A 260,273-nucleotide genomic window follows, 5' to 3' on the forward strand; every position below is an offset into this window, starting at 1 on the left:
GCAGACACCCCAGATCTATTGGGTCTGGGGCCGTCTGCCTCTAGCTCCTTGGGGGCCTTGTTCCAGTCTGTCATCCTCAAGTACGTTTCATGACGAACGCTCATACAAAGACACACACATTCTCACTCTTTCCCACATATGCACACACACAAATCACAGCAAAATTGTATGTTTGTTTGTGTACCCAACTTTGTTTTGTTCAGTTGTTGTGTGTTTCTCTTTGTGTGTTCTGTTGCAGATGCAACAGTTACATCCTAGACTTTTGCCACTCTCGTCTTTCTGACCCTTTTATATTCCTCTGCCACTTTCTCCTGTCTTTCTACAACCTGGCTCTCACCCCCTTTCCTCTACAACATATTATCCTCTCTAATAATAACATGAAATAAAATAAACCAAATGAGCAAATGTTGATGTGTTAACAGGAGCATAGAAACTCTTTACAATGGAAAAATCTAGGAAGCAGGTCTAGGCAGCAAATGCTCTGAATGTCCACTTAGGGTTAAAACGGCATGCACAGATAGATGCCCGCTGTCTTTGTGAAGACACCAAATACATTTCTTATCCTGCTAGCACAACTGCAACAATAAAAACTGGTCACAAAACCATAAAAAACAATCTCAATTGTCAGCCAGCCTTAAACCCAATTTTAAACCTAGTCTAAGGCATCCACCAGAGGTTCTCTTGTAAGTACAGGATTTAGTTCAGCACTTTAACGGTCCAAATAGTACCTAATAATAACCTACTGTCAGTATATGTCTAGACAGGCATATTTGACATTGATTTCAGATCAGTGAGTGATTATGATGAACTGCTTTGATGGGTGTGTTTTTCAAATTGTTGATCATTTGCATCTGTAAATATTCCTCAGGTCGGTGAAACACCACAAAGACAAAGGAGATGATCGTGGACTTTAGGAGGCACACAGTAGACCTGCCTCCCCTCCACATAAAGCTGTGGAAAGCATTGTGGTACTAAAAAGAAGCCCACAGCAGATGCTATCAGAAATTTTATATATATTTTTCCTCTTGTGCTTTTGTTGATAGGTGTGTCATTAGGGACGGTTTCCAGATGTCCCTCGGTAAAACTTGAGATCTTGCCGTTCAAATTTTCTGGTTGTGATTTTACATGAGCTTCGTATTGTGGGATAACAGTGTAGTAAACTGCTGTCATGTTACAACAGCTGACATAAGATCACCCAGGCTGCAGTATAGTGCTTGTTGACGGTGGACTTCCCAACTGCATAAAACGTTTCTCCAGCCACTGGGACCCTACATCGTTGGCGAGAAGCTTTTATGCTGAAAGTAATGGTCGGATGTGTTGTACCTTAATTTTGGCGGCTTGATAGAAGTCTGGAACGGATGACCGACTCGGTGACGGTAACCGCAATTTAGGCAACATGGGAGATGTTGTGGGATTTATCTTGAACGGATTTTAAAAACCGTCGGGAAAATGGCCGAGAGGTAAGTCCAGCAACACTCGCACTGTTTTGCTTGTTGAGGGGAAAAACGAGCACGAACCAAGGGAGGCAGCCAGCCCAGAGATGAGACTAGCAGCCGCGGTTCGCTTGGTGGCTGTGCTTACTAGCTAGTTCGCCACGTATTCGCTCCCACGATTCAAGGATTTCCACGCAGAACATATGTGCGAATTTAGTGTCTTTCCCTGTCATCTCCCTCGGTTGTTAGTTATTCGCCGGGGTGGTTGTATCTGGATATTTGTCAGCGTGGAAGGAGCGATGCGTGGAGGCTAGATGCTGTTGCACCTGTCGGTCTAAATTCCCATCTCTTTGCTGGAATGCTGCTAACCTGCTTTCATAAGTAGATGCTGACAGGAAATGCACCTTATCACTTCGAGAGGAGGCTCGAATAGAGAAATCCTGCTTTGCAGCATCTCGTCCTTGTGATGGATCGAGGCGACTCCCATGGCGCGGCACTAGAATTAGAGGTGCATGGCCCAATCACAGTCAGATCTACATATGTCTCCTTATTCACTATAATTATGAAGAACAACAAACAAACAAAATAGTTTCTCAGCTCAGTTAATGAGTGGTTAACTCTCGAGCGTAGAGAAACCGCAACACCAAATTCCGCCAAATCCCAACACATCAATGTTTTTTATAACACAGGCGTGAACAGCTTTTTCTCATTTAGTAGTTCTGCGTGGGAGGTTCGGTGTTCCTATAATGAATTAACCACATTGAGGAAAATCGCACCCCTCTGTTCGCCATGATCAGTGCAGGGAGGTGGGAAATTAACGACAGAAATCCAGCTGGATCAGGACTTGTTTGGTGTATGTGCAAATCCTCCTGTTTCCTCCATGCGCCTATTTAATAGTATTTTCTTTAATGAGGCCGAACAGGTTCTTATGCTGTTCATGTAAATCTGTCTTTCCTGATATAAACAAAACAGGCTGAATTTGAATAGAGTGTAGAGTCGACGTGAATCCAGCCTCCCAGGCCGGTGTTCTTCAGCTGCCAACATCAAAAATATGGATGTGTTTTTATCACGCTGATTGCCTTGAAAGTCAGGGTGTGGAACACATCGTGGCAGTTTGTCCCCAGAACTTAACAAGCTCATGTGGGTATGTTAATAAATGAAGGCTGGGAATATCCAGGGGTCATTTAGCCTCATGCAAATCATTACTGCAGGTCAGTCCATTCAGATTATTGATTTGTTCAAAAAAGGTCATTTTAAACAAATCTGGATTCACGGGTACAGTAATAATTGAAAGGTTTGAGATAAGTAGTTCTGGACTCAAATGCAGTTGTTCTTGTTGTTTGGATCAAAAGCATCAGAATCTTAGCCCGCTTTACACCACCTTCTTCTCGCCACCCTGATTGTGTGAGGTTTTTATGTTTCATATATTACTTTAGAGAACCAAGTCAAAAGAAAACTCACATATCTGCTTTATTTGCTGTATTAGCCAGTGACAATTGGATGGTGTAGTTAAAGGTTGAGGATAAGAAGTAAAAGTAATGCAAACTAAGAATTGCTGCCGCAGTCTTGTAGTTAAACTGGTACCTGTGGCTCAGGTGGTAGCGCGGGTTGTCCACCAGTTGGAAGGTGGATAAATTGATCTCATGCTCCTTGAGTTCTTAAGTAGGGATTTGAGAGCCAGTGTTCCCAGCAGCTCACTTCCTTGGAATTGTTAGTCTGCTTACCTATTGATCCTGCTTATTGGTTCCACTTGCACTACAATCAGCTGATTTCAGTTTGTGTGCAGTAGAGCAGTGTACAGCAGGGATATGGACTGAACTTTTATTTCTACTGCATAGAATGAGAGCCCAGTTGTAAAGTGCAAACTGGATCCAAGACAGAAACGGCTGCGTTACGGTGCTAACACAACTTTTGCCTCTTTGCAAGTGCCTGCACAGACAGCATGCTAACACTAAGCTAGCAAGAACCCAGAGGTATGTTAAAGCTGAGTGACTGCTGACCGACCACAGCAGCCAGACCCTGAACTTTAACTGGTAACAAAAGCAGCGATGAACAGTCAGGCTGCAGCCTCCGTTTCTACCATTTCATGTTTCTAAAGCAGAATCACTGTGGACGTCGCTTTGAAGACTCTTTGGGCTGGTTTCTATCTTTGCTTCGTCTTGTCGGCTTTGTGTTTATACCTAAACGCTAAGAGAAAGATCATATGTGTGTGCTCATTAAGATGGGGATTTGTTTTGCTGTGTGGAACTGTAACCTAAAGGTTTAAATTGTTCACTAGTAATTGGGTTATGGAGAAACTCAATGTAACGTAACGAGTTGAATAATGAATTACTTTCTACTGGGAGTAATTAAGTAATGTACTGCTTTACTTTGAATAAACGTGTTTTGTGCAATCCATTACTTTTTTGACTCCAACACTGATGACCATTGATGTCTTTAAGAGCGCAATGAGAATCAATAAGGAATTGAATCAATAAGTGATATTGATCATGGAATCGTAACTGCTAACTTGTTACAAATTCCCATCCCTTGTCTTCCTTGTGTAAGATGGTGTGTAATCATGCATATGCTTAGGCATGAATGTGTTTCGTTGGGTGAATGAAACGTGTAGTAGTGTTGTATGAGTAGTGGTGAATATGTTGTCTCTTGTTCACTACAGACTCACAATCCTTCTGTCACCACAACCAAAGTGTGGTTAATAATGCCTAAACATAACCATGAAAAGTTAATGCTGCTGAAGACACCAAAAGCAGATAAAAAAAGTCTGATTTAGCATATTTTACAGAAAAAAGCAAGCAGATATGTTACTGGTGAGGGATTGTGTGTCCACTGTCAACATTTTAGCAAATTACAAGATACTGAAGCTGTACAGTGGTGCGGTGGTTAGCACTCATGGACAAGATAATGTAACTGAATCAGCTGGACTAATTGCCTCTCTGAGTAATTATTTAAAGTGTAATAACTCAATTAATTATAACTACAGTAGCCTCACACTTTGTAAACCGTTGTGTGTGACTATTTTCTATGGCCTGGATTTTAACAGATCTTACCACCACCTTGGAAATGGATACTGTTTATCACCAGCAGTGTGTGATGACTTTTACAGGAAGACAAGCAGCGAGAAGTCTTTTTATCGTCAATATGCCAAAAGTGCAACAAAATTATATGCAGTCTCATTCAGTGCAAAGAAAGCAATCTAACTATTCACAAAAATACAAAATTAAAAACCTTTCTAGTAAATAAACACAGTAGAAACAGTATAGAAATATAAATAAATAGATATATACATGCGTGTGTGTGCTTCAGTCATTGTGTATTGGTTACACAGGTTGGGTATTGCACAGGTTAGTAAAGATGTAACAATGTTCATTTATTGTTTATTATTTATTATTGCAACAGCCTTGTCATATGTGTGTTGTGAATATTTGATTGAATTATTCTTTAGATGTTGTTAAGTTCACTTGGTCATGCAGGAAATATTGAAGCGTGCTATACTTGTCTGCTGCTGTGGGTTCTTGGTCATCGCAGGTGTTGGTTTTCTGGGTTAGGTCATCACTCAGGCACAAGCCCAGAACCTTCAAGTCAGAACCTCTCCACACAGTACCCATTAATGTATATGACGATTAGATGTGCTTCTCCTGAAGTTCACTATTATTTCTTTTGTTTTTGTGGTGTTGAGGAAAAGGTCGTTGCTGCTGCACCATGATGCCAGTTTCTCTACCTTGTCCCTGTATGCACACTCATCTTCCCCCATGATGAGTCCAACCGCTGTCATGTCATCTGTGAAATTCACTATTGAGTTGCTTGGGTGAGTGGGGTGCAGTCGGGTGTGTAGAGAGTGTACAGCAGGAGAGTCGGCACACATCCCTATGGCAAGCCAATGTTGAGGCTGAATGTTGGGTAAAGTTTGGGCCCTTCTTTAACTCACTGTGGGCGGACTCTCAGGAAGTCCTTAATCCAGAGTCAGATGGAGTATGGGAGGAGGAGGTTGATTAGTTTTGTTCCCAGTCTGCTAGGGGTGTTTGTGTTAAATGCTGAGCTGAAGTCAGTGAAAAGAAGCCTAGCATAACTGCCCTTGTGCTCTAAATGAATCAAGGTTGTGCAGCTAGCAGTGGCTACGGCATCCTCTATTATCCCTCTGTGTAAACTTGTGGGGGTTCAATTTACATGGTCCTCGAATTACGTGACTTTTGACCAGGTTCTCAAAACACTTGATAACGAATGGAGTGAGAACCACTGGGTGGAAGTTAACTAGGCTGCTGGTGGTGTTCCTTTTGGGACAGCCATGAATGGTCAAGGCCTTCAGGCAGGATGGGACAGTGGTCTGTGCTAAGGACAGGTTGTGAGCTGGTCTGTACAGACCTTCAGCACCTGATGCAATCAGGTCCTGCTGCATTTCTGGGGGTCCTGTTAACTGTCCTTAACATGTATCTCATGTCATGATTCTCCAACACAAAGATGTGGCTGGTGTTGGCCTGTGTGTGTGGTGTGACTGTGTCTGGTGTTTTTTGTTCAAAGCGGCCAAAGAAGACGTCTCCGCTAGAACAACATCACCATCCACAGCCCTGGGTCTGGGGTTGTAGTTAGTGATGTTTTGGACCCCCAGCCACAGTTGCCTCAAGTTGTTGTTCTGGAGATAGTCCTTAGTTGTTATAATCCAGCTTGGCCTGTCTGATGCCCCTTTTCAGGTTTGCCGTGGCTGCATTGTGCAGTTCCAAGTCATCCGACCTGAAAGCAGTGTTTCTGTTACTAAGCAGGGTCCTGACCTCACGTGTCATCCAGGGCTTGTGGCTGGCATACACCTGGATGCATTTGTCAGCGGTGACAGTGGTTAGGAGAGTATGCATGCAGTGTACTCCTCCAGGTCCTGAGATTCAAAAATACTCCAGTCTGTATTCTCAACACAGTCTTGTAGCTGCAAAGAAGCACCCAGCCCATGTTTTAACTGTTTTTGAAGTAGGGGGCGTTTCATCAGGTATTGCTGGGTGCAGCAGTCCCCAATGAACTATTGTCTTCCAGCTGTAGCCTCACCTCATCCATTTTTGTTCACAATAGACCTGGCTTTTGTAAGGAAAAGGCTTTTGAAGCGTTTTCTTTATTCTTTCCTTCACACTGGCTCTACAGCTTTGTTTCTGTTTGTTATCCTTATGTTGTGCGAGTGAAGAACCTCTGTTGTAAGCATCCCATCACTCTGTAGACCCAGTAACAAGAGGTCTTATCTGCTGAACATGAGGTTTGTCCAACATCGCGTTGATGAAATTGTATAACAGATGTACAAAAAGATGACTGAATGCAAGACCTCTGAGCGGTACGCCGTCATGTTGTCTTTTCATTGTCTACATCACATTATCGCATACATTGCTCTAAGTGGTTGGCAACAGGAAACTCATCTGTTACTATGCTAAATCATTGAAGCTTGTTTACTTGCTAATCCTAGGTGTGTTTCTATATGAAGCGTGGATAGTAACTGATTTCAGAGCAGTGAAAGCAGACCAGCAGCAGCTTGCCTCGCACTCTGGTTTTATCCACAATGCTGCCTGCCTCTCAGCTTGCCCAGCTCCAGCCAGTGCTGAAGATGGACACGCCCGCATTACGGAGAGAGCTAGTCTTCAATGAAATAATTGCAGCAGTCAACCACAAGATAGCAGTAATTTAAAGGCTGTATATACATATTGACAGGTGAGGAGCTTTATGGCAGTGCTGTGTGAGATAAAAAGAGACAGATTGCTTTACTTTTGTATGTTTTAAATGATTTCTGCTTTTAGATTTCACAAGTCAAGCACTGCTTTTATCAGGGTGGAACATCACTGGTTAACACATAGTTGTTAAACAGCCCTGTTTCATGCTAATTCTGTTGCCTAATAATGAAATAGAAACTCATGTCCAGGAAAACAGATTTATTGGAAATGTAGTTGTAGTAAAATGGAGTATACTTTAACTGGACACTGTTAGGTACTCCGTGCTGGTACCAGGCTCAATCGCCTTTTGTTTTAAGAAATAGCCTTTCTTTTGTGACATAGATTCATCAAGGTGCTGGAGACATTCCTCACAGATTTTGATTTACATGATAACCTCAAACAAATGTTGCAGATTTGTACGTCATGCACATCCGTGATGTACACGTCTCATTCCACCACATCCCAGAGGTACTCTGTTGGATTACAATGTGGTGACTCTGCAGGCCATCTGAGCACAGTGAAATCACCGTTGTGTTCAAGAAACCAGTTTGAGGTTATTCGATCTATGTGACATGTGATGTAATGCTGCTGGAAGCCAACAGAAAATAGGTTGTCTCAAGAATCTCAACTACATTTACATGCCTAAATGCACTGAGTTGCTGTCATGTGATTGGCTGATTAGGGAAGACCTGTTGAAGACAACAAAGTGTTACGACTCCGCTGGCTGCTAACTGGGGATGCAGGCCTGACAGATGGTTCTCTGTCAGGGGAAATTGAAGAGAAGAAAAGGAAGCTGAAAAGTAAATGGATGACAGCCATGTTAATTGGCTTAACATGCCAATTACATGTTACAAGCATCTGTATGAAGAATAAACTGGAGAATAATAACCATTTTTTCTGTACTCTGGCATAGAAGAAAACAAGGCTGCTGCTGCCGCTAGTAGCGGATTGTGTGTGAACACAACGCTATATGCATTCCTTTAAGAAAAGAAGTAACATGTAAAATATAAGTAAATGTTTAATTAAAGAGAGTTTCATATAGCTAGTTTCATAATTCTCTTAAAATATCCACACAGTATTTATATTTCTGTCCATTAAATTGTGCTGGGTTTTCTGAATGTGTTTTAGAATAGAAGACTGGTCTATTTTTGTCTCTGTTTTGTAGAACTGGTAAATTATTTTAAAGGCAACCCTTTACTGATTATATCAGAAATATGCTAATTAGCGGCTGCACTACAGCAGCTTTGAGAAGACAAAGGGAATCCTTTGTGCTTTACTTTGCTCACAGTGGCATTTACTCTTTTGCAAAAAGGTTTTAGAGATATATCCCATCCATCCATTCTCTTCTGCTTATCACAGTTGTGGAGGCTAGAGCCTATCCCAGCTATCAAAGGTTGAGAGGCCGGGTAGACGTTGGATAGATTGCCAGCAGATTATGCAGAGCTAAACGCAGAGGGACAGACAACCATTCACACTCACATTCACACCTATAGGCAATTTAGTATAATAAATTACCCCTCAAAAAACCGCATGTCTATGGATGGTGGGAGAGAACCTACACAGCAAATTCAACAGTGTTAATTTGGACATGCTGGATTTGCTGTGTACACAAACACAGGAAGAATATGCACACTCCACACAGAAAGACTGTGGCCAGGTGGTGGAGGTGAACTTGGGACCTTCTTCCTGTGAGGCAACAGTGCTAACCGCCGTATTGCTATTTTCTATCACCTGCCGCTGGATCAGAGACTTTCTCTCAGACCGTGTACAGCAGGGGTGTTCAACTCCAGGCCTCAAGGGCCATTGTCCTGCAAGTTTTAGATATCACCCTGGGTCAACAAGTCATTAGTTCATTACCAGGCCTCTGGAGAACTTCAAGACATGTCGAGGAGGTAATTTATTCATTTAACACCTCTGGTGTACAGAGAGTTAGAGTGGGGCCTCATCTTTCCTCAGCCTTAACACCGGCTCTTCACAAGGCTGTTCTACTATCAGTGCCCTACTATACACTCTGTACACACATGACTGTGTCAGTACCCACACAGACAACGCAGTCATTAAGTTCACAGAGGATACCACCGTGGTGGGGCTCATCTCTGGGGGAGACGAGACAGGATATAGAGCTGAGCTTCAGAGGCTGTCGGATTGATGTGCGGACACCAACCTGGACCTCAAGAACACCACGACAAAAGAACTGGCAGTCAACTTCAGAAGGAGGAAGTCTGAGCTGCAGCCTGTCAGCATCAACAGGGAGTGCGTGGAAAGGGTGTCCAGTTTCAAGTTCCTGGGTGTGCACATAGACAAGCTCAAACACCTCGGTGGTTTTAAAGAAGGCCCAACAGCGTCTCCATTTTCTGAGAATCCTCAGAAAAATGGACCTGCAGAAGGAGCTGCTGATTGTGTTCTACCGCTGCTCCACTGAAAGTGTGCTGACTGCATCTCTGTGCGGTTCTCCAGCTGCACCATGGCACACAAAAAGACACTTCAGAGGGTCATTAATATGGCCCAAAAATCATTGGACATCCTCTTCCCTCCGTGAAGGACCTGTACAGCACTCGCTGTCTCAGGAGGGAACGCAGCATCCTACAGGACTCTGTAGTGCAGATGTGGGACAGTTTCCAATTTTGTTGTGCTGTTGTTCTAGATATGACTGTGCAACGACTACAAAGAGTTATCTGTCCTGTTATGTATGTATATTTACTATGAAAAAGTATTTTCCCTCTTCCTGATCTCTTAGTTTTTGCATAGTTTTTGCATATTTGTCAGCCGTGGCAGCAAGATCTGCAAGTTTTCGAAAACTGGCAGTGAGCCCTGACAACGAGCCCTCTTTGCCTAATTATTTATTTTCAGCCACACTGGAGAGTATTAAGGTTTGTTTGAAAGGATATCAAAGGAATTAAACCTTATTTATTTATTTATAAATGTTATTCAGAGGTGGACTTGCTGGTGTGTTTCAGATCATTGTTTTCCTGCATGTCCCGAGAGAGCTTCAGCTTCAGGGACGTGATGGCCAGGTGAAATGCTCCTTTAGGGTTTTCTGGTAGAGAGCAGGACTCACGGTTCCATTGCTTGGGACAAGTCATCCAGGTCCTGAAGCAGCAAAGCAGCCTGATGTTCTTTTTATGAACATCAAACTAACTTACAACAAGTAAAATGGGACTTAAACCTCCCAGAAAGTTCAGATTTTGTCTCATCAGTCAGCCCACAGAATTTTCCCAGAATTCTTGGGGATCATCTATTTGTTGATCTGGTCTTGAAATAATTTCAGTTGGGTGGCTACTCATGCTAAAGTAATTTTTAAGTTTACCCCATTTTTGAATAGTGGCTCTCTCTGTGGTTCACTTGAGTGTCCAAACCCTTTTCCAGACAATCAGATGTGAAGGGCTTTAGTTTTCCGTTTTCTGTTGTTTGTGGCACGACCGATTGCTTTTTGACATCTTTTTCATGTTGGCAGGTTTTATTTAGGAGATTTCTTGATGCCGCAGGTCTGGCAGTAATCAGGCCTGAGTGCGGCTGGTGAAATTTAACTCAGCTTCCCGAAACATGTGGTTAGTCCCAGTTCATGATTTGACAAGGAGAGCAAATCATTTTTCACATAAAGCCTGGCAGATTTGGCAATCCTCTTTCCTTTAAAAATAAAATAATTCAACAATCATATAAAAACTGCATTTTGTATTTACTGTGGTTATCTTTATCTAATATCAAAAATGATTTTAAGACAAATTAATAGTCAGAAAAGAGGCAAATGCTTTTTTACTGCCCTGTATACAATCTATTCACAATCATTTTTACCCTTCAGCCATACAAGGCTGATGGGGTATTGTTGTCACTGGTAGTTGCTTTGGATCTTTGGATATGGAAACAAAATCACAATATAAATCAAATCACTTGTAGTAAAATCCAGAACAGCTGCAGAAGGAGTGTGATTACAGATATATATGTCTGTGTGTGTCTGCATACGCACGCACGCATGCACACACACACGCACCATCAGAAACATCAAATCGCCAACCAACAGATTGTCAGGGACAGGAGGGGAGCATAAAAATGAATGTGTCATTAGCACCACCACAACGCAAGGGGGCAGTGAAATTTTCTTTAACAATAGTACTACAGGATCAAACAGAAAACTGTCACTCGAAGCAGGAAATCCAACTACTCTGATAACAGTACGTGGTACCAAAATCTGTCAGACAATCAATGTCTTTGCCACTAATATTCAAAGTATAATTGGGGAAAGCTTTATAAGCTTTATGTGAGTATTTTACATAAGTACAAGTCAAAGAATCATTCTTCTGCTCTAAAGGCTTAATTGCTGTCTGTATTGGTGTAGGTAGGTGTATCAAGGTTACCCATATGGAAAAGAAATAGTAAAAACTTATATGTGATTTACTCATGAAAGTGGCCACTTTCTCATTACTTTCATATATTGTTTTAGTAAGTATCCAAAACATACAAGCTTCATTATATAATTTTTCAAGGGATCTTATATCTGTTTTATCTCTTATATGCTTTTCATACAAGTTTCAGACAAGACAGATACAAACTTTATAAGATTTATATATATATCTTTTCCATATGGGTAGTAGCAAGTACTTCTTCATTGCAGGAGCGTGTGTGTGTTATATGCAGCTGTGGCTTCCCCCTCTGGAACACCTTGCTTGGTCCGTTGGTCCATTAACACTTCTAGCCCCTCTTCATGGGGCAGTCACAGGCCCAGCATGTCTTTTTTGTTTGCAGTAAGAACAGGTGTCAGAGTGGTTGTCATCTGCCTCAGGTACGCCCTCTGTTTCAGCCATGGAATCCTCTTCCACCATCCTGTGAACCGGGGTGGGCATCTGAAGGAGAGTGACTGTATCATGGAGAAGGTCTTGTTGTCGTTTCTCTATCTTAGAGTGTTTCTTTAAGGTCCGGTGTTATAGGGCATTATGTGGCAATGCAATGTTCCTTGAACCCGGCTTCATTATTGAGTTCAATTCCATTTTATTTATATACCACCAAATCACAACAGCAGCTCCCTCAAGCTGCTTTAAACTGTCAGGTAAAGGCTGTACAATTATAGAGACAAAATAGGAAAAAAACCCTAAAAATCAGATGACCCCCTATGAGCAAATACTTGGTGACAATGGGAAAATCTCCCTTTTAACAGGAAGAAACCTCTAACAGAACAGACTTAGGAAGAGAAGGCCCTCCCATTCCACTTCTAAATACTCCAGGAACAACAAATACACCAGCAGTCTGAAAGTGAAGTGCTCTATTGGGGTGATACGATACTGTAAAGTCTTTAAAATAAGATGAGGCTTGATTATTCAAGACCTTGTATGTGGTGAGAAGGATTTTAAATTGGATTCTGGATTTAACAGGGAGCTAGTGTGGGTGAAATATGCTGTCAGTACTCTTGCTGCAACATTTTGGTTTAACTGAAGTTTTTAGGGAGTTTTGACAATAATGAATTGGTGTTCTAGCCAAGAAGGAATAATTGCACAAACTAGTTTTTCAGCTTGCTCTCAGACAGGATGCTTCTAATTGGAAAAAAAAAACAGTATTATATATTTGTTTACAAGGCACATTAGACTTACGTTACTCAAAAATGACTCCAACATTCCTCACTGTTACTGGAGGCTATGGTAATGCCACCCAGAGTAAGATTAGACTCCATATTTTTAAGGCTACGTTCACACTGCAGGCGAAAGCGCATCAAATCCGACTTTTTTGACCCTATGCGACCCATATCCGATCTTGGTATGACAGTGTGAACGGCACAAATCCGATATTTTCAAATCCGACCTGGGTCACTTTCGTATGTGGTCCTGAATCCGATATATATCTGATATTTTAGAAAGCGACTGCTGTTTGAACGGTCATAATAATAATAATGGATTGGATTTATATAGCGCTTTTCAAGGCACCCAAAGCGCTTTACAATACCACTATTCATTCACTCTCACATTCACACACTGGTGGAGGCAGCTACGGTTGTAGCCACAGCTGCCCTGGGGCAGACTGACAGAAGCAAGGCTGCCATATCGTGCCATCGGCCCCTCTGGCCATCACCAGTAGGCAAGTAGGGTAAAGTGTCTTGCCCAAGGACACAACGACCAGGACAGAGAGCCCGGGGATCGAACCGGCGACCTTCCGGTTACAGATGCGATTCCCAACCCCCTGAGCCACGGTCGCTCATGTCGCATTAAGTCCATCTTTTACGTCATTGACACAAGACAGATGCCAATTAACAGCACCGGAGAAGCGCCCGAGAAGACATCGTGAACGCTTCCTGGCCATCCAGTGTAGATGTTAGTGAAACTGTTGGGAAGACAACATTGGAGAAACGTAGAGCTGGGCGATATGAGATTTTTTCATATCACGATATGTTTTTTTCATTTCAGGCGATAACGATATCTATCACGATATAAGCCAAATAACTATATTTGTAAGATTTAAATGTGCCGTTGCTCACAAGTAAAATGTGAAATAATCAGCAGCTTGTTTTTATTTAAATATTTATTTCCCATAATAAGTTCAACAGGGTAGATGTACTTAAGGAACATGAGACTTTTTCAGATAAATAAAGGCAAATATTGCAAACTACACAAAAGGCAGCCGCTAAAGCGTTTAAGTTTCAAAATAGAACAAACGAAACAGACTAATTTGTCAATTCCACTTAGAAACAAAATATTAATTCTAAAAATAAATCTTAGTTTGTTTTACAGAAGAACAGACAAAACTGACTAACTTTTGTCAATATCAAATAAACTGAGAACTAAAAGGAAATTCTCAATCTCTCCTTGTTGTATAGCTTAGCTTTTCAAACAGTTTTAACAGTTACTTTAGTCTGACAAAAGCCGAATGACGAATTAGCGCTTCCAGTCAGAGACTGAGGCTACGTCCACACGTACACGGGTATTTTTGAAAACGGAGATTTTCCGTTTTCGTTTTAAAAATAATCCCGTCCACACATAAAGGCAGAAATGAAGGAAAACGCTGCTATGAACATGCCAAAGCAGCAGGTGGCGCTAGATTCCTAACCGTGCAGAAATGCTGGCCAATCAGAAGTCTAGAAGCCTCGGTGGGAAAAAGTAAACAAAGCTGGGGCATAGAAGCAGAACCGAGTCGTATGTGTGGACGGACAGTAACTGTGTGTATATGTAAGCATTTAAACACTGCAGAGAGTAGAATTAACAGTAACAGTATTGTAGAAATTCATTTCACCGAAACAATAACGTGGCGCACAGTGTGACGCATGCACCAGTTTATTGTATTTCCAGACTTGCTTTCGGCACAATTTACAGTGCACGCTACTCTGTTTTTGTCAGACTTGAAATAGCCGAAATACCTTCACACTACGGAACTTCTGCGGCTCTTCCGTTCGACAATCTCTCCGGCATTGGAACCATCATCTGTTTTCTCTTCGGTCACGCTCGGTTGATTTTTCTAGTCGGCACACTCATTTCCTCCATTACGCGCTGGCTCCATTACCCGCTGGCTGCTTCCCAAACAAACACACGTGCGGCTTGGCACTTGTGCTGTACGTAACAAGTCATGCGACGTGACGCTGCGGCTGTGATTGGTTCGGCTCTGCGCTACTTAATTTGGATTGGCTGACCTTTTTTTTTTTTTTTTTAAAGAGGACAAGAGCGGCGAGGTCTATCGCGATAGCTTAATTTCTCTATCGAGTAAAAGTTATATCGCGATACATATCGTTATCGTTCTATCGCCCAGCTCTAATATATATATATATATATATATATACAGAAAGTCAGCAGGTGAATATTGTGCAATATGGAGGGCATAAAATATTGTAGTTTTGAGGGAGCCTGCGACGAGGCTGCCATACTCGGCGACATCTTAGTCAAAAAATGCAGCAGTTCAAAAAGATGTTGATCTAGCTGAGAGCAGTCTTTGATATGTGTTTCTCCATAAATGTAACTTTTCTTCACAACTTCTGACATCATCAGCAACATTAATGCCACGACACCTTTAAAAAAATCCTCAAAGAAGTATCTGTCACATTGTGTCTTAGCAGGAACAGGCTCCAATACTTCGACTTAAGACTGTCAGCAGTCTCAGTGGGACATGGGCCATTGCAATTGGTCATAATTCACCTATGACCTAATAAATATGTTTTTTACCAAAAGAAAACCTGTTTTGTTTTTTTTAATATTTATTTTGATAACTTGATATAAATCCTACAAATCCCTCATGGGCTGTTAAGGATGGGCTTGTTGTTAAAGCTCCAGTAGGTGTGAACATTTTGGTTCTGCTTATGTAAGGAGCAGGAAATGAAATATCATAGCCTTTATGTCTACTTCTTTATCGCTTTATCCCACACCACCTCGACTCCTCATCTGTCCTTGTCCAATACCCTCTTCCTATTTAATCCTCGGAAGTGTTGCCAGTGTGCTCAGTGGTCTCCCAGCAACGGAGAGCAGTGATTTTATAAAGACAAATGGTTGGGGAGAAGAAATGCAATCTATGCAAGTTGACCTTTTTAAGGGGAGGGAGAGGAGCTTTTAGCAATGCCAGGGTTATAGCCTCTATTCTGTGTTTTAAAGGTTGAGTTGTTGCAATAGAGATTTCAGAAAATCAAAGTTATTCAAACTAATTAACTATATTTTTAATGCTTTCCATGTGCATTTTATCTAGCTAGAATGAAAGCCTTTTACATTTAATTAGTCCATAATTTACTGTTTATTTAACCTGTAATGCACAATGCATCATGGGTTTAATAAAGAGCTTGGGTTGGACGTTATCATTTCTCCGGGAAACTTCTATAGAGATTGAACTTACTTTCCTGCACCAGCCACAGTCTGAGTTTTCATTTGGAGGTTTGATACTCACATAAGGCTGAAGCTGTATGGTCACACTACTAACTCAGTCAAACCAGTGCCTCTCTGTAAGTGGGACCTGAAGCTAACAGGTCCTACTCAAATTCTGAAATTCACACATCCACAAAAACAAAACTGTAACACCATTTCAGCAATCACATCACTCAGATTAGGTTATTGTACTTGGCCCTAAAAATCTTTGAAACATGATGTCTAACCAGATACTTAATCTGTGTAGCATTACCTTGGGCTGTTGTTTTTTGTTTTTTGTTTTACTTTATTGTGCTTATTAAACAAACTACTACTTTCTTACAGTTGTGCAATATCTCTAAAATTAGAAACATTGTGTCACCCCTGATGTTAAGAAAAACTTTTTTATGAATGTATTTTGGATGTATTTTATTATTGTCGGACTGTCTCAAAAATTCTAATAAGACTTCACGCCCCTCTTCTGTGGAACCAGCTCCCAGCTTGATTTTGGGAATTTTGTCTCCATTAGTACAGGGTTTTTACCTCATATAAATATAAAGTGCTTTGCAATGACTGCTGTTGTGATTTCGTACTATATAAATAAAACTGAATTGAACTCTTAAAGAAAGCCTTGCCGAGACTTGTGCAGCTATAGTTATGCGAGGTACTATGTGTGCCCCTTGTGTATGAGAAAGAAAAGAGAGAAAGAAATGGTACACCAGTTGTCAGAGTGAATCCTTGTCAGATGAAGCGGAACAGGCCAGTTAAATAAAGATCCAGAGCGGAGATAGTGGGATTAATTGGCCATAATTGGTTAATGTGGTGGTGCTCTAGAATCCATTATTGTAAATGTAAAGTTCAACAACAACGTTGAACGAGATCCAAAGTGTAATTAAAGTGGTGGGTGGGCTCTTTTATAACTTTAGAGAAGCCAATTGAGTCTAATAATAGATTAAATGCTCGGTTGATTCTGTCACTTTCAGCATCTATATGTATATTAAAATCACACACAATAGTTATTTGATCTGAAGTGAGTACTAAATCAGAAAAAAAGTCAGTGGGTTTTTGAGTTTTCCAATTAGGATGGACAAGGCTAAGAGTTAGACTTTCAAATTAAAACTCCATCTGGGTCTATGGTTAAATTTACAATTTACAATAATGGATTACACAGCAGTTGGGAATAGATTTCACCACAGTAGATGTCTTTCTAAGTGTTAGAACTAATTTAAAGATATAATTAATCGTCTTTTGTCATCTTCAATGCCATGTACAAACAGTGTGGAGCAGTTACCTGAACTCTGCTCCATTCAAGGTCGATTATCGTGTTGATAATTTTACATCTTCACGGTATCTGACCCTGGACACTGTAGTTCCTCTGAAAAAGAAAGTCTTAAATCAGAAGTACTTGACTCCTTGGTATAACTCTCAAATGTGCACCTTAAAGTAGAATTAATAATTCGCAAGCTGCAGAGGAAATGGCATCCACTAATTTAGAAGATGGTAAATGGCCTGTATTTGTATAGCGCTTTACTAGTCCCTAAGAACCCCAAAGCACTTTACACATTCAGTCATCCACCCATTCACACACTGGTGATGGCAAGCTACATTGTAGCCACAGCTGCCCTGGGGCGCACTGACAGAGGCGAGGCTGCCGAACACTGGCGCCACCGGGCCCTCTGAAAATTCTAGAAAGAGTAGTCGTCAAACAGCTAACTGATCGTCTGCAGAGAAATGTGTCAAGGTGAGCTGTGTGGCAGGCAGGGGTTGGACCCAAACGCTAGACTCAAAGATGGTAAACTTAGCTTAAAGTGTCCCAAAAAGTTGATTCTGTTCATCTGGACATAGCTTTTTTTAGTGGGAGAAACTTTTCGTCACTCATCAAAGTGACTTCTTCAGTGTCAGCTGACTGCTGGTTTTCCCAACCTTATAAGCAGTACATTTGCACAATAACTGAGACTAGCCCACTGAATGAACAGTGGGCTGTGAGGTCAGTTCTTTGATCATTTAACTTAAAGTGTCAGCTTTACTGCTGGAAAAAACGAACTAAAACTAAGTACATACGTACAACAAGAAACAAACGAAAGATAAACTGGAACTAAGGATCTTGAACTTGGAGCACATGACATGACAATACATTACAAATGTAAGTTTGAGTAGTGAAAATGTCCATACTGAGCACCATACTGGGCAGTGGGCACCTTGACTGGTCTGCAGCTTTGCAGACGCATATGCACTGCACAATTCTCACACCAGTTTGCACTTGCCTAATTTTCCTGCTTCTAATACATCAGCTTTGAAGACAAAATTGTTGCAGGTTTTTTTAATATACATATATAATATAAAATGCAGGCATAGGTCGTGTCCAAATTCATGGGCTGCATCCTCCTGAGGACCCGGCCTTCGCGGTCTACGTGGGCCGGGTCCTCAGAAGGTCGGGTAGGCCGGAAGTAAACGGCTGTGAAATTGGACGGTCTAGCCTTCTGATTTGCGTCACCGCTGTGTCGGTGGAGTTTAATAAACTCGGCTGTCTGCTCCTTGCTATCTAAAATATAACAGGACACTGGCGTAAATTCTCGACCATCTCACACTTCTGTTTAATCAGTTTTCTGTTTGACGTTTAGTCAGCTGTGTGAAAACCAAGGAGGAACCCACCCGGGGGATTAATAAAGTTTTATTTTATCTAATCTAATAACTTTAATCTCAGCCAAACAGATTTACTCACGAACAAATAAAACACTGAAAAAAGCCCAACAATAACATTTTTAGTTTTTCTAAGTGACTTATATATTACGTTTAACCCGAGCAGCGAAAGTCCGCGGTGATCTGAAAATGATGTGCCGGGAGTTGTGCCGTTCTCGGCGGCTTTAGTGACCCTCGAGCTCCCGGCTAGCTATCGAGCTGGTGGGTAACAGACGTCTCTGAAAACGTCGAAACACTTTTGGAAATATGCGATATTTTGATAAACCGAGCAGATATTTGAAGTTTACACACCCACATTCTCGCCTGAAAATATGTTAAAAGTTTATTTTGTGACCCAGAAAGATTAATAAGAGTAATTTTAAAACTTATTAGCGGCCGCCATTATTGGAAACTGGAGTTTGGCTGGGCCACGCTATGAATTCTGGGATATGGTGGGCCACGAAGGACACACCCGACCCATCCTTCAAATTCGGGGAAAAGGAGGACGCATTTGTCGGCTGCATTCGGAGGAGTCTACGAATTTGTACAGCCTTCGGCGCGTCGCTGTGACGTAATCGGTGTACAAATGCGTCCTCAGGAGGATGCAGCCCATGAATTTGGACACGACCATAGTCAGAAGATGTTCTGAACATGTAATTTGTTATGCTGGCCTCCCAAAGTGCACAAAAGGACTATTTATTTTAAAAAAAACAAATAAAAGAAAACATGGTAGATGGTAAAGCAGTCCCTGTCTACTTAGAGACAGAGACTCATTTTGCATGCACTGGATGACTTTTGCTTTTGTACAGAGTGCAATTTTACTTTGCTTTGGTGGCCATGTTTGCCTTGTTGTCTTCTGCAGTTACTTGTGGAGGCAGGAAAATAGCTGCCGCTGGGTTTTAGTGGGCACCTGGATTCGAATGAAACACACCTCTCCCTTGTGCCATCACAACACTTTGTTAGCTGTGAAGACAGCGTGGAAGTTGCTGTAGATCGAAAGTTCTCTGGTGTCCATCCAACCATTACACTGGTTGGATGGACGGCTTCTTTATCCACAGGTCTAAAAGTCAAAACCAGAGCCAGAATTAGTGTGTACTCTGAATTGTGAGCTAGTGCAATTGAATTAGTGATGTTGTGGTATGTGAGTACTTCAAAATATCCAGCTTGGAAACATCTTTGGGCTTTAAAGAGAGATGCAACTGAATGTCGCCTTCATAGCAGCGAGAATTGTCACTGAGATTTCCTTAAAAGTGCTTAAAATGTGCTGAAGAGGAAGAAATCATAACAGAAACAATAAAGGCCCAAAACAGAACTTTATAGTAGGAGAAGTCGAAGAGAACCAGAACTTAAAAACAGCCACAGACAAGAAACATTGAGACAGATATCATCCAATACTAGACATTAGTATCTCAGCCTATTGATCAAAATGTTCAACGGTATCAGTAAGGCAGAGGTCAAGGCAGAACAAAACTTCGCCTGCATCAGTATGCAAAATGTCACTGCAGACGCTAAGAAGGGCTGTCTCTTTGGAACAGTTATAAGATGTAAACTGGTAAGTTTCAAATCTTAGCAGTAAACTGTAATTTTCAAATTGGTCTTTAAATTCTTTAAAGAAGAGAAGGGTCAAGATTTTTTCAAAAAAGAGGGTGGATGACAACATTTTTTATTTAGTTTTTTTAAACCTGTCCTGTCCGGCAGTTTTAGCAAACAGATTCAGTTCAGTTTTATTTATTTAGCACCAAATTACTATAACAGTTGTCTCAACGTGTTTTATGTTGTAAAATAAAGAGCCTACAATGATACAGAGAAAAAAGAGAAAACCAATTAGATGAGCCCCTGTAAGAAGTGCTTTGGCGACAGAGGGGAGTGGGAAAAAATCTCTTTTAACAGGAAGAACCCTCCAGCAGAACCAGGCTCAGGGAGAGGTGGCAATCTGCCACCACTGTTTGGCAGTAAAGGGAGGAAGATAGGACAAAAGACATGCTGTGGACAGGAGCCAGATATTAATATGAACTAATGATTAAATGCATTTCATTAAAATGGGATTCCTCCAGAAGCCTAGATCTACTGCAGCATAGCTAATTGAGGATTCCAGGTCACCTGACCCTGCCCTAACTATATGCTTTATCAAAATGGAAAGTTTGAATTCTAATCCTAAAAGTAGAAAGTATGTCTGCTGCCCAAATCCAAACTGGTTGCACAAGGCTGAAGCCTCTTAACCCCCATTCCACTTTAAATACCCTTGGAAACACAAGTAAGCTCCCAGTCTGAGAGTGACGTGCTCTAATGGGGTGGTGCAGTACTTTGTTTTTAAATTCAATTTTGGATTTAACCAGGGAGCCAATAAAAGGAAATATGTTCTCGCTTTCTAGTCCCTGTCAGCGTTCTGCTGCATCATTTTGGATCAGCTTTTCAAGGAGTTCGGGGAAACATCCTGATAATAATGAATTGCAGTAGACCAGCCTAGAGGTAATAAATGCATAAACTAGTTTTTATGTCTTTAAGACATTTCTGCAGGTTAACTAATTGGGGTGTGTTACCTGGCTTCAGAGATAGATAAAGTTGGGTATCATCTGCATAGCAGTAAAGATGTATGCTATGTTTTCTAAAGACACTGTCTGCATAGACAGAACTGGTCCTACCATGGAACCCTGTAGAACTCCGTTATTAACCTTAGTTGACTACAAATTTAATTCTTGGTCACATTAATCTGGAGAGAATATCTGCCTCAATAAAAAAAACAGTTGGATGAATTTGTTTTAGGGGGAGCTCGGCTTTAGTCTCATCTACCTATGTGCCTTACAGGTGGCCAGGGTTGGTCTTTGGATCTCTGGCGACTTTTCAGGGAGCTGGAAAGCTGGGGCTGCTGTTTCTGGGTATCTGTGTGTCTGCCTTGATTGGTGGTGGTGGGGAGCATGAGTGATTACTGCCTTGCTGTCCTGGGATGTTAGGTCTGGGATCCTTGTAGTCATTGGTGCTTGCACTGGGCTGGGTGGCTTGCCTCTTCTGCGTGGGTTGGGTATGGATCTGTGGCCCTGGCACTCAAACATGTAGGGTGGGTTCTCCTTAGTCTCCTTCAGAATGTCTGATTTACGCCTCTGGGGTCCTTGGTTGTCTGCAGGTCCTTTCTGGGGGGGTCTTTGGCTATTTGCCTCTCAAGTTTATCTGCACCTTAGACATTGAGGGTTTTAGGAGGGAGGTGTGGATGGGCTCTGTTGACCAGCTAGTTAGGCTGGCAGATGGAGTATGTAGCCACTGTAATTCTATCATTTTGCAATCTGCCCCTACAGGTTGGAGTGGGTGGAAATCATTGAGCCACGGACACGGGAGCATATGTATGCCAATCTGCTAACGGGTGAGTGCGTGTGGGACCCACCACAGGGTGTTTGCATCAAGCGTACCGGTGAGAACCAGTGGTGGGAGCTGTTTGACCCCAATACTTCACGCTTCTACTACTATAACGCCTCCACCCAACGCACAGTGTGGCATCGGCCTCAGGGATGTGACATCATACCCTTGGCCAAGCTGCAGACTCTGAAGCAGCACACAGATGCCACCATCACTCGTCCTCCAGGTGGCGGGCGGCGAGCATCTGCTGACAACAGCCCAGGACGGAACAGCGAAGTCAGCCGAGAAGGAAGCACCTCGTCCTCCCTTGACCAGGAGCTGTCTGAAAAACAAGGCAACAGAGAGGAGGCAGATAGGTAAGACTGAGTTAGTTACAGGTATACAGCACACTAGAACAATGCTTAGGGTAATGTTCAGCCTTTAGAATGGCACTGTGCAACCTCTATGATGCACCCCCCCCCCCCCTCCCCCAGTCTACCCAAAAAAAACCCACTTAGTTATGTGAATATGAGACAAGAACACATGTATTTCTCACTTTCAACACAGATTTTTTTAACGGCATGACAGTAAGTCATACAATAGTGGTACTTTACTTCAGATCTACAAGTCTGTTATGCCATATCATTTTTATCTGCACGTTGAAGCTTTATCATGGAAAGAAGAAGCCATATGTGAATATGATGTAGAAACACCCATCTTCTCTGGGCAAAAACCCATGTCAAAATGACTGAAACAAAAACGAAAACTGTTCTGTGGCCAGAGAAATAAAAACATTCTCATGAAATCATTTTTTTAAAAGCATGTGTGCAACATCCTCTAAGCTTTAGAGGAGAAAGACCATCCAGCTTGTTATCATTTCTCAGTTCCAAATTCTGCGACAGTGCCTATATAACTGGTAGGTTGTACGTATTGAAGGTTTTAGATCAAAATATGCTTCCATCCATCCAGTGTCTTTTTTGTAGATGTTTAAGCATTTCCACATACTGAAAAGATGCTGCTGATGCACGCTCTGATCTAGTCTGTTCCCTGAACTCAAACTCTAATTTTAAAATTATTTTCAAACCTTGCTGAATTTTTCGAATCCAGTTGCTGTTTGTCTTTTGGTCTTTCTGCCTTTTACTTTTGTTTCTGTAACTGAAAAGAATGCTCTGTTGTGATTGAGTGACTGGCTCACAGAAATATAACTTCCTTTCAGAAACCCTTTGGTTGCGTTTGCAGTATGCCTTGGGACGTTACCCACTGGTATTTTAAACTGCTGTCCAATCACGTTTGCCGCATTTGGTCAAATCTGAGCAGAGTTTAGTCCTGCGCAGTTCAGATTATATTCTACTACTACTATCAGCAGTGACATCATCATTAAATGGTAGTGATCCCGTTCTGTTGCAGGCATATTACTTCATATCATGAGCTTTTGCTCTCTTTCTGCATGCTTTTCTCTTCCCATCATTTAGGAACAAGTTAATCTTGGTTTTATTACCTTATAATAACAATCACTTTCAGATAAATGTGATTATGAGGTATTTTCTAATAATTACAAGATTAATTGTAACAGCGTAACTGGAACAGGAATTGATAAGTTCAAAATGAACTTTAATATCCTCTAACTGCATCTATTCTTTTCTTTTTCAAAATGTCTCTCCTCTCTTTTTTTCTGCTCTCTTCTACCAGGACCTCTCCCTTCAGGTGGAATACTGGTACAAAAGAGCGAATGCTGATCAAGGTGACAGACAGAGAGCCCAGCTTCTTGGCCCATCAGGGAAATGGTTACTCTCCCTGTGACCCCTCCAGCCCTAGCACTCCTTCTGGAGGGGGCACCACCTCACGAGCTCGCTGTCCCTCTGGAGGAAACCCTTCTTCAGAACCTGACAGCTCCCCAGTTCTTTATGCCGACCGCCGTCAGTCTCCTTTTCTTAAGCGGGCAGAGCTGGGTGGCTCAAACACCCATCGACTCACTTCAGCTGACTCCCAGCCTCCTTCACCCCGCTACACCTATGAGCCCCCACTATATGAGGAGCCGCCAACAGACTTTCAGCCCCCACCCATCTATGAAGAGCCTCCCACTGACATGCACCTCTCTGATTCTTCTTCCTTCTACAGCACTGGCAAGTCACCTGCTCGAAAATCTTCAGTCCCCCTTTACCACTCCCCCAAGCAGGGACAGTCACCCTATGGCCAGCTGGTTCTGACCAGGCAGAAGTGTCCCGAAAAGACTCAGAGTTTGGAGTACAGTCCTGTGGGCAAGGAATATGTTAAGCAGCTGGTGTACGTGGAGCAGTCTTCTTCCAGTCCTCGATTCAAGACAGCAGACCGTCTTCTGCGTTACGGCACAACCGGTGGCTATGGAAGTTCATATGGGGGGTCCTACACTCTGCAACACAGCCAATCTCTGATCAGAGACCCCCGCTTCCTGCTGGACTACAGTGGAGAGGGTGGAGAGGGAAGCCAGAGGTTAGTTTATGAGGACTCCATATCCTGGACGTCCAGCCAGACACATTCCCTCTCTTCTTCTTCTACAGCCAGGCCTGGGGCTTTCTCTCCCTCTGGCAACCGCAAACGCAAAAGCCGCAAGCCATCCCTCCCACAGGAACTGACTCGGTATGGGGAGGTGGAGCTTACTGGGACAGCATCTGAAGCCATGCTGGCTCAGGCCAGACTTGCTTGGGAGGCTCAGCAGGTGATGAAACAGAGGTGCAGTTGGGATTCTGGGCAGGGAGGTGGTGCTTCCCAAGCTGGCAGCTCTAAAGATGGCTATGAGAGCGACGGAGCAGTGCCTCTGCCATTACCGGGACCAGTGGTGAGGGCGTTCAGTGAGGACGAGGCACTAGCACAGAGCGATGGCCACCACTGGAAACGAAGTACCTTTGAGCGGCTGGGGTTCCCTCAGGCCCTCCTGGAGAAAAGCCTCTCTGTTCAGACCAACCTGGCCTCCCCTGAACCTTACCTTCATCCCTCACAGGTACTGCTGCATGCTAGAATTTTCTAGCCATATTTAGAAGGATAGGATAATTCCATTATTATTGCTTTTGTAGTTCAGTTACCATTGCTAATCTATAACAGCTTTACTTAATGGGGGATTTATTGTGTGTGTGTGTATGAATAAATGTGTAAGAGATGGATAACGTGGCGCCACTTCCTTTGTACAAGAGTAAAGACAGAATTTCCCACTTATGGGGGCTGCCATCTTAATTTTTGGAGTCTGTAAGTCGTTGTGTCAAACTCCCATACACACGCCCCCCCTTGCACTTTCATTTCATTCAATCTGGTGGTGTATTTATTGGAACTGACGGCTCATTAAATTAAGGTAAATACAACCACATGCTGATATTTTAAAAGGCACCCAACATAGCATACTATAGGTCTATGCTACATCATTTTGTAGCCAATAGTTTAAAGCATTAGCTAGCTTAGCAGTAGCTAACACTGTCTCTTTCTCAAAACGAGTCCTTGTGTGTATTTTTGTGTAACTGTAAAATGTTGTCAGTCGCAGCTTAAGTACTGTTAAAGTTCAGCGTATGTATCAAGTCAACTATGCTCAAAATGCACGGACATCTTTCTCCGCCCATTTTATGAAGGATGCATCGGTGTGGACTTGCATGTGCTTGGTACAGCCAATTATTCCAGAATGTATTTTGTTTGAAACTCAAAAGCAACAATGGCAGATGAGAGTGGCCACAAAACTTTAAGTGACATTTAAAATATAACTTTCTGTGACACAAATAAATATTGCTGGGCATCGATTTTGATTTCTCTGATTTGATTCCAATTCACAAGGTCCTGATTTGATTCGATTCGGTTTCGAAATATTATAATTCTGATCATTTATCAGTACATATCCATATATAAAAACAAAGCTGACACTTGTAAGACTTCATCAGTAAGCATCACAGCAGATGAATTTGTGTCGAAGTAACTGAGGATAAAATGCAGAAAAACATGAAGGAGATTTTGCTGGTCTAGCTTTTTATAGCAGACAACCGCCTTAAAAATATTCTGCAGTAGATCAGAAATGGAAGAAAACTATGAATCAGCATATGAACATTACCTGATGCTGCTGAAGTGAAGCAGAGCAAAGTTACAGAGGTTTTATTAGAGACACAACTGAGAGTTTTGTAATTTGGAATCATTTGTTAAAGTTTACATTTCTTTGTATTGGACAGCAGAAATGAGGCTAAATTATATATTTCAAATACGTATTATCCCCTCTGGTTACCCTGGTATAAATGCCACTTAATTGCAGTACCTCAGAGCTGAAATAAAGGTGATCTTTCTCCTCTCTGACAGACTACAAGTTCTGAAGTTCCGCTCTTACGCTTTTTGTACACCTCTGCTGACACCTGAAATGTGAACTGTTTAAAAAAAAACCTTTATATACTAACAGATTATCTATTACTGTAAAAACCAACAATAACCTTTGACTCAGTGGTGGTTCTTAAATGGAGAGCTGCAACGATGAGATAATAGTGCCGTTCTGAGGGGTATACATTGAATGAAATTCAACACAGTCTGGCTTGCTTTGCATTAGCTGACTCTATAATACCTAAAACCTTAGTTGGAAATAGGGCTGCCACAAACGATTATTTTCATAGTCGACTAGTCACCGATTATTTTTGCGATTAGTCGACTAATCAGATCATCATCCATTGGACGTAAAACGTATAGCTTATTGCACCAGCAGCATCTGCTCTTATATAACTATCATTAGCTTACAGCTTTAAGTGTTTAAGGTATGTGCTAACAAAAAAAAAAGACAAGATGATAGCTTATTAAATTTTAATGAAATTTGCAGATTGTTTCGGTGAAGTTTAATAAACTCAGCCCTCTGCTCCTTGCTATCTAAAATATAACAGGACACCGGAGTATATTCTTGAGCATCTCACACTTCTGATAATCAGTTGTCTGCTTGAAGTTTATTCAGCTGTGCAAAAAACTATAACTTTAATCTCAGCCAAACCGATTTACTCAGGAACAAATAAAATACTAAAAAAAAAGGCAAACAATAACATTTTAAAGTTATCTAAGTGACTTATATATCATGTTTAACCTGAGTAGCAAAAGACGGCGGTGGGTTTGAAAACGATTTGCCGGGAGTCCGGTGCTCTCACAGGCTCTAGTGAGCCTTGCCCCACTATCGAGCTAGTGGGTAACAGACGTCTCCGAAAATGTCGGAGCGCTTTTGAAAATATGCGGTGTCTTGATAAACTGAGCAGATATTTGAGGTTTACACAGCTACATTCTCGCCTGAAAATATGTTAAACGTTTATTTTGTGACCCAGAAAGAATAATAAGAGTAACATTAAAACTAACTAGCTGCCGCCATTGTTGGAAACTGAGCTGGGCTGCGCTATGAATTCTGGGACACCGCTTCTTCTTCTTCGGGGTTTAACGGCAGCTGGCATCCTTGTACATGCAGTGCTGCCATCTTCTGTTTCAGTCCGTTATTACACTCTTAAATCCTGCTATTATTCCTGCGTCTTTTGTGATCTTACAAAGCTTCAAACGACGCGTCGACTATTAAATTAGTCGTCGACGATTTTGATAGTCGACGTAATCGTGACTAGTCGACTAATCGTGGCAGCCCTAGTTGGAAATAGTGGGTATCACAATGGTGGTTATGAAGTTTTTCCACTAAGCCAAGCTTTCTGCTTCAAGCTTTCAGTGTACTTGGATAAAAATTGGTGTTTTGTAGATCTCTGTGGAAGAAGCCAAGCTGTTCCTTACTAAAACACAAAACGATCCCCACTTCAGTCAAAGATGTTACCAGATGATTAAAAAAATTATGATGATGCACTGCACACTACATGCTTAAAATAAAAGAATCGGTGAAAATGTGGCGCTTCCAGATGATTTTTAAACTAAAAGTAAACACAAACCACCCCCGACCAGGTTAAGGGCTCAGCACAAGTTACCAGTAAAAAGATCCACACGGAAAACTGACTTTCAGCTAGGGTGTGCTGGCTTTGTAGTACACCCTAGTTCAGTCGTGATGAATCATGGTCACTGACAGGAAAACAGCAAAACATATAGAGACACATGCTAGTCACATTTCTTTATTAATCATGTTACTTTTATTTGGTGGACATCAGCAGTGTTATCACCAAACTGAGGTATTAGCAAAATACTGGACTGATACTACAGGCAGCTGATGATGAGCTTGAGCTTAAGAAGAGAAGCCTGTTAAAGTATAATGCCCATAATAAAAGCACAGTAAGGATAACACTAGTTCGTGACCAGGCAGGCCCAATGACTTTTCTGTTTCTCATATAAAAAAGAGGTTTTAGTGCCTCATTTTCAGTCCCCTGCTGCAGGTCTTAACATTCTTCCAGAAAGGATGTGCTCTAAGCCTTTGTCAGAGCAGTGATTGAATGAACATATGCAGAGGCTCAGACATGATTGCAGACGCGCTGAGAGAAGATGGAAGAAGGATGAGCTGTATGTTTCCTTACATACTTAGGGACTGTCTCTCTGTTTACCAAGAGGCTGTACAGACTGCAAAGACTGTTTATCTCAAACCTAATGTCTACAAATAGACACAAGCCTCAGGTACCATCTTGTAAACCTTTCAACCTTCACTCTTGCTGCTATCCTTTTGCCACAAATAACTCCTGACACTTGTCTCCAGCAACTCTACCCTGGCCCCCTCTCTTTTCCACCTCTTGTGTCCTGTCAATTGCTTTGGAAATATTACTGATTAACTGAGGAAAAATAAAGTTATTTTGCTTGTTTAAAAATGAGGCAAAAACAAGTTGTGACAAAAATAAATAAATAAAATCTAGATAGTGATTCCTGGACTCCAGTTCAGAAAGGTCTACAGAATCAGAATCAGAATGGGGTTTATTGCCAAATGTTGAGCAGGTTTACAACATTAGGAAATTGCTGCGGTGCTTCAGTGCAAACATGCTGTCATAAATAGCACTTAAATAGACATGGAAAAAAATAAAAGTAGGGATAAGAATTAAAAGTGCTACGTGGAAAGATATGTGCATGAGATATACATGAGATATATACATGAGAATAAGAATTAAGAGTGCTACGTTGAAAGATATATACATGAGTGCAGGTGGTGATCAGTGCCAAACAGAATGATGCAGTGACACAGCGTAGGGTCATGTGTTAGTACAGAGGGTTTCTCCACACGAAAACTCTACAATTCATCCAGAAATCTCGTGCAGAGGTGAGTCGAGGTCATTAAATCAAAAGCACATGAACATTTAGGTAATTGCCATTAGCTTAGTGACCAGGTGTAGAATGAAGGTCTTCCTCAATCTTTACGAGTAAGCAGCAAATCATATGATTGGAATTTTATAGATTGTATTCATATTGGCCAGATGTGTATAATTATCAACCAGGGAGTCATCAGGCAGCCCTTCTTATACAAAAGATGCATGACACCTTGATAAAAGGTGAGTCTAGAAGCCTTTTTGCAGACTTTGTTATGTGTGGAAGTGAGCGGGTTAATTACACAGTGCAATTGTGGCAAGAGGTAGAGGCGTTACTGAGCTCAGGTGGAATAAAAGTAAACTTCTTTCTAGTGTCCAAAACAGCACTGTCTGTTCCTACGATCAGCATCACAACCTTTACTTTGTAAAACAAATGGCTGCTGATAGGAGCAGCTTTTTCCCCTCATGTTGGAGTTTGTTAAAGATGTGATTTGACCTTTACGTTTTCCAGGTGAAAAATCTACAGAAAGTCAGGAGCTGTTTCTCAATACCCAAGAACACAAGTTAGTACTTGTTCTTGCTTGTGTGGACTTCCTGAGAACAGAGAATCCAGCACAATCATTCTACAAATGGAGGCAGTGCAGTTGATAAAATCACATCTCAGCTCAAGTGTGTTTTTACTGTCATTCCCTCCCAATTTCATTGATTAATATTTACAACAGAAATTACTCAATTTCCTTAGAATTAAACTAGATTATTTGTGTTTTTAAGCATTTTGACAAAATGTTTGGCTATAACAGGATCATTGATGTAAAATTGATTAAAAAAGATGCAGTAAAAACTGGACTGATTTATTCATTACATGCATACACGCGCCATATAAACTACATTATCTAGAGATGCTGATTACTACTATATAAATCCTTTTTTTTAGATGTACAGAACATCTGCTCGCCTTTCGTGTTCATGGCCGTGGTCTTCTAACATTCAGAGATTTACTGATCTGCTTCATAGTGTCTAAGCTGACAAATGAGTATTAGGGCCATATTAAGAAAAAAAATGTATTGATCATTTTGAGAGTAAAGTTAAAATACTATTTTAAGAAAAAAGTTTAAATGTGGAGGTTACCATTGTTTCAAGGCAGTCTTTCTTGGAACAACCATATACCCCCTTTAAAATGCCTTGTGTAGATAAGTTAGTAAAATCGTACTTTTCGTTGCAAGAAAGGAAATTATTTCCTTTTTTTAGCAAACACAGTGTGGTGATAAGTATAAGGATGTTGAAAGGATGGTGCAGAAAGCTGCGTCAGGTCAGAAGCAAAAAGCACAAAAATGTAAGAGTTGGCCTGATTTGTATAAAATGAAGTTGCTGGCAGTGGACAGATGCAGGGATACCGATGGTTACACTTTTTAAATGAAAAGGATGTATGTTTTATCACAAGACAGTAAGATGGCTGATCAATTTCTTCCACTAACTCATCTACATAAGGCATTTTCTAGAGCAGCCTACACATAACGTCCATATTTTGACTTTTTTCTTGAAACCGAATGTTAACTTCGAATTATTCCATCTATGCTTGACAATATCCTTAGTCGAAGTCAGCAGCAAGTCACCCGCACTATACACAGTGTAGGTAGAGCACTGTTTTCCCGTCCTGAGTCGCCTGACAGTATGCCAGAATTTCTTTGAGGCAGTCCAAAAGTCTTTTTCCGTGGGCTCTCCAAAAGAATAAAATTGCAGAAACAAGCAGCAGAAATAAGCTTTCTCCAAAGGGTGTCTGACCTCTCCCTTAAGAAATAGGGTGAGGAGTTTGGTCATCCGGGAGGGGCTCAGAGTAGAGCCACTACTCCTTCACATTGAAAGGAGCTGAATGAGGTGGGTCGGGGATCTGACAAGGATGCCTCCGGGCACAGTCATTACATCACTGAAACACAAACTTCATCTCTCTTAATAAAAACATTAGACATGCACAGTTCAGTCTGCATATTGAACAGAAACAAACATGTCAGATGTTAGAACTGTCTTGTTAATACCATAATATTTCAAACCTTACAGTTTCAGCCGTCATCTGTCATTGCCGCTTTTGATTTTGGATGAAATGCATTCTGAAAAACTTGGCTGCACCAAGCACACAAAGGTCACCCCCAGTGCATGCTCAGCAGAATGGGCAAAGTGAGAACATCTGGATGTTTTAAGCCTGCATGACTTGAATTGAATTGGAGTAGTACTTGGGCTGCAACTGATGACATTTCACAAGTCCACAAGAATACAGGTATACACAAGTATGTATATTGAGAAACAACCAAGATCTTGAAGGATTGCACAGGAGCGCGCCTCAGGTAGGTGAAAATCCCTCTCGCCCCTCTGTCCGACTTAAGTGGATAAGGACAGACACACATACATTTTAAAGAAATTTAATGGCAGCTGGAGCTGCGTGATCATTTCCTGTAAAAAGTGCAATTAACTTTACTGTAAACACTTTTTACATCCTCGTAATTTGATTTACAATAAAATTGCTGTTACTGGATTTTACTGCAGTTTGCTATAATTTTTATTTACAGTAAAGCTACAGTAAATTTTATTAACAGTAAATTTACTGTAAATTTAATTGGTAATTATAGCAACCACTGTGAATTTAAATTAGCTTTGCTGTAAATTCAACAGCAAATTCCTGGCAGCAGGACGTTATTTTAGAATTTACAATAACCAATTTGCTATATTGTCTATATTTTACAGTTACTGTATTTTTTTTAAACTATCTGTATTTAGATCATTTGTAGCGTATCTTTATTTAAAGTAGGTCTTTATTTACTGTATCTTTATTGATAAAATTCTTAGTGTTCTCCAGTTTAATTTATACTATTGCAGGACTAAGATAGTAAAGCACTATAAACTACATCTGACTCCTGTTCCTTCAAAAGGCAGTTGATCATGAATATTTCTCCTTAAAACATGCTTTTTAATTGTTGAAAGTACAGTTTACAAATGTGTAAGAAAAAACTGACGTGTTTATAGTAGAAACTGAAAACACTGTCGTTTAATTGTTTGTTGCTTAATTACTTTGGAATTTAGAATTGGCTTCAAACGCCATTCAGAGGCACTTTGTATATAACTTAAAATATGTAATATTCAATACTGAACTTTGATACAGTACTGTATATTTTATTTAATTCTTTGCATTTTTTTTGAAGAAAAGTTTATTTCAATGTTTTTACATTTCAGAGAACATAATATTAGATTCAGCGATTAGTTTTAGTTGGATAACCTTATCAATTTCCTGCTTTAATTCTAATGCCACACCCATATAATTTTTTTTAATTGATATACAAACAAACATAATCATAGTGGTTCTTACACCTATGATGCCTTTGAATATCTTTCTTTTGTTCAAAGCTGTTATTTCTAAAGAATGACTGGACTTTGTTGCTCTGAAATAACCTTGCCAATATTGACAAATTAAAATGTCAGTCTTGAATTTGCTACCTGAGTGTTAGTAAGTGCTAAAGAAACTTTATAAATGTTTTGCGGCACAAGATTAATTGTCTGTTTCCTCACTCCCTCTCTGTTTGTCCAACTTTAAGTCAGAGGACCTCGGAGCTTGTGCCCAATTTGAAGCCAGTCGAAATGCAAGGAATATGATGCCTAGCGCCAGCTGTGGCATTTTCCCAGAGTTCACCCTGAGGAAGCCGTCCTCGGAGACCGACATTGAGAACTGGGCATCCAAGCACTTCAATAAACACACACAGGTATTCACAAAAATATAAAACACAAGCCTGTTTCCTTTTAGTGATTCTGAACCTGATATCTCTACTGTATAAAAACGCTTTATGTATCCTATACTTTATTCTAATGGTCTGTTTTCAAGATCTCTAAAGGAAGTTTCATGCTTTTTAATTAATTAATTTCTATGCATGTGAAACAAATAAATTAACAGTCAATTAACATTATAGTAAGACTGTAATAACAGCATTGCATTAATAACACTGTTGATTTAAATGATTCTGTTGATGGTGTCACATACTGACAGTAAAAAGGTTTTATTATAATAAATAGACAGTAATTATCTACCCAAAGCGTAGACACACCTTTGGATCTTCAGGTTGGGGGTGTCTGTATTCAGAAAGGGTCCCTAGGCTACACCCCCTATGCTAATAAATCATACTTCACATACAAACGAAGACATACCGACTCGGACTTGCCTGGTTTCAAAAGGTTAGGTCAGGTGTTGACGAACCAGGACACACTAATGAGAAGTGTGCTGCTGGAACATGAAGGCACAAGTGGGCAAGAGATAAACACAAGACATTGTTGGAATGCTACTACACAAGTAACCCCAGCAGAAGGGGTTACTTGAAGAGGATGTGCAACCTATGGATTTTTTGATACCCGAGCAAGGCACAGAAAGGAATTGGGAGGAATACCAAAGGAGTGAAGGAGTACTGGTAAACAGAGCAGTGGCCTGAGACTGCAAGGCTAGGCTGACCCTCAGAGCCTTCATCAGGAACTTGTGACATACAACACTAGAAGCCATCTTCAAGCCCATAGCACGAGTTGCCATCAAATGCTGGATCTACCAAGGAAATGCACTGTCCCCACTCCTATTCTGTATAAGCCTGAGCCCTCTCAGTGAGATCATTGACAAGACTGGCTACGGACTTGTTCACTGGTTTTATTACTACGGAACGGAGCAATCTCCTGCAGAGGATCAGGCAAGTTCTAAGAAGTCAGCTGAACAGTAAGAACAAGATCCTATCTGTAGGTAAGAACGCCTATGCCCAGGCAGCAGAAACCCAAGAAAGAAGAGGAGGAACCAACATGAAAAGATAGACCCCTGCATGGTATGTACCACCAGCAGATAGAGGAAGTAGCTGACATCCAGAAATCCTACCAGTGGTTGCAAAAAGCTGGACTGAAAGACAGCACAGAGGCACTAATCATGGCAGCACAGGAACAAGCTCTGAGCACAAGATCCATAGAGGCTATCACACAAGTGCAGGCTGTGTAAAGATGCCCCTGAGACAATCCAGCACTTAACAGCAGGATGCAAGATGCTAGCAGGGCATACATGGAACGCCATGACCAAGTGGCCGGCATAGTGTACTGAAACATCTGTGCCGAGTATGGCCTGGAAGTCCCGAGGTCAAAATTGGAGGTGGTGGAGAATGACCGAGCTAAGATCCTGTGGGACTTCCAGATACAGACAAAATGGTGGTGGCTCACCAGCCAGACATAGTGGTGGATTAACAAGCAGAAGAAGACGACCGTAGTGATAGATGTAGCGATACTGAATGACAACAACATCAGGAAGAAAGAACGCAAAAAGCTTGAGAAGTACCAAGGGCTCAGAGAAGAACTGGAGAAGATGTGGAGGGTGGAGGTAACAGTGGTACCTGTACCTACAAGTGGTAATTGGAGCGCTAGGTGCGGTGACTCCCAAGCTAGGCGAGTGGCTCCAGCAGATCCCAGGAACAACATCAGAGATCCTTGTCCAGAAGAGCGCAGTCCTAGGAACAGCAAAGGACCTTTGTTGTCTTGATGTCAGCAGCTTGTGTCTCCTCCTTTGACCAGCTTGTTATCCCACTTTGTTACTATCAACTGCACTTCTCCAGTCTGAATGACATTCCAATGTCACTGCTGCAGATCCCAGTGGTGTGGGTCAGTGAATCGATGTCTCAATAACTCCTGGCATTTAGCTTGATGTTGTTGGTATTAGAAGCCAGTCTTGTTTAATCGTCTCACTGAAGGGGTTCAGGCCTATGCAGAACAGCAGTGGGTACAGGGCAGATCCTCAGTATATCCTGCATTTGATGGTGACTTGTGTATTTGGGTTGAATTTGACCTCAAGTGTTTTTTGCCACATCCCCATCGAATTCCTGATGAAGGCTCTTGAGGTCATGTTGATGTCGAAGGCATTCCAGCATCCATGTGTAAGCCACTGAGTTATATGTTTTTGGGCGGTGCACTGGTTGGTCAGTCTGGTCTTACAGTCTTGAGTGACAACTCAAGACTACCAGGGGCTGGGACCCTCTGGTGTTTCTGCCGGTTCCTTCCTGAGCCCCGCTTTTGCTAAATTCTTATACCTAATAATGAATGCAATCTATAAGTTGCTACAGTGGACAATGAAACAGACAGTAACAACAATCCCCCTGCAGTTTCTCCAGAAACGGTCATTTTGATTTCAATCTGTTTCTGTTTTAACCATCTGTTCCCCCGATGGTTAAAGCTTGCTTCCAGGTTGTTAATTAGAAGGTCTAACCCAGATGGATTTAATGTGTTTGTGAATGGTAGCAATATCTTGATGAAACGCCTGTAGTCATGTAAAGTACATGCTAATTTCTCCAAGGTCAACCTTTCTTGCTATATTCAGTAGAGGCATATTCAGCTTTGCACTGTCAGTAGTTTATACACTTGGTGCAACTGTTGCTAAAATTTAGTGAAAGAGTGATGACCTCATATCATATCCAAACTGATAATCTTTACCTTTCACTTAACTTAAAAAATATCTCAAAGCCTTTTAGGGCTATGAATATGTAATATTTTCAACAAAAAAGGGAAAATGTACAACTATAATTAAATTAAATAAAAATTTAATTTATACAATGTCAGTTCATAGCAACGGGTTCTTCAATGGCTATATACTGTAAAAAAAAGACCTTAATGAATTTAAGATGATCCCCATTAACAAGTATTTGGTGACAGTAGTGCAGAAGAAATCCTTTTAACAAGAAGAGACTTCAGGAAGATGCTCAGGGAATGGCAGCCATAATTCTCTGCTGAGACAAGGTTAATTAAATGTCAGTTACTCTCTTAGCATCTGTTTCTGTGTCACTTAAACAACTTTATATTTCTCTCAATCCCTGATTTCTTTCCTCAGGGTCTTTTTAGAAGAAAGGTCTCTATTGCCAACATGTTGGCCTGGAGCAGTGAGCCTATCAAGAAGCCCATGATTGTGACTTCAGACCGCAGCGTGAAAAAGGAGGCAGTCGAGATCTTTAAACTCATCCAGACCTACATGGGAGACCGTCGCTCCAAGGCCGACCCCCTTTCTGTGGCTCTGGAGGTGAGTTTTTCCTAACTTTCTCATTATGTCCTTATAAATAATTTTATTTCAGCACCTTCACTAGAAAACTGACACTGAGTCCAGAAGTTTGGTACAGTGTGTACACAGCCACTGTGCTGTTTAAAAAATGAGTAAACTGGCCAAATATAGGCCACAAGAAGAACTGGAAGGCCAACAACCCTATTTACACTAAAGAAGGATAATATGAAAAAAATATCCAGTGACCTGAAACATTCAGACTTTTAATGGAATAAAGGATCATTTTTATTTCTAATCATCATCAGAATCATAGAATAGAACAAGTCAGCCAAAGAAAGAATAGCTGTGGGAAGTTTTACACGAAAACCGAGAACTTGTCTTGAAGACTGCTTAAAGAAATTACAAGAAAGCTTCCTCAAGACAGTTCAGGCTGTACTGAACAATAAAGGCGGTCATGCCAAATATTGACTTTCAAGCTCATTTCAAGTTTAGAAACTCTGTTCGTACCCTTTACCTTATACTGTATTATATGTTTTATAGAGTTCAATAGAGCACTGTTCCATTTCCCATTTTCCTACCAACATAAAAAGAAATGAGGGGTGGATCGTGACTTTTGCACAGTATTTTAGCAAATGTTTAAAGTGAGACATTTTACTATTTCATTAAAATATTAGCTAATTTGGTTAATTGTCAACAGGTCAGTAACACGACTTGGTTTATAAAGACTATAAAAAGAGGCACAATAATGTTCCTTAATGTAAAATTTAGTTTAAAAAAAACTTGAATATTTCGTTATCTACAGAACAAAATATCATCAAAAGATTCAGAAAATATGAAGTCGAAAAACCAGTATTGGGTCCCTGTGTTATTTAGGCCCTGTGGTGGCACTATATTGAAAACAGTCATTATTCTCTCATGGAAATGACTGCAGGCTCGGAAACACTTTGAGAAATCTTTGTGAACATCCCTGTGATATTCACAAATGCAGGTTAAAGGTTTATTATGCAAAGATGTGATGCGACGTTCTCTGGGCTAAGGGTCCTTTTAAAATGGACTGGGCTAAGTAGAAGACTGTTCTGTGGTCAGACGAATCAACCTTTGAAATTCTTAAAAACAAAGATACCGCATCCTCTGCATTAAATAGGAGAGAGACCATCTGGCCTGTTATTAACATTCAGTTCAAAATCCTGCACCCTGCCTATGGAACACTCACATCCAGACAACATATTTGCCAAGAAAAGCCTTGTATATTTCAGCAAGACAATGATAAACTGCATACTGGATTTGTTTCACTAACTGAAAACATCTGGCGCAACAAAGTTTTAAACATGGCTCTGTACCAACTTTTTTGAGACATGTTGCTGCCACCTAATACAAAATGACCTTATTTTTTCTTACAATGGTGCATCTTCTGATTTCCGATACTTGATATGTCTTTGTTCTATTGTGCATAAAATATTTATGACAGCTGCAAATCATTGCATTGTGTTTTCATATACATTTTACGCACCATTCCAATTTTTGCAGAATTGAGGTAAATCAGTTGGACAGAAAAGTTCAAATGACCTCAAATTTTTTAATGTTACATGGTCCTCTGCCTGTCTGTCAGGTTGTGGTGCGTGGGTGGAGTAATCAGGGTTTGCGTGATGAGCTCTACATCCAGCTGTGTCGTCAAACTACAGAGAACTTCCGCTACGACAGCCTAGAGCGAGGCTGGGAATTGATGGCCATCTGTCTAGCTTTCTTTCCCCCAACACCCCGTTTCCACACTTACCTGGAGGGCTATATTTATCGACACATGGACCCTCTGAATGACACCAAAGGTGAGGGTCCAACACACATCTCTGCTATTTAGTACCAGTGACACATGATCTGTCTGGAACCAAGTCACTTGGATGGTATTTTACTGAGGTGGCTTTTGATGGAAAGACTTGGATAAATTACACTCTTTACTCGTATTTAGCCAAATGCTTAAAGATTGACGGGACAGCACTTCATGGTGCAAATGGATATTGACAAAGCATTTTGTAAAAGTAACACAGGAATTTTTCATTGAAAAGAAATTGACACAGCATTCGTCTTTCCTTGTCTTTTTGATTTTTACAAACTTCTCTTATTCCGTACATTTTTCATTTATATCCCCTCAACATACAGGCACAAGACACAAACACATATATTCACACATGCACAAACATTTTTTTTTCTACTCTACTTTATAAATTTGCAATCTCTCATAATGACATTGCCAAGTTTTGTAACTTAGAATATCTGTGGTGTTGGAACACAGGCAGAGACTCAAAGCATCTGCCACATAAATAAACTTAAAGCTTACATTGTTTACATTTATTGTAAACTGACTCTCAGATATAAAAAAAAAACCTTTAACCACATCTTCTCTGCTCATTTTAATTCTAGACAAAGAGGGATAGTTATTTCGCTACACAAATCAATTGCTTTTACTCATACTCTTATGCCTTTTCGTTGCGTCGTCCTGCAAAGCACTGATCACTTCCACTTGTTAAGAACTGGCATTGGCCTCAACCTCAGTCTGGACTTTAGATTGGAATGAAAGTCTCCCACCTGAGATTGCAAGACCATCGGGTGTTTCGTGGGTTGTTGTCAGGAACAGCAAGCGAGAAGATAAAATAAAAGTGGGGATGCAGAGCTGGCTGTCGCATCCAGCTGCAAAAACAACCAATGCATCTCTCAAAAACACAATGGAGGAGCTATAATCAGAGATTTAATACAACTGCTTTGTCCAGGAGTGTTGTCCGCTGATTGTAACTGAATCCAGTGCCTCAGTGGAGTTACCGGGCCGGAATCTACACCCCCAGGACTGGAGTGAATCTGGTAAGGGAAGGGGCGGAGCGTTCTGACCTTATGTACTTCATAACTGATGCCAACAGTAGAATTATAGACAGTCACTCCTAACCGTACTTAGAGGCCATGTCCAGTCAGTGCAGACGCTTCTATCTACCTCGCAAGCTAATGGTGTCACGATCACTGGCGTGTGTTTTAAGGGAGGACCAGATGCAGACAGCGCAGGCAGAACTGAATTTAACAAAAGGGAGCTGGTTTATGGGGCAGATGGAAAAACATTAAAAAAGGCAATGTTGTTGCAGGGGACGTTAATAAGACATATTTAAAATCAGTACTCCCCAAATTCCACCAACATGTTAAGTGTACATGAGCAGAGGGGACAGGACAGTGGACCATGTGTAGAATAACATCAAGTGGGCCTAAAATCCGACACCCCTCCTCCACCTAGGACAATCTGACCATCTCTCTTCCCTGTCTCCACCTCCCTTAGGAAACAAACCTCTCCAAGCACCCAGGTCACTGAACCACCTAGGTTTTTCCTAACCAAAAATCTTGGATCACGAGTGAAGTACATGCTCTGATCTCGTAACTCAGCCTTCATGCTGAGGGACCGTTCTCTGTACAGCACTGCCAGGGACAACCTGAGGAGGAGGAGCATCAAACGGGCCAAAGAAGGCCTGCAGGAGGAGTATAGAGGGCTTCCTCACTGACAACAACTCCCGCCAGGTGTGAAGAGGCATTCAAGCCCTCACCAGTGTTTGAGGCGGATAGTCTCTCAGCACATGCTGCCTACTGCCTTATCTCGATCTCTACCAGTTTGTTTACAGACCAAATCAGTCTACGGAGGATGACAGGAAGAATTAAGTGAGGATGCTCTTCATGGACTACAGCTCGGCATTCAACACCATCATCCCAGACATCCTTACCAACAAACTGGACCACCTCAACATCCCCCCTGCCACCTGCTCCTGGATCACAGGATTTCCTAACCAACTGGAGTTGAGACAGCGTACAGGGCGGAGCGAGAGAATTTGTCCCACTGGTGCTCAGAAAACAACCTGAAGCTCAATGTCCTTAAAACAAAAGAACTCATAATGGACTTCAGGAGGCAGTGACAGGTCCACTCCCCTGTCATTGTAAATGGAGAACAGGTGGAATCTGTCTCCACCTTCAGGTGTTATTTATTCCTGCTTTTATATTTTATTCTAGCACACTTGGTGTGAAGCACTCACAATTTCTTGTACATGTACAATGACAATAAATGACTATTCTATTCTATTGTTATTGGAGGAGATTCTATCACCAGACAGTTCCAACAGACATCTACATAACTCACAATCCAAAGAAATAATTAAATTCTATAGAATCATTTTATTTTTGGTGAAGATATTTGACTAAAACAAGTACCAAGTGGTGATTTAATACCTTTCTGCTGACTTTGACATATACATTAAAAAGGAGTCATCCACGTCATCTACAAAAAGCAGAGATGAGATTCTGTGGCCGCTACTTGGTTATACCTAGAAATACTGTCCATAAATGTTGTGAACAAAAGTGACAAAGAGCAGTCTCCCACTGTAAATTAGTCTAACAGATTGCTGGCAATAAGGGATCAAGCTTTCGCTGCGGTTGTACATGGACATGGAATGGCTCATAAGAACAGGCCAGACACCCCATACTCCTACAGCGCCCTCCACAAGCATACAAAGCACACGTAGATTGGTTGGACAAACTTCCACATATATTCACGCTGAAACATCCTTGAGAGGATAAAGAGCTGGCCCATGGTTCCACTACTAGGATGGAAACTGCATTGTTGTCCTGGATCTGGGGTTGTTCTAACAGACATATTGTCCTTTCCAATACCCTGGCCTAGTTGAAGCACATCCTCCAATCCGCTTTCTTAAAGATGGCATTCACCATCCCAGTCTGAAAATCCTGAGACACCACTCCAGATCTCCACACAATGTTACAGAGGAGTGTCAAACATGACATTCCTACAACATCCAGAGCCTTCGGGAGTCAAGCCTTTCTCAAGGAGGCTTGTTCCAAGACATTCAATGAGGTGAGCCTGACTACATCTACCCGGTATCTCTCAACCTCATGCACTAGCTCAGGGTCCATCCCCACCAGAGAGGTGGCGTTCCATGTCTCGATTACCAGCCTCAATAGGAGGGGATTGGTCCGCCAAGGCCTCCACTCTTGGCTGCCGCTATGATGCCCCCTGTGAGTGACAGGCCTACGGGATGTTGGGCCCATGTCGTCTCTTTGGGATGCGTCCAGCTGGGTCCCATGAACAGTATAGAGTAACTTGGGCCAACTGTTTTTGATTTAGAGTTACAGAAATAAAATTGAGTTGAATTAAGTAGTCATTGTGTTTTTACATGTCTATATCCACAAATGGTTTCCATAATGTTTACCAAATATCCAAGGAAATACAGTGTACAAGCCTAAAACTGAATATGTAAAATTCTATGTAGTATGAAAGTGAATCATTTGGTATAACCACTTTTATTCTGCAACACAACATGAACTCATTTGGTCAAGCATTCTTCTAATCTCTATTAGTAGTCCTCATAAATTGTTCTGCACGATTCTTTAAGGATATTCTAAAGTTCCTCTTTGGATGTAGACTGCCTTTTGTTTTGTTCTCCGTCCAGATGATTCAACAGTGCTTCAATAATGTTGTCCAAGCTCTGGTTGCAACTTTTGTCAAAGAGCTAGTGAGATCTAGCCTCTGCATGAGTTCAACACTATTGTGAGGGATATACCATAATGTCCCATCATCAAGTGCCAATTTGTCTACAGCCACTTGCTATGCAAACCCTTTGAATCCTTTTATCTCCAAGTCCGTGTGCTATGGTCGGAATAAAGGATCTTTCTTAACCTTCCTCTTTTGTCTGATCATTTCCTAAAAATGTTTAAATGTACAATAATGAATTACACAGAGGTGGTGTGGGAGCCAAGTTAATATAGTACATATATTTCAGTATTTATATTTACTGTCAAACTTATTTTGTGTAATTAGTTATTTAATAAGTAAATTCATGGGTAATGAAAGTTATTTTATTGCATTCGTGTTGGCTTGGTTAAGTAAAACTGTGAATACCTTTGGTTTAAAAGTCCCGTGGAAATTTTTTCCTCTTCAGATGAACGTAGACGAGTGAAGCAATAGCTTTACATTTTCACTACATGCGACTCTGGATACCTTTGGAAAAATATTCATAACCATCTCACAGACAAACATTATGTACTTTCAATTTGTTAATATGTTTTACTCTTTTTTTAAACTCAGTGGTTCCAGTGCCTTTGGTACATTTACCCCTAACAGTGACTCAATCTCTGACTCGATTTCTAGAAGGGGAATGTGTCTTAAATGAAGCCAAATATCCTTCTGATGTGGAATGTTTTCCTTATTTACAGGCATGGTTCCAGGTTTTCTCCACTGGTGTATAATGGCTGTCACCGTGGCTCACTGGAGCATCACAGCTTTAGAAATGGCTTTATAACCTTTTCCAGACTTGTTTCTCAGGTGTTTCTTTAGATTGTGGCGTGATGTCTGGCTTTTTGAGATCTTTCAGTCTGCCGCACTTTGTCAGACAGGATCTATTTAGGTGTTTTCTTGATTTAACAGCTCTGCCAGTAATCAGGTGTGTTTAGTGAAACTGAACTCAATTACTATTTTTACACAGGACCAGTCAGGTTTGCAGAACTTTTCTCCTTTAATCAATGAAATCATCATTTAAACACTGCATTTTGTATTTACTTGGGTTATAATCTGAAACATGTAAGTGTGACAAATATGCAAAACACTAGGAAATCAGGAAGGGGCAAACATTTTTTGGCACCATAGTAGGAATCAGTTCTTTTAACATTTACCGTTTCTCTAAGAAGTAAACTGTAGTCCTGAAGTACCTTAACGTCCTCTGATTTAACGAGCTCGGTTTCATTGACGATCCATTTCCAAAATGTTCCTGTAACAAAGCCTTAGCTTGAGTATAACTTCTTGTGCTATTTCCCTTGGGTGACCTCTTGTAAATTGCAACAAAATACAGACAGTCACTATGGCTGTCAGATTTACTTTCAGCACTATTTTTAAAGTCTCTCATAAACAACTGATGCTCCATCTCTCTTTTAGTCAGAGATTACAATTACTGTTGTTGTACTAAGTTTTTATTTCATTTTGCTTTTTCAAAACACAGTAATAGTTGCTGCCATTGCCTAAGCAATTATTGAAATTAGAAGTGGTTCTCCGAAGCAAATTATCATTGATGTACATATATTGAGCGCTGGCTTGAGCATTGAAGCCTTATTCACCAGCTCCACCTTGTCATCCACATATGGACACTTCCTACTTCAAATCTCAGATGGCAACAGCCAAAGCGCCATAATCAAATCTACAAAATGGTAATCCAACACCAGTGATTGACATCGTGAGATACAGAATCTCCACAGATTGGAAGAATGTTTGAGTTGTTGTCGTGCTAATGAATCAATTTAAGACAACTAAAACAGTCTCCTAATGTTGTTAATATGTTGTCTTTTTCTGTTGCTCAAGGTGTGGCCATTAGCAGTTATGCTAAATACTGCTACAGGAAACTGACAAAAGCTGCACTCACTGGAGCCAAGAAGGTACGGAGCGCCGTCTGTCCACATGTTTTTACTTCCCCTTTTCAACCTAGTCTTTATTGACACAAATGTTCATTTCAGTGATGCAGCCTGCAAAAGAAGAACATATAGACATGATATTTATGAGTATAAATATATTCATAAATATGTAGTATGTAGTTTAGTGTATTTAAATCTGTAAGCCTAGGAGAAACAATACCTGACTATTAATGAGGAAGAAATGGAAGGAGCAATTGGAAGAACTGTACATTTCAGCCAGTTTATTTAATAATCTAAAGCTCTTAAGAAGGTTTATTACACATTTTATACCCTTGATCGCTATATTCTAATGTCTAATAATTTTGGAAGGGCTATGTTATCAAGAAACAGATCAGTTTTGTGTTTAGATGAGCTCATCTGTGGTGAATATATATTTGTTTTCTGATGAGATGAGAATGAACTTATTTTTCCTCTCATCACAGCTTTTCCTGCCTCCCAGAGACCACATACTGATGTTCCAGGCAGGTCATTATAGTCTAAATATAAAGCCCACTCTTTTTTAAAATATTTAATAATATCTTCATTTATAAGCAATAATGTGTTAAATTTCCAGTTTTTACTTGGCTGAATGACCTACTTATGTATTAGAATTAAAGACAAGGGAGCATGATCCTTGACAGGTATAAGGTGTATTTCAGTGTCTGAAATGTCACTCAACAGTGAGCTGCTGACTAGGAAATAATCCAGACGAGAGTTAGAAAGTAAACTCATGCGAGAAGAAAGTATGTTCCCATGGTTGACGTGTAGAGATCGCCAAAATCCATAATCGCTCAAGTACTGTTTAACTATATTTGTGGATTTTTTTCACTGACATCTTAATACTTGATACTTTTGAATGTTCCTTTAGTACTCAAAATGCTCTCAGCTCTGCCTCAGCTGCCCTGCAGTAACTTATCTGTGTGTGTCTGTGTGTGCGTTTCTGTCACACTTTTTCAGGGTGTGCAGAAACCCTGCATAGAGGAAATCAAGCATGCCAGGAACGCCATCTTCAACCCTTCCATGTTTGGGTCCTCCCTTGAGGAGGTCATGGCACTCCAGAAGGAGCGATATCCAGACCGCCAATTGCCATGGGTACAGACTCGCCTCTCTGAAGAGGTTCTGTGTCTCAATGGAGACCAAACAGAAGGCATTTTCAGGTGAGTGAGGAAGGGAGCTAATGGGACCAAATAGATGATAGAAGACTGCACAGTATGAAAACAGATGTGAGGGGAAAAAAATGAAACAAAATAAAATTAATGCTTTACAGACATTAAATTCTGTGAAGCATTTAATGACTATTTAATGTGTCATTAGTTAGTGGAACCATGCAAAATCTTACTATAAATAATTTCTTGGTCACATGCTCTTAAAGTACATAAGTCTTGGTCAAAATGTGGAGCTTGTCATGTTGCATCATGTTGCAACCACGTTTGCAACCAGGTTAAGTTTTAAGGGCTGACAAACAGTCAGTTTAAAACTCAAAGGAAAGAAGTGCAAAGTTGGGCAAGTTAATGACATATAATCTTTTAATACATACATTTGGATATCAGATTTCTCTTCTAGCCACAATTATGTGTCAGTTTTCAACATATTTTTAATGCATTTCAAAAATGATGAAGAAACATTTGTGTTTTTATAAGAGTTGCTACAAGTCTTTGTGAGCAGTTATGTGGTCAGCAGGTTGTGTGTGTTGTATCTGCTTTCTGCATGTCTGAGATGAAGCTCTTGTACATCCTTGTGTTTCTGGTTCTCACACTCTTTATGCAAAACAACTATGTAGCATAAGAAGAGGGCCGGAAGTGTAAATATCCTGTGATATTTGATCTCCAGAGTACCAGGGGACATAGATGAAGTCAATGCCCTCAAGCTGCAAGTGGATCAATGGAAAATCCCTACAGGACTGGAAGACCCACACATTCCTGGTACACATACACACTGTTGAATAGTGCTACTGAACACTGTGTCTCTGCAGCCCAGATATGATCCGCCTGCAGTAGTATGAGATGTTCAAATGACTTTCATTCCTGAATAAGTGCTTTCTTAGAAGTCTCACTTGGTGTCCTCTTCTGTATCTGCAGCCTCTCTGCTGAAACTTTGGTACAGGGAGCTCGAAGAACCGCTTATCCCTCACGAGTTTTATGAGGAGTGTATCACTCACTATGACAACCCAGAAGCAGCTGTCGGTGTGGTGCTGGGCCTGCCACATATCAACAAACTGGTGCTCTGCTATCTCATTCGATTCCTACAGGTAACACAAATATGCACAGGTTAGCACAGCTTGTCTAAGGAGCTGGAAAGAAAGCGAGTGGACTTTTTAACATTTCTTGAACACATTCCACCTCTCATCGAAGAGGCTTCTTAATTTCTAAAACCAAATGGTGGAAAATCCCAGGGATTTAAACCTAGTGGGGACTGTCCCTTAACCTGACTTACTATTAATCATGCACATCTGCCAGTGTGTGAAAAAAGGTATGGGTCATTACACTGGTTTCAGGTGAAACCAGTGTGAGACTTTGCCTCACCCTGTCATGTGACCTGTTGAGATCACCTCATGCAACATGAGTTTAGGCACCTGGGAAGGGATCTCGAGACTGAATTGTAGGGGGCTGACAGCTGATGGCATAAACCACCCACTCTGTTCAAAGGTGGTCATTCACAGTGGACATATATGGCCTATTTTTCTTCTATGTCAAAACATCAGTCTTCTCCATCCAAAATTTGAACCTTTGCATCATCCCAAGACTGACCTTTTTACTTAGAGCAGGTCATCTGCTAATTGTAAAGTTGGTGGTTCGATCCCAGGCTGCTCCAGTCAAAGTGCCAAATATGCTTGGGTAAGATACTAACCCCAAGTTCTTCTCTGATGCATACATCAGAGTATGAATGTGTGTAAATAGTAGATAGAAAACACTTAGATAGAACAAGCATAGCAAAAAGTGCTTGTATGAATGGGTGAATGAGGCAAGTTGTGTAACAACCAGTCCGTTTACCGTTTACCATTTTCCAGATGTACAGCTGAAGTGGGATTTATAGTCCTGTCCGTCCCGTACACGTTTCGTTCTGGCAGATAGAAGAGAAAGGTGTTTTAAAAGGGTTACAAATATGTACAGTATGGTCCACAAACATAAATGAAGATTTATGAACGCGTGCAGTGATTTGTGTTTAACTTTTGAAGACTCACAAGCATGTGCTTCAATTCAGACTCAAATACAAAGCAATTTGACCACATATGAAACCATTTTAAAAATATGTATGCCCAAACCTGAATAAATACTGGTCATTTATACACAACTTGCCTCAAAAGGGTTGCAAATGTGTACGATATGATCCACAAGCGTAAACTAAGATTTACAAATGGTTATCTGCACAGACATTTGTGCGCACAGAAAGGTTTTTGGATGGTAAAATTATCAGATTTGTAAAGCTGAGCTTGATAAGTTGTGCTTGACGTACCTGGCTGTCTTTGGTTGTGAAGTCTTTCCGTTTTAGTCTGGGCATTAATTGAAAGTAGTAAGTTTTGGTTTGGAGTGTTGGAATTTCTGGAGTTGTCTTTCTTTCTCTTTCGTGTGTTGTGCCAACTGTGCCTTGTCCACAAACCTCTTATGAAATGGGAGAAGGTAGAAGTTTTGTGAGTTCCTGCAGGGTCAGGTTGATCTCACTTTGGAGTGCTCTTCATACTTACTTACTTTGCTCTCTATAAGATCTGCCTCAGCTCTTGTCCCTTGACTGTAGACTCAAGGTGCAATCTCTTGGGAAGCAGTCCGGATTGCATCTCAAGTTAAAGCATGGGTGGTTTCTGTAGTCCGTATATTTGAACCCTAACTAGGATTTAAATACCTGGGACTTTATAACTGAAGCGTGAGAGGTGAAACGTCTTCAAGTAATTTAAAGAAGTTGCTTTCTTTCCAAGCTCCTTAGACTCCTTAGACTACTATGACCTGAATAGAGACATGTTAGCACAACTTATACTTCAACCCCACATCCACAAAGGTTTGGATGCTGTGTGAAATAAATAAAAACAGAATGCAATGATTTGCAAATTTTATAAACCCATATTTTATTCACAATAGAACATATAAAATATATCAAATGTTCAAACTTAGACACGTTTTTCACTTTTAATAAAGATATTAGCTAATTGTGAATGTAATGGCAGCAACACACCTCAAGAAGGTTGGCACAGGGGTAACAAAAGGTTTAAAAAGTATGTTATACTAGAAAGGATGAACATTTGCAAGTAATCAAGTTAATCATCAGTATTATGACTGGGTATAAAAAGTACCTTAGAGAGAGAGTGTTTCTTAGAAGTAAAGATGGGAGAACTACTGCCTCTGTTGTTGGATCAGCCTTTATTTGTCCTTTCTTCACAATGAAACCAAGCAATGACAAAAGTTCTGCGTGGAACTCGCACTTCTCACCTTTAACGTAGAACTTGTTCCCAAGAAGTTGTTGAAGCACTTGTCAGACAAGGCTTTCATGTTCCTGGACTGACTCTGAGAAGATCAAGATGTCACTGAGATAGGTGAAGGTGAAGTAGTTAAGGAAATCTCACAGAATGCTGTTAACAAGAGCCCCTAAACACAGAAGGGACGCTGCATTACCAGATACTTTTGGAGAAGATTGTTCTCCAAAACCATCAAGCCAACCATCTGGTTCAGAAGACGACAAATGAAACTGGTATTTGTTTTTAAATTGTGATTTTTCTCAGACCAGTGAAATAAATACAGGGATGGAGAGTTTTGTATTTCTTTTCAACCAAAAAGAAACACCAAATGGTGAAGAAGAGGGACGGATGATTGCAGGTGCGAGAGAGTCAGAGATATAAAATTTTAAACATTAAATAAAAAAATATTCATAACCATCTTACTGATGTAACATTATGTCCAGCTACTTTCGGTACCATTGATATGTATTTAGACTCTTTCTCCTCTTGATCTTTCTGAATTAACTTCAGTCATTACTTCCTCCTAACCATCAATGAGTCTTTTAGACCTCATTCCCACAAGACTGCTCAAAGAAGTCCTACCATTAATTATTGTTTCAGTCTTAAATATGATCATATACACTACTGGTAAAAGGTTTCCAGGTTTCTAGGTTTTAATTAAAAAATTATGGAGTTTAATGTCTCATTGCACTCTGAAATGAAAGCATTGTACAAATAAGCAGTTGGAGTTAAAAAAGAAATCAATTTATAAACCAAAATGTTTTTTAAACTTCTGACTCATCAAAGTTGCCACCTTTGGCAGATGTAACAGCTAAAAACACCCGTGGCGTTCTGTCTACAATAGAAATCAAATATTCTTCGGAAGCTTCTTCCCTATCTGTTGTAGAAGTTCCCATAAATGTTGGCAGTTGTAGCGTGCTTTGCTTTCACTCTTCTGTCCAGTTCATCCCAAATCATCTTGATGGGGTTTAAGTCTGGAGGCTGTGCTGGCTGCTCCATGTTTTCAAGCTTACCATCTTGTTCTTTTTTGCTGAGGTAGTTCTGGACTTATGTTCTGGGTTGTCTAAGGAGCTTGGAAAGAAAAGCGTCTGAACTTCTTTAAGTTTCTTGAAGACGTTTCACCTCTCTCATCCGAGAAACTTCTTCACTTCTAACATCTGTGACCTGGAAGTCCCAAGGTCAAAATGGGACACGCCCTCCTTCACAACATCTGTCATCCTACCACCTACCATCCCCACCGTACATGCCCCTCCCTAGTCCTGGTTATGAATAAATAAAGCACCGTGAGGCAACTGTTGTTGTGATTTGCTGCCAAATAAATAAAGTTGAATTGAACTGAACGTGACTGGATATTAAAACAGCATCTGAGAGCGGGTGAGTTATAAAGAAGAATGTATGTAGAGCAGATAAAAGACTGATAATGTTAATGATTCTTAGTGTAAACCTGCAAAGAACTTTGCTATTTCATCATCTACTTTTGAGTATTTGTGTTGCAACAGGTATAATCCAGAAACGGTGTGTTCTGCCTGGGCCCAAGCTTATTTGAGATGGACTGAGTGGAAAACTGTTCTCTAACAACTGTTCTGTGATTGTGGAAATCACTGAGACAAGAACAACCATTTATAAAGAGTGCACATTTCAAGTTTTTCTGAATGATATATAATGATGTATAACAGTTTTGAGTAACATATCTGATATTTGGTTATCTTAATACCAATCCACACTAAACTGATCTATTACCACTGAAAATGTGTTGTGAATTTTGGCAGAAACTACAACAAAGGAGACTATGGAAAACTATGAATACTATGACATTTTATTTAAAGAATCTGAAAACATTTGGCTTTTAAAATTACAGCAGTTGGTCTCAACAGTTCTGAAAAGCTGAGAACTGTTGTTAAAACAAAAAAGCTGCAGCACAATGGGAGTCACATTTACATAGTGTTGCCAAATTAAATGACCATGATCAGATATGAGCTTTAGAGAAACACAAAACATAATCTTTTTCCAGCACTGTAATATTATGCCTGCCAGATCATCACAGTATGCTTAAGACCTTGAAATGTTATTGCATTTATTAGATAGAGATCTTTCCTTGTGTTTGTCTAGGTATTTGCCCAGCCTGCTAATGTGGCCATCACCAAAATGGATGTGAACAACCTGGCCATGGTTATGGCTCCCAACTGTCTGCGCTGCCAGTCTGATGATCCTAGGGTCATCTTTGAAAATACTCGCAAGGAGATGTCCTTTATCCGGGTGCTCATCCAGCGGCTAGACACCAGTTTCATGGATGGAATCCTATAACCCCCAGCTGCACACAGTCATCCTCCATACTCACTCACTCCTGCTTCCTCCGCACTCCCTTTAACTTGCTCCATCACATTTCAGTACTGTCCAGCACAAGAACATCGAAATACACATTTTATTGCTGCTGGATGCTTAATCTCCAATGTGTTTACTTTCCTAAAAGCATCAGAAAACTGCCTTGATTTGAATATGTCCATTCAGCATTTTCAGATGAAACTGCTATTTTTCTGTTTCTCCAGGCGTAGTTAACACTTGTGTTTTATATTAGCGTTACAAGGTTTTCACATGACAATACAGTGTGTGCCTTCACATACATTTCTACAGTATACACTTAGGGTAGAGGAATAGGAGGGATTTAGGAAAGATCTCAATTCATTAGATTCAAAGGTTCATTTTAGTTCTTGGAGTTCTGACCTCAAAGGTTGACTCCTTGTTGCTTATTACATAATGTTCCTTTGTGTTTTCCTACTTCAGCGTACACCAGTGTCCCAGAGGATTCCACTTTCTGCAATCTTCAGTACTGTCCAAACAGTTATAGAGCAGTAAAAATCATCGGCACAGGGATCGGGTCAAGTTATGGCAGCTGAAAACATTTTGAATTTTTGTTTGCTGCCAGTGAGAACAAAGCTGCTGTTCAAACACACTGCGTGCTGCATTGTGTGTGACTGCAACAATCAAACACAGATCAATTTCATTTTATTTATGTAGCACCAAATCACAACAATAGTCGCCTCAAGGCACTGTATACTGTCAGGTAAAGACCCTACAATGATAGACAGAAATTCCCAACAATCAGGCTACCCCCTAAGAGCAAGCACTTAATGACAGTGGGAAGAAAAATCTCTTTGAGGAGGAAGAACCCTCTGGTAGAAGGAACAGCCATCTGTAGCTGGTTGGGAGTAAAGGGAAAAAACAGAGCTGAGTGAGCGATAACAAAAGACGCTGTGGAAGAAAGACAGGGTTTAATAACAAGTAATAATTAAACATGATTTAAACACCTGTCGTTTTAAAGAAAAAGATAATGTGACAACCTTTCTGACTAATTAGACAATTTGTGAAGAGAGCATGAACACTAGCTCACAGACTCCTTGTTTTTTTGGATGTGACTGCTCTGATCACTATAATTGTTAGTACGTGCTACACATGAGGTCTGAATTGAACAAAACATTTTGTATGCCGCATTATGAAAAAAAGTTGGCTGTTTATGTGGCTCACTGTTGAGAAATGTTAACATAACAAGTTACTTCCAACATGCAGATCTTGAAAAGTCTGGAATTAAAGAACTAAAGGTCAGACCAGGTAAGATGAGTGACAGTACAGGAGAATACTTTTTCAGGAGACAACTATTTCATCTTCTGCAATACTTTATCACAAACTAGACTCTGAATGACGCATAGAAAGCCCTGAATCTGTTTAAAAAGGGTTATTAAAGTGGAGTTTCCACATTTGAACAAAGTGAAAATGGTTAAAAGAAATCTTGCACACTAAAAGCTCAATCTCCTCATATACAGTCCTCTAAAAAAATTAAAGGGATGCTTTTGAATCAGAGTATAGCATCAAGTCAACCAACTTCTGTGACAGTGAGCTGGTCAGATTAAGTAGCAGAGAAGGTTGTATCAATTGTTTTGATGTTACTTCAATTAACATTTCATTAAATCTAGGTGCACTAGAGGAGCGTCTGTGAGAAAAAACCCAAAACAGGAATGGTAAATGGTAAATGGCCTGCATTTGTATAGCGCTTTTCTAGTCCATAGGACCCCAAAGCGCTTTACACTACATTCAGTCATCCACCCATTCACACACACATTCACACACTGGCGATAGCAAGCTACATTGTAGCCACAGCTGCCCTGGGGCGCACTGACAGAGGCGAGGCTGCCGGACACAGGCGCCACCGGGCCCTCTGACCACCCTCTGTCATTCACCTGGCTTTGCAGGTGAATGACATTTTTTCCCCTCCTTGTCTTTTCTGACTGTTTATATCCACTAGTTTTGCATTTGGTTAAGGTCATTGTCACTATTGGTGACAATGGCAATGCCTGCATCTTTTAGAGGCTGCACAGGTAGTCCAACTCCACCAACATGGCACATCAATACGTGCCATTGCCAGAAAATTTGCCATGTCTGGAGGTTCCAGGAGACAAGTACTTACTTCAGGAGATCCACCAGTAGGACAACTCAAAGCCCTACAAAATGACCTCTAGCAGGCCACTGGTGGGAATGTCTCTGACCAAACAGTCAGAAATAGATTTCATGAGGATGGCTGACGTCCTCTAGTGGGCCCTATGGTCACTGCCTGGCACCAGGGAGTCCGATTGGCATTTGCCATTGAATACCAGAATTTGCAAGTCCACCACTAGCACATGTTACAGATATGAAAGGGTCTGGAGAAGCCATGGAGAACCTGTAATATTGTTCATCATGACCAGTTTGGTGGTGAGTGGTGACTGTCTGCAAATGCATATCCTTGGACGGACACAGGGACCTCTACAGGCTAGGCAACAGAACCCTGACTGCCATTAGGTATCGGGAGGAAAGCCTTGGAACGATTGTCAGACCCTACGCTGGTGGAGTGGGTCCTGGTTTCCTCCCCAGTTGTTGGTGGGTGAAGGATAGAACGCCTCTGGGACATTATGTTTCAGTCCACACAAAACAGGAGCCCATTGATGCTCTGGTCCAGATCTGGACGGAGATCCTCCAGGACACTATCGGTCTTCTCTTTAGGAGCATGCCTCAATGGTGTTAAGGGGGCCATGGGGCCATACAAACTATTAAAATACTGCAGCATTTTGAGTTGCGGCAATGAAATTTCTGCGAAATGGACTAACCTGCTGCATCATTTTTTAAACTCTGATTTCGGGGCATCTTTGAATTCGGCCTTCTATATGTTGACAATTTTTATTTCCCTCAAATGATGTGGCATTCTTCAATTCCTACCATTACCAAGTCCATATTAAAATAAATACCCAACATGACTTTTTTTCCCCACTGAGTTGACTTGATGTGGTTTCAAAGTGTACCTTTAATTTTTTTAAGCAGTGTATGGATCACTGTATATTACAGACACTAGGTTCAGTGTCACTACTGATAGCATGAGGCGATTCCACCCTGAGCACACATAAGCTCGACTTCTGGTCTGGTCAGTACATGGATGAGAGCCCACCTGGGACAGCTTGTAGTTGTGGCAGCTGTGTGTCAGGTAGTAGAGTTGTGTCTATCTGAAAGATTGGTGGATACATCTCTGGCTCCTCCTGTGCATGTCTCAAATAATATTGAACACTGAGTTGCCCGGTATCTGACTGAGAGAACTCACATTTGAGAAATTCTGCATTGTGAAACATTTGCATAAATGTCCAGTGCAGAAAAATAAATCTAAATGTGTATATCTTTTTGTATTCTTTCCACTATTCTGAAAGAAGACATACTATGAAACCAAAATAACACAAAAACACTAACGGTAGTGTCTCGCCTTAAGCAGGTATTTGTGTAACTGGGAGAATATTTTAATTCTTCCTGTATCAACGATGGCTATGTTATCACCATACAATTACAGTAAAACTTGTACACAGTTATAGTGCGAGCAAAATAGTAACCTTCAGTGGTTTCTGGTGTGGAAAAAATGTAAATGACCTTGCACTCTGGAAATTTTGATGAAACGCTCATGTCCTTTCACTCTGCCATAGAATTTGGTGCTGTTCAGTTAGTCCCGAGCCATCTATGAGCAACACATCCAGGAAAGCAGCTGATAGCAGCACTGCCAATAATGCTGTCAAACACAGCACTGCAGCCCATACCTCTTGACCGGGAAGTGAGAAGTGACAGCTCTTCCATAATACTCCCATCCCAGAGAAAAAGTCCTCATCCACCACCACCTTAGGTCCACTAGTCCTTTCTACACACTGATGACATGTGGATGTGTCTGTCTCCATGCATGTTTGTCCTTCTGTCCATAATTGTTTACAGATTGTAGCCATCTGTACTCTTTGTGCTCTTTGTCTATGAGCAAGTACTGTTGTTACTTGTGTTTGCGATTTGTTTTAATATGTAACAGAATTTCTTTTTTTATTTTTTAACACATTCTTTTATATGATTTAATTTATTTTGTATTTATTTAAGGATATTTGCTTAATGCCTCCCGAAGATGAGCGCTTGTGTTATTGCACAAGTGTGTCTGCGTATCTTTTCACACATGGTGATGTTTGACTGTGAATCTCAATTTGGATGTGTTTCTTTCCATAATACAGCTGAAAGTCATAGTGTGTCTATACAGCTCACTGACTCAGAAATACACACTCCACATAGATCAAATGTACACTGTCACTGTACATACTATGTAAAAAGAAGTATGTACAGAAAAACAGATAAAAAGGCACCATATGTAATAGAGATTGTTGTGAAAGGACCAGGGTGGGTGAGATTTTTTCAGTTTTATTTAAGTCTAATTAAAGTGTACCTTTTGTTACATTAATCAAAGTGGCAATTTTAACTCATTTCCTCTAACATCCACAGGTTTCTACCTACCACCTGTTAAAAAACAGAAAGTGTTTTAAAGCCCAGAGAAGTAATTTGTCTAGAGAAGGATATTAACTTTTAAGACAGCGGCTGGTGCCTATCCTGGCTCTCACAGGGTGAGAGGCACACCATGGACAGGTCACCATTTGCAGGGCTAGCTGCACAATTTCTAAGTAAAGCTTACTTAAATGTACTGTCAGTCAACTATTAATTCAAGCTAAACATGTTTTGTTTTGTTTTGTTTTTTTAAATAAAAATTCATTTCCCCTTCTTCCAAATAAGGAAGCTTGAGGCATGAGCATGATTGGGGAAACTACCTCTGAATTATGGAAAATATACAGTCACAATAAAAAGACAGTATACCCTCCTTAAATTATAAGGTTTTACATGTCAGGGCATAATAAAAGATTCTGGTCCTTAGCATTTCTTAATTAGTAAAGGGCATCCGAGGGTGTCTAATTCGTTAGATCATTACAATATATGAAATGCATCATAATTTCTGTACGCGCTGTTTTCCATTTTGGCTTATTTTCTGTAAGGTAATAATAATAATAATAACTTTATTTATAAAGCGCTTTCAAACAAAGTGCTGTACAACTATTTGAAACTAAAAAGATAAAAAATAAATAAAAACAATACATAGCAATACAGGTAAAAGACACAATACAAGTTAAAAACAGTAAAAATTTTAAACTGAAAGCCATAGAATTAAGACTTGTAAGATAGGGTGAACAAATGTGTCTTCAGCTTAGTTTTAAAAACCGGAAACAGAGCATGCCTGCCTAATATCTTGAGGGAGGGTATTCCACAGAAACGGGGCACCAAAAGAAAAAGCACACTCTCCAATAGTCTTTTTTCTGGCTCTAGGAACCTTTAGAAGGCCAGAGTCCTGAGATCGGAGAGCACGGGATGGAACGTAAAGATGTAAAAGGTCGGAGAGGTATGAAGGTGCCAGTCTGTTTAAAGCCTTGTAGGTGAGCAGCAGGACCTTAAAATCTGCTCGAACCTGACAAGGTAGCCAATGAAGAGAGTTCAGTACAGGGCTAATGTGCTCAAATTTCCCAGTTCTTGTTAAAATGCGAGCAGCTGCATTTTGCACCATCTGTAGACCTCTAAAACTTTTCTTTGGTAGCCCAGAAAGAAGAGCATTACAATAATCAATGCGTGAGGACACAAATGCATGGACAAGAACCTCTGCAGTGTCGCTTGACAAAACTTGTCTGATTCTGGCGATGTTCCTCAAATGATAAAAGGCGGTCTTTGTTATCTCTTTTACATGAGACTCGAAAGAGAGCACCATGTCGAACCACACGCCCAAGCTTTTTACCTTGTCCCTACAAAAAAAACAACAACTTGGTAGCAGCTCATCAGCACATTTGACCAACCCTATAAAAGTCTTGGCATTGTGTTAACACAATTGAAAGGAGGAAAGTAATCAGCAATTATCTTAAAGCAACTGGTTGACTGCTGAAGCATCACTGGGCAAGATGGTGAACCCCAAGATGACCAGGATACATCCACCACAGTGTGTGTGAATGTTTGAAAGTGCTTAGGCATGATTTGTCGTAGAAAGTGCTTTGAATGTATTTAAAAAACACTAAGTACCAGCCCATTTGCTCTCTCTCAAAATAACATGGCAGCATTGACTAGCTTTTAAAAACCGTATCTGAATGCACAGTGCCACACATGGAGACACAACAAACACCAAGGGGTGATCATTGGGTTTGTTGAGCAGTCACTGAGTCTACCATGAACACCTTTATATACCAACTATTTCTTGAGTGAAATGTGAGGTTAAATCTGTCCAACAGCTAAAACTTAGTCAGACTTCAGTTATGCAACAATGAAAATGACCCCAAGCACACCAGTAGGTCAACAACAGACTTTGAAATGCTACAGCATGAAGATGAGAGTTGAATGCCCACAAAGCGCAATGAACGGGGAAAAAATTAACTGACAAAATGTAAAAATTGTGGAGGAATTTTTACTCCACTCTAGTCATACAGAAAATGATTACTTCAAATTATTGCTGATAAAAGCTCTAAAATTATGCAGTCTACCTAATTTTTCTACTCACCGCGTCTGCAGTTTATTTTTTGGGGGGTGAATATATAATTACACAGTGAATGTGTTGTTCATCTGATGTTGCATTTAACTAATTTTAAGAAAACCAGGTAAGAACTACCTGATGTTTTATTCTGTCTTGATATGTAAACCTAAGAACTGACAGAGGGTGTGCTTTATTAATCAGGACTTGTAAACAGGAGTTGACTCAAAGTGCTGTGGTATGTTTGAAATGAAGTGTCTTTGGATCTAGGAAAAAATAGTTTGAAGTATTACAAGACTTTATGTATTATTATTATTATTATTATTATATTACAAAGAATTTCCGAATTTTTCTGTTTCCCAGTAAAGAATTCTCTCATTAATTATGCAACAATATCCAACAGATAAAGTACAGCGAAGTTTTTCAGTCTGAAATAAGACGTGGTGTGTAAACAAACAAACCAAAATCTCAAAATGCACTAATTCATTAAAAACACATTTGTGGTTTGTAATCTACTTGTATGTTTTTTGTCATTGAGAAATGAAAGCATAAGAAACCAGCTTAGCTGAAGTTGTTTCTTGATGACACAGTGAGATGAAGTTCCTCATTCGAGCTCTAAAGACTCCTAACTTATAACAAAACTCAGCTAAACCTTTGAGGGGAAAAAAAACAATTAAAATAGACAGTAAAAGTAGTGAGCTAGTGCTCCCCATCCAGGTCAGATGTCACAACACTGACACTTCTCACATGTGACCAGTGAACTCTTAAATGTTTTTAAGAGTTAAAGTTGTCAGACGTTGAAATCATAGACAAAACTTAAACTTGTTTCCCACGACAGCTATTTTTTGTGTGTATGTATGAACACAACCAAATGTTTGATTTCTTTTGAGACCACTTAGTAGGTGAAAATCCTCACGGAGGACCAGACTCATGTTGTGTGTTTGTATTAAATGGAAAAGATGGTTGTAGATCGACCCAGTAAATCAACCAGTGAGCATGCAGAAGTAGGGTCTTAACTGTCTTGAATTTACAAGACATTAGAATAACAAGCTGAATTACATTAAATACATGTTTTAGTATTTAGATCTAAAAATCCAATAATAAGAGGAAGCTCGTTTTAATCCATTTTTTCTGACTGCTTTCAGAAAACTGTTTTCTAACAGTTCCTACTAATGAATTTGTGGTCAGTGTAGATGATATAAAACAAAGATGAACAGAAGACTGCTCTCCACTTCAGCTCTCCAGGTTTTCATTTGTATCTAATTGTCCACTGTCACTCACACTCTGTCTTAAAGGAGACTCTGGAAGTGTAACAGATGCTGGTTTAATAAACAATTCATATGGCAAACTAATATGTTGTTGCACAACTCATTATAAAGCAGAACACTCAGTGTTCTATAACCATGCGTCTTTTGAAACGCCCAGAGCAGAGACTGATTTTGGTTCAGACTGTTAGGATCACTGCTTCATATAATCTCTAGCTGAGAGGGACTCATGCTGTATGCTGTCATATGGCTTTTTGGGGATTCATACCAAGTTAGTGACCACAGTCACCCTGCACTGGCAAAAAGAAAAGAACTTTCTAGAAAGTTCTGACTTTATACGTGCATGAAATATTTTATTCTTTCCTAGCTGTCTTCACGTGTTGCTCACGTAGTCTACCATGATGGATTTCCATTCTTCAACTAGCACAACACAGAAAAGGATTCGGATTTAACTTTATTGTCATTACACATCATGAGTACAGGGCAACGGAATAACGAAAAAATACGTAGAACATCTTTAGTGCGATGCATCCTAAATCTCACAGCAACAGGCTGAATGAAGTGTGAGCTGCACAAAGTCAGAGCAGAAAAAGAATGCTATAAGAATGATACAAAGTATCAAAAAATTCCTATTATACCTGTAATACCCACGAAATATTACTTGTCCAAATGTAAAAGATAAAAGTTCCTAATGGTATAGAGTAACTGAGTCTAAATGTTAGATTGGCTTTTATCGTTAATTATACTATATTACAACTCTAGCACTCAAAGTCTTAACTACTCTCGGTGGAGCTTGGTAGTTACAAATACAACAATATATTTTTTAAATATAAAATGTTGAATTTTCACAGTGAAAAACTGATGGTGACATGATGGCAGAGCTGGTTGGACTATATCCATTTATCTGTAGAGGGTGTTTCAAGGAGGACCAAGTGCTTTTAAATAAACACATGATGAAAACTGACAAGATTGGATATATCAACATTTTCCCATTAATATATCCTTAATAATGTGTTCAAGGTTGTCCAAAACACTGAAGATCCTCTAAAATTTCCTTTCCCAACTGTTTGTTCTGTCTTTATGCTAGACAGTATACAGTTTTTGTAAAGGATGATTCACTGAATAAAGTGAATCTTCAGCTCTCCTTATACTAGATGTTATCTAACTCTGACCATGAACACCACACCTACTTGCACCAGTCCAACACAATGCATTATTGTAAATTCAAAACAGTATAAAAAGGTAACCAGTTTATCCTGGATGACACTGCCTTTTGATTGGAATAATACAAAGTTAGTTACCTCAGTTTGTTTTGCAGGAGGTTTTACAACATAAACAAAACACAACTTTATCTTTATCTTTACATTTAAGCTCTTTTCTTCCTCTCCTGTCTTTCTTCCATCTTTCTCTGAGTGAAGTTATCTCACAATCTTCTTTCCCTGAGAAATACAGCATTACATTAGCTAGCATGAACAGTATTCAAGTATTCAACAAACTGCACATAAATGAGTGTATTTGCTGTTATTTGATGAGCTGACAAAAAGTGCTGCATTTGAAAAACAAATGTTACTGCTTTTAATGCTTGCTACTCTGTAGTGCTAGGTAGATGCTGAAGTACCGCAACAACAATTTGTGACCATCTGCAGTCGTTCTATCCCACTTTAACCCCTGAGCACAGTGCTATAAATGATGCATAAATTGTGTTTTTGCCTCTTTCACTTGTTTGTATGCAATAAGCCCTGGTGACAGATACATGAATAGGATTGCCTTTTCTGTGTAATTATTCCCTCCATTTCAGCTCAAATCGGTTTATTGGTTGACGGTGTGCAGCGACGTAAAATAAAAACTTCCCTCGGATGGATTAAACATAAATTAAGGAGTCAGTTTTTAAATTATAAGGAGTAGAAAGTATATATGTTTGTGTAAAAATGTGGGAAGAAGAAAACGGTCAGAAAATAAATACTCTGATGGAGGCATCGAAGAGCAATTTGGGATTATTGTCTTGCCCAAAGATATTTACATACACTGGAGGAGATGAGGATCAAACCACCAACCTGATGAGGTGACCTGCTCTACCACCTACAGCGACAGCCACCACATTGCCTTTTGTCTTTTCTGTGCAGTTTGTTACAAAACAGCTGCCTGCACAGCTGGGGAAGATGAGAGATTTTTGTGCAAGTGCTCAGTAAATGACTTTTATAAAATGGAAATTTAAAGCTCAAGAGAGTGTTTACATGTAATCCCCTAATCTATGTTACAGCTTTTGAATCATCATTCAAAGTTGGATTGGATCTCATTTAAATATGGAGGGCCACAAGCACTGAAAACTGAATAAATACATCACCAGTTAGTTCATTAATGTGTCATTAATTAATAAACATGGGAAATAATTAATATTTAAGTAATTAAATATCAGTTTATTTCCTTATAATTCATTTATTCATTTCCTATGTTTTTTAACTGACGAACTATTAATTATTTCACAATTTAATTCATTATTTCACTGTTCTTGCGCTGCAGTGATCATGAAGTAATTTTATCTGTCAACCTCTCCCATCAAAGTCAGGTGGTGCTGATGCTGAGTGAGTACAAACCATTGTCTGGTGCAGGGGCATAATTTCCAGGGGGGTTAGGGGGGTTATGACAACCCCCAATAATCAGACCCTACCAATATAACCCCCCTCCCAATAAAATTATGAATTATCTTGCATAAGTAGGCTGCTGATTTTCTTTACTCACCAGCAAAAGAGTTGCAGGTTTAAACGTCTGGGAATTTACCCAGATTTATTTATTTGGACAGAGATATTGACCCCCCCCCCCCCCCCCCCCCCCCCCCAATGTTCAGCACAAAGTTACGCCGATGTGTCCAATTTTTTGTGGGCATTTCTCAATAGGGCTACACACAGACCATATAGACTTGTGTGGATCCAAACTACATGTAAAGTTTTAAAATACTCTGTTTCTGTGTCACCAAATAAACTTTTAGATCATGTTAAATTACAACATAAAAAGCACAACATGTAATAAAGTGTTTTTCCATTTTTAAACTCTTTTAATTATATGTGAAAAGTCTGAATCGAGTGATTTGATGGGGAGAAGAACAGGATTTAAAACTGTATAAAAACAATTACGTTTTATTTCCTCAGGATTTCGTCAAAGTGAGCATAAGAGTCGAAGACCCTGAAATATGCACTGGATTTTACAGAGGATTTAGCTTCTCTTTTTCAATCCACTGTAGAGTATAAATTTGATTTAGTATTTTGGGGATTTGCTCTACTCATCGCTCCTATATTGGACTGGAACTTGGAGGAAGTTTGGGAACTTTTTTGGCGTTCTCCATCCTCAAAGGGATTTCATTCTGCGTGGCTAGGGAAAGAATTAATCTGCGGTTCTGCGGTGGGTATATTTAGCAGCAGTTTAGAATTGATCGTTTCAGGGTTTTTTGTGTTTGTTTGGTTTTTTTGGGTTTTTTTTTGTTTGTTTGTTTTTTGTTTTTACAATTTTTCCTTTTCTTTAAAATTAAATAAATTGCCCTTGATAAAATTGGTTACATAAAATATCCTGTAAAATATCCTAGAACTATCCTGCAATTAAAGTTCAGTTTGTCAACATTGCCTTTTTTGTTTTTTGTTTTTTATAGTAAAGGTACAACTTGTGTATGACTTTTTACATCTGATTAAAGTTCTTAAAGATTCCAAAAGGTTGATTCTGTTCATCTGGATGTAGCGTTTTCAGTGGGGAAAATGTTTCGTCACTCATCCTAGGAACTCTTCTGTCTCAGCTGACTGCAGGTTTCCCCAACCTTATAAAGAAGGCCCTGAGTAAATGTGGTTATCCCAGCTGGACATTTGTCAAAGCTGGGAAGGCACCTAAAGAAAGCCCCAGCCAATCCAGGAGAGAAGGACAACTGCTGCAAAAGCGAAAACCCTTAGTGATCCCATATATGTCAGAAGTATTGAAACAGTTGAGATGCATTTTCTCTGTGGTTTTTAAACCCCCCAAAACATGCTGTCCCCTGATACAAACAGAGTAATATAGTGCACGTTGTTGAGTGCCATGATTTATATGTTGGGGAAACCAAACAACCTCTGGCGAAGGAGATGCCACAACACAGAAGAGCTACCTCGTCAGGCCAGGACTCTTCAGTCTATTCACACCAACAGGCCAGTGGACACTCTTTCAATGATGAGGATGTAACATCCTGGACAGGGAGGAACGCTGGTCTGAGTGCAGAGTCAAGGAGGCCATTTACGTGAAAAGGGAAAGACCCTCTCTGAATCAATGAGGGGGCCTAAGGGTACATCTGTCACCATCTTATGATGTTGTTATTGCAGGCGTTCCCCAACTCTCTTTGAATAATGCTCATGATGACCACTGATCAATGGTTGTTGATCAATTGCCATGACAATTTGCATAATAATAATGAAGAAACTGACATCACAGCCCGTGTTTGTCAGTGGTGCTAGTTTCAGTTACTGTGCAAAAGTACTTTTCATAAGGTTGGGGAAACCTGCAGTAGCTGAGACTGAAGAAGTGACTTGGATGAGTGACAAAATGTTTCTCTCATTGAAAACACTACGTCCAGACAAACACAATCAACTTTTTGGGATAAATACATTGAATGTGGCTCAAAGTTGTTTCTTACATCTTATGGCAAGGGAGGAAAAGTTATTTGTGTAAATAAACACAGTACATGTAAGTACAATTAGTTCATTACAAGTTTGGGTCTTTAATTATCTAGAAATCCAATCTACATGAGCCTTTGAATGCTTAAAGCAGTTTTGTTCAGCAAACACTTTCCTCACATAGAGGAGAACATTTTGTTATTTTCAGTGTAATTTCAAACTGCTCATTCAAACTTGTGAACTGTCATGTTGTTTGCCAAATTACCTGACAAAGTGGTGAGAAACCAGCTTTGAGAGAAGCCTGTGGGTAACTTATCTCAGCCACATGAAGGGAGATGAAATATGGAGACTGTTTCAGCAAAAGTATCATGAAGTGCAGATCTGTCTGGAGTTCAGCTGTCAGTTTGTCCATGGGGAGCTCTGCTGAGAGAGGGTTAGGAAAAGGAGACATTAACTTGAAACTTAATATTAAAAAAATATTTTCTTAGTATTCATTTATGCACTTCAGTGAAATATGAAGAGAGAAACCTCAACATTATTAATTTACAAAAACAAAGCCACAATCTTAAAAACTGTGAAGTAAATAGGGCAAGGTCGAGGCTTCTATTAGCCATTTGCCGATCTATTGGTATGAGCATTTATAACATGTTGATCTTGCATAATTTTTCCACTAGAGGGCTCTCTGCAACTTTCATGTTGGCAAGAGAGATGTTTGGACATCCACAATAACAACCTTGTAATAATATGATAGTCAAGTTTATTTTTAAATTTCACACTCATATTATTTGCCATAAATACATATAATCCTTTATATAAAATCTGATTTTCAAATCATCAAATATCATTATCGGCTCTTCATTCCTGCCATCACCGAGCTTGCTGACAGGGAATCACGTTTGATGGTTAGGGATCCTTTTCTAAAGCTGACGGGTGATGAGATGATGGTTGCCAACAGCGGCTGCTGTGAACTGAAGTCAAAGTCCAAAACTGGTGGTTAGTATCGTAAAGAACAACAGGTGGACCAAAGACATGTTCAAAGCTCACTGAATGGAAGTGAAGGCTCAGTAATTAAATGATTTGAATTAAAATGAAAATTGCTCGGTAATTGAATTATACAGACTCAAAGTAGTGGCATTTATTCATGAGCTGATTATTATTAAACAACAACAACAATAACAAACATTTAGGAGATTGGAATACAAAAGTTTGTTTGTATAATTTCCTCTACTTGTTACAGCATTAAGAACCTTTAGTTTGTAGTTTATAAGCTGTTCTGTTTGTAAGTTTTAATCCTTGTTACTTGATTGGACCTCAGGCTGAAGTGTTTTTTAAAAGACTGTGTGATTTTAAATGAAGAAAAAAAAGTATTATTATATAATATTTTTACATCTGTTTGTGAGAAGATGGCAATATTTGTCATTAGGGTAAAAAAAAGTCAGGATTTTTATGGATACGTTGGATTTTACATTCTTTTGATAGCTTTCATTCTTAAATATTTTCAGCTGTTAAAATGTAAAAACGTAAAATAGATGGATGAAACTCTTCCCAGTTCGAGACTCGCCTCTCTGGGAACATCTCAGGCCCTCCCAGGTATGGGGGCCTATCTACCCCACCACACTCCCTGCTGGTGGCTGATGCCCTCAGGCGTTGGTGCTTTGCTTGTTCTCGATGCCCGGGGCTGGGTGCTCAGGTATGTACAGGCTCACTCCCGGTGGCTGCTTGGCGGGGCTGGGTGCCCGTGGCTCAGTCAGAAGTTTTCTGGGGGCTGGGGGGGCCCTTGGACCTCGGGCCTCTGGGCCTGGTGCTCGGTCCACTCTGGCATGGCTGCCTACTGGCAGAGCCCACGGGCACATCACTGCATTGTATTGCTCTCTTTTTGCTTGTTTCCTCTTTTTTTCTCTCAACAGGTGGTCCAGGTGATTTTTTTTCTTTTTTTTAAGTGTTGTCTCGCACTGTCCCTCTTCCCTTTTGTTTTTCTTTCCCTTTCTTTCTTTCTTTCTTTCTTTCTTTCTTTCTTTCTTTCTTTCTTTCTTTCTTTCTTTCTTTCTTTCTTTCTTTCTTTCTTTCTTTCTTTCTTTCTTTCCTCTCCCCCAGTCATGTCTGTGCAGTCTGTAATAAAATAAAATAAAATAAAATAACAAAGGTCAATCTAATGGACCAATATGTTCCCAACAATTCTGATGGCTAAAGACACCCCCCCCCCCCCCCAAAAAAAACAACCCAAAAAACCCTTACCTTTTCATTTAGTTTCTTGTTCTTGTTTGATGGATTGTTAGTTGTTCAGACTTCTGTTAGAATTATGAGCATGACCTACATTTTTTCTGTAATAGATTAATCCTCTAAATTTCTTTAAACTTAAAAGTCTTGAGTCATCATTCATCCATCATTTCTCTAAATTTTGCATAAGAGAGGCCAGACTTTCAACTACTGTAATTTTTTTTAAAGTTCTCTCCAGGTTTTCAAAGACCATTGTTAATGGTCTAATACATTATATATATGTTCTAATAAATGTTAACACATGTATACATGTGGCTAATATTGTAGGGTCTGCCTTACAGTATAAAGAGAATAGAGGCGACTTTTGGTGTGATTTGGCGTTGTATAAACAAAATAAAATTGAATGTTATAGATGTGGGCGGGTGTGTAACTCTTATCAGCTGTTTGGAGTGAGGGCTGGGGTGATTTCTTTGAAGATCTGTGACAGGAGACACTCGCAAAACAACCTCATTGACGCCGGCGGCAATTTCTCCTGAGAAGAGAACATGCTCTTACAATTATCCTAAGATAAAAAGAGTGATATTCTGATGTCACAGTTTTTCCTGGTGTTAAGCTACTTTAAAGACATCATAGAGGCCCTGTTGCACCCCCTGCAGTTTGGTTACGGGCAAAAAGGTTGGCTGAGTAATTGAATAATTCAAAATAGTCATTGGTTTATATTCATAGTCTAAATAAATCAACATTATGTGGTGTTAATTTCTAAACTTATTGATCTATCAACACGTTTTAAAAAATTGGGGGAAAAAAACCTTTTCATCGGGACAATCAACCACACCTTTTGTTACAAAGTGCCATGGTGTCATTGATATTACTTTTTGTTACTTTTTGCTCAATTTCAAGACTGAAAAGCATGACTGAGCTTCCTGTCAATGACGGAATGGTTACTGAAGGGTGTTTGCAATGTCACCAATAACAGCAACAAATTAGCTGTCACAGATACAATTTTCAAGTACAAAGCTATTATGAAGTCTCTCATATCGCTCCCCCGTTCTTATTTACCCTTCATATTTTTTTTTGTACTGCTAATTGTTACTCTTATTTGCCTGGTATGTCTACTGTACAAACTGAACTGGAATGACTGACTGTTCACTTTATAATTTCAAATAAAGAAATGTCACTAATAACAGAGTGAACTCAACAGGTACTCTGCTTCATTGAACAGGACGAATAAAGATCGAGCCTACAACAGTTTGTTGTCCTTCCGGCTTTCCGTAGTGTTGTACAACAATTAGCGCCAAGTTGAAACGAGGAGGAAAGTGCGCCGTATACTTTATGTATACTGACGTTATCGTGATTTTGCTATTAACTATATACACCTAGTAGTGCGTTTCACGTTAACGCTGGGAACACGTATTTGTTAAACGAGTGTTTATAGTACCGGAGGAGTACACCGGCACAGACAAGAAGCAGACAGCGGTAACTACGAACAAACGCTAGCAACACGGTGAGGCGAGACGTCTCAGCATTACTACAGCCACATAGAATAGACGTGGAAATGGTAAGTAATAAGCCGTATTCGTAGTTATTTCATTTGGCCTACACACTACATTAGGGTGTTGATTAAGAAATTGTAATGCCAATATATGAACCTCCGTCCCAGCGGAGGAGTCTCGCTCCCAGTCAGATTGCCAAACGCAAGCAGGAGGGAGACTACTGTGAAGATGAGTGGACACATAAACCTGTAAGTACAGGACCGCTGCTGTATATCTGGAGCTAAGGTGTTAATGTTGGAGTGCTTCTTGACCTGTGTCACACCTTTTTAAACCTGCCTTTAGACATCGTTTCAAATAGGAAAGTAAGCGTGCACTTTAGCCTTTAGGCATCCTAGGAGAATAGGATGTTTTAAATTTTAGGTGTTACATCCCAAGTTGATTTCTTAGATTAAGGGTTTTCCTATTAAAACTTTCAATTCAATTCAGGTTCATTTGTATACAGTGGTCCATCGCTATAACGCGGTTCAGCTTTCGCGGCCTCACTGTTTCGCGGATTTTTTTGTGCAATTTTACATGTTTGTTTTTTGTTTTTTATAGCACATCGTGTTCTGCGACCTGATTGGCTGTAGACCATTGTCAATCAATCTCCTCCGTACCGCATCTCCTGCACAGCACAGAATGCGTCCAGCACGTCAAATTTACATTCGCTAGCAGTGTGACTCTGAAGTGCTGTACTGTATGTTCATGGGCCTAACTTTGTGCTGAACATTGGGGGTGTCAAGATCTCTGTCAAAATAAATAAATAAATCTGGGTAAATTTCCAGATGATTAAACATGCAACTATTTTGCTGGTAATAATTGAAATGAGTAAAGAAAATCAACAGCCTATTTATGCAAGATAATTCATAATTTTATTGGGGGGATTATATTGATAGCGTCTGATTACTGGGGTGGTCATAACCCCCCTGGAAATTATGCCCCTGCTGTGTGTATGTTTGTAAGTTCTCCCCCCAAAACACAACAATGTCAACCATAAATTTTGCACCATCAAATGCACCTGTGGGTGCCTTTGGTTTCATTCTATAATACTGGACTTATTTTTCTACGAAGGTTTGGACTTTGAGAGTGTTTAAACAGGAGAAGAAAATCTGAAAATGTTCGTGCCTGTCTGAGAAAAGTGTATAAAGAGTGTAGTGAGGGGTTTTACAGCCTTGAAACATCTATAATGATTGTAAAATATAAAGTTGGCTATTTCCTATCGCGGCTTATTTTTAGAACGGTGGTCCCGCGATAAACGAGGGACCACTGTAGCGCCAAATCACAACAACAGTCGCCTCAAGACGCTTAATATTGTAAGGTAAAGATGCGACAGTAATTTTATGTTTAATTATAGAAATATGAGTTATACACATCTAGCCAGCCATCATTTTTTTGCCACTTGTGTATGTTATTAAAAGACTGTTAACAGCTTCCTCATTAGTGTTTTTGTTTTTAAAAGACACACACACACAAATGCAATGTGCTTACTTTTTTCAGGAGTTATGAATTACAAAACAAACATTCAGAAATGTCAGTATATGAACAGGGATTCAAGATATATATATATATATATATATATATATATATATATATATATTAGTAGAAAATTAGAGCAGTGGATAACCTGCTGAATTTTGTTTTTGTTTTTTTTTTTTTTTTAAAGAGCCATGGCAGAAAGTGAGGGGCCTAATTTATGGTGTATGCCATTTACAGATATTTAAAAAACATTTTCATTATTTATTTATATTTTTTATGCAGGAGAAAAGAAGAAAAGGCGATAATGAAATGAGAGAAAACCACATTTCTATCCATAGAAAGCCTCTGACGCAGATCAACAACCGTCCTGCATGTATGGATGGTGAAAAACATGTAAGCATTGTTTAAAGCTGTCAGATAAATATCTTTGTATAGATTTTGTGTGTGAATAAAGTTTAATGATTTAACGAGGCTTACCTGTTAAAAATCTTTTCTGCAGGAGGCATTTATTCAAAGTATCCTGTCCAAACCGTTTAAAATTCCTATTCCAAATTATGCAGGTAACATTTTTCTCTCACCATGGCTCTTTTAATTTTAGTACAGCAGGCATATTACTTCACTGCTGTGTTAATGAAATACCTACAGGATCACTGGGAATCAGGGCACTTGGTTTAAAGCGTGCAGGAGTGAGAAGACCACTCCATGATCCTTTTGCCGAAGATGCTCTGATTCTTTACGAGCCTCCAGCTCTGAGTGCCCATGACCTGATCAAAGCTGACAAGTAGGTCAAAAACACAACTCCTTCTTCAATACATCATCTTTTACTCAATACTTTCTTGTCAGAGTGCTGTTCATGTTTGTGATTTAAAAAATACTTGTGTGACACAAGCTATCTTTGCTCTTTTCAGAGAAAAACTACCCGTTCATGTGGTTGTGGATCCAGTGTTAGGCAAAGTGCTCAGACCCCATCAGAGACAGGTAAACACAAGATATCTTTACACATAAACTACTCTATGCTACTGTATTGCACATATCATACAACAGTATCATAGTATTAAACATATACTGTGGAATGTTTCATGCTTGACTCTAGATTTACAAAAACAAATCATCTTATAAATTATTATAAGAGAATAAATGTTAGTTTAACCAAGAATATTAAAAAACTGTAACGTAAAACTTCTTGTCTTTAAATACTTCTGTTTAAATTACCCAAGACTGCCAAGTCTTGGGTAATGTTTAGAGGCATTGCTAAATTTGTTTGTAAAATATGAATGAAAATGTTAATGAATCACAGATTTGTGCCTGTGCACAGTTAGTTATTCTTAATGTCTTCAACGGTTTTGGATGTTGTCACGGTTTAATTTAACATTGTATTTTACCTCATGGCTCAGCTAGCCACAAATTCAGCTTGTTACAGTCCTCCAAAAGTAGTTTGCAAGCTGCTTCTGAAACTTTGATATCTTATGCCAACTAGTAAGAAGAGAGTGAAGTGTGACTCAGCTCCAAAAAAGCAGTGTAGTTCACCTTAAGTGATGTTTTTTTTTTCTTTGAAATTCACATTGAATGTCTTTAATTTCTTAAGGGTGTAAAGTTCATGTGGGAGTGTGTGACGGGCCGACGCATACCAGGATCTTATGGCTGCATCATGGCTGATGAGATGGGGTTGGGAAAGACCTTGCAGTGCATCACCCTCATGTGGACCCTGCTACGCCAAAGCCCTGATACTAAGCCAGAGATAGACAAGGCCATTGTGGTGTCACCTTCAAGCTTGGTTCATAACTGGTATAATGAAGTCAGAAAGTGGCTGGGAACACGTATCACACCATTGGCCATTGATGGAGGATCAAAGGAAGGCATTAATAGACAACTAGGTATCTAACTTTAATTTCTCTCTCATTATAAATATCCACAGAAAGGTTGTTGGAAAAGCCTTGTAATGGACCAAAGTTATAGTCTTAGCTCCTGTCTCTTTGAGCCCGCCCTGTTAAAAAGCTTAGTCTCTGATTGGTCAGCTGGCCAAGAAAAAACAAAAAGAAGTGTATCCCCAGATTGTCTGAGTATAATAATCTTTGATCTCAGCATTATATCTTTTGCTAGCTTAAGGAAGACCTTTCAGTGATTGTCAGTGAAAAGTTTTTTTTCAGTAGAATAAAAATATTCTAAACATTGTCATAGAGTGTAAAATGGCCTGTATTTATATAGCGCTTTACTAGTCCCTAAGGACCCCAAAGCGCTTTACATATCCAGTCATCCACCCATTCACACACACATTCGCACACTGGTGATGGCAAGCTATTGTAGCCACAGCCACCCTGGGGCGCACTGACAGAGGCGAGGCTGCCGGACACTGGCGCCACCAGGCCCTCTGACCACCACCAGTAGGCAACGGGTGAAGTGTCTCGCCCAAGGACACAACGACCGAGACTGTCCAAGCCGGGGCTCGAACCGGCAACCTTCCGATTACAAGGCGAACTCCTAACTCTTGAGCCACGATCGCCCCAGTGTACATGATTGAAATTGTTGCCCAAGCAGACTTAAGTTTAAGAGAAGATGGTTTTACTTGAGAGCTATTGCTAATATTGTTTAAATAGTAAGAAGTTTGTTAGATGAGCTTCCCTAAAGGGTCATTTGTTTGTTTTCTGTTCTTTCAGAGAGTTTCATTTCGCAGCGCAGCTTGAGAGCACACACACCCATCCTCATCATTTCATATGAGACATTTCGACTGCACGCTGAGGTTCTGCACAGGGGAAAAGTTGGACTTATCATCTGTGACGAAGTATTTCACTTTATCCATACAATTCAGAGCTATCAAGAACTCTCGAAGTTAGGATGTAACAGTACTATTGTATTCTTCAGGGCCATCGGCTTAAGAACTCTGATAACCAGACATATCAGGCCCTGAACACCATGAGTGCCCAGAGGAGAGTGCTGATATCAGGCACACCCATACAGAATGACCTTCTGGAGTACTTCAGCCTGGTCCACTTTGTTAATGCTGGTATTCTTGGTAAGCAGCATTACAAATACAGAAATAGGTAAAAAGCTCTTTTCTGATCAGATTTGTTTAACGTTTCATCTGGATTGCAGGCACATCCCAGGAATTTAAAAAGCGATTCGAACTTCCCATCCTTAAGGGACGGGATGCAGATGCCAGTGATAAAGAAAGACTGAGTGGGGAAGAAAAACTGAAGGAGCTAATCAGCATAGTCAACAGGTAAGTTCATGCAACAGAACACTAAAGTACTTTACCTTATAATATAAACTGCCTTCAGGCAGGTGCTGGTGCTATTTTCTAAGTAAATATATTTTCAAGAGTGCTATTGACACAAAATTCTCACCGGATGTCGGTAACAATCCACTCATGTAAAGAACCCATAGCTGTTCATAAATTAAGTTATGTGTAATAATGAGAAATGATACAGGAAAAAAGTATTTCACACTTACTGAAATTGATTTCATACTTCATACAAAAGCCTTTGTTGGCAATGACAGCTTCAACATTTCCTGTATGGAGAACCTAGTTGCATGCATTTCTCAGGTTGTGAAGGCTCTGTGGGCCACTTCTATGAACTCTGAGCTTTAGTTCTTCGCACAGATTTTCATTTCGATTCAGGTCAGGTGATTGGCTGGGTAATTGTAGCAGCTCTGAAACCAGTTGAAAGTTTCCTCGGCTGCATGTTTGGCATCATTGTCTTGCAGAAATGTCCACACTTGTTTCATTTTGTTCCAAAAGCAGCACAGGGGGTTCTGAATGGCTCCCCCTCCCCCCAGACAACATAGCCCCTGGGATCCTTGGGACACACACAGAGGGGATGAAACTTTATTTAATCTTATGACCTGTTCCTGTTAATTTCTAGGCTTTTAGCTTTTATTTTGATTTCTTTTAAGATATAATTTTGTAATTGAATGCAGCATGTTTTTGTTTCATTATCTGATTTTCATAGATTAGATTTAGAATGAGATTATGCAGCATAATCTCTGATACATTTGGAGAAACAACTATTTTAATTGTGTTAATTAAATTATATTAATTCCTGCTCCTTTGTTTTGTCTTTGTTAGACAGAGTCAAGTAAACATAAGCATCCTAAAAATAAATATTTATTTATATGTTTTGCGTTTAGACGAATGTCTTCAACAAACTGAACTCTCTTTTATTCTGCTTCGGTTGTAATGACCATATTCTGTATCAACAGGTGTTTGATAAGGAGGACATCTGATATCTTGTCCAAGTATCTTCCTATGAAAATTGAGCAGATTGTGTGCTGCAGGTAGGTAGATTGGTGTTCAACATGAAGAACCCTCTTTTTTTTAAGCAGAGATAACTTCTTTAATATTTTAATTTTTATAAATTGTCCTCACTCTGCTGGCTGGGTGGGTGCTGGGCACCATGGACACCCAACTTTGTGAACACAATAACTTGAGAACGAGGTGACGCAGGTTTTTTTTTTTTTTTTTTTCCAGATCTATTAAAAATCTCAAAGTTAAAATCTTGGTGACTTTGACCTCAAGGTTATTGTTCAAGTTGTCTGAAAATCTTGTGAAAGACGATAAATCACCTAAGATGAAAATGAGGGTTTTCAAATTGAAACCATACATGGCTCTGATACGAGATTTTTAGTAGATGCAAGTTTTGAAAACACAATAGCTCAAGAAAGCAGTATTGTAGGATTTAAAAAAAATTTAAGTTAAAAATTAATAAATGAAAAAACCCATGCCATATATGTAGTACTCAGGAAGGATATCATATAGGTTTCTCATACCAATAGCAAAGCTGCATCTGCGGAGCGTCTGGGACACTTTGATACAATTTGTTTTTGTTTGTTTTTTAATCAGTGGCACGATATAATATACCAGCATCATTGTTTCAGTCTTTTGACAAAATGATTTTCAAAGCATTTTCTCAATAACTATTGTTTTACAGTGAGTTTTTATAATGATTAAATTAAACCTTATGCTGTCAGATTGCTGTAACTGTATGGATTTTAAGGCCAGGGTACAATTTGATATAAGTGTTAAAAGATATTACATGCTTATTGTTTCATTTATAATTGTTTTATTTTGTGTAAACCTGACGTGGAATGATCTGTCAGTATTGCTACAGTTTGTAGTGAGAATGATACTGAGGTTCAACAGACTGACTTAGTGCATAGATTAAAGCGTACCATTTCTTTCATTATTTGTTACCAGTTACAAATAAGGCTCGTTGATTTGTTTAAGTAGACCTTAGAGAAATAACTGCATCTGCTATTATAGGTGCATAATATCCTCTCCAAGGAGGCTGTGTAGCACTGCCAGCCACCAGTGTTTTTTACATTTTACACTGCATTTGTTGCTGTTGCAAAATTTTTAAGTGATTATAAAGCTTGCTTAGTTTTAGCAGTAAAAAATTATCAACATCTGTCTAAAACTTAGCTAGCAGAATCGCTAGAGTGAAAGCCTCGTAAAATAGCTCATGTGTCATTTTCTTATGGTGTTGGAAGGACATATTTTTATGTTCTTGCATGCTCTAATTAACACATTGGTTACAATTAGCAGTATTGTTAAAATATTGAACACCTGGTGCAAGATATGAAAAAATACAGTAACCCAAGGGTAGGGTTAGTAGGATTAGTGACTTGCTAATTAAATCTTCTAGAACCGGGACTTTTCAGAGGAAACGTACAGAGGAAAATTCTCCTGCAAGGAGGCTGAGGGGTAGTATTGGGGCTACCATAATTTATTTATTTTTCTGATAAATTATGATACTTTTGATATATCCCTTACTTGAGGTTTACTCGAGCAGTTTTTGTCCCGATCATGGAAGACTGGACCAGGTCTTTACCCACTCGAGGATGCTCGAGGGAGCATGGGAGTTTGCCCAACCAGTCTACATTTGTCTTGTAGGCTTGGAGAAGGCATTCGAACGTGTCCCTCGGGGTGTCCTGTGGGAGGTGTTTTGGGAGTATGGAGTGTCCCAAAACAAAAATGTAAACAGGATTTAATTTACATGGAATTTAATTTGAATTTGTGTCTCTTTGTGATTCCTTGCAGGCTGACCCCTCTACAGACAGAGCTCTATAAACACTTTCTAAAGCAGGCCAAACCCATTGAGACATTACAAAAGGGCAAAATAAGTGTCTCCTCCCTGTCTTCCATCACATCACTCAAGAAACTGTGCAATCGTAAGTGAGAAAAATGTAACACAAAATGTTGCATTTGTGAACACTACAGTGATCATCAGAAAAATTGTCCTCTCATAATTGAGCTAAAATGTAAACTATTAATAGAAAACAAGATTGTCGTCTTACATCTAGAATTATCTTCTGCTTGGAAAAAATACAAATGAGTGCCATCTTTCTCAGATCCAGCTCTTATTTATGAGAAGTGTGTGGAACGGGAGGAGGGATTTGAAGGGGCATTAGAACTTTTCCCTCCAAACTACTCCACCAAAGATGTTGAACCTCAGCTCTCTGGTAAGAACGTGCACAGCATATCGTGGTGCAGCTCCTCTGATGGTCTTCCAGGTCATCCACACTTACTAGTTGGAAGAAGATTAGCATTAGATTAGTAGAATGTAAACAGAACATTAGGTCAGATAGATAAGTAAAAATGTGAACAGGGTTGTTTTCACAATTTAATAGCTTGTCTAATGTTTACATTTACATAATATTAAAGAAAATATTGTTTTATAAGAATTAACTTTTTTATTGCCTTCTTTTGTTAAGACTAATTTTCTGTAAATGTGCCTAATGTGTCTAAAGGGTGGTGCTATTTTAAAGTCATGCAGCCTCTCCTCTCTCTATTTATTGCTTTGTTTATTTCAGGGAAAATGCTGGTTCTCGACTACATTCTGGCAATGACAAAGACCACAACAAGAGACAAAGTGGTGCTTGTCTCCAACTACACACAGACTCTGGATCTCTTTGAAAAGCTCTGCAGATCTAGAAGGTATATTTGCAGAAATCACTATTTTAAGTGCGCTATTTAAATGATTTTAATTCCTCCTCCTTTGTGTCTTTGTCAGATACCTCTATGTTCGGCTGGATGGCACAATGTCCATCAAGAAAAGAGCCAAGATTGTGGAAAAGTTCAACAGCCCATCGGTGAGTTGGAAAATCAGTTTGAAGCAATATTTAGAGCTTTGAAAGACTTCTGAACAGCGTCTGAAGACATCTTTTTCTCAGAACCCAGAGTTCATCTTCATGCTGAGTAGCAAGGCTGGTGGATGTGGCCTCAATCTGATTGGTGCTAACCGCTTGGTGATGTTTGATCCCGACTGGAACCCAGCGAATGACGAGCAAGCAATGGCTCGGGTGTGGAGAGATGGTCAGAAGAAGACCTGCTACATCTACCGACTTCTCTCTGTCAGTTCAGTGCATTTTCAACAGTGTTTAGGACCTCACATTCAGTGTTTTAGTACAGCAGGTTACTTTTGAAATCTACACTGAGCTGGTTACAGATTTACCAGTTTTGACTTGTGCTTGTTTCCCGACAGACGGGAACAATTGAAGAGAAGATCCTGCAAAGGCAGGCCCATAAAAAAGCCCTGAGCAGCTGTGTGGTGGATGAAGAGCAGGATGTGGAGCGTCACTTCTCTCTGGGCGAACTCCGAGAACTCTTCACTCTCAACGAAGAGACCACTAGTGACACACACGACAAGTACAACACGTTACTCACACACGTTGTCTGTGCTGTTCAGTCTACTAATTGTCCAGAGAACTTAATTTACTCTAGAAATGGTAAATTAAAATTAAAGCCCAAATATCTTGTAGAAATTTTCTTGGCACAAGTGACGTAGCTGTAAAAGGTTATGTGTTCTTCTCTGAGTTGAGAGCTCATTGCAGCTGCAGTTAGATCTTTGCATCTATCATGTTCTGGGCAGCCTATCATGTGCTTTTAGGTTTTATGGGCTTTCGCACAAGAACTGACACCAAGTGAGGTTAATGTGAGTTTTCGAGATTAATAGTTATTTGAGCAAAACTGAGAGGGTTTGACACTGTCGTGAAAAGTGATTCGAAGTTGTTAGTTATGGCATTTTTATTGCTAGGTTGACGTGGATAGTAATGGTTTGAAGCCATTATTATGCTATGTATGGAATTATTTTTCTATCATAAGTTGCATTCAAGAAAAAAAACATAATCCAAGAAAAGAATTTAATTTCAACAGCACAATTAAATTCTTTGTGCTTAAATTTAACGACCCTCGCGTGTAAAACTCAAAAGCCACACAAAGAAGCTGTCGCACCTGCAGGAGTGTGTGCTTTGCGGCCACGGCTACAGTTTCTCGGTCTGTACTGATTTATCACTTGTAGCTGCACATCCCACCAAAGTGAACGTGTTTGCTGCTGACTGAGCAGCTTTTTGGTGGCATGGTTATATTTCTATTTTGGCTATAATTATAATTGATTGATTATGATGCACACTTCCTTGCCTCATCCTTGTTATTTTTAATTATAAAGGGCATGCAGATTAATGGGACAGCAGTGCAGAGGCTTCAGAACTTACCTTTGAATCTTCTGGTTTTAAAGATTTCTTCAGCAGTGATGTAATCCAGTGACTGTTGTCAGTATATATACTGCTACGCAGTAAATAACCAATGTAACTGTTTAACACAATCACCTGAACTGTTGATCAAAGGATCCTATGGGCATCCAGTCAAAAGTCAGTTGATTCGTGTTAGCAGGATTCCTCTGTAGGTGGAAAAAGCCTCCCGCGAGGGGGGGAAACTGTAGCTGCACAAAGCAGACACTGTGTTCATTGCTGCTAAGTTCTTCACACGTGAGAAATTTAATTGCTCCGCTGAAATGAAATTATTTTCTCACAGTTATGTCTTTTCTCTGCGCAACTTATGATAGAAAAATAATCTCACACTATGGATCATAATGTATGGCACGCTCTTAATCAGCCTCTCTTTCCCCTCCTGTATTAGGTTTCGCTGTCGCCGCTGTGTGAATGGCAGAGAAACAAGACAACCTGACAATGATGCTGACTGTAACAGTGACCTCTCCCATTGGAACCACTGTTCTGACAAGAAGGGCCTGAGGGACCAAGTGCTGAAAGAGTCTTGGGATGCTGCTGTGTCCTTTGTCTTCCACCAGCGCTCTCATGAGGACCAGATGGGTGTAGTATAGAAGAAAGAATGCAGAAGGCTGTGTTACACTACCACAGATGCTGTAAATATGGATATTTATGTGTTGTTGAGTTTTTCCATTTGTTTTAAACAGAAAAAATAAAGGTTGATAACCAGACAAGAAGGCAGTTATTTCTTCACATTTTTGCATTTATGGAAAATGTGCTATGATTTACAAGCTGTGATGCACGTTACTGTATAGATAAATTTTTTTGTCTGGTTTCAGTTAGTCATCACAGCCTTCTGTAATAAAAAAGAGGTGTGCACCTTCTGTAAGACAGGCATATTACATTAATATGTTATGTTAAGATGTGACTGAGCCCGGCCAGGCTGCACAGGCTAGCCTGACCACCAGGCACTTGTTGACAAGCCCCTCCCCTGGGCCTGGCTCCAAGCAATGTAACGTGGTCTATAGTTGTACTTTCTTTCCACTTGCTTGTGTTTTAATAAATAAACAATTATTGAGAATGGACATTTAATATGTGGTCTTTCACGATGTAAATTCTACCTTTGTTTATTGCTGGCTCTGTGAACAGATTCCACTTCAGAGACCTAACACTAGTGTCACCTCCTGCTGGTGATAATGGCACAATATAGATTCTCTGCTGGGGGTATGCATTTTATATGTGCAGCTTAACTCTGCACTGCAAAAGGAATGCAACAGTTTGCCTTACTTTTAAGTGAAGCAAACTGTTGCGTTGTCACAGGAATGTGCATGTAATAATTTGTTTATTTAGAAAATATATGAAATGTTTGTACTTATTTCTGATCTTGAGAGTTTAACTGTAGCTGTGAGAACACAGAACACACCAGCGATCAAATTAATTTCCCTTTGATCTGCTGAGGTTGCAGACAAACAGAGACAAAGGGAGTTCAATTCAGTTTTATTTATATAGTGCCAAATCACAACAACAGTTTCCTCAAGGGGCTTTATATCGTAAGGTAAACACCTTACAATAATACAAAGAAAATAGAAAAACCCTAACAATCCTATAACCCCCTTATAAGCAAGTGTTTTGGCAACAGTTGGAAGAAAAAAATCCCTTTTAACAGGAAGAAACCTCCAACAGAACTAGTCTCATGGATGGACGGCCATCACCATGTTGTGAGGGGAGGAAAACTGGACGAAAGACAGCCAGTGTCATTGTGGATATAGAGAAAGACTAGTGCAGAACATGTATGAGAACAGTGAAACACTGGTGAGGTGTGCAGTAGGAGTGACCGGTGGGTTTCAGGTCAGTTCAGGGTGGAGACTGGATTATATTGGTTTGAAGGACAAAGTTAGAGTGGCATGGCTGAGATAGTTTTAACAGAAGAGCAGAAAAAGTCCAGAAGTGCATAAAAGGCATGGTAGATATACTGGATAAATGAGAATATAAAAGAAGAAGACTGAAAATTAATACAGAATGTTCACTGCAAGGTGCAAGCCATTCATAAACCTCAAGAATAGAAAGGCGAGACTGGACTTTGCTAAAAAGAAACAACAACAACAAATCTAAAAAAAAAAGCCAGTTCGAGAAAAACATTCTTTGGACAGATGAAACCAAGATCAACGTCTACCAGAACAGTGGCAAAAAACCTACACTCACATACAGACTCTATACTCAGACCAAGTCCTTTGCACTACTTCCTAACTGTACCTGTCAGATGCACTTGTACTCATGTCATAATTTTGTTGTACATGAACAATCACAATAAAGGGCTATTTTATTTTTTCAAGTTGAGCAGATTGAGCTGTACATTGTTTGCTAACAAAGGCAGTTAATGAGCTAACTGGATGTCAATCTTATCTCTCTCGCCTGTATACAGTATACAGTATACAATAGAGAATAATTAGTTCATTGTTTCATATCTGAGAATCCTTTTTCTGTCCCACTTCTTTCCTGAATAGTTTAGAAAAGTAAAGTTATTAAGAAGAGTAAGAAGTAAGAAAAACAACAACATGTTCAAGATTTCATGACCACATTAAGCAAAGTATCCCCAGAGAAACACGTTAACAACCAGCAGTAGCAGGGCGTTAACATCGCAGACTATTCTCCAGAGTGACTTCTCCTGGAGGAAGTTTCGTTCACTGCTTTGAATCACTGGAGCTGCCGACTCGGAGCGTGAACTAGACAAACCACAAAGCCACAGAACAACTTTCTTCCAAGTGGATTCTTGCAATCGGTCAGACTCTGAGCTGAGGTTAGAGTCCACTTGGTCAGAGGTGATCTGAAGACTTGAGAGATCCATCCGCCGTTCAAGACTATGTCTGGACCACCAGGTCAGCCTATGCAGCTACACATGAAAAGAGACGACGAATGAAAAACAATTATTACAGATTACCAATGATCAAATACATGAATGATTTCAATTTAATTATACATAGTACAATTCAATTTGGTTTGGCTTTCTCTCTTAGGACAAAACAATACAAGTAAAAAACCAAAACAACTTAAACTTATTTAAATTTAAGAGATAAAAATAAAGTTAGTAGCAAACTTAAGCAGAATCAACAGAGAAGTAAAATAGCAGCATTATACACGACTGTATAAGGTTGTGTCGAGCCAATTATGTTTTGTTTGTACTGAAATGTCTGAGTATTTCTGTGCCATCTTTACAGTGGTAGTGTAGTGGAAGCTACCACTCTAGATGGAAACAATGAACTGTTTGCCAGATGGAAGCGGTTCAAACTGAGAATATCCCAGGAGTGTACTGTCTTTGCTGATACCGTCAGCCTCCTTGACTCCATCCCAGTAATGCACTTTGCTGTCTGCACCACTCTGTGCAGCTCTTTCGTTTCACCAGCAGAACAGCTGGCATACCACACTGTTGCATGAGTCATCAGTATATACTCCCGTAGAACTTCAGCACGAGCTTCTGGCCTCCTTCAACTTTCTAGGAAAGAAGATTCTCTTGTAAACCAAGTCAGCTGTGTAGAGAAGGTGACTCCCAGCTACTTACGGTTCTCCACAATGGCCACTATTTCACCAGAGATGTAGTTTCTTGACCCTCGACCTCCTGAAGTCAATCCCCTTGATTTTGATGTGTTCAAGATTAGATCATTTTCCTTACACCACTTAGTTGGCTACTCCCCAACCTCACTATATGCTCATGCTCACTACACATGAGCACTTTTTTCTATGCTCTTTCTACACGAGTGCTTTCTATTTAACATTCACACACACTGGAGAGCAACTTAGGGTTAATATCTTGTCCAAGGATATTTGACCAGCTGCTTTGTGGATGTTGATGCCTTTTAACACAGTCCTCATCTGATGCTGTTGAAGGACAAGTGTGTATTGTCTACTTGGCTAAATGACCAGTCATTCCCCTCCTCTCCTGGTGTCAAAACAGGGAAAGAACCTGTTCAAGATATCAAGCAGTGTAGCATCGTCATCATCTGGCAGCATTCTGATGGTCTTGTAGTCCACCAGTACCTTAAAGCTCTTCGACATACCGCTGGGATTGTCATTTTCTATGGTTTGCTTTGCTTCCCTGATGCTTCTCTGGAGTTTCTCCTGTGCTGTAGGTTCGTCTGTCCCCTGTCCTGAAGGCTGCATGCCTTTTTTTAAGTAGAGCCCTAAAATTACTGTTCAACCATGGCTTTTCAATGAGGAAATAGATTTATTGTTCTTTTTGTTGTATTGTTTTCAGTACAAAACTCTATGTACCCCTAAACTGAACAGACACAGTTTTCCACATAACTCTCACCTGCAAACAATTCCCAGTTTCTTTGATCAAAATAGTCTTGCGCTGTTTTGACTGCAGTTCTTTCAATGCGCACCCACAGTGTATACATTGGGATCAGAATGAGAGGGATATGATCTGATAGTCCGAGGTGCACAGGTGTATGCGCCTTATATACTGTCAGTGTATTTGTATAGACCTAATCAAGTATTTTTTTCAGGTCTGTATGTTTAAAGTAACCCATGATGATTCCAGTGATGAACAATAATAATAATGGATTGGATTTATATAGCGCTTTTCAAGGCACCCAAAGCGCTTTACAATGCCACTATTCATTCACTCTCACATTCACACACTGGTGGAGGCAAGCTACGGTTGTAGCCACAGCTGCCCTGGGGCAGACTGACAGAAGCGAGGCTGCTATATCACACCATCGGCCCCTCTGGCCAACACCAGTAGGCAGTAGGGTAAAGTGTCTTGCCCAAGGACACAACGACCAGGACAGAGAGCCCAGGGATCGAACCGGCGACCTTCCGGTTACAGATGCGATTCCCAACCCCCTGAGCCACGGTCGCCCCAGCCTTAAATGTATTAAAATCTCGCAACTTCAATTTCTGTAGATTAAGAATCCTCAAGGGTTCAATAGTTCATACAGATGAAAGCAAGATTATCTGTTTTGGTGACCCCTAAAGGAAGCAGTCAAAAGAAGGTTGAAATCCACATAATCAAAATGAATTTCTTAACTGCAACTTGGTTACACTTTCCCTTTGCATTTCTTTCTTTCGTTTGTTTTGCAACAGGAATCATATGTTATATGAACCCTGGATATTGTTCAGTAGACACCTTCTGATTACCACTCCAGAGATCAGAATATAAATATAATATCATAATATAAGGAATTTTCCTCACATTTTCTTTAGGTATTGGGGCAGTGGCCAGGCTTACAGCAACAATGATGAGGCATGTGAGAGCCAACAGGATGAGAGCAAAGTACAAGTAGTGGACATCAGCTAGGACTGCAGGCCGGTGATCAGGCTGACCACAGGAAGGAGGTGAATAGGAGAACTCCAGAACCATTCGGATCAGTCCTATCACTAGTCCAGCCATCAGACCCCAGAATGCACCCTGAGACAGAGGACATACACAACGCGTTAGATGCTGAATAATTTGGAACTGGCAAAGAAAAAAAAAAACCCCAAGTTATTAAGGTTTCTGCTTGTTTTTAAAATTGTGTTTACATATCTATTATTTTCTTTTAAATTCTCTGTCAAAGTGATTTCATACTGCTTTAGTAATGTTGAAGATTTGAGAGGCCCAGTCAACGACTGGTGGTGTTCTACTGTGTATTTTTCTATCCAGTATGTTTTCACTGTATTGGCTGTATTTTTGGGGTCATTGTCATGCTGAAAAATGAAGCTGCTGTTAATCAGATACTTTCAAAAATCTCGAACACCACTGGCTGAAATGCAGCTCCCAGCCATGGCCCGAACCTTGGTATCATCGTAACAGCGTCAGGAAACTTCAACAGTGACTGCACTAAAAAAACGAAAGAGCTCTAAATGAAATTAAGAGGAGACAGGACATATCTCTATATATCAACTTGCAAGAATCTCAAGACTAGGGAATGGCACACACACACACACACACACACACACACTGGAGAGTAGTCTGAGGATGGATTTGCACATGAAAGCCATCCTACACGTCCTCTTCCAATCACAAGATTAGGATAGATAAGATTAGAAAATGAGTACATCAAATGTTTAGCAGTTTGGAGACAAAGCTAGAGTTGAGATATGTAGAGTTGGAATAGTGGATATGTTGGATAAAGGATGCTGAATATGGAGCTGCCAGGCAGGAGGAAAAGAGGAAGACTTCAGAGGACATTTGTGAATGTAGTGAAGGTGTCAGTTGGTTTAACATAAGAGGATGCAAGGGATAGAATGACACAGGGACCAATACAATTGAATTGGATTGAATCTGAAGAGGCAGACATACCTGCTCGTTGGCTCGTGGCCAAAAGATAGCCATTAGGAATAGAGCAGTAATGGGAGGTGCTAAAAAGCTGGTCACTGACTGAATATAGTCAAACAGCTGTCCACTATTGGCTGTCTGGACAACAGGAATCCACAGCAGACTAAGACACACCAAGACGAGGATGAACACCCTGAAAACACACGCATTATTGTTATTATCCATCCATTTATTGTCTACTTCTTATCCTTATCAGGGTCATGGAGGGCTGGAGCCTATCCCAGCTACTATAGGACGAGCAGCGTGGTATACCTTGGACATATTGCCAGTCTGGTGCAGGGCTAACACAGAGAGACAAACAACCATTTGACTTCCATTCACACCAAAGGGCAACTTAAAATTTTCGATTAACCTAGCCCCACCAATGACTGTAGAAAAGATGGAAGATATAGATAAGATAGTCAAGATTTCCTGTTTGCAGGAGCTGCCATGCTGCACTTTTGGAGCCAGAGTCGGCGCAGTACACTTTTTTACATAGTCTGACTCCTTCAGCTCTGCTGCTAAAACTGTGACTGACAGTTCATTAAATCAACAGAAAATACAACCACATCACTATAATTAACAAGACACATCTTAACATCTTATAGTTCTATAGAACATCTAACGTCACTCTGTAATCCCTTTTGTTAATTCGTTGCTAGTTAAGTAGCGATGCTACGCACCTGTGTTACTTTTGGAGTCTATATGTTTAAATGATTCCTTAGTTTTCTTTTTTTAATCCTATTTTAGTCCGACTCCACAGGGGCCCAGAGTTACTATTAATAGCACAATTATCTAGAAATCAAATGTTGTCCTTTGAAATTTTAACTGATGATAATATAAAAATGAAGATTTAAACCGTTTCAGATCCATTGCATACTCAGAGCACTCTACAGCGGAAACATGAAAACTTAACTTAAACTCCTTAAAGATGAGGGAAGAGATGGGAACTGGAGAGGTCTCAGGGTCACCAGCTGATACAGTTGCCAAAGGTACAACGAGCGGTTTTGCAACATCTGAGGAAATGTCATCTCTGCTGTGGTACATGGGTTTGTTGCTTCCAGTCAGGGGTCTTTAACCTCATAATCAGGTTCACATGCCTTCTTTTTGACCACCTAAGGTCCTGAGAAACGAGCCTTCTTGCCAGGTGACATTAAGGACTAGGACACCGCTGCTAGGACACTGCTGTCTTATCATACCGATGTTACATTGAGGCCTGGGCAGATGATAGGGCCTGCAACTAAAAGGGCTGTGTGCAAGTGTTATCTAAACTTTGAAACATAATCCAGAACATCAGTTTTGATTATGCCCCCAGACTGTGTCCAAAAAGTGATTCCTGTATGGCAAACACAACCATTGGCACTTCCTCATCCAAGTATTTACTTGTGTTTAAGCAGTATTTCTGTAACTTTGATCCAAGGGTTTGGTGCCACTGCTCTAGAGCTCCTTGATACTGAGAATGATAAGCATTAGCCACTATATGTTTGATTCCTGAGCTCCAAAAGGTAGTAAAAAACTTTGTTAAGGTATTAATGACCAGAGGTGCGGAAATCCTCCTGAGTGGACCAGCTTCTGGGAAACGTGTAGCAGCACACTTTAACATTAGCAGAAATTGATGTCCAGTTTTGTCTTTAGGCAATGGGCCCACACAGTCCACGATCACACATTCAAATGGTTCACTCACAGCTGGGATCAGGTGAAGAAGAGCAGAAAAAACACAGTTTTTTGGTCTTCATACATGTGGAAGTGGGCGGAGTCTTGGTGATTGCACCACTTCCCTGAATGCACTCACGTAACAAACTTACCCAAAACAAATAGCATGCTTACTAAACAAAAGATCACGACCAGATGCCATCAACGAGAACATTACCCCAACATGCAAACTTCCCTAGATCCTACCTTATCCACATTTCACCTGTCTATGTCTATGTGCAGGATTACATAAAAAAGAATAAAGTAAAACAAAAAAGCAGCATGATTGGAATACCACATTTAATACTCTCTAGGTCATTTTGAAAATCTGGTGATGCTGTTTGGTCTTACTAATGCCCCTGCTGTCTTTCAGGCACTGGTGAATGATGTTCGCAGAGATTTTCTGAATATTTTCGTCTATCTTGATAACATACTCATATTCTCCAAATTCCTTCAGGAGCATCAAGTTCACATTCGTGCAGTCCTCCAACATCTCTTGGAAAACAGGATATATGTCAAGGCTGAGAAATGTGGATTTTACTAAACATCTGTTTCATTCCTCGGATACATTCTGGCAGGAGATGAAGACTGACCCAGCAAAGGTTCAATCAGTTAAGGAGTGGCCAACACCTACCTAACATAAATATCTTCAACAGTTTCTCGGCTTTTCCAACTTCTATCACCACTTCAACTGCAACTGTAGTCAGGTAGCAGCACCTCTTACACAGCTCACATCCACTGAAGTCCCGTTCATCTGGTCCCCTGAGGCTGAAGCCGCCTTCACCAAATTGAAGTATCTGTTTACATCAGCACCAGTCCTAATTCACCTAGACACTAAACCATTCATAGTTGAGGTTGACATCTCTGAGATTGCAACTATACTTCTGCCCACCTGTAAGATTGGTTACATTACCTGGGATGTGGAGGAGGCCATTAGCCAAGCTCTTGTGTCAGAGCCAGATCCAAGCTCGAGACCAGCTAATCATCGTTACATTGGGTGACTCTGGACTGTATTCACACCACCTGGTTTTCCTGTCCTGGAGAGGTACGACCACTTCATTACTTAAAAGACATTTCTGTTGGGAGATTTTAGATAAGGATGTCCGGGATTATTCGGCCGCATGCACCATCTTTGCACGGAACAAAAATAAAACTCAACGTCCTTCAGTTCGGCTTCAACCAATCGTCCATTCCCAGTCAGCCTTGATCCCACATTGCTTTAGGTTTTGTTAGCAGCCTGCCTGTTTCCTCCAGGAAGTCGACCATTTTGACTGTTGTTGACAGGTTCTCCAAATCCGAGCACTTCATCGCCCTAAAAAGACTTCCCACAGCATCCCAGACGGCTAACATCCTGGTGGATCATGTGTTTAGCCTGTACGACATCCTGACTGAGATCGTGTCAGACAGAGGACCACAGTTCACCTCCCAGGTTTCGAAAACATTCTGTTCAGCCCTTGGAGCCAAACCCAGTCTGGCTCTGGTTAATACTACTGTAATGGTCCAGGTGAGTCGTCTGGATTTTTCCATGGTGTCCCTGTGTGTCCTCCTCTGGGCAGAGCCATGGTGAGTACATCTGCTACTTGCACCTGTTGGAGATCCAGGCTAACCTAAGGCAGTATTTAAGACCAGCCCCGACATCTGGTCTTCGCCAGTTCGTAGACTAACCACATGTTAGTGGCAGGACGCCTTTATCTCTAGTGCTTAGTTCTTTGTAAACTTACCTTGTTCTCTTGTGCCCTTATAGCCTCTTGGATCACCTCTTCCATTGACTGCAGAACGCATACCCCCCTGGACGTTGGTCACCTTCTCTAGGACTCCACTCACAGCCTCTCTCACACAGACTCACTATTCACCACCTGCCTGCTCTCTTACATTCATAGCTCTGCATCTCTGGGTCATTCAGGTTGGACTCACTCCACTCCACTTTATCGGACACTCACCCAGCCAACACTACCTCCCCCACTGCCACTGCCACTCCACTAGTCAAGTAAGCCATAGACTCCATCTGTTTCACCATCCCCCACGTCTAGATTCCACACCAAACATTCATTCCCTGTGCCTTAGTTTTACACTCTGTCGCTCAATAAAATTTGTGAGAACATCTTACTTTTGCTTCCTGTATTTGAATCTGTTTGTAGGTCCACATACCAATTCTGACATCTGGGCTCTTCAACCTCATGTTACTAATTTGCTCAATTGAAAACTGTATTTAGGGTAAGTATAGCTTTGGTATTAATGTTGTAGAACATCTGAGTTTTGTATTGGTTTTCCAAAGCATATAAGGTATTCTTGTCAATCTTACCTTCCAACTATCATAAGTTCCAACTCAGAAGCTTTAGGCCTGGCTTTGTGGTAGAGGTCCAGTGTAAACAGAGTAGAGCTGCTATTAAAAATGGAAGTCAGGGATGACATAAGAGCAGCTAACATCACTGCCAACATCAGACCACGAAGTCCTGTGAAGAAGAAAAAAATGATGGCACATCCTTTTATAAAATCTGCTTATTGTCAGTTGTTGCCATGGAAGAAGAACATAGATTTTTATAAACTCTCTTAATGCATGTGTTTATCTCTGAGAACATCAAGGCATCAAGATCTGTTCTGGATTATCTCAGTAAAGAGCCATCAGCCATATTGTTCTGTAAACCTTGACTGCAAATCTGTAAAAGACTGTCTATTACTGACAGGGTGAGGAAACTGTCTTCCTGTTGTGCCATCTTCTTGGGATGTGGCCTGTAGCTGACATCGCCCGTTACATGAAACTTGGCCTTCAATTTAGAGATGGTTCTGGGGGCTCATTCCAAATAATGAAGAGCATGCAGGTGACTGCTGATGTGATTTGGTGCTATTTAAAAAGAATTGAAATAAATCGAATTGAACTTGGTTCTATGGAAGACCAGCTCCAGGTTGGTACGGTCCCTATTGAGATTAGTCAAATGTGGCATGCTTGGAGGAGGCACTAACTGAGTGCTGTAGCAGGGTCCCTGCTTACAGTTGCTTTTAATTAGGCACCAGTCGCACACCTGATTGTCAGCATCTTGGGTACCAGAAGCTCAAAAGAAGAGTCAATAGCAGAATAAGCTGTTTAGTATTGACAGAGAAGATTGGGTTTGATTCTACTGCTCAATCCATAAATACATTCTCCCTACAATTGTGGCACCATTTAAGGGGAAATAAACACAATTTCAACAGTTTAAGATTTCTTGCCAAGAGGCATTGTTAAAACACAGATATAACTGAGCAAACAAAAATGTTCTTACTTCTTGTGCCATACATGGATAGATAGGTGTGTGTGTGTGTGCGTGTGTGTGTGTTACTATACTTGTGGGGACCAACAGTCACTTGTGAGGAAAGTGCCTGTCCTCACGGTTTTGAAATTTTAAAATATGTTCTTAGTGTCAGGGTTACTATTAGGTTATGGTAAGGTTTAGGCTAAGGGTTAGGGTTAAGCATTCCTTTTTGATAGTTAGAGTTAGGGTAAGCAGGTAGGGAAAGCATTATGTCAGTTTGATTTTTAGATGTCTTCACTAAGATATCAAAATGAGTGTGTGTGTATGTGTGTGTCTTACCCACAGGCATTAGCTCTATTACTAGTTTAGGGTAAGCAATGTTAGAGCAACCAACTGAAGCACCACACACACTTTGACAGATATCTGGATCCACACAACCAACCTCATCTACAAATAAAGAAGAAAACAAAGGTGGGGCTGAAACAAATAACAATTTAGTTTATATTAAATGAGACAAAACACCACAGATGTGTTACCTACAATTACCCACTCCATTAACATGAATTGAAAGTGTCAACAAACGTAAAAATGTGATAATTTTTCCAACGTAAAGTTAAGTGGAGACCTGCTTAGAATGGTGTCATAGTGTAGGTTTGTTGAAAAAGGAGTTGCAAACAATCTCTTTAAACCAATAATAACAATAATAAGAGATGCATCATCTGTTATAATATATATAATAATATCAAGGTAATCAAAATGGTATTATATAAATATGCATATAAAACAATATTAAAAAACATGTCATATAACATTCCCACTTTGAGAGGTATACTACTGACTTGGGAATAGTGCTTGACTTATCATTCCTGGCATCACAACGAAGAACATAGGGAGCAGTTTGAGATAGCCACCCAACACGCTGCCTGCTTTAGCATGAGACAAAGATTTGGCTGACAGAGACCTTTGGACTATAACCTGAAGAAAAAACACACACCAGCATAAACATATAATCATTTTTATCCATCATTGCATTACACATTTTGTACTTTTGTAATGTTCAACTTTACATTTGCAAACCTTCTATATTATTTATACACAATAAGTAACACAAATATAAGTAATAGTAATAAATACTGTATTAAAATATGCAAGTGTGTGTGCACACAGATTCTAGTTTTAATGATAATAGTAGAGAACTAAACACTCAAAAATGTGATTACACTTCTACAGTCAGTGCGTGCAAACCTCACAAATGCATCAGGTCTCATAAAGCTGGTAACATTAGCAAGCTGTTGAAAAGTTTAGTGAAAGTCTATCACATTCAGAAGGGGAAATGTGATTTTCAGCTGCCTAGCTTGTGGGTTATCTGTCATTGCCCAGTTATATAAGGCTAGTAGAGAACACAGACATGATTATATGAATCAGTTCTCATTTTTATTAATGTTGGTTAATGATTAAGAGTAACTATTGGCAAGCTGGCCTTTACAGGTGTATGCATCCCTGTATCTTAACTGTAGTTCAGATAATGTACTTTTGTATATTCTTCTTGTGTTTTGTTTTTCGTTATAGCATTTTCTGAAATGTTGCTGTGGTTTCTGGTTTGTGAAGTGTCAACACTGTCTCAAAAATGACATTACAATACAGTTAAACACTGTTAATTGTATTGACCAATAATTCTTGTCATAGTCTTTGTAGATGATCTTTTTTCCCTGACATAAACAAAATGATAACTGAACAAAAACTAATGGACAATGACACTTGACACAATTGAGATGAAGATGTACTGGAGAGATTCTCATCTCTCCGATCAGAAGTAATTACGTTTTTTAGAAAAGCAGGATAGGTTTGGAAGTGATGCAATGAGAAGTAAAACAGCGTTATGCAGTAAGAATATTTCATCGCCAAATTACTGTGAGAATGATCAATAGAGGTGATAGTCTCAAAAAACGGATAACAAATAACTTTTTGAGTCTAAAAAATATGTTTGAATTCAAATAAGTAATGCAATTCACCGAAATTTTTAATGTTAAAAAAGGGAGGGGGTGTTTCATATTTAGTGTTGTAACACAGGGACAAAATGACTGTGATCCTCTCTCTCTCATTGTCTACATCAGCTCGTCAAAGTACTCCTTCTTCCTCAAAAAACTCTGTTCACTTGTTTCCATCTCTATCCTTAATTAATGAAACCGTTTACATGTCTGCTCCAGCTCAGTCTCTTTGGCTACCCAACGGATACAAGTCCTTTCCTTCTTCCTTAGTATCACATACAACTCCTTATAAGCATTTCTCTGTGCGGTATGCCGAATTTCCCAGTACTCATGTCTACTTTCTTCATCTGCCTATCCAACTTTTTCTTTGGTAACTTCTTCCTTTGAATACTTTGCTTTACTTCCTCATTCCACCACCAAGTCTCCTTGTACTCTTTCCTCTGCCTACACCCCACTCAGTAAATAAACCCCTCAAAAGTTGTTAAAACATAACCAGATGATGCTCGCCTCCAGCTAGTTTTTCCTAACCCAAAACTTTGGAAGACGAGTGAAGTACAGGCAAAGATTTCCTCACAAACCAGCCTGAATCTATACTCAGAGCAAGTCTTTTCTTTGCACCACTTTTGAGCACTTTGCAATTATTTTGTTCTCTAATGTGTGCCTTTCTCTTATTTCTTTTTATAGATTTCTCTTCTTTTGTATATATATATCCCTCTTGATGATATATATTTACTATTTGCTATTTATTCCTCCTGTCTACTATTTATATTCTATTGTGGTGCAGTTGGTGTGGAGCACCCACAATTTTCTTGTACATGTACAATGACAATAAAGGGCTATTCTATTCTATAGTCCCTGAATTTATAGTTTCTACTCTCACTTCCACATCTGTGACTTTTCTTTACTCATGCTGCCTCTTCCACTTCACCTCTTTCTTTTGGCCAACAGTAGCACAGTTTCCACTGGCACCCTGTTGGCGGACATTGTTAACCTGGGCCACAACCAATCCAGCATAGAAATTTCATTATAGATGATCTGCGTGTTTTATTTGGCCATGTTTTTATGCCTAATGCCCTTCTTGATCCAACTGTTCCCATTTATCTGAGCTTGGGACTGGCATTAAGAGTACACTGACTTGTTAGAAATTAAAACTGTTAAAACTGAGGTTGCCCTAAATATCTTAGCAGCATATCTCTAACTAGAGATATGCTGCTCTAGAGACTCTGGATGGCATTACCTTGGCTATAGCAGGTAATACTCATTTTTGACCAAGTATGCAAATGCTGCCTTTTGTCATTTACATTCAAACCTGAGAAGGAAGAATGTTATAAAGAGTTCAAGGTGTGTTTTGAGGAATTAAAATCAGTTGCATTATTTATTTGTATTGGGACATATTTTTTAGACTCACAAAGACGAATGTTATCAGTTTTTGAGACCGCCACCTCCAGGATCATTCCCACAGCAGTGTGCCGCTACAATAACATTACTACACCATGCTGAATTTTAGTTTAGATCAAATCACCTGATCTGTGCACCAGACCCATGTAGCCAGTACGGTGAGCCCAAACAGTAGACCTGGCCAGGGTAAATCCCCTGTTACAGGGTCTCTGAACATGTGGAAAGCATCACTACGGGGTAAGTGGCAGGTGGTGTTGGGAACAGTCACATTGGGAATACTTGACATGTAACGATCCATAAGGCCCTCATACCAGCCCACCTTGGAGAATGCTGGAAAATGTACAATGACTTTTACAATTTTATAACTTCACTTATTAACTAATAAATATTATGACATGTAGATGTGGAAGCCTTCAGTGAGGATAATTGGATGCAAAGAAACAGTTTTCTATTTTTTGATTGATACTTAACTTGAAACATTTCGGCCAATAACACCTTTTAATCCAAACTTTCAGTACTATGTAAGTCATGTAATTAAGAACCCATGATTGTGTTTGTGTATCTGTATAAGTCTGTGTACCATACCTATGAACATTAAGGCAAAAGCTCCTCCAACCATGATCAAAGTCTGGAGAGCATCAGTGTAGATCACAGCTGCCAAACCACCTACATAAATACAGATTTTTATATTATTGTCAGATTGTCTGTGTTAGGGTAATAGTGTTATTTAGACCGTTTTCAACATAAATAATTGAACAAATTCTTATTTCAAAAACAGTTGAACTAGGTGAGTGTGGCGGGGTGTGGTTTGTGGCGTGGCTGTGGGGGAGGCTGACACACCTGAGCTCGATCAGCTCATCACCCTATGTCAAATGTGCCAGGACCTGAGGTTGATGTTGCTGTTGTTGTTGTCGTGTGGCTGTAGCTGAAATGCTGCAGCCAATTGTTGGGAGAGCAGCAACCAGGAATAAAGAAGTGTGTAAAGAGCAAAATATGTGGTCGGGTCCATCATTCCTGACACAGTGAGTTACTAAATACAAACTGCACTCTGAGCACTGAACAAACATGGTAACATTTTCATTTTCCTTAAAATCATAATTACAGACACTTTGAAAAACTGTAGATGACAATGTTTTATCGTCACCCCTTGTTGACTTTAAGTTAGCATTTAATACAATTGTTCTCCAGCAGCTGGTGAGGAAACTCAGCTCCCTGGGTATCAGCACCCCCATGTGTAACTGGCTGCTGGACTTCCTGAATGTTAGTAACAGAGGGAAACAGCCTCCATCACACCCACCCACACATGCAGTGTCTTGGGGTACAGGTGTGTCACCAAGGTGCAGGGGAGGGATTCCTCCTCTGTCACCTTCTGGCCTCCTGTGCCTCATTTTTATTCCACAACATAGACATCCACATTACTCACACTCTCATAACACATACATATAGGGCCTTGGGGGTGGGCGTGCTATACGGCGTCCAGAGGATGGTCTGTGTATTCAACCTTACCTCTGGTGCCCACCTCTCAATTTAAATGCATGTAGACACTGAGGGTTCTCGGGCCGTGGCGTCACCTGCTGCTCTCTGGCAGCCCCTCCCATGTTTTAAATGCACTTTAGAACAACACGCAGCAACACTACACATGAGAGAGAGGGAGAGGTATGGGGTCTTCACACTCCCGTTCTCTCCGCCATCGGGGCAGGGGGCTGGGGGCTGGGAGGAGGAGTTGGCCATCTGTTTGGGTTCTGGGATGCTGGGCCTCCCTGCTGCTGCAGGACTGTCCCCACCCCAGGGAAAAGGATAACTTCTCCTGGGTCTTGGGGCGGATTGCCCCTCTGGGGGCAATGGTGCCAGGACCTGGGGTATAGAGTATGTTTGGCGAGTGTCAGTGTGTGTACAGTGTCCATTTTTGTTTGTCTCCACGCCTGCGGGATCGTCACTGCAGCCCCCTGTGGCTTCTGCACCGTGGCTGCTGGGTGACCCCACGTCTGCTTTTCCCATGCGCCGGGGTCAGCAAACTACTGGACTGGTTAGGCACAGCTCATTTTTTCACAACACTGAATGTGACCATGGGCTACTGGCATATTGTCTTGTCTGCAGAGTCCAGGAAAAAATAGGCACTTTGCAGCGCCTCATGAACCGAGTACTGCAACCGCACACTTTGTATACTGACGCCTATCTGGAACACATCATCATCCATAGTAACACCTGGGCGGAGCATATTCAGTGGTTGCGGTCCTGGATTTCCTGAGGCAGGTGAAGCACATGGCCAACACAAAGAAGTGTGCGGCTGGACGGAGGGAGGTACAGTATCTGGGGAACCACTTGGGACGTGAGAAACCCCTGCTCTTAACTTCTCCCTCCGTTTTGTGCTGCGGAGCAGAGGCCTGAGGGCCATTTTGCCCTAGCAGGAAGGGGGGTTGACTGCCCTGTGGTTTACATCAGGTGGGTATAATATTGTGGAAAAGAAGTGTCTGACGATCCCATGGACAGTCGACTCTCTTCATTACTAACTCCAGAAAGCCCTTTGCTTAGACACTTGGATTAATGTCTCCAGTGTTGTGTTTGGTACTCATCAGCATCATTCCTCCTATTGTATATTATAGTCTTGTGATATTTTGTTGATTAAAAATTGATTAAACCAAAAGGAATTATGATTAAAAAGTTTGACATTTTGGTCAAGAGACTAACTAAATCAAAATTTGCTGGGATACTGGGATACTGCATGTGGGATAAAAAAAAATTGGTTCTCGTCCAGAAAAACCCATCAGATAAAAAACTGATGTAATTTATTTTAAATGATGGCAAACAGTTATGCTGTTGAAAGCTTGCACTGACATAACTTTTAACATTAATACTAAAAACAGTCAAAACGTGTTTGTGTTTTACCTGCCACAGTGTAGACAGCAGTCACCAGCAACAGTATGACTGTAGACAGATACAGATTCCACCCAAATGACACCTGGATAAACAATGCCCCGGAAAAAATGTCTGTCTGGGAAACACACACACACGCACACACAGGTAATGTGGCTACTGTATCATATTAAGATCATTTATGTATTTGAAAAAAAAAACCCTCTTACTGATATTTTGGTGAAAATGTAGAGAATAAGTGACAGAACAGACATGTATATGCGTATCCTCTGGCCTCCAAAGCGTTTGGCCAGGTATTCAGGCATTGTTACCACTTCAGCAGAGATGTAAACGGGGATAAATATCCAACCCAGAGCTACCAGAACCCACGATGCCTACAGAAACACACAGAAACACAAAATGTTGCACTGAGCCATTGTCCGTATTGTCAAAAGTAAATATAACAGTTGTTCATGTTTTTCACTTTTGGACATTGCAAAGTTTTAAATAGCATAAATGAAGAAGTACCAAACAAGCGTCTACTGGGAGTTTTCGCCCTATTTACATAGCATATCTAAATCTTTAGTCTTGCAGTGATCCAGCTCGGACAGTCGCATATTTAGATAATTGAATACAACCTGTTCATAGTCAACTAGTGTTAACTGATTTAACAGATTTTGGTGTAAAAAGAAACCCCAAAACATATAATGTTACAACCAACACAATGAAGATGTAGAAATACTCAGAGCAACTCTTAAAAGTTGCATTGAAACCGAAAGCAATAGTTAAATGAATAATTTCTGTGGTGCATGTACACATAGTTTTTCATTGTTGTTCTGTCTTATATCAAGGCTGGACTACTATAATTCCCTGTAATCATGTTGTCCTAAATGTTTTCTGAAAACCCTTCAGTTGATCCAAAATACTTAACTGAGAATACTTCCAGGGACAAGAAGGAAAAAAAATCATATTTCTCCCATATTAGCTTCATTGCCACCCGATTGAATCACAAACTGATTATGAAATGATTGTCCTTACAAAGAAACTACTGAATGATCATGTTGTTATTTTAAATCCTGCATGCAGTGCCCAACAGGGTGTCTGAGTGTGTGTGCGCATCTCTTACGTTCCATTCAAATCCCCCAACAGCGATTCCTCCAGCTGCTCCTGTCCCTGCTAGACCAATAAATAAACCACTGCCAACATTACTGGACATCAGAGAGGCTCCAATCTGTAGTGGAACAGAGATAATAGACAATAACAACAAAAGCTTTTAGAATACTTACTTAAAATACTTACAACTACATAATAAAATTTTTAAATGACAGCCTGTGACTGCACTTTAGTCATATTTAGTTTATACAGAAAATCAACACAATTCCTACCATAACTTGAAATATCAAATGTTATAATTTAGTATTTCTCATTCTTATTTTAGTTTTAACAAAGTTTTGTCTTCAGTCAGTCTCCAGGGTGGATGTCAAGAGATTTATTCTAAAAGACACTTCTTCAGCTGAGAGTCAGAGAGTGGAGACACACATGCTGCAGTTTTTACTTGCAAGGGTGGTCACAGAGCGCTCACATCAGAGTGGGGGCCCTGTGAAGTGCGCTCTGTTACCGCTCTGGTCTTTATTTATATACAAAAGTAGGTGCATTCGTTTATCACATTGGAATGTGGATGTGTATATGTGTGTGTGCCAGGAGAGGCTTCTCTACCTGGCACGAAGTGAAACTGCTCATTAAGCTCTTATCTAGCACTAATAGGTACTGCTCCTTCCCTGCATGATAACGGGTAACTAAAAACAGTCTGAGTTATAAAGAGGTCCTCATGCAGTATTCTATCATATGCAAACTTATTTTATTAAAAGTCTATACTGAATACTAAGAACAATTTTCTATTGACAGTGGGTTTTACAGATGAGGATTGGGGCCACTGGAAAAAAAAAGTCGGGATGTCTTTTTTTTTTCAGAATTCTGAGAAAAAAGTCAGAAATCTGACATCCCTTTTTTTCAGTGGCCCCAATCCTCTTCCATAGGATTTCCAGTTTTCTAGTTATATATTTAAATTCATGTTGTAAATTTTCATTTTGTATATTTGTTTATTTTTTGGTTTTGTTTAGATTCCAAGTCTTTACCGTGTTGCAGTGGATTCAGGGGCAGTGTCATTGAGACTGGCAGCGCTTTTCTCGGGCCAAGAGGAGAGGAGAGCTAAGCTGGAGACATGATGACTGCAAACAAACCAGGCCCTACAGCTTTTAAACCAGAATGAATTTGTATTACTTTTATATATCTTATCATTTACTCAAATCTTCTAATGTTATGATTCTTTTTCTTAACTTTTATCATGTCTCCCTATGTTTTTATTTCTTTTGCTTATCTTAATTGTGCAGCACCTTGGTCAACAGTTGTTGTTTTAAATGTGCTATACAAATAAATTTGACTTTGACTTAAGTCTGTTGTTTATTGTAAATAGAAAGTCCCTTGCATTAGAACATTGGCTGTGTGTGTGTCGTACAGGGTCCTCATAGCACAGGCGTGTGACAATCGATTTGAAATCAAGAGCTTTATATGATGCACAACAGTCAATCGTTTGTTACTCACAGGCCACCAAGTCACTGAACGACCAGCCAAGAAGTACCCCCCAACAGTGCTACGATTGACACGCATTGATGACTATAGCAAGGACAAAAGAAAAGATTAGAATAATACAGTTTTAAAACAACACCAAAGATTGATCTGGTGCAAAATATAGTAAATACATTTACAATCATGATGCACATTTCTACATCAGAAAACTCAATTAGCTGGGTCAAAAAAAATCTGTTTATTTTTTGCAAGGATGAACTCTCTGTAGAACATCCAAGAATCATTTTCTAGTAAATGGAGAAATGCACTCATAATGACTATAGTTAATTAAACACGTAGAAAAAAACATGTAAAAATAATTTTATTTTTCTATATAAACATGTTTAGCAGGGACTTGTACAGAACTTTCTTGTATTTTTTACACATAAAGGAACAAACAAATCAAGCTTAAATTAGCTTTGGTATAAACTGTTTAGTGATTCAAATGTAAATATGAAATTAGTTTAGTCTCTTCTTACCCAGATTCCAACCACCATGACAATTATAAAGTAGACAACAACAATAGCAATGTCAGCAGCACCCATAGTGAGAGCTGTGCTGGGAGCTGCAGTGGTGGGCAGGGGGCTGCCATCTGAATATAAAATAGACAACAGAACCCCTGTGTGGTGAGTAAAGTAAAAGCAAGTAAAGCAAAATTTTATTTATATAGCACCTATCAAGATAAAAATAAAAGAGTGCTTCACAGAAGCTAAAACATAAAAAGAAAAATTTACCAAAATTAAGTTTAAAAAGACGAGTTTTTAGCTGTTTTTTAAAGAGTCCACAGAGATCAAGCTGGTAGGGAGAGAGTTCCAGAGTCTGGGGGCCACAGTTACAAAAGCTCTGTCACCTTTCATTTTCAGCCTCGTGTGATGGTCAACCAGCAAGCCCTGATCACATGACCTCAGGGGCCTGCTGGGGATGTATGGATGTAAAAGATCACTGATGTATGCCAGTGCTTGTCCATGCAGAGCCCTGAATTACAGAGTCATAATCTTAAATTCTGAATTTAATGGGGAGCCAGTGCAGCTGGGGTGTGACGTGGGAGTACTTGGAGGAATTGGTCAGAAGCCTCGCAGCAGCATTCTGAGGGCTTACTTAGTGAACAAAGAATTACAATAGTCCAAACGAGATAAAACAAATGCATGAATGACAATTTCAAGTTCCGAGTGTGACACAATGGGACTCAGCTTGGTAATGTTTCTTAAATGATAAAAACAGGAGCTGAGTCAAAAGTAACACCAAGATTCCTAATAGAAGATTTGGCAAATGTTGCAAGAGGACCTCATTTTTCCATAACCTTGGGCACAAATTTATCGGGAGCACAAACAAGGACTTCAGTTTGCTCCTCATTAAGTTGAAGAAAGTTATCAGCCATTCAACCGCTAAAGGAGTCTATGCACCTATGCAAAATCTGTAGCTTGGAAACATCTTGGGGCTTAAAGGAGATACCAACCTGGGTAGCATTTCCTTCTTTTAGATAGACAGATCATAACCACTTTAACCAGAATGGATTAGATAAAGTTACATTAATGAAATATAATTTCAGTACATTTGTTTCTTTTGGTTAAATTACGTTATTTACCTGTATGGGCTTTAATTTATTTTTCAGGCCCCTTAATTATGTCACCTTCTCACATCGGAGGAATTTTAGGCCAATGTTCTTTACAGTGTTGTGCTTCAGTTCATTGAGGTTTGTGGGCATTCATTTATGCACAGCTTTCTTAAGATCTTATCATAGCATTTCGAGTTGGGGTCTGGACTTTACCTGGGCCATTGCAATACCTTAATTCTTTCCTTTTGTCAATCTGTGGTGTGGTCTGGGGTGTGGTGTCAAGGGAGGCCTGCCGAGGATGCTCACTTTGCTCTCTAGGGAGGTCCATGTGGTAGCTCTCAGCTTCCCCACGATCATTCCCAGCTGGTGTTGGACTCCACCAGGGCTGCCCTTTGTCACTGATTTGATTCATAATTTTTATGGACAGACTTTCTTGACGGAGCCAGGTGGTGGAAGGCTTACAGTCTGGTTGGCTTAGAATTGCATCTCTGCTTTTTGCAGATGATGTGGTTCTGTTAGCTGCATCAAGTGGTGGCCTTCAGCTTACAACGGAGTGGTTTGCAGCCAAGTGTGAAGCATTGCAATGACACTTAGTGCCTCCAAATCTGAAGCCATGGTCCTCAGCCAGAAAAGACGGGAACTTGAGTATCTTGCAGTCTTGCTCAAAAGTGAGGGGAAAGCAAGAGATTGACAGATGGATTGGGGTGGCGTCTGCAGTGGTGTGGACGCTGTGCCTGTCATGTTGAAGAGAGAGCTGAGCACAAAAGCAAAGCTGTCGTCTGGTGCCTGTGTGTGTGTGTTTTTCCTCTACTCTGACTTCCTCTGATCAAAAGTAAAAGTAAATTTTTAATTGGTAATTGCAAACTGGCCATGTTGTGCTTGTAGATAAAGTCCTATGAGTACACAGAATAAAGTATTTCAGTATTAAATTATGCTATACAAAGGCCTTTTTGTCAGTTTGCAAATCCTTAAAAAACCCAGTCTGACAGCTTTCACTCCTACACAAGTAGATACTCTGTGGTGCTTGAAAGCTTGTGAGCCCTAATAAAAGAATAAATACATAAATAAACAGACGTAAAATACCTGCATTTAAAAAATGAATTAATATGCTTTTTTGAGGGAAACGATATAGTGCAGTCCATTAAGTGGATGAACTGTATGAATCTATGCTTTGACTGTAACCAGTGTGTAAAAATGTTGGTAGATATTATTGAAGAAGTCTCAGTACTTTAGACAGTGTAAATGGTAAAAGTAATCGTTTTGAATCTATTCCACTTTTCTCCAGCTTTCTTTGGTTTCATTGTCCTTATAATAACCCTCGGTCAAAGGTCTTTAAAGAAAAGATTAAACTATTGTGGTGACAGACTGTAGAGGTTGAAAGTAGCTAAATTAACTGTATAAAAAACTCCTGAACTTTAAGTGTCATAAGCTGCTTCTCTGATTTTTGTTGACCATTTCATGCTCTGCAAAGCTGCATACAAAACTATTTTTGTTTCCAATTAAATAAAGCGTTCTGTATATAGAAGAACAAATTTAATTAAAACAAAAAAGCTTTTACCTGTTGTAAAACTGGTAGACATGTTGATTCCACTCTCCCAGACAATGATCACACAACGTTTATTTTAGTTTTTCATATGTATGAATCCTCCGACTGAAAGTTTTGTTTCTCCTTCCTCTGAACCTGACAAAGGTATGTGCATCTGTGCACTCAGTTGGTCAATGATTAATAAGTTCGTTAATGAGACTGTCAAACTCCACTGGTTAGCTATTATATCTTGACAACAGACATACGTATCTGAAGGAAACGGTTTCCAAGGCCTAATCCGTGGATCGACTTCCTTCGAGGCGTGGACGTCTATCAGCAGAGAATGTACCTTCACCTATCAGCAGAGAATGTCCCTTAGTCTGTAACACAGTCAAATATATTCTCAAGCAATATTCAAGCATGCCATTCAGCGTGTTAGTACGAGCTCGGGAGCAGCTTGGGAGAACAAGAAAACAGAGACTGCTTCAGATTGTCTTCCCAAATTGACTCAACTTTATTCACAAGTACAACAGTTTATATAGAGGGTAAAATTCATGAGACAGCAGATTATCAGTTTAAACCAGTACAGACCAAGATAAGGGAGCGTCTTCCTGCCCTTGGGTGAAGAAGCATCCTTTGTGTAGTTTATTAGTTCAGCTACAATTGTGATTATCTCAGCGACATATTTTCAAGGCACAAAACGAAGAGTTCTTTCATTAGTGAAATCTGAAACAAACCATTTGGCCTTCAACAGGCGTCTAAAAGATTAAGAAACTAATGTAGCTGAGGGAGTGATCTCTGTGGTATTTCAACCTTGTACCAGCCTGTGATTCTCACACATCAATTCTTGGGTCAAAGAGAAAAATAACTAAAACAAAGGGGCCTTATTGAATGACAGAGTTTTCCTGTATAATGTCACTATAAAACAATATCCAGTAAATGCTACCATGGTACTAAAATACCTAACAGTTCCCCTCTTTTATTATTTTTAAAAATAATAACTCAAATAGAAAGGAAAAATCACAAATGTAATAACATAATATAAAAACCAAATCATAAAATGTAATAGTTCACAGCCTAATGTTCAATATACACATCAGGAACATCATTGGTAACATCTGGCACATCCTCAGGATCAATTTGTGCCAATTGCAAATACATTGAAGTAGCTGTACTAGTAGCTATACGGGTTATCATTGAGCGTACACAGGGTATCACACAACAGGCAATAATCATCAAAAACAAAATAATACATGCTACAACTGTTACAAAGGCTACAATTAGTTCCTTCCATTTTCCAAACGTGTCCTGCATCCACTTGTCTAGCCACTGACCGTGACCTGTATTGGCTCTTAGTTCTATCTGCAATGCTTCAAGTTTATTCATAGCTTGTGTGAATGAACCGTCAGGGGCGGTATTATTGGGAATAAAAGTACAACAAACATCTTCAAACATAGCACAAACACCTCCTTTCTCAGCTAACAGCATATCTAAGGCCATTCTATTTTGCATGGTCATTAAGGAGGTAGCAGACATCTGTTCTCCTAGGGCTTTAAGGGCCGTATTGGTCAGATTGGTGTGTCTTTGCTGATTGTAATAAACATAATTGATCCAGCCTACATTTTTGTTTACCTGTATCCACGGTAGTATTGAGGCGAACCCTGCTGATATTTCTCCTTGTGCCTTTAATTCATTTGGTATCCCACGTGGAACTCCTATAGCATCTATGTAAATGTTATGTGTCCGTCTGCTGGATACAGGCAGATCCGAGGTTTGTTGTATCAGTAGTTCTTGAGCTAAAGTTACTAGACCGCAGGTACCGGTCCAATTAACAGGTAAGGCTAATCTAAGAGTATTATTGCACATCCAATAAGCATGTGGGATTGGTCTGGTCAGGCGCGAAGCTGTAAAGCCTTTTAATATGCCTCCCCAGTACGAGTCGTTTAGTGTGTTGGGCGAATGCAGGATTGTTGAGTTATCTGAATGCGTACTTATATATGCATATATATAAGAAAACATATGTCTATATTGTGTCCTGTCAACACTCGCTGCTAGCCATGTTTCGTTACAGCGTGCTCCTGGAGAGTCAGAAAAGAACGTATAGTTTTGTGTGTCATAATTTATGTTTTCAAGTTTTGGTCGGTGTATGCATGTCATCAAGATATTTGGGTGATGGCGCACCTGTGTTGGGGGCGAAAGAGGTTCAGTGTGCGGTCTTCGGGGCGCTTCATTTGGTTGCAGGGGTGGGTAGAATCATTAATCATGCTAACATCCTTACTAGAGACTTGTCCTGTGTATATGAATAAACAATCTAAAGGACTTAGTTCTACTCGCACCGCTTCAATCAGGGTTACTGTTAAGGGCCCCTTTTTATCATTTTTGAATAGCATCTTTGTTAAGGAAAACCTGAAATTGGATATCCCACTATTATTAGCAATCGATTTTCCATCAGCAGATCTAAATCCTCTTTGTCTCCACAATGTGCCAAAGTCGTGCACCACACCGAATGCATAACGGCTATCAGTGTAAATTGTTACCCGCTTATCCACATGTAACTCACAGGCGCGTATTAAAGCCATGCGCTCTGCTTTTTGTGCTGAGTGAAATGGTAATGAGTGAGCCTCTAGTATGATGTCAGGCAATGTCACCACCGAATAGCCACAAAGAAATAAGTTGTCTGAACCATCCTGTCGGTCAGAGGAACACAGCATACGAATGAGTAAGTGTGCTGGCGAATTGGGTGTGCTGCTTGCTTTTATAGTGAGATTTGCTGTTGAAGTCAGTGTAGCTTCATAACCTGAGCGACGTTGTGCGGTCATATGTTGTGTAGTTATGTTTGCTAGAATGGTCGTGACCTGGTGATTGGTGTGTAGAATAGTGTCATGTGAGAGTGTGAGCTTCTCGCAGTCCCTTATCATGATAGAGCAAGCCGCTACTGCTCTCAGGCAGGCCGGCATCCCCTGAACTACTGCTGGCAGCACCTTTGAGTAGAAGGCTACTGGACGGTAGCCACAGCCATGCTCTTGGGCCAATACACCTGCACAGGTTGTGCCGTTCTCTGTGACGTACAGGTGGAACGGTAAGTGGTAGTCAGGCAGACCCAAACAAGGGGCAGAGGTCAGCGCTCCCTGTAATGCATTGAAAGAGGCAGTCATTTCTGTTGACCACAGTATTCGAGGAAGCTTGTCTTTTTTGCAGCATTCACGCAGAATGTGGTCATGAAAAGAACAGTCTGGTATCCACTGTCTGCAATAGTTCACCATGCCTAGGAAAGACAGCATTTCCTTCTGTGTAGTGGGCTTAGGGACAGAGGTCACAGCTTTGACCCTGTCTGTAGTCATGGAACGTTGTCCGTGAGACAGTGTAAATCCCAAATATTGAACAGAAGTCTGACAGTACTGCATTTTCTTTGCTGATGCTTTGTGGCCAGTCTGTTGGAGGTGCTGAAGTAGCATATGTGTGGCAGTTTGACATAGTTTTTCACTTTCAGCACAGAGGAGGAGATCATCCACGTACTGGATCAAGGTACAGCCCTCTGGAGGAATGAAGCCGTCCAGGGTAGCACGTACCACCATTGAGAAAGCCGCAGGGCTGTCTACCATGCCTTGGGGTAAGCGAGTCCATGTGTACTGCTTATCTCTATATGTAAAAGCAAATATCGGCTGTGTGTCCTCATGCACAGGCACTGAGAAAAAGGCAGAGCACAAATCCACCACAGTAAAATGTGTGGCTGTTGCTGGAATAGATGTCAGTATGCTGGGAACATCTGGAACCAGAGGTGGCAGAGGCATGATGACTGCATTAATTTGCCTTAAGTCTTGTGTGAAACGCCATACGCCAGGTTTGTTAGGCTTTGGCACAGGATTGACAGGAGTGTTATATGGAGATACTGTGGGCTTTATTACTCCAGCTGTCAATAAATCTCCTATGATGATGTCTAAGGCTGCGGCTTTTTCAGCGGAAATGGGATATTGCTTGACATATACCGGCTTGTTGTTTTTCAGCTGAGCATGATAAGGTGTACAGTCAATAAATCCTACATCATTCTCACCTCTTGACCATAATGTCATGTTTTGATATTCAGCTGGCAATGTGACAGCAGAGATAGTACAGTGTATGGGGTAGGTTAGATCTATGTGTCGACATGGTGCAGTAATATCATAGCCTATGTCTGAGTTATGTGACAAAACCACTGTTTGGCCTTCACTGGTGTGAGCAGTTATCATGTTGTTGAACAGTGTGAGAGAAACAAATATGTGGCTTCCAGGCATGGGGTTACCTGGTAGTGGTGTCTGTACACGTGTTTGGCACAGTGTGTGACGTGGGGTACCAGTCAGATGGATATTGAGTTCATTCTCCGCTGAGGCGTCCAGCTGACACAGAGGCTGTTCCTTCTCCATGGTGTCGGTGCATAGGGCAGAGAAAACATAGCTGTTATCAGTGTCAGCAAACATTTCACCCTTTGTGTTAAATGAAATACACAAGTTCATTTTTGCCATTAAATCTCTGCCTAATAGATTCACAGGCGAGTTTGGAATAATTATGAATGGATGATATGTAATTTCGTCTGGTTTTGGGCCCCAGCGTGTTTTTAGAGAATGAGTTTTGGGGCATTGCACTAGAGTTCCGTTTATTCCCATGGTGTTGATGCACACAGAGGAAACAGGCCCACTATAGAATTTTCCAGACAGTGAACTTTTAGTGGCTCCACTGTCAACTAAAAAGGAATAAATCTTTTCACCTATTTCTATATCTAACGTGGGCAAGCTTTCTGTGTTACGGGACAATTGCAAATGCAGCATCGTGTGTAGTGCTTCACACTGTCCCTCATCTTCACCTGGGCCTCCCTATTGTCGGTCCAGTCTTTCATTATCATATGGGTGGGGATTAAAATGTGGATTATAAGGTTGCTGCCTAAGTGCAAAGGGGCCATTATTTTGGTGTGATTCCTGTCTGCGTTGCCAGTTACCTTGTCTGGAAGAGCTCTGCTGACGCCTAGTGGCAGGAGCTGGTCCTGTGTTTTGTGGTTGAGACATACGTGCTGCTGATTTGCATTCCCTCCTCCAGTGTCCTATTTTTCCACAATAAAAACATACGTCTCCACTCCTATCTCTCCTTCTGAAATCTCCCTGCTGCGCTTGTTGAGGGGACGGGGCCCCTGCATACATCATTTTTTCACTTTCCTCTGAGCCTTCAACATCAAAATTCAACATCATCTTAACACTTTTAGCCTTCGTGCTGTTGGGGAAAAGATCTGCACCAGCTTTTGTTTTGACAAGTGTGATAAAGTTCTTTATTTTCATGTCATAGAGATTATCAGTGGCAGTCAGCTTCAATAGTTGTGAACATTCTGGATGAATATTGTTTAAGAATGTTGTTATGAAAATCTGATCATTTCCTCCTTCAGGCATGCATGCCTCATTAGTCCAGCAGTGCGTGAAACGTTTCATAAAAACTAGAATGGATTCATCTGGCTTTTGCTTGCACATGGTTACTGCATTTAAATCAATTTTATCTCTAGACATTGTGAGCAGAAATTTCTTTAGATTTTGAAAAAAGGCTGTGATTTTGTCATCGTTTATCCACAAAAACGAGGTGGTGTTGGCTGCTTGGTCATTTTTAGGGTCTAGTTCCTCTACTTCTTCAATAAGCTGAGATTCAGTCACACCTGGGATTCGTTGACATAATATATATCTATAATCAGGCCCACCCAAGTGGTGGTATCTGGTTTTACAGTTAATTTTGATTTTTTATCGGACCCGTTTAAGGTCTTTGAATTATTCTGACCCATGGTCAGTGATTTCCAGAGGGGTTTAGACGCTTGAAGGATTTAAGTTAGTTTTTATTTTGCTGTGGCACACCTGAGGTTACTTGATTTTTTTGCTAGCAATTTTATCTTTTTAGTGAGCAACTTCTCACTTTTTAACGAGCAACTTCTCGTTTTATGACCCCAGGCAACTTCCTGTGTCCTTTCTGCTGGTGAGCAACTTCTTAGTTTATGACAGCAGGCAACTTCCTGTGTCCTTTCTGCTTTAATTTACAAAACAACAGGCAACTTCCTGTGTTTCTATGTGGGCCACTAAAGAAGGCTCCTCAGCGTATCCCACTTGTTACTATGTGGGCCACTGAAGAAGGCCTCGTCAGCGTATCCCGTTTCTATGTGGATCACTGAGAAAGGCATAACACAGTCTTATAAAATAAAAGACGAGTGCCTACCTTCGTCAGGATCCCACTTCTGACACCAAAATTGAAGGAAACGGTTTCCAGGGCCTAATCCGTGGATCGACTTCCTTCGAGGCGTGGACGTCTATCAGCAGAGAATGTACCTTCACCTATCAGCAGAGAATGTCCCTTAGTCTGTAACACAGTCAAATATATTCTCAAGCAATATTCAAGCATGCCATTCAGCGTGTTAGTACGAGCTCGGGAGCAGCTTGGGAGAACAAGAAAACAGAGACTGCTTCAGATTGTCTTCCCAAATTGACTCAACTTTATTCACAAGTACAACAGTTTATATAGAGGGTAAAATTCATGAGACAGCAGATTATCAGTTTAAACCAGTACAGACCAAGATAAGGGAGCGTCTTCCTGCCCTTGGGTGAAGAAGCATCCTTTGTATAGTGTATCAGTTCAGCTACAATTGTGATTATCTCAGCGACATATTTTCAAGGCACAAAACAAAGAGTTCTTACATTAGTGAAATCTGAAACAAACCATTTGGCCTCAACAGGAGTCTCCTAAAAGATTAAGAAACTAATGTAGCTGAGGGAGTGATCTCTGTGGTATTTCAACCTTGTACCAGCCTGTGATTCTCACACATCAATTCTTGGGTCAAAGAGAAAAATAACTAAAACAAAGGGGCCTTATTGAATGACAGAGTTTTCCTGCATAATGTCACTATAAAACAATATCCAGTAAATGCTCCCATGGTACTAAAATACCTAACAGTGAGCAGATTTTTCCTTCACCATATCAGCCGACTTTATTCTATGAGAAAATACTCTTAAATGACTCTTCTTTAAAAAGTGTTCAGTGTTTTATGTCTGGTCCGTGTGTCATCTTTGTCTTTACAATGTTGCAGCAATACTGTAGTAATGATATGATATGATATACCTTTATTAGTCCCACAAGGGGAAATTTAAATGTTGGTTTAGTGTAAGCTCAGCTTTTTAACTAATGTAAGAAGTGTTATGACTGACTCGTTTTTAATACCTAAATCTGGCCTCAGTGCACAAACCTAAATGAATCGGTACATATGAAAGCGCCCAAGTCACAAGCTGTGTTCAAGGACATGGATAAAACAAAAAGGTTCAAATCTGTGCACAAAAACCCCACAAATCAGTGTCACTGTTTTAAAATCTGCTGCGAGACCGCTCTAAATGTCAGCGTTTTCTTTACGTAAAGACTGGGGTCTGTAACATATCAGCTCGTTTCTTATTTATTAAAGAACATGCCTGACACCAGGCTTTTGAGTTAACGGCTCCATTAGATCTCTGCAAGTATTTTTAAGTATTTTTAGGTTCTTTCCAGCAGGATTTGTGGCTAGTTCTGGAGCTTGACCCTAAAAGATTTCAGTGTGTCGGTGCTTCTGCTTTCCCTGTTGTCCTTCTGTTCCATCTTTTTTTCTGTTTCTGTCAAATTTAAAAACAACTGCACTCTGAAATACACACTCTTTGCAAGATGTTGTCTAAACTAGTGGTTGGAAGGCATAATTGTGTTTGGTCTCTGATGGTTTATTTACACTTTTTGCAGGCCACGCCCACGGACTACAGAGCCATGATGAGCAACAAAGCCAAGAAGTCTATGGACTTCCTGCTGATGCAGGACACCTCCCCGACAATAGCCACGGACGTGTCACTGCAGTACCGCCTCGACATCGTCTTCTGCCAAACGGTCACCTACACATATTTTAATTATTGAATGTCTGAGCTGATGCGTTTATCCTGGAGTGACTCAGAGTGAAGGAGAAGGCCAAGAAGAAGTGTAAATATCATAAAAGCAAGGAGTTCAGAGCTCTACGACTTAGTGTCTTTATGGTATTTATGTGTGTAATGGAGACCAGGGGTTCCATTACCCTTACTTGTATTTTTATTAATTGACTGACTGATTTGTATTTAAAAACCATAATGAAGAAAAACACACACTGGTTGATTGTGATCTTTATTAGGTTTTTTGGGTTGTTATTTAAGTGACTCGTGAAAGGTGAAGAGACAGGGGGACTGGCCATCCTACCTGTGTCAGGAAAAGAACCCGTGTTAGAGCTGTTCACATTTAATCATTTGTCTGTAACCTAAATTAGTTGTATATGTAAAAAGAGAAGTGTTAACAGTACTCACTTTATAAAGAGTAAAAGCAGCTCAATCACCTGCTTATGAGCTCCTGGAGCAAACCAATGTGCCAGGCTAGGGGAGTGTGTGTTGGAGTGATTTTGTTAAAAGTTGTCATTATTGTGCTTGGACCTTGTCTTGAACTGTATGTTCAGATATTTTTCTGTTCCTCCCCCACATGTAGGATGTTGGGGATGTTACTAGCTATAGTTTTCAACTGCAGGCACAATCTATGTAAGATTCTGGTTTCCTTATTTGGTAAGGAATGTTCACTTCCTGCCCTTTACAGTATGGGCTCACCATGTAAATGGTGGACTGTTAAAGAGGTTAAGCCATATACGAGGTTGAGGGGAGATGCCCTTTTATGACTAGAGATGCGGTTAAAACGTTTGTAACCAGGAAGTCACGTATACAGACACACATACACACACACACACACAGTGCCTTAGCTTTTACCACACAACATATGGGGTTTACAATGGGCAGTTGTGTAACTGTTTTCATTCAATAAAAGGCTGGAGTTGGAGTTGTCTGAGTTTGGGTGTAGAGCTTGCAACTCTGAGAATCTGACCAGGCTTCCCCTGCACAAGTAAAAACCAATCGAACTCTGATTGTCTTACTTTGTTCTGAGTCAGCGAGGGCTGAAACCTAACTGTGTGGTTAAGGTGTTTTAATGCAGCGGTCCCCAACCGCTGGGCCACGGACCGTCGTTTGGTCGAGAGATGAGGCTCGGGTGTGAAATGTATGGTTTTCAGAGTTTTTATCGTTTTTTATCGTTATTTTGTTATCGTTTTTATCGTTAACTCTGTTTTCCTGGGTCTTTCACGTGTGTTATGAATAAATCTTCTTTTTTTCCGGTACCGGTACTAGTTTTATTTTGTTGTATTTATCTGTGACACCTTAAAGGCCGGTCCGTGAAAATATTGTCGGGCATAAACCGGTCCGTGGCGCAAAAAAGGTTGGGGACCGCTGTTTTAATGTATATAGAAGAGACTGAAGTTTATATGTTATGGAATTATTTATAGGACTTGTTCCAAATCTTCATATGTCTATGATGTGTTATATCTTGGTTATATTGTAGTGGTTTTCTTATGGGGAGGGTTTTGTTTTCCTTTGGTTTGCTGACCCCCAGACTTGGTCTATTCCAGATGCTCACCTGAATCAGGTAGAGTATAACAGGAAGCCATTTGCTTTTCAGAAGGGTTGGATTCTTTGCTGTATCACCATGTGTTCTCATTAATAAAGTACATTTTACTCCAGTCTCGTGCTATTTTAGTGGAAGTGACCCATGACCGTCGGCCAAAACTGACAATATGACTATTAAAAGTCTGAGTAATACTGTAATTTTCTGCTGCTCATTCCTGTGCAACATCCCATTTGGCCTCCCGTCATATTTCTTTTCAAGATTTTCTTATTTAATCACTAGTGTACATATATTTATATTTATAGATACATATATATTTAGTCATCTTTTCTCTTTTACCACGTCTCTCTAATATTTTGCTCTTTACTATTTTTCTATTTTTTATTTTATTATATTTTATTATATTTCTACTGTACCATGCTGCTGAGTGACTGCTGCTCGTCAAACACATTTCATTGCAATGTTGACCCTGTGCTAACTTGCATATGACAAATAAAACTGAAAACAGTAAAGGCAAAGGGAACACATCAAGTAAGGATTTCACACTCCCACTCACAACGGCACTTTCAAAGCATAAAGCCAAATATTTCAAAATTTCATTTTGAGGCATTTTAAAAATGAATGTGTTTGAGTTTCATTGCTCCAAAGCAATGTTTTCATATAAGCAAGACAACAACCAGTTTGCAACCATGTAAGTACAGTCCTCTATTGTAAACAGACGTGTTGGCAATCTGTCTGCGTTTATAAATTAGACAACAGTTATTTGCAGATCTTCATCAATCTGCCTGAGAGTGATTGCAGTCGGTCTGAGTTGGACTGCAACTGTTTTGAGTCAGGTTGCCTCCAAGGAGGCAGTTTATTATTTTCCTTTCCTAGTTGGAGAGATGGCTGTTGTTTTGTTTTTACTGTAGTGTGCTGGGCCATTAATGGCTCAGGGGCTGCAGCGTATCCGCGCCAACACCTAAGGCCAACGTGGAATCACCGGTCAGACTAACATAAAGAAAAAATCTGTTAAATTACACATTTGTATTCATTAAGTCACAGACAATGAAAACAAGCAGAAATCAAGATGTAATATTTTTATAATTTTATTGATGTTAAATTAAAGTCCCAGCTTAGTTATGTTGTCAGTGCAAGTCACTTCAATCTGTATAGCACCAAAGGAAACAATGGTGTTTTCAAGGTGCTTCACACTGTAAGGTAACAACTTACAGTATTAAAAAGAAAACCCCAAAAGAACAAACCCCTCTGAGCAAGCACGAGGCGACAGTGGGAAGGAAAAACTCCCTTTTAAGAGGAAGAAACCTTCGACAGAACCAGGCTCAGGGTGGGGTGGCCATCTGCCGCGACCATTCCTGGGGATTTCAAAAATGACTTGATCTGATCTAAATGTAAAACTAGCTAATTTAAAGTGTCCAGTGAGTTTTAGAAAATATCTTGCTGTTGATATCACGATGTCACTATAAAGGGGAAACTTTGTTTCCTCCCTTAAACCTCCCAAAAAATGCACGCACCGATGAAAAGCACTTAGATATCCAACTTGGTTCTGGGAATATCTTTCTTTTGAAAGTTTTAACAATATCTTCATCAAGATCTTGGACGTTTAATTGCCAGGATGTCACAATAACCGCTACATGCTTCCATCTTTTACAGAGGGATTTGAAAACCCTCTCGCTGAGTTTCTTGAACTTCTCTGGGGGGATTTTGTTGTATTCTGCCCTGATTTCAGTCCAGATTTTCATGGTAAGCCGGTTGGAGATAGCTTCAGCATTTTCAATGCTGAAGACTGTGTCTGATGTTTTTGCAACCTGGGAAATCAGTCCTTCCACAAAGATTTCCACTGAAAGTCTGCATCTTTCTTTCTTTTCATATGATTCCAGTCTATCGATAATTGTTACTGCCAACAGGTGTTCTTGGAATACTGAAGTAGTTATGATATTAAATATTGGTTCTCCCATTAAATTCATTGAATCCTCCTCCCCACTCCTCCCCATTTCCAATGATATTAGTGACCAATTATATAATTGGTCACAAATATCAGTGAAAATGGCATTAGCAATGCAGTCAAAATAATTCTGCACTTTTCGGTCTAAATGCAAATCCATCCCCTTGAATTTGTCCAAGAGTAGATCCAACAAACGTTTTTGGTGAGAATGAGGGCACTTTAAAAGTTTACCAAGCTTTGAAAGCACAGCCTGAATTAATGTCTCTAACCATCTTTCAAAGTCTAAGGTGTTTTCAGGTGGCTCACAGTCTACAGAAGATCTGTGATTCTGTATCTTTTTATATGACTCCGTTTGACTTATGTTTGTTAACGGTGGGATGCTGGCTTCATGTTCAACACAGGATTTCTGCTGCTGGGGATCTGGAATTGGATTGTTTTCTGCTTTTGCAGCACTGTGTTGGTCAGCATTTTGACAGCGTTCTTCTGTGTTAGCTGTTTCTTGGCTGTTAGCATCTATATTCTGTGCTGTATCAAACTCCTGCTCAGCAGAATCGTCCAAAAATTTCACAGGTGACAAAACCGTTTTGCCAGTGGTGGTGTGGACAGAACAGTTTTCATGTACAGGGGAGTTCTGGGAAGACCTCAGTGGTGATACTGCTAGTGACTGTGCACACAGGTCCATTACGTCCTTTAAAAAACCTGCAAGCCGCTTAGCGGTGAAGCAATCCGGATAGCCTGAGGTAAGCGCGTCCAACTGCTTTTTCGAAAAACTACTTAACAAGTTATCCAAGAGGGATACCAAAGCATGTACTGTAGAATTATCCCGATTGGTCTGAACTGTTTCATCATTTGTCATTGTGTTACAGTTTGAGCTTGCCATTTCACTTTTTTGTTTTTTATGTCTAAAATGTTGTTTTGTGTTAAACTCCGTGTTTGAACGTTTAAAGCGCTGCTGTCCCGCTGTGTGAATGCGTTTCAACTGAACAGCCAGGTCTATATATAAGGTCGGTTTCATTGTAACGTCACCAGTCAAAGGACTGGCCCGGCTCGTCATAACGAAAGGGGCGGGACAAATCTGTTGCTTAGCAACTGAAAAAAAGGCACACCGCGCTGAATGCTACATCCGGCCTGCGACGGTACACCGCCTCCGCACCACCGTTTAAACATGAAGTGTGGATGTTAGAAGATCCCAAATATGGTGAGCTACTGGGAAATTACTCACGTTTTTGTTCTTGAGAGTGAGCGATAATAAGCGACATTTTATTGAGAAATTACAGTAGTCTGTCTGTTTCTCTTCATAGCTCTTTTCAAAACACGGTTACCTTTGGTTTGTTTGGCTCGCAGCTTAAAACGTAGTTTCAGTGTTTTTGCCTTCTGTGATTAATTCTGGTTTGCCTGCTTTATGGAGCTCAAACCAAGGCAAAATTGAAGTATCAGTATTTAAATGTAAATAGACTCAAACTAGGAGTGGATCAAAGGGGGTCCTTTCAGGTGCCAAATCTCCACTGCTAACATTTTATGCATGTTTAGCTTAATTGTAGAAAAGGTGCTTGTAATAATGTTTGGGTGAATAGGTGAATGAGGCATGTTGTATAAAGCGCTTTTTAATGCACGAGCAAAATACAAAAACCCTATATAAAAAGCAGTCAGCTTACCATTTATGTATTTGTTCCATTGAACGCTTCTGTGAAAATCAATTTGATACTTGTTCAAATAAAAAAATTGAATCGATTAGTTGTTTTCTCAACATTTATTAATCGACTATATGCAGAAAACTGTGACACTGTGGAACCCTTATTGCCGTTGTTGCCCTGAGGCAACAGACCAATTTCAATAGCATCAAATAAGGGTTAAAATAATTTAAGGAAAAATGAATTCAAATGATTTTCTGTAACTACAGAAATGACCTAAATAAGACACATTCATTTTTATCGTTTTGTCAACAACAGGGCGCATGAGGTTTGTTCAATATTTGTTGTGTCTACAAGGCTCAGGCGCCCCCAAGTGTCTTATTTGTATAGTTGAAAGCATTATAAAGGAACGCAAAACTAAATTACATATAATTATAATTCTTGGCACTTTCTGGTGTGTGTGAGTTAGTGTTTCTCTTTTATGATTTGTGGGTCCAGCATCAAATTCAGAATCCTTCCCATCACACATGAGGTCTTGAATAATCATCTTATTTTAAAGACCTCGTAGTTTGATAGTTTGCTCCCTGACCGTGGTTCTGCCAGAGGGTGCTTCCTGTTAAAAGTGAGTTGTTCCTTCCCACTGTATTGAGGTTTTTTCTTTTTAATTGTAGACTTTCTACCTTACAATCTATACCACCTCGAGGAGAATGTTGTTGTGATTCAGCTCTGCATAAATACAATTAAATCGAATTAAGTGGGTTCAGCTAATTTGTGAAATAAATGTGAGTGACACGGTAAGTAATAGCCTGCATGTAACTCATTGTAAGAAGAGCAATATCGCCCCCTCCTGGTTCAACTTTTTTTTTCTTTGCAGTAATCTTTCCAATAATAATACATATGCACTAACCTCATGCTTGCTGTTAACAATAGCCTAAAGACATAAAATCAAGTTTAGTTTTTTCTTTAAGTTTATGTTTTTTATATGGTTGGCATTTATTTTGTTTCTTTTTAATAATTATATTGATTCTATTGATTGTTTGCCAAGCACTGAGGTCTCTGCTTAGACTGTGCTACTGGGATCACTGATTTAAAAATGAGGCAAAAGCGCCAAAGTTGTGCTCAAAAACAGTACAGTGAGCTACAACCTGTTGCTGTAGTAATTCTAACACACTTATTGTTTTTAAATACATACATGTTTAGTTTTTTTAAACCTAATTATATAATTTTTTTTGCAAAAGTGTCACCTAAACACCCAAATATACGTAATTCAAAACTTACTTTAATTATTACCCATTTGGCTGGTAACATGGACCCAGTCTGATGGATAGTTACTGAACAGATAGTCTTTTCTTTAAAGGCTGCAGTCAAAGCAAATCATTGTAAAAACAAGACAAGTCAATAAAAAACAAGTAATAACTATAATACTAAACTACAATAGAGAGAAAATCCAGTAAATATAATTATATTATGTAAAAAAATATACAAATATTTACCTCTAATTTAAAAAGACATTACAAGGGTACTAGTTTCATTTTAATCTAAACATAATCTAAATTGACACTAAATCAGTTTAAATATTACAGCTGAAGGTGATTTTAATAAATGTACTGCTGCTTGACTTTGTTTTACTACTGCAGTATAATTTATCATGTACAAAAGCTCCAAATGTTGTTTCTCTGACTTAATGTTCTGATGACGTTTGTGTTATTTTGCAGGAAATAGTCAGGACCCAGATGAACCTGTGCTGGAATTCAGTGTGGGTGAGTAATATGAGCATTTATGAAGGCTGTCCATGACCCGTAATTAAATTTAGCGTCATTAGTCTTATTTTGTCTCTCAGTGCAGGTATGTAATGTGACAAAACCGCTAATGATCTGATATGTTTGGGATGGATGGGCTGTGAATTATATAGTGAATTGTCTTATTTTGTCGCTCTGTGCAGGCTAGGGCCTATTATATGCTGTAGCCTGAAAGTAGCTGAGTTGCAGAGGATGGAGTGATCACTGGCTTTCTACTTACAGGGTGGTGGGTCTCAGAGGACAATTGCTACCCCTGTTGAAGTGAACAACGTGTGGAGTGCAACTGGCTTTGTGGCATAGCTGGCTCTGGCCTTGGACTGTGTGTTTTTACTTTGTACCTAAATGGGACACTGGACTTTTAACTATTATTCATTGTGTTTATAAATAAAATTTTAGAATTTTATTGACTGTCATCTTTTTGCCCACGGCGGAGACGGTTGGTCAGACCTAGAATCTCTTTATGTGTGTGTGTGTGCGTAACATCAGCAGGGTTTTGCATAAAAGAGTGTGAGCAGGTCAAAAGGTCAATTCATTTATTGTAGTTTTATGGCAGCACCTTCTAGTGGCCTTGAAGCAAACAGTCTCCTAACTAAGCCATGGCATCTCCGGTCTCTCCTACTTTTGTGTGCTCTGCTGGAGGAGCAGCATTGGATCTAGTGATACTGAGTAAGCTGATTAGGACTGGCGTGGAGAAATGTGGTTTGCATGAGTTAACTGCTACTCCTCTACATCTAAACGAGCCAGTTGAGGAGGTTCAGGCATCTGACAAGGGTGCCTCTTGAGCGCCTCCTGGGTGAGATGTTCCAGGCATGTCCCACCAGGACAGACAGGACACACCCAGGACATGTTGGGGAGATCACAGCACTCAGCAGAGAATGCCTCAGTGTCCCCCAAATAATGGAGGAGCTGGCTCGGGAGAGTAAGGTCTGGGTCTTCTCTGCTTATGCTACTGCCACCAAAACTAGACACCAGATAAGCTCAGAAAAATGAACAACCTGTTTAAATAAAGGTTAATTTAAAAAAATGTTTGTCATTAGCTAGTCTGTGTACATGTACTTCTTCTCCAGTGTTGAAAATGTTAAACTCACAACCTGCACATTTTCTGGTTGCATCATCAAATAAATACCCCCAAAAGTAGTCTGAATACTTTTACACTGGTTTTATGCTGCGATATTTTCAAAGTCTTTCACTGAACACATTCAGTCACACATTGTTCATAATTTATTGGAAGTTTATTGTTTAATGTCCTGTCTAAATAACTTCAGTCACCATTTGTATTCATTAATGAATAACTGACTTCTAATATTAAAAGAAATAGAAACTGTTGTGCTGTTGTTCACGTAGAAGGGCCTGCTGCTGGATGTCCAGACTTTGTGCGTCAGTGGGAAGGTCAGGGTACAGGGTTCGAACCTCCTCATGAGATGTCGTATCTGCTGGATAAAAGCAAGCTACATCACATCAGGGATTGTCCTAGAGCTGCCCTACAGTAACAATCAACTGACTAATATATGAAATACTTGCAGTAGCACAATAATAAACACAAAGCAAAAAAGTGTTTAGTGAAGATAAAAAAAACCCCATCAAAGTTTTAGTTTCGTGGTACATCGATGGAGCTATTGGTTTGGTCGCACTGCTGATAAGAGCTGTGTGTCTCATCATAAGGAAAAGAATGAAAGGTGAGAACATTTACAGATACAACATTTGTAAGTTGTTCTATGAATGTTAGAGTTGACTGTTTTTGTCTTTCCAGGAAACAAAATGCAGAAGAGTGAAAATCCTGTGAGTTTTGAAACATCCATCCATCCATTCACTTCCGCTTATCCTTTTCAGGGTCGCGGGGGGTGCTGGAGCCTATCCCAGCTGTCATAGGGCGAGAGGCAGGGTACACCCTGGACAGGTCGCCAGTCTGTCGCAGGGCTAACACATTGAGACACAGACAACCATTCACACTCACACCTAGTGGCAATCTAGATTATCCAATTAACCTATCCCCACAAGCTGCATGTCTTTGGACGGTGGGAGGAAGCCGGAGTACCCGGAGAGAACCCACGCAAACACGGGGAGAACATGTGTTGTACGGTGGCCCTGAGAGGCCACTGCAACTTAAGACAACACCAGCAATAAGAAAAATGCTGCAAAAGCACACAAAACACAACGAAAAGAGGAAAAACGACAGCGGAAATAGGAAAAAAAAAGATTTGCAAAAGCACAAAGTGTTTCTGGGGAGACAATAACCTGACGGACCAGTTGCAGGAACCAAAATATGCTAAGAATTGCGCTGGGAGACACTTAAAAGAAGTGGAGGATTTATCGGTTTTGTGAGGAAAGAAAAGATGAGTGGTATATGTGTTAGCCTAACTATTAGCCTAAAAATTCATCATCAGTATTATATGAGTCATGATAAAACACACCTAGCATGTTTTGGGTTCCTGCAACTGGTCCGTCGGGTTATTGTCTCCCCAGAAACACTCCCCTTTGCTTTTGGAAATCTGTTTTTTCCTATTTCTGTTTTCGTTTTTCCTATTTACGTTTTTTTTCCTATGTCTGTTACCATTTTTCTTATTTCTATTTTGTTTTGTGTGTTTTGCAGTGTTTTTTTTATTGGTAAATGGACTGATTCTTATATAGCAATTTTCTACTCTCCCAGAGTAGTCAAAGCACTGTAAACAACATGCCTCATTCACCCATTCATACAAGCACGTCTAAAGGTATAGGTGAATTGAAAAATCTAAATTGCCCATAGGTGTGAATGCAGGAGTGAATGTGAGCGTGAATGGTTGTCTGTCTCTGTGTGTTGGCCCTGCGACAGACTGGCGACCTGTCCAGGGTGTACCCCGCCTCTCGCCTTATGACAGCTGGGATAGGCTCCAGCACCCCCCGCGACACTGAAAAGGATAAGTGGATGGATATTACTGAGGAGTCAGCATGTTTTTCTCTTCATTGTTTAGGTGGATCCTGAAGTTTCCTATGTCACCATCAGCAACACCTAGAAAACCAAGATAAGGTGTTTTGTTTAGTGATATCTGTATGTTTGTTTGTTTGTTATTATTTTATCTATATATCAGACAGCTTTTTTCAGGTTCGTGTTGATGATGAAATGATGCAGTGACTTCTGCTCTACTGTCAATTTTAAAATAACATAGTTCAAGCAGTTGAATTCTTAAATGACTCTTCTTTAAAAAGTGTTCAGTGTTTTATGTCTGGTCCGTGTGTCATCTTTGTCTTTACAATGTTGCAGCAATACTGTAGTAATGATATGATATGATATACCTTTATTAGTCCCACAAGGGGAAATTTAAATGTTGGTTTAGTGTAAGCTCAGCTTTTTAACTAATGTAAGAAGTGTTATGACTGACTCGTTTTTAATACCTAAATCTGGCCTCAGTGCACAAACCTAAATGAATCGGTACATATGAAAGCGCCCAAGTCACAAGCTGTGTTCAAGGACATGGATAAAACAAAAAGGTTCAAATCTGTGCACAAAAACCCCACAAATCAGTGTCACTGTTTTAAAATCTGCTGCGAGACCGCTCTAAATGTCAGCGTTTTCTTTACGTAAAGACTGGGGTCTGTAACATATCAGCTCGTTTCTTATTTATTAAAGAACATGCCTGACACCAGGCTTTTGAGTTAACGGCTCCATTAGATCTCTGCAAGTATTTTTAAGTATTTTTAGGTTCTTTCCAGCAGGATTTGTGGCTAGTTCTGGAGCTTGACCCTAAAAGATTTCAGTGTGTCGGTGCTTCTGCTTTCCCTGTTGTCCTTCTGTTCCATCTTTTTTTCTGTTTCTGTCAAATTTAAAAACAACTGCACTCTGAAATACACACTCTTTGCAAGATGTTGTCTAAACTAGTGGTTGGAAGGCATAATTGTGTTTGGTCTCTGATGGTTTATTTACACTTTTTGCAGGCCACGCCCACGGACTACAGAGCCATGATGAGCAACAAAGCCAAGAAGTCTATGGACTTCCTGCTGATGCAGGACACCTCCCCGACAATAGCCACGGACGTGTCACTGCAGTACCGCCTCGACATCGTCTTCTGCCAAACGGTCACCTACACATATTTTAATTATTGAATGTCTGAGCTGATGCGTTTATCCTGGAGTGACTCAGAGTGAAGGAGAAGGCCAAGAAGAAGTGTAAATATCATAAAAGCAAGGAGTTCAGAGCTCTACGACTTAGTGTCTTTATGGTATTTATGTGTGTAATGGAGACCAGGGGTTCCATTACCCTTACTTGTATTTTTATTAATTGACTGACTGATTTGTATTTAAAAACCATAATGAAGAAAAACACACACTGGTTGATTGTGATCTTTATTAGGTTTTTTGGGTTGTTATTTAAGTGACTCGTGAAAGGTGAAGAGACAGGGGGACTGGCCATCCTACCTGTGTCAGGAAAAGAACCCGTGTTAGAGCTGTTCACATTTAATCATTTGTCTGTAACCTAAATTAGTTGTATATGTAAAAAGAGAAGTGTTAACAGTACTCACTTTATAAAGAGTAAAAGCAGCTCAATCACCTGCTTATGAGCTCCTGGAGCAAACCAATGTGCCAGGCTAGGGGAGTGTGTGTTGGAGTGATTTTGTTAAAAGTTGTCATTATTGTGCTTGGACCTTGTCTTGAACTGTATGTTCAGATATTTTTCTGTTCCTCCCCCACATGTAGGATGTTGGGGATGTTACTAGCTATAGTTTTCAACTGCAGGCACAATCTATGTAAGATTCTGGTTTCCTTATTTGGTAAGGAATGTTCACTTCCTGCCCTTTACAGTATGGGCTCACCATGTAAATGGTGGACTGTTAAAGAGGTTAAGCCATATACGAGGTTGAGGGGAGATGCCCTTTTATGACTAGAGATGCGGTTAAAACGTTTGTAACCAGGAAGTCACGTATACAGACACACATACACACACACACACACAGTGCCTTAGCTTTTACCACACAACATATGGGGTTTACAATGGGCAGTTGTGTAACTGTTTTCATTCAATAAAAGGCTGGAGTTGGAGTTGTCTGAGTTTGGGTGTAGAGCTTGCAACTCTGAGAATCTGACCAGGCTTCCCCTGCACAAGTAAAAACCAATCGAACTCTGATTGTCTTACTTTGTTCTGAGTCAGCGAGGGCTGAAACCTAACTGTGTGGTTAAGGTGTTTTAATGCAGCGGTCCCCAACCGCTGGGCCACGGACCGTCGTTTGGTCGAGAGATGAGGCTCGGGTGTGAAATGTATGGTTTTCAGAGTTTTTATCGTTTTTTATCGTTATTTTGTTATCGTTTTTATCGTTAACTCTGTTTTCCTGGGTCTTTCACGTGTGTTATGAATAAATCTTCTTTTTTTCCGGTACCGGTACTAGTTTTATTTTGTTGTATTTATCTGTGACACCTTAAAGGCCGGTCCGTGAAAATATTGTCGGGCATAAACCGGTCCGTGGCGCAAAAAAGGTTGGGGACCGCTGTTTTAATGTATATAGAAGAGACTGAAGTTTATATGTTATGGAATTATTTATAGGACTTGTTCCAAATCTTCATATGTCTATGATGTGTTATATCTTGGTTATATTGTAGTGGTTTTCTTATGGGGAGGGTTTTGTTTTCCTTTGGTTTGCTGACCCCCAGACTTGGTCTATTCCAGATGCTCACCTGAATCAGGTAGAGTATAACAGGAAGCCATTTGCTTTTCAGAAGGGTTGGATTCTTTGCTGTATCACCATGTGTTCTCATTAATAAAGTACATTTTACTCCAGTCTCGTGCTATTTTAGTGGAAGTGACCCATGACCGTCGGCCAAAACTGACAATATGACTATTAAAAGTCTGAGTAATACTGTAATTTTCTGCTGCTCATTCCTGTGCAACATCCCATTTGGCCTCCCGTCATATTTCTTTTCAAGATTTTCTTATTTAATCACTAGTGTACATATATTTATATTTATAGATACATATATATTTAGTCATCTTTTCTCTTTTACCACGTCTCTCTAATATTTTGCTCTTTACTATTTTTCTATTTTTTATTTTATTATATTTTATTATATTTCTACTGTACCATGCTGCTGAGTGACTGCTGCTCGTCAAACACATTTCATTGCAATGTTGACCCTGTGCTAACTTGCATATGACAAATAAAACTGAAAACAGTAAAGGCAAAGGGAACACATCAAGTAAGGATTTCACACTCCCACTCACAACGGCACTTTCAAAGCATAAAGCCAAATATTTCAAAATTTCATTTTGAGGCATTTTAAAAATGAATGTGTTTGAGTTTCATTGCTCCAAAGCAATGTTTTCATATAAGCAAGACAACAACCAGTTTGCAACCATGTAAGTACAGTCCTCTATTGTAAACAGACGTGTTGGCAATCTGTCTGCGTTTATAAATTAGACAACAGTTATTTGCAGATCTTCATCAATCTGCCTGAGAGTGATTGCAGTCGGTCTGAGTTGGACTGCAACTGTTTTGAGTCAGGTTGCCTCCAAGGAGGCAGTTTATTATTTTCCTTTCCTAGTTGGAGAGATGGCTGTTGTTTTGTTTTTACTGTAGTGTGCTGGGCCATTAATGGCTCAGGGGCTGCAGCGTATCCGCGCCAACACCTAAGGCCAACGTGGAATCACCGGTCAGACTAACATAAAGAAAAAATCTGTTAAATTACACATTTGTATTCATTAAGTCACAGACAATGAAAACAAGCAGAAATCAAGATGTAATATTTTTATAATTTTATTGATGTTAAATTAAAGTCCCAGCTTAGTTATGTTGTCAGTGCAAGTCACTTCAATCTGTATAGCACCAAAGGAAACAATGGTGTTTTCAAGGTGCTTCACACTGTAAGGTAACAACTTACAGTATTAAAAAGAAAACCCCAAAAGAACAAACCCCTCTGAGCAAGCACGAGGCGACAGTGGGAAGGAAAAACTCCCTTTTAAGAGGAAGAAACCTTCGACAGAACCAGGCTCAGGGTGGGGTGGCCATCTGCCGCGACCATTCCTGGGGATTTCAAAAATGACTTGATCTGATCTAAATGTAAAACTAGCTAATTTAAAGTGTCCAGTGAGTTTTAGAAAATATCTTGCTGTTGATATCACGATGTCACTATAAAGGGGAAACTTTGTTTCCTCCCTTAAACCTCCCAAAAAATGCACGCACCGATGAAAAGCACTTAGATATCCAACTTGGTTCTGGGAATATCTTTCTTTTGAAAGTTTTAACAATATCTTCATCAAGATCTTGGACGTTTAATTGCCAGGATGTCACAATAACCGCTACATGCTTCCATCTTTTACAGAGGGATTTGAAAACCCTCTCGCTGAGTTTCTTGAACTTCTCTGGGGGGATTTTGTTGTATTCTGCCCTGATTTCAGTCCAGATTTTCATGGTAAGCCGGTTGGAGATAGCTTCAGCATTTTCAATGCTGAAGACTGTGTCTGATGTTTTTGCAACCTGGGAAATCAGTCCTTCCACAAAGATTTCCACTGAAAGTCTGCATCTTTCTTTCTTTTCATATGATTCCAGTCTATCGATAATTGTTACTGCCAACAGGTGTTCTTGGAATACTGAAGTAGTTATGATATTAAATATTGGTTCTCCCATTAAATTCATTGAATCCTCCTCCCCACTCCTCCCCATTTCCAATGATATTAGTGACCAATTATATAATTGGTCACAAATATCAGTGAAAATGGCATTAGCAATGCAGTCAAAATAATTCTGCACTTTTCGGTCTAAATGCAAATCCATCCCCTTGAATTTGTCCAAGAGTAGATCCAACAAACGTTTTTGGTGAGAATGAGGGCACTTTAAAAGTTTACCAAGCTTTGAAAGCACAGCCTGAATTAATGTCTCTAACCATCTTTCAAAGTCTAAGGTGTTTTCAGGTGGCTCACAGTCTACAGAAGATCTGTGATTCTGTATCTTTTTATATGACTCCGTTTGACTTATGTTTGTTAACGGTGGGATGCTGGCTTCATGTTCAACACAGGATTTCTGCTGCTGGGGATCTGGAATTGGATTGTTTTCTGCTTTTGCAGCACTGTGTTGGTCAGCATTTTGACAGCGTTCTTCTGTGTTAGCTGTTTCTTGGCTGTTAGCATCTATATTCTGTGCTGTATCAAACTCCTGCTCAGCAGAATCGTCCAAAAATTTCACAGGTGACAAAACCGTTTTGCCAGTGGTGGTGTGGACAGAACAGTTTTCATGTACAGGGGAGTTCTGGGAAGACCTCAGTGGTGATACTGCTAGTGACTGTGCACACAGGTCCATTACGTCCTTTAAAAAACCTGCAAGCCGCTTAGCGGTGAAGCAATCCGGATAGCCTGAGGTAAGCGCGTCCAACTGCTTTTTCGAAAAACTACTTAACAAGTTATCCAAGAGGGATACCAAAGCATGTACTGTAGAATTATCCCGATTGGTCTGAACTGTTTCATCATTTGTCATTGTGTTACAGTTTGAGCTTGCCATTTCACTTTTTTGTTTTTTATGTCTAAAATGTTGTTTTGTGTTAAACTCCGTGTTTGAACGTTTAAAGCGCTGCTGTCCCGCTGTGTGAATGCGTTTCAACTGAACAGCCAGGTCTATATATAAGGTCGGTTTCATTGTAACGTCACCAGTCAAAGGACTGGCCCGGCTCGTCATAACGAAAGGGGCGGGACAAATCTGTTGCTTAGCAACTGAAAAAAAGGCACACCGCGCTGAATGCTACATCCGGCCTGCGACGGTACACCGCCTCCGCACCACCGTTTAAACATGAAGTGTGGATGTTAGAAGATCCCAAATATGGTGAGCTACTGGGAAATTACTCACGTTTTTGTTCTTGAGAGTGAGCGATAATAAGCGACATTTTATTGAGAAATTACAGTAGTCTGTCTGTTTCTCTTCATAGCTCTTTTCAAAACACGGTTACCTTTGGTTTGTTTGGCTCGCAGCTTAAAACGTAGTTTCAGTGTTTTTGCCTTCTGTGATTAATTCTGGTTTGCCTGCTTTATGGAGCTCAAACCAAGGCAAAATTGAAGTATCAGTATTTAAATGTAAATAGACTCAAACTAGGAGTGGATCAAAGGGGGTCCTTTCAGGTGCCAAATCTCCACTGCTAACATTTTATGCATGTTTAGCTTAATTGTAGAAAAGGTGCTTGTAATAATGTTTGGGTGAATAGGTGAATGAGGCATGTTGTATAAAGCGCTTTTTAATGCACGAGCAAAATACAAAAACCCTATATAAAAAGCAGTCAGCTTACCATTTATGTATTTGTTCCATTGAACGCTTCTGTGAAAATCAATTTGATACTTGTTCAAATAAAAAAATTGAATCGATTAGTTGTTTTCTCAACATTTATTAATCGACTATATGCAGAAAACTGTGACACTGTGGAACCCTTATTGCCGTTGTTGCCCTGAGGCAACAGACCAATTTCAATAGCATCAAATAAGGGTTAAAATAATTTAAGGAAAAATGAATTCAAATGATTTTCTGTAACTACAGAAATGACCTAAATAAGACACATTCATTTTTATCGTTTTGTCAACAACAGGGCGCATGAGGTTTGTTCAATATTTGTTGTGTCTACAAGGCTCAGGCGCCCCCAAGTGTCTTATTTGTATAGTTGAAAGCATTATAAAGGAACGCAAAACTAAATTACATATAATTATAATTCTTGGCACTTTCTGGTGTGTGTGAGTTAGTGTTTCTCTTTTATGATTTGTGGGTCCAGCATCAAATTCAGAATCCTTCCCATCACACATGAGGTCTTGAATAATCATCTTATTTTAAAGACCTCGTAGTTTGATAGTTTGCTCCCTGACCGTGGTTCTGCCAGAGGGTGCTTCCTGTTAAAAGTGAGTTGTTCCTTCCCACTGTATTGAGGTTTTTTCTTTTTAATTGTAGACTTTCTACCTTACAATCTATACCACCTCGAGGAGAATGTTGTTGTGATTCAGCTCTGCATAAATACAATTAAATCGAATTAAGTGGGTTCAGCTAATTTGTGAAATAAATGTGAGTGACACGGTAAGTAATAGCCTGCATGTAACTCATTGTAAGAAGAGCAATATCGCCCCCTCCTGGTTCAACTTTTTTTTTCTTTGCAGTAATCTTTCCAATAATAATACATATGCACTAACCTCATGCTTGCTGTTAACAATAGCCTAAAGACATAAAATCAAGTTTAGTTTTTTCTTTAAGTTTATGTTTTTTATATGGTTGGCATTTATTTTGTTTCTTTTTAATAATTATATTGATTCTATTGATTATTTGCCAAGCACTGAGGTCTCTGCTTAGACTGTGCTACTGGGATCACTGATTTAAAAATGAGGCAAAAGCGCCAAAGTTGTGCTCAAAAACAGTACAGTGAGCTACAACCTGTTGCTGTAGTAATTCTAACACACTTATTGTTTTTAAATACATACATGTTTAGTTTTTTTAAACCTAATTATATAATTTTTTTTGCAAAAGTGTCACCTAAACACCCAAATATACGTAATTCAAAACTTACTTTAATTATTACCCATTTGGCTGGTAACATGGACCCAGTCTGATGGATAGTTACTGAACAGATAGTCTTTTCTTTAAAGGCTGCAGTCAAAGCAAATCATTGTAAAAACAAGACAAGTCAATAAAAAACAAGTAATAACTATAATACTAAACTACAATAGAGAGAAAATCCAGTAAATATAATTATATTATGTAAAAAAATATACAAATATTTACCTCTAATTTAAAAAGACATTACAAGGGTACTAGTTTCATTTTAATCTAAACATAATCTAAATTGACACTAAATCAGTTTAAATATTACAGCTGAAGGTGATTTTAATAAATGTACTGCTGCTTGACTTTGTTTTACTACTGCAGTATAATTTATCATGTACAAAAGCTCCAAATGTTGTTTCTCTGACTTAATGTTCTGATGACGTTTGTGTTATTTTGCAGGAAATAGTCAGGACCCAGATGAACCTGTGCTGGAATTCAGTGTGGGTGAGTAATATGAGCATTTATGAAGGCTGTCCATGACCCGTAATTAAATTTAGCGTCATTAGTCTTATTTTGTCTCTCAGTGCAGGTATGTAATGTGACAAAACCGCTAATGATCTGATATGTTTGGGATGGATGGGCTGTGAATTATATAGTGAATTGTCTTATTTTGTCGCTCTGTGCAGGCTAGGGCCTATTATATGCTGTAGCCTGAAAGTAGCTGAGTTGCAGAGGATGGAGTGATCACTGGCTTTCTACTTACAGGGTGGTGGGTCTCAGAGGACAATTGCTACCCCTGTTGAAGTGAACAACGTGTGGAGTGCAACTGGCTTTGTGGCATAGCTGGCTCTGGCCTTGGACTGTGTGTTTTTACTTTGTACCTAAATGGGACACTGGACTTTTAACTATTATTCATTGTGTTTATAAATAAAATTTTAGAATTTTATTGACTGTCATCTTTTTGCCCACGGCGGAGACGGTTGGTCAGACCTAGAATCTCTTTATGTGTGTGTGTGTGCGTAACATCAGCAGGGTTTTGCATAAAAGAGTGTGAGCAGGTCAAAAGGTCAATTCATTTATTGTAGTTTTATGGCAGCACCTTCTAGTGGCCTTGAAGCAAACAGTCTCCTAACTAAGCCATGGCATCTCCGGTCTCTCCTACTTTTGTGTGCTCTGCTGGAGGAGCAGCATTGGATCTAGTGATACTGAGTAAGCTGATTAGGACTGGCGTGGAGAAATGTGGTTTGCATGAGTTAACTGCTACTCCTCTACATCTAAACGAGCCAGTTGAGGAGGTTCAGGCATCTGACAAGGGTGCCTCTTGAGCGCCTCCTGGGTGAGATGTTCCAGGCATGTCCCACCAGGACAGACAGGACACACCCAGGACATGTTGGGGAGATCACAGCACTCAGCAGAGAATGCCTCAGTGTCCCCCAAATAATGGAGGAGCTGGCTCGGGAGAGTAAGGTCTGGGTCTTCTCTGCTTATGCTACTGCCACCAAAACTAGACACCAGATAAGCTCAGAAAAATGAACAACCTGTTTAAATAAAGGTTAATTTAAAAAAATGTTTGTCATTAGCTAGTCTGTGTACATGTACTTCTTCTCCAGTGTTGAAAATGTTAAACTCACAACCTGCACATTTTCTGGTTGCATCATCAAATAAATACCCCCAAAAGTAGTCTGAATACTTTTACACTGGTTTTATGCTGCGATATTTTCAAAGTCTTTCACTGAACACATTCAGTCACACATTGTTCATAATTTATTGGAAGTTTATTGTTTAATGTCCTGTCTAAATAACTTCAGTCACCATTTGTATTCATTAATGAATAACTGACTTCTAATATTAAAAGAAATAGAAACTGTTGTGCTGTTGTTCACGTAGAAGGGCCTGCTGCTGGATGTCCAGACTTTGTGCGTCAGTGGGAAGGTCAGGGTACAGGGTTCGAACCTCCTCATGAGATGTCGTATCTGCTGGATAAAAGCAAGCTACATCACATCAGGGATTGTCCTAGAGCTGCCCTACAGTAACAATCAACTGACTAATATATGAAATACTTGCAGTAGCACAATAATAAACACAAAGCAAAAAAGTGTTTAGTGAAGATAAAAAAAACCCCATCAAAGTTTTAGTTTCGTGGTACATCGATGGAGCTATTGGTTTGGTCGCACTGCTGATAAGAGCTGTGTGTCTCATCATAAGGAAAAGAATGAAAGGTGAGAACATTTACAGATACAACATTTGTAAGTTGTTCTATGAATGTTAGAGTTGACTGTTTTTGTCTTTCCAGGAAACAAAATGCAGAAGAGTGAAAATCCTGTGAGTTTTGAAACATCCATCCATCCATTCACTTCCGCTTATCCTTTTCAGGGTCGCGGGGGGTGCTGGAGCCTATCCCAGCTGTCATAGGGCGAGAGGCAGGGTACACCCTGGACAGGTCGCCAGTCTGTCGCAGGGCTAACACATTGAGACACAGACAACCATTCACACTCACACCTAGTGGCAATCTAGATTATCCAATTAACCTATCCCCACAAGCTGCATGTCTTTGGACGGTGGGAGGAAGCCGGAGTACCCGGAGAGAACCCACGCAAACACGGGGAGAACATGTGTTGTACGGTGGCCCTGAGAGGCCACTGCAACTTAAGACAACACCAGCAATAAGAAAAATGCTGCAAAAGCACACAAAACACAACGAAAAGAGGAAAAACGACAGCGGAAATAGGAAAAAAAAAGATTTGCAAAAGCACAAAGTGTTTCTGGGGAGACAATAACCTGACGGACCAGTTGCAGGAACCAAAATATGCTAAGAATTGCGCTGGGAGACACTTAAAAGAAGTGGAGGATTTATCGGTTTTGTGAGGAAAGAAAAGATGAGTGGTATATGTGTTAGCCTAACTATTAGCCTAAAAATTCATCATCAGTATTATATGAGTCATGATAAAACACACCTAGCATGTTTTGGGTTCCTGCAACTGGTCCGTCGGGTTATTGTCTCCCCAGAAACACTCCCCTTTGCTTTTGGAAATCTGTTTTTTCCTATTTCTGTTTTCGTTTTTCCTATTTACGTTTTTTTTCCTATGTCTGTTACCATTTTTCTTATTTCTATTTTGTTTTGTGTGTTTTGCAGTGTTTTTTTTATTGGTAAATGGACTGATTCTTATATAGCAATTTTCTACTCTCCCAGAGTAGTCAAAGCACTGTAAACAACATGCCTCATTCACCCATTCATACAAGCACGTCTAAAGGTATAGGTGAATTGAAAAATCTAAATTTCCCATAGGTGTGAATGCAGGAGTGAATGTGAGCGTGAATGGTTGTCTGTCTCTGTGTGTTGGCCCTGCGACAGACTGGCGACCTGTCCAGGGTGTACCCCGCCTCTCGCCTTATGACAGCTGGGATAGGCTCCAGCACCCCCCGCGACACTGAAAAGGATAAGTGGATGGATATTACTGAGGAGTCAGCATGTTTTTCTCTTCATTGTTTAGGTGGATCCTGAAGTTTCCTATGTCACCATCAGCAACACCTAGAAAACCAAGATAAGGTGTTTTGTTTAGTGATATCTGTATGTTTGTTTGTTTGTTATTATTTTATCTATATATCAGACAGCTTTTTTCAGGTTCGTGTTGATGATGAAATGATGCAGTGACTTCTGCTCTACTGTCAATTTTAAAATAACATAGTTCAAGCAGTTGAATTCTTAAATGACTCTTCTTTAAAAAGTGTTCAGTGTTTTATGTCTGGTCCGTGTGTCATCTTTGTCTTTACAATGTTGCAGCAATACTGTAGTAATGATATGATATGATATACCTTTATTAGTCCCACAAGGGGAAATTTAAATGTTGGTTTAGTGTAAGCTCAGCTTTTTAACTAATGTAAGAAGTGTTATGACTGACTCGTTTTTAATACCTAAATCTGGCCTCAGTGCACAAACCTAAATGAATCGGTACATATGAAAGCGCCCAAGTCACAAGCTGTGTTCAAGGACATGGATAAAACAAAAAGGTTCAAATCTGTGCACAAAAACCCCACAAATCAGTGTCACTGTTTTAAAATCTGCTGCGAGACCGCTCTAAATGTCAGCGTTTTCTTTACGTAAAGACTGGGGTCTGTAACATATCAGCTCGTTTCTTATTTATTAAAGAACATGCCTGACACCAGGCTTTTGAGTTAACGGCTCCATTAGATCTCTGCAAGTATTTTTAAGTATTTTTAGGTTCTTTCCAGCAGGATTTGTGGCTAGTTCTGGAGCTTGACCCTAAAAGATTTCAGTGTGTCGGTGCTTCTGCTTTCCCTGTTGTCCTTCTGTTCCATCTTTTTTTCTGTTTCTGTCAAATTTAAAAACAACTGCACTCTGAAATACACACTCTTTGCAAGATGTTGTCTAAACTAGTGGTTGGAAGGCATAATTGTGTTTGGTCTCTGATGGTTTATTTACACTTTTTGCAGGCCACGCCCACGGACTACAGAGCCATGATGAGCAACAAAGCCAAGAAGTCTATGGACTTCCTGCTGATGCAGGACACCTCCCCGACAATAGCCACGGACGTGTCACTGCAGTACCGCCTCGACATCGTCTTCTGCCAAACGGTCACCTACACATATTTTAATTATTGAATGTCTGAGCTGATGCGTTTATCCTGGAGTGACTCAGAGTGAAGGAGAAGGCCAAGAAGAAGTGTAAATATCATAAAAGCAAGGAGTTCAGAGCTCTACGACTTAGTGTCTTTATGGTATTTATGTGTGTAATGGAGACCAGGGGTTCCATTACCCTTACTTGTATTTTTATTAATTGACTGACTGATTTGTATTTAAAAACCATAATGAAGAAAAACACACACTGGTTGATTGTGATCTTTATTAGGTTTTTTGGGTTGTTATTTAAGTGACTCGTGAAAGGTGAAGAGACAGGGGGACTGGCCATCCTACCTGTGTCAGGAAAAGAACCCGTGTTAGAGCTGTTCACATTTAATCATTTGTCTGTAACCTAAATTAGTTGTATATGTAAAAAGAGAAGTGTTAACAGTACTCACTTTATAAAGAGTAAAAGCAGCTCAATCACCTGCTTATGAGCTCCTGGAGCAAACCAATGTGCCAGGCTAGGGGAGTGTGTGTTGGAGTGATTTTGTTAAAAGTTGTCATTATTGTGCTTGGACCTTGTCTTGAACTGTATGTTCAGATATTTTTCTGTTCCTCCCCCACATGTAGGATGTTGGGGATGTTACTAGCTATAGTTTTCAACTGCAGGCACAATCTATGTAAGATTCTGGTTTCCTTATTTGGTAAGGAATGTTCACTTCCTGCCCTTTACAGTATGGGCTCACCATGTAAATGGTGGACTGTTAAAGAGGTTAAGCCATATACGAGGTTGAGGGGAGATGCCCTTTTATGACTAGAGATGCGGTTAAAACGTTTGTAACCAGGAAGTCACGTATACAGACACACATACACACACACACACACAGTGCCTTAGCTTTTACCACACAACATATGGGGTTTACAATGGGCAGTTGTGTAACTGTTTTCATTCAATAAAAGGCTGGAGTTGGAGTTGTCTGAGTTTGGGTGTAGAGCTTGCAACTCTGAGAATCTGACCAGGCTTCCCCTGCACAAGTAAAAACCAATCGAACTCTGATTGTCTTACTTTGTTCTGAGTCAGCGAGGGCTGAAACCTAACTGTGTGGTTAAGGTGTTTTAATGCAGCGGTCCCCAACCGCTGGGCCACGGACCGTCGTTTGGTCGAGAGATGAGGCTCGGGTGTGAAATGTATGGTTTTCAGAGTTTTTATCGTTTTTTATCGTTATTTTGTTATCGTTTTTATCGTTAACTCTGTTTTCCTGGGTCTTTCACGTGTGTTATGAATAAATCTTCTTTTTTTCCGGTACCGGTACTAGTTTTATTTTGTTGTATTTATCTGTGACACCTTAAAGGCCGGTCCGTGAAAATATTGTCGGGCATAAACCGGTCCGTGGCGCAAAAAAGGTTGGGGACCGCTGTTTTAATGTATATAGAAGAGACTGAAGTTTATATGTTATGGAATTATTTATAGGACTTGTTCCAAATCTTCATATGTCTATGATGTGTTATATCTTGGTTATATTGTAGTGGTTTTCTTATGGGGAGGGTTTTGTTTTCCTTTGGTTTGCTGACCCCCAGACTTGGTCTATTCCAGATGCTCACCTGAATCAGGTAGAGTATAACAGGAAGCCATTTGCTTTTCAGAAGGGTTGGATTCTTTGCTGTATCACCATGTGTTCTCATTAATAAAGTACATTTTACTCCAGTCTCGTGCTATTTTAGTGGAAGTGACCCATGACCGTCGGCCAAAACTGACAATATGACTATTAAAAGTCTGAGTAATACTGTAATTTTCTGCTGCTCATTCCTGTGCAACATCCCATTTGGCCTCCCGTCATATTTCTTTTCAAGATTTTCTTATTTAATCACTAGTGTACATATATTTATATTTATAGATACATATATATTTAGTCATCTTTTCTCTTTTACCACGTCTCTCTAATATTTTGCTCTTTACTATTTTTCTATTTTTTATTTTATTATATTTTATTATATTTCTACTGTACCATGCTGCTGAGTGACTGCTGCTCGTCAAACACATTTCATTGCAATGTTGACCCTGTGCTAACTTGCATATGACAAATAAAACTGAAAACAGTAAAGGCAAAGGGAACACATCAAGTAAGGATTTCACACTCCCACTCACAACGGCACTTTCAAAGCATAAAGCCAAATATTTCAAAATTTCATTTTGAGGCATTTTAAAAATGAATGTGTTTGAGTTTCATTGCTCCAAAGCAATGTTTTCATATAAGCAAGACAACAACCAGTTTGCAACCATGTAAGTACAGTCCTCTATTGTAAACAGACGTGTTGGCAATCTGTCTGCGTTTATAAATTAGACAACAGTTATTTGCAGATCTTCATCAATCTGCCTGAGAGTGATTGCAGTCGGTCTGAGTTGGACTGCAACTGTTTTGAGTCAGGTTGCCTCCAAGGAGGCAGTTTATTATTTTCCTTTCCTAGTTGGAGAGATGGCTGTTGTTTTGTTTTTACTGTAGTGTGCTGGGCCATTAATGGCTCAGGGGCTGCAGCGTATCCGCGCCAACACCTAAGGCCAACGTGGAATCACCGGTCAGACTAACATAAAGAAAAAATCTGTTAAATTACACATTTGTATTCATTAAGTCACAGACAATGAAAACAAGCAGAAATCAAGATGTAATATTTTTATAATTTTATTGATGTTAAATTAAAGTCCCAGCTTAGTTATGTTGTCAGTGCAAGTCACTTCAATCTGTATAGCACCAAAGGAAACAATGGTGTTTTCAAGGTGCTTCACACTGTAAGGTAACAACTTACAGTATTAAAAAGAAAACCCCAAAAGAACAAACCCCTCTGAGCAAGCACGAGGCGACAGTGGGAAGGAAAAACTCCCTTTTAAGAGGAAGAAACCTTCGACAGAACCAGGCTCAGGGTGGGGTGGCCATCTGCCGCGACCATTCCTGGGGATTTCAAAAATGACTTGATCTGATCTAAATGTAAAACTAGCTAATTTAAAGTGTCCAGTGAGTTTTAGAAAATATCTTGCTGTTGATATCACGATGTCACTATAAAGGGGAAACTTTGTTTCCTCCCTTAAACCTCCCAAAAAATGCACGCACCGATGAAAAGCACTTAGATATCCAACTTGGTTCTGGGAATATCTTTCTTTTGAAAGTTTTAACAATATCTTCATCAAGATCTTGGACGTTTAATTGCCAGGATGTCACAATAACCGCTACATGCTTCCATCTTTTACAGAGGGATTTGAAAACCCTCTCGCTGAGTTTCTTGAACTTCTCTGGGGGGATTTTGTTGTATTCTGCCCTGATTTCAGTCCAGATTTTCATGGTAAGCCGGTTGGAGATAGCTTCAGCATTTTCAATGCTGAAGACTGTGTCTGATGTTTTTGCAACCTGGGAAATCAGTCCTTCCACAAAGATTTCCACTGAAAGTCTGCATCTTTCTTTCTTTTCATATGATTCCAGTCTATCGATAATTGTTACTGCCAACAGGTGTTCTTGGAATACTGAAGTAGTTATGATATTAAATATTGGTTCTCCCATTAAATTCATTGAATCCTCCTCCCCACTCCTCCCCATTTCCAATGATATTAGTGACCAATTATATAATTGGTCACAAATATCAGTGAAAATGGCATTAGCAATGCAGTCAAAATAATTCTGCACTTTTCGGTCTAAATGCAAATCCATCCCCTTGAATTTGTCCAAGAGTAGATCCAACAAACGTTTTTGGTGAGAATGAGGGCACTTTAAAAGTTTACCAAGCTTTGAAAGCACAGCCTGAATTAATGTCTCTAACCATCTTTCAAAGTCTAAGGTGTTTTCAGGTGGCTCACAGTCTACAGAAGATCTGTGATTCTGTATCTTTTTATATGACTCCGTTTGACTTATGTTTGTTAACGGTGGGATGCTGGCTTCATGTTCAACACAGGATTTCTGCTGCTGGGGATCTGGAATTGGATTGTTTTCTGCTTTTGCAGCACTGTGTTGGTCAGCATTTTGACAGCGTTCTTCTGTGTTAGCTGTTTCTTGGCTGTTAGCATCTATATTCTGTGCTGTATCAAACTCCTGCTCAGCAGAATCGTCCAAAAATTTCACAGGTGACAAAACCGTTTTGCCAGTGGTGGTGTGGACAGAACAGTTTTCATGTACAGGGGAGTTCTGGGAAGACCTCAGTGGTGATACTGCTAGTGACTGTGCACACAGGTCCATTACGTCCTTTAAAAAACCTGCAAGCCGCTTAGCGGTGAAGCAATCCGGATAGCCTGAGGTAAGCGCGTCCAACTGCTTTTTCGAAAAACTACTTAACAAGTTATCCAAGAGGGATACCAAAGCATGTACTGTAGAATTATCCCGATTGGTCTGAACTGTTTCATCATTTGTCATTGTGTTACAGTTTGAGCTTGCCATTTCACTTTTTTGTTTTTTATGTCTAAAATGTTGTTTTGTGTTAAACTCCGTGTTTGAACGTTTAAAGCGCTGCTGTCCCGCTGTGTGAATGCGTTTCAACTGAACAGCCAGGTCTATATATAAGGTCGGTTTCATTGTAACGTCACCAGTCAAAGGACTGGCCCGGCTCGTCATAACGAAAGGGGCGGGACAAATCTGTTGCTTAGCAACTGAAAAAAAGGCACACCGCGCTGAATGCTACATCCGGCCTGCGACGGTACACCGCCTCCGCACCACCGTTTAAACATGAAGTGTGGATGTTAGAAGATCCCAAATATGGTGAGCTACTGGGAAATTACTCACGTTTTTGTTCTTGAGAGTGAGCGATAATAAGCGACATTTTATTGAGAAATTACAGTAGTCTGTCTGTTTCTCTTCATAGCTCTTTTCAAAACACGGTTACCTTTGGTTTGTTTGGCTCGCAGCTTAAAACGTAGTTTCAGTGTTTTTGCCTTCTGTGATTAATTCTGGTTTGCCTGCTTTATGGAGCTCAAACCAAGGCAAAATTGAAGTATCAGTATTTAAATGTAAATAGACTCAAACTAGGAGTGGATCAAAGGGGGTCCTTTCAGGTGCCAAATCTCCACTGCTAACATTTTATGCATGTTTAGCTTAATTGTAGAAAAGGTGCTTGTAATAATGTTTGGGTGAATAGGTGAATGAGGCATGTTGTATAAAGCGCTTTTTAATGCACGAGCAAAATACAAAAACCCTATATAAAAAGCAGTCAGCTTACCATTTATGTATTTGTTCCATTGAACGCTTCTGTGAAAATCAATTTGATACTTGTTCAAATAAAAAAATTGAATCGATTAGTTGTTTTCTCAACATTTATTAATCGACTATATGCAGAAAACTGTGACACTGTGGAACCCTTATTGCCGTTGTTGCCCTGAGGCAACAGACCAATTTCAATAGCATCAAATAAGGGTTAAAATAATTTAAGGAAAAATGAATTCAAATGATTTTCTGTAACTACAGAAATGACCTAAATAAGACACATTCATTTTTATCGTTTTGTCAACAACAGGGCGCATGAGGTTTGTTCAATATTTGTTGTGTCTACAAGGCTCAGGCGCCCCCAAGTGTCTTATTTGTATAGTTGAAAGCATTATAAAGGAACGCAAAACTAAATTACATATAATTATAATTCTTGGCACTTTCTGGTGTGTGTGAGTTAGTGTTTCTCTTTTATGATTTGTGGGTCCAGCATCAAATTCAGAATCCTTCCCATCACACATGAGGTCTTGAATAATCATCTTATTTTAAAGACCTCGTAGTTTGATAGTTTGCTCCCTGACCGTGGTTCTGCCAGAGGGTGCTTCCTGTTAAAAGTGAGTTGTTCCTTCCCACTGTATTGAGGTTTTTTCTTTTTAATTGTAGACTTTCTACCTTACAATCTATACCACCTCGAGGAGAATGTTGTTGTGATTCAGCTCTGCATAAATACAATTAAATCGAATTAAGTGGGTTCAGCTAATTTGTGAAATAAATGTGAGTGACACGGTAAGTAATAGCCTGCATGTAACTCATTGTAAGAAGAGCAATATCGCCCCCTCCTGGTTCAACTTTTTTTTTCTTTGCAGTAATCTTTCCAATAATAATACATATGCACTAACCTCATGCTTGCTGTTAACAATAGCCTAAAGACATAAAATCAAGTTTAGTTTTTTCTTTAAGTTTATGTTTTTTATATGGTTGGCATTTATTTTGTTTCTTTTTAATAATTATATTGATTCTATTGATTGTTTGCCAAGCACTGAGGTCTCTGCTTAGACTGTGCTACTGGGATCACTGATTTAAAAATGAGGCAAAAGCGCCAAAGTTGTGCTCAAAAACAGTACAGTGAGCTACAACCTGTTGCTGTAGTAATTCTAACACACTTATTGTTTTTAAATACATACATGTTTAGTTTTTTTAAACCTAATTATATAATTTTTTTTGCAAAAGTGTCACCTAAACACCCAAATATACGTAATTCAAAACTTACTTTAATTATTACCCATTTGGCTGGTAACATGGACCCAGTCTGATGGATAGTTACTGAACAGATAGTCTTTTCTTTAAAGGCTGCAGTCAAAGCAAATCATTGTAAAAACAAGACAAGTCAATAAAAAACAAGTAATAACTATAATACTAAACTACAATAGAGAGAAAATCCAGTAAATATAATTATATTATGTAAAAAAATATACAAATATTTACCTCTAATTTAAAAAGACATTACAAGGGTACTAGTTTCATTTTAATCTAAACATAATCTAAATTGACACTAAATCAGTTTAAATATTACAGCTGAAGGTGATTTTAATAAATGTACTGCTGCTTGACTTTGTTTTACTACTGCAGTATAATTTATCATGTACAAAAGCTCCAAATGTTGTTTCTCTGACTTAATGTTCTGATGACGTTTGTGTTATTTTGCAGGAAATAGTCAGGACCCAGATGAACCTGTGCTGGAATTCAGTGTGGGTGAGTAATATGAGCATTTATGAAGGCTGTCCATGACCCGTAATTAAATTTAGCGTCATTAGTCTTATTTTGTCTCTCAGTGCAGGTATGTAATGTGACAAAACCGCTAATGATCTGATATGTTTGGGATGGATGGGCTGTGAATTATATAGTGAATTGTCTTATTTTGTCGCTCTGTGCAGGCTAGGGCCTATTATATGCTGTAGCCTGAAAGTAGCTGAGTTGCAGAGGATGGAGTGATCACTGGCTTTCTACTTACAGGGTGGTGGGTCTCAGAGGACAATTGCTACCCCTGTTGAAGTGAACAACGTGTGGAGTGCAACTGGCTTTGTGGCATAGCTGGCTCTGGCCTTGGACTGTGTGTTTTTACTTTGTACCTAAATGGGACACTGGACTTTTAACTATTATTCATTGTGTTTATAAATAAAATTTTAGAATTTTATTGACTGTCATCTTTTTGCCCACGGCGGAGACGGTTGGTCAGACCTAGAATCTCTTTATGTGTGTGTGTGTGCGTAACATCAGCAGGGTTTTGCATAAAAGAGTGTGAGCAGGTCAAAAGGTCAATTCATTTATTGTAGTTTTATGGCAGCACCTTCTAGTGGCCTTGAAGCAAACAGTCTCCTAACTAAGCCATGGCATCTCCGGTCTCTCCTACTTTTGTGTGCTCTGCTGGAGGAGCAGCATTGGATCTAGTGATACTGAGTAAGCTGATTAGGACTGGCGTGGAGAAATGTGGTTTGCATGAGTTAACTGCTACTCCTCTACATCTAAACGAGCCAGTTGAGGAGGTTCAGGCATCTGACAAGGGTGCCTCTTGAGCGCCTCCTGGGTGAGATGTTCCAGGCATGTCCCACCAGGACAGACAGGACACACCCAGGACATGTTGGGGAGATCACAGCACTCAGCAGAGAATGCCTCAGTGTCCCCCAAATAATGGAGGAGCTGGCTCGGGAGAGTAAGGTCTGGGTCTTCTCTGCTTATGCTACTGCCACCAAAACTAGACACCAGATAAGCTCAGAAAAATGAACAACCTGTTTAAATAAAGGTTAATTTAAAAAAATGTTTGTCATTAGCTAGTCTGTGTACATGTACTTCTTCTCCAGTGTTGAAAATGTTAAACTCACAACCTGCACATTTTCTGGTTGCATCATCAAATAAATACCCCCAAAAGTAGTCTGAATACTTTTACACTGGTTTTATGCTGCGATATTTTCAAAGTCTTTCACTGAACACATTCAGTCACACATTGTTCATAATTTATTGGAAGTTTATTGTTTAATGTCCTGTCTAAATAACTTCAGTCACCATTTGTATTCATTAATGAATAACTGACTTCTAATATTAAAAGAAATAGAAACTGTTGTGCTGTTGTTCACGTAGAAGGGCCTGCTGCTGGATGTCCAGACTTTGTGCGTCAGTGGGAAGGTCAGGGTACAGGGTTCGAACCTCCTCATGAGATGTCGTATCTGCTGGATAAAAGCAAGCTACATCACATCAGGGATTGTCCTAGAGCTGCCCTACAGTAACAATCAACTGACTAATATATGAAATACTTGCAGTAGCACAATAATAAACACAAAGCAAAAAAGTGTTTAGTGAAGATAAAAAAAACCCCATCAAAGTTTTAGTTTCGTGGTACATCGATGGAGCTATTGGTTTGGTCGCACTGCTGATAAGAGCTGTGTGTCTCATCATAAGGAAAAGAATGAAAGGTGAGAACATTTACAGATACAACATTTGTAAGTTGTTCTATGAATGTTAGAGTTGACTGTTTTTGTCTTTCCAGGAAACAAAATGCAGAAGAGTGAAAATCCTGTGAGTTTTGAAACATCCATCCATCCATTCACTTCCGCTTATCCTTTTCAGGGTCGCGGGGGGTGCTGGAGCCTATCCCAGCTGTCATAGGGCGAGAGGCAGGGTACACCCTGGACAGGTCGCCAGTCTGTCGCAGGGCTAACACATTGAGACACAGACAACCATTCACACTCACACCTAGTGGCAATCTAGATTATCCAATTAACCTATCCCCACAAGCTGCATGTCTTTGGACGGTGGGAGGAAGCCGGAGTACCCGGAGAGAACCCACGCAAACACGGGGAGAACATGTGTTGTACGGTGGCCCTGAGAGGCCACTGCAACTTAAGACAACACCAGCAATAAGAAAAATGCTGCAAAAGCACACAAAACACAACGAAAAGAGGAAAAACGACAGCGGAAATAGGAAAAAAAAAGATTTGCAAAAGCACAAAGTGTTTCTGGGGAGACAATAACCTGACGGACCAGTTGCAGGAACCAAAATATGCTAAGAATTGCGCTGGGAGACACTTAAAAGAAGTGGAGGATTTATCGGTTTTGTGAGGAAAGAAAAGATGAGTGGTATATGTGTTAGCCTAACTATTAGCCTAAAAATTCATCATCAGTATTATATGAGTCATGATAAAACACACCTAGCATGTTTTGGGTTCCTGCAACTGGTCCGTCGGGTTATTGTCTCCCCAGAAACACTCCCCTTTGCTTTTGGAAATCTGTTTTTTCCTATTTCTGTTTTCGTTTTTCCTATTTACGTTTTTTTTCCTATGTCTGTTACCATTTTTCTTATTTCTATTTTGTTTTGTGTGTTTTGCAGTGTTTTTTTTATTGGTAAATGGACTGATTCTTATATAGCAATTTTCTACTCTCCCAGAGTAGTCAAAGCACTGTAAACAACATGCCTCATTCACCCATTCATACAAGCACGTCTAAAGGTATAGGTGAATTGAAAAATCTAAATTGCCCATAGGTGTGAATGCAGGAGTGAATGTGAGCGTGAATGGTTGTCTGTCTCTGTGTGTTGGCCCTGCGACAGACTGGCGACCTGTCCAGGGTGTACCCCGCCTCTCGCCTTATGACAGCTGGGATAGGCTCCAGCACCCCCCGCGACACTGAAAAGGATAAGTGGATGGATATTACTGAGGAGTCAGCATGTTTTTCTCTTCATTGTTTAGGTGGATCCTGAAGTTTCCTATGTCACCATCAGCAACACCTAGAAAACCAAGATAAGGTGTTTTGTTTAGTGATATCTGTATGTTTGTTTGTTTGTTATTATTTTATCTATATATCAGACAGCTTTTTTCAGGTTCGTGTTGATGATGAAATGATGCAGTGACTTCTGCTCTACTGTCAATTTTAAAATAACATAGTTCAAGCAGTTGAATTCTTAAATGACTCTTCTTTAAAAAGTGTTCAGTGTTTTATGTCTGGTCCGTGTGTCATCTTTGTCTTTACAATGTTGCAGCAATACTGTAGTAATGATATGATATGATATACCTTTATTAGTCCCACAAGGGGAAATTTAAATGTTGGTTTAGTGTAAGCTCAGCTTTTTAACTAATGTAAGAAGTGTTATGACTGACTCGTTTTTAATACCTAAATCTGGCCTCAGTGCACAAACCTAAATGAATCGGTACATATGAAAGCGCCCAAGTCACAAGCTGTGTTCAAGGACATGGATAAAACAAAAAGGTTCAAATCTGTGCACAAAAACCCCACAAATCAGTGTCACTGTTTTAAAATCTGCTGCGAGACCGCTCTAAATGTCAGCGTTTTCTTTACGTAAAGACTGGGGTCTGTAACATATCAGCTCGTTTCTTATTTATTAAAGAACATGCCTGACACCAGGCTTTTGAGTTAACGGCTCCATTAGATCTCTGCAAGTATTTTTAAGTATTTTTAGGTTCTTTCCAGCAGGATTTGTGGCTAGTTCTGGAGCTTGACCCTAAAAGATTTCAGTGTGTCGGTGCTTCTGCTTTCCCTGTTGTCCTTCTGTTCCATCTTTTTTTCTGTTTCTGTCAAATTTAAAAACAACTGCACTCTGAAATACACACTCTTTGCAAGATGTTGTCTAAACTAGTGGTTGGAAGGCATAATTGTGTTTGGTCTCTGATGGTTTATTTACACTTTTTGCAGGCCACGCCCACGGACTACAGAGCCATGATGAGCAACAAAGCCAAGAAGTCTATGGACTTCCTGCTGATGCAGGACACCTCCCCGACAATAGCCACGGACGTGTCACTGCAGTACCGCCTCGACATCGTCTTCTGCCAAACGGTCACCTACACATATTTTAATTATTGAATGTCTGAGCTGATGCGTTTATCCTGGAGTGACTCAGAGTGAAGGAGAAGGCCAAGAAGAAGTGTAAATATCATAAAAGCAAGGAGTTCAGAGCTCTACGACTTAGTGTCTTTATGGTATTTATGTGTGTAATGGAGACCAGGGGTTCCATTACCCTTACTTGTATTTTTATTAATTGACTGACTGATTTGTATTTAAAAACCATAATGAAGAAAAACACACACTGGTTGATTGTGATCTTTATTAGGTTTTTTGGGTTGTTATTTAAGTGACTCGTGAAAGGTGAAGAGACAGGGGGACTGGCCATCCTACCTGTGTCAGGAAAAGAACCCGTGTTAGAGCTGTTCACATTTAATCATTTGTCTGTAACCTAAATTAGTTGTATATGTAAAAAGAGAAGTGTTAACAGTACTCACTTTATAAAGAGTAAAAGCAGCTCAATCACCTGCTTATGAGCTCCTGGAGCAAACCAATGTGCCAGGCTAGGGGAGTGTGTGTTGGAGTGATTTTGTTAAAAGTTGTCATTATTGTGCTTGGACCTTGTCTTGAACTGTATGTTCAGATATTTTTCTGTTCCTCCCCCACATGTAGGATGTTGGGGATGTTACTAGCTATAGTTTTCAACTGCAGGCACAATCTATGTAAGATTCTGGTTTCCTTATTTGGTAAGGAATGTTCACTTCCTGCCCTTTACAGTATGGGCTCACCATGTAAATGGTGGACTGTTAAAGAGGTTAAGCCATATACGAGGTTGAGGGGAGATGCCCTTTTATGACTAGAGATGCGGTTAAAACGTTTGTAACCAGGAAGTCACGTATACAGACACACATACACACACACACACACAGTGCCTTAGCTTTTACCACACAACATATGGGGTTTACAATGGGCAGTTGTGTAACTGTTTTCATTCAATAAAAGGCTGGAGTTGGAGTTGTCTGAGTTTGGGTGTAGAGCTTGCAACTCTGAGAATCTGACCAGGCTTCCCCTGCACAAGTAAAAACCAATCGAACTCTGATTGTCTTACTTTGTTCTGAGTCAGCGAGGGCTGAAACCTAACTGTGTGGTTAAGGTGTTTTAATGCAGCGGTCCCCAACCGCTGGGCCACGGACCGTCGTTTGGTCGAGAGATGAGGCTCGGGTGTGAAATGTATGGTTTTCAGAGTTTTTATCGTTTTTTATCGTTATTTTGTTATCGTTTTTATCGTTAACTCTGTTTTCCTGGGTCTTTCACGTGTGTTATGAATAAATCTTCTTTTTTTCCGGTACCGGTACTAGTTTTATTTTGTTGTATTTATCTGTGACACCTTAAAGGCCGGTCCGTGAAAATATTGTCGGGCATAAACCGGTCCGTGGCGCAAAAAAGGTTGGGGACCGCTGTTTTAATGTATATAGAAGAGACTGAAGTTTATATGTTATGGAATTATTTATAGGACTTGTTCCAAATCTTCATATGTCTATGATGTGTTATATCTTGGTTATATTGTAGTGGTTTTCTTATGGGGAGGGTTTTGTTTTCCTTTGGTTTGCTGACCCCCAGACTTGGTCTATTCCAGATGCTCACCTGAATCAGGTAGAGTATAACAGGAAGCCATTTGCTTTTCAGAAGGGTTGGATTCTTTGCTGTATCACCATGTGTTCTCATTAATAAAGTACATTTTACTCCAGTCTCGTGCTATTTTAGTGGAAGTGACCCATGACCGTCGGCCAAAACTGACAATATGACTATTAAAAGTCTGAGTAATACTGTAATTTTCTGCTGCTCATTCCTGTGCAACATCCCATTTGGCCTCCCGTCATATTTCTTTTCAAGATTTTCTTATTTAATCACTAGTGTACATATATTTATATTTATAGATACATATATATTTAGTCATCTTTTCTCTTTTACCACGTCTCTCTAATATTTTGCTCTTTACTATTTTTCTATTTTTTATTTTATTATATTTTATTATATTTCTACTGTACCATGCTGCTGAGTGACTGCTGCTCGTCAAACACATTTCATTGCAATGTTGACCCTGTGCTAACTTGCATATGACAAATAAAACTGAAAACAGTAAAGGCAAAGGGAACACATCAAGTAAGGATTTCACACTCCCACTCACAACGGCACTTTCAAAGCATAAAGCCAAATATTTCAAAATTTCATTTTGAGGCATTTTAAAAATGAATGTGTTTGAGTTTCATTGCTCCAAAGCAATGTTTTCATATAAGCAAGACAACAACCAGTTTGCAACCATGTAAGTACAGTCCTCTATTGTAAACAGACGTGTTGGCAATCTGTCTGCGTTTATAAATTAGACAACAGTTATTTGCAGATCTTCATCAATCTGCCTGAGAGTGATTGCAGTCGGTCTGAGTTGGACTGCAACTGTTTTGAGTCAGGTTGCCTCCAAGGAGGCAGTTTATTATTTTCCTTTCCTAGTTGGAGAGATGGCTGTTGTTTTGTTTTTACTGTAGTGTGCTGGGCCATTAATGGCTCAGGGGCTGCAGCGTATCCGCGCCAACACCTAAGGCCAACGTGGAATCACCGGTCAGACTAACATAAAGAAAAAATCTGTTAAATTACACATTTGTATTCATTAAGTCACAGACAATGAAAACAAGCAGAAATCAAGATGTAATATTTTTATAATTTTATTGATGTTAAATTAAAGTCCCAGCTTAGTTATGTTGTCAGTGCAAGTCACTTCAATCTGTATAGCACCAAAGGAAACAATGGTGTTTTCAAGGTGCTTCACACTGTAAGGTAACAACTTACAGTATTAAAAAGAAAACCCCAAAAGAACAAACCCCTCTGAGCAAGCACGAGGCGACAGTGGGAAGGAAAAACTCCCTTTTAAGAGGAAGAAACCTTCGACAGAACCAGGCTCAGGGTGGGGTGGCCATCTGCCGCGACCATTCCTGGGGATTTCAAAAATGACTTGATCTGATCTAAATGTAAAACTAGCTAATTTAAAGTGTCCAGTGAGTTTTAGAAAATATCTTGCTGTTGATATCACGATGTCACTATAAAGGGGAAACTTTGTTTCCTCCCTTAAACCTCCCAAAAAATGCACGCACCGATGAAAAGCACTTAGATATCCAACTTGGTTCTGGGAATATCTTTCTTTTGAAAGTTTTAACAATATCTTCATCAAGATCTTGGACGTTTAATTGCCAGGATGTCACAATAACCGCTACATGCTTCCATCTTTTACAGAGGGATTTGAAAACCCTCTCGCTGAGTTTCTTGAACTTCTCTGGGGGGATTTTGTTGTATTCTGCCCTGATTTCAGTCCAGATTTTCATGGTAAGCCGGTTGGAGATAGCTTCAGCATTTTCAATGCTGAAGACTGTGTCTGATGTTTTTGCAACCTGGGAAATCAGTCCTTCCACAAAGATTTCCACTGAAAGTCTGCATCTTTCTTTCTTTTCATATGATTCCAGTCTATCGATAATTGTTACTGCCAACAGGTGTTCTTGGAATACTGAAGTAGTTATGATATTAAATATTGGTTCTCCCATTAAATTCATTGAATCCTCCTCCCCACTCCTCCCCATTTCCAATGATATTAGTGACCAATTATATAATTGGTCACAAATATCAGTGAAAATGGCATTAGCAATGCAGTCAAAATAATTCTGCACTTTTCGGTCTAAATGCAAATCCATCCCCTTGAATTTGTCCAAGAGTAGATCCAACAAACGTTTTTGGTGAGAATGAGGGCACTTTAAAAGTTTACCAAGCTTTGAAAGCACAGCCTGAATTAATGTCTCTAACCATCTTTCAAAGTCTAAGGTGTTTTCAGGTGGCTCACAGTCTACAGAAGATCTGTGATTCTGTATCTTTTTATATGACTCCGTTTGACTTATGTTTGTTAACGGTGGGATGCTGGCTTCATGTTCAACACAGGATTTCTGCTGCTGGGGATCTGGAATTGGATTGTTTTCTGCTTTTGCAGCACTGTGTTGGTCAGCATTTTGACAGCGTTCTTCTGTGTTAGCTGTTTCTTGGCTGTTAGCATCTATATTCTGTGCTGTATCAAACTCCTGCTCAGCAGAATCGTCCAAAAATTTCACAGGTGACAAAACCGTTTTGCCAGTGGTGGTGTGGACAGAACAGTTTTCATGTACAGGGGAGTTCTGGGAAGACCTCAGTGGTGATACTGCTAGTGACTGTGCACACAGGTCCATTACGTCCTTTAAAAAACCTGCAAGCCGCTTAGCGGTGAAGCAATCCGGATAGCCTGAGGTAAGCGCGTCCAACTGCTTTTTCGAAAAACTACTTAACAAGTTATCCAAGAGGGATACCAAAGCATGTACTGTAGAATTATCCCGATTGGTCTGAACTGTTTCATCATTTGTCATTGTGTTACAGTTTGAGCTTGCCATTTCACTTTTTTGTTTTTTATGTCTAAAATGTTGTTTTGTGTTAAACTCCGTGTTTGAACGTTTAAAGCGCTGCTGTCCCGCTGTGTGAATGCGTTTCAACTGAACAGCCAGGTCTATATATAAGGTCGGTTTCATTGTAACGTCACCAGTCAAAGGACTGGCCCGGCTCGTCATAACGAAAGGGGCGGGACAAATCTGTTGCTTAGCAACTGAAAAAAAGGCACACCGCGCTGAATGCTACATCCGGCCTGCGACGGTACACCGCCTCCGCACCACCGTTTAAACATGAAGTGTGGATGTTAGAAGATCCCAAATATGGTGAGCTACTGGGAAATTACTCACGTTTTTGTTCTTGAGAGTGAGCGATAATAAGCGACATTTTATTGAGAAATTACAGTAGTCTGTCTGTTTCTCTTCATAGCTCTTTTCAAAACACGGTTACCTTTGGTTTGTTTGGCTCGCAGCTTAAAACGTAGTTTCAGTGTTTTTGCCTTCTGTGATTAATTCTGGTTTGCCTGCTTTATGGAGCTCAAACCAAGGCAAAATTGAAGTATCAGTATTTAAATGTAAATAGACTCAAACTAGGAGTGGATCAAAGGGGGTCCTTTCAGGTGCCAAATCTCCACTGCTAACATTTTATGCATGTTTAGCTTAATTGTAGAAAAGGTGCTTGTAATAATGTTTGGGTGAATAGGTGAATGAGGCATGTTGTATAAAGCGCTTTTTAATGCACGAGCAAAATACAAAAACCCTATATAAAAAGCAGTCAGCTTACCATTTATGTATTTGTTCCATTGAACGCTTCTGTGAAAATCAATTTGATACTTGTTCAAATAAAAAAATTGAATCGATTAGTTGTTTTCTCAACATTTATTAATCGACTATATGCAGAAAACTGTGACACTGTGGAACCCTTATTGCCGTTGTTGCCCTGAGGCAACAGACCAATTTCAATAGCATCAAATAAGGGTTAAAATAATTTAAGGAAAAATGAATTCAAATGATTTTCTGTAACTACAGAAATGACCTAAATAAGACACATTCATTTTTATCGTTTTGTCAACAACAGGGCGCATGAGGTTTGTTCAATATTTGTTGTGTCTACAAGGCTCAGGCGCCCCCAAGTGTCTTATTTGTATAGTTGAAAGCATTATAAAGGAACGCAAAACTAAATTACATATAATTATAATTCTTGGCACTTTCTGGTGTGTGTGAGTTAGTGTTTCTCTTTTATGATTTGTGGGTCCAGCATCAAATTCAGAATCCTTCCCATCACACATGAGGTCTTGAATAATCATCTTATTTTAAAGACCTCGTAGTTTGATAGTTTGCTCCCTGACCGTGGTTCTGCCAGAGGGTGCTTCCTGTTAAAAGTGAGTTGTTCCTTCCCACTGTATTGAGGTTTTTTCTTTTTAATTGTAGACTTTCTACCTTACAATCTATACCACCTCGAGGAGAATGTTGTTGTGATTCAGCTCTGCATAAATACAATTAAATCGAATTAAGTGGGTTCAGCTAATTTGTGAAATAAATGTGAGTGACACGGTAAGTAATAGCCTGCATGTAACTCATTGTAAGAAGAGCAATATCGCCCCCTCCTGGTTCAACTTTTTTTTTCTTTGCAGTAATCTTTCCAATAATAATACATATGCACTAACCTCATGCTTGCTGTTAACAATAGCCTAAAGACATAAAATCAAGTTTAGTTTTTTCTTTAAGTTTATGTTTTTTATATGGTTGGCATTTATTTTGTTTCTTTTTAATAATTATATTGATTCTATTGATTGTTTGCCAAGCACTGAGGTCTCTGCTTAGACTGTGCTACTGGGATCACTGATTTAAAAATGAGGCAAAAGCGCCAAAGTTGTGCTCAAAAACAGTACAGTGAGCTACAACCTGTTGCTGTAGTAATTCTAACACACTTATTGTTTTTAAATACATACATGTTTAGTTTTTTTAAACCTAATTATATAATTTTTTTTGCAAAAGTGTCACCTAAACACCCAAATATACGTAATTCAAAACTTACTTTAATTATTACCCATTTGGCTGGTAACATGGACCCAGTCTGATGGATAGTTACTGAACAGATAGTCTTTTCTTTAAAGGCTGCAGTCAAAGCAAATCATTGTAAAAACAAGACAAGTCAATAAAAAACAAGTAATAACTATAATACTAAACTACAATAGAGAGAAAATCCAGTAAATATAATTATATTATGTAAAAAAATATACAAATATTTACCTCTAATTTAAAAAGACATTACAAGGGTACTAGTTTCATTTTAATCTAAACATAATCTAAATTGACACTAAATCAGTTTAAATATTACAGCTGAAGGTGATTTTAATAAATGTACTGCTGCTTGACTTTGTTTTACTACTGCAGTATAATTTATCATGTACAAAAGCTCCAAATGTTGTTTCTCTGACTTAATGTTCTGATGACGTTTGTGTTATTTTGCAGGAAATAGTCAGGACCCAGATGAACCTGTGCTGGAATTCAGTGTGGGTGAGTAATATGAGCATTTATGAAGGCTGTCCATGACCCGTAATTAAATTTAGCGTCATTAGTCTTATTTTGTCTCTCAGTGCAGGTATGTAATGTGACAAAACCGCTAATGATCTGATATGTTTGGGATGGATGGGCTGTGAATTATATAGTGAATTGTCTTATTTTGTCGCTCTGTGCAGGCTAGGGCCTATTATATGCTGTAGCCTGAAAGTAGCTGAGTTGCAGAGGATGGAGTGATCACTGGCTTTCTACTTACAGGGTGGTGGGTCTCAGAGGACAATTGCTACCCCTGTTGAAGTGAACAACGTGTGGAGTGCAACTGGCTTTGTGGCATAGCTGGCTCTGGCCTTGGACTGTGTGTTTTTACTTTGTACCTAAATGGGACACTGGACTTTTAACTATTATTCATTGTGTTTATAAATAAAATTTTAGAATTTTATTGACTGTCATCTTTTTGCCCACGGCGGAGACGGTTGGTCAGACCTAGAATCTCTTTATGTGTGTGTGTGTGCGTAACATCAGCAGGGTTTTGCATAAAAGAGTGTGAGCAGGTCAAAAGGTCAATTCATTTATTGTAGTTTTATGGCAGCACCTTCTAGTGGCCTTGAAGCAAACAGTCTCCTAACTAAGCCATGGCATCTCCGGTCTCTCCTACTTTTGTGTGCTCTGCTGGAGGAGCAGCATTGGATCTAGTGATACTGAGTAAGCTGATTAGGACTGGCGTGGAGAAATGTGGTTTGCATGAGTTAACTGCTACTCCTCTACATCTAAACGAGCCAGTTGAGGAGGTTCAGGCATCTGACAAGGGTGCCTCTTGAGCGCCTCCTGGGTGAGATGTTCCAGGCATGTCCCACCAGGACAGACAGGACACACCCAGGACATGTTGGGGAGATCACAGCACTCAGCAGAGAATGCCTCAGTGTCCCCCAAATAATGGAGGAGCTGGCTCGGGAGAGTAAGGTCTGGGTCTTCTCTGCTTATGCTACTGCCACCAAAACTAGACACCAGATAAGCTCAGAAAAATGAACAACCTGTTTAAATAAAGGTTAATTTAAAAAAATGTTTGTCATTAGCTAGTCTGTGTACATGTACTTCTTCTCCAGTGTTGAAAATGTTAAACTCACAACCTGCACATTTTCTGGTTGCATCATCAAATAAATACCCCCAAAAGTAGTCTGAATACTTTTACACTGGTTTTATGCTGCGATATTTTCAAAGTCTTTCACTGAACACATTCAGTCACACATTGTTCATAATTTATTGGAAGTTTATTGTTTAATGTCCTGTCTAAATAACTTCAGTCACCATTTGTATTCATTAATGAATAACTGACTTCTAATATTAAAAGAAATAGAAACTGTTGTGCTGTTGTTCACGTAGAAGGGCCTGCTGCTGGATGTCCAGACTTTGTGCGTCAGTGGGAAGGTCAGGGTACAGGGTTCGAACCTCCTCATGAGATGTCGTATCTGCTGGATAAAAGCAAGCTACATCACATCAGGGATTGTCCTAGAGCTGCCCTACAGTAACAATCAACTGACTAATATATGAAATACTTGCAGTAGCACAATAATAAACACAAAGCAAAAAAGTGTTTAGTGAAGATAAAAAAAACCCCATCAAAGTTTTAGTTTCGTGGTACATCGATGGAGCTATTGGTTTGGTCGCACTGCTGATAAGAGCTGTGTGTCTCATCATAAGGAAAAGAATGAAAGGTGAGAACATTTACAGATACAACATTTGTAAGTTGTTCTATGAATGTTAGAGTTGACTGTTTTTGTCTTTCCAGGAAACAAAATGCAGAAGAGTGAAAATCCTGTGAGTTTTGAAACATCCATCCATCCATTCACTTCCGCTTATCCTTTTCAGGGTCGCGGGGGGTGCTGGAGCCTATCCCAGCTGTCATAGGGCGAGAGGCAGGGTACACCCTGGACAGGTCGCCAGTCTGTCGCAGGGCTAACACATTGAGACACAGACAACCATTCACACTCACACCTAGTGGCAATCTAGATTATCCAATTAACCTATCCCCACAAGCTGCATGTCTTTGGACGGTGGGAGGAAGCCGGAGTACCCGGAGAGAACCCACGCAAACACGGGGAGAACATGTGTTGTACGGTGGCCCTGAGAGGCCACTGCAACTTAAGACAACACCAGCAATAAGAAAAATGCTGCAAAAGCACACAAAACACAACGAAAAGAGGAAAAACGACAGCGGAAATAGGAAAAAAAAAGATTTGCAAAAGCACAAAGTGTTTCTGGGGAGACAATAACCTGACGGACCAGTTGCAGGAACCAAAATATGCTAAGAATTGCGCTGGGAGACACTTAAAAGAAGTGGAGGATTTATCGGTTTTGTGAGGAAAGAAAAGATGAGTGGTATATGTGTTAGCCTAACTATTAGCCTAAAAATTCATCATCAGTATTATATGAGTCATGATAAAACACACCTAGCATGTTTTGGGTTCCTGCAACTGGTCCGTCGGGTTATTGTCTCCCCAGAAACACTCCCCTTTGCTTTTGGAAATCTGTTTTTTCCTATTTCTGTTTTCGTTTTTCCTATTTACGTTTTTTTTCCTATGTCTGTTACCATTTTTCTTATTTCTATTTTGTTTTGTGTGTTTTGCAGTGTTTTTTTTATTGGTAAATGGACTGATTCTTATATAGCAATTTTCTACTCTCCCAGAGTAGTCAAAGCACTGTAAACAACATGCCTCATTCACCCATTCATACAAGCACGTCTAAAGGTATAGGTGAATTGAAAAATCTAAATTGCCCATAGGTGTGAATGCAGGAGTGAATGTGAGCGTGAATGGTTGTCTGTCTCTGTGTGTTGGCCCTGCGACAGACTGGCGACCTGTCCAGGGTGTACCCCGCCTCTCGCCTTATGACAGCTGGGATAGGCTCCAGCACCCCCCGCGACACTGAAAAGGATAAGTGGATGGATATTACTGAGGAGTCAGCATGTTTTTCTCTTCATTGTTTAGGTGGATCCTGAAGTTTCCTATGTCACCATCAGCAACACCTAGAAAACCAAGATAAGGTGTTTTGTTTAGTGATATCTGTATGTTTGTTTGTTTGTTATTATTTTATCTATATATCAGACAGCTTTTTTCAGGTTCGTGTTGATGATGAAATGATGCAGTGACTTCTGCTCTACTGTCAATTTTAAAATAACATAGTTCAAGCAGTTGAATTCTTAAATGACTCTTCTTTAAAAAGTGTTCAGTGTTTTATGTCTGGTCCGTGTGTCATCTTTGTCTTTACAATGTTGCAGCAATACTGTAGTAATGATATGATATGATATACCTTTATTAGTCCCACAAGGGGAAATTTAAATGTTGGTTTAGTGTAAGCTCAGCTTTTTAACTAATGTAAGAAGTGTTATGACTGACTCGTTTTTAATACCTAAATCTGGCCTCAGTGCACAAACCTAAATGAATCGGTACATATGAAAGCGCCCAAGTCACAAGCTGTGTTCAAGGACATGGATAAAACAAAAAGGTTCAAATCTGTGCACAAAAACCCCACAAATCAGTGTCACTGTTTTAAAATCTGCTGCGAGACCGCTCTAAATGTCAGCGTTTTCTTTACGTAAAGACTGGGGTCTGTAACATATCAGCTCGTTTCTTATTTATTAAAGAACATGCCTGACACCAGGCTTTTGAGTTAACGGCTCCATTAGATCTCTGCAAGTATTTTTAAGTATTTTTAGGTTCTTTCCAGCAGGATTTGTGGCTAGTTCTGGAGCTTGACCCTAAAAGATTTCAGTGTGTCGGTGCTTCTGCTTTCCCTGTTGTCCTTCTGTTCCATCTTTTTTTCTGTTTCTGTCAAATTTAAAAACAACTGCACTCTGAAATACACACTCTTTGCAAGATGTTGTCTAAACTAGTGGTTGGAAGGCATAATTGTGTTTGGTCTCTGATGGTTTATTTACACTTTTTGCAGGCCACGCCCACGGACTACAGAGCCATGATGAGCAACAAAGCCAAGAAGTCTATGGACTTCCTGCTGATGCAGGACACCTCCCCGACAATAGCCACGGACGTGTCACTGCAGTACCGCCTCGACATCGTCTTCTGCCAAACGGTCACCTACACATATTTTAATTATTGAATGTCTGAGCTGATGCGTTTATCCTGGAGTGACTCAGAGTGAAGGAGAAGGCCAAGAAGAAGTGTAAATATCATAAAAGCAAGGAGTTCAGAGCTCTACGACTTAGTGTCTTTATGGTATTTATGTGTGTAATGGAGACCAGGGGTTCCATTACCCTTACTTGTATTTTTATTAATTGACTGACTGATTTGTATTTAAAAACCATAATGAAGAAAAACACACACTGGTTGATTGTGATCTTTATTAGGTTTTTTGGGTTGTTATTTAAGTGACTCGTGAAAGGTGAAGAGACAGGGGGACTGGCCATCCTACCTGTGTCAGGAAAAGAACCCGTGTTAGAGCTGTTCACATTTAATCATTTGTCTGTAACCTAAATTAGTTGTATATGTAAAAAGAGAAGTGTTAACAGTACTCACTTTATAAAGAGTAAAAGCAGCTCAATCACCTGCTTATGAGCTCCTGGAGCAAACCAATGTGCCAGGCTAGGGGAGTGTGTGTTGGAGTGATTTTGTTAAAAGTTGTCATTATTGTGCTTGGACCTTGTCTTGAACTGTATGTTCAGATATTTTTCTGTTCCTCCCCCACATGTAGGATGTTGGGGATGTTACTAGCTATAGTTTTCAACTGCAGGCACAATCTATGTAAGATTCTGGTTTCCTTATTTGGTAAGGAATGTTCACTTCCTGCCCTTTACAGTATGGGCTCACCATGTAAATGGTGGACTGTTAAAGAGGTTAAGCCATATACGAGGTTGAGGGGAGATGCCCTTTTATGACTAGAGATGCGGTTAAAACGTTTGTAACCAGGAAGTCACGTATACAGACACACATACACACACACACACACAGTGCCTTAGCTTTTACCACACAACATATGGGGTTTACAATGGGCAGTTGTGTAACTGTTTTCATTCAATAAAAGGCTGGAGTTGGAGTTGTCTGAGTTTGGGTGTAGAGCTTGCAACTCTGAGAATCTGACCAGGCTTCCCCTGCACAAGTAAAAACCAATCGAACTCTGATTGTCTTACTTTGTTCTGAGTCAGCGAGGGCTGAAACCTAACTGTGTGGTTAAGGTGTTTTAATGCAGCGGTCCCCAACCGCTGGGCCACGGACCGTCGTTTGGTCGAGAGATGAGGCTCGGGTGTGAAATGTATGGTTTTCAGAGTTTTTATCGTTTTTTATCGTTATTTTGTTATCGTTTTTATCGTTAACTCTGTTTTCCTGGGTCTTTCACGTGTGTTATGAATAAATCTTCTTTTTTTCCGGTACCGGTACTAGTTTTATTTTGTTGTATTTATCTGTGACACCTTAAAGGCCGGTCCGTGAAAATATTGTCGGGCATAAACCGGTCCGTGGCGCAAAAAAGGTTGGGGACCGCTGTTTTAATGTATATAGAAGAGACTGAAGTTTATATGTTATGGAATTATTTATAGGACTTGTTCCAAATCTTCATATGTCTATGATGTGTTATATCTTGGTTATATTGTAGTGGTTTTCTTATGGGGAGGGTTTTGTTTTCCTTTGGTTTGCTGACCCCCAGACTTGGTCTATTCCAGATGCTCACCTGAATCAGGTAGAGTATAACAGGAAGCCATTTGCTTTTCAGAAGGGTTGGATTCTTTGCTGTATCACCATGTGTTCTCATTAATAAAGTACATTTTACTCCAGTCTCGTGCTATTTTAGTGGAAGTGACCCATGACCGTCGGCCAAAACTGACAATATGACTATTAAAAGTCTGAGTAATACTGTAATTTTCTGCTGCTCATTCCTGTGCAACATCCCATTTGGCCTCCCGTCATATTTCTTTTCAAGATTTTCTTATTTAATCACTAGTGTACATATATTTATATTTATAGATACATATATATTTAGTCATCTTTTCTCTTTTACCACGTCTCTCTAATATTTTGCTCTTTACTATTTTTCTATTTTTTATTTTATTATATTTTATTATATTTCTACTGTACCATGCTGCTGAGTGACTGCTGCTCGTCAAACACATTTCATTGCAATGTTGACCCTGTGCTAACTTGCATATGACAAATAAAACTGAAAACAGTAAAGGCAAAGGGAACACATCAAGTAAGGATTTCACACTCCCACTCACAACGGCACTTTCAAAGCATAAAGCCAAATATTTCAAAATTTCATTTTGAGGCATTTTAAAAATGAATGTGTTTGAGTTTCATTGCTCCAAAGCAATGTTTTCATATAAGCAAGACAACAACCAGTTTGCAACCATGTAAGTACAGTCCTCTATTGTAAACAGACGTGTTGGCAATCTGTCTGCGTTTATAAATTAGACAACAGTTATTTGCAGATCTTCATCAATCTGCCTGAGAGTGATTGCAGTCGGTCTGAGTTGGACTGCAACTGTTTTGAGTCAGGTTGCCTCCAAGGAGGCAGTTTATTATTTTCCTTTCCTAGTTGGAGAGATGGCTGTTGTTTTGTTTTTACTGTAGTGTGCTGGGCCATTAATGGCTCAGGGGCTGCAGCGTATCCGCGCCAACACCTAAGGCCAACGTGGAATCACCGGTCAGACTAACATAAAGAAAAAATCTGTTAAATTACACATTTGTATTCATTAAGTCACAGACAATGAAAACAAGCAGAAATCAAGATGTAATATTTTTATAATTTTATTGATGTTAAATTAAAGTCCCAGCTTAGTTATGTTGTCAGTGCAAGTCACTTCAATCTGTATAGCACCTGTAAGTGTCACAGAAATGGCTTATGTATAAAGAAGTTTAATAGATGGTTCCAGCAGTTAAAATGTTCTTGCTTGTACATTTCTGTGGCCAATATTGTAAGGGTGTGTTTATCTTGTCAGAAAGAACAAGTTTTGTTACACCGCTATTATCGCGAGGTTTGGGCGTGATAGTATAGGCTGTGAGCCCACGTTTAATAATCACGCTAAGGAGTCCAGCGAGCTATCTGCAAAGGCCTGGTTAGTCTACCAGCGGTACAAGAATGCACAAGACTGTAAAGCTATTCTTCTAGGACCTCCGAAGTGGCAGGCGGCCACGAGTTTTCACGGCGTTCAATAAATGCAGCGAAGCGCCCGTCTTGAAGAAGCCGTGCCTGTGTTGTCATTTCGGAGTTACAGTGAAAACTCGCCCTAGCCAGCGCCGGTGAGAAGCTAATTACGAAGACGGCAGCTGCAGAGAGCGACGGTGAACTGGAGCGACACAAGAGGGCGCCATTGCATAAGCTCACCGTTCTCAAGCAGCCAAGCACAGCGGCAACAACGTTGTACAACTGGAGTAAGGTGGAAATTAATAAGGGACAGTGTTAAATGTAGAATAATAGTGGTTTAAGTCAAGTTAAAGAGCCACAATAAGTTTCTATAATACATTTGTCAAAGTTTATTTATTTCTACTGTACTTCAAGGTGATGCTTTGTAGTTTGGTGAATAGTTCTGTGTGCTTGCTTAAGGTCAAAGTTTGAGTGAAGTTTACAAGGTCCTTTAAGAAAAGGTGCACTTAAAGTATACAGTATTTGAAATCTGAACACAGTGCGCTTAATGACATTTAACTAGACTCCCGAGATGGTTGACAAAGATCTCGAAGAGCACCATGCTGTATCACTTACCGAAGTGGAAGAAAATGATGATGAACAAATTACAGAACTACAGACTGTTCGTAAAAGTGAAAGAGTAAGAACACTAACAGAAAAGGGTAAAGAGCTTCAAGAGAAGAAACTCAAAGGCCTCCAACACAGATATGCTGTTGTTTTTGAAAAATGGAGATATGAAGCAAGATTGAGCAAAGTAATATTAAGAAATGAAGTTTCCGAGAGTGAATTGAATGAGCTCATCAACAATGTAAATGTTGCCTGCAAAGATGTACAAACCATTTATGAACAAATACGGCAAACACAAACTCCTGATGCAGATGAAAGACGCAAAGTGGATGCATGTACGTCACTTTCCTTGTTCATTGTCAGAAGAGCTGAAAAACACTTACAAGGAGACCTTGCAGATGGTGATGAAGAGCCATGGCCAGATGTTGGATCATGCTTAGGATCTGAAAGTACTAAATCAAGGTCAAAATCACGAAGGTCTAAAAGTGGTTCAAGCCAGTCATACTCACAAACAATTAAAAGAATAGAAGCAGAGGCTGAGGCAGCTGCGTGTCAGGAAATATTAGCAGTAATGGAGGATCAAGAAAGGGAAGCAGCTGAACTAAAAAAGTTGGAACTTGAAAACTTGGAAAGGCAACAAACAATGGAGGAGCAGCGCAGAAAGATTGAACGCTTGGAAGAGGTTAAAAAATTTAATGCTGCAAGAGCTAAAGTAAAGGTTTATGCAGAAGCTGAAAGTATTTCAGAAAGTCGTAGTTTAGTGCGCAGTATCAAAACTGAGAGCGAAACCTCAGCAATCCCTGCTCCACCACAAGTTCCCTCTCAAGCTCCAAATACAATCCAAGCCCATAATGCCACAAACCCTGCATTTGTTCCACATACTCCCACAGTCATAAACCAAGCCCAACAAAACCCTGGTGTGCAACCTAAGGGCACCACAGGCCAAGCAGGAAACGCATCAAGTCCGCCATTTATCCCTAAAGCAACACAAGCTGCCGCTTCAGCAACTCATCCACAGCCAAACTTGGATCTAGTCGGCATACTAGCAGACGCAATAAGTGCTAATCGTCTTCCAACTCCGGAACCTGCACTGTTCACTGGTGACCCTTTAAAGTTCAAGGACTGGCAGTTGTCATTTGAGACCTTGATTGAAAGAAAAAACATTCCAAAGAACGAAAGACTCTATTATCTCAGGAAGTACCTTGGTGGACCCGCAAAGAGAGTGGTTGAAGGATTTCTCCTAGTGGGCACAGATGAAGCGTATGATGCAGCTTGGGAGGTGCTGGAAAGGCGCTTTGGAGATCTGTTCACTATAGGGAAATGCTTCAGAGACAAACTTCACAGTTGGCCTAAAATAAGCTCCAAGGATGGAAGTGAGTTGAGAGAGTTTGCTGACTTCCTTAGAAGTTGTGAAGCTGCGATGCCACACATAAAGACATTAGAGGTTCTCAATGACTGTATGGAAATTCAGAAACTCTTGCTGAAACTTCCAGACTGGTTGACAACAAGATGGAATCGCGCAGCGATGAAAATAAGAAAAACCCTTAATGGAGAGTATCCATCATTTCACATGTTTACAGACTTTGTATCCACTGAAGCAGACCTAGCATGTGACCCCATAGCTTCAATGCAAGCACTCAAGGGTTTGGAAATCAGTAAACCCAAACACTCACGCAGCCAAGTCGTTCAAGCTAAAACATTAACCGCAACTTCAAGTCACTTAACCACCTCAAGTCACATAAATCCCATGACCTGCCTTTACTGCAAAAGAAATGGTCACACACTGGATAAATGCTTCAAATTCATGGAAAAATCAGTCCAGGATCGTATCAAGTTTGTACAAGCAGAAAGGCTGTGTTTTGGATGTTTGAAGGGGGGACATCATTCTAAGAAGTGTGATAAAAGGAATACGTGTGAGAAATGCCAGAAGAAGCATCCCACGTGTCTGCATGATGACAAGTTTGTGGAGCGTAAAAGGATAATGCCTGCACCGAATGATAACTCTCAAGACAAGGACGAAGGAGATGAACCAGCAACCGCAATCTCTAATAGAGTAACTCAAGTAACTTCGAGCACACTGACATCCTCCATTCTACCTGTCTGGGTTTCATCAAAAAATCACCCAGACAGAGAAGTTCTAGTGTATGCCCTCCTCGATTCTCAGAGCGATACATCCTTTGTCTTGGATGAAGTAGCCCAGGATCTCGACACAGATAAGAGTAAGGCTCATCTAAGACTATCGACCATGTCCGCCAAGTCAACAGTCATACCATGTGAGAAACTGGTAAATCTTCAAGTTAGAGGCTACAAGCAGGAAAAGAGAATTACATTGCCACCGGTCTATACAAGAGAATTCATCCCTGTGAACAGATCACACATCCCGACGTCTGAAACTGCTTTGAATTGGCCTCACCTCGAAAGGCTGGCAGATAGGTTACCTCCAATGCTTGAATGTGAAGTTGGTCTGCTTCTCGGCTATAACTGTCAGCAAGCCCTTCTTCCACGGGAAGTCATTGCAGGTGAGGAGAATCAGCCTTACGCACAGCTAACTGATCTCGGCTGGAGCATAGTTGGTTGTACGTCTCAAGTTCAAAATCACAATGATGATATTGGCATAAGCCACAGAATCATTGTTCGAGAAGTTACTCCTGCAGTACAACAAGCAGTTGAACTCAGGCAAGAAGTGCATTTTGTATGCAGAACTCAAGTGAAGGAAGTGGGTCCAGCTGATGTAATAAAGGCTTTGGGATCTGATTTCTCTGAGCATGAAACAGATGACAATCCAGTCTCTCAGGAAGACATTTTGTTCATGTCAAAGGTGACTAAAGGCATAAGGCGAAAGGAAAACGGTCACTATGAACTCCCATTGCCACTCAAAACCGACGACCCGAATCTTCCAAACAACAAACAATGTGCTGAGCATAGACTGTCGTCGTTGGAACGTCGGCTCAGAAGAGATGAGAAATACTATGAGGATTACGTCAAGTTCATGGACGACATCATAACCCGTGGAGACGCAGAGAAGGTCCCAGAGCAAGAACTGGATAAGGAGGCAGCATGGTATATACCACACCATGGAGTATACCACCCCCACAAACCTGAGAAGATACGTGTGGTTTTTGATTGTTCGGCCCGTTTCCAGGGGACATCTCTTAACGATCACCTTCTGACTGGACCAGATCTTACCAACGCACTGATTGGAGTGCTATGTCGATTCAGAAAGGGCCCCATCGCCATCATGTGTGACGTGGAGAGGATGTTCCACCAATTCCACGTCATCAAGGAGCATCAAGACTATTTGAGGTTTCTTTGGTGGGACAAAGGCGATTTAAACTCTGAGCCTTCAGTGTACAGGATGAGAGTGCATCTTTTTGGAGCAGCTTCATCTCCCGGATGCTGCAATTTCGGACTCAAACATATTGCTTCTCAAGGTAGAGACAGATTCAGCGAAAAGACTATTGAGTTCATCCAAAGAGGTTTTTACGTCGATGACGGACTCGCTAGTGTGACATCAACAGTCGAAGCCATACAGTTGGTAAACGAGTCAAGGGCACTTTGTAAAACAGGCAACCTACATCTGCATAAGTTTGTGTCAAACGACAAAGAAGTGCTTGCAGCTATTCCCCAAGAGGAACAAGCTAAAGCCAAAGACCAGGACATGGCTCTTGGAGAACTCCACATTGAACGTGCACTTGGAGTGCAATGGTGCATAGAGGCAGATGAATTCCAATTCAGAGTCCAAGTTAAAGACAACCCATTGACAAGGAGAGGGGTGCTCTCGATTGTTGCTTCAGTCTTTGATCCCCTTGGGTTCGTTGCCCCATTCATATTAATTGGAAAGCAGATACTCCAAACGTTGTGCAAGGACAAAGTTAATTGGGACGAGGATCTCCCAGATCACATTCTACCACAATGGGAAGCATGGTTGCGAGACCTGCCCAAGTTGGCAGCTCTGAAGATCCCACGAAGCTACTCGCAAGATGCGGACATTGTGCAGTACGAATTGCACAGTTTCTCGGATGCGAGCCTCAGTGGTTATGGCGCATGTTCATATCTCAGAGCAAAAGGTAGAGAAGGACAGGTCAGTTGTGCACTCGTCATGGGCAAGGCAAGAGTAACGCCCATTAAGCAAACAACCATCCCAAGGCTCGAACTGTCATCGGCCGTGACTTCAGTTTGCATTGCAGATGTGATCAAACGAGAACTAGACATCCAAAATCTACAGGAATATTATTGGACAGATTCACAAGTCGTATTAGCATACATAAATAATGATGCTAAAAGATTTCACACATTTGTCGCCAATCGAATTCAACGAATAAGACAAAGCACAAGTCCTGGGAAATGGCAGCACGTCAGCTCAGAGGAAAATCCAGCTGATCAGGCCTCAAGAGGTTTAAATGCTACTCAGCTGAAAGATTCAAACTGGTTGAAAGGTCCCGATTTTCTTTGGAAACAAGAGCTTCCAGTCAAAGAGGAAATGGTGGGAGAGGTTGAAGAAATGGATCCTGAAGTCCGTAAAGGCTATACGCACACTGTACATTCGAAGGAAGCAAACCCAGTGCTAGAGCGTTTAAAGAAGTTCTCCAGTTGGTCGAGAGCTATCAAGGCCATTGCCAGGCTCAGGCGATTCATCAAAGAGTACAAGGGTGTTCAACGAAGAACGAACAAAGTGACAGATCTTGAAGAAAGAAAAGACACAGAATTATTCATCATCAAGCTAGTGCAAAGAGACATCTTTACTGAGGAAATACAGAAGATCAGATCTCAAGGAGAAAATTCTCTGCACAAGCGCAGCAGACTAAGGCAGTTGAATGCCTTTTTGGACAAGTCGGATGTTCTCAGGGTAGGAGGAAGATTATCTCAATCAACTTTACACTATGATGTAAAACATCCTGCAATTCTCCCCAAGGAGTCCCATGTGTCAGCCCTCCTCGTCAAACACTACCATGAAGGTGTACATCACCAGGGAAGAGGGATGACAATAAATGAATTGCGGGCAAATGGGATATGGATTTTAGGATGTGGGAGTGTTGTTTCTTCACACATTTACCATTGTGTTAAGTGCAGAAGATACAGAAAGGCTACAAATGTCCAACAGATGTCAGATTTGCCAGAAGTGAGAACAGAAACAGCACCTCCTTTCACGTATTGTGGCGTCGACTGTTTCGGGCCATTCATGGTAAAGGAAGGAAGAAAGGAAGTCAAAAGGTATGGACTACTGTTCACGTGTTTATGTTCACGAGCTGTGCACATTGAAACACTAGATGACTTATCGACAGATGCCTTCATGAACGCTCTTCGAGTTCTGATAGCCATAAGAGGTCCTGTCCGTCAATTAAGATGCGACCAAGGGACAAACTTTATGGGCGCCAAAAGAGAACTTTTGGAGTTAATGAAGGATATGGATCAAGAACCACAAAGAGCTATGGGTTGTGAATTTGTGGTGAACGTTCCGGCAGCTAGCCACATGGGGGGCGTCTGGGAACGTCAAATTCGGACAGTACGAAGTGTACTGACAGCGATGCTGGACAAGTTCTCAAACAGACTCGATACAGCTAGTCTAAGAACACTGCTTTACGAGACAATGGCCATCATTAACAGCAGACCTTTAAGTGTTGAGTATCTCAATGATCCCTTGGGACCAGAGCCACTAACTCCCAATCACATATTAACGATGAAATCTTCGGTTATTCTTCCACCTCCAGGAGAGTTTTGCAGAGAGGATTTGTACTTGAACAAAAGATGGAAAAGAGTGCAATTTCTGGCAAATGAGTTTTGGCAAAGGTGGAGGCGAGAGTATCTGTTAAATCTCCAGCGGCGACAGAAGTGGCAGAACGTCTCACGAAACCTGCGAGTAAATGACATTGTGATACTGCAGGATGATAATGCTCCAAGATGTAAATGGAAACTTGCTCTAATAGTAGAGGCTATAGAGAGCTCAGATGGCAAGGTTCGAAAGGTGAAGCTCAAGACCAGTGAAACTACTTTTGACAGGGGGAAACCACGGACAAGGCTGATATATCTGGAAAGACCTGTTCACAAGGTAGTGACTTTACTGGAGACTGACATGCAAGGTGAACCAGACTCTAATGTTGACACTCATTAGAAAATCACATTGCAAACAATGAGTGATTTTGGTGGGAGTGTAAGTGTCACAGAAATGGCTTATGTATAAAGAAGTTTAATAGATGGTTCCAGCAGTTAAAATGTTCTTGCTTGTACATTTCTGTGGCCAATATTGTAAGGGTGTGTTTATCTTGTCAGAAAGAACAAGTTTTGTTACACCGCTATTATCGCGAGGTTTGGGCGTGATAGTATAGGCTGTGAGCCCACGTTTAATAATCACGCTAAGGAGTCCAGCGAGCTATCTGCAAAGGCCTGGTTAGTCTACCAGCGGTACAAGAATGCACAAGACTGTAAAGCTATTCTTCTAGGACCTCCGAAGTGGCAGGCGGCCACGAGTTTTCACGGCGTTCAATAAATGCAGCGAAGCGCCCGTCTTGAAGAAGCCGTGCCTGTGTTGTCATTTCGGAGTTACAGCACCAAAGGAAACAATGGTGTTTTCAAGGTGCTTCACACTGTAAGGTAACAACTTACAGTATTAAAAAGAAAACCCCAAAAGAACAAACCCCTCTGAGCAAGCACGAGGCGACAGTGGGAAGGAAAAACTCCCTTTTAAGAGGAAGAAACCTTCGACAGAACCAGGCTCAGGGTGGGGTGGCCATCTGCCGCGACCATTCCTGGGGATTTCAAAAATGACTTGATCTGATCTAAATGTAAAACTAGCTAATTTAAAGTGTCCAGTGAGTTTTAGAAAATATCTTGCTGTTGATATCACGATGTCACTATAAAGGGGAAACTTTGTTTCCTCCCTTAAACCTCCCAAAAAATGCACGCACCGATGAAAAGCACTTAGATATCCAACTTGGTTCTGGGAATATCTTTCTTTTGAAAGTTTTAACAATATCTTCATCAAGATCTTGGACGTTTAATTGCCAGGATGTCACAATAACCGCTACATGCTTCCATCTTTTACAGAGGGATTTGAAAACCCTCTCGCTGAGTTTCTTGAACTTCTCTGGGGGGATTTTGTTGTATTCTGCCCTGATTTCAGTCCAGATTTTCATGGTAAGCCGGTTGGAGATAGCTTCAGCATTTTCAATGCTGAAGACTGTGTCTGATGTTTTTGCAACCTGGGAAATCAGTCCTTCCACAAAGATTTCCACTGAAAGTCTGCATCTTTCTTTCTTTTCATATGATTCCAGTCTATCGATAATTGTTACTGCCAACAGGTGTTCTTGGAATACTGAAGTAGTTATGATATTAAATATTGGTTCTCCCATTAAATTCATTGAATCCTCCTCCCCACTCCTCCCCATTTCCAATGATATTAGTGACCAATTATATAATTGGTCACAAATATCAGTGAAAATGGCATTAGCAATGCAGTCAAAATAATTCTGCACTTTTCGGTCTAAATGCAAATCCATCCCCTTGAATTTGTCCAAGAGTAGATCCAACAAACGTTTTTGGTGAGAATGAGGGCACTTTAAAAGTTTACCAAGCTTTGAAAGCACAGCCTGAATTAATGTCTCTAACCATCTTTCAAAGTCTAAGGTGTTTTCAGGTGGCTCACAGTCTACAGAAGATCTGTGATTCTGTATCTTTTTATATGACTCCGTTTGACTTATGTTTGTTAACGGTGGGATGCTGGCTTCATGTTCAACACAGGATTTCTGCTGCTGGGGATCTGGAATTGGATTGTTTTCTGCTTTTGCAGCACTGTGTTGGTCAGCATTTTGACAGCGTTCTTCTGTGTTAGCTGTTTCTTGGCTGTTAGCATCTATATTCTGTGCTGTATCAAACTCCTGCTCAGCAGAATCGTCCAAAAATTTCACAGGTGACAAAACCGTTTTGCCAGTGGTGGTGTGGACAGAACAGTTTTCATGTACAGGGGAGTTCTGGGAAGACCTCAGTGGTGATACTGCTAGTGACTGTGCACACAGGTCCATTACGTCCTTTAAAAAACCTGCAAGCCGCTTAGCGGTGAAGCAATCCGGATAGCCTGAGGTAAGCGCGTCCAACTGCTTTTTCGAAAAACTACTTAACAAGTTATCCAAGAGGGATACCAAAGCATGTACTGTAGAATTATCCCGATTGGTCTGAACTGTTTCATCATTTGTCATTGTGTTACAGTTTGAGCTTGCCATTTCACTTTTTTGTTTTTTATGTCTAAAATGTTGTTTTGTGTTAAACTCCGTGTTTGAACGTTTAAAGCGCTGCTGTCCCGCTGTGTGAATGCGTTTCAACTGAACAGCCAGGTCTATATATAAGGTCGGTTTCATTGTAACGTCACCAGTCAAAGGACTGGCCCGGCTCGTCATAACGAAAGGGGCGGGACAAATCTGTTGCTTAGCAACTGAAAAAAAGGCACACCGCGCTGAATGCTACATCCGGCCTGCGACGGTACACCGCCTCCGCACCACCGTTTAAACATGAAGTGTGGATGTTAGAAGATCCCAAATATGGTGAGCTACTGGGAAATTACTCACGTTTTTGTTCTTGAGAGTGAGCGATAATAAGCGACATTTTATTGAGAAATTACAGTAGTCTGTCTGTTTCTCTTCATAGCTCTTTTCAAAACACGGTTACCTTTGGTTTGTTTGGCTCGCAGCTTAAAACGTAGTTTCAGTGTTTTTGCCTTCTGTGATTAATTCTGGTTTGCCTGCTTTATGGAGCTCAAACCAAGGCAAAATTGAAGTATCAGTATTTAAATGTAAATAGACTCAAACTAGGAGTGGATCAAAGGGGGTCCTTTCAGGTGCCAAATCTCCACTGCTAACATTTTATGCATGTTTAGCTTAATTGTAGAAAAGGTGCTTGTAATAATGTTTGGGTGAATAGGTGAATGAGGCATGTTGTATAAAGCGCTTTTTAATGCACGAGCAAAATACAAAAACCCTATATAAAAAGCAGTCAGCTTACCATTTATGTATTTGTTCCATTGAACGCTTCTGTGAAAATCAATTTGATACTTGTTCAAATAAAAAAATTGAATCGATTAGTTGTTTTCTCAACATTTATTAATCGACTATATGCAGAAAACTGTGACACTGTGGAACCCTTATTGCCGTTGTTGCCCTGAGGCAACAGACCAATTTCAATAGCATCAAATAAGGGTTAAAATAATTTAAGGAAAAATGAATTCAAATGATTTTCTGTAACTACAGAAATGACCTAAATAAGACACATTCATTTTTATCGTTTTGTCAACAACAGGGCGCATGAGGTTTGTTCAATATTTGTTGTGTCTACAAGGCTCAGGCGCCCCCAAGTGTCTTATTTGTATAGTTGAAAGCATTATAAAGGAACGCAAAACTAAATTACATATAATTATAATTCTTGGCACTTTCTGGTGTGTGTGAGTTAGTGTTTCTCTTTTATGATTTGTGGGTCCAGCATCAAATTCAGAATCCTTCCCATCACACATGAGGTCTTGAATAATCATCTTATTTTAAAGACCTCGTAGTTTGATAGTTTGCTCCCTGACCGTGGTTCTGCCAGAGGGTGCTTCCTGTTAAAAGTGAGTTGTTCCTTCCCACTGTATTGAGGTTTTTTCTTTTTAATTGTAGACTTTCTACCTTACAATCTATACCACCTCGAGGAGAATGTTGTTGTGATTCAGCTCTGCATAAATACAATTAAATCGAATTAAGTGGGTTCAGCTAATTTGTGAAATAAATGTGAGTGACACGGTAAGTAATAGCCTGCATGTAACTCATTGTAAGAAGAGCAATATCGCCCCCTCCTGGTTCAACTTTTTTTTTCTTTGCAGTAATCTTTCCAATAATAATACATATGCACTAACCTCATGCTTGCTGTTAACAATAGCCTAAAGACATAAAATCAAGTTTAGTTTTTTCTTTAAGTTTATGTTTTTTATATGGTTGGCATTTATTTTGTTTCTTTTTAATAATTATATTGATTCTATTGATTGTTTGCCAAGCACTGAGGTCTCTGCTTAGACTGTGCTACTGGGATCACTGATTTAAAAATGAGGCAAAAGCGCCAAAGTTGTGCTCAAAAACAGTACAGTGAGCTACAACCTGTTGCTGTAGTAATTCTAACACACTTATTGTTTTTAAATACATACATGTTTAGTTTTTTTAAACCTAATTATATAATTTTTTTTGCAAAAGTGTCACCTAAACACCCAAATATACGTAATTCAAAACTTACTTTAATTATTACCCATTTGGCTGGTAACATGGACCCAGTCTGATGGATAGTTACTGAACAGATAGTCTTTTCTTTAAAGGCTGCAGTCAAAGCAAATCATTGTAAAAACAAGACAAGTCAATAAAAAACAAGTAATAACTATAATACTAAACTACAATAGAGAGAAAATCCAGTAAATATAATTATATTATGTAAAAAAATATACAAATATTTACCTCTAATTTAAAAAGACATTACAAGGGTACTAGTTTCATTTTAATCTAAACATAATCTAAATTGACACTAAATCAGTTTAAATATTACAGCTGAAGGTGATTTTAATAAATGTACTGCTGCTTGACTTTGTTTTACTACTGCAGTATAATTTATCATGTACAAAAGCTCCAAATGTTGTTTCTCTGACTTAATGTTCTGATGACGTTTGTGTTATTTTGCAGGAAATAGTCAGGACCCAGATGAACCTGTGCTGGAATTCAGTGTGGGTGAGTAATATGAGCATTTATGAAGGCTGTCCATGACCCGTAATTAAATTTAGCGTCATTAGTCTTATTTTGTCTCTCAGTGCAGGTATGTAATGTGACAAAACCGCTAATGATCTGATATGTTTGGGATGGATGGGCTGTGAATTATATAGTGAATTGTCTTATTTTGTCGCTCTGTGCAGGCTAGGGCCTATTATATGCTGTAGCCTGAAAGTAGCTGAGTTGCAGAGGATGGAGTGATCACTGGCTTTCTACTTACAGGGTGGTGGGTCTCAGAGGACAATTGCTACCCCTGTTGAAGTGAACAACGTGTGGAGTGCAACTGGCTTTGTGGCATAGCTGGCTCTGGCCTTGGACTGTGTGTTTTTACTTTGTACCTAAATGGGACACTGGACTTTTAACTATTATTCATTGTGTTTATAAATAAAATTTTAGAATTTTATTGACTGTCATCTTTTTGCCCACGGCGGAGACGGTTGGTCAGACCTAGAATCTCTTTATGTGTGTGTGTGTGCGTAACATCAGCAGGGTTTTGCATAAAAGAGTGTGAGCAGGTCAAAAGGTCAATTCATTTATTGTAGTTTTATGGCAGCACCTTCTAGTGGCCTTGAAGCAAACAGTCTCCTAACTAAGCCATGGCATCTCCGGTCTCTCCTACTTTTGTGTGCTCTGCTGGAGGAGCAGCATTGGATCTAGTGATACTGAGTAAGCTGATTAGGACTGGCGTGGAGAAATGTGGTTTGCATGAGTTAACTGCTACTCCTCTACATCTAAACGAGCCAGTTGAGGAGGTTCAGGCATCTGACAAGGGTGCCTCTTGAGCGCCTCCTGGGTGAGATGTTCCAGGCATGTCCCACCAGGACAGACAGGACACACCCAGGACATGTTGGGGAGATCACAGCACTCAGCAGAGAATGCCTCAGTGTCCCCCAAATAATGGAGGAGCTGGCTCGGGAGAGTAAGGTCTGGGTCTTCTCTGCTTATGCTACTGCCACCAAAACTAGACGCCAGATAAGCTCAGAAAAATGAACAACCTGTTTAAATAAAGGTTAATTTAAAAAAATGTTTGTCATTAGCTAGTCTGTGTACATGTACTTCTTCTCCAGTGTTGAAAATGTTAAACTCACAACCTGCACATTTTCTGGTTGCATCATCAAATAAATACCCCCAAAAGTAGTCTGAATACTTTTACACTGGTTTTATGCTGCGATATTTTCAAAGTCTTTCACTGAACACATTCAGTCACACATTGTTCATAATTTATTGGAAGTTTATTGTTTAATGTCCTGTCTAAATAACTTCAGTCACCATTTGTATTCATTAATGAATAACTGACTTCTAATATTAAAAGAAATAGAAACTGTTGTGCTGTTGTTCACGTAGAAGGGCCTGCTGCTGGATGTCCAGACTTTGTGCGTCAGTGGGAAGGTCAGGGTACAGGGTTCGAACCTCCTCATGAGATGTCGTATCTGCTGGATAAAAGCAAGCTACATCACATCAGGGATTGTCCTAGAGCTGCCCTACAGTAACAATCAACTGACTAATATATGAAATACTTGCAGTAGCACAATAATAAACACAAAGCAAAAAAGTGTTTAGTGAAGATAAAAAAAAACCCCATCAAAGTTTTAGTTTCGTGGTACATCGATGGAGCTATTGGTTTGGTCGCACTGCTGATAAGAGCTGTGTGTCTCATCATAAGGAAAAGAATGAAAGGTGAGAACATTTACAGATACAACATTTGTAAGTTGTTCTATGAATGTTAGAGTTGACTGTTTTTGTCTTTCCAGGAAACAAAATGCAGAAGAGTGAAAATCCTGTGAGTTTTGAAACATCCATCCATCCATTCGCTTCCGCTTATCCTTTTCAGGGTCGCGGGGGGTGCTGGAGCCTATCCCAGCTGTCATAGGGCGAGAGGCAGGGTACACCCTGGACAGGTCGCCAGTCTGTCGCAGGGCTAACACATTGAGACACAGACAACCATTCACACTCACACCTAGTGGCAATCTAGATTATCCAATTAACCTATCCCCACAAGCTGCATGTCTTTGGACGGTGGGAGGAAGCCGGAGTACCCGGAGAGAACCCACGCAAACACGGGGAGAACATGTGTTGTACGGTGGCCCTGAGAGGCCACTGCAACTTAAGACAACACCAGCAATAAGAAAAATGCTGCAAAAGCACACAAAACACAACGAAAAGAGGAAAAACGACAGCGGAAATAGGAAAAAAAAAGATTTGCAAAAGCACAAAGTGTTTCTGGGGAGACAATAACCTGACGGACCAGTTGCAGGAACCAAAATATGCTAAGAATTGCGCTGGGAGACACTTAAAAGAAGTGGAGGATTTATCGGTTTTGTGAGGAAAGAAAAGATGAGTGGTATATGTGTTAGCCTAACTATTAGCCTAAAAATTCATCATCAGTATTATATGAGTCATGATAAAACACACCTAGCATGTTTTGGGTTCCTGCAACTGGTCCGTCGGGTTATTGTCTCCCCAGAAACACTCCCCTTTGCTTTTGGAAATCTGTTTTTTCCTATTTCTGTTTTCGTTTTTCCTATTTACGTTTTTTTTTCCTATGTCTGTTACCATTTTTCTTATTTCTATTTTGTTTTGTGTGTTTTGCAGTGTTTTTTTTATTGGTAAATGGACTGATTCTTATATAGCAATTTTCTACTCTCCCAGAGTAGTCAAAGCACTGTAAACAACATGCCTCATTCACCCATTCATACAAGCACGTCTAAAGGTATAGGTGAATTGAAAAATCTAAATTGCCCATAGGTGTGAATGCAGGAGTGAATGTGAGCGTGAATGGTTGTCTGTCTCTGTGTGTTGGCCCTGCGACAGACTGGCGACCTGTCCAGGGTGTACCCCGCCTCTCGCCTTATGACAGCTGGGATAGGCTCCAGCACCCCCCGCGACACTGAAAAGGATAAGTGGATGGATATTACTGAGGAGTCAGCATGTTTTTCTCTTCATTGTTTAGGTGGATCCTGAAGTTTCCTATGTCACCATCAGCAACACCTAGAAAACCAAGATAAGGTGTTTTGTTTAGTGATATCTGTATGTTTGTTTGTTTGTTATTATTTTATCTATATATCAGACAGCTTTTTTCAGGTTCGTGTTGATGATGAAATGATGCAGTGACTTCTGCTCTACTGTCAATTTTAAAATAACATAGTTCAAGCAGTTGAATTCTTAAATGACTCTTCTTTAAAAAGTGTTCAGTGTTTTATGTCTGGTCCGTGTGTCATCTTTGTCTTTACAATGTTGCAGCAATACTGTAGTAATGATATGATATGATATACCTTTATTAGTCCCACAAGGGGAAATTTAAATGTTGGTTTAGTGTAAGCTCAGCTTTTTAACTAATGTAAGAAGTGTTATGACTGACTCGTTTTTAATACCTAAATCTGGCCTCAGTGCACAAACCTAAATGAATCGGTACATATGAAAGCGCCCAAGTCACAAGCTGTGTTCAAGGACATGGATAAAACAAAAAGGTTCAAATCTGTGCACAAAAACCCCACAAATCAGTGTCACTGTTTTAAAATCTGCTGCGAGACCGCTCTAAATGTCAGCGTTTTCTTTACGTAAAGACTGGGGTCTGTAACATATCAGCTCGTTTCTTATTTATTAAAGAACATGCCTGACACCAGGCTTTTGAGTTAACGGCTCCATTAGATCTCTGCAAGTATTTTTAAGTATTTTTAGGTTCTTTCCAGCAGGATTTGTGGCTAGTTCTGGAGCTTGACCCTAAAAGATTTCAGTGTGTCGGTGCTTCTGCTTTCCCTGTTGTCCTTCTGTTCCATCTTTTTTTCTGTTTCTGTCAAATTTAAAAACAACTGCACTCTGAAATACACACTCTTTGCAAGATGTTGTCTAAACTAGTGGTTGGAAGGCATAATTGTGTTTGGTCTCTGATGGTTTATTTACACTTTTTGCAGGCCACGCCCACGGACTACAGAGCCATGATGAGCAACAAAGCCAAGAAGTCTATGGACTTCCTGCTGATGCAGGACACCTCCCCGACAATAGCCACGGACGTGTCACTGCAGTACCGCCTCGACATCGTCTTCTGCCAAACGGTCACCTACACATATTTTAATTATTGAATGTCTGAGCTGATGCGTTTATCCTGGAGTGACTCAGAGTGAAGGAGAAGGCCAAGAAGAAGTGTAAATATCATAGAAGCAAGGAGTTCAGAGCTCTACGACTTAGTGTCTTTATGGTATTTATGTGTGTAATGGAGACCAGGGGTTCCATTACCCTTACTTGTATTTTTATTAATTGACTGACTGATTTGTATTTAAAAACCATAATGAAGAAAAACACACACTGGTTGATTGTGATCTTTATTAGGTTTTTTGGGTTGTTATTTAAGTGACTCGTGAAAGGTGAAGAGACAGGGGGACTGGCCATCCTACCTGTGTCAGGAAAAGAACCCGTGTTAGAGCTGTTCACATTTAATCATTTGTCTGTAACCTAAATTAGTTGTATATGTAAAAAGAGAAGTGTTAACAGTACTCACTTTATAAAGAGTAAAAGCAGCTCAATCACCTGCTTATGAGCTCCTGGAGCAAACCAATGTGCCAGGCTAGGGGAGTGTGTGTTGGAGTGATTTTGTTAAAAGTTGTCATTATTGTGCTTGGACCTTGTCTTGAACTGTATGTTCAGATATTTTTCTGTTCCTCCCCCACATGTAGGATGTTGGGGATGTTACTAGCTATAGTTTTCAACTGCAGGCACAATCTATGTAAGATTCTGGTTTCCTTATTTGGTAAGGAATGTTCACTTCCTGCCCTTTACAGTATGGGCTCACCATGTAAATGGTGGACTGTTAAAGAGGTTAAGCCATATACGAGGTTGAGGGGAGATGCCCTTTTATGACTAGAGATGCGGTTAAAACGTTTGTAACCAGGAAGTCACGTATACAGACACACATACACACACACACACACAGTGCCTTAGCTTTTACCACACAACATATGGGGTTTACAATGGGCAGTTGTGTAACTGTTTTCATTCAATAAAAGGCTGGAGTTGGAGTTGTCTGAGTTTGGGTGTAGAGCTTGCAACTCTGAGAATCTGACCAGGCTTCCCCTGCACAAGTAAAAACCAATCGAACTCTGATTGTCTTACTTTGTTCTGAGTCAGCGAGGGCTGAAACCTAACTGTGTGGTTAAGGTGTTTTAATGCAGCGGTCCCCAACCGCTGGGCCACGGACCGTCGTTTGGTCGAGAGATGAGGCTCGGGTGTGAAATGTATGGTTTTCAGAGTTTTTATCGTTTTTTATCGTTATTTTGTTATCGTTTTTATCGTTAACTCTGTTTTCCTGGGTCTTTCACGTGTGTTATGAATAAATCTTCTTTTTTTCCGGTACCGGTACTAGTTTTATTTTGTTGTATTTATCTGTGACACCTTAAAGGCCGGTCCGTGAAAATATTGTCGGGCATAAACCGGTCCGTGGCGCAAAAAAGGTTGGGGACCGCTGTTTTAATGTATATAGAAGAGACTGAAGTTTATATGTTATGGAATTATTTATAGGACTTGTTCCAAATCTTCATATGTCTATGATGTGTTATATCTTGGTTATATTGTAGTGGTTTTCTTATGGGGAGGGTTTTGTTTTCCTTTGGTTTGCTGACCCCCAGACTTGGTCTATTCCAGATGCTCACCTGAATCAGGTAGAGTATAACAGGAAGCCATTTGCTTTTCAGAAGGGTTGGATTCTTTGCTGTATCACCATGTGTTCTCATTAATAAAGTACATTTTACTCCAGTCTCGTGCTATTTTAGTGGAAGTGACCCATGACCGTCGGCCAAAACTGACAATATGACTATTAAAAGTCTGAGTAATACTGTAATTTTCTGCTGCTCATTCCTGTGCAACATCCCATTTGGCCTCCCGTCATATTTCTTTTCAAGATTTTCTTATTTAATCACTAGTGTACATATATTTATATTTATAGATACATATATATTTAGTCATCTTTTCTCTTTTACCACGTCTCTCTAATATTTTGCTCTTTACTATTTTTCTATTTTTTATTTTATTATATTTTATTATATTTCTACTGTACCATGCTGCTGAGTGACTGCTGCTCGTCAAACACATTTCATTGCAATGTTGACCCTGTGCTAACTTGCATATGACAAATAAAACTGAAAACAGTAAAGGCAAAGGGAACACATCAAGTAAGGATTTCACACTCCCACTCACAACGGCACTTTCAAAGCATAAAGCCAAATATTTCAAAATTTCATTTTGAGGCATTTTAAAAATGAATGTGTTTGAGTTTCATTGCTCCAAAGCAATGTTTTCATATAAGCAAGACAACAACCAGTTTGCAACCATGTAAGTACAGTCCTCTATTGTAAACAGACGTGTTGGCAATCTGTCTGCGTTTATAAATTAGACAACAGTTATTTGCAGATCTTCATCAATCTGCCTGAGAGTGATTGCAGTCGGTCTGAGTTGGACTGCAACTGTTTTGAGTCAGGTTGCCTCCAAGGAGGCAGTTTATTATTTTCCTTTCCTAGTTGGAGAGATGGCTGTTGTTTTGTTTTTACTGTAGTGTGCTGGGCCATTAATGGCTCAGGGGCTGCAGCGTATCCGCGCCAACACCTAAGGCCAACGTGGAATCACCGGTCAGACTAACATAAAGAAAAAATCTGTTAAATTACACATTTGTATTCATTAAGTCACAGACAATGAAAACAAGCAGAAATCAAGATGTAATATTTTTATAATTTTATTGATGTTAAATTAAAGTCCCAGCTTAGTTATGTTGTCAGTGCAAGTCACTTCAATCTGTATAGCACCAAAGGAAACAATGGTGTTTTCAAGGTGCTTCACACTGTAAGGTAACAACTTACAGTATTAAAAAGAAAACCCCAAAAGAACAAACCCCTCTGAGCAAGCACGAGGCGACAGTGGGAAGGAAAAACTCCCTTTTAAGAGGAAGAAACCTTCGACAGAACCAGGCTCAGGGTGGGGTGGCCATCTGCCGCGACCATTCCTGGGGATTTCAAAAATGACTTGATCTGATCTAAATGTAAAACTAGCTAATTTAAAGTGTCCAGTGAGTTTTAGAAAATATCTTGCTGTTGATATCACGATGTCACTATAAAGGGGAAACTTTGTTTCCTCCCTTAAACCTCCCAAAAAATGCACGCACCGATGAAAAGCACTTAGATATCCAACTTGGTTCTGGGAATATCTTTCTTTTGAAAGTTTTAACAATATCTTCATCAAGATCTTGGACGTTTAATTGCCAGGATGTCACAATAACCGCTACATGCTTCCATCTTTTACAGAGGGATTTGAAAACCCTCTCGCTGAGTTTCTTGAACTTCTCTGGGGGGATTTTGTTGTATTCTGCCCTGATTTCAGTCCAGATTTTCATGGTAAGCCGGTTGGAGATAGCTTCAGCATTTTCAATGCTGAAGACTGTGTCTGATGTTTTTGCAACCTGGGAAATCAGTCCTTCCACAAAGATTTCCACTGAAAGTCTGCATCTTTCTTTCTTTTCATATGATTCCAGTCTATCGATAATTGTTACTGCCAACAGGTGTTCTTGGAATACTGAAGTAGTTATGATATTAAATATTGGTTCTCCCATTAAATTCATTGAATCCTCCTCCCCACTCCTCCCCATTTCCAATGATATTAGTGACCAATTATATAATTGGTCACAAATATCAGTGAAAATGGCATTAGCAATGCAGTCAAAATAATTCTGCACTTTTCGGTCTAAATGCAAATCCATCCCCTTGAATTTGTCCAAGAGTAGATCCAACAAACGTTTTTGGTGAGAATGAGGGCACTTTAAAAGTTTACCAAGCTTTGAAAGCACAGCCTGAATTAATGTCTCTAACCATCTTTCAAAGTCTAAGGTGTTTTCAGGTGGCTCACAGTCTACAGAAGATCTGTGATTCTGTATCTTTTTATATGACTCCGTTTGACTTATGTTTGTTAACGGTGGGATGCTGGCTTCATGTTCAACACAGGATTTCTGCTGCTGGGGATCTGGAATTGGATTGTTTTCTGCTTTTGCAGCACTGTGTTGGTCAGCATTTTGACAGCGTTCTTCTGTGTTAGCTGTTTCTTGGCTGTTAGCATCTATATTCTGTGCTGTATCAAACTCCTGCTCAGCAGAATCGTCCAAAAATTTCACAGGTGACAAAACCGTTTTGCCAGTGGTGGTGTGGACAGAACAGTTTTCATGTACAGGGGAGTTCTGGGAAGACCTCAGTGGTGATACTGCTAGTGACTGTGCACACAGGTCCATTACGTCCTTTAAAAAACCTGCAAGCCGCTTAGCGGTGAAGCAATCCGGATAGCCTGAGGTAAGCGCGTCCAACTGCTTTTTCGAAAAACTACTTAACAAGTTATCCAAGAGGGATACCAAAGCATGTACTGTAGAATTATCCCGATTGGTCTGAACTGTTTCATCATTTGTCATTGTGTTACAGTTTGAGCTTGCCATTTCACTTTTTTGTTTTTTATGTCTAAAATGTTGTTTTGTGTTAAACTCCGTGTTTGAACGTTTAAAGCGCTGCTGTCCCGCTGTGTGAATGCGTTTCAACTGAACAGCCAGGTCTATATATAAGGTCGGTTTCATTGTAACGTCACCAGTCAAAGGACTGGCCCGGCTCGTCATAACGAAAGGGGCGGGACAAATCTGTTGCTTAGCAACTGAAAAAAAGGCACACCGCGCTGAATGCTACATCCGGCCTGCGACGGTACACCGCCTCCGCACCACCGTTTAAACATGAAGTGTGGATGTTAGAAGATCCCAAATATGGTGAGCTACTGGGAAATTACTCACGTTTTTGTTCTTGAGAGTGAGCGATAATAAGCGACATTTTATTGAGAAATTACAGTAGTCTGTCTGTTTCTCTTCATAGCTCTTTTCAAAACACGGTTACCTTTGGTTTGTTTGGCTCGCAGCTTAAAACGTAGTTTCAGTGTTTTTGCCTTCTGTGATTAATTCTGGTTTGCCTGCTTTATGGAGCTCAAACCAAGGCAAAATTGAAGTATCAGTATTTAAATGTAAATAGACTCAAACTAGGAGTGGATCAAAGGGGGTCCTTTCAGGTGCCAAATCTCCACTGCTAACATTTTATGCATGTTTAGCTTAATTGTAGAAAAGGTGCTTGTAATAATGTTTGGGTGAATAGGTGAATGAGGCATGTTGTATAAAGCGCTTTTTAATGCACGAGCAAAATACAAAAACCCTATATAAAAAGCAGTCAGCTTACCATTTATGTATTTGTTCCATTGAACGCTTCTGTGAAAATCAATTTGATACTTGTTCAAATAAAAAAATTGAATCGATTAGTTGTTTTCTCAACATTTATTAATCGACTATATGCAGAAAACTGTGACACTGTGGAACCCTTATTGCCGTTGTTGCCCTGAGGCAACAGACCAATTTCAATAGCATCAAATAAGGGTTAAAATAATTTAAGGAAAAATGAATTCAAATGATTTTCTGTAACTACAGAAATGACCTAAATAAGACACATTCATTTTTATCGTTTTGTCAACAACAGGGCGCATGAGGTTTGTTCAATATTTGTTGTGTCTACAAGGCTCAGGCGCCCCCAAGTGTCTTATTTGTATAGTTGAAAGCATTATAAAGGAACGCAAAACTAAATTACATATAATTATAATTCTTGGCACTTTCTGGTGTGTGTGAGTTAGTGTTTCTCTTTTATGATTTGTGGGTCCAGCATCAAATTCAGAATCCTTCCCATCACACATGAGGTCTTGAATAATCATCTTATTTTAAAGACCTCGTAGTTTGATAGTTTGCTCCCTGACCGTGGTTCTGCCAGAGGGTGCTTCCTGTTAAAAGTGAGTTGTTCCTTCCCACTGTATTGAGGTTTTTTCTTTTTAATTGTAGACTTTCTACCTTACAATCTATACCACCTCGAGGAGAATGTTGTTGTGATTCAGCTCTGCATAAATACAATTAAATCGAATTAAGTGGGTTCAGCTAATTTGTGAAATAAATGTGAGTGACACGGTAAGTAATAGCCTGCATGTAACTCATTGTAAGAAGAGCAATATCGCCCCCTCCTGGTTCAACTTTTTTTTTCTTTGCAGTAATCTTTCCAATAATAATACATATGCACTAACCTCATGCTTGCTGTTAACAATAGCCTAAAGACATAAAATCAAGTTTAGTTTTTTCTTTAAGTTTATGTTTTTTATATGGTTGGCATTTATTTTGTTTCTTTTTAATAATTATATTGATTCTATTGATTGTTTGCCAAGCACTGAGGTCTCTGCTTAGACTGTGCTACTGGGATCACTGATTTAAAAATGAGGCAAAAGCGCCAAAGTTGTGCTCAAAAACAGTACAGTGAGCTACAACCTGTTGCTGTAGTAATTCTAACACACTTATTGTTTTTAAATACATACATGTTTAGTTTTTTTAAACCTAATTATATAATTTTTTTTGCAAAAGTGTCACCTAAACACCCAAATATACGTAATTCAAAACTTACTTTAATTATTACCCATTTGGCTGGTAACATGGACCCAGTCTGATGGATAGTTACTGAACAGATAGTCTTTTCTTTAAAGGCTGCAGTCAAAGCAAATCATTGTAAAAACAAGACAAGTCAATAAAAAACAAGTAATAACTATAATACTAAACTACAATAGAGAGAAAATCCAGTAAATATAATTATATTATGTAAAAAAATATACAAATATTTACCTCTAATTTAAAAAGACATTACAAGGGTACTAGTTTCATTTTAATCTAAACATAATCTAAATTGACACTAAATCAGTTTAAATATTACAGCTGAAGGTGATTTTAATAAATGTACTGCTGCTTGACTTTGTTTTACTACTGCAGTATAATTTATCATGTACAAAAGCTCCAAATGTTGTTTCTCTGACTTAATGTTCTGATGACGTTTGTGTTATTTTGCAGGAAATAGTCAGGACCCAGATGAACCTGTGCTGGAATTCAGTGTGGGTGAGTAATATGAGCATTTATGAAGGCTGTCCATGACCCGTAATTAAATTTAGCGTCATTAGTCTTATTTTGTCTCTCAGTGCAGGTATGTAATGTGACAAAACCGCTAATGATCTGATATGTTTGGGATGGATGGGCTGTGAATTATATAGTGAATTGTCTTATTTTGTCGCTCTGTGCAGGCTAGGGCCTATTATATGCTGTAGCCTGAAAGTAGCTGAGTTGCAGAGGATGGAGTGATCACTGGCTTTCTACTTACAGGGTGGTGGGTCTCAGAGGACAATTGCTACCCCTGTTGAAGTGAACAACGTGTGGAGTGCAACTGGCTTTGTGGCATAGCTGGCTCTGGCCTTGGACTGTGTGTTTTTACTTTGTACCTAAATGGGACACTGGACTTTTAACTATTATTCATTGTGTTTATAAATAAAATTTTAGAATTTTATTGACTGTCATCTTTTTGCCCACGGCGGAGACGGTTGGTCAGACCTAGAATCTCTTTATGTGTGTGTGTGTGCGTAACATCAGCAGGGTTTTGCATAAAAGAGTGTGAGCAGGTCAAAAGGTCAATTCATTTATTGTAGTTTTATGGCAGCACCTTCTAGTGGCCTTGAAGCTGTTGAAAACACGCAGTTCTTTGAATCTTTGGGCTGAAGGAAGGACAATACTCGGCGTATATATGCTCAATCAACAATCATTTATTTGCATACAATTCAACAATAAGAGCATTAGAACGTCCGGACGGGAGAGATGCTACCAGAGGGTCAGGCACATGTCTCAAAATGGTGACGGGTTGCTCAGCTTTTTATAGTCTCTAGTGGCCCCCAGCTAGTCGTAAAAGCCAAAACATCACATTTTTTCTCTGTTACAGCGCCTAAGTTATGACCTCGGCAGTTGTTTCTCTGCTTTCTGTAAGGTGGGGGTGTGGAATGTGGTCTATCTATCTCCCCTGTCTTTAGACACAGAGTCTCCTGCTTACAACCTTCTCTTCATGATTCAACAGTTAAGCATGTCAAGAAAACAGTGTAACACATTCCCAGCAGATCAAGGATACAGAGTGATGCACATTTATCTAATGAACTAATATGTGAATATGTTCTGTTAACTCAAAAATATAATGAGAACTAAACTACATACAGCTCACACACTCTATATTAAAGGGTATAAGGTGATCTACAGCAGTATTCTAATTCAACTACTTTGATTACATATATAAGGTAACATATAATAACAGAATAATATCACAATACCCTCTTTTGATCTCTCATTAAAGAGATCACTAATAACAAGCACTTCAGCGTTGCAAGGTCCAAGTTTTCTTGATCCTGAGGCCCTCTGTCCCCCTTTAACGGGTGGACCATATGGGGGATGACCTCTGTGTTCACGCAGTTCAGATGCAAGCAAAGTTAGATTTACAACCATAACAGCAGTTACAGATGACTCTCCCATCACTCCCCATTTTCCCACAGCTTTATTTTGGTGCTCCAGTTTTCCACTCCCATTTTAATGCCCCCTTATACCTTTCAAATGTACTTAGACTAGAACCTCTGTCTAAGGAGCTTTTAACCTTAATTTTTATTGCTGCAGCTACCAGTGTCTTCCAGTTGGGTGATTCTCAGCTTCTTTCTTCGACCTCCGGGGTTAGACCACCCTTTAGTCATTGCACAGTTCTGGGGATTATTCCGCCCCGATTTCAAACAAGGATCTGTGTGTTTTGGGTTCACCGGCGTGTCCCCCTTTTTGCCAAGAGCCTCTCGAACCTCGTTGGTCTGGTGTTCCTGGTTTTCGCCAACCCCTTCATGGTTATTGCTGTGTTTGTGGGATCCATCTTCTCCAGGAGCCCAAACGTCATGACACTTGACCCCAGTTGCTGTCTCGACAGTCCCTACATCTGTCCCTGCTGTGAAGGGTCCTCACATCTCCGGGTCCCCGTCTGGTGTCTGTTCCTTTCTCTGCAAGAGACAGAAAACCAAAACACCTCTCTCCCTAGCCTTGATAATCTAATATTGTTATCCATTGTTGTTCTAATGATTCAAATTTGGTTTAAAATATTATGTTCAGGACCTATTCTAATCATAATCTATGTGTGTGTAAAAGAAATCAAATATTAGTGAACCCTTTCTAAGTCTAACACATTATAAGCTTAAGTTTTACCATAGCTAAATTATTAAACACAGAAATAACGTCATAATGTTCATAACACCATTGTTTGATGTTCGGACTCAACTCCCCCTTTTTGACACACTCCCATGTGTCAATTCATTGGAGCTAGACAATTAAAAGAGAAGGTTAGTGACATCATATCTCAGAAAGTATCAGAAATTCTTCTCTCGAGTACCGTTGCTCCAGCCTTGTCATCCCTGAGGATCTTCGATCCCGAAAATGTCCCTTCTCCTCATGTAATAAAGTCTGTCATCCTTCCATGCCCTGGTAACTGGTCCATCCAGAGCTGTAACATTTTGAAATGTACATACAACAAGCCAAACCACACCTTGGTCACACCAACCCTTTTCTGCCCCGAAGATGTCCAATGCCATCCTAGTATGGACTGTCAAAAGTGGCTTTAACGCTGACTATCCTGACAATCCATTTTATAACGTTTCCTGGTCAGATTTGCCAATCTCTGCACCAGGGTTGTAATAGTTTTGCAATTTTCATCAGTTTTTATTTTTATTTAGCTTCGACTTCAGATTTTCAATTTTATATCAGTTTTAATTAGTTTTTACCAATTCTTTGCTAGTTTAGTGTAGTTTTGTATTTTCTGAAAATCCTTAGTTTCAATTTAGTTTTATTTGTGTTTTGCAAAAATTAAGTGTAACAAAATCCCAGTTCCATCATATCAGTCATGCTCTTCTGGTTATCCTTGGGTGTTGAGACTAATAACTATTAACTCTTGCCTCACCGTGTGGTCCTAATTTTGGTTGAAGTGAATTGATAACCTTTTGAAGGCGATTGTTTCACACATTTATTTAGATGTCCCAGTCCTGTTGTCTCGGGATACATCACGCTGCCTTATCTGGGGTTAGCTGTTTTCTGGGGATGCGGGTTGAGTGGGTGAGCTCTTCAAGGAGGGGGAGTGTGCTCCCCCTGATGAGGTCTTCTAGGTAAGCTAGGTTAACCTTCTTGTGTGGGCTTTTCAAGTGCACTTTAAGGTTAGTGGGACTTTTAGTTTTATAAATGTCCCTCATGACCCCCTGATGACCCAGTATTTCATTTTTGCACACTGTAGTACACATTTTAGTTTTTGCTTGTAGCTCGCATACTCTACTTGCCACTCCTCTAAGTCCTGATGTTTCTTAGAGAGGGCAACAGTACCTTTAAAATTATATCACACGTGTGGGGGTGTGGCCTTGCCAATTGTTTTGCCCACCTTTTCAAAATGGCTGGCGTGCCCACAAGCATATTTCATGGAAAAAGAAAGGTAAGCTTGATATTTACATTTAAAATGTTTTGTTAAACTCAGATTTTTATTTTATTCTTTTTTTTGCAAGTACCCCTCCTCGGTGGCGAGAAACTGTTGGTGTGGTCAAGTGGGTGCTCTAGAAACAAACGCTCAGGACAGAACAGTTATCAGTCATGTACTTCCTACAAATTTTGCATATGTTTTATTCCATATTGATCCTCTGAGTGTAATGGTACATTTTAATTTGAATTTATCCAAACTAAACACAATATTTTCTTTATTTACTTTGCTCTTGTTCTTTTGCAGTACCACATCCTATCAAATGTCCCTGTTGATTATATTCTACATTTAATAACTTACTATTTCAAGTGAGAACCTAAATCATGTGGACCAATGTTTATTATTGCATGTCTCTATTCTGAATGTGGCCAGTCATTCATAGGTATTGTTCAATTTTGGCGATTTTCCTCTATAAAATTTAATTGACTTTTACAGTGGCCTGCTATGGTTAATAATAACATGTTCCAGTCATGAGTGGCATCAAAAGTCTTCTCCACTGTAGCATTTGGCATTCCCAATAATATAACATGATACCTTACTCAAAACACAGCTAATATAGCACAGTTTTCTTAATGCAAACATCGGTAACTCAAAATCAGCAACCACAGTGTTAAGTCTGCAGTTCATACTTATGTGAAGCTAGAGTCTCCTCCTCCAGTCTCTCTTATCCTCCTGCTCCTGAAAAAACAAAACAAAACAAAGCGAAGCATCCACCCTTCTCTTGTCGGCTGGGTTAATTGTTTATGAATTGTTTATTGGCATTTACTAATCCTAAAGTGGGTGCAGTCATTGTCTCAGTATCAAGTCAGTCAAAACTTTTAGTCGTCAGTCCATCACAGTCCATTCACATGCATACCTCCATACACATTCATACCAGATGTTGCTGATAATGGAGTCTCCCGCGCAACCTATTCGAGCCTCCATCACCAGCAAGTTGACGTCATCATTTTAAAGGAAAACAATTCCTTGTTGTTTTTTGGGCCGGATTGACTCGGTGCAATCCTTTTAGATCAGTGTTCCCTATAAGTGAATTTCTCCCAAGCCAATTACAATCATGGAGAAGCACACTTTGCAACTGTTTACAGTAATAATATTTTATAGCGCTTTAAATTTCAATCTTTCAGGCCTTGTTTAAAGAGCTGATTGTTAAATCATGAACTCACAAAATATCAACATATCACCACCGGTGGATCACACCTCTCAGATGTTTTTTCTCCAGTGCACTGTAACAAAAACGAAAACAGACATAATCAACAAAATACTACTAAAATAACACAAACTAGGGCCCGTTGCAGACATGTCCAAGCATAAAACTATCCCTCTCTCGCTTACGAGAAAGAACACAAGCCAAAGCTCACTGATAAAATCAAGCTAGCGCTAAGCAAAACCAAACAATCAACCAGAAATTCACAGGAACATTTTGCTTCCTGCCGGGACAATATTGTGTGGGAATGAGAAGCTCAGGTGCCGTAACACCTTTTGTTCCTCCTTGAATTAAAACTCAATCACAGAAAATGCCGTACTCCAACCTAAACTTACACTATTAATTCATCAATTTCACTCTGTGCCACTGTTCCTCATCAGGGCTGTGTGAAGCACAGCAAAGAATTCAGTCAAGGCCTTGAGCCATAAACAGACATCACGCACAGACATTGTTTTCATAACCAAACCGTTTTAGAGCTTATTCCTAAAATCTACATAAATGCCCTCTAGGTGACATATAACACATTCTAAGTATTTAATGGTAATCAATGGCTCCTCATAAAAATTATGCATTGGGATGTTTGTGTGCAGCATTTTGCATATCAGCATAAGCAAAGCATTCTTCATTGCATCAGCGTGTATGTGTGTGTGCGTGTGGATCACTCTTCATTGCACAAGCGTGTGCATGTGTATGTGTGTGCATCACTTCTCAGTGAATCAACATTCCCGTGTGTGTGTGTGTGTGTGTGTGTGTGTGTGTGTGTGTGTGTGTGTGTGTGTCATTTCTCACTCACTCAACGAGTGCACGTGTTCATGTGTGTATTTCACTTCATTCTGAATCTGTGTGTTTGGAGACGTGTGTGTGTGTGTGTGTGTGTTCATCACTTTCCTGTTCTGGTGTTCTGGGTAAACCACGGCCTGAAGCGTGCCCTGGGGTCCTGCCCCCCTCCTTTTTCAGTTTGTTTGCGACCATTGCTGCTGCTGCTGCTGCTCAAAATTCAGTCCGTCCTGGTTCTGACCCCAATTGGGGCAGTCCTTTCTCCAGTGTCGATGTTCACCGCAGGTGAAACCTGCATCTTCTTCTGTGTTTTTGTCCATTCTGAGGTGCCTTCTGTCCTCAGTTACTCCTCTTGTCTCGGTCACGCCCTTTTTCGCCACCCGATCATCCGTGTTGGTCCATCACTGTCCTGCACAGTGTGAATGCAAAGTTATCAAGGTCAGCATTCTTTCGCTCGGCCTTACTTTTCATTCGGGCTTGGCGGGCGTCTCGTCACAGCTCTGTCAGCTGACGCAGTCTGGGAATTTTTCCCCCGTGTAGTGAAACGGGCCTTAGGTTTAGTGCTCTCCGTCTCGGCTGCATGAGATCACATTCCTGCAGGTCTGTTGACATTCTCAGGTCGTTGTTGTGGGTCCAGCTGTTGCAGCATTTGGTCAGTGTCACGTATGGGGGAGAGCAGGAGTCCAGTCAGCCTCGGCTTTCAGGGCCGGCAAAGCAGCCTGTAATTAAATATGTATAGAAAAAACAAAAACAAAACAAAACAAAAACAAACGAAAAACAAAAACAAATGAACAGGAAAATGATGTTGTGTTGGCTGTGTTATTCAGAGGGGAGACACACCGGGACCAGGCCCTGTGTCAGCCTTCTCTCCCCCTTTTTTTTTTGTTTTTTTTCTCTCCCGATATAATCAACTCCTAACCCACCAAGTTGACAGGACAACACCGGTATATGTTAAAATTCTTAAGATCATGTTTAAAAGCCCAAAAATGGAACTTTCTTTCGTTCAGTAATCACTTTTATTAATCAATCAACAGAAAACATGTCACAATTTGAATCTTTTAACCACTAAATTTGTTGTGTCTTGCCTGGTTGGTTAGACCAGTGTTCCTTTTTTTTTTTTTTTTGTTAAATTGTTGTCCTGCAACCCAGAGGGTTTCTTTGTCAGTAATGTATAGACTTCATCATTTGAGTATGTTAATTTTTCTTTAACCTTGCTGGAAAATCTTCACGTGTTCATGAGTGTAAGCTGTTTCTTCATTGCGTGTATGTGCATTTGTATAAAAGCAGGTTAATTTTATCTTTTCTCAAACTAGGCGTTACCTTAAAAGGAGCCTTTCTCTCAGATTTCTCTGCTTGTGTGTGTTTTTGTTTCACCTTTTTGTTGTGATGCTCCGGACGCCTTCCCAACCTCCACAAGTCCGTTGGCCCCAATTTTATGTGTTAAACTTCTCTTAATTTCTCCTCTAATTCTCTCCTCGCTGCTGTCTTTTTCACAGCTGCTGATTCGTGCTGGGTGTGGTTCCCATTACCTATAATTTTGCTTCGGCCGCTGTGCTTGTGGGGGCAGTTGGTCCAGGTCCGCAGCTTCCTGTATTAACACACTAAGAGATTTATTTAATTTCATTTTCATCACTGTTAAACAGATAAGCAGGCAACACGCCTACCTTGACAGCGTAAACTGTACGCCAGTCTCCCAACACATTCCTCTCTGTACTCCTCCATAATTCTCCACTGCACACCTCTTACTATCTCTCCTTTTTATTTTTATTACACCACAGAGTAATACACCCAATTATGCCCGTCTATCTCTATGTGGCTCCAAATTCCCTCTTTATTTTAATTTCACACTCGTCAGGGGACAGGCACACAACAATTTCAACCACTGAAACGAGGAATTCAACCTTTTTATATTTCTTCACTAAATCTAGACTCAACGTTTGTTCGCAAAATGTGTCTTGTTCTAGTCCGGAAATAAATGTGAACCCGTGATTACACGGTCGTTCCAGTGTTATTTCCGTGGCTATGCGGGGGCCCTCACCTCCCCAAGTCACCACCTCGGCACCCGGACGCCGCCGGTCCTGGCCAAGCGTCCCCGGACAGGAGGGTCGCCACTCCTAGGGCAAAGTTCCACAGGTACACTAGGCATCAACCTTTGATCCTAAAATGTGTATTTGCTCTAATGTCCTCCTAATCAAACACATTAACCGTCACTGTCACTGTGTTCACGCTTCACACTCCACACAAAACACACTCAGAGCGCGCCTCAGTCACACTCTCACTCAGTGCGCGCTTTACCCACAAGACAGCACCCAGAGCGCGCCTCGCAGCTTCACACACACTCTCTCACCCAGAGCGCGCTTTCACACTCACACACAACACTTTTCCTCAGCGGGAATTTTACACAGAAACCTCTGAGCTCAACTATTAGATCTTCTTAAAGCACACTGCACCATAGACCAAAATACCCCTTTCTCTGCGATTATGACCGCCACCACGGAGCAAAGTCGCATCATAAAAGTGATGCTTGCATCCCCGAAGTTATACCTGACATCATAAACCAGGTGTTGCTATGTACTTAAATTTTTACTTTGTATTATGGCCGCAGCCCTTTATACTCGACTGACGCCACAAACCACCGTCAAACCTCTGTTCAATGTACTAAAATTAGCACCAACCACTACTGCACTTCACGGCCGCATATCACCGGAACACGCCGTATCATAAACCAAACCTACGGACGTGTTTCGCTCTCGCGTTGCCAGTGTTTAACCGCACCGTGAAGCCAGCATCTGCTTTTCCTTAAATCAACTTCTATTTCATAGCCGGCAAAAGCCAGGACGTCACTGACACCATAAACAAAATAAACAAACCTCGACTTCAATGTACTGAACTTATGGCCGCGTCTTCAGAATAAATTCTAACGTATTATTGCTACAGAAGCCAGTATTAGACAAAATTAAATGTGGAAGGTAAAGTGGCTGCACTCTAGTCCAACGTAGTATGTTATTAGTATCTCGGTAGAGGCAGATTACTGCAATCTAGACCAACGTAGTGTGTTATTAGTATCTCGGTAGAAGCAGATTACTGCAATCTAGACCAACGTAGTATGTTATTAGTATCTCGGTAGAAGCAGTTTATTTAACACACTGGAATTCAGCCTCAACTTATGTTGTTAGTATCTTGCGCCAAAAACCAGACACCGACAAATTTACTGTGAAAATACATGTGACTCAGTGAACAGATTAATTTGGAAAGCCCAATATGCACATTTGGTATTTATAATACAACAGGCTGTGCTTACCTTTCTGTTTTAGGCCGGCCTTCTGTTCACTTTGCCCCACGATCTCACCAAAGGCCAAATCTACACCTCCTCAGCACACCAAAGATCCGGGTCACACGGCACCAAGTTGTTGAAAACACGCAGTTCTTTGAATCTTTGGGCTGAAGGAAGGACAATACTCGGCGTATATATGCTCAATCAACAATCATTTATTTGCATACAATTCAACAATAAGAGCATTAGAACGTCCGGACGGGAGAGATGCTACCAGAGGGTCAGGCACATGTCTCAAAATGGTGACGGGTTGCTCAGCTTTTTATAGTCTCTAGTGGCCCCCAGCTAGTCGTAAAAGCCAAAACATCACATTTTTTCTCTGTTACAGCGCCTAAGTTATGACCTCGGCAGTTGTTTCTCTGCTTTCTGTAAGGTGGGGGTGTGGAATGTGGTCTATCTATCTCCCCTGTCTTTAGACACAGAGTCTCCTGCTTACAACCTTCTCTTCATGATTCAACAGTTAAGCATGTCAAGAAAACAGTGTAACACATTCCCAGCAGATCAAGGATACAGAGTGATGCACATTTATCTAATGAACTAATATGTGAATATGTTCTGTTAACTCAAAAATATAATGAGAACTAAACTACATACAGCTCACACACTCTATATTAAAGGGTATAAGGTGATCTACAGCAGTATTCTAATTCAACTACTTTGATTACATATATAAGGTAACATATAATAACAGAATAATATCACAAAGCAAACAGTCTCCTAACTAAGCCATGGCATCTCCGGTCTCTCCTACTTTTGTGTGCTCTGCTGGAGGAGCAGCATTGGATCTAGTGATACTGAGTAAGCTGATTAGGACTGGCCTGGAGAAATGTGGTTTGCATGAGTTAACTGCTACTCCTCTACATCTAAACGAGCCAGTTGAGGAGGTTCAGGCATCTGACAAGGGTGCCTCTTGAGCGCCTCCTGGGTGAGATGTTCCAGGCATGTCCCACCAGGACAGACAGGACACACCCAGGACATGTTGGGGAGATCACAGCACTCAGCAGAGAATGCCTCAGTGTCCCCCAAATAATGGAGGAGCTGGCTCGGGAGAGTAAGGTCTGGGTCTTCTCTGCTTATGCTACTGCCACCAAAACTAGACACCAGATAAGCTCAGAAAAATGAACAACCTGTTTAAATAAAGGTTAATTTAAAAAAAATGTTTGTCATTAGCTAGTCTGTGTACATGTACTTCTTCTCCAGTGTTGAAAATGTTAAACTCACAACCTGCACATTTTCTGGTTGCATCATCAAATAAATACCCCCAAAAGTAGTCTGAGTACTTTTACACTGGTTTTATGCTGCGATATTTTCAAAGTCTTTCACTGAACACATTCAGTCACACATTGTTCATAATTTATTGGAAGTTTATTGTTTAATGTCCTGTCTAAATAACTTCAGTCACCATTTGTATTCATTAATGAATAACTGACTTCTAATATTAAAAGAAATAGAAACTGTTGTGCTGTTGTTCACGTAGAAGGGCCTGCTGCTGGATGTCCAGACTTTGTGCGTCAGTGGGAAGGTCAGGGTACAGGGTTCGAACCTCCTCATGAGATGTCGTATCTGCTGGATAAAAGCAAGCTACATCACATCAGGGATTGTCCTAGAGCTGCCCTACAGTAACAATCAACTGACTAATATATGAAATACTTGCAGTAGCACAATAATAAACACAAAGCAAAAAAGTGTTCAGTGAAGATAAAAAAAACCCCCATCAAAGTTTTAGTTTGGATAAAGGGAGACAGAACACCAATCTAAACAAGTCTAAACCATCTACAAAGTGATTGTAGGAGGAAACAACCTTGACTTCCTTTACATAGCTTAGTACTGAGAATAAAAGAAAAGCATGATTAGAATTATTTGTGCTTCTTCTTCTTTCGGCTGCTCCCTTTAGAGGTCGCTACAGTGGATCATCCGCCTCCATCTCTCTATTTCTAGCATCCTCCTCAGTCACACCAACCCCCTGCATGTCCACCTTCACTACATCCACAAATCCAGCACCACAGTTACTCTCTTCGCACCTTATCATAGCCTTCACTCCTACCCTCTCTATGCCTCCCGTCTCCATCCTCTTCAGAGTTGCCTCACTTCCTTCTCTAATTCAATTTTCATCCAAAGTACTCCTTCTCTCTTCTCAACACACATTCTTCACATTAGCACATTTCCATCTCTATACTTGATTACTCTCTTCCAGGACAATTTATGTGCCTTGCCATTCATTAAAAATCATTTTCTCCTTAGTGTCCAGCCTCACATACAACTCACTACAAGCCTTTTCCTGTGCCAGTGACACCTCTCTCTTTGCTGTGCACCTAGCCTTTTAGTACTCCTTCCTTCAGCTCCCTGACTATCCCACTCTTTCTTTGCCAGTCTCTTCCTTGAATACATTCCTGAATCTGTTATTATTTGTGCAATGAAAATTAAATCAAGAAAGATTTTGCTTTTACAGTCTCACTGCAGGTTGACACATTATAAGCACGCCTGTGGTTCACATAAGCATTAAAAGCTTGTATTACTCCCTGATGTTTTGCCTGTTAGCATGTGCAGCAGCTGGAGAAGGACTCCTAGCTGAAGACAGGACAGCTTCTCGATGTGCAGATTGGTCGTCTTCTACGCAGAAGCAAAGGAGAAAAACCCCAAATTAAACAGAACAACTACTTCTAATTACAAACAGACGTCTCTCTAAAACCGTGGCAGCAGTTCACCATGTCAAATGCTTTCTTGTCGTGCACAGTGACTATAACAATTAGCCCCACTGGCTGCACTGTCCTGCAGTGACATAAGTTAATTCAGCATTGCTATAAAACAATGAGGCTATTACGTTTGACCTGTACTTGCAGAATACATTCCAAAGCTTTTGTTCCCTAAAGCATTCGTCCTTCTTTGTGAGCAGTTTGTGTCAAAAGAAAAGCCCAGAAACAGGCACCAGTTCAAAGGCATTTCTCAGATGATTTGCTGTAAACTTGAATACAAGCACAGATGAATAAATGTCTTGTAAAACATTGTACTGAATACATTCTTCACTACGAATATCAAATTAAGATCACGCGTTAACAGCCCAGAGTTAGTATCGTAACTGTTGTGAATTTTAGCACTACGGTTAGCATTTACAGGATATTGTTTTTGATGATATTATACAAAGGACCCTGTTTCTGCAATGCCTTTTGTTTAAACTTCATTTCCTCTTTCTGTGACCCCACGGGCACTTCCTTTGGCCTGCTGGTTTGGAAAACCCAACAGTTCATCTATATGTAAAGAAGGCACTTAAACTGGAACAGGCATGGCTGCGTTGATCCTGCCGTGGTATAATAGGACAAAGTGCATTCCTCAGTGCACCTCAGGCTTACAGCCTGCTAAAGCTCACATACAATTGATTATGTGCCTTTAGGCATATATGGTTAAACATTTCCTAGTGTAAATGACTACATGCAGTATTCTACCATGTGTAAACTTATATCCCTAAAGGATTCTAACTGTCTAGTGTTTAATGGACCTGTCAAAGATATATTGAGATTATAGAAGGCCCCTTTCAGAGCTAGGGGGAACTTCCTTATATGGTTGTAACTTGAAAACACACGAACCCTTCTGCCTATAAAAACCCTGCACAAAAGAATAAACTTTGAGTTGATTTTGGGAAAGCAACCCGTGCAGTCTCTGTGTCGTTTTGTTCTCCCAGCTGCTCCCGACGTCGTAACTAACCCAGCTGAACGGCATACCTGATTGTTACTTTGAATAATTTTGAATCTGATACAAAACTCTGCTTATCGGTGCTCACGCCTCAGGAGGAAACCCGATCCACGGATGATCCGGGACGGAGATTTCTTTCAGTGTCTTTGCCTCACCACATCTGGGGGTTAACTGGGTTAAATTCAACACAGCAGCATCTCTAAATGACTGATTCTAAGCCTGGCACAAAAGATAGAAATCCCTGTTGTTCTGGCATCTTATGCCTGCACACATTACCCTGCTGTTCAGTGGTGCCTGACTGCAATACCTGTTTACCAGATTGTAGTGGGTCTCGTGTGAATCTGTGCAACCCATCTGAACCTCCAGTTGTCTCCGCTCTTTCCTCAGACACCAACGTAAGGCTGACAGCACTCTGAACACTTCCTGTTGATCATCTGAAGCACAACAGGGGACTGAAGGCGGGGCAGGGATCGGGAAAATAAAGGTTTATAATTTGCACAAATCTTACCCTGCTGGCTGGGAATTTCATTGGGTGGTGGGTGGTTTGGTGCTGACACTGAGCAATTCTGTGAATGCAATTTTTTTTTTATTTATAGAGTTGTCATACAGGGCAAAATGTGAAAAAATTTGCAGTGAGTTACTCAGAGTTCTAGACGAGCGCTGGCTAAAAACAGAGGAGGGCCTAGATGGCGCAAGATTTGCCAGCTTTTTCTGCAAGGTTGGGATGGGCGGAGAGGGCTGCCTCTGCAGGACGACAACTAGATTCTTTCTTTGTCATTCTTTGACAACGACACAGCGAGCTGAAGCACTCCTGTCTTTTCAGGCTTACTGTACCTCATAATTCAACCATGAGTCTCTCTCCACCCTGGTGGTCTGAGGTACCTTCTTAGTCTCTTTTTCCTGCCTCACCACCTTTTCCTCCTTCTGCTGACGTGTTTCAGCTTCATGGATCCTGCCTTGGTTTTTCAGCTTGTGCTGCAGAGTAGATAAAATTATCTCTCAAAGTCCACTCCATTGTGATACATATTTAACATTACTGTTTCTCATTTTCTAAAGCTTAAAACAACACTAATTGCTTTAAGACCAAGAGTGCAGCAGGTCAACTATCACAGTAAATATAAGGACTTTTTGTTAATAGGTTGTTGCATTTTCTTTGTAATGCTGACTTCACACAAACTGGACGGCAACACGTTTTTCAACTCGAGCAATCTAAACATCACCACAGTTAAATCAAACCAGTCGTCGTCTGATTTTTGTTATGTTTAAAAACTATAGTGTCACTGTCTGCCTGAGAAATATTCTGCTACAAGTGGGCTTTGGTATTGTTTTTCTCTCCTTTTCTCTCCCTCTATCGCCTGGGCGGAGGCCATTGTGGGCTCCCGCCTTTGGCCTACATACCTGGGAGATGGTGAACACCTGCGTCTCATTAACCGGCCTCTACTTATGGGAAGAAGTTAGACTGCTCTTTGCTGGATTGTTGCTTGACTCATGTTAGTGAAGTCCTGGCTAGGACACTAGTAATCTAGTTCTCTTGGATTTTGAATCTTGTGCTAACACGTCGTTTCCCTGTGTACAGACACCCTGGACCTGCCCTTGTTCCTTACAGAAATTCTGGTACGAGAGAGGAGTGAGAGACTGGTGAGACGCCAAGAGAGACAGAAGGAGAGTGAGTGTGTTCCCCCTGCTTTTCCCTGCAGATTCCCTGGAGACCTGATCCCTGCACCCTTGTATATAGCACTTTGACACTGTCGCACATTTAACTTGGTCTAACACAGGGCCATATAGGTTTTTTCCCTCTTAATAATAAACAACTTCATTTAGGAATTGCATTTTGTGTTTATTTGTGTCATCTTTGTCTAATATTTAAATGTATTCATCAAGGGTCATCAGTTCAGAGACTGTGACAGTTGAGACTGAGAACAAGAACGAAGTGAGACAGAGAAGCAGAATGGATGAATTCAGATGGATTCAAATGTTTTTATGTCTGATGCTGATGATTCAGATTGTAGGTAAGAATACAGGAAACATTTTTATAGCAGTGAAATAATAATCGTATCAATATTATTACAATCACTTACCAATAACATGAATAAGACAGCTGAGCATGATCTGCTGTTTTAGGGAAGCATGTTTATAAAGTTGTTTCTAAATTGATTTTCACTCTTATTGTAAAAAGTGCTGTATTCTAATGTTTTTTATTGGTTTTCTTCAATGAAGATTGTTGATGATGTCATTCAGCCTCGTCTAAATGTGATGACCATAATAACTGTGATGGTACTAAATGTTTTTTTATTTCAAGAAACTAACAGCACAGCTGATCAAACTTTGACAGATCGGTGAAAAGGCCACAACTAAACCAGACAGATTGATTATTGAGGTGAAATGTTCTCTCTCTGTTATAAAGTATTACCCTATTTACTCAGCAGGATACAACACAGTGAAGTGTGAGGTGACTGATACACACAGGAAGAGTGCAGCCATTTACCTTCAGCCCTCAGCCCTCAGGTGAGGAAACAGGTGAGCTCACGATCAACTGTTTAAGATGACCTCAAATATTAGTTTGATAGATTTTAAATTTTTAAGATCTTTTTTTTTCATTAACAACTTGTGAAATAATGACACACTTTTTGGTTTGGTTTTGTCATTTATTCAGCTGAAGCAAACACAACAAAGGAACCAGCGAGAAAAACTGAAAGCAGCACAAAAGGAGAGTTCATACTTTAGTTTACATCTTTTTTCCTAATGAATATTATTTACATTTTGATGACAGAAAATCACTTACCTATCCTATAGGAAACATAAGATGTAACATTTGATATGATGGTGTGGTTTTGGCAGGAAACATTGTTCACTTGACTATCATGGCTGTTAAATGGTGTGAAAAGTTTTTCAAACATTAACATGCAAAAATGTTTCAAATTTGTTTTGTCTGCTTTATCGCAGCTATTTTGTGGTACATCGATGGAGCTATTGGTTTGGTCGCACTGCTGATAACAGCTGTGTGTCTCATCATAAGGAAAAGAATGAAAGGTGAGAACATTTACAGATACAACATTTGTAAGTTGTTCTATGAATGTTAGAGTTGACTGTTTTTGTCTTTCCAGGAAACAAAATGCAGAAGAGTGAAAATCCTGTGAGTTTTGAAACATATAATTAAATATTCCTATATCTGCCACTAAAAAGACAATTAAATAAACCGCTCATCTTTGAGGGAGTGTTAACAAGAACTAAACTGCCTTCATAGAAATGGTTTTCCACTAGATGTAGCCGCACTATTGTCTGTTTTTCAGGGACTGAGTTCAAACCCTGCGGAGACTCAAACCAATTAGAACTCGGTGAGATCTCCCACTACACCCAGAGTTAAAAACACTTCTTCTTATTCTCTAAAAAATTGTAAATGCATGACACTAACTGAAAAAGCATCCAAAAGATAAGAAAGTTAGGCCAAAAATAAAATCAGTAGACCACACCATGAATCGTAAAACCTGAAGTAAGAGGTCAAAACACAAATGCAATATCTTGAGACATCATTTCTGAGAAATTAAAGTGATGAATGAAGAGTTGTTTATGTTGCATTACAGTGAGACATATTTTCAAGGATAACTGTTGGCAAAGTAGGATCCAAGTGCAGAACTCAAATCCATGTTAAACTCAAAAAGCAGCTTTATTGCTGACCTTAGCAGGCCAAAATGCAAAACACAAAATAATTCAGGCAACACTAAAAACCTGGAACTCACAAACTAGCCTCTAAGGAACATAGAACATAACAAAGAACAGAAGCAAACTGGGGCTTTAAATACACATGAGGAGATTAGGCCATCGTGGAGACTAGGAACTCAGTTGTACGGTGGCCCTGAGAGGCCACTGCAACTTAAGACAACACCAGCAATAAGAAAAATGCTGCAAAAGCACACAAAACACAACGAAAAGAGGAAAAACGACAACGGAAATAGGAAAAAAAAAAAGATTTGCAAAAGCACAAAGTGTTTCTGGGGAGACAATAACCTGACGGACCAGTTGCAGGAACCAAAATATGCTAAGAATTGCGCTGGGAGACACTTAAAAGAAGTGGAGGATTTATCGGTTTTGTGAGGAAAGAAAAGATGAGTGGTATATGTGTTAGCCTAACTATTAGCCTAAAAATCCATCATCAGTATTATATGAGTCATGATAAAACACACCTAGCATGTTTTGGGTTCCTGCAACTGGTCCGTCGGGTTATTGTCTCCCCAGAAACACTCCCCTTTGCTTTTGGAAATCTGTTTTTTCCTATTTCTGTTTTCGTTTTTCCTATTTACGTTTTTTTTCCTATGTCTGTTACCATTTTTCTTATTTCTATTTTGTTTTGTGTGTTTTGCAGTGTTTTTATTGGTAAATGGACTGATTCTTATATAGCAATTTTCTACTCTCCCAGAGTAGTCAAAGCACTGTAAACAACATGCCTCATTCACCCATTCATACAAGCACTTGTAAAGGTATAGGTGAATTGAAAAATCTAAATTGCCCATAGGTGTGAATGCAGGAGTGAATGTGAGCGTGAATGGTTGTCTGTCTCTGTGTGTTGGCCCTGCGACAGACTGGCGACCTGTCCAGGGTGTACCCCGCCTCTCGCCTTATGACAGCTGGGATAGGCTCCAGCACCCCCCCGCGACACTGAAAAGGATAAGTGGATGGATATTACTGAGGAGTCAGCATGTTTTTCTCTTCATTGTTTAGGTGGATCCTGAAGTTTCCTATGTCACCATCAGCAACACCTAGAAAACCAAGATAAGGTGTTTTGTTTAGTGATATCTGTATGTTTGTTTGTTTGTTATTATTTTATCTATATATCAGACAGCTTTTTTTCAGGTTCGTGTTGATGATGAAATGATGCAGTGACTTCTGCTCTACTGTCAATTTTAAAATAACATAGTTCAAGCAGTTGAAAAAAAAGAATTTGCATTTAATGGAAAGACAATTTTTGAATATTGTTTATGGGTCCAACAGATTTAACCCTTGTGTGGTGTTCATATTTTTGTTACTCAGCCAGTGTTCATGGGTCTGGTGGACCCGCTAGAGTTTTGGCTTTCCAAATTAACACTATCAAACAATTTTATGTTAAATTACTCAACAGATGTTTACTTCATCCCAATTACAAGCCATATGAACAGCAAAGACGGTTAATTTTTTCCCTTTCCCTTTGTTAGATCACATTTATGAATTAATGTGCTTCTCGTTTTTTGTTTTTTTGTTTTTTATAAAATGTTATAAAAAAATAAATCAGTTATAATCAAGTGGAGTGAGTGGAAAGACACAACACATTTACACGTGAAGCAATATGTTTCACAACTAAATGGGATCAGCTGCTCATCAATGGTGACATTAGGCCCAGGGTTGTAAAACAGGGGGAGGTGGTGCACACACTTATCCCACACTGTCCTGATGGCAGCTAGCTTGTCTCTCTGCCGTCGAGCTGGTCTGTCGTCTCGGTTATCAAAACGGATAATCCTGGAAATTTTGTGGAAGTTTTCCAGAGACATTGATGCACGGAAAGGTTCTTGCCGGTTTCTGCATCCCACAGGGATTCTGTGGATTCCCCTTTGGACCTGAAAACTCCTGCAAGGATAAGAACCCCAAAGTAGGCCTTTGGGGTTCTTGGAGGAATTTGGTCTCCTTCCACCTCTCTCCAAAAACACACCTTCCTTCTAGATTACTGCAATCCAGAATAATTTTCTGGATGGAATCTGGGATGAAAAGCTCAAATGAAGACTTGATGTCCTGCACATGAGTAACTGTCAGCCGTTGGCCCTGGCCAGTAGCAGCTCTGCAGGGTGGCTCATTTCTTGGGCAAGAAGACCATTCAATTTCACCAGTTATTGACATCCATATTTCTTCACTTGCCGTCTGGTGGGCTTGTTCTGGTCCTGGAGCTGGCAGCAGATGGGGTACTCGTCTTCGTTTTGTTACTAAATGGTGCTCAACCTCATCCTCTTCTTCAAAGTCCCTGTCAGACTCTGAATTTTCAGAAATGTGAAATATTCTGAAACCTCTTTGTCAACATCATCATCCGAAGCCCCTCTCTCTTCCAAAATCAATTGGATGGCCCTCGCAGCAGATAATCTTTTGCCATCTTGATCAGTTGTGATAAAGAACCACACTGGCAAAGTCTTATTTATAGTATTATGCCCCTAATTTGCAGGTGGGACAGGGTATGAGAAAATAAAATTTGGATCCCTCAAGAAAGAGGGTAAAATGTGTGGGAATGTAAGGGCAGACGGTGTTGATAGTTGAATTTTCAACAATGTTGCAACTTTGTGCGGGAGCAGGAGGGGAAGAAAACACTATCAGCAGCACCAGAAAGGAGGAAGACAGAGTGTGGGAACACAGGACCTGCACTTTCAACACTTTTATTAGACCTGGGTCCAGTGGACCCGAACACCTTGTATGTAATGTAAATGTGTGGGGGGAGGTACAGTATGAGGTCATTGAAAATTAGTTTATGTTCTTCACAGAAAATAAGCCAAAGCCAATGAATTTCAGGTTGAAAAAATAAATTGTTTAATTTTTCTTTTCAAAAAAAAACTGAAAACGGGTCTCACAGACCCGAACACCATACAAGGGTTAAAAGGTAGAAAAGCTGGTCATCCAGTTTCATATTGGGCTCTTTGTGGATGCTCTGACCCACAAGGAAAGCCAACTTGTGGGCGTACTGGCAGGGAGCAGGCACTCTGATGATCCCCTAAAGCACAAAGAAAAACAATCAGGCATGACCAACACAATGCCAAAGTCAGTGACATTTACACAGTCGGGGAAAATTATTTGATCCCTGCTGAATTTATACGTTTGCTCACTTACACAGAAATGAAGTCTAATTTTTAATGGCAGTTTTATTTTAACAAATACAGAAAAAAAAACATTATATCAGAGTTATGAATGGATTCACATGTCACTGAGTGAAAAAAAGTATTTGATACACAAGTAAAACACAAGTGGGTACTTTGTGAAGGAACTCTTGGCCAGTACAGCCGTATAGTCTGTCACCAGGTTTGCACACATCTCTGGAGTGATTTTGGCCCGGTCCTTTTTACAGAAACTAAGTCCTTTAGGTTTCTCAGTTGCCACTTGGGAACTCAAAGCTTAAGCTCCCTCCACAGGTTTTCTATACAATTGAGGTCTGGAAACTGACTAGACCACTCAATGACCCTAATGTACTACTTCTTTGGCCGGTATGTTTTAGGTCATCATCATGCTGGAAGACTGATTCGGACTAGGGCTGCCACGATTAGTCGACTATCAAAATCGTCGACGACTAATTTAATAGTTGATGTGTCGTTTGAAGCTTTGTAAGATCCCAAAAGACGCAGGAATAAGTAGTAGTATTTAAGGGTGTAATAACGGACTGAAGCAGAAGATGGCAGCACTGCATGTACAAGGATGCCAGCTGCCGTTAAACCTTGAAGAAGAGGAAGCCTAATGATAGTTATATAAGAGCAGATGCTGCTGGTGCAATAAGCGGTACGTTTTACGTCCAATGGATGCATGATCTGATTAGTCGACTAATCGCAAAAATAATCGGTGACTAGTCGACTATCAAAATAATTGTTTGTGGCAGCCCTAATTCGGACCCACCTTTAGTCTTCTGTGCTCTTATTGGAAAAACACCTCCAAAGTACAAAGTTTCCACCTTCATGTTTGACTGCAGAGATCATGTTCTTTGGCAATACTCTGCATTTCTTGTCCTACAAATACAGCGGGTTGAGCTGATGCCAAAGAGCTCAATTTTGGTTTCATCTGACCGCAGCACTTTCAAAGCCTTCTCTAAATCATTTAGTTGTTCACTGGCGAACTTAAGATGGGTGTGCCATGTGCCTTCCTGGTGTCCGTAGTCCCAGCTGCCTTCAGATCTCTAACACGCTCCTGGCATGTAGTTTTGTGCTGATGACCACCTTTCTTGTGCACCCCATGAGCAAAGATCGTATGTGGAGCTCCAAACCGAGGGCAACTGATGGTCATTTTATATTTCCAGATAATTGCACCAGTAATTGTCACCTTCTTACATCCCATTCCCTGTTTGTCCTTTGACAGCTCTTTTTCAATTACTGAAAAATATAATTAATTGAAGAAATTGATTCTGTAGACAGGTGTGCTTTATAATTAGACACTCTTGAACTCATTGATTGTAATTTGCCAATTTGAGTCAGAATTCTGGCTGGGTTGTAGGGGATCAAATAATTATATCACTCATTGATTTTTGACTGATATTCTCCCTCCATTAAAATTAAATTGTATTGCTTTGTAAATTTTTAAATTAGAGTCGATCATTCAAAAACGTCATCATTTAATGAAAACTCCTTAAAAACACTGAGGAGAAAGACGCCTGATTATGACCAGTTTAGATGAAGACAACATTTTCAGTGTAGAAAGATTTCTACTCAAAAAGGTCACTCTGATGCCAGCCTACCTGCCAGTTGTAGTACATGTGGCAGAGCTTGTAGGTGAGCCGCTGCATGTGATCTGGCTTGAGTCCACTGGTGTCATACACGACATTGTAGTGGGTTGGTGAGACACTCTCACTGCGAACAGCCTGGCTCACAATATAGAAGTCATACCTAGAAAACAAACGTGCAACAGTACTGTCACAATACAACTGCTCCTATGTAAATATCAAAAGACCGTTAACAGCTAAAAACAAAAAAACAACAAAAACCCCGCCCCCCTCAAAACAAGACGTACCACTCTGGCCGGGTGACCTCTGCGTCAACGATGGTGCCAGGAGGAGGATTGGACACCTTGCCATTTATGTGGGCGAAAAACCTGCTGCTTATGCGCTTCTTCACCACCACCACACTCAGCTTTGGGCTACAACAAAAAGACAGAGGCTCTGGGAAAACCTGACACTTCTACTAAATAATCTCAACTTTGTTCTTTAGATGCTCAGGAATAAATACTAACAGCACTACAAAAACGTCCATGTTCCAACCAGTCATTTTACTTTACTGTCCTTACAATTCTCAAATCAAAGGAAGGAATCATGTATGACCATTTGTATTATCAATAACCCCACAGTGCAAATTTAACTGCCTCTGAGGGCAACGGTTTTTAGAGATTTAAAAAACACCATAACCGTTGGAGATGTAAAGACTCACTTGTAGTCTTGCCCCACTGACTTGATGGAGTCCATGATCTGCTGAACCTCATAGTTCACCACACTGTGCAACTGCCCATCCCCCACTCCGTCTCGGTAAACGATGATGCGTGAAGGCAGACAGCCATTGAACCTCAAATACTCTTTCAGGGCAGCTGGAAAACAAAGTGTTAAGACAGTTTCTGAGATCCTCTGTGTATTTAAAAGTAAAAGTTTTTGAAATGACAAAAGAAACTTGCCACTCAAAGTCTTCTTCAGCTCATCCATGATCTCCTGACCTTTGTGTTGCAGCACACACTTTGAGAGCCACCTTGAAAAACATTTGAATCATTAACTGTACTATTGCATTTAAAGGCTGGGAAACCACACACACACACACACACACACACACACACACACACACACACACACACACACACACACACACACACACACACACACACACACACAAAACGCCAAGTGAGGCCTTGTTTGCACATGTTGAACGTAACCGAGAGCATTGCACTGCTCCCAGTGTGAATTCCCACCTCAGTTACAGAAACCAACCTGCACATGCTTTGGTTGAGACTGGCCACTAGAGCACCAATAGACCTTTTCCCAGCAGCGGTGTCATGGTAGCAGTCGATGCCCACGATCATCAGCTGTTTGAGCTGCACAAACATGACAATATCACAAGGGGTTGCCACAGCAGGTAGCTCCGGATGTATGACTTAGCAGATTTTCTTTCTTTTTCTTAATGTTGGACAGCTACAGAACCATAGATGATTTCTGCACCTCCAGAGATCAAACTGGGGATCTATTTTTAAGAAGTCATCCCAAGGACAGTCAGAGGCATTGTGAACCCAATCAAACCAGTTTTGGATGAAAGGAGAAAAAAAAATACATTCTCATCTAAAGCACCAGAAAGTTTAATCAATTCAAAAGTTACTACTCTTTGCTTTCCAAAACACCTTAAACTTTAATCTCTGACATCTGAAGTATTTAGTTTGTGTGGGACTTACAGGGATTTCCACACTCCAGAGTTCCCCTCCCATCTTGCAAGCCATCTGCAGCGCAATCTTTGTAGCTATAGTCATGAGTGCCTGAGGTCGGCTGAGGGTACGGGCCACCACACACTGGCTGGGAGTGGGGCAGTCCACACAAAGGAACTTCTTAACGCTGTCATACTTATCCTTCCTGTTGTTGGGGAGGACTACCACCACCTAACAAACAGAAACACCCTGAGGTCTGGTACCGCTTTGGGAAACGTCAAAATTAAGATCCCTGATGACAAAAATGCATTGTGACATAACTACAATACACTGACCTGCAGTTTCTGTCAGTTATAAAAAAATGGCTACAATTCGAGCATTTAAATGCAAATGTGGTTCATAAAAAAACATTTTAGACCTGAAAACTGAAAAGTAAATGTACAAGTGTGTGCACTTCACACATCACCAACCATCTCTATCTGGGGTCCGACACTGTGCCGTAGGGCTGTGAGGAGAGACTCCTGATGATCTTCATACTGTATCCTATAGAAAAACAAGGATGCACGATAACGTTTGTGAATTAAAAGACAAGACAAGAAAAAAAAAAACCTACAAGTGTTACAGTCAAAAATTTCACTTTACATACATGACAGTCCATTGTGATAAAAAAAAAAAGTGTTGCAGAAATACTTAAAAATGCTCAACTCACATGACAGGTTTTCCCATGGCAATTCCCAGTGGGCCTGAGACTCTGCTGAGGGTCTGTAGAAGAGAACTGGCTTCATTGCCGTTACGACGGGTGTGAAAGAGGAGCCAGTTGTTCAAGGGAGGAGCGCTTATCACAGCTAATCCACGCATCTCTTTGGCCCAGTCAGCGGCCCAGGGGTTGTAGTCATACTATGTGATAATTATATTAAACATATTAAATGAGCCCTTAAATGTATCTGTTTAATTAACTGAGAAGAAGAAATTATACCGAAGGGGCCTCAATCTGGACGGAGGGTTCTCAAGCTCCAGGATCTCGAAGTCCTGCTCCGGCAGCCCTGGTACATTATCATACTGGGAGGCATTGGAGCCTCGGTCGGTGCCGGGGGCGTAGCCCTTGGAGCGTGGCCGGCGGTGAGGCTGAGCGGTGTCATCTGGGCTGGAAGGAGCCGGCGATGGCCCTCGGCTCATCTGAATTTCCCGCAAAGCTTCTAGCTTAGTCTCGGAGGGTTTGACCCACTGGGGCCCAGGCATGTCTCTGCGGGAGCTAGAGGCTGCGTTGGAGTTGTGGTTGGCGATGGCGTGAGCCTTTCCTCCATCCACAGCGGTCATCTGTGGTGTTGGGGTGGGGGCTGACAGCGGTGTCTCCCCCCTCTCTGGTATGGTGTAGGTGGATTGCTTTTGTGTCTCATTTGAGATTTCACCTGACCCCCTTGAGTGGGTTTCCCTTTTGTCCCCCTTGTGGTGACGGATCCGTTTCTCCAGCGATTCCCGGTGGGCTCGGCTCGGGGGCCGTCCGTCCCGCTGGGGGTCCGGTAGAGGACTTGGCTCCCTGGGGGGCTCGGCTGGCTCCGCGTGGCTTTGACTGTTGGCCACGTGGTTTGCTGCGGCTATCTCAGGAGGAAGCTGCCCTAGAGGCTTCTTGGGAAACTCGTCCTCTTTACCTGTAAAAGATCGGAGGGGGAAAAAAAGGTGTAAACGCATTAGAACGCCATCAGGAAACAAAGGTGAGCGGTGATGACTGAACACACTGTGTGGCGCTGGTTCACATCTGATGACGTGTCACAAACGGGCACATGAATTCATGCAACAACACTGCCATAGAGAGTACAAAATAAAGGAGAATACACTCATGAAGACACATAATCACATATCCACAGGCAAAGAGTGGGAGGAGGATAGGGAAAAAAACATCAGAAATAATGTTTGATATAAATTCCCATCATGGGAGACTCAATTAGGAAGAGACACTCTACTGAGCGTGCTCTGAAATTATTAGTCTTTCTACATTTCATTAAACAGTACTTGGCTGCAGTAGTAGCTCCAGGCTTGAAAGGTCATACAGAAATATTTCTTGATTAATGAACCTTCTTAAATGCACTGAGACTTATAAGTACAACTATAAAAAGAGAGAGAGAGTACTCAGCTTCTACAACCAGTACAAGGTTTGACATTAGTACTCAAACTTGCTGCTTTACATCTGAAAGAAATGAGCAGAGCTGACAGGAACACACGGTGTGGGTTATGTGGGTGTTTTAAGGGAAAAAGTGATGACCAGAGTCAGGTCAGGATGACAGCAGCTGGAAGAAGTGGAAGCGCTGTGGGAGTTATCCAGGAAGTCGACTTATTGGACCTGCATCCACAGACTAAAGAGCGTGTGCGTGACGAAATTACCCACTGACCTCGGTCACTTTTGTTCCACCACAAACTGCTTAAAACCCACCGGGGGACAAAGTTAACGTCTTTCACTTATTGAATTTATTGTTTTAATTTAAAGAAATAGAAACTTGGGATTTTCTACAAATTTCAACTGGTTAAATTTTTTTCCCTAACCAACTTTTCTGTTTTGTTTTCTTCGTTCATTTCCATTCACGTTTATTAGACGAGCCAAAACACAATCATCTTTTTCATTCGTGCGTTTTATTAGATAACAAAATACAAATCAAACTTGTGTTTCTTCTGCTACTGCAAGACTACAGCCCTCAATCAAGAGGTTTATACAGTGCTGTGAAAAAGTGTTTGCCCCTTATTAATTCCATAGTTTTTTGCATATTTATCACACTTACATATTTCTGATATTGGAACAAATATCAATATAAGACAAAGATAAGGGAAGAATACAAAACGCAGTTTTTCATTTATTAAGGAGCAAAGACGTTATAAGCCCTTAACCCTAATAACTGCTTGTGCCACCCTTCGTAGCAAATGCAATCAAACTTTTGCAATTACTGACTACGTGTGTTTCACATTGCTGTGGAGGAATTTGGGCCCAGAATTGTTTTAATTCAGCCACACTGGAGGGTTTTCCAGCACAAACAGCCTGTTTAAGATCAAAGCACATCAATGAGATTTGCGTTTAAGCTTTGACCCAGCCACTCCAAAGCCTTCACTTAGTTTTTTTTTGAGCCATTCAATCACTGTCCTGCTCCAGGTCCAAAGTGCTTCAGGACACAAACTGATGGCTGGAGATTCTTCTTCAGGGTTTTGAATCTTAACTGAGGTAAGTAAGGCCTGCAGTTGTTCAGATTTTGTTTTAAGTGTCCTTTAACTTGTGTGATGCAAACAGAAAAGTGATACCAGTGTAGTGAGCGATTGTTTTTCCAGCATGACTGTAGAAATGCTGCTGTAGAGTCTTTTCACCTCACCTGCTGACAGGTCAGAGGCAAATAAAATTGCTCTTTGAAGTCAACACCCCTGTATTAAATGCCATTTCTGCAGTTGTTGGAAGCAATAAAGAACTCAGAGTACTGAGTAAATTACATGCTGTGGTGATTAAAAAAAACTTAAATTAAGCCAAGTAAACACTCAGAATCATAAAACTGTCAAATCTCACAGTTCAGCCTATTCAGACACAAGGATGCAGATTAAAATAGCCCTGCTGCACAGCAGCAGCACATGTGGCAGCAGATAGCTGTTAAAACATAAGTTTAACAAAAGCCTCCAGTGTTCAAAAAAAGGCCCATTATCTTGTCAGCAGGCAGGAAAGCGAACAGACTACTATTAAAGTTGTGTGGGCTCTGGAAGAAAGGAAAGCCCTTCCTCCTTCAGCTACAGCTGCTGTTATAGAGGTTTATATAGTGTGACGCAGGAGGAAAGCAACCACACAGGAACCTGGAAAAGACTGTGAAGACAGGGGTAGATGCATTAAGGACCTTTATCTAAATTTACGGCTGTGCCTTTAAGTAACATTAGCACAAATGCAAAGTTAATTTAGAAGATGAGGAATTTTGTCTCTAAAACTAAAGTTCTCCACACAGAGTCATGCAATACTTTTAGTTTCCCACCAGAGGGCGCCTTATATCATCAATTTTACATCTGCAGCCACATTGTAGTCCAAACAAAAAGGAGAAGGGGATCAAAAACTAAAGGTAAGAGATGAGCTAACCATTGAAGGACTCCAAATAAGCAGCAAAGCAAGTCTGAAATATTATGCTGGAAGATCAGTTTGTGACAGAAACAAAGAAAAATAAACCCGAGTGCTGCGGGACAGACAGGCGACAGACAGGACGGACTGACTGTGGGACAGATGGACAGAGACATGGAGAACGAAGGACCAGTCAGGATAGCCCACCGGTTGCTGTTGTAGGAGGGAATGTGGCCGCCGCTCACAGCCACACTTTTGTTGTTGTTGGCTTACATTGTTTGAAAGAAGAGGGGAGAGAAGGCAGATTAATGAGGAGACAGAGCAGGATTCGAAAAGCACAGTCAGCTGGCACATCTGGACCGGTGTTTGACTTTGTTGTGAACACGTATGTTTGATGTTCGCACTGCAGCCTGGCTGGACCGAAGTTGAGCTGGGTCAGACCTGGCTGGTCACAACGCCCTCTACCTACAGTAGGGGAGCTGGCTGTTGGTCACATGATCACAATAAAAGAGCTGGCTGATTGCAACTGACTGTACCAGTGTTTTTGAGGTATTTACCCAGTTTGAGCTTACATTGCATGTGTAGGGGTTAACTTAGGTTCAAACAACCTTAATGTGAGCACTTATCCCGGCTGAAGTTAGGTTATAGGGTAAGTAAATCCAGATAAGGGAAAGAAACCCTGGATATGTTAAGCTTGCTTAGTGGTACAGAGCCCAGGGGCCTGGGGTCCGTTCTTCGTACCTCGCTAAGTAAGTTAGCTGGATTAGATTGTTGACGATTTCGCGTGATCCTGGATCGTTCGGTTCCCCGAAGCTCATCCGGGACTTGCTGTCATAGCAACAGAGCCGTAAGCGTAAACCTGCTCGGGAGCAGGTTTACTTTATGTAAACAGGATTAGATCGCGGCCACGCAGGTATGTCCGCTTCATTTATACGAAAGCAACAGCGATAAATAAATAACATCAATGTAACTAAAGATAATGCAGCACCTGATCCTTTTATTGATTTCACACAGATACATACAGGTCATTTCCTAAAAAAGGGAAATGTACTATTAACATTCTATTACATGTATGTGATTATTACAGATGTAATTCATATTTCAGAGTAGTAATTGTAAATTACTTCGTGTAATCAAGATGAGAGACCACGGCTATAAAATCCAAGGTGGATTTGGGAAGTCTGTCGCAGCCATGTCCTGTCCGTATACGCGAGCCACCCATTGCGGAAGGTGCAAGATTGATAAGGAGAGTCCTCAGAATTCAGCGTATATTGCGGGACAGACAGGATCCTTTAGCTCAGCGCGACAGTGTGCTCATTGAGAGATATCGATTTTCCCGTGAGGGTATTATTTACTTAACCAACTTGTTGACGAGGGGATGCAGGACCACCACTTGTCTTTTTTTGCTCTGCCCTTTTCTTGGTTGCTGTTATAAACAAACAAACAGATTATTTCAGGGTCTCTTTCCAAGAGACGAAAAGCAATATAAGTGATAAATATTACCATTCTGTAGAATATTCTTATATTTCACTTTTACTTGTTCCCATGTTCTAGTGGGTCCTGTTGTGGCTCTAATGTGAAAGAGGATATAATATAACAATATAATATAATGTAATATAATATTGGATAATATGGTGTGATATGATAAATCTACCCTACCGCCTACTGGTGTTGGCCAGAGGGGCCGATGGCGCAATATGGCAGCCTGGCTTCTGTCAGTCTGCCCCAGGGCAGCTGTGGCTACAACCGTAGCTGCCTCCACCAGTGTGTGAATGTGAGAGTGAATGAATAGTGGCATTGTAAAGCGCTTTGGGTGCCTTGAAAAGCGCTATATAAATCCAATATATTATTATTATTATTATTAAATTACTTACGAGTTTAATTTGTCAGCAACTCTCTGCCAGCCCTCTCTCCTTGCTTTTGCAGCCTTTGCAGTGTTCCCTTGCGTTCTGATTAAACTCTGAAACTCCTGAAATCCCTCACTCAGGAGTTCTTGCTCTGCTGCCGAAAAATACCGAGCCGAGCGCGCTCCTTCGACATTTTCGCCGACCAATCAGAGGGTTGCCGATCAATGTTTCTACTATCGATGCGTAGCTCCTTTTACGACACCCAGTGATGTCACATTACTGCGTCCAGCTGTACTAATCGTCAACGGAAGGTGTGTTCGGAGAACCGGATTAGCGAGCTCACGGTTAGCGCGATGGTTTGATCTTGGATGTGTCATTTGATCTTGGATGTAGTGAGCGACGTACGAAGAACGGGCCCCAGGCTGAGTGAGAACCTACATAGACACCAGTTAGTTTGTTTGTCAGGGCACCGACTAACTCTGACTAATGTGTCTATTTTTGTGTAGTTGTTTTTGTTTTTTTCCCTTTCTTAGTGGTAGCTCACTCATCTTGTGGACTTCAGGTGGACCCTCAGAGGATCTTCATGTATGGATAGAGCCACGTTAGTACCAGCTTGGGTGTACGCTGATTCTTTGATTCCCTTTGGCCTCTTGATTGTGAACATCTCAAACAATTTTCTTACATTTTGCCATTAAATAGAACAATTAAGAAATGTTGGAAGATGTTTCTATTTCCAAATTTATAGAACTAAATTGCTTTTTCTCCTGACCAACAGATGAAGTAGATCATAGATTGAGTGTACAGCGATATCCTCAAGAGTAAAAGTGTAAAATCTGACATTTGGCTTGGATTTGTTTGTCACATTTGCACTAAAAGGGCAATTGGAGGTGAGGTTTCTGGAATTGTTTGTGCATAGAGGAACTTTTGTCACTCTCCAACACAAGTTTAAAACCAACTGGAGATTGATTTACTTGAGAAGAGCAGACCTTTTGATAATTTATAGAAAATGGATTGTTTGGTGCAGAAGTACCTGGTGCGGGCAGCTCCAGCTTCACCCTCCTGAGCTGTGTATTTTCATTTCATTTCAGAGGGAGAACAAGAATGAACCAAACCAAACCTACCAACTCGATCGAGAGAACCAAAAAGAGAGGAGTTGAGCTCGCTTATCTCAGAGTCTGAAAAGAAATAACAACGAGTATTTACAAACGGGGAAAAACAGTAAAATATAAACATTATATGAACAAGAGTGAGGAAAATGAGGTACCTGATGAGGACATGATCGCTGCTAAAGTTTAGTGTACAAACGCACTTTTTAGCTCTGAGTGTTAGAGGCGAGCTTATTTATATTTTTAAAAAGTGTATTCCAAGTGTTACAGAAGCTATTTTGCATGGCTTTTGAAGATGAAAAAGCTTTTGAGAGAATGGTAAAAAGGAAAATGCGAAAATGTAGTTAGAGGGGGAAGATTAACACTTACCGAGTGATATGCACATAGGGCACGCGAAGGCAGTTGTTGTTGATCCCTGGTTTCGTGGCTGTTGCGAGCTCGCAAGCAGTCTGAGCGGCGCCAGTTGTTGATATGTCTGAAGTCAGAGGTCTTCTGGGAGCTCGACGGCAGTCTTAACCTCAGCGGGAGATCATAAAATCAGACCTGGAGCCGATTGGCTAACCGGGGTGCGAAGGGAGCTGTGCGATTTGTTATGTGATTGGCAGGGGGCGAAGTGAGGGGGAGTTGGTCTCTGGCGGAAAATTTTCAAACGATGTAAGCAGCGCATTTGGGAGCAGAGTGGGGAACGAACAAGGAGGAAAAAATTGTGCTCTGCTCTGGAAGGGTCGGCGATTAAGAGCGAGGTAGAACTTAGACTGTGCGTTGAATTTTAGAGGTTGCTAGTAAGAGGGAAGTTTTTGAAGAAAAAAGACTAAGGAGTTTTCCCCCTGTTTTGGATTATAAGGCTTTTGGGAATAGAGGGTAGCTAACAAGTTATTCTAGGGTTTTTGGGGAAATCGCGGAGGATTTTTTAAGGAGTTTTCCCTGCTTATGTTTCTAAGGATTAGGTTAAGGGGGCTGCGGGGATCGCGAGAGTTTTTTTCTGAGTATGAGTTTTATTCTAAATCTACAAATGCATATAAATCGAAATAAAGTTTTGCCCCAAGGCATGCAGCCTGTATTTCCGGCCATACTGAACGTTACAAAAGCACAAGTTTAACTAAACAATTTTAATATGGTTTAAGAGATTTTTAAACACATAAGCACGGAGCCCGAGAGAGCACGGTCCGGAGACCTGTGATTCAATCAAAAACCAAAATACTTCACCCGGTATCTTTGTACTAGTTTGTCTGCATAGCTTGAATTCAAATATTTAGAAAAAAACTGAAAAAAACAGTACTATGTGAAAAAGAATTAAAATGAAAAGCTGAACTATTAGTGCAAGTAATTAGTAAAGCTTTTAGTAGGATGAAGTATTTACTGTTTAAAGAACCTCAGTTTTTGAACAACTTTGCTTTAAAGACTCAAGAATTCCTGTTTCAGAAACAAACATCTAAGATGACATTAGTGTTGTTGTTGCTGTTTACGACCACTCACCGGGCAGACGGACGAGTGTCTGGGATGCCATGCTGTCAATATGAGTTTTCACTGGTGGAGTCCTTCCAATCTGACGAAGAGCCTGCAAACGAGTCACCCTTTATTAATCATGTTCCCATAGAACCACATCACACAAAACATCCTAACAAAACAAAAAACAAACAATTCCTCCCCCAAAAAACAGATCGCGTACCTGAACAAAGAGCTTGGTGCACTTGATATCGATGATGAGCGGGACAGAGTAGTCGATAGCCATACGCCTGGTCCTGTAGCCTTTGGTGACAAAGGAGGAGAGCCTTCGACCTCCGCTGTTCCTCATGGAGAGGTTAATGACAAGGTCGAAGTGGTTCTCCTCCAGGTAGTTCATGATGCTGCGCTGCTTCTCTTTGGTGGCACATTCATCGCTATCGTACTCCTCAAACGGCCAATCGATTGCAGTCACCTGTACAAGGAGACAAAACAAACTTAAAGACAATATCTTAAAGAGTCTTAAAGTTTCTATCCTGATTTCATCCTGTCATAGATTAATACTTAAAATAGAGTGTTATTAAAGTACTTAAGTGAACGCCACAACTATGAGCAATGACATTTCGAAATAAATTTCTGCTGTTTTTCAAAAGCTCTAGCAAAATAAAACATTTTTTACAGTTACATTGTATCCATGTATAAGTGCTGCTCATCTGGAATCTTTGGTTTAATGTGCAATTCAAGAGGAATGATAAAGATGTAAAGGGTTACCAGGATTAAAGCATTTAAAAACAAATACACATAAACACGACCATATTCATGAGTCACTCACAGATGTGCCACTGCAAAATAAGTCGATTTTGATTTAAATAAAGTTTGTTACTCCAAAAAACGAAGCCTGTGTTAAAAGAATTACCTTGACTCCATGCTCTGTGTAGAAGTCAGCCGTGCCCATGCTGGCATACAGGTCATATCCCAAAGACTCCAGGGCCTGCACGGTGGGCAGCAGCTCACTCTTGTTCTGCAAACACAAGTCAATGCAAATAGTTTGGATAAACCATAAAATCATAACATCAGTGCTGAAAGCTGGAAAAATCTATTTCGTTTACTATGCTTCACACAACCGGAACACTCTGCAGATGCTCCTTAAAATCAGATCACTTTTAAACTTCTTAAATCTATTGTGGTAGACAGACAGTTTCAGTTTCAGCTCATCTTATCTGACATCGATGGCCTTTTCATACAGTTCCATTTGCTGTTTTTTTAACCCAGCATTCATATCTTTAGACTTCCCTGAACCACGGTCACCCCTTAATCTAGTTTTTATATTTTCTATATTCAGGCAAACAGATCATAATATTTCAACGCCGCAGAAAAAAATGTGGTTCGATGATTTTTATTCCATTTGTGTTGCTGAGATGGTTTTGATCGAGTTTAACTACATCTGGTCTCATGGTGATAATATTTACAGTTATCAGCTGTTGGTGGAATCATCAACAGCTGCTGTAAAAACAAATAATCAAGGTTTGTTGCTTTTCTCGTTAGAAAAGTAGCAGATGCATAAAATCTGTTGTTTATTCCCATGTGACTGATCAGCCACAAAAACATCTGCCAAACATAACCCACAGTTGTGACTAGACTTTAATGTGCCACTAAAATGCATCATTCGTACTTCCAGCTGCATCACTTGTGAGCTGAACTCACTGTTCACATCTGGATCCCTATCTGTTGTGTTTTTGTCAGTCGAAACCTTTAAGTACCTTATAGCTGCCGATGGAGAGCAGGATGTTCTTCTTGGGGATCTTGAAGCCTGTGGAGAGCATGGCTTTGAGGTAAGCCTCGTACTGGTTCTCCCCAAAACAAGCTACTTCTCCAGTGCTGGTCATCTCCACCCCGAGCACCACATCAGCTCCGGCCAGCCGAGAGAAAGAAAACTGAGGGACCTGGAGGACATTTGGTTGAAAGCAATCCGTGATGCTCAGTCAGATGAGAAGACAAAAGTGATTTAACATGAAGGGAAATATTTATGATTGCTTTCACACTACTTACCTTGACTCCCACAATCCCTTTCCCTTTCATCAGGCCCACTGGCTCCACGTCCTCCCCGATAATGTACTGGGTAGCCAGAGCCACCAAGTCCACTCCCAGTGTCTTGGACACAAAGGGGAACGAGCGAGAAACTCGGACGTTGCACTCGATCACTGAGCTGGTCATCCTGAGAGAAAAAACACAGCGGTCATTCAGCCGCCACTGTGTCAATCTGCTTCACCACTGGCAGGATGGACCAATCGTGACGCAGCTTTCTGACGGCCAGCTCTGTGCTGTTAGAGGGAAACGTGGATTTAGTGATAGAGGACAAACCTTAGTTTGGATTCTTTAAAAGCACTTTATCTAAAATAACATTTCATGCTGATAATACCCTAATCACAGAGAAAGTTACCATTAAGTTAAAATAAGACAGTGATTATTTCCTTTCCTACCCACCTCTGTACAGCCAGTGCTATCTGCTTGTCTGAGAAGCCCAGCTGCTTGGCCTTAAGCATCACCTCTGGAGGCATGGAGCTCTCATCCTGGACGGAAGGAAATTAATCCAGCATCTTAATCCATTTCGAACAGCTCTTAGTTTTTTCATGTTACGTCTTATCGGCCTTACCTGATTGTAGGTCTCCAGCAGCAGCTCGTGGTCGGCGATGTTCTTCATCTTGTGCAGGAACCAGCGGTCGATTTTGGTCATACAGCTTTTCCACAGTGTAGCCAACTTTGAATGCTGCCGCCAGCACAAAGATACGCTTATCTGTAGGAGTCTGCAACTCCTGGTAAGCAGAGGGAGCACAACATACTAACTGTGAAGTAAAGTGCTGCTAGTTATTTGCCAGCCATGAGCATCAGCTCAGACATTTGGGCTTATTTTCTCAAAATAAATAAATAAATAAAAATAAATCAGCCACACACATAGTAGCAGAACATGATTAACAGCATGCAATGAAACATTCTTCAAAAAACCCAGAAGCAGGAAGCATTACAGTAGTAGATAGCTCAGGGGAGATCTGGCACCATCTACTGGTCCCGTTAAGACAGAACAATACAGTTTTGACCTTTTAAAATGTCCTTATCACAATCATTTATAGGGTCACCATCCTAATAGAGGTGTAGTAAAACAGATCAACATGCTTTAATGTGCTGCACCATCACTCATCCTTAAAAGCCGATGGCATTGCATAGCAAAAGCACCAATGTTGTGTTCTGACCAAATATGAATCATCATATCATTGCATGGTTGGCTGAAAATGGTTAAAAATCTTTCAACCTGAGATAAAGTATTTGCTGACACTGCAGTGAACAGGTCGTGCAGCAGCAAGGCATTTTTTAACCAGTACAACCATTTAACCTGGACTTCAGCTATGGGAGGTTACCTTTTCAGAGACAGGCTTGATGGTGTGGTCAAAGCCAACACAGTTCTCATCCACCATCCTCAGAGCTTTCTGGAAGGCTTCCTCAAAGCTACGACCAATAGCCATCACCTCCGCTGTTGAAGAAAAGGTTCTAGCACTGAGCACAATATCCATAATAAGCACCTGACTTACTGGCTTCTCTGCCCGCACTGGTAAAGGTTAACTTTATAATCAAACTGTGAAATAAAGCAGTAGAGTAAAACTTTAATGCCCTCATGGAGAAATCTGCTGTGATAGCAGTGCAGAAAAAATAAATAAATAAGAATAAAAAAAGAAAGAAAAAAAACATAGTAGGTGCAAAAAATGACCATCTGAATTTATTGTTAGCTTTACTGAGACCAAACTAAGTATTTTTAAAATGTTCTGGAATACTAACAGTACTAAATCTACTACCTATTTACAATTTGTTACAACATATTTTTGTTCCAAGCTCGCTTTTGCCTCTTACCAACACTCTTCATGGAGCTGCCTATCTTGGTGGAAACTAGAGATGGACCGATCCGATATTACGTATCGGTATCGGTCCGATACTGACCTAAATTACTGGATCGGATATCGGAGAAAAATAAAAAATGTAATCCGATCCATTAAATATCACGAAAGCACCTCACAAAACTTGCAACACGCCGTAACTCGCCTCAGAACGTCGGAGCAGTATGCATCACGTGATAGAGCAGCTGTGGCATGCGGGACCTGTCGGTGGTCTGGATTTCATCTCCGACAAAGTTATCCCCGAGAGAAGTAAAGCAAGTGTGTAAGTCCATCTCTGAATGTTTGTAAAGCATTCCCAGTTAAGCTTAACTAGCGACTGCCTCTCGCTCTCCGGCTGCTACTTCAATCTGAAACTGCTAATGATCAGCTGATCGGCTTTTCTGTTGTGAGTCCGTCTCTCTTGTTTGTTTTTGGTCCACTTTGCGCCAGAAAGAGCAAACCAGCGGCTGAACAACAGCAGCACGTTTAAGCTTGATAAGCTGTTGTTAGAATTTATTTAATATTACTTTCTACACCAGGATCTTTTTCTACGTAGCTGACGGCTGGTAACTGTGCAGGGGCGGATCTAGCAAAGTTTAGCCAGGGGGGCCGATAGGGCATTAACTGGGAAAAGGGGGCACAAAGACATACTTTTCTTTCTTATTCTCATTTAAAATGTCTAGCTTTTAATAAATAATTATCTGACACCCAAAGTTTTAATTTGATGTAAAATGAATAGAAGTCAATTACTGTATATAGTGACTATTAAGTCTAATATATATACCCTAGTAAGCTATAGTACATTTTCCTTTGGGAAGGTACCATCTGTGCAGTCTGCAATTTTGTTGAAGAAAGATGTTGAATCTATTTAATATTTCTTGAAAAATAATTGATTTCTGTGCATTTTTTTTCACACTGCATCAAATTAAGGTTGATTACGTTGATTAAGCATCATGAGGTGGAGCGTGAGGGGTGGTTCCCTATTTTTTATTTATTTATTTTTGTTGTTGCTGGGAGTTGGAACCCTATTAGTTAGGTTGCTTAATATTTACGCTAAGTACTCTTTAAAATACCAGAATAGGGAGGATGGTGTAGGTCTAAGTTTATTAGATTGATCAGTATTGCTGAACTATGAAATATTTTTTTTGTATACAGGTATAACAGAATAGCTTTAGTGTAGTTGTTGTTTTAAACTTGAGTATGAACTTGCAGACTTGCAAAATGCAGCAAGATATTTTAAAAAACAGTTTTGTTGATTAAAAAACACTATATCGGATTCATATCGGTATCGGCAGATATCCAAATTTATGATATCGGTATCGGTATCGGACATAAAAAAGTGGTATCGTGCCATCTCTAGTGGAAACCCTGAGGAACTTGCTGAGATCCCAGCGAGGCACCTTCACCACACAGTAATCCAAACTCGGCTCAAAGTTTGCCGTCGTCGAGTTTGTCACTGAGTTTCTGGACAAAAATACAGACGCAGTGCAAATATTTTTCATGGGTGAATCACTTAATTTAAAGGCGCTTTACAGTTAAGACATTTATGCCAAAAAAAAAAAAAAACTACAATGCTTATGCTGCAACTGCTCAAAGCAGTTTTGTCAAAACAATAACTTCAAATTAACCAAACTGCCAGCTGTGCAGGTGATGAATATCATCTTGTCACCAACATTTCCAAATTTCTTTGCTGATGAAAAATTGTGAAAACGTTTATACTAAAAAAAAATGATTGAATTTCAATGATCAGATGTCTTCAAGTGTAATGATTGACTAGCTACATGTTTCCTGGGTCGGTGTGACACTGTGGGGGTGACTATTCAGGGTAAGCACAACAGGTCCACATGCAGTGAAGGCAGCGAGTCTGTGCTGCCTTACTTTACAGGCATCTATGCATCACAATTGTTTTTTGGTCGTTTAATATAGAAAAATTGATTTTAAGCTTGAATACTTTAAACCCCACTTTTAAAAAATGTTCAGTTTAGCAGAATACTGGAACGTCTTTGTTGGATGCCATCATTCTTTAAAAGCAGCGATGCCCCTGTTAGATCATTATCCGCCGTTCTTAAGCTGAGAGACGTACTTGAGCTGTGGCAGCGGGATCCCCAGACCAAGTTTAGCTGCTACGTAGGCCAAAGGATAACCAGTCGCTTTACTGGCCAGAGCAGAGCTCCGTGACAGGCGGGCATTCACCTCAATGATGTAGTACTGCAACACATTATACATAGAAGATACAATTCAATCACACACATTACGGGAATTAGACCAGGAGCAGGAATACCAGCTCCCCATGCACACAAGACCTGTTTAAAGGCCTGTTCTGATACATAAAGCCTATTCATACAAATCTATTCCTGGTTTGTATGAAATGAACTTGGTCACATTGATACCTAAAACAATTTTCTTTTAAAACTTATTGAACTAGAATTTACATAGCAAAGACTTTTTACAACCTTGTTTTGGAGCCAAAACAGTAAATGTAAGCCGTTGACATACCTGGCTGTTACATTATCTGCAGATCCAGCCGCACACTCTGTACATCCTATAGCCATATAAACTGTATATACTTAAAGTCATGTTACCACCCATGCTTATTTCAATATACCTACACTTTCTGTACTATTCATTACAGCATGTCACTGGCTTTAAAATAAGGAAATGAAAAACAGATCCACTTTATAGGTGAACACAGTCCTATTTGTGCTTTTCATCACCCAGGTCTTCACATATATGCTTACCTGTTCAGATTCGGGGTTAAGAGCGTACTGGATGTTACACTCTCCCACGATGCCGAGATGTCTGATGACTTTAATGGCCGTGTTTCTCAGCATGTTGTACTCGCGGTCATTAAGCGTCTGACTGGGAGCCACTACAATGGATTCCCCAGTGTGGATACCCAGTGGGTCGATGTTCTCCATATTACACACCTAAACAAAAGGAAACAACAGCCACTTTAAATCGCCCTCAGTTTTTTTTTTAGTGAGTATAAGCTGTTTGTTCTCTGGTCTCCTTTTACTCACAGTCACACAGTTGTCATAGGCGTCCCGGACCACCTCATACTCAATCTCCTTCCAGCCTTTCAGGGATTTGTCCACCAGCACCTGAGAGGTGTGAGCGAATGCTGCCGTTACCAGAGAGGTCAGCTCCTCTCTGTTGTTGGCAAAACCGGAGCAGAGGCCTCCGAGAGCGAACGCTGAACGAACCAAGACGGGGTAGCCAAGACGCTCAGCAGCCGCCACCGCCTACAGCAGAGTTAATCAGATAAATTTAGACTTCACTGGAGCAAAAAACAATCCAGAAGCTATTAATTTATAAGCGAACACGTCTCCTCACCTGTTCCACCGACAGAGCTGCTTCACTGGGAGCTACATGCTCATTGATCTCTTCCATTTTCTCCACAAAGATTTTCCTGTCTTCGGTCATCTCAATGGAGGAAACAGGAGTTCCCAGAACCTGCACTTTATATTTCTCCAGAACGCCCAGCTTGGTCATCTCTACACCGCAGTTCAGAGCAGTCTGACCTCCAAAAGTCAGCAGGACGCCGTCCGGGCGCTCATTTTTTATCACCTGTAACAACAAGATGTAATGACACGAAGCACTCACAACACATGAAAATGAGACAAACAGCTCTGTGGATTTCACACTGGGAATTTCATCCCGTCCAAGACATTTGGAAGTCTGCAACTGAACTAAAAGCAGCTTAAGTCATCTTTTACTTTTTTTATTAGCCTCTTCGTTTCCACTCTATACTGCCGTATGATGGATGCAGGTAGAAAGCTGAGCGGGGATTTTTATATCTTTGAGCCAGCACATTTTTACAGAAACGTATTATGAACACTGAAATTTAAAAATAAAAATAATAACAAACTACATTAAATAAACCTGGGCAAAGAAGGTAAAAATCTGAGGGAATATTTGTCCTCAAACTTGTTTCTTTTCATTGTCATTATTAATCTGCACTCTTATTTTTCCTCTCTTACTAATTAATTACTGGCTGTTGTCACTATATTGCATCTATATAAAAACCAGAGTGGAGCAACGAGCTCTCTTTAGTCCACCAGCACCAACCTTTATCTTACATGATGACTTCCAATGGAGCCGCGGATTTAAGGGCTGTAACACAAAGCTCATGTTTTGCCTTTGCTTTGCTAGTGCTGCATTCAAGTGTTCAACCAAACAAAGTGATGGACCACGTAAAAGTGTATCTTATCCACAGTAAAGAAATAAAAATAAAGGTTGTCCTAGAACCCACTGCCCCAAATCCTACAATACAGACACAAAAGAAGACTGAACTACCTTCAACAGTCACCAAAGCTACAAACACACCTGTGCAGAACTGCTCTGTGTTCTGTGGTGGGCTGTGATTATGTGAGACCCCTCAGTCTTTTAGACAAACACAATCTGGGGTCAATACTGACTGATCCGAAAAAACAAACAAACAAAAAACAGTTGACCTACAAATTTCACTGTGTCCACAGTTTCTCTTCTTTCATCAGTCACAGAGTTGCAACAGAGTGAATCCATACCTGAGTGACGTACTCTGCTGTAATCGGCAGAAAGTAGACTTTGTCAGCCAGATCTTTGGAGGTCAGGGGCCCGTTCTTCGTACCTCGCTAAGTGAGTTAGCTGGATGAGATTGTTGACGATTTCGCGTGATCCTGGATCGTTCGGTTCCCCGAAGCCCATCCGGGACTTGCTGTCATAGCAACAGAGCCGTAAGCGTAAACCTGCTCGGGAGCAGGTTTACTTTATGTAAACAGGATTAGATCGCGGCCACGCAGGTATGTCCGCTTCATTTATACGAAAGCAACAGCGATATTCCACCACTGTTTCACCATAAATAAATATTATCAATGTAACTAAAGATAATGCAGCACTTGATCCTTTTATTGATGTCACACAGATACATACAGGTCATTTCCTAAAAAAGGGAAATGTACTATTAACATTCTATTACATGTATGTGATTATTACAGATGTAATTCATATTTCAGAGTAGTAATTGTAAATTACTTCGTGTAATCAAGATGAGAGACCACGGCTATAAAAGCGAAGGTGGATTTGGGAAGCCTGTCGCAGCCATGTCCTGTCCGTATACGCGAGCAGCCCATTGCGGAAGGTGCAAGATTGATAAGGAGAGTCCTCAGAATTCAGCGTATATTGCGGGACAGACAGGATCCTTTAGCTCAGCGCGACAGTGTGCTCATAGAGAGATATCGATTTTCCCGTGAGGGTATTATTCACTTAACCAACTTGTTGACGAGGGGGTGCAGGACCACCACCTGTCTTTTGTTGCTCTGCCCTTTTCTTGGTTGCTGTTATAAACAAACAGATTATTTCAGGGTCTCTGTCCAAGAGACGAAAAGCAATATAAGTGATAAATATTACCATTCTGTAGAATATGCTTATATTTCACTTTTACTTGTTCCCATGTTCTAGTGGGTCCTGTTGTGGCTCTAATGTGAAAGGGGATATAATATAACATATTATAATATAATATAATGTAATATAATATTGGATAATATAGTGTAATATAATAAATCTACCCTACCGCCTACTGGTGTTGGCCAGAGGGGCCGATGGCGCGATATGGCAGCCTGGCTTCTGTCAGTCTGCCCCAGGGCAGCTGTGGCTACAACCGTAGCTGCCTCCACCAGTGTGTGAATGTGAGAGTGAATGAATAGTGGCATTGTAAAGCGCTTTGGGTGCCTTGAAAAGCGCTATATAAATCCACTCCATTATTATTGTTATTATTGAATTACTTACGAGTTTGATTTGTCAGCAACTTTCTGCCAGCCCTCTCTCCTTGCTTTTGCAGCCTTTGCAGTGTTCCCTTGCGTTTTAATTAAACTCTGAAACTCCTGAAATCCCTCACTCAAGAGTTCTTGCTCTGCTGCCGAAAAATACCGAGCGCGCTCCTTCGACATTTTCGCCGACCAATCAAAGGGTTGCCGATCAATGTTTCTACTATCGATGCGTAGCCCCTGTTAAGCCACCCAGTGATCTCACATTACTTCATCCAGCTGTACTAATCGTCAACAACAGGTGTGTTCGGGGAACCGGATTAGCGAGCTCAGAGTTAGCGCGATGATTTGATCTTGGATGTTTCATTTGATCTTGGATGTAGTAAGCGACGTACGAAGAACGGGCCCCTGGGCCCTATTTCAGGAAGCCGGTTTAGTGCAAACTCTGAGTAAGTATACCCTGATTTAACGAAAACTCTGGCTTTTCGGTTTCACAAAGCGAGTTTAGATTAATCCTGAGTGAGTCACTATGACGACACACTCTGTGAAGCTAACCCCCACCTGTTTTTCGGGCCTCCGCTTTTTTTCTGTTGGCTATAACAGGTCACATTTGAGCATACAGAGTAAGCAAATATGTACTTGTAATGTGCTCAGATAATTTCAATAAGTGCTTACAGAAAGAAAATTAATGTAGCCTCTAACTGCAATTGATTTACATGGGACAAACAGACCAAGCACTATGGCTCATAATACAATTACACCTTACCTGTTTGGACTATATTTTTATATTTCATTTTTACTTGCTGCCAGGAACGTTTGGGGCCTGTTGGGTCACATCAATGTTTAAATTAACACTCACGCATTGACTCTGTCGGCTATGTTTTGCCATGCATGCTCCCTTTCTTTTGCAGCTGAGGCTGTGTTACTTTTTTCCCGCAAAATTTTTTTTTTTTTTTTTTTTTTTTTGACAGACAACCATTCATACTCACATTCACTCGCACATTCACACCTAGTGACAATTTGGATTTTCCAATTAACCTATCCCCACAAACTGCATGTCTTTGGACGGTGGGAGGAAGCCGGAGTACCCGGAGGGAACCCACGCAAACACGGGGAGAACATGCAAACTCCACACAGAAAGACCCCGGCCTGATGGTGGAATTGAACTCAGGACCTTCTTGCTGTGCGGCAACAGTGCTAACCACCGTGCCACCGTGCTGCCTTTTCCCCGCAAAATTTGCATGTTATCGGCATATGCTGCCATCAGAATTTCGGCCTCAAGCGCTGTAAGATACATTGACCGCGCCTTCTTTCCCTCCGTCTCCATGGTGACTCGCTTAATCTGTGCTCCACTAATCAGGGCTTTACGTATTCTTGTGCGCGCGCTTAACTTGGTGTTAAAGCAACTCCGCGTTGATTGAACTAATTGTTATCAGCCTTTCTGAAACCGAATATTCCGAGTTGGACAGTTCGGGGTTACTCAACCCTGAGTATCGTTTTTCACTCTGAGTTTTCTAAACCGGTTTCCTGAAATAGGGCCCAGGTCTCTGTGGCTTTTAAACCCCAAAACACGCTGCGCCAAAAATTGGTCCACCCCAAGGATCGGGTCCCCCGACACAAACAGAGTAAAATAGTGTACGCTGTTAAGTGCCAGGAGGATTGCCAGGATTTATACATCGGGGAAACCAAACAACCTCTGGCGGAGCGGACGGCACAACACAGAAGAGCTACCTCGTCTCGCCAGGACTCTGCGGTCTATTTACACCTACAGGCCAGTGGACACTCTTTCAATGATGAGGATGTACACATCCTGGACAGAGAGGAACGCTGGTTTGAGCGCGGAGTCAAGGAGGCCATTTACGTGAAAAGGGAAAGACCATCTCTGAATCGAGGAGGGGGCCTAAGGGTACATCTTTCGCCATCTTACAATGCTGTGATTTCAGCCATTCCCCAACTCTCTGTGAATGGTACTCATGGCCATTGATCTGTGGTCTTTGATCAATGGGTTTTGGTCAGTGGTTGTTGATCAACGGTCATGAGAATTTTCGTAATTATGATTAAGGAACTGACCTCCCAGCCCATTGTTCCTTCAGGGGGCTGGTTTCAGTCATTATACAAATGTACTGTTTATAAGATTTGGAGAACCCTGCAGTCAGCTGAGACTGAAGAAGTCACTTGGATGAGTGACGAAACGTTTCTCCCACAAAACGCTACGTCCAGATGAACAGAATCAACTTTGGAGATAGAAAAATATAGTTTTTCATGTAAACTTGATTATTGTCTGTAGTAGGGCTGCCACAAACGATTATTTTCATAGTCGACTAGTCATCAATTATTTTTGCGATTAGTCGACTAATCAGATCATCATCCATTGGACGTAAAACGTACAGCTTATTGCACCAGCATTCATCTGCTCTTATATAACTATAATTAGTTTACTGCTTGAAGTGTTTAAAGTATGTGCTAACTAAAAATAAAGACAAGATGATAGATTAGACTTTTAATAAATTTGAAAATTGTCTCAGTGGTTTAATAAATTAAGTCGTCTGCTCTTTGCTCCCTAAAATTTAACAGGACATTGGAGTAAATTCTCGACCATCTCAAACTTCTGTTTAATCAGTTTTCTGTTTGACGTTTATTCAGATATGTAAAATCTATAACTTTAATCTCAGCCAAACCGAATTACTCCGGATCAAATAAAACACTGAAAAAAGCCAAACAATAACATTTTTTAGGTTATCTAAGTGACTTATATATCATGTTTAACCTGAGTAGCAAAAGACCGCGGGGGTTTGAAAACGATGTGCCGGGTGTTCGCTGTTCTACACGGATCTAGTGAACCTTACCCCAGCTAGCTATCAAGCTGGTGGGTAACAGATGTCTCTGAAAACGTCGGCGCACTTTTGAAAATATGTGGTGTCTTGATAAACTGAGCAGATATTTGAGGTTTACACAGTTACATTCTCGCCTGAAAATATGTTAAACGTTTATTTTGTGACCCAGAAAGAATAATAAGAGTAATATTAAAACTAACTAGCTGCCGCCATTGTTGGAAACTGAGCTGGGCAGCGCTATGAATTCTGGGACAGAGCTACTTCTTCTTCTTCGGGGTTTAACGGCAGCTGGCATCCTTGTACATGCAGTGCTGCCATCTTCTGTTTCAGTCCGTTATTACACTCTTAAATTCTACTACTTATTCCTGCGTCCTTTGTGATCTTACAAAGCTTCAAACGACGCGTCGACTATTAAATCAGTCGTCGACGATTCTGATAGTCGACGTAATCGTGACTAGTCGACTAATCGTGGCAGCCCTACTAGAAAGCGAAAATTTCAGAAGAAATTTTAAGTGTGCCTATGCTGCCGCTAATCAGTATAGTTTGCCATTCAAACGGCTACAGAGAGCAAAACTCAGCAGAGCAGCCATTCTCTACCATGAACTATGGTAAAAACAAACACCGCTCGCGCCTCATAGATGACAGCTTGCAGTTTTGTGTAAAGATGATGTGACTTCTTACAGCCCCGATTTGTAGACGCTGTGCGCAGAGGTTCATAAGCAGACCCGACAATTTCCTCGTGACGTCCTGCCACTTGCAAATGTGCCAGAAGAAGCAATGGAGTCAGCAGAGTCCACGTAACATCTTTAAAGTGCAGTGCTGCCATGTGTTAACATCTGAGACTCCAACATGAAGGACTGAAATAAATCTTTAGAGCATTAAACTGCTGGTGAACTGGACATTTTTTGTAGGTATCTCAAAAACTTTCAGTAGCAGAGTCTGCACTGTAGATACTGGGTTTTATTAAGAGAATGCAATTGCAACAATAACAAATTGAAAAGATTTTTTCATTCCCTGTAATGTATGGCTGCTGAGTAGCCACACCAGACATGCACACAGGGTGACTAGATCACAATAAGCCGCATGTCGGACTTTTCAACTCTTGCTAGGTAAACACAATAAGAATAAAGGGAAGTTTTCACTCCCCCTTGTTATTTCAGCTGCGGTTCTGTCTGGTAACAGTCTATAGGTTTGAGTAAGGATGTATCCATAGGTCTTTTTGGAGCACTAGCTGACAATTTATGAATCTTTAGCCAAATATCACACAAATATACTGTGTCGCTTCACACCATTTTTTCTCTTATGTGAAACTGAAAAATAACTCTATCCAGTGTTTAGAAAGGTGGATGTCCTGCAGAGCCTGTAAAATGTGGGACATTGGTTCAAGATGTGGGAGAGGGGGGAAAGCATAAAAATGCTGTGCAGTCCCCCTTATAGAGGGACATCTGATCCCCCAACCTGCACATCATGAAGTATGAAGTAACACCAGTAACACAACACCTTATGGAGGTAAACCAATGTGTAGACAGTGATGTGCAAAGTTGTTCATAGGAACATCCTCCATCCATGGTGGTGTAATCTTTATTCTGATGCTGAATTGATTGATTTATGAATTTACTGTAAACATTTCTTACATTTTTCTTATTGCAAGCAGACAAACCTGTCCCGGGATTGTTCCTGCTCCTCCCCTTCATTTTATAAACACTCTAAATCAAACTCATTCCATTATATATATTTTTTATTTTAGGACGATGTTTTCATACAATCCTCTACATCTGCATCAAACCAGGCTTGTCATATACAACCTGCTTTTAGTCGTATATATTATATCTTTGAGCAATTGCTCAGCAACAGAGTTGGACGTGCGTGCAGTCTGTGCTCAGACAGGTGACTGCTTGCACCTGTCTGTGGTAACACTGTCATGCACCATCATTAACAGTCTTGCACTATACATGCAGTGCGTATATCATATATTGTGGCTCTATAAAAATCTATTTAGATCACAAACCTGTGTTTTGTTTGTTTGTTTGTTTCTTTCTTTCTTACTACTATTGTACATCAGTAAAGTGCAGGAGCCCATTTTTCCAACTAGATAAAAGTCTTATACAACCCAAGAAAACAGCTTAACCATAAATCACACTTTGTAATATCTGTGTTTGGCACTGTCATGTATTTTTAGACTCATATGTTTAATAACAAATATTTTGGCTTGTGTAGTAAGGAAAGTACAGGGGATATAATGTAGTGTCCACAAAGAATTGTGCCAATGACCTAGCATGCATAAAAACAGGACCATCACTAATCCACAATACTTTGACTCTGTTCATGTTACAGCATTGTGTATTAAAACGTGGGTAAAAACTGATGGTTACAAATGTTTATTTGTGTGTTTGTAGTTTCCTGGGGAGATAAACTGGATTGCATTTTTGTTGGGAACTGTTATTTCAACATAACGGAGTCCAGTACAGCACGTCCCCAACAACTGGAACCTCAGTAATAATAGAGCCAACACACGAAACAATAAAATGCAGAAAAATCTGAAAAAAAAACGTCCTATTAACGTTGAATATGAGCTAAATATGATATTGTAGTCCATTCGTAAGAGTGTTTTGAAGTGCTTATTTTACTATTTGAACTCTGTGAGGCAAACATACAGAATGCTGTATGCTATCTGTGAGGCTCATATGCAATTTCTTAAATCCAAATCAAATCAAAACAAAGCTTTTATGCAATGAAAAGGTTCATTAAAAAATGTAAATATACATTTCAAAACAATTCTATGGGGCAACTGTTGCCAAGTCATGATGATGTCATAGGCTCCATTCCCCAAATTCCACAGTTAGGTTTGATTTTGTGATCTGAACACTTCAAGACAAACTTCAGACAAAAAACTAAGAAAAACAGTCACAAAACTCAAGATGAGTGAAGAAGGCCAGCCGCCATACAAGTCGAGCTCAGTGTATAATGAACTCCGTTCGGAGGGACAATTTTGTGATGCAATCATCAAAGTGGAGGATGTTGAATTTCCGGTCCACAGGGTCATCCTGTGTAACTGTACGCCGTACTTCAGGTGAGTTGCTTACCTGATAATGTGAAGGACAGTTGACTGGTTTATACCTGTGAAAAATGTAATTCATGTACTTAGTCTGTGAAACAGTGCCAACAAAAAGGAACGGGTTGAATCATAAAACTTTTGTTTTAACTTCCTGTTTGCCATTTGTTTGAAAGTTGTGTTTTGATCGTGTCCTGTGAATTTTTGAAATTTGGCCATCAATTTCTGGAGCAAAGACTACTCAAATTGTTGGAACTTTTGGTACAACCCTGTCTGGATTACGACTTTGATACAGGATATTGGACTGGACTAACGGAGTTAACGAGGTAATTGCAGGCTAGCCAACACGTTACCAGGCTAACGGCTGACTGAGGAATCAGCTGAGCTGCTACCAGGGTAACCAGATAAAATGGGGCCGAAGAGGACACCGACAGCTGAGGAAGTCGAGGACATTAAAAAGTCCCTTGACTTCATAATGGAGGAAATTTCTACTATCAGGTTGCAGCAGAAAAATATCATTGAAATTGTGGAGGAGGTAAAGCTCCTCCGCATCCAAAATGCCGAAAAAGATAAAAAGATTGCATACCTGGAAAGTAAGGTCGCTGACCTGGAACAATACTCCAGGATAAACGACGTCATCATCACTGGGTCCATATTAAACCCCGGTCATACGCTCAGGCGGTGACCGCTGACAGCAATGAGGAACCTGGAGAGCTTGACATTAGCTCCACGGAACAACAGGTGGCTGCTTTCCTGCGGTCCAAAGGGATTGCCCTGGACTGTAACTCTGTCGAAGCATGCCACCCTCTTCCCAGGAGGAACGGCAACATACCGGCTATTATATTAAGGTTTGTAAATCGAAAGCACAAGATTACGCTGCTGAAACAAGGAAGAAAATTAAAAGGATCTAATGTCTTTATCAATGAACATCTAACCAAACACAACGCTGAAATAGCCAAAAAAGCGCGACACCTTAAGAAGCTGGGAAAAATCCAAGGCACTTGGACGACGAACTGCAAAATATTCATTAAACTAAACGGATCACCAGAGGAAGCCAAAGTTCTGACCATTAAAAATATGGCGGATCTCGAAAAATATCAGTGAGCAACACGATCTGGACGGCAAACAAGGTAACAGACAACCACACACTCACTTATGACACACACTGGAAGGAAGAACTCAGATACATCTGGAAGAATCAGCTGCATCAGTCAGACAGTTGCAGAATATGATCAATTGGAACTGAAAACATTTAACTATATGGATCACAATACACATGACTTGGAATATGAAATAGATCCAGACAACAACTTTTTCTCATCTAACAATAACAATTGCTGCTACTATACAAATAAAGACTACAATCAGAGGATTAAAACTGAGAATAAATTATCAATTATCCACTTTAACTGTAGAAGTCTCTATGCTAATTTTAGTCATATCAAAGAATATCTTAACCAGTTTTCACATCCATTTAGTGTCATTGCCTTATCAGAAACTTGGATCAATATGGAAAAAGGAACAGACTTTGAACTGGAGGGTTATGAATTCACATTTATAACTAGGCGAAACAAAGGAGGAGGAGGAGTGGCCTTGTATGTGGACAAATCCTTGAAATTTAATGTGGTGGAAAAGATGACGATGGTGATTGATAATGTACTAGAATGTATTACAGTTGAAATTTGTAAAGAAAAAAGTAAAAATGTAATCATTAGCTGTATATACAGAGCTCCAGGTAGTAGTATTGAGACATTTAAAGACTGGATAGAAGAAACATTTATTGAAATAGCTCGCAAAAAAGTTTTCATTTGTGGAGACTTCAATATTGATTTGCTAAACCCAAATAAACATAAAACCACTGAGGAATTTATAAACACAATGCACTGTATGAACCTATTCCCTAAAATTACTAGACCTACCAGGATTACATCACATTGTGCAACTCTCATAGACAACATTTTTGCAAATGACATTGAAAATAAGACTGTAAGTGGACTCCTGATTAACGACATAAGTGACCATCTTCCAATTTTTACAATCTATGATAGGAATTACAAGATCAATAAAATGGACAGTAAAAAAGAGTACAGATGAGTAAGAACAGAAGAAAGAATGAATGCATTTAAAAAAGATTTATTGAAGGAAAACTGGGGTGAAGTATATCAGGAACAGGACGTTAATAGTGCTTATAATAAATTCCTTAGAATATTTACATTACTGTACAATACCAACTGTCCAATAAAGCAATATAGTAGGAAACAGAAATATATGGACTGTCCATGGATAACAAAAGGTCTGCAAAATGCATGTATAAAGAAAAATGCTCTATACAGAGAGTTCTTAAGAACGAGAACTAAAGATGCTGAAATCAGATACAAAAGATATAAAAATAGGTTAACTAATATACTTAGATTTAGTAAAAAGGAATACTATAAGAAGCAATTAGATATAAATAGAAATAATAATAAAAGATTATGGGAAATCCTGAACAGTGTTATAAAATGTGGGACTGGACAAAAGAACTATCCCAAGTATTTCATTTGTAATGACCATGAAGAATACAATATGGATGTTGTGGCAAATAGTCTCAATGAATTCTTTGTAACTGCTGGACCAAATTTAGCAAGAACAATCACTCATCCTGGGAAAGCACAGGAAAAACCCGATACACTGATTGACAGAAATCCATATTCTATGTTTCTCACAGCCGTTGATGAAAATGAAGTTCTTGAAATTGTCAAAAAATGTAAAAATCACAAATCTTTGGATTGTAATGATATTGATATGATAGTGGTTAAAAGAGTCATTGAGGCTATTATAAAACCATTTACATACATCTGTAATTTATCATTTCAAACTGGTCGATTTCCAGACAGAATGAAAATAGCAAAAGTTATACCTCTATACAAATCTGGAAACAAACACCATTTCACAAACTACAGGCCTGTCTCTTTACTACCTCAATTCTCAAAAGTTCTTGAAAAACTGTTTAAAAACAGACTGGAAAAATTTATAGATAAACATAAACTACTCACTGAGAGTCAGTACGGATTCAGATCAAGCAGATCAACATCATCGGCACTATTAGATTCAATAGAATACATCACAAATTCCATAGACAAAAAGCAATATGTGGCTGGGTTATTCATAGACTTGACAAAGGCATTTGACACTATAGATCATGATATATTAATAAGAAAACTGGAACGTTATGGTGTCAGAGGGGTAGTTTTAGATTGGGTCCGGAGTTATTTAAGTGACAGAAAGCAGTTTGTGAAAATAAATGGTGGTTGCTCCTTATGTATGGACATTGCTTGTGGTGTACCCCAAGGGTCAGTTTTGGGTCCAAAATTCTTCAACTTGTACATTAACGACATCTGTAAAGTGTCCAAAGTATTAAAAATGGTTCTCTTTGCTGACGATACAAACATTTTTTGCTCTGGTGATGATCTGCAGAATTTATTGGAGGATATGACTAATGAAATAAGTAAAGTGAAGTTCTGGCTTGATAAAAACAAATTATCATTAAATTTGAATAAATCTAAACTGATGTTATTTGGAAATAGTAGTTTAAATACAAATGCAAAGATTCAAATAAATGGTGTTGATATTGAAAGAGTCAGTGAAAATAAATTTCTGGGGGTAATAATAGATGAAAAACTTAACTGGAGAGCTCACGTAAGATATATTCATTCCAAAGTATCACGAAGCATTGCAGTACTAAACAAGGCAAAACAGGTATTCGACAGAACATCACTTCATATTCTCTACTGTTCACTGGTTTCACCATACTTAAGCTATTGTGCAGAGGTCTGGGGCAATAACTATAAAACCACATTACATTCCCTTTTTACTCTTCAAAAAAAAGCAATTCGAATCATCCACAATGCAGGTTATAGGGAACATACAAACTCACTATTTTTGCAGTCTGAAATATTGAAAATTGACGATATAGTGAAATTCCAAACAGCACAAATTCTATTCAAAGCAAAAAATAATGAACTGCCAGGTAATATTCAGAGTATGTTTTTTTTTGAAAGAAGGAAGTTATAATTTAAGGGGTTTTTGTAACTTCAAAACAATGAAGGTACGTACTACAAGAAAAGGCTTTTGTGTTTCTGTTCATGGAGTGAAACTATGGAACAAACTGAATATGGAATTAAAGCAATGTCCAAACATAAAACTGTTCAAAAAGAGTTATAAAAATATGATCTTCTCGATCTATAAAGAAAAGGAAAATATTTAAATTAAGTGAATGTCTCTATTTAAAAACAAACAAACAAACAAAAAATTCATGATGTGATATTATAGTATATCAGAAATCTGTTCACTATTTTTATTACAAATTATATCAGTAAGGAAGCTGACTAAATATTCACTGATAATTTATGGCAAAGGGGTGGGATTAAATAAGTGTATACTTCTTCCCACTCCCTTTCAACATGTAAATTAATCAGAATGTTTTTTTTGTATGTAATTTGTATAGTATTTTTTTTCTCTCTTATTTCTTTTCTAAATGTACTTGTATATTGTTCACATGTTGAAATAAATTACCAAATAGAAAGACTTTGTCATGGTCAACTGACAGATACACCCAAAACATAATGCAAACATTTGCAGATTTCATTTTTACCTTCACAGAGCTCCAGATTCCACTTCAGTAAATGTGCCATTTAAAAAGCACTGTGAATCACTTGGTGATTGTGTGAAGTCTAATTGAAGTGTTTTATTAAGTTATATTAATATCTTCCCCACTGTTTGATACAGTAAGACACACCAGACTTCCTGATACTAAAAATGTTGAATTTTGTTATACAGTTATATGCTGAGCAAAAGTTTTGAGTTGCCTCTCATTTTTTTATATTTTGCTTTGAAACAGATGATTTTTTAAAAGTCCACTTGAGCAATAGTTCTCAACGTGTTTTTTTGAAGACTTGTAAAGGTTTCGTTTGGACATTTTTCACCCTTTTTAGTCCAGTGCTTGTACCCGAGGAATGGTTTTGTTTTTGTTCATTTGTTTATTTGTTTGTTAAGCCATTTAACGCTGATATATGAATCATTCAAGCATAAAAAGGACACTAAAACTCAAAGGATGAACCATTATTGTTTCTACACATAACGCATACTTAGTGTGAAGAATCAATTTTAAAGACAAATGGTAAATGGCCTGCATTTGTATAGCGCTTTACTCAGTCCCTAAGGACCCCAAAGCGCTTTACACTACATTCAGTCATTCACCTATTCACACACACATTCACACACTGGCAATGGCAAGCTACGTTGTAGCCACAGCTGCCCTGGGGCGCACTGACAGAGGCAAAACAAGGAGTAGCACGTATTTAAAAAAAGTAATGTTCTACAGCAAATGAACAGTATCTGAAAGTCATGTCCTTAAGAAAAAAGAAAGAATGCAGCAAATTCATGACACAAGACCATTTAATCCATCTACTTATCATGAAACCTCATCAGAAATGGTTTCATGGTTCATGTAAAACCTGTTAAAACCAATAAATAAATGTTAAGAAAAAAAAAGAAAAGAAATGGTTGTGGAAGGGAAACAGAGACTGTAATTAAGCAACATGCACTGGAACTTCCATAAGGAAAGGAAACAGACTGAGGTATGCCAAATTATGCAATAACTAGACTAAAGATCAGGGCAAACTGGCCTTATGGAGTTGATTTCAATATTTGTCATAGAGGTACAACAGTGAGTGTCTAGAGTTAACTTTAAAACACGGTGGAGGCTCTGTTGTGGTGTGGGACTGCATTGTGTTTGGCAAAAGCTTCATAAACATGGTGCCAATGTAATAAAGACATTGAAAACCCAACAATCAAGCGCACTAAACATGTACAAACTCTGTTTTGGAGTTATATACTCTATGGCAATATGGACTAGACATTACAAGACTATCACAGTAATCACATAGTAACACATGTAATTAGGAAATCATTTCCATTCCTGTCAACAGATTTTATATATTTATCTTACTTGTGCATGACATAGTTTATTATCTTGTTGCCTCCACACCGTTTAATATTCTCTACTCTGTCTCCATCTCTACCCTCAGGGCTCTTTTCATCCGCTGGAGCAACCCAGACAAACAGGTCTTCAACATACCTGGCTTGTCTCCTGAGATGATGGAACTCATCATTAACTTTGCATACACCGGCTCAGTTTCCATAACGGAGGAAAATGTAGTGGAACTTCTCATGGCAGCTGATCAACTCAATGCAATGGACATTGTGAAACTCTGCTCTGACTTCCTCTGGGAGCAACTGTGCCCAGAGAACTGCGTTGGCATTTGGCAGTTCACAAAAGTATGCTTATCACCCGAACTACGCGCCAAGGCCTACCACTACATCATCAGTAACTTTGAGCAGGTTGTTCTTGAGGAGGAGTTCCTGCAGCTAACTGTGGAGGAACTTGCTGACATCCTTGATAGAGACGACCTCAATGTGCAGTTGGAGACCACTGTGTATGAAGCGCTTACAAAGTGGATTAGCCATGTACCTGCAGAACGGAAACAACACCTCACCGCTCTGTTGCCCAAGGTCTATAAACTTTCATTACTACATTTAGTTTGGACTTAAATCTTCAGCATTTAGGTCATAGATTGAGTCGTTCCATCTGGGTGTAAGGATGCTTTAATATCTCAAGATGTTGCTCTTTTCAGCTGTAGCCAAACCACATTTAAGAAATTCTCTTCAAGAGCATTAAAACCGTATGAGATCTCTACACACATACTATAGAATAAATTATATTTATTAAGTATAGTTGCTAGGGCTATGACTAAAAACTGTCCCTGCTGACGAAAAGGCTAATGGTGTCTGACTTTGGTCGCTCTCTTGCTATCAATAAAAAAATTAAACAACATTAGGAGCATTATCCTAAAGAAGCTTGAGTTTACTAAAACTGATGTAGTTGAAATTCAGTGTTTTTTCTATTCTCCAAGTCATATTCTCTTCTGTCATCTCTCTGTAGGTCCGACTGGGATTGATGACGTCAGACTACCTAAAGGACAATGTGCTGTCTAGTGAGCTGGTGGGGGCCAATTCTGAGTGCCTGTCCATGATAAGTAATGCCATCTTAGACATACATGGTCTAGGAAGCAGACCCTTCATGTCTGGCTTGTGTCACCATCTTGTTCGTCCCCGCCTGCCTCATTCCATCCTGCTGGCCATTGGGGGGTGGAGTGGTGGTAATCCAACTAACGGCATCGAGGCCTACGATTGCCGGGCTAACCGCTGGGTCAACGTAACGAACAACCTCGAGTTTCCTCGTGCTTATCATGGAGCCGCCTTCCTCAACGGGTACATCTACTTCATTGGTGGCTTCGACAAGGTGGAGCATTTCAGCAGCGTCCGTAGGTTTGACCTGACCACTCGTGCCTGTAAGGTGGGGCCCATGCACTCCTGCCGCTGCTATGTGAGTGTGACTGTGTTGAACGGGTTCATCTATGCCCTGGGAGGCTTCGACGGGCATGTACGACTCAGCAGTGCAGAGCGCTATCAACCTGAAATCAACCAGTGGAGTCTTATTGCACCGATGCACGAACAGAGGAGCGACGCCAGCTGCACAACACTTAACAACCGGGTGGGTGAAGTAAAAGAGTAGCAGAGAAATAGAGTAGGGTCTCAGGCACACAGGCCTAGAGACCTGTCAGCAACCTTTGGTAACAACCAGTTGCTAGGGAAAAATGTGTACTCCTCAGCTGGTTAGGCAGTGGTTGTATGAAAGACTCTACAGATTTCTACAGCAAATAGTTTGTGAGTATTTGCAGACAAGTCAGAGTACTCCATGCAAACCTCAACAGTCTGCTTACGACCAAAGGAAACACAAGGAGGCTTGTGGTGCAACACCTTCCTGGTTACAATTTCACAGTAGTGACAGCCATCAACCTCCAGCAACCACTTGCCAACCAGTCAGGGAATACACATTTTTACAGTGAAGCGAGGTGCAAGATAGGTCACAAACTGGTTTCTGTGTTCATGTTTTCAAATTTAAAAGTATAGTTGAAAAAGTTGAAAAATATACTAATATATATCTATTTTGTTTCTAACTGATCACAAGTGCATCTTTGCATTTATGTACAGTACTTTAGTTGAGTTGACTTGTCAACTAAAATATAACAGATATTAAAAAAATTGTAAAACACATCATTATTTTATTATATTAAGATCCCAGATTACAATTATTTATCTGCATTCCTGAACAGAAAAATTAGCCTTATTGATTGAATGTTATGTTTGATTCATTTCTGGCTTTCTGACTGAAAGAAGTCCCACATACTCAGGTAAAAGTTGGGTGCATAAACATGTTTTTATGACAGGTAATTGTAAAACACACACATTTGTTATTACACATTTGTATTTTTCAGTTGGACACTTGGGTACTGAGTATCGGTCTTACTTCACAAATGATGTGGAAACATTTCACTTACAGGTAACATTGTTTCCAACTGAAATCTAAGAAATGTAAAGATATTTAATGTCCCTTTTTTGTTTTCAGATTTACATTTGTGGTGGATTCAATGGCAACGAGTGTCTGCAGACAGCTGAATATTACAACCCAGAGAGCAACCAGTGGACGATGATCAGTCCCATGAACAGCCGCCGCAGCGGGATAGGTGTCATTGCATATGCGGATCATGTCTTTGCAGTAAGACCACAAAGTAGTGCTGACACTCACGTAACATACAAATCAAATCTGTAATGTGCTTTGATCAGCAAGGCTTAACACAGATTTGGCTGACACAGAATTTTGCTAACTTTGTTTTGTATTTATCAATGATCAGATTCCTATCCTGACCACAGGTTCAGAGAAGGCATTCTTACTCATTCTATGTATTAATTTAACCGATTAATGATGTTTCTGCCTCATTTTTCTTTTCATGTTCCCCATTACCAAAATGTTGTGTCTTTAATGATTTCACTCATGATTTCACATTTCACTCAGTACAACAGAAATACTTATTCAAAACCAACATTGTCATCCTCATCGTTCCATAGAGGACATATGTTAGAGACAATTTCAAACTCATCCTGCAACACCTTTAGAAAAATGAGGGAATAAGCCAAGTGATTAGAACTCATCCTCTGGGGACGGTAGGCATTTTAGCTGTAAATTTTATCTTGCTATTTGCCTTAAAACCACTTATTTAGTTGTTTTGCAGCTGCACCCTTTGGTAAAAAGCAAAGATTTTAGTCTCACCTTCTGAGACACACTTCTTTCTTTATTTAGCTAGCTACCGTTTAGTATTTATTTTCTATTCAGACTAAGTCTCTATTCAAATAAAGGAAAAGTTATTATCAGCAGAATGCAGTGACCTTACCCTGGTGCTGACCTCAGGGTCTTTGATCAGGCTTTTAGGCCCCAAGGCCTGTCAGGGCTACTTTAATCTGTTATAGGAAGAAAGGACTGGAACTCAATGTTCCTTTTTGGACTAAAGGCAAAAGAGCTGTGAAGACATTTATACTGAAAACACAAATACTTTTTGTCGAGGGCTATTCATCTTTGTTGATAATAGCGTGGTGTGATAGACAACAGTGCTTTAATAGCTGTAGTTGAGGCTTGAGTGAAAAAAGGTCTCATACAGACTTCCACAACAGCTGGCTTCTACTTTATTTTACTTTCTCCTTTTAATTCAGAAGTCATTTTCACACACCACTGCACCCTGATCTTTTCTAGACATTCCCAACAAATGTGGGCCTGTGAGGATGCAAATACTGGGACGTTAATGGGCCTTTTTTAACCAACTTTTATGTGTAAACTCCATATAACAGCATGAGAATATGTCAGGTAGCTGTTCGCTTTATCCAGGTAAAACCCTAAACCAATCAGAGTATTTCCAGTAGTCAGATCACACCTAAGGTAAACAATCTCCTTGTATCTGCTACATATTAAGGGAAACTTTGGACAGTATTGCAACTTAATTCTTCAGTCATTTTCTGGAGTATCTGTGCAAAAACAGCTAAAGACATATAGCAGGTACATTTTCTTACAGGGGTACGGTGAAGCTGGTTACACTTACATTCAATCATTTGACCCACGTATTTACTTTTAGGTTGGTGGCTTCAATGGAAACAATCGTCTGCGCACCGCTGAGGCTTACAACCCACATTCCAATACGTGGAACCTCGTGTCCTCTATGCTGACCCCCCGCAGCAACTTTGGCATTGAGGTAATTGACGATCGCCTCTTTGTCGTCGGGGGTTTCCTCGACTTCTTCAACACTTCGAAAGTTGAGTACTACGACGCTTTAACCAATGAGTGGTATGAGGCGTGCAAAATGGAGGTTTTCCGCAGCGCCTTGAGTTGCTGTGTGGTGTCCGGACTTTGCAACATGACTGAGTACACCTTTCCTCGTGACGTCCTGCCACTTGCAAATGTGCCAGAAGAAGCAATGGAGTCAGCAGAGTCCACGTAACATCTTTAAAGTGCAGTGCTGCCATGTGTTAACATCTGAGACTCCAACATGAAGGACTGAAATAAATCTTTAGAGCATTAAACTGCTGGTGAACTGGACATTTTTTGTAGGTATCTCAAAAACTTTCAGTAGCAGAGTCTGCACTGTAGATACTGGGTTTTATTAAGAGAATGCAATTGCAACAATAACAAATTGAAAAGATTTTTTCATTCCCTGTAATGTATGGCTGCTGAGTAGCCACACCAGACATGCACACAGGGTGACTAGATCACAATAAGCCGCATGTCGGACTTTTCAACTCTTGCTAGGGAAACACAATAAGAATAAAGGGAAGTTTTCACTCCCCCTTGTTATTTCAGCTGCGGTTCTGTCTGGTAACAGTCTATAGGTTTGAGTAAGGATGTATCCATAGGTCTTTTTGGAGCACTAGCTGACAATTTATGAATCTTTAGCCAAATATCACACAAATATACTGTGTCGCTTCACACCATTTTTTCTCTTATGTGAAACTGAAAAATAACTCTATTTCTCAGTATATATGTCATCTGCTTCGTGGTATTTTCCACTATATTGCACAGAATGATATATTTGTTCATGATAAAAGCACCAACTTTATATGTACTGAGGAAAATCCAGTGTTTAGAAAGGTGGATGTCCTGCAGAGCCTGTAAAATGTGGGACATTGGTTCAAGATGTGGGAGAGGGGGGAAAGCATAAAAATGCTGTGCAGTCCCCCTTATAGAGGGACATCTGATCCCCCAACCTGCACAACATGAAGTATGAAGCAACACCGGTGTACCACAAGGCTGTGTGATGAGCCCTTTCCTCTACTCCCTCTTCACCCACGACTGCAGACCTGCTGATGGTTCCAACACCATCATTAAGTTTGCAGATGACACCACGGTGATTGGCCTCATCAGTGACAACGATGAGGCCGCCTACAGGGAGGAGGTGGATCGTCTGGCTGAGTGGTGCGACACAAACAACCTGCTGCTTAACACCGAGAAGACCAAGGAGCTCATCGTGGACTACAGGAGGAATGCTGACCCACATCCACCCATCCACATTAAGGGGACGGCTGTGGAGCGTGTGAGCAGCTTCAAGTTCCTGGGAGTCCATATCTCCGAGGATCTCACCTGGACGACCAACTGCTCCAAGCTGGTCAAGAAGGCTCACCAGCGCCTCTTCTTCTTGAGGAATGGATGGATGCAAACTGCATTTCGTTGCCCTGTACCTGTGCATGTGCAATGACAATAAAGTTGAATTCTAATTCTATTCTAACACCAGTAACACAACACCTTATGGAGGTAAACGTGTAGACAGTGATGTGCAAAGCTGTTCATAGAAACATCTTCCATCCATGGTGGTGTAATCTTTATTCTGATGCTGGATTGTTCCTGCTCCTCCCCTTCATTTTATAAACACTCTAAATCAAACTCATTCCATTATAATTTTTTTCATTTTAGGATGATGTTTTCATACAATCCTCTACATCTGCATCAAACCAGGCTTGTCACATACAACCTGCTATTAGTCCTGTATATTATTTATTTTAGGACTCCCTGTGACCTCTGTGTTGGTCTATGATAACATTACACGTATTGATGCATATACTTGTGATGCTTAGAGGAACTGTAAACTTTAATAAATGGTGCATTAAAGTTTATACCAAAACTGCGATGCTAGCTCACACATTGCTCATTGCAATTCCTGTTTTCATAGCCATTGCTATGAAAAAGTAGAATGGGAGGGAGAGCCTTCAGTTTTCAGGCACCTCTTCTCTGGAACCAGCTTCCAGTTTGGATTCAGGAGACAGACACTATCTCTACTTTTAAGATTAGATTTAAAACTTTCCTTTTTGGTAAAGCACATAGTTAGGGCTGGACCAGGTGACCCTGAATCCTCCCTTAGTTATGCTGCAATAGGCATAGGCTGCTGGGGGACTCCCATGATGCATTAAGTTTTTCCTTTTCAGTCACCTTTTTCACACAGTATGTGTTAATTGGTAGTAGGCTTTCGAGCCTATACAGCTTGGAGTAAGACAACATGCATGAAGAGGGTGATGTGGACAAAATACTCATTTGCCTAATAATTCTGCACTCCCTGTATTTGAAGATCCTAGATGACTTCCATCTTGAGTTATGGCATTCACAAGATTTTCAGAAAGCAGTGCATAATAAAAAGGCTGAGACCACAAGTGACCTCTTATCTTCCAATGTGTCATCTCCACCTCTCATCCTGCTGCTGTCATTACACTGTCTTAACACACACCCTGCCACACTTCCACACTCGCTGTGTTATTAACTTACATGACCTTTGAAGTAGAGACCTACCAAATCTTTGAACCATAACCCAACCTTCTATAGTACGCTTGTAACCAAACGGAAAAAAAAAAACCCACAACACACACAGACATGTACATGTGACACAGTGTGTCATCACACGCTGCTCTGAGCTCAGACCAAGGGCTTTTTGTTCTGATTGCTCAACAATATGACTATTCTCATGGCTCATGACAAACACTGCTCTATTTAGACTCTGAGCATGCAGTGGGCACCCATGAATGTAAACACACACAGACAAATTAAAATCACAGTGAAAGGGCGCACAAGCACACTGCAAGTAAGAAACTGCTCACCTGCATCCACAAGTAGCCAAATACATGCACACAAACCAACTCTGCCTCATCCGTGCACAAAAGTGCACACACACACACACACACACACACACACACACACACACACACACACACACACACACGAAAAACAAAAGGGAAAAAAAGAAAATTACAAGAGATGAACCTGAGTTTATCAAGGTGCATACAACACATGTGACAGATGGTCACTGGGCTCAACATGCCTAAACAGCTCAATAATAACATGTTGGCAAGTCAAGAAAGATACTACATTTGTTCAGCTCATCACACACACACAGTTCAAGGTGTGTGCATGAGGGGGAGCGAGAGAGAGAGATAAGTCTTTCTGTCTGTCTCTCTATCTCAGAATCTCTCCCTCCCTCTCCTGTCTTTCTCATCTCCGTCTGCATGGAACAGCAAGTTGACATGTTTTCTTTTTTCTCTGTTTTCCACATCACGCAGAGCTGAACAACAATATGAACTCCCATACCAGTCCTGTGGAGAGTTGACATAGCAGTTGTGGATGTTGGTTTTGCCAGCGTAAATGTTATTTCAACAATGAAGGTGCAAGTACATGAAAAGACAAGCAGAGATGTGGGGATGTTTCCGGACATTAAACATCTCACTGTGGCGCAGTGATCTGGAATTTTTTAAAATCCTGCAGGAATCGATATTTTTGGTAATAAAATGGCCTGTTGAATTTAAATGTCAAACTCTTTGACATTTGAATCACGTGGCAGAAAATTTTAAAAAAGCAGCACTTCTATCTCCAGTGGAGACACAGGTTAAATTATAAGGTGGGGCTGAGAAAGACAACATCCATGTTCTCTAACTAAATGCTGTACGTTAACTGTTAACTGTAGTTTTGGGGATAATCAAGAGAAATCAAGAATCATCATCACCTCAAAATCTATAATACATGCATCCATTCTCTTCCTCTTATCCTTTTTCAGGGTCACGGCGGGGCTGGAGGGGGGCTTAGGCTGAGAGGCAGGGTGCACACTGGACAGCTCACCAGTCTGTTGCAGGGCTAACACAGAGACAGACAACCATCCACACTCACATTCACACCTATGGACAATTTAGAATGGCCTATTAATCTAACCCCACTAACTGCATGTCTTTGGACTGTGGGAGGAAGCGGAGAGAACCCAAGCAAACATCCAACATCCAGGCAGATATTAAAAAAAACATTACTGCAGCAAGAAGTTTTGGGTTTAACGTGTTACTATAATCAAAGTACATACTTAGAAAGGATAAGAGTGTGACGGTTAAGTGCTAACAGCATCAAGTACAGAAACAACAACATTATATTGCTAACACAAAGATAGCAAAGAACCCAGAAAGACGATAAAGCTGAGTTCATGCTAATCGCAGCCCAGCACCCAGACGCTGAACTTCAACAAAGGCATTGACATACAGCCAGACTTCCATTCTCCATTTCTACCTGTGCATGTTTCTAAAGTAGAATCACAATGGCTTTAAAGTCTATTAGGGATGTTTTCATGTTGTGTTGTCAGCTTTCTTATTATGTAAACCTTAAAAGAAAGCTCTATGTGCGTCTACATTAGCAGAGAGATTTGTGGTGGTGTGTGGAACTGTAACCCAACCTTTATGTTATTAGCTGGTAATTACATGACGATGCATTTTAGGTCAATTCACGGAGTAACGAGAAAGTAATGTAACTAGTAGTGTAACAAATTACTTTCTCTTTAAGTAACATACTGCAAGAACAGTAAGAAGTAGCATGTAATACATTACTTTTTTGGAATAATGACCCCAACACTGGCAAAGGCTGTGTTAATGATGTTAGTTTAGTTAGGTTTGTTTTCACAAGCATGGATGGCTCAGAGGCACTGAACCTCATGTTGTTGTTCTAATATGAATAGGAAGGTTAGCAACACTGCACTGACTTCATTATGAATGGAGGATGGTCAAGAAAGAGGTAGGGGATAGTTCTTAGTTTTATCCTCCCATAACAGCAATTAGAGTGTAACAAGAAGTGCAAACAACTCCTCACCATCACCTTAAGTATATATATGTCAGACCTTACAGAGACTTTCCTTTACACTGAAAAAAAAAAATACACAGTGTACATCCTAAAGTATTAGCTACATGTAGATCCACGCTCAGAATTTCATCCATTTAATATTGAGAAAATATTTCACATAACAACTTATATCTACACTCTTTCATTTAAACGTGACTAGAATAGCCTTTTCTTGCGCAAGCTTTCTTGTATTTTCTCTATTATGCCTTCACTATGCACAGATGCATTCTGGGTAAACATTAGCTAGAGGTAACGCAATAATTCATGTCTTATTGGCTCATGAATCTTGTCCCCTAGCCAAAGGCTGTGTACCATTCAGCATGAAGTTGGGTAATGGCTGAACAGCCTCCACATCGCTGTCCATTCAGGCCGGTGATGAAGTTTTATAAGGCTGCTTTAGTAGTCAGTCGTGGGAAACTGCCTTAATAACCACCACTATTTCAGTTGTTGGAATGCAAACATTGTGTGACTACTTAAAAAGGTCAGTTCATTCAAATTACAATGTATTTATCACACAGCTCACGGGGACAATAAAACACCTTTTATATTATTACTATCAATCATGTCACTTTCTCTAGAGAAACAAAGATGTTGTGCCCTCTGTATAGGTCTGTATAGATCTTCCAACTTAAATTAACTCAACATCTGATATATGATCATGCAAATCTCATTATCTGCTCAAACAACTGTTTTTAATTTTTTTTTTTAAATGTCCTCTGTAGTTCAAAATGTTTATCCAAATCATCAGTGGAGTCCTTTTGTGGTTCTTCTTGTATTTGATTTGTTTGTTTGTTTGTTTTTTCACCCAACTTAGGACAAGAACTACCAAAACTAAAAATATATACGTAAAAATGATAAAAGTATTATATGTCCTTTAAGCTGGCTCATACTGGAATGGATTCACTTGTCACACATCACTTTGAAGCCGATTGCCATTTGGTTGCCTAGGTAACCGATTCGGATCTCTAATCAGCGGTATCCCGCGCTCTCATTGGTAGCAATTTCAGTCATTTTTGGCATTTCTATACCATGTCTGAATACCATAGTTAAAATGATTAACAATCAACACTAAAACACTTCTAAAGCGTTGGCAGGTTAACTACCCACAGAAAACCTTTTCTTGAGCGCTAGAAAATGATGGTTACTTTCCAGTAAACATCATTTTCCTCAAGAGGTTTTCCTCTAAGCTTGTTGTTTTATATAATTTACAACAGCTTCACGAGTCCATTTAAAAACTCGGATGCTAAAAAACATGTGGGTTGTGCTGCTGCGTGTGCACATGTACTTGTATTACCTCTACGCCATCATATTCCTGCTCCAGTGCTGTGCAGTCCTGTGGCAGTCCCAGCTGACTCAACCATCGGGAAATAGACTGATGCTTCATGGTGACAGATCAACCACACAGATGCACGCAGAGTTGAGTCTTTCAGAGACTAAAACACAATTTTTTAAAAAAAGATTGAGAGAGAGAGAGAGAGGGAGAGAGAGAGAGAATATGTGTTTAATGAGCAGTTAAACATATAATACAATAATACAATTAAGTTGCAAATTTTAACACTACAAGTTGCCTATTTCAGTGTCGGATTTGGTGCTGTATGCAGTTTCTCACACATACACTAAGATTAATCAGTGTTTCTCTGCTTAGTGACCTTGTGTAACTAATGGCTCTGGAATTTGCCAATTAATTATGAGCTGGACTGAATGGTGCAAAAGACTCGCAAACTATGATAAATATTTACCAAACTAATTTCTGTGTGTGCCTGGATGATATCCGTCTGTATCTGTATGATATTAAACTGACAACTTTTCTTCAGTCTTACTCTTTATCATTCTAATGAGCTGTTAGCAGTATCGCTACAGGACACCCCAGAGCGATGATGTCTCAATCTTAACTGATACTGATAATGCAAATCAAACTGTCTGTGCCTGTGCTGCCAGGGCCAAGATACACCCTGAAATCATTTTAAAAAATGAACATGATACTGGGGAATAACGCTGATATAACCAAAACGCCCTTACCGATTACCACCACACATCATTTTATCTAGAAGCCCAAGCTAACATTCACACATGAGCACAAGTCAAACATATAGTCAAACATAATAAAATGCATTCAGAAAGTATTCGCTTCCCTTGGATTTCAAATTTTCTTATTTTGGAGCCTTTCTGGTAACCTGTGTTCAGAATCACTCAATTCAGAATAACTCAAGAGCTCAATAGGAAACATTTGACTGATGAACAGTGAGTAATCGCTCTCTTTGCTGCACATCATTACGCTTTTTCTTTTTGAAAGCTAGTATCATTGTGTATCATCTGTGTGATCATATTATTTATACATTGTGTCATGTAGGTGGCAGAGTACATATGGGGTGGTATTGTGTTTCATGCATGTCTGTGTGTGTGAGTGGTGGCATGTCACATATAAAGACAGAACATCTAACAGCTTGTCAAGCAACGACGGAGTGACTGAGCACACGCAGCGACCCCCACCCACCCCAACCAATCACATTAAGTGACGTTATGAGGATTTACATTTTATCAGTGACGTCCCCAAAGGTTGTCAGAACCTACCAACATCAACCAATGCTGGGATCCATCATCCATATTAATCTAACCTGTGTGTGCCATTATATAGATTAGAGAATAAGAGTCAGTCACGCAGTATAGGGACTCCATTCAGTGTCTAACACTATTTCCAGTTCAGCCCAATAGAGGTCATTTGAGAGAGTAATCTCTGTATATTACTCACCAGCATATATACAGTACATACTCTACACAGTGTATATTATAGGCATCAGAAAAAATATTCACTCCTCCTTAATCTGGATACTGAAGGAAGTTAACTACTGAAGGGATAGAAAAAAATAAATACTACATTTAAACACATTTTGCCTCACCTTCATCCAGCTATCTGGAGACAGGAGGGTTGCATTTCTAATCTGCTGACAACCAGTAATTAACTGTAAGTAACAATGTCAGGAATATTTATGTTTATTTGAATGTGACTTATCTGTTTGACTTAAGTTTGACTTATCTGACTGTTTTAATTCGCTTAATGCGCCTTATGGTCCAAAAAAATACAGTGATAAACTCCAAAAACAACTGATTGTACGTTTAAGGCTTTTTGGATACGTCAGCAAACGTTAACACTGAGTGTATTTTTTCATTTGTGCAAACATCATATATAAAAAAAAAAATGCTGTCAATAAAACTAGCCAATACTTATTTGATCCGGATATAAAATTCTCTATATGGCCATTAACTTACAGTGAAAGCATTTCTGTGCAAGCTCACCTATTCTCTCTCTCTGTGTGTGAGTGCACATACATACACAAATGCACAGTCATTCACTTTACTGTCCAATTTCATTATGGTATTATACTATCCCTGCAAACACACACACTAATATAACTAATCTCCGTACATTATTTGTGAGTTGATCCATCAAGCTGTATTGTTTTCCTAAACATTACTCCAAGTCAATTTTATGAGTACAACTGTGCCACACAATGCAACAAGACACTAATGATGATTAAAGTCAGTAAAGGACTTGTATCACAAAGTAGCCCTATAGCATCTACAGACACAGCAAACAAATTATCTAAATGGCAGAGCTTCAGCTTGATACCCCATTTACTGAACACTAAAATCATCTTTGTGACAGCTGGTAGAGAAACAAACAAAATATGAGACACGGGAAAAAGGTAGACAGTCATTATTCTAATGAAAGCCACTAATACTGGCCACAGTGCTGTTGTTTTGGTCGTCCTTTACACAGATGTGTAGTTAATGTAATGTTTTTGTAAGGTTTTATGGTAAAACTGACATTTTCTAAGGTTTAACAAAAATGAGTAATGAGTACTGGGACGCCACGTTTTAAACACTAAATACATAAATACACACATATTCTGACTCACACACCTTATTACACTTTGGTCACAGGTAACTGGTCCAGTCATCCAGTTTATGATACATTAGCAGACAATCCAGAGGCTTAAAACTCGTTGAGAGTTTTTTTTTTCTAAAACCGCATTATGAGATCACTAGCATAAGCTTTTTAAATTTGTTCTCAATTTTAATCTACTTTTCTAGCATGCCTTATGTGAAGCAACTCGCAAGAACAAACAGAAATTGATCTAAGTGAGGTTCACAAACTGTCCATTTCACTTTCGCTTGTTAACAGATCGAGAAAGGTCGAAGTTACATGGTTACTATAAAAATGTGCCATCCAGTCTTGGAAATTTAATGACTGGGTTAACTGAGCTTGTGCAGTACAAGGATGCTAGTGAACCAGTGTTGGCCACACCCTGTCTACTACTGATATCAAGACCTTTTCACTGCATCTTTCAGCCAGATGCTTCGTGTAACAACTGAGTAGCGTAGACTATTGAACAGCTGTATATCATTTTAAAGTGTTGAGGCTTCTCCCAGATATTGCGAGTGGTTTATCTCATAAAGATTTTACAAGGCTCCACATGGCTGCTGGAAGATAACAGAGTCTTTCCAGATGATCCCAAAATCTAGGAACAAATCTGAAAACTGTGGTGGAGGTTTAAGGGAGTTGGATAAGTTGGGGGAAAAAGTCATATATTGCATGCCCTTCTTGCCTTCATAAGGCAGTTCGATAGAGATGACAACAACTGGGCAAAGAAAAAGGTCTCATCAGAAATTTCTGGGATGTCTTTTCTACATTTTTCTTTAATATACAAAGAATGGGATCTGCTAGCATATTCCCAATAGAGCTGCCAGAACATAAAAGCTCAGAAGAAACCAGCACATGAGTACAAATAAAGTGAGCAGTAAAGAATCATACAGGAATTTCCAGTAGAACCAGTCAACAAGTTCACCATCAAGAAAACTACACTCTGTCCCTTGAGAGTTCTTCGTCCTCTCCTCTCCACTTCCTGTTGGTTTGACCTCAGCTGTTTCCCATGACCACATTTCTCTGGGGCGCTGTCACAGCATGCATTTTTATTATAGCATATAAATAGACTCCCTTGCTGTATGATCTAAAGAGGCCAGGCTATTTGATAGATACTTACCGAATACCACAGCAGCTATGGCAAACAACAAATTCAAAGGCCAGAGAAGCCAAGACAGCATTAGAGGACAATTTCCCTTCCCCCCCCAGCCACTGTCTAAAGCCTGTATTGGCTGCCTTTTATGGTCCAAGGGCATCCATTTTGCCAATCACATTAGACTGACACAATCCAACCAATTGAATTAAGCTGCAAAAATAACATCAGCATCACCACCAAGGCAATTCCAGCTCCTGTTACTCAGCATCGCAGCAAAGTGTTTGATTATTTTAAATGAAGGGCACTGTGCAGAGAGAAGATGTTTTCCCCTCACATAGAACAAAAGGCCAACATTCCAGGTGGCAGGTAAGGTTTCTTCACGTTTGTCTGCTGAAATGCATCCACCAATTTCAGCTCACTTTGCACATTTTTCAAATGTCATACTCTTTATGCTACTGTGCTATTAGCTGGAAAAATGCAAAAACAACTGGGGGAATTTTAGTTTTTTTTAAAAAGGGTGGGGCCACTTATAGAAGCAATACATAGCAAGAGACATAATCATAATAATGAGGTATTAAAACAAACTTTTGCTATTATAAAAAGGAAAAGAAAACCTTATTTTTCATATTGTTTCTATATGGTGTGCTATTTGTAAAACACCTACCCTTAGTTATGGTAATGCGTTACTGGAAGACAAACAGTTGGACCCAGGCAGCTCCCATCTTTCAGTATTTATTGTAAACTCAAACATGCAGTCATTTGCAACTGGAAATTATCACAGATGGCAGATCCAGCCATCTAACAGAACTGATTCCCCCATTTCAAATTACACACCACGCATGCATCTTTTCATTACTGATCTCAGCTGCTTGCCAGCATTGCTTTGCATCACTGCAGCTCAATGCAGGGTACATTTGCAATACTTGGGCTTTGCAGGGCTTACCTGGCATAAATGTCTGCAGCACATCAAAAACCAAGTAGAAAAACCATACATCTATAATGTGAGCACCATAAACACCAATTTACTCGCTTTGAATGTGTTCACTGAAACTTGAACTGTGCACTGAAATGCAGTCAACATTATAGTTAGTCAAAAAACTCCCCGACCTCTTCAGAGGTGTGAAAATAAATATGTGAATGATGTGGAATATCATTTTCTCCCTGTGGTAGGAGAACAAGTCTGAAGCCGCCTTCAAAACATGTTTATCTGTAGGTTACAGTAACTATAGAAGCAGAAGAAATATAACAGATGAGGAGAAGTCAATGAGTTACCATAGTAGGACAAAATCAAAAAACCTTTCTTGTTGCTTGTTCTCCTCTTAGTCTGCAAAAATACTTTTGAGTCTCTCCCTTTTCACTTTATTTTCTTTTTGAAAAACTTCTTCTTTTCCATCTACTTCCCCTCTCTTCATTTTCTTTCATCATCTGTGTTTTCCTCATCCTCCTCACTTCATGTTTGTGCATCCTTTTCATTTTCAGCTGTCCTCCCTAAGAGAGTGATATTATACCCCTTATGTCAAACTGAGTGATCTATGACCCCCAATAAATTATTCATGAGCTCCGGAAGTAGGAAGTAATTAAGGAAGTAATAAAAACATGATATTCATAAAAATATGATATTCATAAAAATATGATATTCATAAAAAATATGAAATTTATAAAAATATGCTAGTTCATAGCTCATTGCTTTTTTCCCCCTAAAAACAACTAATTGATTATTTAGATACTTTCTTATATATTAAATAGCATTCTTTTATTTTTTAAGCCATTAAAAAGTTTTTACTTTTTTATGCTCAAAAAACGCCATCTGGTGGCGGGTCAGTGTGTGTGCGCGCGCCCGCGCGCGCCCGAGGCTGTGTGTCTGGGTGCGCGGGGGCGCGCCCGTGTCTCCGGACCGTGCTAGCAGAGTGAAGCTGACCCCCCACCCACTTGAAACGTAAAGGCAAATAGGCGGAGCGGTTAGTGCTACGTTTGTGCAGATTTGTGCAGGTAAAATTAGCGTTTGTGCTGCTACGGTTTCCGAGATATTAAACTTTATTTTATAGGTCATTCAAAGGTCACCATCCCCCCAGACTGCTCCAAAACGGGCCAAAATGGTCTACTTTTTTAGTGCTACGTTTGTGCTGATTTGTGCAGGTAAAATTAGCGTTTGTGCTGCTACAGTATCTGAGATATTAAAAGTTATATTTTTTGCTGATGACATCACCATCCCCCCAGACTGCTCCAAAACAAACCAAAATGGTCTACTTTTTTAGTGCTATGTTTGTGCAGATAAAATTAGCGTTTGTGCTGCTACGGTTTCCGAGATATTAAACTTTATTTTATAGGTCATTCAAAGGTCACCATCCCCCCAGACTGCTCCAAAACGGGCCAAAATGGTCTACTTTTTAGTGCTACGTTTGTGCTGGTTTGTGCAGGTAAAATTAGCGTTTGTGCTGCTTCTGTTTTAAAGATATTAATGAAAATGTAAAGGTCAACCAGCCCCCCCACATTACCCAAATCCAACAAAAGTGGTATCAAACGTTTGTGCTACGTTTGTGCTGGTTTGTGCTGCAAAGATTTTCGTTTGTGCTGCTATCATTTTAAAGATATTAATAACAATTTCTAGAGGTCATCAGAGGTCAACCAGCCCCCCCACATTAATTAAATCAAACAAAATGGGTGTCAATCAACTGTGCTACGTTTGTGCTGGTTTGTGCTGCTAAAATTTTCGTTTGTGCTGCTTCTGTTTTAAAGATATTAATGAAAATGTAAAGGTCAAAAGGTCAACCAGCCCCCCCACATTACCCAAATCCAACAAAAGTGGTATCAAACGTTTGTGCTACGTTTGTGCTGGTTTGTGCTGCAGAAATCCCACAGTGCCAGACGTGTTCCGCTGCTGAAGCCAGTGCATGTCCAGGCCCGTCTGAAGTTTGCCAGAGAGCACATGGATGATACAGCAGAGGATTGGGAGAATGTCATGTGGTCAGATGAAACCAAAGTATATCTTTTTGGTATAAACTCAACTCGTCGTGTTTGGAGGAAGAAGAATACTGAGTTGCATCCCAAGACCACCATACCTACTGTGAAGCATGGGGGTGGAAACATCATGCTATGGGGCTGTTTTTCTGCCAAGGGGACAGGACGACTGATCCGTGTTAAGGACAGAATGAATGGGGCCATGTATCGTGAGATTTTGAGCCAAAACCTCCTTCCATCAGTGAGAACTTTGAAGATGAAACGAGGCTGGGTCTTCCAACATGACAATGATCCAAAACACACCGCCCGGGCAACAAAGGAGTGGCTCCGTAAGAAGCATTTGAAAGTCCTGGAGTGGCCTAGCCAGTCTCCAGACCTCAACCCCATAGAAAATCTGTGGCGCGAGTTGAAAGTCCGTGTTGCTCGGCGACAGCCCCAAAACATCACTGCTCTCGAGAAGATCTGCATGGAGGAATGGGCCAAAATACCAGCTACTGTGTGTGCAAACCTGGTAAAGACCTATAGTAAACGTTTGACCGCTGTTATTGCCAACAAAGGTTATGTTACAAAGTATTGAGTTGTATTTTTGTTATTGACCAAATACTTATTTTCCACCCTGATTTACGAATAAATTCTTTACAAATCCTACCATGTGGATTCATGGATTTTTTTTTTCACATTCTGTCTCTCACAGTTGAAGTGTACCTCTGGTGCAAATTACTGACCTCTGTCATCATTTTAGGTGGGGGAACTTGCACAATCGGTGGCTGACTAAATACTTTTTTGCCCCACTGTAAGAACTAGTCCACTTCCCATATTTTGAACCTGTCTGTTGCATGGTACTTTGTTATTCCTTTGCATCCTACTGATGTTTAACTGAATAAAAATTGTTTGGGAGTCTGGAAGCATCTTGTACTTTTATATATCCTTTGAGCATAATTGACTCAGGAATGGCTCTTCCTGCTTGGTAATGCTAGTCTTAGCAAGTCTGATGTGAATTGAAGAACCTGCAACTAAGCATCAGTAAAGTGGGGAGTTGGTGCTGGATTTCACAACTTTTATTGAAGTTGCTTTTTTTTTCTTCATTTAAAATAAAATAAAATAAAAAAGACACAATAGTTACTTATACAGCGGAATTGCAGCTTTCAACCAGAAAAACCTGTTTTATGAGTTTGCAGTGACCAGTGCCATATTCTGAAGTATGCTTTTGTAGTCTGCACTACATCAGTTTTGTTTTCATTTGTTTTCCAAAAACTGGAAATGAGTCTTGAACTTGAGAAAAAGTTAAAATTCCTGTCAACATCCACAAACATATGTGAAAAGTAGAAAATTAGAAGGTGATGCATTTGTACTGTACGCAGCATTTCACTCAGTGTTGCTGTGATTTGCTTTTTCATTGCACTGCTGGCAAATTTTCAATAAATCAATTCTGGCAACCATCCGACTTTCCTGCTGTCTAACAAAAATGCTTGTTAATGTCATTAACAATAATATTTAACACTAAATTACACAGAAATACGTTTTTGCACATTTTGCGGCATGTGTAAATAAATGACATTATTAGGAGCTAGGCTACTTCCAGGCTATTTTTTTAAAAAAGGACACATAAACCTTTGTAAACATAAGAACCATATGACACAGCTATAGCCGAACATTTTTTCCAGTTTCTACATCAACAGCTAGTTAAATTAAAAGTGTTTTCAAATGTAAAATGAAATCAAATAAAATGAACCAACATTTTTTTGGCTTTTTCAAAAAAAACTTTATTACATTAGGTATTTTTTACAATATAACAATCTTCCGGGCATCTTCCTCTTATAGTTTAGGTGGTCCAGCAAGTTTCCATCCCTCCATCTTGCCCACTTTTGTAAAGAAAGCCAGTGTTCCAAGACCCAGGCACGCAGATGTACCAGTTATAGCACTGTGAGCTGGAGACACACACACAGACACAGCACACAGTATGATTTTAATTAGGCAAACCAAATGCTACTGTAGAACTGCAGAGACATTTTCTCTGTTACTGAACAGAATCTAACAGTATGTATGATCTTGTTTTCCCCTGAAGGAAATCAGTTGTCCAACATGCACAAACATTTGACCACACAGCACATTATTAATGTCTTTGAAAAGCAGCTTAGAGATGGTGGTGACTCAAAGTGGAGCCAATGAGCATCGTGAAGGGAATCAATAAGAGATATTGATATTAGAATCAGAATCGCTGAATTCTTATCAGTTCCCATCCCCACTGTGACTTTAAATGAAAAATGTTCAGAACAGATTTAATTAGCCATAACAAGCCGTCTACCATCATCACCTGTTAGTGATGATAAGAGTCACTGCAATTCCTAAACTTCTCATTAAGCAGCATTTCCTCAAGCAGCAGAGCGGAGTTTACACAAAGAACTGGGACTTACTCTAAGATTTAAAGAAAGTATACAGAAAACATATCTTTAAATTCTTGTGAATTTTATATTTATATATTCTTCATACTGGCCAATAAGGGGTTTTTCTTTTGGCCACAATCCATTGTGCTATAAGAAATAGTGCAGAAGGTCCACAGCTGTGATTCTCAGCAATAAGTAACACAAAAAAAAGGGACTGTTTGAAACTTATGCAGACGTAGTAAGTATGATCAAGTAAAATGTCATTTAGAATTACACTCCAGTGCAGTCCAAGTTCATTTTAGTTATACAGCTGATTATTATTGTGGCACATTAGCACAAATATGCTCTAAAGAGTGTAGTGTGTTAATTGCACATCACACTTTTTATTTAAAAAGGACTAACTTTTGTTGTGTTCCTGAAAAAAATAAATAACATTTTGAATTCTTGTCTAGTCACATCTGTCAGGACTGATACTTACTTCGTGCTCCCAAAAAAATCCCCGAGGCACAGCCGCCGATAAAATAATTCAGCGGGTCGTCTGGAGCTTCACGGGCCTGAGCACTGAGACATGTTGTCATTCCAAAGATGGCTCCCATGGCAGCTGAAAACAGGAAGACAATTTCCCTCATTATTTCAGTCATCCAAAAAAAAGAAAAAAAAATTATGGGATCCAAAGATCAGCAGCTAAAACAGCTAAACCCACTACAGGACTGAACATAGAAAATATATCCTTGTTGTGTACTGCAAACTAGAGCAGGCGATATGACCAAAAATATTTATCACGATATACATTTGAAAATTTGCGATAACGATACAATTGACGATATAATTGACACTAGACAAAATACTTTACAACTCCACAACTTTATTAGTGCAAAAAAAATCAATGTATTTTCACTTAAACAAGCAGCTGCTTTTTTATGTGCATTAAAGTTATATAAAAAAAAAAAATCTAACAGTGCAAATGCAAATCCTTGCTGACAGTTTAACCAAAAGGCATTTCCAGTGGAAATTGGCCGACATATCCTCAGCATAACCATGTAGAATATCCACAAAATATAAAAAGAAGTCTCTCACACTCACACACACACACACACACACACACACACACGGTAATATTATGTTGAAGCACAGTACGTATCACTCCGCGAGGCTCCTGCCTACGGTAGCCGTAATGCTCCGACAATCCATCAAGCGGTGCGGCTTTGTAGCTTAGCAAAGTTGTACAAAAACATTTCAGATTTTCGAGCGTCGTGTATGACAAAATCGTTTCGAGGTCAGTAAACACAACCAGAATTCATACATAAGGCACACGGGATTATAAGGGGCACTGTCGATTGTCAGAAAAAGCAAAGGATTGATTTTAAGTGTGCCGTATTTACCAAAAAACACGGTAATAACGACGGCCCGCTAGCATGCTCTACCAAAAATAGTGCTTTGTTGTGTATCTGACGGACGAAAGCCAAACCAGTTCCACACCACTGAAGTTGCAGCTTTTTCACAAACCAATTCTGGTTCATCCGTTCCATTCAACGATCCGCTTTCGCCCTTCTCATACACCGTGGTTTTTCCACGATGTGCGTATGAAAACAAAGGCACAACGCATGTGCGTTCTACCCATATTCTATCGCGATATTTAATTTTCTTATCGTTGCCCAAAATTACACCGGTATTACCGTGAACGGTATGATATGGCCCAGCCCTACTGCAAACCTGAGATTGAATTTTTGACCATTCCTCCAGAAGCGCATTTGTAAGGTCAGACAAGACCTGGCTCGCAGTTTCTGCTCTAACTCATCCCACAGCTTGTCAGGTTGAGTTGAGGACTTTGTCCAGGCCAGTTAAGTGCTTCCATGCTAAAGTCGCTCATCCGTGTATTTATAAAACTTTGCTTTGCGCACTGGTGCACAACTGGAACAGGAAGGGGCCATCCCCAAACTATTCCTACAAAGTTAGGAGCATGAAAACGCCCAAAATTCTTGTATGTTGAAGCATTAAGAGTTCCTTTCACTGGAACTAAGGCGCTAAGCCGAGCTCTAATGACTGAATGAATGAATCTAATGATTATTCTATCAGTTAACTGGATAAGAAACACCGGTGTTATTAAGAGCATTAATGAATATTCAGCTCCATGTTAAACTATGAGACCATCATCATCACTGCTGCTGCTGCTGTTTAACAGTCTTTTTGCTGAAACTCTGGGGTGTGTGTATGCGCTCAATGTCAAACTTTTTGATATTTATATGCTGTTCCTAAATACGTTTGTATGCAGGTCTGTTTTCAGTCGAAAATGTGGGTCAAACAGTCGCGTTTAACACGTCGGCACGCTACAGAGCCGTGTATTAAATGAAGCATCGAAGCAAAGAATTTGTCTTATGGATGTTTTTATAATTGAATTACTCGAATTAGTCAATGAATCATTGCAGCCCTAATACCACCAACCATTGACTGTCGACTATTTATCAGTGACCGGCATCCTATCACGGTACCACGCTGGAATTCACCGAGCTCCTGAGTGTGACCCATTCTTTCAAAAATGTTTGCAGAAGCACTCGGGATGCCAGAGTGATGGATGTTACACACCGTTGGCCATGGAAGTTATTGAAACACCTGAATTCAACTATTTGGGCGGGTGAATACTTTGGGCAATATAGTGCATTTTTACTTTGGCCATAACTTTTATGATTTACAAACCTATAAGAAAATGAATGAATGAATGAATGAATGACCTTTTAAGGCTGTGTTTTCAGATGGCATTTCTGCACTAGAAAAATAATTTACTGTTGTAAATTCAATTAGTTAGTCAAAGAAGTGACGATATTGAGTGCAGTGATGTTCAAGGAATTAAAAAACAAAACCACAAAAGTTGTGTTCGGAGGGTTTTTTGCACTTAGAATTTTATTGCCATCAGGGCAGCGCGTCACACTAGGGCTGCATGATTAATCGTTAGAAAATCGCGATCTCGATTCATGCTTATGTGCGATCTCATTTCCTAATGACAACGATTTAAAAAAAAAAAAAAAAAATCCGGGACGTAATCTGCATGAAAACAAGCGCTCACTCTTCCTGCTCAACAAATGACAAGGGCGGAGCCTTATACCAGTGATACAGAAGCTGTGCCGTGTGATGCTAAAATTAGCAGGGGAAAAACAACGGAGAGCACGTCAGGGATGACGAGAAAGTGACAGGAGAAAATCCGTCCCGGTCAACCACCCAAACATCAATAACGGGAACCTTATACAGCGCTTCCCTATACCCGTCGAACTCCCGCAGGCACAAAGAAATTACGGAGGCTATCACTTATCACCTGACCAAAGATATGGCTCCCATCAAGACTGTGCAAAACGAGGGATTTTGGAAAATGATCAACACCCTAGACAAACGCTACACAGTGCTGTCCCGCAACTATTTTTCTATTGTTGCACTACCTGCTCTTAGAGCTGGGCGATAGAACGATAACGATATGTATCGCGATATAACTTTTACTCGATAGAGAAATTAAGCTATCGCGATAGACTTCGCCGCTCTTGTCCTCTTTAAAAAAAAAAAAAAAAGGTCAGCCGATCCAAATTAAGTAGCGCAGAGCCGAACCAATCACAGCCGCAGCGTCACGTCGCGTGACTTGTTACGTACAGCACAAGTGCCAAGCCGCACGTGTGTTTGTTTGGGAAGCAGCCAGCGGGTAATGGAGCCAGCGCATAATGGAGGAAATGAGTGTGCCGACTAGAAAAATCAACCGAGCGTGACCGAAGAGAAAACAGATGATGGTTCCAATGCCGGAGAGATTGTCGAACGGAAGAGCCAAAGAAGGTCCGTAGTGTGAAGGTATTTCGGCTATTTCAAGTCTGACAAAAAACAGAGTAGCCACTGTAAATTGTGCCGAAAGCAAGTGTGGAAATACAATAAACTGGTGCATGCGTCACACTGTGCGCCACGTTATTGTTTCGGTGAAATGAATTTCTACAATACTGTTAATTCTACTCTCTGCAGTGTTTAAATGCTTACATATACACACAGTTACTGTCCGTCCACACATACGACTCGGTTCTGCTTCTATGCCCCAGCTTTGTTTACTTTTTCCCACCGAGGCTTCTAGACTTCTGATTGGCCAACATTTCTGCACGGTTAGGAATCTAGCGCCACCTGCTGCTTTGGCATGTTCATAGCAGCGTTTTCCTTCATTTCTGCCTTTATGTGTGGACGGGATTATTTTTTAAAACGAAAACGGAAAATCTCCGTTTTCAAAAATACCCGTGTACGTGTGGACGTAGCCTCAGTCTCTGACTGGAAGCGCTAATTCGTCATTCGGCTTTTGTCAGACTAAAGTAACTGTTAAAACTGTTTGAAAAGTTAAGCTATACAACAAGGAGAGATTGAGAATTTCCTTTTAGTTCTCAGTTTATTTGATATTGACAAAAGTTAGTCAATCTTGTCTGTTCTTCTGTAAAACAAACTAAGATTTATTTTTAGAATTAATATTTTGTTTCTAAGTGGAATTGACAATTTAGTCTGTTTCGTTTGTTCTATTTTGAAACTTAAACGCTTTAGCGGCTGCCTTTTGTGTAGTTTGCAATATTTGCCTTTATTTATCTGAAAAAGTCTCATGTTCCTTAAGTACATCTACCCTATTGAACTTATTATGGGAAATAAATATTTAAAAACAAGCTGCTGATTATTTCACATTTCACTTGTGAGCAACGGCACATTTAAATCTTACAAATATAGTTATTTGGCTTATATCGTGATAGATATCGTTATCGCCTGAAATGAAAAAAACATATCGTGATATGAAAAAATCTCACATCGCCCAGCTCTACCTGCTCTATACATGCAGTGTCGAGCAACGGTGGAGACGGAATTTCAAGCAGTACAACATTTTGTGGCAACCACAAAACGTGAGACATTTGTTGTTTTTATGTTTATTTATTGTTTTTATGTTCAGTCTCAACTGTTATGAAGTTGATGTGCAGTTAATAAGTGCAATAAATATTTATACTGGAAAAGAAAATCGTGAGAGAATCGTGATCCCAATTCTAAGCCAAAAAAATCGTGATTCTCATTTTATGCAAAATCGTGCAGCCCTACTTCACACAATTATTTAAAGTATGGAATCATAGAAAATCACTGTGTATAGATAAAGAACCTTACTCAGTCGTTGTTGATGATAATGTTATCATCATCATCATAATTATTACTATTATCATTATCACTACCTGTGAATCATTACAAAAGTGACGGCAATTCCTAATCTTCCCAGTACTAAAGAAACTGGAAAAATCTCAGTGCTTCTGACCTTAAGGAGTGGAGTTTTCAGACATGCAGACAGATTTAACATAAACCACATACACTGAAGTTCTTGTGGAGTTTTGAATGACAATACATTTACCCATGGTAACTGTTGAGTTGGTAGCCCTCTGTAACGCTGCCACTGCAGAGTCAGGTTGGAACGCCACTATGTGATAAGCTGAACCAACCAGCCCTGAAACACACAAAACAAACAAATTAAGAAACTTTAGAAAAACAAAAAAAAAGTCAGTTTTGCTGTAGGGCTGACAATCACAATCACTTTAGACCAGCTGGTATGAAGGAGTTTTTAAATTGACAGCAACTTGTATTTATTTATAATCAGTTCATTCTGATCACTCCCAGTGAAAATATTCTGCTGCCGTCTTTTTCTTAGTGCTGCAGTCTCTAAACCATACATCATAGCAGGTCTCACTAAAGTCTTGTAAACCTTCCCTTTCACCTTTGTGAAATCCTTCTGTGACAAATGACCCCTGACACTCATCTTTCCACCCTGTTGTACTGCGTGTTTTGCTGTTATCCTCTCCGTTACTTTCACCATAGAGGACCTCTTAGAGATTGGACGTTCCTCTGGGTATTTTCCCCTGGTTTTCATCGACCCTGACGACCTAACTGAAATTCTGGTTGGAGGTGCAGCAGCACGCCACTGCCCAAGATGCAGACGTGGCCAGCGCACTGGTTCGCTCATCAAGCTGCGCCAAGGCTCCAGAGCGGTTGCTTCGCTCATGGCCGCAACCTCGTCTCGGTCCCTTGTATTTCTACCTGTTGTTAAATTGCAACAAATAAAATATCTTTATAAAACATGTTAAGTGGCTAAAAAAGATTTATTAGAATATAGAACACGGTCATTAAGATCAGAGGTCTCAAGGAATTAGCAGTATTATATTAGCAGAAGACGTTTGAACTGAAAAGGAAAGTGGATGACGAACGCCGACATCGGAAAGATGGACACTGCTGTATTTCTTTGTTGAGTTGGGTGTAGGTGATGTGCCTTTTAGGTAAGGAGAAACTTGCTATTCTGAAGGAATATAATCTCAAGCGTCATTATGCGACTAAACATGGAGAGCATTATGGAAAGAACAAGGGAGAGGAGAAAATGAGCCAAACAGCTACAAAGAGGACTACTATCCCAGCAAGAACTTTTCCACAAAGCCAGTAAGGACACTGATGCTGCCTTCAAAGCAGGTTATGTGATTAGTCAATTAATCGCTAAGGTAGGGAAGCCATTCAATGAAGAGGAAGAAAGAAAAAAAAAGTTTGTTCAACAACGTTGCTGTCGGCAAACAACGTGGCAGAGCGGAATAATACATTATCAAGTAATATCTATGAACAAAGGTCGAAGTTTCACTGCCACTCCGTGGCGCTTGATGAAAGTACTGACAATGCTCAGCAATTTTCATCAGAGGTGTTGATCATTAGTTTGAGGTGACAGAAGAAATGCTGAGTTTGTGTCCCATGTATGGCCCAACCAAAGCTAGAGATATGCGTCAGCAGCTGAGCAGTTTGGTGTGGCATGAAACAGACAGAGCACTGTCCAGCTTTTTGCAGACCCCTTCTCAGCTGATGAGCGTGTCCCCAGCATGCTGCAAAATGAACTTACTGACTTGCGGTGCAACAGTGAACTGAAAACTAAGTTCCGAGAGGCACAGGGAAAAGCAGACCAGACTGCAAAGTTTCTGAGAGTTCCCTTCATCCTTGCAAGAGCTGTCCAGAGTTTTCAGTCGTGTAATGCCCCTTTTTGGAACCGTGTGAGAAACTGGTCTTGACAGTGAACTTTAATAAAAGCAAGTACAGTTCAAGGCTTGTTACTACGCAAACACTCCAGAGGGCTTCCAATGAGATGACAGTGCCAGCAGTGGTCGCCAAGTCATTGAAGTTTGAGACCTGTGAGTAAGATGGTTGCGAAACAGGTCATTTCTATATTTTATATGTAGCCCCTTCGTAAGTCACGTCGTCAAAAGCCTATTTACCAATATAAGCAAAAATATTACAAACACAGAAACATCGGCAATCATTTTTTGGGAGATTACGACCTGGTTATTCCACAAAGCATGTGTGCGTCAACCTATTAGTTGAGCATGGCGCTATTGTCACGGTCGTTGGTTGTTCGTGTAGTCTAACAAAACAGTCACGTACAGACTTCATATTGACCGTGTCTGATTTTTGTATCGAGGAAACGCTATGGCGCCATGTTCATCTGTATTGTTTCATCGCCCATTACTATCTCAAGGTATTCTAGGTTGTAATTTAAAAATCTTACAGTACTGGTTTACGTGATTATCTGCTGAGCTGAAGCAAACGCACCGCTAACTAAATAATTCACTGAATGTTTGTATTTTAGGAAACCCAGGTCCATCCTTTAGCAAAAGCAAACCTAGCCGTATGTAGCTTGCTAGGCAATCTTAATCTGCAAGTTCAAAAGCGTTGACTAACCCACCACACAGATGACCTGCTTTCACGACCCTGCACAACATAACTTGCAAGTAATTATGTCACCAACGATAGTTACCTAAAGCCGTGCCAAGTTTCGTAGTAATCCATGTTTTTTCCACACAGTCTGTACCTTCCGGTAGGTCCCAGTACCCCATTTCGGACTTATCAAGGACACAAATCGAATTCTCGCGAGAATTGCTCGTGTGGTTTTTGGCGTCTGGCGAACCCACTGGTGCACTGTCGACACCTGCTGGAGAGTGAAGTAAGTACACTAGCACTAGCATATAACTAGATTGCAATGAATAGTTGTAATGTCTACGGAAGTATATTTTGCACTGAAATTATATAAAATAATCTTTAAAGAAATACACAGGATGCGCATATGAAATACGTGACTAATTTACTCAACGCTTCATATACTCTTCAGTATATCAGGTCGCTGTGTTTTAGATGCTCTGCAAAGATCAGACTGCAGAAAAGATATGTTACATCTGAAAACATTTAACAAAAAAATAAATAAAAACACAGTTAACTAGACTAACTAACCAATAATCATCAGCAATTTTGAGCAAACCAACACCATCACTCATTAAATGACTTGTCAGCCTGCAATAGATATGACATGACATCACGGTCATTTTGTAACAGTGTGGCTATGACAGTGTTGTTTAAAGTACAGACAATGGTTTGAGTGGAGACTCTCTTTTTTGTTCTTAACACTTTCTCTTAAGCTCTTTATACAACATACCTTTGCTTCTCTCTGCAGCTGACTGACAAACTAACAACAGCACAACCAAGAGTAGCCCACAGACAAGTTTTTTTAATACTGCCTTCACCTGACAACTACTCTGCAAACTACCACTAACAGAGAATATAACATACAGTATCATAGGAAGGAAAAGTAGGAAGAACACAAGCTCACTGAAACTCAAGTTGTTCCTGATGAAAACCCCTACCCTTCTATTTTTAACCAAAAGGTACGAGTCTACATAACTTTTCAATTTACTTTATTGAAAATAAACAAGGAAACAGCAACATAAAACAACAAGATATATTTTTTTACTGTTCATAGCAACATGACTGAAAACATACACGGACACATACCTTCTATGCTTCTTTCATGCAGTAGTAGCATAACAAAATTCTACCTTTCACTGCAAAAATGCCCCTAGCATGCTCAGCAACTAATATATAAAATTCATCAGTAGCCATAGTCAAGGCCATTTTCTTTTATGTGATGGGTATGCCAAATCATGAAAGGACTCACTAAGATCCAAGAAGCCAATCAATGTCTGCTGTTTTGAAATGTCTGTTTCTGCCTTACAGACTAAAATACTGTCAAGTTCAGCAGTATTTCCAGAAGTCTCTGTTTCAAGGGGGATTAAAAACTGAACTGGTGTGGACATTACCCAAGTACAACTCAATCGCAATTCAGTTGGTGATCCCTGACATTTTGCAGTATCACTTAAGAATAAACAAAAAACAAAACACAGACACATAACTTATTTTTTATGGATACTGTATGAGTATGCTTTGCATTTGCATATAAAACTCTTATTTCTTCTTCCACAAGTGGCTATATTTGTCCACTTTGAAATCATCTTCATACTGGACTCCTGTTTGTTTTTGAGGCTTCTTCACTTCTCTTTTCTTCAGCCGTACTCGACGTTCCTCTTCTGACAGAGTAGACAGATTTACCGGCATCTTTCAAAACAGATGAATAAAATAAAATTAAAAACAACACATCAGCTCACATAAGCAAAATATTAAGTGACATGCTCACTGGCTTCTGCTACAGGACCTGAGCAATTTGTTTTTTTTTTTTTATTATCTATTGAGTCTGCTTTCCTCTTATTAGCATGTGGAGGGCTGGGTTTGGGTTGTATACAGTAGAATGTTGGAAAAACTAACTGTAAATTTCTTTTAGACAAATACATACATTATTCATATTAGGGGTGGGGGAAAAAATCGATACTGTGTAGTATCGTGATATTTTGTTTGCTAATAATGTATCGATACAGGGACAGCAGAAATCGATATTTTGTTACAAAAAAGTTTTTGTGGACTGGAACATGCTCTGACTTCAGAGCATGTTGATCCTTTTTCTGAGCAAGAATCCTGACATTCCTTCACTGTCCAAATGGGTTTAACTTTTTTTATGGCAGCAATAAACATGACAGTTTACTTATTTTAATTTAAGACATGTTTTGTTTTAATTAAGTTTAAAACTTTTTTATTTAATGTAAAATTATATTTTGTTTTAATTTACTTTTAAATTCTTCAGTTGCTGAATGGGCTGCATAGTTTTCATAAATTGCATAGTTCAGAATAGCTATAATTGTACCAGATGGTTGCATTCAGTTAAGTTGGACTAGACTGTAATAAAAACCGTTCAGTTTGTCAACAATAAAACTGACTGAAACGAGAGAAAGACTGAGTGTGAGACTTTGATATTAGATAAAATGAATATTGATAAAGTTTACCTTTATGTACAGAATCTGAATATCGCAAAATATTTTTAAAAATTGCGATAATATCGTATCGTGCGTTAAGTATTGTGATAATATCGTATCGTGGGATGTATGGTGATTCCCACCTCTAATTCATATATGCTCATTAAGTCATCTAACTGAAAAATGACAGGTCTTAGAAAATAACAGTGATGATGTAATTTACATGATCTCTTCTTTTTTGCTTTGAGACTGCACATCTATAAGACTCATGACAAACAGCAAGCCAGGGGATTACTGGCTTTTAGATATGGTAAACTAACCATTATGATGCGTCTGGGTTCTTTGTATCTGATGCTGACTGTTGACCCATCAGGACGGACTAACATCACAGGATACATCCTCTCGTATCTCTGCCGACCACAGCATGCAACTGACGCTCTGTTAGAGTTAAGCTGAGGAATCTGAGTGTGGAGCAGCTTAGCCTGGCCGTGCCGATGTGAACGGGTGAACAAAGGCCAAACACAGCTGCCTATACTGAAAGACGAAAGAAAATCAGTACAGACACATAAAAAGCATGCCACAGACAAATCCAATCTAAGCAACACTTTTCTCTTTTCCAAGTATAACGTTAACATTAGCCTCCTTGATTGAACGGAATTTGAAAATGACTCTTCGTCTGAACTAAGAGAGTTTAATGTTTAAAAAACAAAACCAACAAAAGAAATAAATATATTTGTAAACATGAATACAGCAGTCTAACCTTGATAACGAACCACGTGAAGCACAAAGTTTGGTTATAAACATGTCGAGCATTGGAAAGGTTGCTAAACTGTGACAGGAAACTCTTCAATAGAAGGTCGGACACAGGAGTTGATATAATAAAGGTCCCAGTGAAACAGTATATGGCCCAAAAACGTTCCGGGGCGAGGGGATTCTGATTTTCGTTTTCTGTTACGATTTGGTACGATGTTACTCATGCTTCCCAAATGAGTATTTTATAGTTATTGACGTAACTAAAATGACATTAAAGTCAAACCTGGTGGTGGTGGGTTGGCTCCTTAAATCGCCGAGGTGTTCAGTCATCTTAGCGTACCAATCAGATTAGCATATATTTA

At 40.1% G+C, this 260,273-nt stretch overlaps 6 protein-coding genes and 8 long non-coding RNA genes across 18 annotated transcripts; 11 read left to right on the forward strand and 3 right to left on the reverse strand.

The window, feature by feature from the left end:
• The first annotated feature begins 1,297 nt into the window (after positions 1-1,297).
• Positions 1,298-52,048, forward strand: arhgap39 (Rho GTPase activating protein 39). 4 transcript variants are annotated; one of them, XM_076875735.1, is made up of 12 exons: positions 1,298-1,460; positions 21,391-21,461; positions 21,876-22,289; positions 23,602-24,889; positions 32,672-32,836; positions 35,965-36,150; positions 37,739-37,952; positions 43,508-43,581; positions 44,554-44,753; positions 45,427-45,518; positions 45,675-45,844; positions 50,150-52,048. In XM_076875735.1, the coding sequence occupies exons 3-12, from the start codon at positions 21,919-21,921 to the stop codon at positions 50,342-50,344; spliced, it is 2,955 nt and encodes a 984-aa protein (XP_076731850.1). In that variant the 5' UTR covers positions 1,298-1,460; positions 21,391-21,461; positions 21,876-21,918; the 3' UTR covers positions 50,345-52,048. The 4 variants fall into 4 exon arrangements, with proteins under 4 accessions (XP_076731850.1, XP_004569348.1, XP_076731852.1 ...); XM_004569291.3 differs by lacking the exon at positions 21,391-21,461; XM_076875736.1 differs by lacking the exons at positions 1,298-1,460; positions 21,391-21,461 and adding an exon at positions 20,954-21,054.
• Positions 52,049-66,290: 14,242 nt separating this feature from the next.
• rad54l (RAD54 like) lies at positions 66,291-77,605 on the forward strand. The gene is made up of 18 exons (XM_004569290.6): positions 66,291-66,571; positions 66,674-66,754; positions 68,304-68,414; positions 68,521-68,581; positions 68,667-68,802; positions 68,930-68,999; positions 69,607-69,895; positions 70,676-70,800; positions 70,881-71,031; positions 71,112-71,238; positions 72,219-72,293; positions 74,056-74,186; positions 74,367-74,477; positions 74,829-74,952; positions 75,029-75,107; positions 75,189-75,368; positions 75,500-75,663; positions 76,933-77,605. The coding sequence occupies exons 1-18, from the start codon at positions 66,569-66,571 to the stop codon at positions 77,132-77,134; spliced, it is 2,220 nt and encodes a 739-aa protein (XP_004569347.3). The 5' UTR covers positions 66,291-66,568; the 3' UTR covers positions 77,135-77,605.
• A 1,217-nt stretch (positions 77,606-78,822) lies between these two features.
• Positions 78,823-106,624, reverse strand: LOC101470781 (sodium/glucose cotransporter 4). Of its 2 annotated transcripts, none has more exons than XM_076875650.1 (14): positions 99,945-106,624; positions 97,078-97,190; positions 96,575-96,646; positions 95,100-95,204; positions 94,204-94,368; positions 94,007-94,112; positions 91,706-91,786; positions 91,245-91,450; positions 88,574-88,709; positions 88,074-88,181; positions 86,810-86,960; positions 82,801-82,969; positions 81,712-81,927; positions 78,823-79,410 (listed from the first exon to the last, which is right to left on the reverse strand). In XM_076875650.1, exons 2-14 carry the CDS (start codon positions 97,141-97,143, stop codon positions 79,099-79,101), a joined length of 1,893 nt encoding a protein of 630 aa, XP_076731765.1. In that variant the 5' UTR covers positions 97,144-97,190; positions 99,945-106,624; the 3' UTR covers positions 78,823-79,098. The 2 variants fall into 2 exon arrangements, with proteins under 2 accessions (XP_076731765.1, XP_004569346.1); XM_004569289.4 differs by lacking the exon at positions 99,945-106,624 and adding an exon at positions 99,712-99,872.
• A 4,310-nt stretch (positions 106,625-110,934) lies between these two features.
• On the forward strand, positions 110,935-120,267 carry LOC143413293 (uncharacterized). Its single transcript, XR_013093924.1, has 5 exons — positions 110,935-112,292; positions 114,441-114,485; positions 114,668-116,303; positions 117,473-117,528; positions 118,434-120,267. It is a non-coding gene; the product is annotated as an uncharacterized LOC143413293 (long non-coding RNA).
• Positions 120,268-121,937: 1,670 nt separating this feature from the next.
• LOC143413291 (uncharacterized) lies at positions 121,938-131,270 on the forward strand. The gene is made up of 5 exons (XR_013093922.1): positions 121,938-123,295; positions 125,444-125,488; positions 125,671-127,306; positions 128,476-128,531; positions 129,437-131,270. It is a non-coding gene; the product is annotated as an uncharacterized LOC143413291 (long non-coding RNA).
• A 1,670-nt stretch (positions 131,271-132,940) lies between these two features.
• Positions 132,941-142,273, forward strand: LOC143413290 (uncharacterized). Its single transcript, XR_013093921.1, has 5 exons — positions 132,941-134,298; positions 136,447-136,491; positions 136,674-138,309; positions 139,479-139,534; positions 140,440-142,273. It is a non-coding gene; the product is annotated as an uncharacterized LOC143413290 (long non-coding RNA).
• A 1,670-nt stretch (positions 142,274-143,943) lies between these two features.
• Positions 143,944-153,276, forward strand: LOC143413292 (uncharacterized). Its single transcript, XR_013093923.1, has 5 exons — positions 143,944-145,301; positions 147,450-147,494; positions 147,677-149,312; positions 150,482-150,537; positions 151,443-153,276. It is a non-coding gene; the product is annotated as an uncharacterized LOC143413292 (long non-coding RNA).
• Positions 153,277-162,365: 9,089 nt separating this feature from the next.
• LOC143413243 (uncharacterized) lies at positions 162,366-166,358 on the forward strand. Its single transcript, XR_013093862.1, has 3 exons — positions 162,366-163,723; positions 165,872-165,916; positions 166,099-166,358. It is a non-coding gene; the product is annotated as an uncharacterized LOC143413243 (long non-coding RNA).
• Positions 166,359-167,897: 1,539 nt separating this feature from the next.
• On the forward strand, positions 167,898-171,700 carry LOC143413187 (uncharacterized). The gene is made up of 2 exons (XR_013093807.1): positions 167,898-168,961; positions 169,867-171,700. It is a non-coding gene; the product is annotated as an uncharacterized LOC143413187 (long non-coding RNA).
• Positions 171,701-173,370: 1,670 nt separating this feature from the next.
• Positions 173,371-177,363, forward strand: LOC112430362 (uncharacterized). Its single transcript, XR_013093806.1, has 3 exons — positions 173,371-174,728; positions 176,877-176,921; positions 177,104-177,363. It is a non-coding gene; the product is annotated as an uncharacterized LOC112430362 (long non-coding RNA).
• A 14,447-nt stretch (positions 177,364-191,810) lies between these two features.
• On the forward strand, positions 191,811-195,999 carry LOC143413157 (uncharacterized). Its single transcript, XR_013093754.1, has 5 exons — positions 191,811-191,900; positions 192,037-192,413; positions 192,488-192,516; positions 192,674-192,718; positions 194,100-195,999. It is a non-coding gene; the product is annotated as an uncharacterized LOC143413157 (long non-coding RNA).
• On the reverse strand, positions 195,943-200,581 carry LOC112436304 (piwi-like protein 1). The gene is made up of 10 exons (XM_076875753.1): positions 200,455-200,581; positions 200,188-200,375; positions 199,949-200,021; positions 199,509-199,709; positions 199,054-199,157; positions 198,747-198,817; positions 198,509-198,662; positions 198,096-198,221; positions 197,824-197,971; positions 195,943-196,101 (listed from the first exon to the last, which is right to left on the reverse strand). The coding sequence occupies exons 2-10, from the start codon at positions 200,334-200,336 to the stop codon at positions 195,958-195,960; spliced, it is 1,170 nt and encodes a 389-aa protein (XP_076731868.1). The 5' UTR covers positions 200,337-200,375; positions 200,455-200,581; the 3' UTR covers positions 195,943-195,957.
• Positions 200,582-223,306: 22,725 nt separating this feature from the next.
• On the forward strand, positions 223,307-234,201 carry LOC106676718 (kelch-like protein 10). The gene is made up of 5 exons (XM_024805780.2): positions 223,307-223,514; positions 229,565-230,048; positions 230,479-231,090; positions 232,006-232,155; positions 233,561-234,201. Exons 1-5 carry the CDS (start codon positions 223,363-223,365, stop codon positions 233,921-233,923), a joined length of 1,761 nt encoding a protein of 586 aa, XP_024661548.2. The 5' UTR covers positions 223,307-223,362; the 3' UTR covers positions 233,924-234,201.
• Positions 234,202-247,627: 13,426 nt separating this feature from the next.
• ndufa11 (NADH:ubiquinone oxidoreductase subunit A11) lies at positions 247,628-256,939 on the reverse strand. The gene is made up of 4 exons (XM_004564963.4): positions 256,782-256,939; positions 254,355-254,447; positions 249,447-249,569; positions 247,628-248,512 (listed from the first exon to the last, which is right to left on the reverse strand). Exons 1-4 carry the CDS (start codon positions 256,858-256,860, stop codon positions 248,400-248,402), a joined length of 408 nt encoding a protein of 135 aa, XP_004565020.1. The 5' UTR covers positions 256,861-256,939; the 3' UTR covers positions 247,628-248,399.
• Positions 256,940-260,273: the final 3,334 nt, after the last annotated feature.

Source organism: Maylandia zebra, linkage group LG17 (genome assembly GCF_041146795.1).
Source record: "Maylandia zebra isolate NMK-2024a linkage group LG17, Mzebra_GT3a, whole genome shotgun sequence".
Lineage (NCBI taxonomy): Eukaryota > Metazoa > Chordata > Actinopteri > Cichliformes > Cichlidae > Maylandia > Maylandia zebra.

Coding starts and splice junctions, on each gene's coding strand:
- arhgap39 (XM_004569291.3), top strand. Junction 22,290..23,601: donor AACAGAGAGGAGGCAGATAG/GTAAGACTGAGT, acceptor CTCTTCTACCAG/GACCTCTCCCTTCAGGTGGA. Junction 32,837..35,964: donor ACTTCAATAAACACACACAG/GTATTCACAAAA, acceptor TTCTTTCCTCAG/GGTCTTTTTAGAAGAAAGGT.
- rad54l (XM_004569290.6), top strand. Junction 70,801..70,880: donor GACTTATCATCTGTGACGAA/GTATTTCACTTT, acceptor TGTATTCTTCAG/GGCCATCGGCTTAAGAACTC. Junction 71,032..71,111: donor TGTTAATGCTGGTATTCTTG/GTAAGCAGCATT, acceptor TCTGGATTGCAG/GCACATCCCAGGAATTTAAA.
- LOC101470781 (XM_004569289.4), bottom strand. CDS start 99,733: ATGTCTACCAGTTTTACAACAG. Junction 86,961..88,073: donor AATAGAGCTAATGCCTGTGG/GTAAGACACACA, acceptor TCTTCTTCACAG/GACTTCGTGGTCTGATGTTG. Junction 81,928..82,800: donor GGCCACGAGCCAACGAGCAG/GTATGTCTGCCT, acceptor CCTCTGTCTCAG/GGTGCATTCTGGGGTCTGAT.
- LOC112436304 (XM_076875753.1), bottom strand. CDS start 200,336: ATGCGTGGATTAGCTGTGATAAGCGCTCCTCCCTTGAACAACTGGCTC. Junction 200,022..200,187: donor GCCATGGGAAAACCTGTCAT/GTGAGTTGAGCA, acceptor GTTTTTCTATAG/GATACAGTATGAAGATCATC. Junction 198,222..198,508: donor TCAGTGGGGCAAGACTACAA/GTGAGTCTTTAC, acceptor TTTTTGTTGTAG/CCCAAAGCTGAGTGTGGTGG.
- LOC106676718 (XM_024805780.2), top strand. CDS start 223,363: ATGAGTGAAGAAGGCCAGCCGCCATACAAGTCGAGCTCAGTGTATAAT. Junction 223,515..229,564: donor AACTGTACGCCGTACTTCAG/GTGAGTTGCTTA, acceptor CTCTACCCTCAG/GGCTCTTTTCATCCGCTGGA. Junction 230,049..230,478: donor TCACCGCTCTGTTGCCCAAG/GTCTATAAACTT, acceptor ATCTCTCTGTAG/GTCCGACTGGGATTGATGAC.
- ndufa11 (XM_004564963.4), bottom strand. CDS start 256,860: ATGGGGTACTGGGACCTACCGGAAGGTACAGACTGTGTGGAAAAAACA. Junction 249,570..254,354: donor CAACTCAACAGTTACCATGG/GTAAATGTATTG, acceptor TCCTGTTTTCAG/CTGCCATGGGAGCCATCTTT. Junction 248,513..249,446: donor GATTTTTTTGGGAGCACGAA/GTAAGTATCAGT, acceptor GTGTGTCTCCAG/CTCACAGTGCTATAACTGGT.